Source organism: Daucus carota, chromosome 7 (genome assembly GCF_001625215.2).
Source record: "Daucus carota subsp. sativus chromosome 7, DH1 v3.0, whole genome shotgun sequence".
Lineage (NCBI taxonomy): Eukaryota > Viridiplantae > Streptophyta > Magnoliopsida > Apiales > Apiaceae > Daucus > Daucus carota.
In genome coordinates this window covers 837,200-1,084,292 of record NC_030387.2, presented here as the reverse complement: position 1 = coordinate 1,084,292, position 247,093 = coordinate 837,200, and the positions used below count along the sequence as shown (strand labels likewise).

Sequence of the window (247,093 nt, the reverse complement as noted above, 5' to 3'; positions counted from 1 at the left end):
CTGATTTTTATAACAATAACTTTTTATCAGCATTTTTCGAATAATATATAATAATTTTTAATTGTGCTCTCAAACAGACACTTAGACGTGATTACCAAAGTTGTGTGGATGGAGTTAACACATGCACCTGCACGTCTTGTTACTTTCAATAATTCAATAATATTAATGCAAGTTTAACAGTTGATTATCATAACTCCATATAATTATGAGATTAACAGATACGACTAAAATCCTACTCCCTCCGTCTCAATTTATAGGTCCAGTTTGGGAAAAAAATTGTCCCAAAATACTTGTCCCTCTCTTCTTTCAATACAAATTTATCTACATATTAATTGTGATTTTTTTGAAATTCAACATTATTCTCATTTCTCAATGCACTAAATCCCCATATTTATTGTGATTTTTTTGAAACTCAAGAATATTCTCACTTATCAATGCACTAATTAATGATACATGAGATAAGATTCCATTTAACCAATTTTTTTCTTAATATGTGTGTTTATTCCAAAATGGACCTATAAATTGAGACGGAGGGAGTATTATCCAACCAATATAACAAGGATATGATTAAGATTAGGCACCAAACTGTCAATTTGTTCCTAAGCTTGTAGCTAGGGGCCTATGAAAATGCAATTACACAAACAAATTGCAAATTCGATACTACAAACTAATGAAATTATTTTTTTTTGGAGGAAGAGAAGTTGATTATTGTGGATGAGGAGAGGTGATGCAACTCACCCACCAAACATAAGCATATAAACAAATGGATAATAATACAAGAATTAACACCTTAACAACTGATGTTACAAAGATTATGTTGCCACACGAAGTATATAATTATTCGGAAAATGACTAGGATACTCTTCCCTTTCCTTCTTAACTTCCAACAACTTAGAAACTTAATCATTCCTCCAAAATCATTTGTTTCTTCCATGACCGAAAACATTAGGTTCACATGTGAATATTTTAATCGATTGAGATGAGTTTAGGATCCCGCAGCTGCTACCTTTCGGATGCGTACTATGTAAACCTACGAGCTCGTGTAATAGCCTGCAAAGCGACAGACTCTGATCCAGGAGGCATAGTCACACATTCTTTTTCCTTCGGAAGTCGAATATGTGACCAATAGGATACAAATCTCCTCTTTTAACCGGCTGAATCAACCCTTGCAGGGAGATTCATGTAGAGTTTGTTTGACGTGATATTATATTTCCTACGACAATCAAACTGTCGGTTCAAAATTAAAATGAATCACAACCTAATTTATACTATTTTTATAATTTCATTGATAAAATTTTTTTTATCAAACTAATAAATAATATATTAAATTAATTATTTTTTTTAATAATTCATAAATTACATATAATAACTCTGTACTTACAATCACGCTCACTATAAATCATAAATTATCATTTTAAACTTATTCTCACGGGCTATTAATCCTCTGAGGCGAGATTGTTTCAATCTCGTAATGCTATGATTTTCGAGATGTATTATTGTTATACGTCGACAGAATATTTGTATTTATTCTATTATTACGACTAGGGGTGAGCATTCGGTCGGTTCGGTCCAAAACTGGACCGAACCGAATAGACCGATAATCGAAGTTTAGATTTTTTTCGGACCGAACCGGACCGAAGTTTTATAATGGACTGAACCGGACCGAACCGAAATAATTCGGTTCGGTTCGGTCCGGACCGAAGGAACCGAAATTATTTTAAAAATAAAAAAGTATTATAAATAAAACTAAAATTCATGATTTATTTTAAAATTTTCATATTAATTAATCACCCCCAATTCATTAAAGATACATATAATTAAATTTACAAACTAGATATTATAATTATAATATATAAGATACATATATAATATAAATATAAATTAAAATTATATATATTTTGGACAATTCGGTCCGGACCGAAATATTTTTTTACGGACCGGACCGAACTTTATTTCGGTCTATTCGGTCCGGACCGAATGGACCGAACTTTCAGAAAATTAGGACCGAACCGAACCGAATTTACACGGTTCGGTCCGGTTATCTTAGATGCCAAATTAATGGGGCTAGCTCTAAACCGTTTTATATGAAACGGTTTTTCTAGTGTGGGCTCATGGGCGCTAAGCGCGGAATTTTATAAGTTTAGGAGATTTTGATTGGTTCTCATATCTTAATAATGGTGGACCCCCTGCAAATACAACAACTACACCAATCAAAATCTTCCAAACATATTAAATTCCGCGCTTAGCATGTGCGATGTGCCCATGAGCACACACACTAGACAAACCCTGTATGAAAACAACTATAATTTTAAATTTAATTCTTTTTCGATATTATCATTATTTTTAATTTTCTATATTAAAGAAGTTTTTTATTTCACTGCAGTCTTTTTTCTCTTAATTATGTTGTCTAAATATGTAAAATTCATACCTAGTCCAATCTTCGAACTTCAATTGGTTCATATTAATTTCTCTGATAATGTGGAAAAAATCCACTTGAAAAATAAAAAATCAGATTAAATCACATTAACAATTGGTTTTTTTTTTTTTTTTTTTGAAATACAATTGGTTTTGTTCTAATCATCACACAAATTTATTGAACTTTATTATAGAATATATTTTGTAAACTATGAACTAAAAATATCATGAACCTCACGTACCACAGGTACCGGTCTATATGAGTATCGTCCACTTTATGCGGAGTTAGAAAGAGTTTAAAAGAACAGACTGCTGGTAGCGTTCCATTGGGCTAAAAGAACAAATTAATAGAACAGATTAATAGAACGCTAGACTATCTAGCGTTTTTCCATTGGGCTAAAAGAACATATTAATGGAACGCTAGACTATCTAGCGTTTTTCAAAATCGAAACGCTAGATTATTTAGAGTTAATAAATGATATTCGTGGTTATTTTTTTCCAACTCTGTTATTATGGGCATTACTTGTGTGTTTTGTGATATCTGGGGCTTTTCTCTTCTGAAACCAAAAAATTATAAAAAAAAATCTTTTATAAAGGATGAGTGAAAGCATCCTTATAACTCATACCTGAAATCTATTTCAGAAGCATTTCAAAGACTTATTCGGAGTCAATATTACACCAATAGTTCTATTTCATCAAAAATAAAACAAAAATTTGCAAGTTAGACATATTTTGTGATTTTCCAAGATTTTTAGTTAACAATAATTTTCATATAATATGATTCGCAAAGTTATGAACATACATGTTTTGGAGATTTTCGATGAAAAGCAGCGAGAAGTGAGAACTTTACTCTTTATATATAAGTTAACTTATAAATTTAACAACTGATACAAATAATTCAAACTTACATGACCACAACTCTACAAAACCGTGAAGCGACAACCTACGAAATTGTAAACAATTTCATTGAGTCTTTTTTAAAGTTATTAAACAATTTCACCCGAAATTATCTATTTTTTTTTATTGAGTCTTTTTAACTCCAGCCCGGGTAGGAATTAAATCCTGGATCCGCCCCCGCCAAACATTATACAACCGTGAAAGCAAGTACCAATAAACGAAGTCCTTCATCAACCAAATAAAAAATGGTGGTTTGGTGGTTAAGAATTAAGATCAATCTCATCATCTTTCAAAATTTAAGATTGTGGGGATGTATCCATTACCAAAGAGTCTTTCCTAAAGTTCCAACACGCATGAAAGAAAAACGATATGTCCATTTGTCTAAAGTTTGTGTTGTATGTAGAAATTGTAAATAAGTAATGTTATGAAATGACTCTTTCCTGCTTGATGGAGATGACTTGGGCTTGGTTGGTGAAACTATTATTATACTATAACCGACACTTGCGAGCCTCAACAATGTGTCGGTTAACAATAAAATTCTCCACGCATTTTGTAGCCGATACATGTATGCTATTTCAACCAATTTTATTCTTCTTACATCATTCTCTTAATATTTGTTTTCGAGAACTCGAGATTCAGTGGAGGTAAATGTACCCCTGTTACACATAATCGATAGTGACAATGACAATTATAATTTGTTAAAGAATAATATTCATAAAAGGGTCTCCTCTAACACCTTAAGATTTTAGAGAGAATGGTTCCCTACATGGTATCAGAGCGAGGTTTGGCGGGATGTCTCGGGTATTATTATTACAGTATCAGTTACATTTCTCATTGCGTATATATAATATTTGAAAATAAATTTTTTTATATGAATAATATTTAAGTATATGTAGGGCTGTAATTCGGGATGAGCGAACTGAGTTTCGAGCTGGGTGTAATTTGAGTCGAGGTTAAACGAGTCAGATGGGCCGGCTCGTTTAATTTAATCAAGCCGAAACTTTAGTCCGAACTCGACTAGTTTAATATTACGAGTTGAGCCCGCTCGTATAGCTAAATGAGCCGGTTTTAACGAGTCGGTCGAGTCGGCTCATTTAATTTTACACTTAATCGATACTAAATTTCTACACAAACTCGTCTCGTTTCATTTCATGAGTCGAGTCCAACCGTCTCACTTAATTAAACGAATATATAATTTTATTCGAGTTCGAGCCGAGTCAAATCTTATTAAACGAGTTCGAGCTCGAGCTGCTTGCGAGCAACCCGACTCAAATTACAAGACCTAGGTATCTGAAAATAATAAAAATCTTTCGGTTTGAGTTCGCATGAAATTACATTGGCATCCAAGGTAGCGGCGGCGGACTCCTACGTTAAAAAAAGAAGAAAAAGAAGAAAAATTATACCGGCACAAGGAGTCCAGGACGAATTATGTGTTATTTACGACGATATATTAGAGCAAGAAGAGTCCCTAGATCGAAATTTGCTTTGCAAACAAATATTCTAAAGAAAGGCGACCAACTGATTAAAACAAAATCCATTGGATTCGATATGTTTTGTGCTAATTAACTAGACAAGTGCTCCACTTAATCTCACTTTAGCATTTGATTAACTTTCAACTTTATAATGAGATTAAGTGAGATTTCTCGCTTTAACACCATCTTAACCTTTCCTTTTACCCTTCTAATGGGGTTTGGTATAACACTAGTGATTAATTAAATAGAATAACATTTTTTTTAGAGTATTAATCTCTTCTTACACTGATCTAGATCATGACATGATCAAGGACCAAATTGATAGTGTAATAGGGAAAAAAAATTCAGTAAAGCTAATATTTTATGTCTTAATTAATCGTTTATATCGGTAGGTGTTGGTATTTTTTGTGTTAGTATGAATCGAGTTCGTATCGGAATAGGGTTCAACCATAGGAAGACATGATTGTAGATTTGGGAATTGGAATTAATCAGTTAACTTATAAGATTGAGAATTTATCCTGTATTTATCGCGATTTTTTTCGATAAATCATGAATTGCAAGTAAAATCGGATGTAATCGGTAAATCTATAAAATAATTCTTTAAAATTAATCGAGAATATTTTAATAAACCGGATCTTTAGAACAACAGGAAGACCAGTAGGGGTATTTTTCCCGATAAATTGAAGATTTTCAGTCAAATAGGAGTGTCACGATAAATTAATAAAAAAAATCAAAAATCAATCAGAGATTTTTTTAAAAAATGAGAGATTTTTAGAACAAGGAGAGATTTGTAGCAGTGATATTTCTAATAAATCTCAGAACAAATGATAGTATTAGTTTAATCAAAGGCGGGAAGTGTGGAACCAAAGGAGTGTTTGAACAATTATATTGAATGACATATTTAAGTCCAGTTGAGCACCAGCTCAGCTTCAATTATGGAATTGTTTATTGCGCAGTTGAAACAAGAAGAAGAAGAAGAAAGAAATGAGTGAAAAGCAGACAAGAGTACAGTTTCATTAAGATGATGAATATAAATTTTGACTAACCATGACACTTAGTTGTCAATGCAACTAAAGATGGATAAAAGATCCATCAGCTTCATCATTTTTGCATAAAGTGTGCAACATTTCTCTTTGTGTTTCATTTGTTCAATAATGTTAAAGTCTTTTTGACTGCTATTTTAATTCATATTGCATTTGCATGCTTTGCTAGCTGTTTGGCGTTTGCCTTCTTCACCAAATAATGTAAATCTTGTTCCCTTGCTTTAGTCCCCTTGTCATTTGTGGATAACAATATGTTGGTGAGTTTTGTATTACGAGATTTCAATCCGGTTAACAGAAATTAAAACGTAGATTTATGATAAAAAATTGATCCGATCATGTTTATATTTACATTTATATTTTATTTCACGAGATTTTGATCTGGTTAACGAGAATTTGGAAATACATGATAAAAATGTATGTGATTATTATCTACAAGATATTTTATTTATAATTTACATTGCCACATGCAGGAGAAATATAAGTGAGGAGCAGCACATGTATATGTTATTTTCACTGCAAAATACAATTATTTACAAGAAAATAGTGGCATATTGTGTTGGCACTTTTGAAAATTCAAACTGAAATCACAAGACTTGACCACTTTTGATGGCATGTTGTCTTTGGGGTAGGTACTGTTTGTTGATAACAATCATATATGCCCATACACTATCCATATCATCACAATTACCCAACAAACATGAAGAGCATGCTTGCAAGATTCATAGAATAGGAAAGGGTATTTAAGACCATTAAAATTATTATGGTATGTTCCACCCTGTTTCTTTTGACTACTATTTCTATATTAAATCTTCATATATTTCACATTTCCCAATGTAGTATCTAGTACCACAAATTTTGCAAGAAAGTAAAATCACTAAAATCAAGAATGATTTTTTAATGTAATTCAAAATGCCTAGAAAGCTAAAGACTATTGTTGTTTGTACTTAAAGATGCTGTCATTTGACAGATTATACTAGTATTTTACCATGCTGTTGAGTTAGGACTTGGATATTCTTGAGTTCACACTGATTGGTTTGCTGTAATCATAGTTACGTGTAAGTACTCTCTCCGTCCCCTTTTACATGTCCACTTTGGAAAAAAAATTTGTCCCAGATTACTTGTCCACTTCTCTTTTCAAAGCAACTTTTTATATGTTTTTTCAAAAAGTAACAACTTCCAATGTTTCACTAGCATATATATATATACACAACTCTATTTAATTCATTACATTTATTAGGGATATGTATGAAAACAAGATATCCAACTAACATTTTCTTAAGATGCGTTATTTTTTCAAAAGGGACAAGTAAAAGGGGACGGAAGGAGTATTCTAGTAAGTATAATTATTATTCTTATTATGATGTTGAAGTTTGACTATTAATTGTTTGTCTTCAAAATAACCCACAAAACCAAAAAAGTTGTGTTTTTATCTTGGGATTATATATGTATATAAATTATTGATAGTCACCTTCAATTCAAGTGTCAATTTTTGAAATTCATAAAGTTTGATTCTCTTTTATACTTATTTTTCAGGGAAATTCTCATGCTTATGTTTTACTACTATATGTATCTGTAAGGCATTACCTACCACTTAGAAGTCCATGCTTTCATATTTATCCCCACCACTACCACAACAATTCTCAGAATTCCATGTGCTTTGTTGTGTGTTCCTTACAATTCCCTTCAATTTTGAGTACTTGATTGGCCAATTCTTTGCATAAAGACTCAATCTTTGGAGGTTCTTGATTGAATTCTCACTTGGGTAGTTCCTTAAAGTTTGTAATGCATACCTGGGTTCAATTCTTTTGATGATGGAATTGATTGCTTGGTTGAGTCAGAGAAATTTTTGTACAAGAGATCTGGGGTCCAAGTGTTTGGTATTATTTCTTCAGTGTGGGAAGGCTGAAATTTAAATCTTATTAAGTTCAGGTAAAAATGATGAATTTCTTGATTATGAACTCAATGCATTCAGGATTTCCTGATATAAATCTATAATGCATGTGTGCATATTATCAGTTTGCATTCAAGAATGTATCATTTTTATCCACTGCATGAGAAATCTTTATTGTTTCTAAATTCTGAATTATATTGTTGAAGTAGAAAACCTGGCTCATTGATTGTTCTGGGTTTCTATTATTGTCTGATCTTTGCAAATTTCTAGTTCTGAAGTTATACAAGTGTGAGCATCAAAATTTACATGCTTTTCCTCTCTTTCCAAATATTTCTGCTTTTCCTTTATACTATTAAAATGTTTAGTCCAATTTTTAATTGAAAGGAAATTAGTAAAAGTTTACATTAGGAGTTGTCTCATGTAAATCATTAGGAACTATAGTATACAGTACAACATGTTCATGATCACCCTCTCCCTAAAGTATAAGAGGCAGTAAAATGGTGAATTTGTCTTCTGCAAGTCACATCTTTGCATCCTGTCATTAGTTGTAAAAAGTTTGATAACAACTATATATATTGATGATCCTGGACACCTTGTAGGTACCTCATTTTAGATTGAAATGGGGCTGGTAGATGATCTGACGAAAGAAACTCCGATTTTACATATTCCAGTGTGGGCTTTAGTTCTGATCTTTGTGCTTGTGCCTATTTTACTCTTGGTGCTTCCAATTTGTATTTCGAGGAAAAAGTCTAACAGGGATACTGGAAAACTTCCAATTAGTCAAGACCAAATTGTATCAAGTGAAATAAAAGAGATAAAGATAGATCAGAATTCAGCAAATAGCTTTGATGTCTATGACACGAATTCAAGTATATCAAAGGACAATTACAGTGGCAAAGATCCTGATAAACTTTTAATGCATCTGCACCAGACGGAGAATGCTGATAAAAGCAGTCAATCTGGTTCTCTTAAAAATTTAGAGAAGGGTTGGTTTGGTTCCGGATCAGGAGAAAAAGGGAATAGTGGTAAAAAAAATGCGTACAAGCCTTCTTCGCATCCTTTAACTGGTTCCTCCCCTCTATCCGGTCTGTCTGACTTCTCTCAACTTAGTTGGGGTCACTGGTTTACATTGAGGGATCTACAAGTAGCAACAAATAGATTTTCCAAGGATAATGTTATAGGTGAAGGTGGATATGGAGTAGTTTATCGTGGACAACTGGCTAATGGATCTTCAGTAGCTGTCAAAAAACTCTTCAATAATCAGTAAGTACAAAAAACTGCAATTGATTCTGCTGGTCTCAGTACTATATTTTTTATATATTAAGCTAATGTAGTTTTCTGAAAATATTTTGGTTATAGAGGACAAGCAGAAAAGGATTTCAAGGTGGAAGTCGAGGCCATTGGCAATGTCCGCCATAAAAACTTGGTTAGGCTTCTGGGGTACTGCATCGAGGGCACCCAAAGGTACGATACGTTAAGCTCTTTGCATCTATTTTATACTTCCAATACCCATCTATTATGGATTAAAAGAAAAACAAGCCCATCAAAGGAGTATTGTGATGCTCTGAATTTCTTATTAACTAATTATCTATTTAAAATTTAGTTGATACTTCAAATTCTGGAATTTTGAATTGAGAGAGATATTGAGAGGAAATTTAAGTATGGTTTTTCTTCTAATTATTAACATCAATTTTAGTTTGTTTCCACTGCAACGCCATGGGATGAATACATCGATATGTCTTGTTCATGCAGTAGCATCCTTTTAGAAGGAAATTTCTATAAGAATAAGCCTGGATTCCTATAAGGCGTACTAAAAAACTTGCCTGTTTTTTAAAACTATATTTGGTTAAATTCAGGATGTTGGTCTATGAGTATGTCAGCAATGGAAATCTGGACCAGTGGCTTCATGGAGCTATGAGTCACCAAGGATATCTTACTTGGGAGGCTCGCATGAAAGTTGTCCAGGGGACTGCCAGGGCGTAAGTTCATATATAGATTACATAACATCTAAAAAAATACGGAACTTTTAGCTTCTCTTACTTTAACTTGATGTACTAAATGCAGGCTTGCGTACTTGCATGAGGCTATTGAACCAAAAATTGTGCATCGAGACATCAAGTCTGGCAATATACTACTAGATGATGACTTCAATCCTAAAATATCTGATTTTGGTCTGGCAAAGTTGTTGGGTGCTGGAGAGAGTCACATTACAACCAGAGTTATGGGTACTTATGGGTGAGCGTAACTAATGAAACTTATTTGTAAATGTTCTACTGTTTGATTCTCTTTCTTTTCTTACTACATTTACCAGCCCACTTCTCTGATGTCTTGTACTGGTAACTACAGATATGTAGCACCAGAATATGCAAATAGCGGCCTTCTTAATGAGAAGAGTGACGTTTACAGTTTTGGGGTTGTGCTTTTGGAAGCAATTACTGGAAGAGATCCGGTGGATCATGACCGTCCAGCAGATGAGGTATTCTACACTCCTTAACTCGTTCCGTTTATATAAAATGCACGATGAAGGACCATAAAATTGTACATTGTTAGCACATTAGTTAGGATGTGAAGATCATGGGGGAAATTAGTTGTTCAGTAGGAAGTAGTTATGCTAGTTGCATATATTATGCTGATGTAATAGAACAATGTGCCAGACTACGTTACCCGGACTCTTCATTTTGCCTCGAGTACCCGTGTCGGACACTCGACACTCGGACATGGGTATGAACACTCAGACACTTATTTTAGGCCAAAATCAGTTAAAATTTTCAAAATATTGCTGAGTCCGACACTCGGACACGTATCCAGTTTGGACACTTTCAGCCAAGTCCGGGTAACATAGGTGCCAGATTGTGATTTTTTTTCATTTTATTTTATAAACACATTGCGACAGCAATTTCATGACATGAATTATTATTTGATTCAGTCCAAAAGAAATGAAGATAGTACTAGATTGTAGGAAATATTATTTATTAGGCTTGAACAAATGACTCTTGACTCTTGTACATTCATTTTGTAATATCATCATCCTTCCTGCAGGTGAATATGGTTGACTGGCTCAAACTAATGGTTGCTAATAGACGATCAGAAGAAGTAGCAGATCCGACTATGGAGACTAAACCATCCAGAACTGCACTTAAACGAGCCTTACTGGCTGCCTTGAGATGTGTTGATCCAGATTCTGAAAAAAGACCATCTATGAGTGAAGTTGTCCGTATGCTGGAGTCAGACGATTATCCACTGCCACGTGAGGTAAGATAAATATTTTCCTACAACTCAAGAACCAACTACTTAAAAGGTCCATATTGCTTAGAAACTTATACGGATCATGCAAGAATAAGATAAATTTGTTGTTTGATTAACTTTCAGAGTCGACGACGTCAAAGGAATGCAGAGGCAGAATACAGAAGTGAAAACTCTAGCACAAACAAGTACAAAGTTCCTAACTTGAGTCCAGAAAGCAGAGAAAACCAAAGGGGATGAACAAAACAAGCTTTCCTACACATGCAATAAGGTGCAACAATATACAAATGGCTAGTGGTCCAGCATTTGATAGTCTGCCATTTAGTTATTTTTGTATGTAGAATTTTATTTGTTTTGTGCATAGGATCATATATTCTATAATTAGACTTTGCTAGTGCTGGTGTGTATAGAGGTCAGATAATATTAATAGTGCTGAGCTACTATAATTTTAGCAGTCTGTTAAGATGCTTCTCTTTGGAAATTGGAAGGATGACAGCATTGTTTTTTGTCAGTGAAGTTTGAAACTCTGGATTTGTTGTCTAGGAAATACAGAAGGGTCACTTGTTATTAAAATTTGAAAATTTGTGATATGTAAATATTGGATTGGACCTCTAGTAAAGTCTGACCATTTGATTATTAAGATAAATTAATTCTTGATTATAAAACTTTTATAACATATTACTCCCTCCGTATACATTTGGTTGGGACATGGAGACCAAGAAAAAGCGTAAAAAATGAGTAAAGTTAGATGAAAATTGAGCATAGTGGTGAGAACCATTTATATTTAATAATAGATATGAGATAATGTAGAAAAGTAGTAGGTGGAATAGTGTTTATATTATTAATTTATTATAGAAAGAAGATAGTGGAAGAAAGTAGTTGATGTAATGATATTCTATATTAGAGCATCTCCAACGGCGTTGGCTATAATCGTTGGCTAAATGGGACCTGTAGGACATTATGTAAAATTTGCTGAACCTGTAAGACATTTTGCTCAATGGTATTGGCTATATTGGTTGGCTATAATTTAAAAATGGTATGTTATTAATATTTTAGATTGTTAAAATAGAATATATCAGTTCAATATGGTAATAAATTATGTGCAATCTTCCTACAAATTTCTTACAGACCTGTAGAGGTTCGACAAATTTAGCCATCCATAGGAGGTTGGCTAAAATTATAGATAACAGCTCGGTATGGTTGGAGCATGAGTTTTTTGAGCTATTGGCTAAATTTTTTTATTTATAGTATGCCACGTCACCTTTTAGCTAAAGGCTTCCAATGGTTGGAGATGCTCTTACACACCCTTTGTCCCATTCATTTCTATACAGTTTCCGTTTTGAGATGTCCCATCATTTCTATACATTCCAAAAATAGTAATTTTTAATAATATAAAACACTGTTACACCCACTGCTTTCTTTCACTATCTCCATTTTATAATAATATAAACACTATCTCAAATCTATCATTAAATATAAAGGGTCGCGCTCAAGAGAGAACCACTCCTTAAAATAGAACCATAGAACCACTAGGGTTCTGCTGCAGAACCCTAAATTTTAAATAGATTTTTAGGATCTAAATCTAAATACATGTTTTTTTCATGTTTTTTCCTCGTTGTGTGTGTTCAAAAATAATTTAAAAATATAATCCATAGATATTGACATTTTTTTTGTGAAGTTCTGCTGCAGATCCCAACTAATACTTAAGTTCTGCTGCAGAACCCTTGCCTAATAAGGTAAGGGTTCTATGGTTCTCTCTCTAATGGTTCTCTCTGGAACATGACCCTTATATAAATGAGTCCCACCACTTTACACACAACAATTCTAACTTTACTCATTTTTTACATTTTTTCTTGGTCTCCGTGTCCATCCCAAATGTATATAAAATATAAATGATCGGGACGGAGGGAGTAAGAGTTTACCGCTTTTGGAATATATACAATTGGTGGAGGGAGTAAGAGTTTACCGCTTTTGGAATGTATACAATTGGTGGGACATCCTAAAAAAGAAATACAAATGGAATGTATACAATTGGTGGGACATCCTAAAAAAGAAATACAAATGAATGGGACAGAGGGAGTATTCTTATTTCTTAATATGTTTTGTTTAAAACACTAACAATATAATATTAAAAATGTGGATATTTGCAAAAGTAATATTATATTAGAAATGAAACAGTTATTTTGTATTTTTTAAAAATTGCAGAACTTTCTCATTTCTTGAAAAGTTCAGAACTTTCTCACCTGAATCACTGTCATCATTTCAATTTATATTGCATATTGTAATTATGCCAATCATTGTGCCAATTAACACATCGGCCTCTGGTTAAATTTCTCCAATTTGCCTTGCAGAATCTTTAAAAAATCAACTACATACCACTCCTAACTGTAAGATCTGATCACTGTGGAATACAAACATTTAAAGTCAGGAAAAACCCAAGTACACAACCCAACTAATTATACTCTTTCTATTGTAAAGATAAAAATATACATTTGGCTAATAATGTGTGTTGTACCATACAATTCCATTTGAATATTCCATAGCAAAGAATTATTTAATTCTAGGAAAAGAAGAAGAAAGAATATAACAGCATTACCGCTCTTAGTTCACATGTATATTGGTTCTGTGCATTGCACCGAAAAGAATAAAACAAATATAGTATTTTCTCATCATAGAGGGGTACCGAAGAAGTACCCCAATACACGAACAAGCCCAAGTGAAGATGCAGGACATAGTCAGTACAGGGATGGATTTACTAGTGATGTGATTCACTGGGAGGCCCGGATCGAGTATTTAATAATGGTTGAAGAGCCTTCACAACAATACTCATGTTTGGCCGGAAATCAGCTTCATATTGTACGCACAAGGCAGCAACTGCAGCCATCTGTTTGCAGCAAGGGAAGTCATGATGAGAAGTTTTATTTTAGCCATTCATATATATACTAATAATGGCATTTTTATCAGTTCAAGAGCAAAACCCACCAATATTAAAAAAGAATGAACAATATTACGTAAATTATGTAATGACTATTTGGGAAGCATTTCATAGAACATAGTCAACTTTCTATATTCATCAGGAAACCTGTACTTTATCCCATTATTCTCCGATGGATGTCAGATATTTTTGTCTAAAATAATTATAACATGTGGCTGAGCCACAGAGCCATGTGCCCAAATTTATAGGATAGACATTCTTTAAAGGTGTGGGGGACTGGGGGTGTTGAAATTGGAAGCACAAATAAGCTTTACTTTTTTTGATTTCAAAATGTTATATAGACTACCTTAGCAACTGCCTTGGGTGGGTATTCTCCATTTAGTCGAGTATCAACACACTGCTTAACCTTGTCTTCGCTGAGTCTTGGAGTCGCCTAACAAAAGACAAAACTTCAAAGTCAGCTCAGATAGGAAATATGTAGAAACTAAAAAATATGATTCTAACATATATAAAAATATCAATTATCAAGCACCCTTCAGAAAAGAGCCAAGATGAGTACCCATGTCACTAGACTCTGCTGTCCTCGTGGTAGTGTATGATCTACAGGTTTACGCCCAGTCAAGAGTTCCAATAAGACCACACCAAAGCTGTATACATCACTCTTTGAGCTCAGCTGTCCAGTCATTGCATATCTGCCACAGGAAGCACAAGACTAACAACTCAGAGCAATCTACAGTTTGTAGTTAAACTTTGAAATAATATGCATATGCAGATAAGATACGGGGAAAAGCTCAGAGTCTGAAAGAGCCCCCCAGAAGCCAAATAGCCTTATCCAGAGATATGGGGTAAGCACAATATTTTAGTTGCCACCTATTCTATAATCTCAGTTGCCATCTAACATCTTCAGTTAATTTTCCGTTATCACCTAGGAAGCATGAGTGCGGGTGTGGGGGTGCGCGGTACGTGGATACGAGAATTCATCAAATTCCAAAATATGGGGATACGGGTGCGGGGGGATACAGCAAATATTAAATATATATAAATAATTCATAAGATGCATTTAAGTAGAACAAAATAGTGGAATAACTAAATTAATCATCCTTAAGTCTTGACAATTAAAATACATAAATAACTATTGCAATTGAAGTGATTCAATCGAGCATAATCATGGCTTCCATGATTTTGACCAACTAATTTTAAGTTTTTTTTTTAAAAAAAAAGTTGTAAAAAATTACGATTTGTGCCACTCCCGCACCCCCATCCCCGCACCCCCGCGTATCCCCGTCACTGCCTCCACCGATACGCCACGTGGCGTATCCCGTGCGTATCCCGCCGCACCCCCAAGTATCCCCTACGCAGTTCTTCACCCAGATGAAGTATCCCCGCTTTCTAGGTTATCACATATATGATGCAAATAGGCTGAGAAAGCAAGCCGGTAATTTAGCTGACATGACCTCGCCGAGTCAGCAACAAATTACATATACACTTCCACGTTCTAAGCATAGCTACTTTTGACCAAATACTGATTATAAAAGTACAGCATGTAATTTATTTTTTATATTTGCCGTGCATTATAGATATTTGACGATGTAGTTCCCTACACTAATTTATAGTAACGCTTTCCTATGAAGGTACTATGTTAATGAGCTGTAGTTTTCAGTCCATGTTGAAATTGCATGACACTGTCCATTAATTGTTCTACTTGGTCCTGTTAATTTATTATTCGCTTAAAATGTCACAAGGCCTAGGTGATCAAGTCTACAATACTGATGATCAGCCATTTAAATATGAAAGACTACAAATGCTAAATTTATACTGGTTGCTAAAATATGGATAAAGGATAGCTTTATGCTTGATAATTAGACATAAAATTTAGTATTCATGATTAAAAAGAATTATGGTAAAAAAGGAAAACAAAAGAAAGAAACGAAAGAAATATATGATATATGTTAAACAAGAAGGCAGAGCTTACTCAGGAGCATGATAACCAAAAGTTCCTAGAACACGAGTGGAGTGAAGACGTGCTGCCATGTCAGGTGCTTGATTTGACAGATCAAAGTCTGCAACCTTAGCCACATCATCATCAAAAAGTAAAACATTGCTGGACTTAATGTCTCGGTGAATAATGTGAGGTTGTGCCTTTTCATGTAAATATTCAAGTCCCTTTGCTGCCCCAACAGCAATTTTAACTCTTTGGGACCATGACAAAACTGGACCTGGCTGAGCACCCTTGACACCCTTTCTTCCTGATGATCAGATAGATATATAAGATTTCAAAATAATAACAGAAACCAGAACATTCTTACTACTAAAGACATGTAATTGGCCAAAAAAAATATGGGTAGCATTTAGTTCAAGTGCTGCTATTGTACTGTTTGCCTATATGTTGCAGAGGTAAGTGTTAGACAATTTATTTTCGGAGTTTTTCAAGATTAAAAGCAAGAGACTCATTTAACTTATAAGGAAGCAATTTATATGGAGGCTCTACTAAATGCTAGTTCATGAAATCTTCACAATGCTTTTAGGTTTTACATATCTTCTCTGTTTCTTTTTCTTAATAATCTGTCATGTGATGTCTGTGTTTTCACCTTTAGTGACAAATTTGATGTGATGCACACCAGCAATAAAAGCATCTCTCGTGTAAACATGGTGGTGACATCCATCTGTCATGGAAATCCTTGACAAGTTCCTTTAGTAATATAGATAAGATGAAAAGTTTGACTAGTTAACAATACTCCCTCCGTCCCACAATACATGTCTCTTTTGAAAAAATTACGCATATTAAGAAAGCATTGATTAGATAAAATTTTCTCACCTCTACCCCTAATAAATGCATGAATGTAGACTCTTATTCAACCTCCATTAATTGTTATACAACTTTCAAGAAGGGTAATTTTAAAATATTTGCAATATATTTGCATTGGAAACTAAAAGTAGACATGTATTGTGGGACAAAAAAATTTTCCAAAAGAGACATGTATTGTGGGACGGAGGGAGTATCATTTATAAAAACAAAATTATATGTTCTTCTCTGGCCCGCTTTTTTGAAAGAACCCCTACCCTCACCCCACCCTGGATATTATTACATCTCGTATAAGTAACAGCTTAGAGCTGTAATTCGAGTCGGGCGCCTTGCGAGCTCGCCTGGCTCGAACTCGTTTAACTGGGCTCGGCTCGACTCATTAAACGAGCCGAATTCGGACAAAGGTTCGACTCGAAATTAAACGAGCCGAGTTCGGGTAGAGGTTTAGGCTTGATTAAGTGAAAAATTGTACGAGTTGGCTCGCTCGACTCGTTAAAACCGGCTCGTTTAGCTAAACAAGCCGGCTCGAGTAAACGAGTCGAGTTCGGGCAGAGGTTTATGCCCAATTAGATAAACGAGCCGGCTCAGCTCGACTCGATTAAATTTGGCTCGAATTAGGCTCGGCTCGAAACTCGGCTAGCTTGAATTGAATTAAAGCCCTATAACAGTTGGTAGGATAAGATCAAACTTCAATGATTCAAATTGAAGACCTGGTAACAGCTTACCATGAAGAATATCATGAAGGGATCCATTTGAAGCATACTCATAGGCAAGGACACGAAGACCACCATCCACACAATAACCAAGTAGCTCAACAACATTATCATGTTTCAGCCTTGATACCATAGAAACCTAAAATGGAGAAAACAGACAATCAGATGCTAATTGTTTTTGACGAGTGAACATAAAACAGAAAGCATCTGAAATTGTTGCAAACCTGTGCCAAAAACTCATGGTCTGGTTGCTTACTAGAGTCTAATTTCTTTATTGCTGCAGCCTGCCCAGTTTTCAGTATGCCATGATACACTCTTCCATAAGATCCCTCGCCAATTAAAGCCTTTGTACCAAAATTATCTGTAATATCTTTCAATTCATCCACTTGGAGTGCAGAGACATTTATAGGTTGAACGGCAATAGTCTGTGTGTCTTTTGGTACTGTCTCTCTGGCACGATAAGCTCCATTGTTACCTACAAATTAATTACATATAAGACCCGATAACTAGTCATATATTTTATATAAAAAGCAATGATAGCAAGCTAAAATATGATACCAATTGGTCTTTCCACATGATACTATTTTACATTAAAGCCAAAAAAACAGCATAACCGAAACCCCAGCTAATAGATAAAATACATAAATGTCTCCCGTAAAACATATATACAGCAGTAAACGACATGAACTTTAAAAAATAAAGTGCAATTAATTTATAGTAAAAACTAACAAGCATTTCTCATATGTTGACAAAAAAAAGAAAAGGGAACATTTATCATCTCCAAAATTGGTCCAATAAAGAGGCAGGACAGTTAAGTAGGGTAGTAGCCAGGTAAGCAGAGGCATCCTTAATAATAACCTGCTGCGTGATTCGTCATATAAGGTCCGTTATCCGCAGTCTTCTGCATACTATCTTCTGAGCAACAGCCAAAGCAACTCATGATTCTTCCTTGAATAAAAACTGGATACTGATCATTGAGAAGACAATTAGTTAGAATTTAGTATTACTCTAAATTAAACATTTATGTTCCTGACATAAGAAATTTGCATTTCGTATATTTCCTAAGCATTCATATTCACCGGACAAAGTTACAGCAAACAAGCTTATACGGACCATTTCATCCCAGGGCGGAGCCTGAGCTACTACACCTTCCTGTGACACATTTAATGTTCCTCATCATCAGGATACTAGAACATCAAGATTAATGGGTAGTTATAAGAACTGAGTCAACAAAAACAAAGTCTTTTCTAGTTAAACAACAAAAGCCATAAAATTCAAGTAAATTCAACCAGATACAACGGAATTATATATGACATAACATCTGGTTAATGCTAATACATCACCAATCAAACAAATCCAAGAACCCTTCTGATCCACTTCTCAATATCTCCAGATCAATCCACAATTCAACAAAACACAATCCAAATTGCAACCCATCAACATAAAAATCTCCCAAAACCCAAATGAAAACAACACCTCAACATCATAAGAACATTCCATCACAATCAAAATCCAATCTTTAACCTAAAAATCACTTCTTTCTGACAAAAACAGTGAGATTAAACAAAGATTAACCATTACATAACAATCTAACAAAACCCCAAACCCAAATAGCAAGAATTGAAGATCAAACCATTAAAACCACAATAAAAACATAAAGAAACCCAGCCAAAAGGCAAGAAACTCACATGGGTTTTTGCAGTTTATCAATCAAACAGTTTCTTGAAACTTAAATAATAATAAATGAAGTGAATAATGGATGAGGTAGTCGAATGTGTAAGTATCTGTGTCTATATAAGTTTAGAAAGACGCGTAGGGTAAAGAAGGAACATGCAAATGGAGATGAGGAAGGAGGGGGGTAATAAATAAACTAGTTCCAGTAGTCAAGACTCAAGAAACAGTAGATGAGTTTTGGTGAGCTCTCCTTCTCTTTTGACTTGGTTCTTTTTCAACATGGGTCTGTTTTGTGTTTGTTTATCTTTGCAAAACCACGTGATTCTTTTTGAGAAAAAAAAAGGTTTCAAATCTCAAATATTATTGGAGTAATGTATAAAATAACAAAGTTGGAAAAAATGACCTCAAATACCAGTTACGCTGATAATCTAGCATTTTCAATTTTAGGATGAAAACGATATTTTGGGATGAAAACGCTAGATTGTGTAGCGTTTAGCTTTATTAACCTCAGCAAAACGCTAGCAAAACGCTACACCGTGTAGCGTCTGTTAGGTTAACCTATTTAGACGCTACATGATGTAGCGTTCTAATTGTAGTTAACCTAATTAGACTCTACACGATGTATCGTCTAGCGTTTTGGGTTTTTGATAAATAACCAAAACGCTAGACGATATAGTGCTACTAAATGATATTTAGAGGCCATTTTTCTGGATCGGGGTATTTAGGACATTAATGATAAATATACGGGTATTTAGGGCCAACACCCTCTTTTTGACCTCTCGGGAAAAGGTATCGTATTTCGAAATTTTGATACGTAATGTCCAAAATATTATTCTTTGAATGATCTGAAATATTATTTATTAATATGAAATATTAATTTAAACAAACTTAACATTTGTTATATTAGATCTCAAAACATTATATACATAACAGAATTTGATGTTTTAAAACATTTTTCTCTAAAATAAGATATTATATAAAATAATGTTGAGAACTTGAATACGTTAGACAATCTTGGATCAATATTTCATAAAAAAGGCTCCTGAATCTCACAAATTTAGAAATAATGTCCAGAATAAGAGAGTTAGGAAAAATGATCCTAAATATCACTTATTAGCGCCTTCAAATTGGAAAGAAAATACTATATTGTGTAGCGTTTTATTATTTTATCGTCAAACATAATGCTACATGATATAACATTATGTTTTTTTTAAACCAACATAACGCTAGATGATTTGGCGTTTTTGATGAATATACAAAAAATTACTCCTTCCATCTCATATTATGTGTCTTGTTTTGACTATTGAAAAGTCAAGTTGGTTTGACAACAAATTACATATACTATCCAATTTAAAATGATTAAAAAATTATTTTTCAGCAGGTATATCTAATCCCTTCAATATCTATTTTTCAGATTTTAAAAATAATTAATAATTTTTTTAATTAATGGTCAAAATTTGGTCAAATTAACCCCTTAATAGTCAAAACAGGACACATAATATGAGATGAAGAGAGTACATAATATTAGGGCTGTTATTTGGTCCGGGCGAGCCGAGTTTCGAGCCGGGCATAATTCGAGCCGAGTTTTATTTAGTCGAGCCGAACCGGCTCGTTTAAGAAATCAAGTCTAACTCTTTGCCCGAACTCGACTCGTTTATTTTCACGGGTCGAGTTGAGCTGGCTCGTTTAGCTAAACAAGCCGATTTTAGCGAGTCGGGCGAGCCAGCTCATTTAATTTAACACTAAATCGAGCCTAAAACGCTACCCGAATTCGACTCGTTAATTTTCACGAGTCAAGTCGAGTCAGCTCGTTTAACGAAACGAGCCAAAACCTCGGCCCGGACTCGAGCTTGTTTAACTAAACGAGCCGAGCCCATCAAAACGAGTTCGAGCCGGGCGAGCTCGCGAGCTGCCCGGATCGAATTACAGCATTACATAATATAGTGTTAATAAATGATATTTGAGAACCATTTTTCCGGATCTTGATATGGAGAACATTAATGATGGATATAATGATAACGAGGATCAATACCAATATTTGAAGTCTTATCATCAAAAAATATAAATCGGGTCAACACTATTTTTTTTCTTATAAAAATGATGGGAAATTTTTGAAATTTATGTAGAAATTAACACAACAGGGATGGTCTACAATACATTATAAGATTTGTAACATGCGTGTGGAAATTCGGTATTATAGGTACGCAGGATTTACAAAGTTTAACAGTGATGGCGGTATTCTGCCCCGTTTTTTATATATGTTGTTCGATATAAAATAAAAATAGATATTTTGATCCGTCTATATATTAAAAAAGTTACTTTTTAAAAATTATATATTATTGTCCTGAAGCAATTTACATCATCAGTTATAGTTTTAAGCTTAACCCTAATTCTCTCTAGCATCTCTCTTGTCGTAGCCGCCCGAGGGCTTCTATCGCTTTTCACCGGTGGAAAGCCCCGAATCATTTAATTGCTTTGTTTTTCTTCTTAATTTTTGAATAATACATTTTCTCGGGAAGCTTAGATCTAAAACCATCGGAGACCGATTTCTCTTATTTCTGTGGTTCTACTTCAGATCTAAGGTTGTTTTCTCTCTCTGGTGAGAGCTTTGTTTTTCGCTTCCTAATTGTAAGCGGAGTCTTGATTTGGTGATGAAAGTTTGTATGGAATCGCCGTTTTGGTCGATAGCTCAAACGATAGCTCTATCAGGGCATGATGAAGAGGGTGCCAGTAATTCAACGAGGATGCATGAAGCGGGTACTTGTATTTGTATATACATTTTCTTCAAAATATCGTTTAACTGTCTCTTTATGATAACAGACGATTGCAATTTACTGTTTGTTCGACTCGATCATTGGTGTAGATGTCGTATGACTTTTTATTATTCGATTAACACCTTTGTTTCATATATATATATATATATATATATATATATGGGTAGCACTCCATAGCATACCCTCTTATATGGAGTTACATAGCACACCATTATAAATATATACATAATATATATTCTATTATATTTTTTTTGAAATATAATTGCAAATTTTGATTATTAAACCGAAAACGAAGTTATACAATTTTTTTATTCCAAAGATCATCTAAAATTATGCAATATCTCAACATGATTCTATAACAGAATAATAATCATCCAGAATTATTCTGTTGTAGAATCAGTTTCAAAAATATACTTTTTTAATCAAATTTTAAGTGTTAAATTACTTAAAATAGATTTTTATTTTATAGTATTCTATATTAGAATCACGTTTTATATGTATTCTATAACAGAATTTATAAAAAAATTGATGATTTATAGTGGCGCACTATGTAACTCCATATAAGGAGTCCTTCTCTGGAATGTTGGCCTATATATATATATATATATATATATATATATATATATATATGAACAAAGTTCCATGTAGTCCACATATTTACTGTAGTACTGTAGACCACGTATGTTCTGCAACTATAGAATGGCATAAAAACATTGCAAAATGTGTTATTTTGCAAATCATGTTCTATAAACATCATTATTTTGTTAAAAAATTTGACAATCCTAAACAATCTATAAGTTAAATAGTGAAAAACACATTATTCTGCAAAACATGTTAAGTTTGCAGAACATATTTACATATTACAGAACATATGTGTTCTACTTGTCGAACATAAATGATTTTTCAATATTTACATGAAATAGTGATATTTATAGAATGTATTTCACAAAATAACAAGTTTCATACATTTTGCAATGTTTTTATGTCATTCTATAATTGCAGAACGTACGTGGTCTACGGTACTACAGTAAATATGTGGACTACATGGAACTTAACTCATATATATATATATATATATATATATATATATATATATATATATATAGGAGTAAGATCCTGGGAGAACTCATATTATCAAGAGAACCGAGAGAACTCCTACATCTGCCGTTGATTAAGAATCTTACTATAATTATATTCTGAAATAAAATCTTTACAAAATCAATCAAATCTAGTGATGTTGGGGGTGTTTTTGTACCATCAAAAAACAAGAAATTAATTACAATTTATTACCATATATATTGAGATTCTTATTTAATGCTTTCATATCTTCCATATCTTTGATTCAAAGCTTCTATATCTTTCTATGTGTTTTTCATATTCTTCTTTTATATGAAATATGGAAAAACACTTCACAGAATCTTAGTAAAATATCCATTGGTAAAATATTTTCATTCTTTACTAATTCTAGATTACGTAAAAGATCTAAAATATTTTACTATTTTCATTTTTTATTATTTTACTAAGATTCTTTTAAGTATTTTATCCGTATTTTTTGAGATTCATATTTAATGCTTTCATATCTATCTTTGATTTAATACTTCTGTATCTTCTCTATTTTTTCTTAATTGAAACATGAAATTTATATATAATGCTCCATATATATTCTTCTCTTAATTGAAATATAAAAAAACACTTAACGGAATCTTAGTAAAATATTTTCATTACTTACTATTTCCAGAATCTGTGGAAGATTTAAAATGTTAGAAGACTTTGTACAAAATATTCAGAGATACTTTGTAAAACATTTTCATTATTTATTATTTTACTAAGATTCTTTTAAGTTTTTTATCCATAATAAATATATTTCATTAGGTGTTTCATTTAGCTGGTTGTATATAATATACTATGATTTTCTTATGTGTTCTTTGAAGTAAAATTTAATTTTATAAAACTAATTTTAAGGATACATTAATTACGATTCTACTAATTGATGCATTATAATAAGTGTTCTACCAACAATATAAAAGTTAATATAATTCTGTAAATTACATATTTACAGAATATAAATTTGTTATGTGTTCTTTTCAAATAAAGTAGAATTTAATTGAATATAATTTAGTGGTACATCAATGAAGATTCTACTAAAAAATTTATTAGGTGTTTCAATATTAAATTTATTAGGTGGTATATCAATAAAAAATTTAATTGAATATAATTTAGATGTATTTTAATAAGTACATTAAGATTCTATTAAAAACTTTATTTAGTGTTTCATTATTTGGTCATATATATTATATAGTTTTGTTATGTGATCTTCTCAAATAAAATTTAATTTAAATTAAAATCATTTAGAGATGCATTAATGAAGATTCTATTTACTGATGTATTAAACTTTTTATATTGATAATCAAGATTTATGATATATTTCTAATGTGTATTTGATTCTAGTAAATTAAGATTCTAGTAAAAAAAATTTGATACTCTGCTGAGTGTCACATTGATAATATTAAGATACTATTAAGTGTTTCACTATAATTCTACTATTTTAATAATAAATATATTTTATGTGTATTAGAGATTTTTTTAGTAACTTTATTGATATTGTAATAAAGGTTCCATTAACAATAAAAAATTTAATATAACTTTTTTAACTATATGATTAAGTTTTTAATAAATACTTTAAGATTCTACTAAAAATTTTAGGGGTAAGATAAATGAAATATTGATTAAGTTTATTTAATAGATATAAGATTCTACTAAAAGTTTTATTATATTTGATGTTTCTTTAATTATTAACATATAATATACGATTTTGTTATGTGTTCTTTTTAAATAAGGTAGGATTTGATTTAAAATAATTTAAAATATCTTAAGGTTATCTGTGAATTGGGACTAGATATACACAAAAATATGTGAATTAATTTTTTATTTTAGTTAATGATGGATAGGTTGACTTGGCAGAAATACCAAAAATAGAAGATATTTTAAAAATACAAGATTTGGATTCCAGATTCTGTAATAATTTGCGTTATTTACTTTACAGCTTGAGATGTGGAAAATACCAAATTTAGAAGATATGAAAATATTGACAAACAGATTTTGTCCGAAATTGCCCTTGTTGATATTAGATTTGGATATATTCTGATTGAATTTAAAAATGGTAATAAATATATTATATCTAATGAATGAACGGCATCTAAGGGAGTTCTCTCGGTTCTCTTGATAATGAGGTTCTCTCTCGAACCTTACTCTATATATATATATATATATATATATATATATATATATATATATATATATATATATATATATATATATATATATATATATATAGGGATAGGATCAAATAAAAACTTTTTTAAGTTACAAACTTACAAACTTTTTTTTATTCTCCCATCGTGTTAATCCTTAGTTATATAAAGTATCTATATTGAAAATTCTTCAAAAAAAATCACAATTTTTAAAAATAACGCATAAATAAATCGCGTTTTCAACATATTTATAACTGGGGTTCAACATCGGGTGTTGAACACTAATTATCATTGTGTTGAATATATCTAAAAAGATGTTTAAACTATACCTCTGGGGTTTGGGTAGGGTCTAGAAACATAAATATTAGTTATATAACATGTTTCCCTTAGTTATTACATTTAAAAATTGGTTTACGTACTTCTCCATCACTATTTTAATCGATGTTCAACAAAATATGTTAAAAAAATGTTGAACTCAAGTTATATATGTGTTGAACAAAAAAAGTTTGTAAGTTTGTAAGTTTGTACCAGAACCCTCCCCTATATATATATATATATATATATATATATATATATATATATATATAGACACACACACTATTGGAATGGACTAATGAACAAGATATATGTTAGGAATGTCGGACTGATGAGGCTTATGATTCAAGAAAAGATGAACATAGTGAGGTCAGTAAATCTATGTAGCATTGTTGGATATCTTTAGCTATCTATACTTGCTAGTAGTAACAACTTCAAACTGAGTTATACTTGAAACTGACTTAGATTGAAAATTGAGAGCTTAGGAGCTTTTTAAATTTTGTTGTTGAATGTATACATTGTGTTAGCTTACTAGCTTAACTTATATATTAGATTACAGGAAGTTAATGGCATCTATGATTTGATACTGATGATATAATAGTGATCGATGAATACACTTTGTAGAAACTTATGTGTTATGTGTATATATATACTGATGTGTGTGTATATATGTGTATAACAGAAAGAATGAATAAGTTGAGAGCGGAGGCAGTAGTGCAAAGTAGTACAGAATTTGTATATTGCTATATTGTGGTTACATGAGAATAGGACGAGGAATTTATAGGAACTAGTACAGACAAGAAAGTAAATAGAACGTGTACAACTCCTAACCAACTATGACTATTACAAGCTATATGTAGGTGACTAAGCTAAGCTAGTGTACAGCAGCTGCTTGTGGTATAGTAACAGTGTAAACATGACTTCTATTTCAACACCCCCCCTCAAACTGAAGATGGTTGAAGAACCAACTTTAGTTTGGAAACAAAATCACGAAAACTTCCGGGAGGATGAAGTTTTGTAAAGAGATCTGCAGTATTATCAGCACTAGAAATACCATGTAAACGAACTGTGCCTTTTGCAACTTGTTGACGAGTGAAATGACAATCAATCTCTATATGTTTAGTGCGTTCGTGAAATACATCATTGTGGGCAATGTCAATAGCACTCTTACTGTCACAATAAATTGGAGTAGCTGGAGGATGAATGACACTCATATCTTCAAGTAACCATCGTAGCCAAATTAGCTCTTGTGTGGTGTCTGCAAGAGCTCGATATTCTGACTCAGCAGTTGATTTAGAAGCAAGTGACTGTTTCTTACTACGCCAAGAGATAAGTGAATCACCAAGGAAGAAACAAAATCCTGTAGTAGAACATCTGGTAGATGGATCACCACCCCAATCAGCATCTGAATATGCATGTAACTCAAGTGAAGAGTTGTGTGAATAATGAAGTCCATGAAATATCGTGCCTTTGACATAACGAAGTATGTGCAGAACAGCTGTATAGTGAGGAGTGCGAGGAGCTGACATATATTGACTGACAATATGAACAGCATGAGCAATATCCGGACGAGTGACAGTGAGATAAATTAAGCTTCCAACCAATTGACGATATAAAGTAGGATCGGTAAGTAATTCACCATCTTCGGGATTGAGTTTAACCTCGTATTCCAAAGGTGTAGAGGCAATCTTAGTGTCACTGATCCCAGACTTCAATAAAAGATCAGATGCATACTTAACTTGAGAAAGAGTGTAACCCGTAGGGACGGAAGAGACCTCAAGTCCTAAGAAGTAGCTTAATGTACCAAGATCTTTCATTTCAAATTGCTGACTGAGAAATTCTTTTAGCTCAGAAATACCTGTTGTATCATCGCCAGTGATGATCATATCATCAACATAGAGCAAAAGTAGAACAATGCCTCGATCAGATCGTCGAATGAAAAGAGCATAATCATATGGACTAGAAGAAAATCCAAGTTGACCAATGACTGTACGGAACTTTTCAAACCATGCTCGAGGGGCTTGTTTAAGACCATAAAGAGCCTTGTTAAGCTTGAACACTTGATTTTGAGAATGAGAATAACCAGGAGGAGGTTTAAGGTAAACTTCCTCATGTAGGTCTCCATTTAGAAAAGCATTTTTGACATCCATTTGCCACATGTCCCAATGTTTTGAGGCTCCAACAGCAAGTAAACTTCGAACAGATGTGAGACGAGCAACTGGGGCAAATGTTTCTTCGTAGTCAATCCCATATTCTTGAGTGAAACCTCTTGCAACTAGACGAGCTTTATATCTGTCTATAGATCCATCAGATTTTGTCTTAATTTTGTAGATCCATCGACAACTGACTGCAGCTTTGCCAGGGGGCAAAGTAACAAGATCCCAAGTGTGAGTTCTGTCTAATGCCTGAAGTTCTTCTGCCATTGCTTTCTGCCAAAGAGGATTCACACTTGCCTCTCTATATGTTTGAGGCTCATGTAAAGTTTGTATAGCAGAATAAACATGATAATCAGTAAGTCGGACAGAAGGTTTTCTTACTCGAGTAGAGCGATGAACAAACTCATCTGACAGAGTGGCAGGCTCAACATTAGAATCCTCAGACTGAACTTCTGTTGGAGGAACATTAGTAGTTGAAGATGGTTGAGTGAGCTCAAGTGGAGAATCTGCTGAAAATATGTTAGAAGAAGATGATGGATTTTCTATATTTTCATCAGGAGGGTGTAGATCAACAAAAGGATCGGTAAAGTGGGAAATACTGGTAGAAGTGTCAATTTTAAAATCTGACATAGATGAGAACATTTTGTGTTCCCAAAATGTCACATTACGAGAAACTCGTAGTCGTTGTGAGATAGGATCCCAACAACGATATCCTTTTTGACCACTACCATAACCAATAAAACAACAAAGACGAGCACGTGGCTCTAGTTTAGTTCTTTCATGTGGGGGAAGAAGAACAAAACATGCAGAACCAAAAACCTTAAGAGAATCATATGACGGAGGTTCTTTATATAATTTTTCATAAGGAGATAAGTTATTTGTAACAGGAGAAGGAATCATATTGATTGTGTAAACAGCAGTTAATGCAGCTTCCCCCCAAAATAATTCTGGACAAGAAGAGGAAATGAGAAGAGCTCGAACTGTATCAAGAATGTGCCTATGTTTACGTTCAGCACGACCATTTTGTTGTGATGTGTAAGGACAAGAACTTTGGACAAGAGTGCCATATGATGCCAAAAATTTGTTAAGATCTGATTCTTTATATTCTTTGGCATTATCGGCACGGAAAAGCTTGATTTTCTTTTTGAACTGAGTGTTAATCATAGTGGCAAAATTTTTATAAGTTTCTCCTAATTCTGATCGATTTTTCAAAATATATATCCAAGTGTAACGAGAAAAATCATCAACGAATATCACATAGTATCTTGACCCTCCCATAGTTGGAGTTGGAGAAGGACCCCAAATATCAGAATGTATTAGATCAAAAGTAGCTGATGATTTTTCATAATGAATAGGAAAAGGAAGTACATGATGTTTTGCCAGTCTACATGAAACACAGTCAATTGTGTCTGCATTAACACTACCTAGATGACCACTAGAAATAAGACTATGTAAACGAGATTGTGATGGATGACCTAACCGGGAATGCCAGATGTTGGTTGTAGTGGAAAAAGAACCAACTGGATGATTGGATGATGCTTTTGGTGTAGGAAGATGAAGGGAAGTGAGCTCAAACAACCTTCCGCATCTACGTCCTGTCCCAAAGATCTGTCCTGTCTGAGGATCCTGTACATGACAACCAGAAGAGGTAAAGATAATATCAAGACCAAGATCACATAGTTGACCGATGGAAACAAGATTAAGTGAAAGATTAGGAACGAAGTATGTGTCAGGAAGATTAAGATCTTCTGTAGATACAGTTCCAATATGTGTCACTTTCATGGTAGAACCATCAGCAGTTTGAATATTTGGAAGGTATGAACTCTGTGTTTTCATGGTAAATATGGATGAATCATTTGTCATATCATTACAACATGCAGAATCAAAATACCAAGAATTACCTGAAGTGACAGAGAATGCAGTGGAGGGAGAGTTGGCTTTAAGTAAAACCTGTTTGAGCAAGGATTCTAGCTCACTAGTAGATGTGGTTGGAGATTCAGAAGTTGCGGCAGCGGAAGACTGAGTAAACTTGTTTGAATGGAATGATGGCTTTTTCTTACAAAACTGTATCGAGTAATGACCCTTTTGATGACAATGTTGACATGTGTGATTACGAAGTGTCATGCAATCTTTTGTGACATGTCCACTTTGACGACAGAACCTGCAAAATGGTTTGTCAGAAGTAGGAGCCGGAGGTACAGCAAGAACATTATCCATCACAGATTTGAATTTTCCAAGGCCAAGTCGAGTTTCCTCAGAAATAAGTTCAGCAACAGAACTTTCTAAAGAGGGTAGTGGAACTCGATGAAGAAGAGCAGCTCTAACTGGTTCGAAATCTTGAGTGAGAGCCATAAGAAACTGGATGAGTCGGTGCTGGTCACGATATGTGTGATAAAGTGTAGCATCTTCTGTATGTAACCACTTTGGTTCAGATAATGTTAATTGATCCCAAAGTGATTGTATCTGCGAGAGAAAATCTGCAACTGGTTGACCAGGCTCTTGCTTTTGCTTGCTTAGTGAACTCGTGATCTGATACTGGTGAGAAAGATCGGATGTAGTGTATCTTGATGCTAGTAAATCCCAAATTTCTTTTGCAGTGTCATAATTTCCAAACTGTAAATTAATTTTAGAAACTGAAGAGTTTCTAAAAAATGTGATTGCTTGGTGATTTTTGACATCCCATTCTTCAATGCGATCCTTCAATTTGGAATCTGTTTCATCTTTCTCCCTGATAGGAATTGTAAAATCTCCGTTGACATATCGCCAAAGTCTTTTTCCTTTCAAGTAACTGCGCATAGCTTGAGACCAAGTTATATAGTTCGAGCCATTCAAAATTGTCTGAATCGGAGAACTATTTTCTTTTTCCATTTTTACAAGCACTTGTGTAAAAATACAGGGGTTAAAAAATGCAACTTTTTAAAAGGTTGAAGTACTCTCTAGCAAAAAATAGATAATCAGGGACTGGTGTGTACGTTTCATAAGATGAATGTGAAAAATATAAAATATGGAAACTTGAGGGTACTTAAATGCAAGTTGGCCAAAATTGTGAACATTAACAGATAGATGTACGTGGGAGAAAATACCAAATATATGTAAAACATATATTACTGTGTGTTTTCGAGGTTACCCAACAGACTAGCGGCCGTGTACTCTTTGATGTTTAGAGATGTTGATTCTTTCTTCTTTCCAAAGAGACAAGTGTGGTGATTCGTCGGAAATTATGGTGGAGACGAGTGTGGTAATTCGTCGGGTTTTATGGTGGTTCGCCGGAGTTAATGGTTGTTCGCCGGATTGAATGCCTTGTGATTAGTTGAACTTGTGGGAAGAACTCGCTGTGTGGGTGTTGTTCTGGGTTTGATGAGTTGAAACGGGTTAAAGATTTTGCTGTGTTGACTCGTCAGAAACTGGGTTGCGCCAACTGTTTGGTTTAATGGCCGAGAGAGTTTGTCACCGGGAACGATGATTACAGCAGAATAAAACGCGGAGGTAAGGAGCTTAAAGCTCTGATACCATGTAGAAACTTATGTGTTATGTGTATATATATACTGATGTGTGTGTATATATGTGTATAACAGAAAGAATGAATAAGTTGAGAGCGGAGGCAGTAGTGCAAAGTAGTACAGAATTTGTATATTGCTATATTGTGGTTACATGAGAATAGGACGAGGAATTTATAGGAACTAGTACAGACAAGAAAGTAAATAGAACGTGTACAACTCCTAACCAACTATGACTATTACAAGCTATATGTAGGTGACTAAGCTAAGCTAGTGTACAGCAGCTGCTTGTGGTATAGTAACAGTGTAAACATGACTTCTATTTCAACACACTTGAAGGAGTAAAATTATTTATTGGAAATTATTTAAAGGCAGCTGGTCCAGAACATTGTTGAGAATATATATAAGTGACTCCCTTCCCATCTGTCACTGCTCTGATGCATGATTCACCTGGCTTGACGTACAGGATCCTTACCTTATCGAATATAAATATATGTAATCACTACTATGGCTAAGATTGAATCGCAGTCGCTCTCGTCATCGACTCATCTCAATTGATTTATCACCAAATCAAAATCTTGAAAATCGAGTAGATCTAAATCTTGAAACGGATCCGGTAGGGAGTATTATTGAGAAAACAAGAACAAATCAAGAGAAATAAGCTGATTCGTAGCTTTTCATCGGTGAAAATCGATGAAATCTCCGACGACGGCTCGAAAAAGAAGAGAGAGAGATGAGGCTAAGGTTTTGAATTATGTTTGTCTTTTAAAATTTTGTTGTTGAATGTATACATTGTATTAGTTTACTAGCTTTACTTATATATCAGATTACAGGAAGTTGGAGCCATCTGCATATAGTGATTCGACGAATACACTTGAAGGAGTAAAATTACTAGCATGCATCAAATGGAAAACAAGGGCGGGATGTGAAAAACTCTAAGATGAGATAATTTTCCGCGCTGAATGATATTGTAGCACCCTCTGTATATACATCATCACAAACTTAGGATTAATCCCGTTTAAAGCTTTTTTTTTTTTCCGCTGAACGTATGATGTCAACATATGTATGTCAGGATCAGCCCCTTATTTAAATAGGGTTAAAAGATCTTAGAGATTTGTTTGTCCTAAACTCTGGGAATTAATTATGCAGTCTTGATTAAAATTGTTCATTTAAGTACCACAAGATAATATCAGAACAGTGAACATCATCATGTGCACAGGCACTGTTGCACCCCTATCTTAGAAACCTTGAGTGATTTATTATTATCAGCTTATAACCATATTACACATTCTTTATTCAACACAAAGAATCCTTTTTTTTTTTTTACATTTCTAATTTAATTTACATGCTATAGCACTACAAAGAATAAAACTAAGCAAATAAATACTACTTCCAGAGTTGAATGATTTCTGCGATTTTACAATGCAAATCCTTCTTCTGCTTTCTTCACCTCCTCTGAAATTTCAGTTTTCCGATGAAATATGCAAATAGAAAGGCACATAAAATGGGATATATGGCAACAATTACAGCCACAAGACCAATTCTGTCATGGTGAAACCCGAAATAGTCTTCTAAGAAAGAGGTGAGTGCTTTCCTTTCTCCAAATGCAGAGATTTCTTGTTTTATATCCCCATATTGTGGTGTGATAATTCCATTCAGGAACCATGAGGTTGGAGTTATATAATATAACCAAACCCACCATTTTGGAATTGCCTGCAATGTAACAAAAAAAAACATCATTTTTTGACTATATATAACTATGCATGACAACTTGCTACTTCTAGTCTATCAAAACTTTAAGGATCCTGATTTTGTTCTAGGTTTGTCTAATCCTACTAAGGCGTCGGGAGGCTTAAGCAGTACTTGATACCTAAAACTGATAATTTCCGCTTAAAGAGTTAGGCATTCGTGCTGCATAATGATTTTCAGATCATTTTACATACAGATAGTGATATAGGAAGTATTTTTCGCAACTAAAGATACATTAATACTTCAAAACCTGTATCTTACCGGACCAGGTATCAGGAATCCTGAGAATAGGCTAAGAATAGTGTAAGTGGCCACGGCTAGTATGGAGGCAACTTTCATGTCTGGACTCAGTGACACAATAAGCATTCCTTGATAACTGAAGTAGAGCAGTGAGAAGAACGAAACATAGAAGTACCAGACAACCTTGCTGATGGACCAATAGAACCCCATTGCCGAGTATGTGATAGTTGAATACACGAGTGCTTGGACCAACAAATATGGTATTTCAATACACACCTACAGTAAGAAATTGAGAAGACAAAAACTTGTTATATGGCATGGATGTATTAATATTTGTACTAGCATCTATGTTTTTGCCTTGGAAATTTATATTGACCTGTGCGAAGGAATATGCATAAGAAGAGTACATTCCAGAGAACATTTCCCTGTACAAGACGGACCGTTCACTTGCCACTATTGCTATAACTGAAGAGCAGTTATTTGTACCTATGACTTGCAATACTATAAATACGGCTGATAGTATGTTAAATAGGTCCTGTTGATCTTGGCTGTGAACAACAGAAACAATCATTAAGCAGTTTAACTTAGTATATCCAGTCTAATCAATATTTTTGTTAGTGCAGAAATGTATCTACTTAGACTTACATTTTCGTGCCTTTCTGCCACAGCACTACTCCCATCAGCACAGCTGAAACGGTTGCAAAAGATAAGCACTTGAAGTTGTATGATGGACTTCTCCAATATGACAGGTTTTGTTTCCACAGGCATGCTTTGTACTGCTCCCATCCGTTTCGTGGAAACTGAGTAGGAAAATGCAGTTCTCTTGAACTTCCCTGTGGCTCTCTCAGTACTTTGATTTGTTCTATGTTCTCTCTGCATTGAAACATAAATTATCAGTTGTATTTTAACTTTTTTTTGATGGCCTACTTTTGCTACTATGATGTGCAAATACTATCTACAAGTTATTTATCACTTACTTGTACAGCTGAGATTCCTTGTAAACTTGTGCAAAATCTAAACCAAGCTGTTCCTCTATGGATCCCATAGTAATTTCTAACATCCATGTTGCTGGATTGTAGTTCTTTTTAATCACTGGAACTCCAGGAATGCTCTGCGAAACGTATGGTGCATAGTCACATAAATTTTTAGTATTTTTTAATTGTATATGTGATGCTTGTTTTGTGTTAAATCGATATGTCATGCTATAGCCATGATGTTAGATAATGGATGAAACATATAGTCATGGCCAGTGGTAATACAATTGTCATAATCTGCTAGCTTTACCTCAAAATAGTCGATAAGCTTGCATGAATGCTGACCCAGTGGTCCTGAGTAAACTATTTGTCCTCCCTTTTTCATCAGAATCAACTGCACAGATTAATTTAGTATTCAACTCAGAGTTCTTCCATGTGAAACTGCTCTTAACCTTTTCACATTCTGTATCCTACAAGTTCATAGTATAGTCCTACCTCATCAAATGCCTCAAAAATGTCGATGCTTGGTTGGTGGATGGTGCATACCACTGTTCTTCCGGTGTCAGCAACATTTTTCACTGCACGCATAACAATGGCAGCTGCTCTAGCATCCAGACCAGATGTTGGTTCGTCCATGAATATGATTGACGGATTAGAAACAAGTTCCACTGCGATGGTTAGCCTCTTTCTTTGTTCATTTGATAGACCGCTTACTCCAGGAACTCCAACCAAACTATTTTTAATCCCATCAAGTTCAACTAATGTGAGCACATCCCGGACAAAGTCCTGCATAGTCAGGATCACTTACAGGTAAGGCTTATTATATTAAAACTCAAGCCTGTATATATAATGTTGTAATTTTCATATGTTATGATATTTTGATATCTGTGGGAGGTAATCTTACTAATCTCTAGTTAGTAGCATTATATTAACTTACAGTTCTTGTAGTTGCGCTAATATGTGATGGTAGCCTTAACCAAGAAGAGAAGAGTACTGATTCTTCAACTGTGATCTGAGGAGAATGAATGTCAGATTGTTCGCAGTAACCTGAAATCCTAGCAAAGGTTTGTTGAACCTTGGGGAATCCTCCAACCCGGATAACCCCTTCAATATGTTTGCTGTCTTTTCTTCCAGAGAGTATATCCATCAGAGTTGTCTTTCCTGCTCCACTTTCTCCCATCAAAGCTGTTAAAACACCTGGTTTAAATGCTCCCGTCATGTCATGTAGAAGCTGAAGCCTTGTCTCCTGGTATATTCCTGTTTTTCTCATTTCCTGTTTTCAGTAATTTTCGTGGGAAACTGTAAGTACTGGACATTACACAATTATTTTTTTTTTAAAAAGTGACAATACTGTCTTTTATAGTTGAATAATTACCGCTGGAGTCTCAACATAATAGCGGACATTCTCAAATGTTAGTGTCAGGGGCTCAAAAGGTAAGACCACTTTACTGCCTTCTTGGATCACTGGAAGAGTTTCACAGTACAAAAAAGTGGCATTATTTACTTGGCAAAAATGGTATCTTCATACTTTGTTTTTGGCTCGTCTTCTGTTCATCTGAAATAGGCAGGGGATATAGATGACTAACCTTCAATTGATATGTTATGCAACTGAGGTGTCGTTGTGGTTGATCTTTCATTATTATCATCCTTATCATTACATTGATCTTCTTGCAGTTGCTGAAGTTTTTCGTATGATATAACAGCCTGAGATGCTCCTGGAGCTGATTTTAAACAAAGGTTTAATTTGTTGAGGTTAGTCTGCTTATTCCAACTATCTAAACATATAGTATACAGTACAAATATGTATATTGCAACAACTTACACTTCTTGTATGTTAAAGCTAAGGTGAATCCAACATTCAAAAGGAACGTAAATCCAAGGAGTGCTCCTAGAGATATCCAGTAGGTGTAGCCTTTAAAGTTAAGCCCATGACTTGACAAAGTCTCGTGGCCAATTGTTGAGTTTCCTGATGTCACCTGAATATGAAATAAACTGGATTAGGGACAGTAACTGAATACGAAAGAATTTCTGAATGCATGAGTTTTGATATCACCTTTGCCCATCGAGGGGCGAGAAATTCATTAACAGATATTCCTATTTCAGCATATGACACCATTGATGTCCAAAAGCCCCACTGTAACCACCCCGGTAATGAATCTGCAAAATTAGGACATCTAAATATTTAGCATCAATTTACATGGTTTTAGTGAAATACTGTAGTGTCCTAGAATTGAGTGCTTACGTTGTGGAATTATAAAGCCACCAAACAACAGCATTATTAGGACAAGCAGGTTGCAGCTAAATGTTGCTGCTACCTCAGTTTGACAAATTGATGCAAGCATTCGGAATAGGGATACTGATGCTTGGTGTAGAGTGAAAAACAGCAGGAATTGGCAGAAAAACCTCTCTACTTCTGGGCTATATCCTATAACATAGTAGGTAAGAGCTGTCCAAACAAAGGACTCCACCAAAGAAAAGGGGATCCTTAGGAGAAAAGCTGTAATAGCATAAGCCCAGGAGGGGTAGAAACTGAGAGCTCTCTCTTTGTAGAAAACTGGAAGCCTAGTGACAGTCATGTTCAGCTCTCCCATTCCATTAGTCAGGATTCGGATAATTCCATAAAACAAGGAACCCATAATATAAGTTGAATGTTCCGAGTCCACAGTCATTCTTGTCCGTAGAAAGACTGTCATCGTTATGATTGCAATTATGATGAGCTGCACCAGGAAAATAACATGGTTACACAGGAAGATAAAAAAGTTATTGTTCAAGTAATGCATCCTGTTAGGCTATTACTAGAAATCTGGCAGAACGGAGCATTACTCAGAAGTCAGAAAAAATGTACCTGTGCTAATTTGAATATATGAATAAATGAGTTTCGTCTTGTGAGTAGAATCTCCCTGTCTAAGCAAGCCTTGAACAATCCCCACTTGTTCGTAGAATATTTATTTTTCTTATCATTAAGGAGTATATCTTTCTTGAGATAGGATTCAGAATCTTCAACTGTCCTAGAAAGCTCTTCATCAAGACTATGTCCCATCCGAGAGTTCTTGAATTTTTCACAGAATTCATCCACTGTAATATATCTGTAAGGTACATCAGCATTGTACCAATACTGTCTCTGGTCCTTTTTTGAGGTTACCTGCAATATTGTATTTGAGAAAAGAAAGAATTGAGAGCCATAAAGGATATGAACTGCTGACAATTTGGTTTTGATCACGTACCTCTTGTAGGAAGTCAGCAACACCCTTTCTTTCTGGGCACTGGAAACCACACGCATGAAAGAATTCGAGGGTATCAACTCGAGGTCCATGGTAAACTACTTTGCCTTCTGCATACAAGATTATATCATCGAAAAGATCAAAAGTTTCCGGGGCAGGCTGTAGTAGTGATATCAATGCAGTGACATTTGTGATGTGGACCAATTGCTGAAGGCAGCTTATAATCTGAAATGTTGTCGAGGTGTCCAAACCATTTGAGATTTCATCCATAAACAACACCCTTTTTGGACTGACAATCATTTCTCCTGCGACAGAAATTTGCACATCCATAAAAGTTCATTTATTGACTCAGTTGTACTTGTTTAAAGTTACTGAATTACTGACCAGTTGCTAGTCTCCTCTTCTGACCACCTGATATGCCTCGTCTTATCGCATCACCAACAGGAGTATCAGCGCAAACGTCTAGTCCCAGTATCTGAAGGACAACAACAATATATATAGGAATTGTTCTGTGGTTCACTTAACATTGTGTTCGATCTATATCTTTGAATATTGATCAAGTTACCTTCATTGTGTAATCTGTTTGAAGTGTTCTCTCTAATCCACTGACTGATATCGCCTGTCCAACGCGAGGCCATATATCAAGAAAAAGAAATATTACCTTGAGTCGGATATTTACATCTAAATTATATGTTACCTTCATATATGTATCAATTTCTGATTCAGGAACAATTCCTGCTTGCTTCTCCCTTCTACTAATTTCAGCCATCATTTCTATACATTTAACAGATACGTGTTAATTTAATACGATGGAGCTGGAAATTTAGGACCATGTTCAATTTACCTTTTCTGCTTTCGACGCCTTGACAACGGGCAGAAAAATCAATTGTCTCTCTTACTGTCATCTCAGGAGTATGCAAGTCATACTGGCTTATGTAAGCTGATATCTTCTGAGAATTGAGATCGTCTAACTTGCACTCATTGTAAGAAACCTCCCCGCTTACCTGAATAAAGACAAAATTAAAAAAATTGATCTGAGCTGCAAGTTTACCATAGATCTGTAATTAAGCTGCTATGGATTCACACATTATCAGTATTTTTGCTTGCACAGTTTCGTTTAGCCAGTTTTCGTACATAATTATCACTAGTTGTCGAGGATACCATTTTATTAAAATGCCTCGCTTTTTCTGCAGCTTTCAGCTTTCATGCTTAAGCACAATATTTACCAGAAACTGAAACAGAACTGATTTGCAGGGAAAAGAGACCTTTAAAGATTTGTCCAGCTTTCCTGCGAGAGCCTTTAGCAATGTGGTCTTTCCACATCCCGGTGGTCCGAGCAATAAGGTCATCCTGTAAGAATCATGTTTGTTTATATTCCTGTTTCACTGTCTATTATGTCCTGTAAGAATCATGTCTGATATGACTGTCTCTGACATGATAGTCGCTTAGGTAAATGAAAATTTGAAAACTGCGTACTTTTAATAAAAATTAGAGCATAATTATATGATCATTCAACAGACCTTGAGGGCTTGATGATTCCACTTATTCCTTTTATGATGCCAACCTTTGCTTCTGGTGCTCTGCAGTAAGAGATCTGCGCGAATATTTGAAAAAACAATTTGTCATAGGCGTCTTTTAATATAATTTTCTCAGTGCTAAACCAGATACAGTCCCTTTTTTTTCTTCATTTTTCGCTTTAAATAAGATTAATTGCATAAACTTAAACCAGCACACAGACATGCCGTTGAAGCATAAAATCTCGGATTTCTTGTTAGCAAGAGATGAAAGGAGTACTAGGATGACGATTAAGGGTGTTGGCCCTCACTGCCACAATTTTCAAGAAAAGGGTCCCAAATACCACTGTCGGAGAAAATGATCCTAACCTACCACTTTGCAATCCAACACATTAGATCGTGCGGCGTTTATTCTCTTTCCCTTCTTCGGTGTAACTAGCGTTTTGAGATCAAAACGCTATTTCATGCAGGGTTTTACTCCTAAAACGCCACATCGTATTACAATTTTCAGTTATTTTCAGGCCTAAACATACCACGATCTAGTATTTTCTTCCAATAATCAAAACGCTGGATTACTCGATGTTAATAAATTGTATTTTGGGCAATTTCTCCCAACTTTGTTATTTTGGGCATTATTTAGTGAAAATGATGACATACGAGGCTTTTTCTCGACGATTACAGATTTAGTTCACTTACCGCGAAAATGCTTTTAAAGGAGTTCCAGAGTGTGGGGAGAGGCTCTCCTTGGACCACCTCACATTTTGCTTCAACACATAGGTTCTTGTATCTGACCTCCACTGTTGGCAATTTTATTCCAACCCTGCATCATCATTAAACATATAAAAAAAAGGAATCTCAATTATATCAGAACTTATTCTTTCATTTGTTTATCTAGAATATCCATCAAGTTTCTTTCATTTGTTTATCTAGAATATCCATCATGCACTTGATTGTTATTTAGGTTGTGACAACAGTACAAGGATGTTTAAGTCTCTAAATGTTGAATATGTCAATCTAATTAGACATCAGATTGAAATATACTATATTCAAAGCAACTAAGGCGGCAATCAAGCCTATCGAAAATTTTAATAACAAGAGTATCGAAGCATCTCCAATGGGGTCAATGATATTGGCTATATTAGTTGGCTAAATTTGAAAATAGTATGTTATTAATTTAGATTCTTAAAATAGAATATATACCAGTTCAATATGGTAATAAATGATATGTAATTTCCAATGGATCTCTTACAGACCAGCAGAAGTTTGACAAATATAATCATACATGGCTAAAATTATAGATAAGAGATGAGTAGGCATATAAACAAGGGATGAGTATGCAGGTTGGAGTGTGATTTTTCGAAGAGATTGGCTATAATTTTCACTTTGATATGCCAACTCTCCTTTTAGCTAAGAGCTTCCTATGGTTAGAGTTGCTTTAACAACCTGCCAGTATAGCACTGTAGTATCCTATTTGGCTATTTCTACTTGGGTTAGTTGATTAGCATTTAGCAACATGGTATCAGAGATGGGTTTAGGAAGAATTCGCGTTCGAGTCTCTTCGGCCCCTCTGTTGGTAATAGTATTGGTATTTATTGTTCAATCGAACGTTATGTTTAGATGAGTTGGTTACTCAACAATCTCGACATAATTGATATTTACATCGCGCTCAGTTTACCTCTAGGGCAAGGTAACCGAACAATATGCATGCATTAAAATAAGTAGAGCACGTAAAATAAAGTAGTTTAATTACTTGTCCATGCGCTGCTTCATCTTGAGCAACAAGCGAGCATTATCTGTCTGAACATGATTAATCAGTTTATGTATAAACACACGCTTCTCCCCTGGCCCGAGCTTCGCAACATCCACCACTCTATTCTGACCATCTTCATCGTCCTCGATCACCGACATTCGAAGACGTCGCATGGTCGGAAGCCTCTCAATAGCTGCCCACTCCAGCTCCTTCTCATCCTCTTCACTGGCCACTGAACCTCTGTCAAAGCTGCTGGAACTCCTCTTGAACGACACCGTTTTCGCCATCCTGACCGCAGGCTCTGCCATAGTTGTAACTGACTATGATGATATCAGGTTGTTAAATGTCATGAAGAAAGTTGAGAGAAGGAGATAGCTGGACAAGTCTCATCTCCCTGCAGGTCTCTCATAGAGGAAAGAAAAGAGTGTGTACAATAAACTTTTCTAGTTTCTACATTGTTTCTTATGTTTGTTGTTACTTATATTTTAATAAAGTTTAGACCACAGGGAAAAATTTCATATGTTTTTAGTAATTAAGATTTAAGAGTAGCTTCCCAAGAAAGAAAAAGATTTAAGAGTAGCTTCAGTGGTTGGCATTCGGTCATGCCAATTTTGTCACCAAATGAAAATTGTTACTCCCTCCGTCCCGAAAAGATTGAACTGCTTTGACTTTCACGGAGATTAAGAAAAAGGTAGTAAAAAGGTTGAAAAGTTGGTAAAGTGGTGGGACCCATCAAAATTTTAATAATAGATTTGAGGTAGTGGAGGAAAGTAGTGGGTGTAATAGTGTTTATATTATTATAGAATAGAGATAGTGGAAGAAAGTAGTGGGTGTAATAGTGAAAAGTAGTGTTCAAAAATAGTAAGTTTAATAGGTTCATTCTTTTTAGGACGTCCCAAAAAGGAATAAGTGTCAATTAAAATGGGACGGAGGGAGTATTGTTTTTATTTTTTCAGGAAAACTATCATTTTCTAGTAATTAGTGCTGTAATTCGATCCGGGCAGCTCGCGAACTCGCCGGCTCGAACTCGTTTTGATGTGTTCGACTCAGCTCGTTTAGTTAAACGAGTTCGAGTCCGGGCAAAGGTTTGGGCTCGTTTCGTGAAATGAGCTGGCTCGACTCGACTCGACTCGTGAAAATTAACGAGTCGGATTCGGGTAGCGTTTTAGGCTCGATTTAGTGTTAAATTTAATGAGTCAGCTCGCCCGACTCGGTAAAATCGGCTCGTTTAGCTAAACGAGCCTGTTAGGTATCAGCCCATTACAAGGTAACATGGACTTTGGTGATCCAAAATATATAAGGATAATAATTGTATGTTTAGACAATTATTATAAGATATGTCTTGGTCGCAAAGATAGAATACCTAGTTGGAATTGGATTCTGATTTGAGTTGAAAATCAGAATTGGATTAGGACTATGTGTAGCTGTTTTAGAATTAGATTCTGATTTGTCTAGTTTGAGATGACTATATATACATAGTCATATTGTGTTTGATAGGTGTGCTCAAGATGTAGACTTAGGTATCGCTCGAGGGCGGATACTTGAGTAGTAGGCTTGAGTATCCAAGTTTGGTTGATTGTATTATTGATAATGGTTTTGATTAATAATACAAGTTGGGACGTGGGTTTTCCCCGTCAAATATATTGTTGTGTGTGTGCTTTGCATTAGAAGATTGAATCTCGCTTTTTATCCTAACAAGTGGTATCAGAGCGAGGTAAGGATCGGGATTGATGAGGTTGGAGGAAAATTCGGGATTTAATCGAGAATGCAGAGTACGATGGAGGTTTTGTTAGCAGGAAGAGGCAAAGTTACGTGCGGTATGACGGTTGACTTGCACCGTGGATCAATCATGATGGACTCAATATGGAAGAAGATTGGATGGTTCTTCTAGAGGCCGGAGGATTGTGAAAGCAAGGATCGGGTGACTCATGGATGGAAGAGCACTCGAGGTTGATGCACGTGATTTTGTAGATGGATAAAATTTGGAAGAACGAGACATGAAGATTCTTGTTCGAGGGGAGGCATTGGCGGATGGACGCCGGTGTCTTCATCGTGATTGTTGATTGTATTGGGCTGAAGGGGAGGATTGTTAGGTATCAGCCCATTACAAGGTAACATGGACTTTGGTGATCCAAAATATATAAGGATAATAATTGTATGTTTAGACAATTATTATAAGATATGTCTTGGTCGCAAAGATAGAATACCTAGTTGGAATTGGATTCTGATTTGAGTTGAAAATCAGAATTGGATTAGGACTATGTGTAGCTGTTTTAGAATTAGATTCTGATTTGTCTAGTTTGAGATGACTATATATACATAGTCATATTGTGTTTGATAGGTGTGCTCAAGATGTAGACTTAGGTATCGCTCGAGGGCGGATACTTGAGTAGTAGGCTTGAGTATCCAAGTTTGGTTGATTGTATTATTGATAATGGTTTTGATTAATAATACAAGTTGGGACGTGGGTTTTCCCCGTCAAATATATTGTTGTGTGTGTGCTTTGCATTAGAAGATTGAATCTCGCTTTTTATCCTAACAGAGCCAGCTCGACTCGACTTGTGAAAATAAACGAGTCGAGTTCGGGCAAAAATTTAGACTTGTTTTCTTAAATGAGCCGGCTCGGCTCGACTATATAAAACTCGGCTCGAATTATGCCTGGCTCGAAACTCGGCCGGCCCGGACCGAATAACAGCCTTACTGGTAATTCTTTATTTTTACATTATTTTAGGTATCCATTTTCAAAAAAACACTTCGATACTTATAAGTTAAACAATATTTATAAAAAGTTTTAACAACCAATAAAGTTAAACAATTGGGGAAAAAATATATTTATGTTTAAAATTGTTCCGACACGGGTTGAAAAATAGTATGGTTAGTTACGATCCGAATCAATTGCCATTTAAATACATGCAAACGCATCCATCATTTGTTGTTAGAGACCAGATGAACATAGTCTATATAGATTTGACCCGTTTACTTAACCACAGTGTTATTTTATTTACAGAAAACATACAAATTAATGTTTGGTAGTGAGATTGGGAACAGCATCAATTACATATATAATGAAACTATCGGGTTAAAATATTGAATTAGTATAGTAGTATATGATTAATTGATTATGTACTTATTCGGTAAGATCTTAATATTTCATATATACCCATGTGCAGTAATCAGTGTTACAGAAATTGGGAATCGGACCTAATCGGTTGAGCTACCGATTCAAGGATTAATCGGAAATCGGGGATTAATCAGAGTTAAAATCGGGTTTATTTTAATATTAAAATATTATTTAATATTTAGTTATTATTATATTAGCTATTTAGTAACTAATATATTTACTATATTCATAAACTCTATAATTATTCATATTTAATGTAATATAGTATTTTAATTTTAATAATTTATCACATATACTTCGATTATGAAATATATATAAGGGTTAATCGGATTTCAAAAATCGGATCGGTGGCTGACCTTGCAGAGGATTAATCGGGGATTTATCGGTTAAATCGGGGATTTTTAGAACACTAGCAGTAATATACAAATAGCATTGAAGTGACTTGAGAAGACTTAATATTTCATTACGTGTATATACAGTGTTACAGAAAATGGGAATCGGACCTAATCAGTTGAGCTATCGATTCAGTGATTAATCATAAATCGGGGATTAATCGGAAAAATTAATCGGAGTGAAAATCGGATTTATTTTAATATTAAAATATTATTTAATATTTAGTTATTATTATATTAGCTATTTAGAAACTCTATAATTATTCATATTTAAAGTAATATAGTATTTTAATTTTAATAATTTATCATATATACTTCGATTAAGAAATATATATAAGGATTAATCCGATTTCAAAACTCGAATCGGTGGCCGATCTTGCCGGAGATCAATCAGGGATTAATCGATTAAATCGGGGAATTTTACAACACTGCATATATAACATAAATTAACATATAATCTATAATTGAGCGCCATGGGTATTTAAGCAAATTTATCAGTTGCGTGTTAAAATAAAAATAATAAAATTATCATATATTACCAGTGGGTGTATTATTTAAGTCGCAGACTCACAACCCTTGTGAGAACTTGACTGTAAATCATTGACGCAACGAACATTGAATTGAAATTAGAAATAAAACAACAATGAATATTTGTGCCGTAAGAATATTACGAGAAATGCCAAGTTGATGGAGTATTTAAATAAAGTCTAAATTCGAAGATATTAACAATATTTACCAACTGTTTAGTTGAGGTTTAGCTGAGGTATGTGCAATCGGACGATCATTTCATTATTTTCTCTGATTTACCGAGAAAGGACGGACGGCGGAGCACATGAATTTCATTAGCCTTACAAAACAGTGTGAATTGAAAGTCTGTTTAATTTTGTTTTCGGGATAAGAGCATCTCCAACAGTCTCCTTGTTGGCTCCTAAATATAATATAAAAAATGTGGCTCTTAGTAATTTAGAACAAAGTTAAGAGTGTAAACTCCAACAATACTCTCTACATTTCTTCTCTATTTAATATTTTATTCATATATTGGGCTCCACTACAACAAAAGAGAGTGAAAGATGGAGATGAATTGGAAGGAAAGATTTTTTTATTGTAAAAAAATAAGTTAGGAGCCATGTGGTGGCTCTTAACTTTGAGGAGAGAGGAGAGAGAAACAAGAGGCTCTTAAAATTTAAGAGCCACTTAAGAATCTCTTGGAGCAACATTTTTCCTCCCCCTCCTCAAATCTCAAGTTAGGAGCCTAAATAAAGAGCTTCTTGGAGATGCTCTAAGCAATTATCTGAAAATAAAGAGCTTCTTGGAGATGCTCTAAGCAATTATCTGAAAAACGAACTTGACCGTACAATTTCGTGAGTTTGGATTTGAAATATCCTGAGAGTCAGTTTAGTTCTGTTTTCGGGACAAACAATTCGATTCCATCATGTTTCTAAAATATAATTTTTGTTAACCGAAATACCTGAAGTTACATATGTATATATGATTTTTAAAATATATTTATATATAACATTAATAATATATCATAATAAAACAAGATAACCACATATATCTAATTTTAAAAAAATCACAAACAGAGCCTTCACACTTCCACTTTCAAAATTCAAACTTCGGTTCTTCAATTCTGCAAACTATTTATTATTGGGATTCTTTATGGATTATTTGAACATTCATGAGAATGAATATAGTCTGGTTTTTATTGTGAACTGAGGGTCTGCTTTTGAATTGTTAGTTGAGTTGTATCCATTGTACACAAAAACAAGTTGTTGCCATGTATAATCATGAAAATTTGTAAATTTGATGACTTAGCGGGTGTTTGACAAAGGAATTTTTGTACTTTTTTGACATAGAGTCCACTTCTGCTTGTTTGGATAATTTTGAGAAGCACTTATATTGAAGCTTAGATGTCCAATAAATAGTTAAAAAACCAAGCTTATTTTGGGGTTTTAGCTTCTTCTGACACTTATAATCAATTTATATCCAAACACTCTTAATAACTTATAAGTCCAAATCCACTTTTCACTTATAATCTGCTTCTTTATTTTATTATAATTTTTTTCTCTGAAAGTTCGTTTTTTATGCAACCGTATTAAGCCCCATTCGTAAATATAGAATTTTGCTTTTCAGTTATTTCTGTTCGATTTCTGACCGAACCGACCGTTTGCTTACCCTTAATAAAATTTTTATTTTTTGAATGCATAAACTGCACCATACCGCACTAAAATTTTCTAGTATGATTCATGTGGCTTTTATTTTCGCGGTGTAGTTATGGTTTACAAAATTAACCAAACCGTATGTGCGGATTAATACATGATTTTAAATAAAAACCGCACCATTCGTATCCTAGATACCCTGACTAGAAGACTTTCTTCTTCCGATGATCTCTTTAATCAGTTGATAAGATATCTAATTACTACATATTATCATCTTTGTATAATTATTGTTCTTGTTTTGGATTAATTCGTTGTTAATTATTAATCTAGTATATGAAACTGCATAATATTGCAATAATTACATTTATATCTACGATTATTTGGATCGCGACCCAAATATTAAATATCATCGATAGTTTCCTCTTATGCGTGAATGATTTAAGATAACATCTTACTCCCTCCGTCCCACAATACATGTCCTTTTGACTTTTTTCACGTAATTTGTGGTGCAAATAAAACATATGTCTATATATTATTTTTCAAAATTTTTTTTTTCTAAATAAAAATATGAATATTATACTTTTATTCAGAAAAAGAAAATTTGAAAAATAATGTATAGAAGTATGTTTTATTTGCACATCAAATTACGTGCAAAAAGTCAAAGCGACATGTATTTTGGGATGGAGGGTGTATATTTCAGGGGCCGCGCTTAAGAGAGAACCAGTCCCTAAAATAGAACCATGGAACCATTAAGGTTGTGCTGCAGAACCCTAAATTTTAAATAAATTTTTAGGATCTAAATCTAAATACATGCTTTTTTCATCGTTGTGTGTTCAAAAATAATTTTAAAATATAATACATAGAATTTGACATTTTTTTGCATGTGAAGTTCTGCTGCAGAACCCTCACTAATACTTAAGTGCTGCTGCCGAACCCTACCTAATACTAGAAACAAAGCAAGAGTTCTATGATTTTCTCTCCAATGATTCTCTCTTGAACATACCCTATATTTCAGTCTTTATCTATGTCTTACTACACAAAATTTAAGATAACATCTTATACTTCAGTCATTATCTATGTCTTACTACACAAAATAATTGTTGTTTACCTGGTTCACGTATTACGTGAGTTCGTGTGTTTACCCAGTGTGCACCCGAAGAATAGTGGCCGCGGGTTCCTAAGTAAAAAAAAATATATATGTATATAATATGATATCAGAGTTGTAATTTAGCAGAAATCGAAGGTGATGATCTTCCGAAGAACAAGACTTTGTTCGAATAAGCCAATTCATTAGCTACCCTGCAAATCCACTCTTTTTCTTATTCAAAAATCAGTATTTTGTCTCTGTGTCTTCTTCTCATCTACAATTATTTGCAGATGAAGAGGTGTCAAAAAGACTTCTTACTTTCGAAACAAATCCTCTTACATTTATATTTTCCCCAAAAATATTGCGCTAGATAAATATTATCTTATTTTTTATATGGATTTTCAAGTGTGTGCCTATAGGTACACACCAACAACCACTTTTTGAGTAGACAGAGGACTTTTATTGGCTAAAATCTCATTAATAATCATGACCCTGGCATATGCACAAAATTCATGACCAATAAAAAATCTCCATCTCAACAAAAAGTAGTTGTTATTGTGCGCCCATGAGTACACTCTAGAAACACCATTTTTTTTTTTTATCGATTTGGGCCGGATTAATTGATTTTCCTGCCCCATGTCCCGAGGGACCTCTCCTGAAATTTTAAAGATCCGTATATTTTGCTTTTACTACAGCCCAGCCCCAACGAACCCATCCCATATATACTTGCAAACATTTTTTAACTAATAAATACAAGACACTAGTCATGTTTCAAAATACCACAAAATCAGAGGAGTTCGGGTTTCAAAGGGAAGTGAATTGAGCGAGCAGAGTGCGAGAGACGTAACAAATTCATAAAGAGATACACAATTTCAGCTAAAATAAACCAGAGCTGTCTTCTTCGTTCTTCATCCTTCTTAATCAGGTAATTCAAATTTTTTATACGCTTTCTTCTTATTTTTATGTATGCATATGATCAGTGATGTTTACACTTTACCCTTTTTTAACTTCACTAAATTAGGGTTTGTTTTAATTTACCTGAATTAAGAGAGTATGCGAGGATCTCCCCTTTTTCTCAAGCCCACTGCAGTACAATATTCAGTTTTTCTATAAGTGAGAATATTAGGGAGTCACTAGGACTCGAACTCGAGTTCATTTATTATTATAGCTCTGATGTCATGTTAAGTGATCAATCCATTTAAAACTTTAAGATGTTAGATTATGGGTTTCCCTAGATTATATCATATTTTCTTAAAATCCCCCGAACTCTGAAAGTTCCTTTATGGGTCGAAGAATGGATCACTAGAGAATTCGTCCATTGCCCGCCTAGTGTCTAGTCAATTTCAATTACTACGTAGGAATATTGTCCCGTTATGGGCCTACAATCACATTGATTTCAAATGCTAGGTGAGGACCTCGCGTTGTTTTTCATGCCCACAATAGTACATATATTCACTGTTGTAAAAAGTGGGAATCGGACTTAGTCGGTGAAGGAACCGTCTAGCGATTAATCAGATAATCGGGGATTAATCGGAGTGATTAATCAGATCATTGATCACAATCAATTTAATATTATTTTTTTAATTATATAAATATTAATATAATTATATATATACTATAAATTTATAGTCTTATGGAATCACAAGATTAATGATTTTTAATGGCACAACACATGCCTTTATATACATATACAAGTCCAGTCATCTCATATATAAGCTTGAATTTGATTAAATTTGCGAAGGAAGATATTGCAGATTTTTGTAATTAGAGTTTAGGGGCAAATATTGAAAGAGTGAAAGGTAATAAACACAACTTTAACTTCTGTGATTTATCATTTCAGTGCCATTTGTTTTATTTGAAATTAAATTTACAATTTACAATTTTTTTAACTTTTAACTTTATTTTTTTTAAATTCACCGATTTTTCACCGGCTATTCCTGATTAATCCTGTCTTTTGACTGATTTTGAGAAAAAAACGATTTTTCCACCGATTAACGCTTAATCAAGACGTTGGCCGACCGAACAGCTATTAATCGGCGATTAATCCCGATTAATCGCCGACTTTTAGAACACTGCATATATTCAATATTTGAATAAATGATAACATTGAAAATTGTATTATGGTGGGTATGAAAAACGGGATGAGACCTCCACCTAGTACTTGAAATTGTATGCTATGGTGGCCCTAAAATGAGATGAGATCCCCACTTTATAATTGAAATTGAAAATTGACAACACACCAGGCCTAAAAAGGTATGAAACCCCTGGCGATCCATTGTTCAACCCATAAATGGGTTTTCTAGTAGAGGGGATGTTAAAAATATTTAACATGTTAAACTCATAACCCGACGCCTTGAGCTTTTGAGAGAACTGGTCACTTAACATAGTGTCAGAGTTTTGGTTGTGGATCGAGACCCTCCGACCCTCTAATATTCTCATTTATTGAAATATTGAATATTTGAATTATAATGAGCCTGAAAAATGGGACGAGTTCCCTTACTATTTTAAATTGTGTTTTATGGTGGGCTCGTGTACCTACTAATTGAAATTGATCGGACACTAGCCAAAAAGGAACAAAATCTCTAATAATCCACTTTCGACCCATAAATGAGCTTTCAAGTTAGGAAATGTTAATAACATATGATGTGATCCTTGTAAGCCTATTACCTAGGTTTTAGGAGAATTGGTCACTTAAAACGTACAAGAACACTTAGAAGAGATTTAATTTGAATTAAATAGTAGTTCAAGTTTGATTTTAGTATTTATTAAGTGGGTTTAAAGAAATCAAATTTATCGAAGGAGATTCGAATTTAATTATAATATTTATTAAATGGGAGTTAATTAATTATTCAATAGATTTTGGATTTATTAAAACACCTAATTTGAATTAGGTTTTTTATGAACCCATCTCTTGCTCTATATAAATCTAGGAAGCATGAGTGCGGGTGCGGGAGTGCGGGTGCGCGGTACGTGGATACAGGAATTCGTCAAATTCCAAAATATGGGCATACGGGTGCGAGGGGATACAACAAATATTAAAATATTAAATATATATATATATATATTATATATATTATTATATAAATAAATATAATTTATAAATTTTCATAACAATTAAACCATGTATTTTTATATTTAAGATTGTGAGAAGTTTAATTAGTTCCTAAAATTAATGTTAGTGTTGGTAGTACAGATTGGTATTACATGAAATTAAAATAGCTGGAAGCCAGCAACCCATTAAGTGATAAAGGTAAATAAAAAATTAAAAAATGAATGTGGACATCCCTCAGTCCAGGTTCATTTCACGTGTACCAAAGTGTATACATACGTACACATGAAACACAGATCTGTAGGCTTTATTTTCTTATCTCCCCCATTCATCTCCCCTCTTCTTCTGCCCTCTTCTACCCCGTGGTCCCTCGCCAAAATTCATCTATCCGTGAGTCTGCAGCTCTTTCCGACAACCTGCAAAAGATTTTCCAGCGATGACAACGAAGGATCGGATCACACATAGACAAGTAAGGAGTAACACAGGTTTTGACTGATTAATTTGAAGTTTTTTCTTTGAAAAAAAGTTGTTCTAAATTACAATTCGTGCCACTCCCGCACCCCATTCCCGCACCCCGTGTATCCCGTACGCACTCCGCCGCACCCCCGCACCCCCGCGTGTCCCATTCGCAGTTCTTCTCCTATATAGAGTATCCCTGCTTTCTAGATATAAATACATAAGATGTACTCCCTCCGTTTCAAAATACATGTCTACTTCTGGGGAAAAAAATTGTTTCAAAATATTTGTCCACTTCAACTTTCAATGTAAATTTATAATTCTGAGATCAAGCATATACCTCATATTATGTTCAATTAGTGACTTAATACAACTCTTTTTTCTCAAAATTCACTTTTCTTAAACTACGTGATTTTTAGAAATTGGGCATGTATTCTAAAACAGAGGGAGTATCTTATTGTGGATAGAAGTAAAAAATATGTTTTACTATAGAAACTATTGCCTTTCAAACACAAAGTGAGGTTTGGATGGAAGAGAGAATGAGATTGAATTGCTTGTGACTAGTACTAAACTTCTTGTTGTTCGTAGGAAGATTCTTGTTGATCGCAAGACGGGCTACGTGCTGATTCAAGTTACTAAGGACTCCAAGTTTCAAAAGGTACAATATCTGGTCTCCGAATTAAATCTCTTTTTTTCCGCATTGATACTGGTTTGGGTTTTGATTATTATTCTATTATCTTATGCACTGTGTTTGATGCTCGAAACTCAACAGTTAATAACAAAATTTATAAAACGTGTCTGGAAATAATAATATTAACTGTTATCAAATAAAAAATGAAAAAAAAATAATTTGTTCAAATAGTACTTTATATTAACTTTTAACATTAAATTCATATGTATATTTTAATATTTAATATCATATTTGAACTTGGGCAAACTTAAATTTTTTTTCTCTAAAATCAAAATATAAGACTTTATGTCTAGGTAAAATGAGTGTCAAACCAAACTATCCAACAAACATTACAACCCCCCGAAAGAAGATGGCTCCTTTCTAGATCCGAATCATTATGCACGATCTTCTTTTATTTATAATTAAACGACAAGTTCATCATGAGATTAAAAAAATTATAATATATGGATTTGAAATAAATCCAAGTAATCTGGATCCATGTATTAGATTTTATTAATTAAAAATGAACATGATACCGCTATAATATTCAGTAAATATTTAGTTACAGTTTGAATAATTTAACAAATGTGATATGAACTTTAAAATTTTAAATAATATATTTTTTAAATTTTATATCATTTCTTTAGGTTAGGTGAACTTAAACTTTTTTGATTTAAAATCAAAACCCAAGACTTCAAACCTAGATCCAACAAAAAAGGTTATGTCTCCTTTCTTTTTTGAATCGTCATGCACGAATTCCTTAATTAATAATTAAAAGACAAATTCATCATGAGATTAAAAAAATTGTGATGTATGGATTTAAAATTGAATACAAGTAATCTGGATCTATGAATTTAGATCACTTCAATACAGTCATATATATTTAGGATAGTTTGAATAATTTAACAGATGTGAAATTTAATAACAGACTCGAATTCTTGATCATGTATATACTATATAGGCTCTGTTTAGTATTACTGTCGCAAACAGTAATAATTTTTTTTACTAAGAAATATGTAAAATATTATATGGCAAAGTTAAAAGTAACTTCTTCATATTCAAATTTAAATATACAAAAATAGTAATTCAGTATAATTTGGAGTCAAGTCTAATCAAATACAACATTGATATTCCGAGTCGAATCGAATATGAGCACAGAAATTATTAATTTAAATCCAAATCAAATTTAAATGAATAGTTACAAGTGAGCCGAATCTGTCATATTATTATTTGCACGTGTTCGACTCGATTTTAACCTTTATAACTACATATTCTTTTTAGTCATGTTCAAAATTATTATTTTTGGCCAAGATAATCATGTTCAATTTTGACCATACATGCCCCTTAATTTCACGAGATACTATAAGCAATTATAACTATCCTGCAAAAATAACGTTTTGGTTCATATTTTAGGGTTTCAGCCTATTTTATTGGAATGGCTTGGGATGATCTTCTACATGAACTACTCTCCATCATCTTCCAAAAATTAATCACAAACAAACAAAACGTTCCTGATCTTTACCAATGTCTTGGTGTCTGCACTTCATGGCGTCACTTGGCTAAAGAATTCCTCACAACTCTTGCACCAGCTCCATGGTTATTGCTTGAACAAAAAATCCGTCCCCAGAGTATAACTTTTAGCACTATTACTTGCAAGATTCCTATTAACGCTGATAGGTCTGCCAGGAAGACCACACTTTCGTTTAGCCTTTTCGATCATGCGAAGGCTTATGCTTCCTACGATGGATGGTTGCTTGTAGGGTATGATGATAAGGTTTTTCATAGCTCAACTGCCTTTCTTTACAACCCTTTGTCAGCAATTATTCTTCAGCTTCCACCCTTTGCGGAGCATTTGAGGCTCGATGAACACAGTACTATCAAATTTGTGATGTCTGAAGGTTGTCCTACCGATCCTAGGTGTGTTCTTTGTGTTAAGTTTAAAGTTGGAGATGGTCTTGCACTTGCCTTTTGTAAGCCGGCTCCTAGTAGTGATGATAACATTTTAAAGGGTAAGAGGTGCTTATTGTCGTCGGCTTCTGCTTATTGGGCCGTGTTGGAGAAAGACTCATCTGAAATTGAAGACATGATCTTCTACTGTGGGAAATTCTACACTATTGATAGGTATGCTGCTTTGTCTGTACACAATTATGATGCTAATGCCAATGGATTCACGAGTGAAACTGTTATAGTTGATTGGTTTAACGTATTTAATTATAATCAGACCAGAAGAGTTAGTGGTCGTAGTAGTTATCAGAATGTTGCAAATAGGAGAGTTGGAAGTCGTAGTAATTACAGAAATTGTAATTCTCTGGTGAAATCTAAAAGGGGAGACTTGTTGATGATTAAGAGGGTATTCAGTAATAATTTTTCAAGAGTTACGGAATCTTGCAGCATCTATAAGTTGAATATGAGCAACATAGATTACTACTACTGGAGTGAGGTAAATAATCTTGAAGATAAAGAAGCACTATTCTTGGGCTGGCATGACTGCATCTCTGTTTCAATTTCTGATGGCTACCCTGGATTTAAGCAGAATCACATTTATTTCTTTGACAACTATTCACCTGCTGGTAAAGTCATTAGATATGGTGTGTATGACTTGAAGACTCGTACTTTCCTATATTATTCTGATGATAACGGTATGGATCGTGATGCTGAAGGATACAAGTGTTGCCGTTTGTTTGCTCCATCTGCATTATCATAGATTGTGTCAGTATAGATTTCAGAATATTTCAACTTTACAGATTCTGTTTATTGATTGCATGTTCTTTATTAGTGTGGTAAGCCAACTTTAATGCATTAGCTAGACGAGTTTTCTTGAGCTCTATTGGGTCAACATTAAGTGGCAGGGTCAAGATTTATAGTTATCCAGGCTGAACTAGTATCAAAATTCATGCCTGCGTCAAGTTTCTCTATTACTTGTTTTTGAAGTTCCATTCTCACATATGAGAGAGATCAACGTTTCTTTAGCCGCGCATGAGGCTGAAGTGTCCGCACATGAGGCTGAAGTGTGCGGCTAAAGTATGAGGAGTGATTGATTGTGCAAGTGCATGCATCTGCAGTTTTCTCTTATTTAAATTTCGCTAAATCTTTGAGATATATAGCTTGAAAGTGGGTACTAATAGAAATAGGCTACCCTAGAATTGACCTCTTGGTTTGAGTAGCAGATATCAGAAAGTAAAATTTAAGCACACTGTAGTGTCACATAAAATGACAGCCAGATTGTAGCCGCTGGCAGATACAAGAAGTTGATTGACGAAAGTAAGCAAGTTTCTGCAGATCATTAGTGTCTCGATTACTTATAACCGCAGATAGTTCTAGTATCTTATATACATACATATTGTATAGTATGAATCCACTTTAAACAGGAAAAAGGAATATTTTATAAGAGACTTAAAATTTTGTAATAAAAGTGGTTAGAGCATCTCCAACCCTAAGAATCTAGATGACTATAGAGATTATCTAAAAATTTTATAATTTTAATCCTCTCTCTTCTTGTCAAAAACCATCGTCAATCATGTTTGGTTGACTATATTTGTCAATCATGTTTGGTTGACTATATTTGTTGAACCAGGTGAACTCTTAGCATATACATCATATATGTCCCTTTAGTAAAAAATTTGCATAATTAATTTAGTCAATCGATATAGTCGATCATTATACATATTTTCCTTGGAGATGCTTTTACAAAGAACAAATAAATAGATTTGAAAGTCAATTATATTTTTGAGATCAGATCAAAAACTAAGCAGGTTTTTTTATGGTAAGATGGTCATATTTTAAACTTTTATAAATGTGATCTAGGCCAAGTTAATCATGTTCAATCTTAACCATCAATGTGTAGGGAGAGTACAAACCCAAGTGCCATATTATCTTGAGTATAAGTAGGCTTGTCAACGAATCGGATTTGGATTGGATTTAACCAAATTCATATGAAAATTCATTAATTTTTATTGGATCGGACCGGATAGGAACTAAAGTTGGATATTTATTAGGTTAGTCCATAACCAATTCATTAGGATTTCGGATATCGGATCGTAGGATCCGATCCAATTATTTTTTTTTAAATTGAAATATAAATTATAATATATTTTATTTAGTTAAGTGTGCAACGTCAATGAGATATAAAAGTCGGGAACACTAGAAAAGTAATGCAACGCAAATTACATTGTTTCGCCTGCATGTGTCATGTATAATGCAAACCATAAACAGAGAGTTAATGTATATATCACAATCATATTTATTCTTTTTATTAATCTCGACAATCCTGCATTTTAAATTTAAGTCTCAAGACTTTAAATTACTTATAATTTAGATTTTTTAATATATATAACATATAGGTCGGATCGGGTTTTTAACAGATCGAATCACATAATATTAATATCCGCTCCTTACTGGATCAGATTTTTACCAGATCGGATTTATAACGGATTGAATATTTTTTAAAAACTCCATACCCGTTTATTACATCTCGAAAAAAGGCCCCAAATAACCAGATTTAGAGTCAAATTGCCCTAAATAACCGATATCAAAATATTGGCCCTCAATGACCAAAAGAGACGCAAATGAAATAGCGTTTTCTATGTTACAGCGGAACGCTAAATCGTGCAGCGTTTTCACATTTTACTATAACGGAAAACGCTACACGGAGTCGCGTTTTTACTTTTATCAGAATATATATATATTTCAAACAAAAAACAATTATTCATATATTTATATATAATTTTATAACCGTTAACATTTAGGGTTTAGGTTTGGGTTTTAGAAAGATTAATTCATACTGTATATAAATTGGCCGACGATTAGGGTTTAGGATTGAGGGTGTAGGGCCGGTAGGCCCTACTCCCCCGAGCCTAAACCCTAATTAAGCGAGGCTGAAGGGCCGAAGGCCCTGAAGCCGAGACGCCGGCGGAATGATAATTTTATAACCGTTAACATTTAGGGTTTAAGTTTGGGTTTTAGAAAGATTAATTCATACTTTATATAAATTGGCCGACGGTTAGGGTTTAGGATTGAGGGTGTAGGGCCGGTAGGCCCTACTCCCTCGAGCCTAAACCCTAATTAAGCGAGGCTGAAGGGCCGAAGGCCCTGAAGCCGAGACGCTGGCAGAATGATAATTTTATAACCGTTAATATTTAGGGTTTAGGTTTGGGTTTTAGAAAGACTGAATTAATCGCTTAATAAGACCCTACTACAAGTAGCGTTTTGAAATTTAACAAAAATATAAACACTTAAACGCTTTTACGTGTAGCGTTTTAGTGTTTTAAAATATTTATTTAACTGAGACGCTACACGATGTAGCGTTTTAAAGTAATTATTCAACTGAGACGCTACACGATGTAGCGTTTTTGTTGTTTTAACAAAAACGCTACTCCAAAAACGTCTCTACTGGTTATTGAGGGCCATCTTCCGGGTATTTGGTTATTTAGGGCATTTTGAAGCTAAATATGGTTATATGGGGCCAAAACCCTTAAATCTCGGATCGGATCGGTCCGAACCGGACCAGATCTCCGGTCCATTGACAAGAGGACTCTTGGGAGGAGTTAAAACAAATCTGTACGGATTTGAACACGGTCACAGAGACAACTAAAGTTTTTTGCACAAATCACGTTTTGCTTCATATTTTAGGGGTTTGAGCATATTTTATTGCAATGGCTTGGAGTGATCTTCTACCTGAACTACTCTCCATCATCTTCCAAAAACTAATCACAAACAAACGAAACGTTCCTGATCTTTACCAATGCCTTGCCGTCTGCACTTCATGGCGTCACTTGGCTAAAGAATGCCTCATAACTCTTGCACCAACTCCATGGTTTTTGCTTAAACAAAAAATCCGTCCCCAGAGCATAACTTTCAGCACGATCACCTACAAGATTCCTATAACCCCGAATAAGTCTGCCAGGAAGGCCACCCTTTCGTTTAGCCTTTTCGATCATGCAAAGGCTTATGCTTCATACGATGGATGGTTACTTGTAGGGTTTGATGATAAGGTTTTTCCTAGCTCAACTGCCTTTCTTTACAACCCTTTGTCAGCAAATATTCTTCAGCTTCCGCCCTTTCCAGAGCCTTTGAGGCTCGATGAACGTAGTACTATCACATTTGTGATGTCTGAATGTTGTCCAACTGATGCTAGGTGTGTTGTTTGTGTTAAGTTTGAAGTTGGAGATGGTCTTGCAATTGTTTTCTGTAAGCCGGCTATTATAAAGGGGAAGAGGTGCTTACTGTCGTCGTCTTCTACTTATTGGGCCTTGTTGGAGAAAGACTCATCTGAAATTGATGACATGATCTTCTACTGTGGGAAATTCTACACTATTGATAGGTATGCTGCTTTGTCTGTACACAATTATGATGCTAATGCCAATGGATTCACGAGGGAAACTGTTGTAGTTGATTGGTTTAACGTATTTAATTGTAATCAGAACGTAGCAATTGGAGGAGTTGGAAGTGGTAGTAGTTCCAGAAAATTTTGTAATTCTCTGGTGAAATCTAAAAACGGAGACTTGTTGATGATCAAGAGGATTTTCAATAGTAATTTTTCAAGAGTTACGAGATCTTGCAGCATTTATAAGTTGAATATGAGCAACGTAGATTACTACTACTGGAGTGAGGTAAATAATCTTGAAGAACAAGAAGCACTATTCTTGGGCTGGCATGACTGCATCTCTGTCTCGACTTCTGATTCCAACCCGAGATTTAAGAGGAATCACATTTATTTCTTTGACAAGTATTCACCTGGTGGTAAGGTCATTAGATATGGTGTGTATGACTTGAAGACTCGTGCTTTCCTGTCTTCTTCTAATGATAATGGTGTGGATCGTGATGCTGAAGGATACAAGTGTTGCCGTTTGTTTGCTCCATCTGCATTATCATAGATTGTATTTGACAGTACAAATTTCAGAATATTTCAACTTTATGGATTCAGTTTATTGATTGCAATTACTTTACAAAAGTATGCAAGTTTCTGCAGATCCTTAGTGTCTCCAACACTTATTGTCATAACCCTCTTTAAAGTCTCACTTCTAAATAAATAAACTCTTTATTCATATTTTACAAGTGATTTCTCAATCTAGACATAACTTGAAAGAAAAATAAAAAAACATTGCTGTCTACAAAAAATCTTTGGTGTGATAATAACTATACCAGCAGCACAAAGGATTGCAGACAAGCTGAACATAACTCCCTGGAGTGGATGATCCATAGATTACCGTACGGATCATCTATTTTGACCAACTTGCACCAGACGCGACACTTGCTATACACCTGCACAAGTTTTCCCGACAAAGTAGCACCAGCCGTCAAAGCCTTGTTGACAGCACTATCAACATCATCAGTAGAGAGGGAGAAATGAGCTCCATCTCTGCGAAGAAATCACGAAGAGATGATCAATCCTAAGTGACTATAAAACTACAATTTATTATCACTATTTAGCAATGCAAGTAGCAACTCTCACAAATCACTATAACAATACATGTATCTCTCAATGATTTGATCAAATACTATTGTCTTTTACAATAAACAACTTTTGTAAGTCATCACATTCTAATTATAGTTCATCATGCAAAAATTTATTATCATGTATATCTACTCAAAAAAATAAAAAAAATAAACGTCAAGTACAATACGGGTGAAATTCAAAAAAGGGAGAACTTACGGAGTCAAGTCGTTGTCTAAGGTGCTAAATATGACAAAATTATGTGCACCGATCTTGAGTATAGCTTCAGTACCACCAAACTGGACCTCAGCCCCAAAGGCATCTACATAAAAGGCTAAAGCTTCATTGAAATCACTGGACCTGATGTTAAGAAAAGGCATTGCATCAAAGACACAGGAATTCCTAGGGGTGGGCATGTCGGTGGGCAGGCACGGGGGTGGGCATGAGCTGACGCTGGAAGATCCGAATGAAGGACTAACATCAAGAGTCCTAAAACAGAACGAAAAAATAACAAATAAATTTCATATATACACGAAAATCAATACAAAATTACATTGAAATATATTTATTGGGTCCTGGTCCCTGACAACTGGTTGTCAAGAACAGGTTATTTAACACACACTTCCAGGGCTGTCGGATCTCTATTTCAAAGGTCTAGATTAAAACTTCGTTTTTCCGCGGATAGAGACGGGTCCCTGACAACTGGTTGTCAGGAACAGGTTGTTTAACACACCTGGGCCGTCGGATCTCTATTTCAAGGTTCTAGATTAAAACTTCGTTTTTCCGCGGATAGGAACTTTCCCTATCAGTGGAAAATTATAGCGGATACTAAAAAAACAGGTTTCAATCCCAACCCTTGAAATACACATCTGATGGTAATGAAGCTGTATGTTGATAAGACCTCCATGACAATCGATTGTCGTGGACCAAAACCCGTATTTATTATACTACTAACATTGCAAAACAATCTTCGTTTGGGTCAATCGAACTAGGGCACAGCTTCTTAACAACAGGGGGCATCCTTTTTTTCTTCTCAATACTCTCTGCTTTTGCTTGGCGTGCTCTTTGAGTGTGTTCCCTCATTGACTTGAAGGCTTCAAATCGCCTGAGTGCAAAGATAACTCCTCTTGAAGACTCGGCATCAGAAGACATGTTCTCTGGAAAACAATAAGAATATTGAAATCAAAACCCTAACTTGGACTCGGCATCATAAAGGAAAAAAATGCAGATAATGGGAAAAAATAGACTCGGCATCATAAAACATGTTTTCTGGAAAAGAGAGAAAGAATGTTAAAATCAAAACCCTGTGCATACAGAAGAGTAACACATGCATACACACGTACAAATACAGAGAAAATATAAAGATTAAACAGCAAGGGTTTTCCTTTGTGACGTCGGTACTGTTTATTTTGCTAATTGATTAGACATGCACACGTGGTAGGAACTTATGACCTTCCTTGTATCAGAACTCAACCACCGCACCAATATGTCGGTACTGTTAATAACATGAGACAAGCTACTAATTTACATATGATTTATAAGGTTGTGAGTGATCCTGTTGGATTCGTATTCATGAGTATTTTAATATAGTGAAGTTTTTATATTTAATGCTAATATGAAATCAGAGATATTAACGATCAAAAGTGTGTGTTGGCAAACTTGAAAAATACAAACAGAAAAAGTATCAAGAGAATGAAGGAGTATGAACCGGAGTTTTGGGCTATAACTTACGGGCCGTTTGGGGAAGGTTAAAATAAGTTTTTATTGCTTAAAGTAAAAAAGTGAAATAGAATTCAGAAGCAAGTTAAGATTTAGAAGTGATTAAACTGTTTGTGAAAGAAGTAGAAGTCGTGAAACAAAAGCTAGTAATCCTAACTTTTTTTAAATGTTTCTCGATTTTTTACACAAACAGTACAAATAAGTGCTTCTAACTTATAACCCAGAAATCGGGTTTTTAAGCGGTTGTCAAACACCACCTTAATTACGTTAAGGACAGTATTGGGATTTAACAAAGTGAGACTTTAAAGAGGTTTTGGGCCCCTTAGTTTTCCCTCCCCTCTCCAATATTTTTCTTCAGCCAAACAGGTCTTGAAGTTTACGCAATCCTCGATGTCGACGGAAGTGGAGAAAGTACATATGAGTAAGATGAAAAGACATATCTTTGTTGATGAACCATACGGATGCGAAGCGATCGAGTTCTATAAAGCTGTATTCAGGGCAGTTGAAGTGAATCGTGTGTACGAGGAAATCGAAACTGATGATGAGATCAAAGGGTCCGTTAGAGTGGTGTCTTGCGAGTTGCAACTCTGTTCCAGTATTATTATCGTGTCGGAACTTACTCCCAAATCTTGCATGTAATTATTCCCTCCATGTACTTGACATTATAGATAAACTGAGCTAATTATGCTATGATTTGCTTTGTTTGATTTTTGTACTAATTTTTGTAGGCTGAATCAGAGAAATGTTGCACATCTACCTCCAAGAGGAACAATGTTAGTGTACGCGGAAGACGTGGCACCTGTTGTTGATTTAGCTGCACGATTGGGGTCCTCGATTTTGAAAGATGAGAAGTATGAAAAACATATTAAGGATCCGTATGGTTCTGTATGGATTATTCGCACTGTCCCTGCCGCCAGGTAGCCACGGTAGGTACTAGCAACCCTCGGGGAGAAAATTTTATCTAATATGGGAAGTTGGGATTTGGGACTTGGAACAAACAAGTGCATCATATGCAGTTTGCATAATTGTAGATTACATGTGATTCAGTTGATTTTGATCGGTTTGCTTAGTTGTAGATTACCCTCTGATTCAGCTCATTTTTAGCTTTGCCTATATGGCTATATTTATAAATTTGAAGCTCAAGCAATTTAACTGAAGTTTTTTATTTTCCGATTTTTGGGTTATGATGAGTTATTAGGGTTTATGATATTCAAGTAGGGATTTGAATTTATTTTAAGTGTAATTTGTAGTTAAGGTAAGAATAAATTGAATGTTGTTGATTTTTCGGGGAAAATGTTTATGATTTTAGGATGTATTTTGTGGATGATTGTTTGACAGGGGATTGCGAAAGTTGCTAATAAGTAAAGCTCTGAAGTTTGGAAATTATTTGACTAAAATTTACCCGACTTTATTAGTATGATCAATTAACAGACTTTCTTAAGAGCGGTGACACGGCGTTGCACTTTTACTAAATAGGATAGTTTTTGGATTAATGGCAAGGCTGGTTTTGGTTGTATAAGTTACTCTCATGCTTGGAACTCGGAGATTTGTGTGATAAAGAAGAAAGGTTAATGAAAAGGAGGAGCAGGTATTATGGATTTTAATACTTTCAGTTATTATAAAATGGAATTGTTATAAGATATTTTACGTCGTATTAAGTCATAATTTCATCCTGCTAGAAGAAAGGAATGGAACACTATCCAACACTATGTAAATCTTGAGTTTTCTTTGTTCTTTTTTTAGTTGGACTTTTGTTGCTAACAAAAGAACTGAAGATGTTACTCTGTATTGTTTGGTGGCCATCATATCTTTTGTAGTGTTACATTCTTGTTCTATGTATAAAAAGTTTGAAATGATTTTGCTTAATCCTATTACTCAAACCTTTAAGTCGCTCACATGTGTCGGATTTATGCGTGGATTGGTTGCAATTCAGCCAAGTTTGGATACTTGTATGTTGCTGCTCCTACACGTCCTGTAAGTTTACAGTATTATATGTTAATGTTATATTTTGTGTGGTTCATTACATGGAAACAATATGGAATGGAATGGCATTTAAACTCGTATGTTTGCATTTTGCATATTATAATTTCTTCACTCATTGTTATTCCACCGGCTGGAACTGAGTTCCATCTTTCCAATATGCAAATAAATGCTTGTGTTTTTTCCCTTGTAGCCACTGAATATCATTAGAAAATGACACACTATTCTGTTCTTTTAATGTCCCTTCATGTCCTCTTTTACCTCCAATATTTTTCGTATTGACCTTCCAACTCTCATTCCAATCAACCATTAATTTGTATATACTGTTTATTTCAAGGTAAATGCGGAGAAGAGGCTGGTGCAGAAGTTGATTGAACTAGGTTATGCAAAGCCTAAATCTAAGGAATTGTCTTTGTAGCAAATTTCATGGAGTCCAAGATTTTGCATGTTAGGTGCGTTTTAGTTCATATGTTAACTTTGTATAATATTTACAACTTTGTTGATATATGCCATAAGGTTTTGTTTAATTAATTTATCTAGTGTCCCTTCCAAATATATTTCTTATTCGTATCCTAATATTCTTTATATGTATATGTATATATTCCAGCAACGTTTGCCTGAAAAATTTGACAGATGATAAATGCTCAATTTTAATGTGCCAAGCTGTGGATTGCAGCAGCCATTGTATTCGCTTCCTATCTTTTGTGAGGGGATCTTTACGTTGTATGATCATTTCAAATGGTGGATTAGTTTGTCATATATTATAGATCATCGGATTTGAAATATAGATTATGGTAATCAATTATCATGTTGACTAGTATGAAATTTTTGCCAGGCTTAATATATGATCTTGGTGAACCCTGGAAGCCTTCGACTTGTTCACACTATCATTTGCTTATCATATTCTCCATGAATTTTAGGAGAGATGCCAAATGTACAAACCAAATGCTCTACCGGTTTGGAATTGGTTCAGTAGACCAAAAAAACCCATATACATATCCAAAACCTTGGAGAATATATATAATGTAAAATATTATATAATATGATATACATATATCATACATGATCTATATTTGTAAATTAATTTGTTTACAAAATATGTTTTATAAATGATGAAGTGTTATCTACTTCTCGTGTTTCCTGTTATTTGCCTTGATTATGAGTTAAAAATGTTCCATCTATTTGACATGATTTTATTAGATCTAGTCAATAAATTAGAAAATTTTAATAAACAGAGAAAAGGTTGACTACTCTGAATCCGATATGATCTGAATTCTGAAAATTGTATATTTGACAAAATACTAATTACAGGGAATTTCACAACTGAACTAATCAATCCAACTGTTCAATTTGTGTAACAAATTATATATATATAAGAATTAAAAATGTTATCCAACAACAATCGCCCAGGCAGGTTCCTACCTGGATCTATCACACATGACAATACAACTGTTTAACAACAAATCTTCAGATAACCATCTTCAGTACCAAGAAGAAACAGTCTGGAATATGGTAGAATAGTTATACTTGAAAAGGCTGAGAGGTTCCTCAATTCGCGATCTGCCATGTAAAGATACTGAGGAGTGACATAATGCTGCCCTTCCTGCAGTTTCATGTTTTGAAAGATATCAAGAGCAAATATGCACCTTTTGAGGTATAGAAATATGCAATGCTACTTTTTCCTAAAAGAGTCCGGGAACGTCAACAGTTGCAAGTTACGTATATGCATGGGCTTTGAATCAGAAGTATACAGAATGATGATGTGTATGAGAATTGAAGGAATGCCGAATGTATTCTAGTACTTAATATCGTGGACACAATGTTTACATTGCTAATAAGAATACAGTGCGCCAGTTGGATTATGAATTCATTCAGCAGATATATTCTCTTTTACTGTAAAAATGATTAAGACGCGTACTAGTAAATGTAGATTCTGGGGCTCTATTATAACGCATGGACCGTAAATAAACAATGGGTTCGACTTTCGAAATAAACAGAATGACGAGGTTTACGAGGATTGAAGGAATGTATTTTAGTACTCACTATCCTTGATTTAACATTAAGACTCTAGTTAGAATACAGTACATCAGTTGGTTTACGAGTTTAGCTGATGGACTATTATCTATGCCGTAAATAGGATTTATGTTGGATTCTGGGGCTCTTCTATAATGCAACGACTGTAAATTAAAATAAACATAGAAAGAGAATCTTGCACACATACTTCATAAGCAGGTCTAGACAAAGAAGAAAGCCCAATCTTGTTTCTGGATATTGATATCACATCTTGTCCCCACACCGAAAAGCCTGATACACTATCACTATGGCCTTTAAAAACAGTAGATTCCGATGTCCAATTCCTGCAAAAAAAAAAAAAAAAAATCAAGGAAATGAGCAAGTAGTTTAAAGCAAAATACGAAAATAGCAAAACACTTGAAGAAAAAAAAGACAAGTGCCTTTTATCTGCACATAATTCAGCGATGTAATATTGAAGATTATTTTCCAGGTGCATAAACTACATTAAATAGGTATGACCAACCTTCCTTTCTTTTCCACCAGGTTACCCCTATTTTTGCTAACTTGCAATTTAAACTTTTTTTGAACATTTAACTGACTTACAAATTGAACTATCCAATAACATAATAAATAATTTAGAAAATAATAATATAACTTGTTAATCAAAAAAAATGTTTCCATCAGGGGTGAGAAAATAACATACTTATTAGTGTCACGTCCTGTTTATTTACTTCTTATTACTACTTTTACTTGATGATGGACTAGTGGCTCAGACAATACAGGTGTGTCTATTACCTTCTTAAATCCCAGATTCTTAGTGTTCTGTCAAGTGAGCTGGACACTAGCATATGGTCCTCTGGTGCAGCTAACTGCATTTACAAATGACAAAATGGGCAAAGGATGAATTGCGTTTTTCAATCAAGCATATATACTATTCTTGGGAATGAATATACCTTAGTGATATATCCATCATGAGCCTGCCATGAGGCAATAATATGCCCACTTCTCACATCAAGCAACCTGCATTTACCAGAACTCAGTCCAGCTGCAACCCATGATGGCGAAGCTGCAATTCCATCACCTTGCATTTTGTCAGAGCCACACGAGCATATAGAAGAGATCAAAGAAGGGAAACTGGCTTCCGGAGATTCAGTCCTCCACAGATGAAGTTTTTGACCTTGGACCACATCAAGGAATCTGTAAATAGCAGAAACATTATCAAATTTTCAATTGGCATAAGATGGATAATGAACTGTTATCTAGGAAGAGATCAATACCTGAGAGAGCCATTCCCAGTACCCATCACAAGCCTATTAATGTTTTGCAGAAAATGCAAACTAGTATACAGACTTCCATCAAATGCAGTTGTCATTATTCCACTTAAATGAGGATTGAAATTTAGCATATTGGCTTGGTCCAAATTTGCTCTTGATCCAGAAGTTAAGGGGCTTATGTGATGCACAGAATCTTCAGAAAATTCAGTAAATACAGAGATTAGTTTTCCTGTCTGGCTATTCCAAATATGCACAGTTCCATCACAAGAGGCAACTCTTTCAGAAGATGCCAGAAGACATATCTCATTTACAACCTGACAAGTAAATAGGTAGATAGCTTATGTATATCAATAGTGGGCAAACAACTAGGGTTTATATCAAATTGACCACTTACTGCAGTCAAATGTCTCAACTAACTTACTTTTCTCAACAGGAACCCATTTAAACCACTTTAATCATTGTTATTATATCACATTATTAAATTTCTTGAAAATAACAGATAATATGATAGAATGGAGGTCTTCTGCTCATGTTGCACTTGTAGGATAACAATTTGTCAGTGAAAACATAAAACTAATGCTTGAATCAGAGCATAAGGTATCAAAGTTGTCACTTTTTCCTTATTTTTTTATAAGAAGTTTAACAGAGTGATTTATATGGTGATTAAAGTGGTTTAAATGAGCTCATGTGGAGAATGATGTGTTTAAGTTAAATTTTATAATGCAATCAGTGGTCATATTGATTTAAACCCCGCAAACAATTAGAGATGAAATATGTACGCACATTACAATATTCCATCTTTTATATATATTAAAGCATACATGAATTAGAGGTTTACTAGTAAATGATAGATATAAATGTTCAACTTTAGAGAAAAATCATGTGATTGTGAAAGGGGAGTATTATTTTAGTTTATGTAAATTCTACAGCAAATGACTCTTTATGGTATCAATTGTCGTGGCAGTAATTTGAATGGTGACGAGGTCACATTGATTAGCAAGTAGTATAGAGATCATCTCATCCCCCTTCTTGATAATGTTTTTTTTAGCATGGATACGTAAGAGAACAAAATAACAGATAGTCAAGCCCCCAAATTCAAATGAATATTTTGCTTCACTTTGGACTTTCTAAGAGAAGGAATAGACTTCATCCTCTAGGGAACATACCTCCTCATGTCCCTGATAGCCCGATAAGCAATTGATTCTTGATAAGTCCCATTTCTGAATAGTTCCTTTAAATCCTTGACCAACTCCTGCAGTAAAAAGTTTACACTCATCTTGCTGAACAGCAAAACATCTTACAGCTCCATGATGAGCACGGACAGAGTGTATCACAGAAGCTTTGATCTTCCATGGAAGTTCATCTTTTGAACCCCCACCACGACCAAGAACATAGGGTCCATTCCATGTAGATGCTGGACTAGGAAACCAATACCAGGGTTCATGCTTTTCAACATTCGAGGATCTCACAGGATGATCAACTGGGTTATGATGATATTCATGTGACCATGTGTGAGGCTTCAAGGTATTGGGACCTTTGTATCCTTGTGATTGTGGTATTGACCACCCAGATGTATTAAGCAGCTTTCGAGCAGGACTAAACTCGGATCTTGAACTCTTCGAATTATAAATTCTACTGTTTATATTCTCTGGACCAGACGATTCCCCCGTATATTCCCACTGAATCGAGCAGACAGAGATGAGATATATAGTTAGAAAGCCTAATGAAAACAACATGGACAATAACTCGTATAGAATGGAAGCTTGCAAATGTCTGAAGAAAGAGGTTACCTTCCAATTATAACACCGTAAAAGAAACTGCTCAAGAAGCAACCATGTGGCACAACATTGTCGAAGTTTCTCTATACCAAGAAGTGATGCAAGAGGAGGATAAAGAAGCAACCTGCAAATTATTAGATTTTATACGCATGATGCTGAAAGCAAGAGTACAATGCATAAGCTAATTAAATGTTTAAACCTTGTGCACGCTTTCATTAAAAAAAAAACGAGAAGATAAAACCTACACAAGGTCCATACGACTGTCAATTGGAACCTCGTCAGTTTTTTTCTTGCAATCCTTCACCCTTCCACCGGAAGAGGCAGAACTAGCCGAAGCTTCCTGAGAGAATGCAAGTTCACTGAAAAGATCTTTGAGTTTGGGCAGGACTTGCAATGCTGTTAAATTAGGTCCTATTTGATGACAAACTGCAATTAAACTTCTTGCAGCAGCCTATCAAACCAATAGTAAAAGAGACACAATAAGTGTAGAGGGCTAAGTATTTCCTGGCAATTGCTTAGGAATGAGAACAATGAGGCAAAAGAAAAAGAAGAAAGAAATCAGGATACAGTGACAAACTGGCATACACTTACTTACATCTTAGGCTCTTAGCAATTAATGAACCCTATGAGCAAGATGATGTTACGGCATATTAAGATTGAAACCTAACCATAAGCGATATATTCTGACTATTAAGTTTCCTAGAACAGCAGGACAAATCACACTTTCTACGGACAATAGCCCAGCAGCTGTTTATTTATCACTTGGGCAATAAAGATACCTAACCACAATTTAAATGAAAAAAAAATATAGAAATGTATTGAAACTTGATATTCACGAAAAAAGTTTAATCGAGGGGCTGCAATGCTGCTGGCACAACCAGGTGTATGAAAATATATGTGAATTGTGGATAGAAATTGAATTTACATGATTTGAAGTGAGTGAGCTAAAAGAACATGTAAATCACCTGGAGCACTGGGATTCCTGTGGTGGATTGCATGAGCACCTGTACATAGATACAATTTCCCTCCTGTAAAGTGTTAAGTGTTACAGCATGCAGATATATCTATACTCAAAAAATGATATAAGGAATCAGCTCTACAAAAGTTTGTTAAATATCATACATCAACTTAGAAAGGAAAAAATTATCATACTTCAATCAACTCCTTTACAACCACCTCCTCCTTCAAAATTACCACAAGGCCATCTAATGTCATTAAGCAGTCCAAAAGGGCTAATGTACCCCAGCTCTGCAGTGGTTCAGGCTTATTAACACGAGACGCGTCAATACATGAGCTAGCAATGCTTCGAAGTACAGGTAATACTTGATTGACAACAAAATTTTCCCCAAAAAGAACACCTAATTGGAAAATGTAACAAATTAATTAACTAGGAATCGGCAGGGATGCATTTTCACCATTATCAAACAAAAAGCTATAACTAATTAAGTACCTATTCTAATCACAACGTCAATTCCATCACTGCAGAGACCCTTCCCATAATACTGAATCAGAGGTAATATTGTCTGTATAACATCTGAAATTTAGTAAAACATGGTGTCTATCTTCCAGAGGGAATGGCGTCCTCTATTAAATAAAATGATGACTTTAGATTTGCTTTAACCTGATGAATTGTAATTGGGACACCAAGCTCTTCACTAGAGCCAACCAGCAGCACAGAGGCCGCGGCAGCAGTACTCTTATTAAGTACACCATACAAATTCGATAGAACCATAGGATGTAACTTCTCCAGATATTTCTGTTTACCAATGCTTTTCCATAATTCCTGCACAAATGAGTCTTGCAGTATAGAAACCTTTAAATGTGAATAACCTGCAGCCTGTAAGAATTTTATTATGGGGTAAGAAGTCAAGAAGAAAGTTCTGTACCCAACCATGCATCTAACATTGAAGATAGCAACTAGCCTGAAGAATCTTCTGGATGGCAGGCACAATGAGTGTCCCTGCTGCAAGTGGATCCAGACACCTCAAAAATTCTTTTAATAGTATAAAAGCCCACTCCCCTTCTGAATCTGTTAAGGATGCTGCTATAAGTACTAGGCAATGAGGTGCACACATTTCGGCTGCAAACGCTCCCATTGCCTTCAGGGCTCCTTGTTTTGCAAAAGTCGCAGCATAACGGATACGGGATCCAATGGTTGATAGATGTTGAAGAGGAGCTAGAAATATGTACACAGAGCTCACTGTTGCTGGGAAGTATGGGGATTCCAAAAGAGACTTGGCAGAAGGCCGCCTAATCATTTTTGAAATAAGAAATAAGACTCGAGTATTTAGAAGTAGCAAGAATGAAGACTATAAATTTTAAGAACATCAGATAACACAACAGATGTTTAGAAATTTCAATTTCCATTGTTTAAAATACAAATTAGTATTGTACCTCCACTGTTCCTTCTGAATGCAGGCTTCAACAACCACTTCAGCATGAGGGGGAAGCCCCTTCATCAATTTAGGCAAGATACCAGTCTTTAAGTAGGCTTCCAATGACTTTGGATCGAAAAGAGGCTTCCCCAGGTAAATTTCTGCTAATATGCATCCAATTGAAAAAATATCTAATTTACCAACTTTGGGCATAAATTCTGAAGAAGATGAATTTTGCTTCCATAGCAATAGCTCTTGATATCCCAGAAAACAGTCATTATCCACTTCAACACTTTCAAGAAGATAATTTGAATCAATGATTGTCGGTGTCCTATACATGTTGAAAGCATCAGCTTCCTTCAATATATGCATGCCTGAACTCTCTGCTTGTAGTTCTTCTACTGAAAGATCATTGTTAACATGATGCCTCGGCTGGAAAGTATATATAGGACTCAAATGCCTTGCATGTTCAGAAAATGAATCCATTTCTTCTAAATCTTGTAAACATGAAGTTTTAATAATAAGTTTCTCACCTAACCCTTCGCTTGCCTTGAGCCCATGCAAACATGACTCATTGAGACTTTTATGATATCTTCTGGCACCACATTGACGAGCAGGATGCGGCTGAGTAAAGAGCTGCCGCCGCCCCACTGATCTTAGGGTTGTGGACGTTGATGCAGGCAACATGACATTTTTAGCAGCAACTGCAGGCTCACCCGACATTTTGTAGCCAAAAGTGGTATCAATCCAATGATGAATTTCACCAGAAACTCTCTCACTTTCTAAAGCACCTCTATGCAAATTGATAAACTCCTCAGCTGTACCTGACCATGATGGTACTGCCAAATCAGACATGCCTGAATGTAGAGATTTAAATATTAGAGGATCATAGTAAAATTCTGGAATGCATTCATCAGGGGTCCATTGGAAAAGTCTTTGCATTGTAGAAGGATATTCATTTGGTTCATATACTGAGCGAACAGCCATTCGCAAAACACTTAAAGGCAACCTCCTTGCCTTGTAACTGCAGACGGCCAATTCAGAGAGACATTCATCAGATACATGATGAGGAATTTCAGACGTTAGGTATGTAAAGTCCAACTGCTCATCACCTTTTGCGAGACGCCACTTGCTTTTCCTTAAATCTCGCCAACCCACATCACAATTTTCATCTGGTTTTGCACTAAAATCTATAACCCAAGGCATAACAGTGTGAAACGTGTGATCACCCCACCTTCTTCCAGCCAACTTGTTTAAGACGAGGAGATACTCAAAATTACTCAATTCTCCTGTCCACCAACTACTAAAACTAGACTGCCAGTCTATAGATGGTGATAGCTTCAAATCAGCATACAGTTCCTGTGAATGGCATCTCTCAGTACAGCAACCTATTTCTAAAGGGGGGAAAGTGGAGCTTTCTTCGCTTTTAGACTCTATATTAAAGTGGAACCGCTGGGCATAACTAACATGCAACCATAACCAGCACATATCATTTAACAGTACATTGGATGGACACAAGCTACCGTGGGTAATCCCTAAACTATGCAGGTGACTAACGGCAGAAAGTAACTGGTAGATTAAAAATCTAATATGCCAGTCAGATTTCAAGGCACCGGGATTGTAGTGGAGAATATTCTCCAAAGTATACGGTGCTTTTGGAAGCACAAGATTAACATGATCGGCAGATGTTAGCATTCCCAGAATGGGAACTATGTTTGGATGCCTCACACAACCGGGAGAGATATTCTCATCGAATGATGGTACCCCAACTAGATTAAGAAAATTTACGCTGTCTCGTCCAGTTGCTTTTCCTTCTATTAGGACACTAAGGGAACACAGAATGTCATCTTCTAGCTCCCCAGATAAGAACTTCAAAGCAAGCTGTTTGAACATAGGATAAGAAGTGATGCCGATCTGAGAAACTGGAGCCAAGGCAGTAATTGTTCTTAAACAAGAAAATCTACCTGAAAAGTTACAGGTGGAAGTGTCACAGCCTAACCACCCAAAGGATGTTTTCCCTCCACCATTTAAGAAACATTGAGATTCATGGGATTTAACTTCTAATTCGGACCTTTCAATACCAAACGCTGCTTTGTCTTGATTCATTATTGATAAGTTTCTGTGGTTTTTCTTATCTTTGCGATCACCATCAAGAGTTTCTCCAATTTGCACGTTACTGTAAGAAGAATGAGAAGTACATTAGACAGTACTAATATTTGGTCTTCTGTAGAATAATATATAATTAGCAAAACAACAATATTCAAATATGCTACTTTACGCATCTATAGATCTGTATTAGCATTATCTCATTACTGGCATATTCATAACATATATTCATATGCAGAAATCTAGTTAAACTCCGGAAAGAAGTGTTATTGTCATTTTAAAGTCCAACACTTATAAAACGCTAATAAATGAAGCAGTGTGTGCACACACAGAGAGTTACACACACACATATCATAATCTAACCTCAATGAGAAAAGACATTACAGTATATTTAGTTGGGGAGTGCTCTGTACATGTTCTCCACTTCACATTGAAATTAGCTATGTCAATTCTCCATGCTTAATGGATGCTTTAAAAGCTCTAGGTAGCTCAAATCATATATTGTGTACTAGCGTCTAGCACTGTATAAGTACTAGCGTCTAGCACTGTATAAGTACTAGCGTCTAGCACTGTATAAGCGAAAGTCCAATGGCTTCCCTAAATCAGCTCCTAAGCTCAAATACAGGGAATGTGGCACAAAATGGTGCTCCAACAGTATCTTAGTGATTCCTAAATCACTAGGAAATCCCAAAAATCACTAGTCATTCCCTATTTCTGGTGACCACTAGACATTCCCTCATTCAATTTTTAAACTAAAAAGTTCATTTTGCCTCCATTTCTACATTCTTGGTCTCCACTATTTCCCACTTCTTACACTTTTGGTCCTCGCCATTTCCCACTTACTAGTTCAAATAAATTATTATAAATGACAATAATAATAGGGAATGATAGTAGGGATTGTTGTTGGAGTTTACATACAAAATAGTGATCCTCAATCACTAGGAATAGGATTCCTTATCATGATATTTATAAGGAATGCACTAAGATACTGCATTGTTTTGCACTAAGCAACTTAATAACGCATCTACAAGAGTATCCTACTACGTTCCCTAAATACATAATAAACAATTAAATTTTTAGTAAGTTAGGAAAAAATAGTGAATGACAACTCCAAAAACTATCCATGTTTGTGCTCTCTATTATTATTACACTATTAAATTCAAAATCTATTAGCAACGAAAAAATGTAAAAAAAAGGTGGGAAGTGAATATTTAATTATTAAAGACAAAATGAGGTAGCTATTACCTATGAATGGGTAATGAAAGGGGGATCCTAACTTTCTAGGGAAAGCTTAGGACTCAGTGACGTTTACCATCACTAACTCTAAAATCTCAGGTTTAAAAGGAACTAAAATTCTTTTATAATTTCTACTAAAACTGGAAATATGATAAACTATCCCCATTAATTAATAAGTTATAATTAGTATATAAACAAAACAAGACTACAAAAAACCGATAAAATTCGTGTTAAAGAGCAGGTTGGATCATACATGTACTTGACAAGACAAGCGCTGTCACTTTTCGGAATGTAAACCAATGTAAATTGAGGTGAAACGTCCTCACCACTATCTGCTAACTGTAACAGCAAAGCAATATAAACATTAAATCAATATTTAATAAATTGGGAGAGAGAGGGAGCGGGAGAGGGAGAGGGAGAGGGAGAGGGAGAGAGAGAGAGAGAGAGAGAGAGAGGGAGGGAGGGAGGGAGGGAGGGAGGGAGAGAGAGGGAGAGAGAGACCTGAACAACAGCAGTAGTGGCAAAAGGTAGGGGAGAAGTAGAGAGAGCGTAATTAAACATGACTTTGTCCGAGAAATCTGAGTGAATTCGATTTTGAAGACACGAGAAACACATTTCATTCTTCATCTCTCTGTGTCTTGATCTCCTGTCTTCTGCTCCAACTTCACTTCTCATAGTTGTTTCTCTTCTAAGCTACTTTCACTATTTGTCGACTCTCGTTTTCCGGAAAAAGCCCCTCGTAATAAAAATAAATAAATTAATGCTCAGATTAACGTTGCTTTTGAGGAAAAAAAAACCCCTTAGTAACATTTGTTAACTTACGGGTTTTATATCAAAATTCCCACCGAACTCGTTAAAATGTATCATGTAACTACCCAATCTTTACGACGACTCATTTAACATACTAAAATCATTATATATATCAGGCTGTTAATTTTTTTTAATCTCTGAACATAGAACATGCGTCAGTGATGTTCCTCAGGTCCAGACTAAACTTGTCATGAGCAAGCATGAGTTAAATTGTCATGCACACTAAACTTGAAGAATGCCATCCAAGAGCTTCATATACCAACTAGAAATAGAATAGTTTGGGATGTCCTGACTATACGCAAACAATACTTCGGTCAAGGTCCCTCGAATCATTTATATATAAATGTATGAGATAAATAGCCTCTCAAATCTATGAGCAGTCCCTGGAGGTTTTACAAAACCAGTCTAAACTCAGGTGTTTTTCTACCCATTTCCATGTTCTTGTTACACTAATAATAAATTAATAATTCAGGAAGCATAGTGTTAATGAAAGTAAGTCGCTCAGTTTCACTGGGTGATAAACAATTTGGGATAATAATCATGTTCAGGGGTGTTAACACAAGTCGATAAAATACTTTCATTAAGAGATTAAAAAAATTAACAGCCTGATATATATAATGATTTTAGTATGTTAAATGAGTCGTCGTGGAGATTTGGTAGGTACTTGATACATTTTAACGAGTTCGGTGGGCACTTTGATATAGAACCCGTTAACTTACTGTCTTACTCTTACAACAGAACGCGTCACCGTGTAGTATTTTCAATTTCTTCGGAAAAAAAAAGGCTGCACAAAATAATTAGTTTATATTAAAATCTAAATGCTTCGTGAAATAATATTTTGATTTAAAAATATAAGTAATTTATTTAGAACGTTATATGAAATAGCGTTTTTATGTATTCACAATTTAAACACAAACGGCTAACCAACTAAGAAAAAGAAATCGAGCGAAACCTAATATTACAGTTAACATATTTGCGAAGAACTTTCAGCTGATACAACGATTTCAAAGATATAGATGTATGTCCTGTTATCTTTGTACGATTTTAATTGATATATGTTTGGAATTTCATATTTTCAAATGTTAGCTAAATGTCTGTGTGAAACCACTTAGGTATTAATATAGTTCAGACTTTAAAAACAGAGGGAGATCTCCAAAAAGCAGTATTAGTGAATAATCAATATTTCTACAAATGCAGTAGAAACAAATGTAGTAGAAGACGATATTCCGTGCTAATTGCTACCCTTGCCTAGATTCTTTTTTTTTCACATGTCGTAATTTGTAACTTTGGTAGCCACCCTAATTAGCAATCAATAAAAGAGAATAAGAATCGAGAGTGATTATGAAAGTCTTCCTAAATAATAAAGAAAGCAATGTCAAAATAACAATTCAGATATATCTAGGATAATATGCATTTTGTCAAGTTTATGGGGCCGTTTGGATAGCTCAAGTGGTTAAGAGCTTATCCTTTGTCGTCCCAGGTCCTGGGTTCGACCCTGGCTCACCCCGAGATTTGTTAGAACAGATACTCACTTGTAAGGCTATAAGCCATATTTGTTAAAAAAAAAGTGATTTCTTGCTTAAACAAAAAATGTGACTTCTTGCTTAAACTAGAGAAATGAAGTAGAAGTGAAAAGAAGGCTATAAGCCATATTTGTTAAAAAAAAAAGTGATTTCTTACTTAAACAAAAATGTGACTTCTTGCTTAAACTAGAGAAATGAAGTAGAAGTGAAAAGTAAATAAGTTAATAAAGTGTTTGGAAAAGAAGTAGAAGCTGTGAGAGAAAAGTTAGCACTCTCAGCTTTTTAAAAGTGCTTCTACTTATTTACACAAAGCGGTCAACAGAAGCAGAAGCCAAAAGATATACAAGTTCAAGCGATGATTCTAAAACTCTGTAGATATCAGATTGTCTAAAATTTATAACATTCAGCTGGCAAAAATTATTTTGTCATTCAGCTGTATTATGATGAGTCTAGTTTAAAAATAAATAATATAATTATGCGGTCAATGAGCTTTAAATTGTACGCTCAAAGTCAACGAATTCATCTAATTTGGGATAGTTAGAGTACTTCAGTTGACGCGGCTGTTTTGAAGACAAGGATACAATGAGTTTTGGTTTGTTAGCAGGAGATTCAGATGGAACTCTTCTTAAAGTAAAGTCTCTGGCAGAAGCCATGGCAATCAAGGTGGCCCTGAGTTGATAACATGAGGCTGTTGTAGTATCTGATTGTCTCGTATTGATTAGGTGCGGTACTACGGGGGCGGAAGGAAGCTTGAGCCCCGGCTAGACTTAAAAACTTCAATAGAAATTTTTTTAGTCATAAATATATTATAAAAATAAAGAAAAGAAAATTTTTGAGCCCCAGATAATTTATTGAGCCCTAGACTTTTTTCTTTTCTTTTCAAAAAAAAAATTGGCTTCATTAATTTTGTCAATATTTCAGAACTTAAGAATATAGGGGAGCTTGCAATTAAAATGGTGAAGACTCGTAGACATACAGCTTATCCTCTTGTTTATCGATTGATTGAGTTAACTCTTGTTTTGCCTATTGCGACAGCTACTGTTGAGAGAGTATTCTTAGCAATGAAAATTGTGAAGTCTAATTTGCGTAATCGGATGGGGATGGGTGGCTGAGTGACAGTATAATGGTCTACATCGAGAAGGCAATATTTGCGACTGTGTATAACGAATCAGTCTTGCAATGTTATTGACATATGCAAACTCGGAGTATTCAGTTACTATCTATTAGCACTTAAAGTAAGGATAGCACCACTAGCACATAAAAAAATATGTTTACTTTTATAAGATAAAAATATGAATTCTTAATGTTAAATAATTGAGTCCCGATTAATTTTTAATCCTATTACGCTAATTCCCCTACTGGTAGTGATACAAGCAATTTGGAGTAAAACACCAATATGATCATAGTTCGGGAGAATTATTGAGCAATGTTTGAGCCAGCTTCATAAAACAAAGTGACTTTGTATGATGTTAAACGATCTGTTGATTTGGTTACCACTCACTTGCTAGCAAATCATATAATTAGCCCGATCATATTTTATAGATTCTTTTTTCAGAAAGAAGTCATTATTATCTAAACATATTTGTTGTTAATGTGATATCGAATTTTTTATGGTGTGCCCATGGGCACACAATATTCACTAACTTTCATGAAAATACTAGCTCCTGATTGGTGGATAGGTAATAAATGTTTGTGGCCCCCCTGCATTCACACCAATTCCACCAATCAAAATAGCCCATTTTCATAAAAGTTTGTCATTATTGTGTGCCCTTGGGCACACATTAGAAAGACCGATGTGATATTAAGTATTAACCCACTCTTCCTAGTTCCTACGTCGACTTAATTACTAAAAAAACTATTAAACTTATGTGATTTTTTCATTTTAATCATAAAACTGTTTTTGTTGCAGAATAATGCAACTAAGTAATACAAAATCAATTTGACATAACCCAATTTTAATGAATATCTAACCATGGTTAATTCATAGCTGACATGAATGTCACGTGCAGCACAAGACACTAAATTTTTTTAATTTAATTTTAAAATTTTATATAATTTATTATACATACATAAAAAGTCGGTTATATTTACATTTTCTTTTTGTGTATAAAAATTCAAATGATAAACTTTTATCAATTAATATAAATTAATATAAATTGCAAGAAAAATAATCAATATATAGTAGCTGATAGACAGTGGTTTCAAAAAATCACACTAACATCGTCGCCTTCGAACATAAGTTTTAGTACGCTATGTGTTTGTGTAGATTGTGAATTAGGATTTTCACCCTTAATGAAATAATAAAAGTATTAATAAAATCCATGTACCAAATAATTTAATTAATAACTTGATAATATATGTGACACTCATCTTAATTTTAACTTAACCATGGTTATAAACTAGTGAGATTGGGTTTTTAAAATAAAGTTTTTAAAAGTTACTTGCATTATCCTGCAACAAATATACTATTATGGTTAAATTGAAAAAAACACGATAATTATATAGTTTTTTTGGTAATTAAGTCTTCCTACGTCACATGTTAAACCTAACATCCAGAAATAAAAGCAGTTTGCTTCCCAAGTTACATTAGATTTACTATTTTCTTGGAAAACGTTAGAGCTACTATTCTCTAATCTCTTGGAAACTCTTAGTCAAAGTAGGTAGTTATAATAATATTCATATCTGATATGAAATTTCATATATCAATAAGATATTTTTTTTGTAATATAATAAGATAATTTAATTATGTAAAGTAATTATTTATAAATATATTTTTATTGAAAGTGATATTAATTTAAAATATTATACATATATACATTATTTAAAATAATGTACTTAGAAAATAAATTATATTAAATAAATAAATTAAACTTACATATACACATAATCAAAATAATTTTAAAAAATAATCGACACATATTAAAATGTTTTTTTTTGAATCAAATACATATTGAAATGTTAGAACATATAAATAATATAAGCATTATTTCTGAAAAGTAATTACTAGACATAATAGTATAAATTATAATAATTAAGAATTTATATACACATGAGTTAACATATGGACAAATTATAAATAAAAAATAATATAAATAATATATCAAGGAGGGTTAATTAAAATCAATATATAAGAGTAATATTAATATTAATTTTATACATAATCTTATATAGATATTAAAAGCTTGTCAAAAAATAGAATAAATTTAACACTCTCGATAACTCACAAAAATCACTTGGGTTAGTATTTTGCACGTCCGCCTAGAAGTCTAAAAATGTGAGCTACGTTTAATATAACGGGAGTATAACAAAAATTAATTTGAATATTTATGAAGTTAGAATTTTAGTCAACCACAAAAGACTGCACGTAGATCGCTAAATGATATACATGAAACGAGATAGACTTGGAGTGAAACTAGAACAACTTATCTCTTCTATCCAAATAATTCTCCAAAATTCTATAACAAATCATAACCTACTTCTGCATATATATAATAATCATATGAATATAATTTGTTTGTAATCCATTGCTTCTTCTTCTTGATTTTTCTCTTTATTTCTACCTCTCGCAATCATGGTGAACACTGATGCTATCCGTACTGCTGTTGGTATAGTCGGTAAGTATCACTACTAGTCTCTTTATATTTTAATTTCCGTCTTTGCGATACAAGAAACATGGCTTTTTCCGACCGAACTAGATATTCTTTTCTAGGGAACATGGCTTTTTCCGACCGAACTAAATGCTCTTTTCTAGTTTGCATGCATGCATGCACATTTTTAATGGCCTGACGCTTTATTTTCTTTGACAGGGGATGTCATCTCTGCCTTCTTGTTTCTTTCTCCATCGTAAACTCTCCGGATCTTCCTTACATTTTTCGCAATTTTGTTGTAATTTTATGTATTTCAAGTATTTCATGTACTTTTTTGAACAACTTATTCCCGAAAGTGTTTTTTTTGTTTGTGCAGGCCAACGTTCTATAGAATTTTCAAGAAGAAATCAGTTGAAGAGTTCCAACCGGTCCCGTATCTGCTGACGATGATCAACTGTCTCTTCTGGGTATTATATGGTACCCCGCTTGTTCATCCGGGGAACATATTGGTTCTCATCATTAATGGATTTGGCATTGTGATGGAGTTGTTTTATCTCTCAATGTTTCTTATCTATGCCAAAGACAATAAACAAAGGGTACGTCAATATCTCGTTATCTGTTGAGAATCAGTCCATCTAAAACGTTAAGTGTCATCTTATGATATATTTCAACACTCTCCCTCACTTGAAATCTCGTCTATGCTGTATCATTACCTTGATGTCTATTGCAGCTACGTGTTGGAGGTATACTTCTGTTGGAGTTTGTGGTTTATGGCATATTTGCTGGATTGCTTATTGGATTAGAACCGTCTGTGAAGAAGAGATCCCGAATTGTAGGAACTATTTGCATAGTTCTCAATATAGGGATGTATGGGGCTCCTCTCACCATTGCTGTAAGTACATCAATCTACTGTCAAAACAGATGTGCCTGATACATGCACGTGTAACTACACTTTTTTCTGTGACCGTTGTCTAAGTAGTGTGGTCTGATGCTGTTTTTGTTGTAGCGGAAAGTGATCAAGACAAAGAGTGTGGAGTACATGCCATTCTGGCTTTCACTGACAGGCACCATTAATGGAGCTTGCTGGCTCTGCTATGGCTTACTCAGATTTGACGTAAACCTTGTGGTAATTTTTTATACAAGACATTGTTATTCTCCTAGTTCATGACATGTAACTCTCATTTCTGATATTTGGTTTGAGTTGCTTAAACAATCAAATTGACCTCTTGTTGCAGGTTCCGAATGGTCTGGGATTCACTTTTGGAGTGATGCAGCTAGTACTCTATGCTATTTACTGGAAAAGGACTCCTAAAAGTGAGGATGATAAGAAGGTGGTGCAGCTCCAAGGAGGCGTAGTTTAGTTGTCGATTAGCCTTAATCCAGATCTAGGGTTTGAGTAATATTTCCTTCTAGATGTTTTGAGTTTCTTGGTGAGCAAATTTTGTTTTAGGTTTCTGGATTGTCTGGGACTTGTGTTACAATCTTAGTGTAGATTGCAGACACCTTTTGATTCAAAAAATTAATTTGGTATTTGTTGCTCACATCTATTTGATTTGTCATTCTAACGTGTCTGTGCTAGGAATTTAGAATATTTTTTGATCTGTTTTGCTAATATAAAGACCAGCTGCAATAGATCAAAAACTGGATATCATTGTCCAGGAGATCCACGAACTAGGTTGCTAACAGTAAGTTTGAGCAATAGGTACACTAGCCTCCACACAATCTACGAGCCAGGTTCTTAACAGGGAATACCAATTTACTAACATGAACCAGGTTCTTATCAGCGACTCACACAATGTACTTGGGTGTAAAAAATTTATATTTAATTTGCAAGGTCATAGAACCTATATCGAGAACAGGAAGGAGATGATACAGCATACAAGTGTAGGTTTATGCGCTTCATTATCTGAAACTCATTTCAGTGGTTCTGATCCTTGTGTGTTTCAGTTTATTCTCAGTTGATAAAAGCTATGCTATTCATAATCAACTATGATAATTTTATCATAGTTGTAAAACACGATGAGATAATCCTAAAGATGAAGTGCAGAGCAAAAGATCATTGGGGAGTTTTTAAAAAAAAAGCGGCAGTGCGTGATGCAGAAAGATATTGAGTGTTGAAATCATGCACAAATTAGTATGTAGCCAAGAGTAAGCTTGTTTTCAGACTCTACATTGCCTTTTTAAATATTTTCAAATTCCTGCATGTATACAGTACATACTAATTTTCGATGATATAAATTGACCTCCTCAATATGAAGTGGGTGAAATTCAGTCAATCCAGCATTTACCTTTGCTTAAGCGTTCTATAATATACATATAGAGAACCATGTATTTACATGTTTTAAAAGAGACAGGACACAGACACAAAGGTTTGAATGTTACCTTCTTCCCAGTTTTGTTTGTTTGTCACTGCTCTCAGGTTTGAAATACTGAGAAAATTCATTATTGACTCCTCTAAGCTGCTTTTCTGAGTTTCTTGGCCTCTCTCTTAAATCAGTACAGCTTGACTTTAACAAGCAATCTATTTGCTGTTGAACTCGCGGTGGGTTAGCTTGTGTTCCAAATACTTTATTAACCATGTTATCTAACTCTGCAACCCGCCTATGTAAGTTGATCTTCTCCGTCTACAGTAGAGGCAAAACAAAATTATTTAAGGAAAAAAGAAGAACCTTTGAATAATTATATAAAACATTAACTCAATACCAAAATGTACTTAGTTTGTTGGTTAATTAAATGACAAGATTTAGTAAGATATAAACGAGACCTTCAAGAGTACATTTTCTGCAATTAGTGACTGCTCCCGCTCTTGTATTTGTTCAACATCCATCTGAATGGCACATATATCTGCTTCTCTTCTGTTTACTTCTATTATGCATCTACAAAACCATGATTTTCATCCAAACATTTAGCACATGTTTCAGAATTATGCATTCAAGTATGTTAATCTGTTATCTAACTAAATCTGTTGTCATACAAATAGGTTAAAGGAATGCTACATAAGGTGGTGAAGAAGATGATGTAGAATAAAATTTATCTTACATATCCCTTTCCTCAATTAAATCATTGATCTGCCGCCTCATCCTGAGAATTTCTTTCTCCTGCCTCATCAACAAAGATATATGTTATGCTACATTGCTATTTAAAGTCGCAACAATATATTGTAAATTAGAAGAATTGCAGTGTACCATTGCTTTAGATCTGTGTGTTTGCTGTTGAGTATCCTTCACCATCTTTCGAAATTGATGATGGTCCATCATATTCTACATCATATTATAAGGACTGTAAAGTACTCACACAAATGAATTTTAGGTTACAAAAATTTGCACTTGAGTATCTGACTTACTGCGTAATTAGTCATGTCCAATTTTACACCAAGTAAATCCCGGATTATATCATGTGTCATGTTTTCTGTCGCAGCCAGCCTGGTATTCAGCAAGCATACCTATCCAAAAAATGTGGAATTTTGTCATTGCATAATATTTCCTCTAATCCGCCACAAGAAAACTTTTAAATATTGCATCACATTTTCTTCCATATGTTATATATACAAATCACTTTAGACTAGCGCTGCATCTTTTTTTTAGACCAAATATACAAGTTATAAATATATTTTACTTTACATTGCACCTGAGGCACTTTATGTGAGCAAATGGAGCACTAGGACCTATATATGTGCATAAAATAAATATGTAAAAACAAATCATAACACCTTGGTATTCCTAAAAGTAAATTGCATGATTTTTAACAAGCCTGCAGACTCTCCCAAAGTAAACTATATAAAGAGTGAAATTTTGATTCTCTACCTCTTTCTGTCGACTGACCAACAATTCCTCCAATTCTTGTATGCGTACTGTTGCAGTTGATAGCTCCTGGTCTTTTACCATATTTTTTTGCGGAACCAAACCTCCCATCATACATCTGAATGGTGAGCTGGAACGCCGTGTCCTTATTGGCCTTTTCTCCATCTTATCAACATTTGGTGATGCATATGCTAAATTTGATGATTCTGTTCTAACTTCACGAACCATTGCCTCCAAAGTTTTGTACTGATTAAAAAACATTGAGTAGCTATAAGCCTATAATATACAAGATACAGTAGGCATACTCAATATGTGTCTGCAACATGACTTGGGAGCAGAACAGGCTCTTGTTTATTGGATAAGTTATCTGTATATATGTTCGGTTAAACCTTTATGCAAGGCTCTTATTATCAAATTATTATGTTATCATGTTTGGGAACGAAGCTATAATTTAATGTATTAATTTTTAACATATATTGATTTTTAGAAAAATATAAATGTGTATAGATAACATCTTATTTTTGTATTTAAGTCCATAATTTTTTAAGATCATCAATTATTTCAAAATTTTAAAATTGTTCAGACATATTTTTTTGGGGGGAAAGAAAATAAAAAATTACTATTTTACTTATAAAATGCAAGAACTTGACTTCAAATAAATGCAATGACGTCAATCATATTTATATTATATGCACAAAATTATACTTGTGAGCTTGTTCTGAGGTCTATAATTAGCTCGTCCCAAAAATTTTACCTTCTGCTGGTACTGTGATGCCTGTGCTTCAGCATGCAACACGAGTTCAGAAATGTGCCCTTTACACCATTTTATCTGCAGATATTACAAAATCTTTGCATTAACCAGAGTAAATCAGGTGATAAGAACTAATATAATCTTACTTTGTCATTTCTATATTTCTTCGGTGCTTATTAAAAGCTTTTGCAAGCAGGGTTTACATGAAACAGGGTATGAATTATACAGGTCTGAAATTAAAAAAAAATACAGGAATATATGAACTTCACCTCTTTTGATTGTTCCGCTATCTCTGCTTCAAGAATTAATATCTGATTATGGGCCTCGTGGAGTTCCAGGGATCTACAATGCAATTCCCTGAAATATAATACAGGTGATCAATGATCGCACACCATATAGAAAGAGCATTTAGAGTAAAACATAAATTTCGCAAATCTAACCGTATTAGCTGATCTTGTGATGCTATAGTTGTTGAGTTCAATGGCCTTTGCCACTGGGGTTGGTGTTCTATCTTTGAAGGATCTTGCATCTGTTGATGTCTTCTTACATCTTTTTCAATTTCATAACCCTGATAAATATATATGAAAAATATCTTTTTAATACTTAAGTAGGCAGCATGTAAATGACAATGTCAACATATAGTAGTCACTAGTCAGCCATGAAAATGGCAATGACATTAAACATCACAATGCCCCCAAGTTATATACTAAATCAACTGCATCCGTGATGACCATTTACTTCATAAGACTGGCTTCCCTACCGCTACTAAAGAAAATTAGAAAAAATTCAAGGCAACTTTTTTTTTTTGCTTCAATATACTACAGGACATTAAAAAATGTTGGTATAGACTTACCTTCTTCTCTAATACATTGATGGTACCTTCGAGCTCCTTAACCAATTGTTTTAAGATCTTAACCTCCTCTTCCTTCTGTTCTGAGCGGATTTTGCTTGCCTCCACCTCCTAGAAGAACACAAAGAACTTAACATATATAATTCCAGCAAATATCTCCAGCTTAAAAGATCTTTATATCAGAGTACCTGGTGCGCATTTACAGCAATGGCTTCATTTTCGTTTGCTAAAGCATTGGCCCTGTCAAGCCCATCTTGCAAGGAGACAACTTGTGTACCAAGTTGGTCTCTCTCTTTAGTGACATTCCTTAAATCATTCTCAATGTTATCTAGCAAAGAGAGTAACTGTCTCTCCAGTGATGACTTTGCAAGAACCACTTCTTTCTCTAATGTTTTGATAGCCTCTTCTTTTTCCTTTAACTGTTCTATATCAGGATTTGAGGCAAATAGAGTGGCATCAGTATTAAAAAAGCGTTTATGCTTTTCCATTTGAAGAACCAAAAGATCAAGTTGACTTGTCTTCATTTGTAGCTCGTGCCAAGTTTGGCTCAGAGGAAGAACCAAGTTTTCATTTTCAGCTTTGAGATTTTCAGTTGTAGAGGTTGATTTTTGCAACATATTAAATTCATGCAGCAGACCTTGTAACATGATTTCGATATCTTCTAATTCCTTTTGTAGCTCTGAATTGTTGCCAAAATTTTCATCAAGGGTTCGGCACATCTCAAATGTTTCCATTGTAGTGATAACTGCACTCTGACCCAATTCTGTTCCACCTTTTGCCGAATTCAGAGAAGTGTCCACTTTGTCATCTATCATATTAATGTGCCATTGATTGTTTAAGCAGTCTTGGAATATGTTTGGATGATTGATAAAAAGTCCAAGGTTTTTGCAGTTTTTGAAGTACTCTGCTACAATGAATTGGTGGAGCACAGAAGAAGATAATTCTTTCTCCAGCACCTTCCCATAGATATCTTCCACAGACGATCTTGAAAAGCGTATAATACTCTGGATTTCCTTCACTGACATGATGGCATCAGAATATATATCCTTGCATATTGCTTCTGTATCTCTCTGCATGTGCAAAAATGACCTTTCAAGCAAAGACATCATTTTGGTCATTTCTACTAGACTGTCACAAATCTGATCGTGTAGTCTTTCATTCTCTTCATCCTTTAAATGAAGTGAAATTTGAAGCTGTTTATTTTCTTCAACCAAGCTAGCATTCTCTTCACTTAAGATTTCCCTACTTTGCTTGCACTTACTTGCTAACAGTGTTGAGTTTTCATTTGCTTTAAGTAATGCATTTATCATTATCTCTGCTTCTTCCAGGGTTGCACAAGCCTCCTCGAACTGCATAAAGAATCTACAGTCCGGACTAACTTTCCCATCAGCAACAAGCTACATATTGCAAGACATTGCCATGATATAAAAGAAGAAAGTAAGAAAACTATGCCTCGAGATTTTAAATAAAATAAATATCAAAATGGAAAGCAGCAACTGTACCTAACTTGCTTACTAAGACAGTTTTTAGACTAAGTTTAGTGGGACATCCCTACAAGTTTGATGTGAACTTTACCTTCATTGTAGTACAGCAACTTGCATCTGCTTCATGCAGCACCATATCAGCAGGTCGAAGGACTCCAATCATCTCAGGCATTGTAAACTGATTATGTCCTGATTTTAGTCCTTGTTGAGATTTACAATTTAAAGCATGTGATCCTATCAAACATGAGCCTTTGCCAGGAGAGTGACCATCTATTTCTGACTTGGAAAAAGACAAATTTACAGCACTGTCACACTTTTGAAGCTTTTCAAATTCATCTTGAAACTCATTATGGTCCGACAGGAAAGAACATTTAGAATCCATTGTTGCAAGGGTTCCTTTTTTTGTGTAATCTTCATCATCTTCTAGAACAATCCCCAAATCAGTTTCCATGTTAGTCTCGAATAAGGAAGCAGCAGTAGATTTATGTTTCTTCAAGGTCTGAGCTTTCCTGCATGGGAGTTTGCTATCACTCAATGTTGTAGTCATCTGAATGCATTCTTTGCTGCTTGAGTTTTCTTGTTGCTGAAGTTCAGTCAAAACTATAGCAGCACCTCTCAAAGATATCAAATTCTGCTCCATCAGGGTTACGGTCTTTTGTGCATCTTCCAGGCTCCTTTCCAATAGTAAAATCTTGTTTTCCTTCTCTACACAAGATTTAGCAGCGTTTTCAATATGCTCACCTAAACCAATATTAACATGAGCAAATGAACCAGTTATATATTCTATCTGGTCAGTTGCATCTCGGAGGGACTTGGAACCGTCCAAAAGGAAGCTTGTTAACTCCAGACTAGCCTTTTCCCATTCTGCGTTTATTTCTTTTATTTTGTCCTCTCTAGCTACAACTTCAGACCTCAATTTTTCATTATCCTCAGTCATGAAACACAGTTTCTCCATAAGTATCGACTGAAAAACAACCACCTCTTCCAGTAAATGACTGGTTCTTATATTAGATTCCAACTTACCTTCCTCGCAAAGTTTTTCTTGATTTTGGCTTTGAAGTGTATGAGCCTCCTCCAGTTTACCGGTAATCATGTCCAACCTAACTTGCAATTCTGTAATGTTAAAATCTTGGTTGTCTTCCCCCAAAAGAGACAAAACATGGTGTCTTCTATCTTTTTGTGCACCCTTATCAAGTGTGACAAAGTCATGTCTTCCCTTCGTATTGTTTTTGCATAAATTTTCTGTTACTATGCCATATTCCTGCAACGGAAACTGTAGCTCTTCAGCTAGGTCGACTTTCTCAGTTGTCAAGGCTTCATTGAATATATCTGCATCTGTCCGCGGTTTTGTTTTGCACTTATATTGCAGAATTAATCTGGGCCCAATATCAAGGTCACATCTATTTTGTTGGCCCCCATCTGTCTGCTGACGTGAACTCAAAACTATACCAGTTGATTCACTTTTGATTGATGAAGGTTTAACCTGATATAAGAGTAAAACTAAACAAATTTTAGTAAGATCTAACACTCAGAGCTATGTCCATTGCTGTTAACAAGTCATACAAATGAATCAGGACAATGCAAGATTGCAATTAAAGCCAAGTTGTGCAACAGTGAAGTGCAGAGAGTATAGAACCACATAAGTTTTCCAGTGGTGCCACTATTCCATGCTTAACCCACTTGGAATGCTCCATTTGGTCGGAAAGATCTAAATTGGGTAGGTAACAGAATGTAATATGTACTATTCTGCGGGTAAATATTTCAAATTCCATTTCTTATCTAACTCCTCACATACCAATCCAAATTAGAAACTAATCCCACAAATTCGTAAACTAATCTTCTTTTTTTAACAAACCTGACCATTAAAAAGTCTACTATGCTTGTATCTTATATTATTTTCTTCTACTGTCAAATTGTGCTTGATTCTCGTTTCTTTTGCATCTCATTCTATTCCTCAAGGCCAAAATGAGTATTACTGATTAATCAAAATCACACTTCACCATTAACATTAGACAAACTTAAGCAACAAGCACGACATGCTCTCGACTCTCAACACTTTCAATAGTACTATTACGGTTTTCCTAATGCAAGAAGTTTAGATCTGACTACCCGATTTGCCTTGATTTGTATATACAAACTATAAAAACTACAGTTGAATTGATTACGTTCTCCCTACGGTGCCACTATTCCATGCTTAACCAACTTGTAATGCTCCATTTGGTTGGAAAGATCTAAGTTAAATGTAGTATGTACTATTTTGTGGATAAATATTTCAAATGCCATTTCTTATTCAACTCCTTATAAAACCAATCCAAACTAGAAACTAAAACAAATCTTCTTTTTTTTTTTTTTTGGCACAAACCTCACCATTAAAAACTCTAACTATGCTTGTATCGAGCAAGTCCAATAGGTTACCTATATAATGTCCTAAACTCACATTTAGGTAATGTGTCAAAAAAATGCACTCCAACACTATCCTAGTGTTATCCTAAATCACTAGCACAACCTTAATTCTCCTAGCCATTACCTATTTATAAGTAACCCCTAGCCATTACCTATTTAATATTTATGAATAAAATAATCATCTCTCTTTCTTTCTTTGTTTTTTCCCTCCTTTTCCCATTCTCTCTCTCAAATTTATTATTAAAATAATCTTAAGAGAACAAATATAGGGATTGCTATTGGAGTTGATACTAAAAGTAGATTATCTAAATCACTAAGACTCACTAGGATTCATTATTATATTATATATTATTAATAAGTAATGAGATAGGTAAACTATTGGACTTGCTCTACATCCTTTTCTTCTACTGTCAAATTGTACATGTTTCTCATTTCTTTTGCATCTCATTCTATTCCTAAGGCCAAAACAAGCATTACTGATTAATCAACATCACACTTCACCATTAACATTACATAAACTTAAGCAACAGCACGACATGGTCTCGACTCTCAACACATGTTATTAATACTATTACATTTCCTAGTGCAAGAAGTTTAGATCTAACTAGCCGGTTCACCTTAATTTTTATATACAAACAGAGAAAACTACAAAAATAATACACTATTTTTCACTATGTAATCAAAGCACTTAAAAGTGTGTCAAAAAGTCATTAGCTACTAGTACAATTCTACAAACATTACATTAAATGTTAGCAATTTAAATTGACCTAATATTATATGCAACAGCAAATTAAAACAATGCATTACTAAAAAAGAGAAATTGAATCATAAAATTAAACAAAAGAGCATGAAAATTATAGTTTTCACATTCGAGATAAATAAAATAATAATCCGGAGATTATAATCCGACCTGAATATTCGTAATCTCCCCCAAAACCGAAGATCTTGTATCGAAAACTTGTCGAGAGATCCTGGAATAGCCTCCTTGTTCATCCACATTAGACACTAAAGATGTGTGTATATTTTCAGAATCATCTTGGTTCGACATTGTGGAAGCTCAAAGTGAGATGAGAAGGAGATGAAAATAGAAGAACATGGAATGTAATGTAGGATTGTGAAGAGGTGAAGGGTGTTAGAAAATGGAAAGTTTAAAGCATATTTTTTAATATGTTCTTGATGTAATTTCCGGGACATTTTCTTAGTGAAATCCATTGAGAAATAGAGTTGAATACAGTGGCTTGAAAGAGCTTGAAATGAAAATGTGATTCATTTAATCTGGACAAATGAATCTGGTCAGTATATCTGATAGATACAGATTCATTGAATCTGGACAAATGAATCTGGTCAGTATCTCCAACAGATACAGATTCATTGAACCTGGACAAATGAATCTGGTCAGTATGTCTGACAGATACAGATTCATTGAACCTGGACAAATGAATCTGGTCAGGTTGTCTGACAGATACAGATTCATTGAACCTGGACAAATGAATCTGGTCAGTATGTCTGACAGATACAGATTCATTGAACCTGGACAAATGAATCTGGTCAGGTTGTCTGACAGATACAGATTCGTTGAACCTGGACAAATGAATCTGGACGGTGTGTTGGTGCCTTGGCCTCACTATAAATAGTGAGCCTCGACACTTGAGTTGGAACACGGAAAAAACACAAACACCATTCTCATTCTTCTCTATTACACTCTCACCCTCTGCTCCGATATATACACATATACATACTGTTCTCGGGCGAACTGAGGTGTTGATCGCTGTTGATCGTACTCGTGTCTGTGAGCGGTTCGGTCTGTGCTGTTTTATCCTGGGAGCGATATTGCGAATACCCATCACAGCGTAGTGGGGCAATAATCACTTCAAGAACAGTCTAGTCTTCATCGAAGGGCTAGGCGACTCAGCTGTTCTGTATACTAATTCTAGCGACGGTGAAAGGTGCGCCTTTCTCTCCTTTTCTCGTAATTTATCAGTCACTGATTATTGAGTATACGATCTTCGTGCATGCTATATTGTGGTGGTTTCGTTGGCCTACTCTTGTTTATATAATATAACTGCTCTATACATTGTTGCTGTGATTTTCACTGTGACTCCCAACAATCTTGAAGTGATTATCTGTTATATTGTGTAGTAAGCAAGATGGTTAATGAGATTGCGGATTCTGTTGTTGGTGGTGGTGCTGGTTCTGGGTCTGGTGTTACTAGTAACATCGATTGGACTACGTATCGTTTTCCACAGCCCATTGATTTATCAGGTATTCCTGATAAATTCGGTGGGGGAGTTTCTTTTTCTCGTTGGCAGAAAAAGATGAAACTGTGGCTTACGGTTAAGGGTCTGTGGCCGGTGTTGCAGTATGAAAAACCAGTTGTGGTACAGGAAAAGGCTGAAACCCTTAAGGCCTATGCTATGTGGGAGGAAAAGGATGGGGTGGTTAGGGCTGCTATACTAGCAGCCTTAACGAACACTCTGTTCGATGTTTACTCATCTGACTCCTACACTGCTAAGACCTTGTGGGAGAAGCTTGATCAGACACACAATACTGACTCGCAAGGGTTAGAAAAGTATTCTGTGGCTAAGTTCCTGGACTTCAAACTGGTGGATACAAAATCCATGACTGAGCAGGTGCATGAGTTTGAGACGTTGGTGCATGCTTTGAAGGAGTCCGGAATGGACCTTCCTGAAAAGTTTTTGGTTATGTCTGTGATTGAAAAACTCCCTAAGTCTTGGGAAGAGTTTGCACTCTCCCTGAAAAGGCAGAAGGGAGAGATCACTTGGACTAACCTGATGCTGGACATCTCTGTGCAGGAGCAGCACAAGTCCAAACAGGGACATGTGATGCCAACTGAATCTGGTAGCTCGAAGGTCAATGTAGTGACTGTGGGACAGAAAAGAAAGTCTGTCGCTAAGAAGGTGAACACTAAGCCCAAAACTGACAAGGGCAAGGCTAAGAAATCAAAGGCCAACAAACCATGTTGGTCTTGTGGACAGGTTGGTCATTGGAGTAAGGACTGTCCTGTAAAGAAAGCAAAGAAAGCTGAGGTGGTAGCACAAGCAAATACTGTGCTTGGAACCACTGATGGGCCTGTGCTTAACATGGTTGTTGGTGAGGCTGTTGCTTCTGAAACCAATGACGGGTATGTTAAGTACAACCCTGTACTATTTTCCACTTATCTGTCTAATGAGTGGTTGATTGATACGGGAGCTAATGTGCACATTTGTGCTGATATTACTCTCTTTGTATCTTATCAACAGGCTCATGGGATGACAGTGACGATGGGGAATGCTAGTGCAGCTCAAGTTCGTGGAATAGGAAACGTGGACCTGAAGTTTGCTTCAGGGCGTGTTCTATCCCTTACTAGAGTGCATCATGTTCCCGAGATTCGTAGAAATATTATTAGTGGAAGTTGTTTAGTTAAAAATGGCTTTGAACTTTCTTTAAAGTGTAATAAAGTAGTTATTACTCAGACTGGTGTGTTTTTTGGCAAGGGCTACTTGTCAGACGGCTTGTTTTTAATAAATGTGGAGCCTGTTTTAGGCGGTTTTATTAATGATATTGCTTCTCCTTCTGTTAATAATATTGAATCATCCGATTTGTGGCATTCTAGGCTTGGTCATTTAAATTTTGGTGCTCTAAAGAATATGATGAACTTAGAGTTGATTCCAAAGCATGCCATTGATAAGAAAACTAAATGTCAAGTATGTGTGACAGCTAAACTAACAAGGAAACCTTTCCATAGTGTGGTCAGGGATTCTGACTTGTTAGATTTAGTGCACTCGGACATATGTGAATTTGGTGGTGTGTTGACTAAGGAACACTGTAGATATTTCATTACCTTTATAGATGATTGTAGTAGATATTGTTATGTTTATTTGCTTAAACATAAAGATGAAGCACTTGAAAAATTCATTAGATTTAAAACTGAAGTTGAAACACAAACTGGTAAAGTACTTAAACGTTTGAGATCTGATAGAGGTGGTGAATATACGGGAAACACCTTTAATGAATTTTGCAAGAGCAAAGGTATAATTCATGAGGTGACTCCACCATATACACCTGAGTCTAATGGGGTGGCAGAACGAAAGAACAGAACTTTTAAAGATATGATTAACAGTATGTTGATTAATTCGGGGTTGCCTAAGTACATGTGGGGGGAGGCTCTGAATACGGCTTGCCATATTCTGAATAGAGTCCCTCTGAAACATATGGACAAGACACCTTACGAATTATGGAAAGGCAGGAAAACTAGTATAAAGTATCTTCGTGTGTGGGGGTGCCTTGCTAAGGTACTTGTCCCTGAACAGAAGAGAAAGAAACTAGGGCCGAAAACTGTTGATTGTATCTTTCTGGGCTATCTCGAAACCACTACAGCTATGAGATTTTTAGTATTAAAATCTGACATAGATGGTATAGTGGCAAACACGATAGTTGAGTTTCGTGATGCAACATTCTTTGAGGATGTGTTCCCTATGAAGACTGGTATACCTCAAAGTTCTTCTAGTGATGATCCTACTCACACATCTAGTTCTATTCCCGATCATGTGGAAAGGATGACAAATGTGGGGGCAAATCCTGCTAGTAGCTCTACTCCTAATGAAGTTGAGGAACCTAGAAGGAGCAAGCGTGCAAAGGTAGTTAAGGACTTTGGAAGTGATTTTATCACTTACAATGTCGAAGACGAACCTTTGACTTTCCGACAAGCCATGGATTCTTCGGAATCTAGGCACTGGAAAGGCGCTGTGAAGAGTGAAATCGACTCTATTGTTTCTAACGGAACATGGGAGTTGGTTGACCTCCCTCCTGAGTGTTCTACTATAGGATGTAGGTGGATCTTCAAAAGGAAGATGAAACCAGATGGCTCAATAGATAAGTATAAAGCTAGATTGGTTGCTAAAGGTTTTAGGCAAAGAGAAGGTATTGACTACTTTGATACATACTCTCCTGTTGCAAGATTGACAACGATCCGAATGCTTGTAGCATTGGCTTCCGTACATGGTCTTATCATCCATCAAATGGATGTAAAGACAGCTTTTCTTCATGGTGATCTTGAAGAAGAGATTTATATGGATCAGCCTGAGGGATTTGTTGCATCTGGCAATGAGAGCAAAGTATGTAAGTTAGTCAAATCCATTTACGGCTTGAAACAAGCTCCTAGAGACTGGCACAAAAAGTTTGATGACACTGTTTTAACTTTTGATTTTATAGTTAATGATAATGACAAGTGTGTCTACTATAAGGTTAAAGGAAATGAACATATTGTGTTGTGCTTGTATGTGGATGATATACTACTGTTTGGAACCAATATTGAGATTATTAACGAGACAAAGAATTTCTTGAAAAAACACTTTGAAATGAAGGACATGGGTGAGGCGAATGTGATTCTTGGACTCAAGTTGACTCAGTCAACTGAGGGAATAACCTTGTCACAATCTCATTATATAGAGAAATCTATACTTGAGAAGTATGGTTATTCAAATTGTAGAATTGCTAGTACACCATATGATCCTAAAGTTGCTCTTATCAAGAATGCTTCAGGTGTACCTGTGTCTCAATTAAGATATTCTCAGATTATTGGTAGTTTGCAATATCTTGCTAATGGTACTAGACCAGATATAACATATTCTGTGTCTAAGTTAGCAAGATATACAAGCTGTCCAAACAGAACTCATTGGGATGCTCTAGATAGAGTACTTAGATATCTGAAAGGCACCATATATCTTGGGTTGCACTACAGGAGATATCCGAGTGTGCTTGAGGGATATAGTGATGCAAGTTGGATAGCTAAGAAGTCTGGTTCCAATGGAGTGACTGGATATCTGTTTACCCTTGCGGGTGGAGCAGTATCCTGGAAGTCGACTAGACAGACTATAGTAACTCGGTCTACGTTTGAGGCCGAGTTGTGTGCATTGGATGCCACGGGTACGGAGGCTGAATGGTTACATGGACTCATGTCTGTGTTACCTGTAGTAAGTCGTCCGCTACCGGCAATTTCTGTTCATTGTGATAGCCGTACAACTATCGACAAGATCAGAAGTGTCAAGTATAATGCTAAAACAAAGAGACACATCCAAGTTAGACTTAAGTCTATAAGGGGTTTGGTGTCTGATCGGACTATTGCTATTGAGTTCATTGGAACTCAAGATAACATAGCTGATCCACTGACTAAAGGGCTTGAGCATGCTGTTGTCCTTAAGTCAAGGTTGGGGATGGGACTGATAACCCATCATGATTCATCTACAGCGGGAACCCAATACATCTGAGAGGAGATCCCTCGAAGTGTATTCAATGTGGTAAACAAGCTGTAAGGGTGGATCGGTAGTACCTTTAACTACAAAGTAGATTCTCATATATTTGAGTCTATCCCCTGCAAACCTAAAAGGTACTGAAACTGCAAGTATAGCAAGAGTTTTTAGAACTCTGAATGGGGTCAAGTCATTTGACGAGATGGTTGCAGTACATCTCTGGAGATGCCCAGCTAAGCGAATGTAATTGTGAGGTCGCAATTAGAGGAAAGGGTTATTCCTTGAAACATTCGACGAACAGGATCGAGACACGACCATTAATGTCTCAAAGCCGTAGATCGGCACCATAGCCTTTGACTTGTCGTCGTCTATGGAGTGTGGTTACACCCAACGGATAGAGATTCAAGGTGAAACAATCCATCTATATCCGGTAGCCATCGAAGTAGGGGACTTAGGAGGGTTCAAACCCGGAAGGGTACCTACTCTGAAAAACAAGTCATGATGAGGACTAATATGCATATCTATATGGATTTGTGGGGGATTGTTAGAAAATGGAAAGTTTAAAGCATATTTTTTAATATGTTCTTGATGTAATTTCCGGGACATTTTCTTAGTGAAATCCATTGAGAAATAGAGTTGAATACAGTGGCTTGAAAGAGCTTGAAATGAAAATGTGATTCATTTAATCTGGACAAATGAATCTGGTCAGTATATCTGATAGATACAGATTCATTGAATCTGGACAAATGAATCTGGTCAGTATCTCCAACAGATACAGATTCATTGAACCTGGACAAATGAATCTGGTCAGTATGTCTGACAGATACAGATTCATTGAACCTGGACAAATGAATCTGGTCAGGTTGTCTGACAGATACAGATTCATTGAACCTGGACAAATGAATCTGGTCAGTATGTCTGACAGATACAGATTCATTGAACCTGGACAAATGAATCTGGTCAGGTTGTCTGACAGATACAGATTCGTTGAACCTGGACAAATGAATCTGGACGGTGTGTTGGTGCTTTGGCCTCACTATAAATAGTGAGCCTCGACACTTGAGTTGGAACACGGAAAAAACACAAACACCATTCTCATTCTTCTCTATTACACTCTCACCCTCTGCTCCGATATATACACATATACATACTGTTCTCGGGCGAACTGAGGTGTTGATCGCTGTTGATCGTACTCGTGTCTGTGAGCGGTTCGGTCTGTGCTGTTTTATCCTGGGAGCGATATTGCGAATACCCATCACAGCGTAGTGGGGCAATAATCACTTCAAGAACAGTCTAGTCTTCATCGAAGGGCTAGGCGACTCAGCTGTTCTGTATACTAATTCTAGCGACGGTGAAAGGTGCGCCTTTCTCTCCTTTTCTCGTAATTTATCAGTCACTGATTATTGAGTATACGATCTTCGTGCATGCTATATTGTGGTGGTTTCGTTGGCCTACTCTTGTTTATATAATATAACTGCTCTATACATTGTTGCTGTGATTTTCACTGTGACTCCCAACAGGAATCACGGGGCGCGGGGCTCGAGAGTCGAGGTGGAAAAGAGAGCAGCGTGGGAATAGTTTAAAGTTTGGACAAGGACGAGAGAGAACGAGAGAGAGAGAGAGAAGGAGAGAGAGAGAGAGAGAGAGAGAGAGAGAGAGAGAGAGATGTGTAAGAGGCGGGGCGGTATTTTTGAAAATTTTAACGTGAACGAGGAGTGGCGTTACCGTTATGTCTCATTTATGGGGAGTAACTACGGGGTTGTGTCGTAAATGTGTGGTCAAAGGTGCTTTTTTATCCGCAAAATGATCCTCTTTTGTATAATTTGATCATTTTATATAAAATAAGAGTAAAAAAAAGTATTTTTGGGGGTAAAAAAGAAAATTTCGAAAATAGTGATTTTTAGTATGTGGTAAAGGACTTAAAAATGCGTGCAGAAAAGTCAAGCGAATTATATTTCAAAACAAAAGGAGTATAAAAAAAAATACATTGTTATGTTTTACTCGTGCGGCTACAGTTGAGGTTTTTGTGTTTTTTTTTTAACAATTTAGGCTTATATTCCGAATGAGTGGAGTCGGAGTTACCCCAGGTGATCCGGTAGGATAAACCCGCCGCTTTTAATTACTTTTGGTTAAAAGAAACCAACTTTCAACCAAACTTTAGAGACTTAGAGTGACCTGATAGCCCAGTATGTTTGAAAAACTAACACCACAATTTGTATAAGATTTCTTTTTCTTTATGTAGTGTTTCTTTTCTCCCATTCTAAACGCATGACAGAGTAAACAAGTGCAGAGCCAAATCTTGCTAACCATTAGACTGCTTTTTTTCATTTGTCGTATTAGTCGAGAGCATTATTATGTACTAAAATGAAAAACTCGTTTCCGCTATGCGAGTAAATCATTGTTCCGTTCTTCAAATAATTGATGTTTGACTTTTTATCACACTCATGAACTCGAATGCAGTGTGTGTTAGCATTTGAGCAGGTCCCCTCATTCAAATACCAAATTTTATTCAGATTTTCGATTCGGATCCAATCAGGTTGTGCCTCGTGAAAGCGAGGGCCCGCATTACCTCACGATGACTAGGCATGACATGAGGCATGTAATGCCAGCATAATCCCCACACTGACATGGACTAATCGATTTCAGGTGCACAAAATACAATCATGCAATGAACTCACAGATCGCTTCAAATTTTACATAATGTCCGGAACACTTAAATGTACAATACGAAAGAAAACCGAAATTGCACAAACAGTTCACGAAATATATCACAAAGAAATACAAACTTTGCCGACATTAAATTTATTGTGAAAATACCACTTCCCATGTGTTTAGTACTAACTTGTCACTTGCACTTTAAGTTCTTGAGCTGCCTCTTCTTCACAATTACATCCATGTTGCAATTCAGGTTGGTGGATTTGTCATTCTTCAGTAACTTCAACAATGTGATCTTCCCTGTCATTTTAGCCTGCATGGTTATCGGCAAAACCCCTGATTTCAAGTCCTGGATGAAAAGCAATGAGCTTTTCGAAACATATGAGGATGTGAGCTTCACTCTTATGTAGAATTTTCTTGTGGATCTTGCATCCACCTGAGCCTTGTGGATGAAGGCCTTTCCGATCTTGACATCTTCGTAGTAGAAGTAGACCGTCGTGTTGTGGTAGCTGAAATGGCCGAAGTTTTTGTTCCTGACATTGAATTCTGCTTTGAATGTGATGCTGAAGAAAGGGTTGGTTGTGTTGCTGACTCTTAAGGCCTCGACTGCCACAGCCCGGACACGAAAATTGGGGGTCTTGGATTTGAGGACTGTGAGTGCACAGAGTAGGATCACACCTGTCTCGACTGCAGTCAGTGCAACAAGGAACAAATAATATAACAGGCGGTTTTTGAGCTTAGTCGCCTTCTCTGATGACTCGGCCTCCTTCTCTACTCGGGCATGACAGCTTGTGCAAGTCAATGGATGTGTTTGATGATGCTCCTCCTTATCTTCCATTAGATGTAGTGGATGTTAAAATTGAGATTGTGGGGGGGTGAATGAAGTGCTTGATCTATAAAGAAAGATTTTGTTCTAGACTTGGAGTGTCAGATGGGGCACCTTGTCGAAAACTTGGCAGATCATAAATGTGATTTGTCCTGTTTTTTTATCTTTCACTGCACTAGAGGATTGTTCTTGATTCTAAGAATGTGGGCTATATTGTGTTTTGTAGGGTGAATTCTGAATTTTTAAAGCATTACAGTTTGATTATATAATTCAGTAGATAGAACAGTGTTTTACCAATAATTTAGGGTGGACCATGGAAGTAGTAGTAATCCTCCAGACTGGAAGAAAAAGCTATAATTATCATTTAGTTGTCTTATTAATGTTGTACAAACCATGTTCATGGATGTTAGTGCTTGGCTGCTTGCAGCCTGCAGGTTCTGGAAAAAAGTAATATAAGGTCTGGGCCTACATTTGCATTGAGGATTCTATCTACTTTTTATTTTTTTGCTTGTGCTAGTGTTGTCAATGAAACACAGGATTGTGAGGATCAGTTCTGCTGATAAGTAGTGTGTGCAGAAATTACTCTGCATTAGTATGTTGTTGTCCGTTCTGGATTGTGGCCAAGCCCGCACGGATTTGAGTTCTTCCCAAAAGGCATCATACTAATAGAGTTATTTGACTGGTTATATTCACGCGGGATAAGAACTAAGGGGTTCTAATAAGAAGTCGCGAGTGTGTGAATATATAAATTTTTGCACCAGAAGTGGTTTAAACAACTCTGAACTTGCTGTCAACAAAGAACATATCGAAATAAATTTTCACCTAATGCCCCGAGGGACATTGAACAACCAGTAACATGCTAATGGTTCTGATGCTATGGCCTATTTGCTTATGGAAGTGGTTACTGGTTTACTACTTACTTATTGCGGATTAAAGGAAACGCTTTTTAAACACAATCATGAATTGAATTCGAAAGTGGAGATAGCCCACATCTTCACTTGACCATCACCATACCATCAGATATAGTGCTGTAATAGACACTACATGAGGTCTGGTGTATGAGATAGACTTGTTCTGTTTTTATAGATATTAATGGTCCCTCCCCTTCTGGACAGATGCATGTTGGTTCGATTCCCATACCTTTCTTCGCCATGGGGATCTTGTATTAAACTCAACCACCTTGTTGGTTATCCACGTCAGTTGTGAAAAACTTAGGATGCTGATAAATAAGTGCCAGAGACGTCCCCTCTTCAGAGCACATTGTTATAATATAATATGATCCTGGTAAACCCTCCTCCCAACACCTTGAGATTTTGGGAGAACTGGTCAGTTAACATGGTATCAGATCTTAGGCTCGCGCCCTCCTCAAAACACCTTGAGGTTTTGAGAGAATTGGTCACTTAACACACCTAACACCGATGTGATTTATCTATATTGAAAGATTCTATTTTAAGAGAGAAAAAATCAGATAACTAAGAAATCTAATAGTCAAAGATTAAGGACACAAAAAAATAATTTATAGTCAATCATACAACTACACATCTTTAACTTCTAGTCACATTTCAAGTCCCTAACAACTTTTTCTGCTAAATTAATAGACATGGTGCATTGCATTTCTGGTTGTCTGTCCTTGTTGAGTATCTTCAAAAGCTTCACCTGCCCTCTCATCTCTGACTTGCTGCTCATCATCAAAGCACCCGCAGAAATGTCATTCTTCAAATTTGTTTTACCAGACGCCGTAGTCTCAGAGTACTTAACATTTATGCCGAATGTCAGCTTCTTAGTAGATAATGTCTTGACACTTGCTTCCTTGACCACAACCTCTCCAACACTCTTTCCCCTGTAAAAGATAGTCAGGTAGCAGTCATAGTACTCGTATGGGCCGAAATTCTTGTTCTTGATCGTAACTTCAGTGTCAAGTTTCATATGGAACGACGACTTGGTGGAGGAACTGTTGGTGCTGACATCGCTGAGGCTGACTGAATTGAACCGGTACTCGGGAGTCCTCACTTTGAAAATGGTCATGTCTAGTACTACAATCACTATGGCATGTGTAATAATTAAAACAACTATAAAAAGTATAATTTTGGCCCGGCTACGACGAGGGCGGCTAGGATGATCTTGAGACGGCATTGTACCTGGCTCAATGTTCATGTTTGCAGCATTGACATGAGAATAGCCTTGTTGAGAAGCCTTGTCTGTCATAGTATTGAGTGGTTTTCTTATGTGTAAAGCAAGAGTTTTTAAAGGAGAGATTCTAAGTGCATGAACCAAGAAATGAATAGAATTTGAGTGGAGGATTTTGCTATATATCTTTTCTGACTTTGTGGGGATTGTGTGGTTGTGTATACAAAGAGAGGTTCCAAGTTGTTAGTTTGTGACAAAAGACAAGTTGTATGGTTACCTACTGATGCTGAAGGGGTCTACTCTCTTATTGCTACTACAAGATATTGAAGAAGTTGTTTGTTGACCTAATCTATATTTTTTTCCTCAGGTCTTGCTCAGTCATGCAATCAATATAAAAATGACAAAGGACATAATATGTTAAGCGACGAGTTCTCCTGAAATCTCAAGTGATACGGAAAACTGTATTAATTGCGAAGGAATTATTTGCTATTAGGTACTTTTTGATGGACGAAATTATATCACAGAAATGTTGGTGTGAGAATTAGATAAGTACCAGCATTTTGCTTCAAGTTTTTGGAACTTACAGAGAACCCAAGATATAGTTTCAGCCGGGTGCTCAGCAACGTATGATTAATCAGGGGTTACAACAAGCATTAGGGATGCGGGATGAGTATCGGGTCATTTTGGGGTCGGGGACGGTTATTCCTGCGCCCGATCTCAAATAGGGATCCCCCGATCCTCATCCGAACGGGGATCCGCATCATCATCCCCCAATTAGAATTTTATTAATTTTTTTATTAATCATTTTTTAAGATTTAACATAGTGATATATAATATAGTGTTTCGGGTGGCAAGAACGAGTCTCGTGAAAAGCGAACAGTCACTTACCAGTTTTTTGGTAAGAAAGGTGAACACTTTGACATAAGTAATCAATAATCAATAATCATAGTTGTTGTAGAGAGGGTATTGAACTGCACAAGTAACATACCAAGCTGGAGACTCTAACTCATACAAAGTATTACAAAATCAGCCATTGTTTTTTTAAATGACTTCATGTATCTCTCATCGCATACTTGTGCATTGGTGCGCAAGATTTGGAACTGAATGAAGCCTTAAGACTGATATCGGTATTGATCAGCAACATGTAACAAGCTACCTACTGGTAATTTGATGCAGTACTTTCGCAATAACATCCTGAATAAGGTCCGCTTCTCGCCTGAAATGACAATAATAAATGTAAAATCTGTACAAATCAGCCAAGTAAGAGACCATCCTAACTGTAGTGAGTTACGACGTGTAACACGAAGAGATTGTCAGAAAAAAATACCCATCCCAAGAGTTCTGCAGATCCCATCCTCCCAGAGTTCCAGCTTCAGATAATGCAGCTCTCCAAATGTCCACCGTCTCTTTAGGATAACGTCGATTGTTAACTTCAAACGCAATTTTGAAACTTCCTTCCTGTTTTTCTACATCCCGTGGATCAACATTGTAAAATATTGGAAAAACCAGCTGTCTCCATGGCTCCTGAGTGTTCTGACGTTCAAGTATCTTCACCAGCTCATCAAGGCACCACTTTGAAAAGGCGTAGTTTTTGGAAAAAACAATAATCAAAATTTTTGATTCTTCGATCGCTTCAAACAGTCCAGACTTGATTTTGTACCCTCTGCGGAGTGCATCATCATCTAAAAACACTTTGATTCCAGCATGCTTCATTTCTGCGTTTAAATGACTGACAAATGTTTTTCGCGTATCTACACCTCTGAAGCTTAAAAAGACATTCCACTGAGAAGTTGTATCTAAAGATGAAGGATAGATTGACCATTTATTGTGCATCAGCTTCACTTTAGTTACTTCCTCTTCTATTTCTTGGACACTTTCAACTTCATTGCTGCCATCATTAATTTTAAGCACAAGTAAATTGCTTGAAAAACCTCATAGAACAAGAGACTCTGACTTTTTTAAATAAATTTTGCATGATCTTGTAGTTAAAAAATTATGTGATCCATAATATTATGAGATATTATACTAATTTATATAAATCCGTAGAATTAGCTCAGCTTCCTCACAACGATCTTTCATTTACAATTGCCAAAAAGAAAATCTTACATCTGAGAGAGACTACTTAACTAGTTCAATTAGAAAGTACCCGTTTTGAATTTGCGGAGAGTATGATACTGATTCCTCAGTAGCCTCTGCTAACTTGTGTCTCAATGATCGCGCTTTCTCAGCAACCACCTCAGTAATTTTTTAGATAAAGTTGGCTTCGTTTCTGCAAATTTAATTGTAAAAACAGAAACCTATATTATAAACAGAGTTCTGTTTTTTAAATCTGAAACAATTATTATCTCTGTTTGGTGTTAATTACCCATTATTACATTGGATAGCATATCCTGAAATATCTGCTGCATCAGCTAAGGCTTTTCTCCAAGTTTCCACTTTGTCAGACATTCGTTCACCATGACGTGTAAAAGCTTCTGCATACATCTTTGTTTGGCGTCTCACAACCGATGGATTGACATCGTAGAAGGCAGGAACAAGCAGCAGTCCGCTTTTTCTGCGTTTATTGATCCAGACAAGCTCATTCAGACACCATTGGCTATCAGCATAGTGCTTAGTGAACACAACAACTGCAATCTTTGTTCTTTGAATTGCTCCTTCTAACACCTCAGAAATCGCCTGTCCTCATGAAATATCAGCAGCGTCTCTGAATGTACTGATTCCTGCTCTAGCAAAAGCCGTGTATAGATGACTTACGAAGGTTTTCCTAGAATCTTGACCACGAAAACTGATGAAGATGTCGTTCCAATCAAGAATTGGAATAGTTCTGTCCATGATCGAATTTATGATCTTCAATTCAGATAAAATTGTCTCGACTAGTTTATGAAGACAAACTGATTCGTCCCTGCATTGGATCTGAATATGAATTTACAGAATAACTCCACAATGCAATGACTGGTTAAACTTGAAAAATAGCAGCACAGTTCGATGAACTTGAAAATTTATTTAGCAGTCCACTATTTCACAGACCAACTGCATATATAATTGACTATCAACAAAGTGCAAGAAAAAGATAGTTACCTAGGCGTAAACTTATTCAGATCTAATCCCGGCATACCAGCAATCTCCTCAATTGCCCGTCTCTGACTAGACGCGTACCCTGTTTGTTGCAATTGATCAAATCCTCCAGCACAAGTCTCAAGTTGATTCTCCAAGCTGTATTTATCAACATTGTAATATACAGGAATAACCGCAAGTCCACTCGTACCATTACACTCCCTGATCTTGACCAGCTCATCCCAAAATCTGAGCAGCTGTTACTATAAACAGATGAAGATACTATTGAAACTTATTATTCAGGTTTTAATTATCTTTATCAATATAGAAGAATAGCCACTTAAAAGGAGTTCGTTAGCGAACATTTCTTCACTACAGATAAGAAGAATGTCAGCTACTTCAACTTCTACCCAAATGCTAATCCAGACATGGTCTATGAAGCATACCAGTATGGTCTATTAGCACAAGTTTATCCTGCTAATAACCTCTTGGAAATCTCTAAGTTCCCCAAGGAATTTAGAAAGGCAGTCAAGACATTTAAAAATAATTGTCTTAAGGGAAATGAAATCGAGCTCTTCATCAAGACTACCAGTACCATTATATGCTGGGAAAATCAAGAAGAATGCGATTTTCCACCTAATCAACCGTTTCATTATATTCAGGTTGGTTCTACCAAGGAAAAGATCTACACTCCAAGCAAAGCAATGGAACCTACCCTGGAGAAAGAAGATCTAAGAGAATTTGCTGAGAATAAGTTATTGAGTTTAATCGATAAGTTATTTAGCATCTCAAAAGAAGATAAGCTAAAAGTCAACTTAGCTACAACAAATGCCTTAATGACCTCTTATTCCCATAAAGGATTAAGCGAAGAAGACTATAACAAAGTTGTGGCTTTCAGAAGGCAATTATTGCATAAAGATGCTGTTGGAGCACATAAGGAAATCTTTTGCAGGAAAAAGCAAAAGGAGGTGAACAAATTTAGCATTCAGCTCGAATGTCAAATCTGCGGCATCATTACTCCAGACAAAGAAACTGGAAAAAGAATAATAGAGGACCCCTCTACTTCAGCAAAAACCAAAGAATTTTTGCCTAAAACGGAAATTCTGTATAAAGCAAAACCGGGAAGTCGGTTTTAGTGGAGCATCTTCTGAAGAAAGCATCTACTTTTGGAGTGGAGCATCTTCAAAAGAAAGCATCTACTTTTGGACCATTTGGAAAAGAAAGTGGACCACTACTTTTGGCAAAATGAATGGACCACTACTTTTGGAAAGAAAGTGGACCACTACTTTTTAAAAGCAAAGTGGAGCGTATTCTTTTGGAAAAGAATCTGCTTTAGCTTTAATAATGTATAGATCCTCGACCTTAGTCTATAAAAGGGGCGGGTTAAGTTTTTGGAAGGACATCGAATTTTGAGGCAGCAAACCCTGTATATAAAAATATTAGCAAGTGTCCATCAAATTATGTGTGAGGAAACTCATTTAGGGTTCTAGTGATGTAGTAGAGTGACTGCTCTGGAAGCTAATATCCAGAGCCTGTAATAAGATTTTATGTTTTAATAAAAGTGATTTCTTTTACAATATCTGGTTAAATCCTGAAGGGAATCAGTCGTCGCTGTTTTATTACCGCTTATGCAGGAGGCCATTTGGGAAAGCAAGATGCATCCTTGGATGAAACTGGTATGTTAGTAAAAGAATGAAATTTATTTCTCAGAAAATCTTTGGCAGATAAAAGCTTTTATCAGGAAGTCTACAAAAACATCTCTAGAATTCTATTAATTCATATTATTCAAATTATTCAAATTTGTTCAAATTATGATTATTAGTTTTCAGACTAACAATCTCGAACAGCCATGGCTGCTGTTACGAAAGGATGAAAATCCTATACCAATTTCTACTGATATTGCAGTAGAACTATTCATGAGTACAGTCCATGAAGGAATCATGAATAACGATGACGAGAAGTTGTATACCGCCCCCGATATCATAAATCTCATCAAGCAAAAGCCTGGAGAAGATTATTCTTCCAAAGAAAACATTCAAAGAGCAGAACGAAGAGCCAAATCTGTTATGGTCACATTGAAATATCGTTGTAATGGTATTGCTCAGTGTCATGCTTTTTGCAAATGAAAGACAAGGTTCCTACTCCTTATCTCTTATAAATCCAGTTCATTACTTGATTACTTGTTTTATTCATCCGCACCCTTGGTATCAGAGCTAGGTATCTCTTAGAATGAGTTTTTTGAGAGAGGGGGATGATGAAGATGATAATCTTCATGAGGATTTGTGGCTAAAGAACTAGACATTTAACTAGATATTGTAAAAGAAATCACTTTTATTAAAACATAAAATCTTATTACAAGCTCTAATTATTAGCTTCCAGAGCAGTCACTCTACTACATCACTAGAACCCTAAATAGGTGTACTCACAAATAATTTGATGGACACTTGCTAATATTTTTGATACAGGGTTTGCTGCCTCAAAATTCGATGTCCTTCTTAAAACTTAACTCGCCCCTTTTATAGACTAAGGTCGAGGATCTATACATTATTAAAGCTAAAGCAGATTCTTTTCCAAAAGAATACGCTCCACTTTGCTTTTAAAAAGTAGTGGTCCACTTTCTTTTCCAAAAGTAGTGGTCCATTCATTTTGCCAAAAGTAGTGGTCCACTTTCTTTTCCAAATGGTCCAAAAGTAGATGCTTTCTTTTGAAGATGCTCCACTCCAAAAGTAGATGCTTTCTTCTGTAGATGCTCCACTAAAACCGACTTCCCGGTTTTGCTTTATACAGAATTTCCGTTTTAGGCAAAAATTCTTTGTCTTTTGCTGAAGTAGAGGGATCTTCTATTATTCTTTTTCCAGATTCTTTGTCTGGAGTAATGATGCCGCAGATATGACATTCGAGCTGAATGCCAAATTTGTTCACCTCCTTTTGCTTTTTCCTACAAAAGATTTCCTTATGAGCTCCAACAGTATCTTTATGCAATAATTGTCTTCTGAAAGCCACAACTTTGTTATAGTCTTCTTCACTTAATCCTTTATGGGAATAAGAGGTCATTAAGGCATTTGTTGTGGCTAAGTTGACTTTTAGCTTATCTTCTTTTGAGATGCTAAATAACTTACTGATTAAACTCAATAACTTATTCTCAGCAAATTCTCTTAGATCTTCTTTCTCCAGGGTAGGTTCCATTGCTTTGCTTGGAGAGTAGATCTTTTCCTTGGCAAAACCAACCTGAATATAATGAAACAGTTGATTAGGTGGACAATCGCATTCTTATTGATTTTCCCAGCATATAATGGTACTGGTAGTCTTGATGAAGAGCTCGATTTCTTTTCCCTTAAGACAATTATTTTTGAATGTCTTGACTGTCTTTCTAAATTCCTTGGGGAACTTAGAGATTTCCAAGAGGTTATTAGCAGGATAAACTTGTGCTAATAGACCATATTGGTATGCTTCATAGATCATGTCTGGATCAGCATTTGGGTTGAAGTTGAAGTAGCTGACATTCTTCTTATCTGTAGTGAAGAAATGTTCGCTAACGAACTCCTTTTAAGTGGCTATTCTTCCATATTGATAAAGAAAATTAAAACCTGAATAATAAGTTTCAATAGTATCTTCATCTGTTTGTGATAACAGCTGCTGAGATTTTGGGATGTGTCCCAAAATAGTTTTGTTAGAACTTCCCTTTTGGTGGGTTATAGCCCCTGCATAAGTTGGTTGTAATGCTTCCACAGAACTTATCAACTGAAGAGGTGACTTGAATTCTTGCGTCGTACAAATATTTTCTGCAACTCTTGCTTCAACAAATGTTTTGTACTTTTTGTGCTTGATGCCTGAGAATCCTTTTACAGCCTTCTCAGCTATCTCCTATACCTGCATTTGAGCCATTAAACACCACATAATAAGCTTTAGGGCCTTTGTATCCTGTTGGGATAGCTGAAGTTTGAACTTTCGTCTTTGCAGGGATTTGAATTCCCCCGTCAGGCCTCAGATTTAAATCAGAGGGTTTCACTAACGTTATAGAGGTTTGAACCTCAATCTTGCTTTCTGGAAAAGCACCGGCCTTTAACGGATTTGTTTCTTCTTTACTTGGAGCCGTTTGCTCAGGAATAGACTCATCTTTATTCATTTCTGAAGATGGTGATGAATTAACCATTTGTTGTGAGGTGTGATCAATTGCCTGTCTCTGACTAGACGCGTATCCTGTTTGTTGCAATTGACCAAACCCTCCAGTACAAGTCTCAAGTTGATTCTCCAAGCTGGTTTTATCAACATTTGTAAAATACAGGAATAACCGCAAGTCCACTTGTACCATTACACTCCTTGATCTCGACCAGCTCATCCATGGCCTTTGTATCTGATCAGGATAGCTGAAGTTTTCCCTTTAGTCTTTTTAGGGACTTGAATTCCCCTGTTGAGCCTTAGATGTAAATCAGAGGGTTTTACTAACGTTATGGAGGTTTGAACCTCAGTCTTGCTTTCGGGAAAAGCAACAGAGTTTAACGGACTTGTTATTTCTTTACTTGAAGCCGTTTGCTCAAGAATAGACTCATCTTTGTTCATTTCTGAAGATGGTGACGAAGTATATTAACAGAGGTTTTTAGGTATATTAACGTATACCTATAAACAGAGGATTTTAGGTTCGTTCTTTGCAGGGATTTGAATTCCCCCGTCAGGCCTCAGATTTAAATCAGAGGGTTTCACTAACGTTATAGAGGTTTGAACCTCAATCTTGCTTTCTGGCAAAGCACCAGCCTTTAACGGATTTGTTTCTTCTTTACTTGGAGCCGTTTGCTCAGGAATAGACTCATCTTTATTCATTTCTGAAGATGGTGATGAATTAACCATTTGTTGTGAGGTGTGATCAATTGCCTGTCTCTGACTAGACGCGTATCCTGTTTGTTGCAATTGACCAAACCCTCCAGCACAAGTCTCAAGTTGATTCTCCAAGCTGGTTTTATCAACATTTGTAAAATACAGGAATAACCGCAAGTCCACTTGTACCATTACACTCCTTGATCTCGACCAGCTCATCCATGGCCTTTGTATCTGATCAGGATAGCTGAAGTTTTCCCTTTAGTCTTTTTAGGGACTTGAATTCCCCTGTTGAGCCTTAGATGTAAATCAGAGGGTTTTACTAACGTTATGGAGGTTTGAACCTCAGTCTTGCTTTCGGGAAAAGCAACAGAGTTTAACGGACTTGTTATTTCTTTACTTGAAGCCGTTTGCTCAAGAATAGACTCATCTTTGTTCATTTCTGAAGATGGTGACGAAGTATATTAACAGAGGTTTTTAGGTATATTAACGTATACCTATAAACAGAGGATTTTAGGTTCGTTTAACATAGATTTTTAGGTATATTAACAAAGATGAGTCTATTCCTGAGCAAACGGCTCCAGGTAAATAAATAACAAATCCGTTAAAGACAGTTGCTTTGCCAGAAAGCAAGACTGAGGTTTAAACCTCCATAACGTTAGTAAAACCCTCTGATTTAAATTTAAGTCCCGAAAAAGACTGAAGGTCAAAGTTCAGTTATCCTGATCGGATACAAAGGCCCCAAAGCCTATTGTGTTGTGTTTAATGGTTCAAATGCAGAATATACACTACATTGGAGATAACCGAGAATGTTGTAAAAGGATTCTCAGTCATCAAGCATAAGAAGTATAAATCATTTGCTAAAGCAAAAGTTGTAGGAAATATTTATACTAAGCAAGAACTCAAGCCACCTCTTCAGTTGATTAGTTCTGTGGAAGCACTACATCCGACTTACGCAAGGGCAGTAACTCAACAAAAAGATAGTTTTAGCAAACTGTTTTGGGACACATCCCAAAATCTCAGCAGCTATTGATATAGACGGGAAGAAGACACCATTGAAACTTATTATTCAGGTTTTAATTATTTTTATCTGTTTGGAAGAATTGCTACTCAAAAGGAATTCATTAGTAGACATTTCTTCACCACAGACAAGAAGAATGTTAGTTAATTACTTCAATTTCTATCCAAATTCTGAGCCAGACATGGTCTACGAAGCATACCAATATGGACTATTAGCACAAGTCTATCCTGCTAATAACCTTTTGGAAAGTTCTAGGTTCCCTAAGGAATTTATAAAGGCAGTTCAGACATTTAAAAGCAATTGTCTTAAAGGAAAAGAGATGGACCTCTTCATCAAAACCACCAGTACCATTATATGCCGGGAAAATGAAGAAGAGTACGCTTGTCCAGCTAATCAACCTTTTCATTATATTCAGGTTGGTTCCGCCAAGGAAAAAATCTATTCTCCAAGCCAAGCAATAAAACCTACACTGGAGAAGAATGATTTAAGAGAACTTGTTGAAACTAAGTTATTGATTTTAATCAATAAGTTATTTGGCATTCAAGAAGAAGACAAGCTAAAAGTTAATTTAGCAACAACGCATGCCTTAATGATCTATTATTCCAAAGAAGCACCTTGCAGATTCCACTGAGAAGTTGTATCCGAAGATGAACAAATAGATTGACCATTTATTGTGCATCAGCTTCACTTCAGTTACTTTCTCTTCAATTTCTTGGACACTCTCAACTTCATTGCTGCCAACATTATTTTAAGCACAAATGAATTTGCTGATACAACCTCATAAAACAACAGAGTCTGAATTTTTAAATAAATTTTGCATGATCTTGTAGTTAAAAACTTATGTGATCCTTAATATATTGAGATATTATACTACTTTTTATTAATCCGTAGAATTAGCTCAGCTTCCTCAATAACGATCTTTCATTTACAATTACCAAAAAGAAAATCTTGCATTTGAGAGAGACTTAACTAGCTCAATCAGATAGAGGACAATAAGGTTTCAAACATATACCCATTCTGAATTTGCGGAAAGCATGATGCTGATTCCTTAGTAGCCTTTGCTAACTTGTGTCTCAAAGATCGCGCGTTCTCAGCAACCACCTCAGTAATGTTTTGGATAAACTTGGCTTCATTTCTGCAAATTTACTTGTAGAACCAGGAACTTATATTATAAACATAATTTTGTTTTTTAGCAGTCCACTATTTCACAGACCAGCTGCAAAATAGTTGACTATCAAGAAAGTGCTAGAAAAAGATGGTTACCTAGGCGCAAACTTATTCAGATCTAATCCCGGCATACCAGCAATCTCCTCAATTGCCACTCTGACTAGACGCGTATCCTGTTTGTTGCAATTGACCAAACCCTCCAGCACAAGTCTCAAGTTGATTCCCCAAGCAGGTTTTATCAACATTTGTAAAATACAGGAATAACCGCAAGTCCACTTGTACCATTACACTCCCTGATCTCGACCAGCTCATCCACGGCCTTGCCTTAAGAAACATAATTTTTCTTATATTCTACTCCCTCCGTCCCATTTTAATTGACACTTATTCCTTTTTGGGACGTCTCAAAAAGAATGAACCTATTAAACTTACTATTTTTGAACACTATTTTTCACTATTACATCCACTACTTTCTTCCACTATCTCTATTCTATAATAATATAAACACTATTACACCCACTACTTTCCTCCACTATCTCAAATCTATTATTAAAATTTTGATGGGTCCCACTACTTTACCAACTTTTCAACCTTTTTATTACTTTTTCTTAATCTCCGTGAAAGTCAAAGCAGTTCAATCTTTTCGGGACGGAGGGAGTAACTCTTTTTAACTGTGTTTGGTAGAAGTTGAGTTTACCTCTCTCTGTGTTTCAGCCTTGGCAGATCATAAATATGATTTTTCCTGTTTTTTTTTATCTTTCACTGAACTAGAGCATTGTTGTTGAGTCTAAGATCGTGAGCTACATTGTGTTTTGTAGGCTGAATCATGAATTCCTAATACATTACAGTATCAAGTGGTTTTCTTATGTGTAAAGCAAGAGTTTTTAAAGGAGAGATTCTAAGTGCATGAACCAAGAAATGAACAGAATTTGAGTGGAGGCTTTTCCTATATATCTTTTCTCACTTTGTGTGGATTGTGTGGTTGTGTATACAAAGAGAGGTTCCAAGTTGCAAGTTTGTGACAAAAAAAAAAGTTGTATGTTACCTACTGATGATGAAGGTGTCTACTCTTTTATTGCTACTACAAGATATTGAAGAACTGGTTTGTCATGCAATCGGCATAAAAATGGCAATTGATAGTGATATCTTAAGCGACCAGTTCTCCTAGAACCTTAATTGCAAACGAATTATGTGCTATTAGATTCTTTTTGATGGACAAAATTATATCACATAATTGTTGGTGTAAGTCATTAGATAAGTACCAGTATTTTTCTTCAAGCTTTCCGAACTTGCAAAGAACCGAAGATTCAGTTCCATCCGGATGCTCAGCTAGATTAACCAGGGGTTACGGCAAGCATCTGAGTATCGAGTCATTTTGGGTTTGGGGAACATTATCCCTCTCCCGATCCCCTAATGTTATAAATTGTTTGAATCCACTGATACTTGTCCCGAACCGGGAACGATCCGGCAAAAATCGGGAGATTTCGTCTTTATAAAAATATATATAATATATAATATATATAATATGTAATTATATCGTTGTTGAATTCTTCCTTATTGGAGAGACAACTAAGCAATTTGAAAATAATTTGAATATATGTACTCGTTTTCATCTGATTGATTTTCACCCGATTGGCTTTCACCTGACTGTTCTGAACAATCGACCATAGATGCGATTTCATAATAATCTTCAAATCTGAATCAAACCAATGAAAATCATACCGATCTATAACCTCGGTCATAGAGAACATCAAAACACACCAAAACAAAAACCAACTCTCACAAGAAGGAGAGACTAACAAAATCCAAATAAATTGGGAACTTATTGAAAGGAAAACAAGATGTCAAACAAGAAACGGAAAAAAGTAATCGGGGTTTTCCACCGGTGAAAACCGATGGAAATCCCCTCAGAAATCTTTAATTAGAATTGTTGTTAATGAGTTTTTTACAAAATATGCAGGAAAACATATTTTTATTGAATTTTAAATTTTTATATATACATCTTGTTTATAATGTATATTTAAAATTCATTTTATTTAAAAGTTTATTTAACTTTATATTAAAGTAAAAACTGAGGGATCTTAATTTGAAATTTCGCATACGGCCCTGTATTTTTTCCCCGACTCCTGGCTAAATACTTTTGAAATGTACATATAAGAGTTCAGAGTTGAGACCAAGAGTTTCAAATTGTCACAAAGTATCATCCTTCATTTCTTTTGAATCTCGGAGTACATACATAACATGACTGCTAATATGATGATCTACAAACTTAATGGACTGACAATGAAGATGCCAAATAAATTGGACTGAGATGAGTTTGACAATCACAGTAACACATGTAATACTGTTCCCACAACCAAAGCCTGTGATGCTTGCCACATTGGAAACAATCTTCGGCTCTCCCCAGTGCTCTCCGCAAGACTACCTGAAGCTGAAGCTGAAAACAACAAATTCATCACTTTATACATATATGAATTCCCCTCTTTAGATCTTTTGTCGTAAATATTTAAATTTCCGTGATCGACCATTTTGTTACAAAGAACGTGGGATAGATATGATTGAACTCATCTGGTTCAAATATTTCAAAATAGTCACTCTTTTCAAAACTGTCTAGATTTGATTATTACATTAAAGTTTTGTATCAAATAAATCATCTGTCAATGACTAAATTGATGTAGTATCTAAATTGAGTCAATTTTGAAAAGTGTGATTAATTTGATATATTTGAACCAAACGAGTGATGAATTTGATATTTATCTCCGAAAAACGACAACATAGTAGAGGTCTTACCACATTCTCTAGTAGCATTAGAGTTACCAGAGCAGATGCAGAGCATCCCCTGAGTCTCTACATCAAATCCACACGTCCCGCCGGACTTGCCACACCGTTCGCAACCCGTCTCAGGCAAGCTATACGACAGCTTCATCCCGTAGACCCAATCCACCGGCGCAACTCCCTTCAAATTATCCGTATTATACATTGTCGTATAATGCGTACAATCCAATATATTCATGCTCATGTACTTCACAGTATCGTACATTGTGAAACAACAGGGCGGCATTGTACTATTAACCGCCAGATGGAACAGCCTGAACGAGGTACACCCCGTGTAGAGCTCGTCGCACGAGTGGCCGGAGAAGTTGAAGCAGAGGGACTTGTAGTGATTTGTCACCGGAGAATCGATGGAGCAGTTGAGTAAGGCGAAGATGGTGTCGGGGGAGGGTGGCATTATGACGGACTGAATGTCGGACATGATGAAGTCGTGGTGGGGCTGGAGGATGGAGCAGGTGGACATGGCGGGGTCGAAGAGGGTGAGGGTTTGTTTGGTGTAGTCTATGGATTGGATTTTGTAGGAGCCGGAGGGGGTGAGGAAGAAGAGGTCAGGGGCGGAGCAGTTGAGCATGTGGCGGTAGGAGGGGGAGCCGCAGCCGTCGTCGATGCTGAAGGGGTAGCGGATGGGGATGTTGTTGTTGCAGGTGGTGCGGCATTGGGAGAGTGCAGAGGCTGGAAGTGTGGAGTGGAGGTGGAGGAGGGTCAGCAGAGTTGTTATGGAAAAGGTGCATCTGGAGAATGTCATCTCCAGGCTTCCGTTATGCAGCGATGGAATCAGGATTTCGAGAGAGTCGGGACTCAGGTGCTTCTATTATGCAGAGTCAGGATTTCGGCCTTTCGTTATATAATGACGCATTCAGCATTTTTAGAGTGACAGAGTCAGGATTTCAGCCTTCGACGGAATCAGGATTTTGAGAGAGTCAAAGAGTTGGGACTAAAATGTTTTAAAACCAGTTGCAGGAGTGTTGGAATGTTGAATGAGAACTTAAAAACCAATTGAGTGGAACCGATATGTGAATCTTGAAACATCAACTGGGAGATGAGGTGTGGAAACTGTAAAGAGTCTCCGTAAATTTCTCCAACATTCGGTGCTGTAAGACCGTTTGACAGCTTACTTTGGTCCTACAGCTTGAAAGTGTCCCTTTAGAATTTACCCTTTAGAATTTTTCGGCAACTTTTCAAAGCATGAACAGAAGAGTCCCAGTAGCCCAAATCATTGCCAGACACAGAGCATTATGTACTCAAAGCAAAAGTAAAGTTAATTGTGTTTTTGCTCTCGTTTGTCATTCCATTAAGTAGCATGATCATGAAAATCGGAACTCAGAAATTAATTTAGTTGAATTAATTCAGTTAAATTAGTTTAGTTGAATTATTTTTTCAAATGAGACTGATCGTATTTTTTCCCGAATCCGATAACTCATTCCGAGTACTCATTTCGAGTTCTGATTTTTACGACCTTGGTATAGCCAACAAAACAAAATAAACTTAAGTAGGATTACAATTACATATGCCACAACTACTAGCTTCACTTCTTCAACGAAAGTAGTTCATCTTACTGATAAAATTTATCAGACATTCGTAAAACGCAGATAATCTTTCCCAGAGGGAAGCTTCGCCGAATCAAACCCCTGCGGAAAAATCTTCTTAGCCTCGTCATTGTCCACACTCGGTGCAATCACCACTTTCTCCCCTTTCTTCCAGTTCGCTGGAGTCGCAATCTTCTTCTTCGTCGCCTCAGCTGTGAGCAGCGAGTCCACAGCTCTCACCACTTCGTCCATGTTCCGTCCCGTGCTGGCCGGATACAGAAAGCTCAGCTTCACCTTCTTATCCGGCCCCACTACGTGGAGAGCACGGGACGGAGTGTGGTTCCCGGCGGAGTCTTTCTCGTCGGGATCCACCATGTTGAGTTCCTTTATGATCTCCCGCTTTGGGTCCGCCCCTATTGGATAATTCACCTTGTGCCCTCCCTGCACCATAATATTCCCATAAATATTTAAACTCGGACGATTAAGTTCTATAGAGACCGCAATTTTATCAGAGACTATAAAGTTTCAACATTCATAGTACTTTTTTCCAGAAATAAACTATAATTCTCGGAAAATAAATAGAGTTACATGCACTTTTCTTCAAAAATAAACTATCATTCACGAAAATAAGATTCGCCAAACAAACACATAATATAACAATATAACGTTAGATAAAAAGAAAATTCATGTAAAATATGAGTGCATACATTAAATGCTTCAATATCTTTGATCCATTCGTGGTGAGACTGAACATCATCACAAGATAGTCCCAACAGCTTGACTCCTCTTTGAGCAAACTGATTAGCATACGCCGCCATGGCTCCCAGCTCAGTAGTACACACCGGGGTGAAATCACCTACACCGACATCACGAGTACACAAGACTCTCGTATCAGTCACATACTAATTACAGGATACCATAACAAAAATAGTAATTACCGGGGTGAGAGAAGATGATGGTGAAGCTATCACCAACATAGTCATGAAGCTTCATCTTTCCATGGGTAGTCTCGATTTCGAGGTTGGGGAGCGTGTCTCCGATTGTAAGGCCCGGCATGTCTGATCTCTTCTTTGCAGAACAACGATTTTATGTTTCGATTATCTGTAATATTGTGCCTTGTTGCGTACGAGAAGTAGATTATTATATAGAACTGAAAGGTGATTGCATGTACGGCACGTGGCAGTGTAGTGGGCCTCGTGGCATGTGCATGAGTGTGGAGCTGTATAATTCTTCCGCGTGTCTCTGTGACCAGCTACTTAACCCAGCGCCCACCAACCATCTATAACTTTTTTCTGCTTCACAGAAAAGACTCCAAACAATTTTTTGCTCCATTGCTGTGTCTCATTTTTTTTTTTTTGTAGTTTTTTCCATTAATACACATTTTAACAATTATATAATACATAATTTTTTAATTATTTTTAATATTTTTCCTTTCCATAAATATTTAAATATTAAAACAAACAAACAACTTAAAAGATGATTTAAATTTAAATATTCAAATTTAAATTACATTAAATAATTTATGAAATTATATTTTGCATGAGTCGTAAAATATGTGTCCATCAGTGGCGGATTCACAAGTTGGGCCCAGAGGGCTTAAGCACACCCTGAGCCCATAGCAATTTCAAATTTGTTTATAAAGTTGTTATGTTTTATTAGCGAGCCTACCCAACTATTTGTGTTCATCCCTTTAAATTACAAGCCCAACACACTGATTATATATTTTTATTTTTTCTTTTTTTTGAGAAGTTTTATAGGTTGTTAAAATGTCTTTCCGTTATATATACTATGCAAATGTTTTGATAGCACTCAGGATATCTTCAGACTTGGGTAATTTTCTAGTATTTAAGATCGAACCGATATAAAAAGAGGTAGATTTGACATCACATTTAAATGATACATGATGGAGCACAATTATTAACAGGGTTTTTTAGCATATGTCGCACCCAGTTTGTATAAATAAAAATTAGAACACGAAAAATAGTACAAAACAGAGAAAGAAGATGTTATTTTTTGTAACTGAGAAAATAAAAAATAAGCTGAATTGCCTAGAGAAGTTGCACAATTATTTTATTTTTATTTGACGGATCAAGAGTTGGCAAAACCAACTCTGGAACAAGAAACAGAATCACTCCTCAGCAGAGAGGACAACTGATCAGGGGATCAAACACCCAGTTGGAGGCAGATTCTTCGAACAAGCTTGCTGAGCGAAGTTGCACAATTGAGAGAATGCAAATCCAGCTGCCAGAAAAGGAGGAAGAGAAAGTAAGGCTTTAGCAGTTAGGATGTAAATTTGCAAATAATAAATGTTATATTTAAACACTCACTATATTTACAATAAAAATAGAAAAATAATAAATGTACAATAAGAATATTGAAAGGGCCATACTTTTGACAAATTTCTACTTCTTAACTAAATTTTGGTATAACTCATATTAAAAAAAAAAAAAAAAAAACTATCCTTAATTTTCGAGGATCATCCCGAGTTTCAGTCAAAGCCGATTCCAGTTAATATCTAAGTAGATATCTGCACGGGTGTTTAGCTCGCAAGTCCGTTAATATTTCATGCAAGCGCATCTTGCAGAGACAAAACATAAACATTTGAAACACACACGAAAGTTAAGGATTGACACGAGTCGAATAACTACCCGAACATAAAGGAGAGGCAGTTAATAACTAGAATCTGGTACGACTTATCAATTGTTTGTTTATTTATACTAGTTCATAACCCGTGCCAAGCACGGGTTTAAATAAAATTTTAAAATTTGTTATTTATTGGAAGAATAATGTCGTTTTTAGTTACATTATCATATTTTTATTATACTTATTTAAATTATTGTTTTTAAATGATATTTAAATTATTGTTATTTAATAAGACTTTCAATATATTAAAATTTGATCCTACTTTAAATTTATTTCATAACAATATGGGTCTCTGTTCTATGGAGTCCACAAAATAAGAGTATTGGCGTCCAAAATTATTTAAAAATAATCTACTCGTTTCAATTTTAATTTTTTTTAGTCTACAATATATTTGTAAACATCACAATGTTTACAAATATATTTATTTTAGTAAAATCACTATGTTGTTTGATGATTTTTAAATTGTGAAAATAATATTCAAGATCAACACATATAAGTTCGTTTATAGCGTCTTTAATCTCGAATAAAATTCAAATTTTTAAGTCGTAATTGTTATATTCAATTAATAGGCAAACGTTATATATAATTATATTTGGAGTTTTTGTAGATCTAACAGCTGTAGTAGTTGTTTGATAAACTGATATTGTACGTAGTTTGACAAAATTAATTAACTTTCCAAAAGTAATTTGATATCAAATAATTTGACGTATGTCTAGAGTTTTGGTTTTTTTATTATATGTTGCAATATGGATAATGACTTCATTTTCTTTGAGTTTTTATTTGTCAAGTCAGTAATACCACCGCCTTATTCGTCTCTATCGCAATCTTCTGGAAAACACTGAATGATAATAATTATTGTTATTAAAAAAAATATGACCAGGTTTATTGGTACTTTGGTATCAATATTGAATGTTGTTTATTTTAATTCTGAAATATGATAGAAATTTTATAGATTTGTTTCGTAAATTAAATTGTATGAGTTTTAAAAATTAAAACGAATATTTGACGTATGTCTAGAGTTTCGGTTCTTTTATTATATGTTGAAATATGGACAATGATTTCATTTTTTTAGTTTTCATTTGTCAAGTTAGTGTTACCACCGCCTTATTCCATTATTCGTATTTATCGTACTTTTCCAAAAAACACTAAATGATAACAATAATGATAATTATTAAAAAATATATGATCAAGTTTTTTGGTACTTTGGTATCAATATTGAATCTTGTTTATTTTAATTCTGGAATATGATAGAAGTTTTATAAATTTATTTCGTAAATTAAATTGTATGAGTTTTAAAAATTAAAACGAATAATTTCGTTGACATTATTATTCTATTGATAGGATATTATATTAATATCAATATGAACTCCTTATTTATTTGAACTCTGAAGCATGATAAAAGATTTATAGAGTTGTTCCGTATATTAAATTATTTGAGTTTTAAAAAATTAAAGCAAATAATTTTGTTGGTAATATATATTTATTAGTGAGATAATTGTTATAATACAAAATCCTGTCAAATACAGAAATTCTTTGATAATAGTAATAATTGTTAAATAAAAAATAATATGATGATAGCCAAATTTTGATATGAATTTTATAGAACTGTTTCATAAGTTAAATTGTTAGCGATTTAACTGTGCGGATAAGATAAATGTTATATTACAAAATCCTAAACACCATGGAAGTCTTTTTATAGTAGGATAATAATTTTAACTAATATTGAAATTTTTAATAATAAAATCCGAATAAATATAGAATTCTTTTCAAAATTGTATAATAATAATTATAAAAACCTAAAAATGTATAATAATGAGTATAAAATCCTAACAATATGAAAATCTTTTCATAATTCTATAATGGTTATTGTTATTAAATAAAAAATTTATATAACATTGTCCAAATCAATATTGAAGTTTTTAATAATAAAATTTTAATCAATACAGAAGTCTTTCACTGTCCTAATGAATATTGAGGTCTTTAATAATAAAATTTTATTCAATATAGAAGTCTTTTGATAATAATATAATAATGACTATAAAATCCTAATCAATATGAAAGTGACCGAATTTTGGTACCTTGGTACCGATGTTCCACCGAAACGTGGTTTCGCTTATTAATAAAGGGTATTGATTCTCAGCACAAAAACATCTCCTATATTTGCTAATAAACCAGGCAGTTGCACATTTTCTTCACATCTTACTTGTTTCTTGCATTCTTGCACGTAAGTTTGAGTAGTTAAGGTGAAGGATCGCTCATTTGTTTCAGATTTTCTCATCGATTTCTCGTGTGTTGCTTGTTTGATTTATGATGATTTTTGTCGAGAGAGGAAAATTTGTATTTAGGTTTTTTTTAGACACTTGAGTGATGATTTGAATTTGAAAGAAAAGAAAAAAAAAATTAATTTAGGAGCTTGCATGTTGTGAGGTAGGTTCATTTGCAGTTTCGTGATGAGAAAGTGAAGAAGATTTATATGGATTAAGAGGTTTTAAATATGTTTTAATTGCGGTGTTTGGATCCATTAGCTTTTGGAGTTGAGTTATCTCTCTGTTTATGTCGAACTCAAGATGATTATAAACATGTTGTGAATCAGGATAAAACAAACCCAGTATGTTCCGTTAAAATATAGGGTCTCGGGAGGGTAAGATTTAAAGGAGGGTAATTAGGCTAATAGTGATAACCCGAAAATTAATCTTTAGGTACTTTTTTTTTAGAAACTTGAGTGATGAGTCTTCATTTTGCATTGAAATTTGAAAGAAAATTAAGAAAATAATTTATTAAACTTGAATGTTGTGAGGTAGGTTAATTGCAGTGTTTGAATCCATTAGCTTTTGGACTTGAGTTATCTCTCTGCTTATGCATGTTTTAAGTTTTATCTAGGTTCTGCTAAACGCAGGGTCAGTGGAGGGTAAGATGTTTAAATGAGGATGATTAGGCTAATAGTGATTTACGAAATGGTGAAAGGCTGTAAATATAACTTGCACAATTAGTTGCGTGTATGTTTCTTGAGCACTTTCAGCAGAATGATTCTTGTATGTTAGTATCTGTTATTTATTTTGGTGGTTCTAATTTTACTCACTATTTATTGCAGGTTTTATAGCAGGCACATATATCATCAGGAACCTATCTGTAGGAATCTGTAGCACACATTTAGAGTTTGAACTAAAATGGTGGAAGGGGGGGCGGTGACTAAACCTGATAAGACAGAGTTTAGTGAATGTTGGAGAACGTCATGGCAAACACCGTATATCATGAAGATGGCTTTATCGGCTGGCATCGGTGGTCTCCTTTTTGGCTACGACACAGGTACCACTCAAATTTAACTTCATTGGTCAGCTTGTCCAGTTTGGTGCATGTTTGGTGTCTGCTGAGGACCAAAACAATAATTGAAACTGATTTTATATGAAAAATTGTTAGTAAATATATGCCTGAGGCACGTAATCTAGTGAAATTGTGGATTATATCAGTTAGAAATATATTAAGAATGTTGTTCAGAGGGTTTATAACTTGATTACTTGTTAATGGGAGTTCAGGAGTCATTTCCGGTGCACTTCTCTACATTCGTGAAGATTTCAGGTCTGTCGACAGGAAGACATGGCTGCAGGTGCTCAGCTTGATTATCTCACAGTTGATGTTTCAAATATGATTGCTTTTTTCAGTTATATCTTCTTCAGTCAATATCGGCCTAAGAATGTATCTTCTTGTCAATCCATAGGAAACCATTGTCAGCATGGCTGTCGCTGGAGCCATCATTGGTGCTGCAGTAGGTGGATGGATTAATGATAGGTTTGGTAGGAAAATATCACTTTTGTTGGGTGATTTGCTGTTCTTTGTTGGTGCTGTAGTTATGGCATCGGCTCCATTCCCGGGAATGATCATTGTTGGACGAATATTTGTGGGGTTTGGAGTTGGAATGGCTTCCATGACTGCACCTTTGTACATTTCAGAAGCTTCCCCTCATAGAATCAGAGGTGCCCTTGTTAGCACAAACGGTTTGCTGATCACCGGAGGCCAGTTCTTGTCGTATCTCATTAATCTTGCTTTCACCCATGTATAGTTCAAAAGCCTTTACATTTTTCAAGTGTTAAAATTGATTGTCAGCGTTTTCTTTTAAAATTAGAAAGATCAGAGGAAAAAGTTGTGTAAGATGATATATCCTTTTTTCCGCAACTTTTAGGTAAAAGGAACCTGGCGTTGGATGCTTGGCGTTGCAGGAATTCCTGCCCTTGTTCAGTTTGTGCTAATGTTGGGCCTCCCTGAGTCTCCCAGATGGCTGTTCATAAATGTTTGTGTCAAAGAATTACGCATACTTGTTTCTGTAGACATCGTATATATATTTGCTGGTATGAAGTTTTATGGCTTTTGTTTGATCAGGACAAGGAAGAGGAAGCTCGTGAAATCTTAGCAAGGATCTACCCTGAAGACGAAGTAGAAGGAGAGATGGAAGCACTACGCGCTTCTGTTGAATCTGAAAGGGAAATGAAGGAGTCAGAAGGAAATCTGCTGCAGCGGCTGAAGGATGCTTGGGGTAATAAAGTTGTTAGAAGAGGACTCTATGCTGGTGTTACCGTTCAAGTTGCTCAGCAATTTGTAGGCATTAACACAGTAATGTATTATAGTCCTACCATAGTTCAGTATGCAGGATATGCTTCGAACAAGACAGCTTTAGCTCTGTCTCTTGTAACATCTGGTCTCAACGCTGTTGGATCCGTCATCAGCATGTTTTGCGTAGATAAGTATGGGAGGAGGAAGCTGATGATCATATCTATGTTTGGTATTATTGTTTGCCTGGTGATACTATCTGCTATCTTCTTCCGCGCTGCTTCCACCTCACCATCTGTAAGTACTTTTGAGTCTGAAAGTTTTGGGAAGAACTCTACTTGTCCGGCCTACGTGGATGCACCAGATCCATCATCCTGGGACTGCACGAAATGCCTGGAATACTCGGGTTGTGCTTTCTGTTCAAATAAGCAGGGTAAGGTAAGTGTAGTATCTTCACCATTTCAAGTAAGTTGTTTCATTTGCCAGTCAGTTCTTCGAGTCTGTTAAAAACAGGATGATCTGAACTTTCTCATGTTGGTTTTGAAAAGTATAAAACCGGAGCTTGTCTGGACCTCAATGATGATGTAAGGGACTCCTGTCGATCTGAGAAAAGAACGTGGTACACGAAGGGCTGTCCGAGCAAGATAGGATTCGCTGCAATCATATTCTTGGGACTTTACATTTTGTTTTTCTCTCCCGGAATGGGGACAGTGCCTTGGGTTATAAACTCCGAAATCTATCCACTGAAATACAGAGGCCTTGGTGGAGGAATAGCTGCAGTTGCTAACTGGTGTTCAAATCTCCTTGTGAGCGAGACATTCTTGACACTGACTACAGCTCTCGGCTCTTCTGGAACTTTTCTCCTCTTTGCTGGTTTTTCGATCATCGGGCTGGTGGGAATATTTTTCCTGGTACCAGAAACTAAAGGTCTGTCATTTGAGGAGGTTGAGAAGCTGCTTAAAAAAGGGTATTCTCCTTTCAGGAAACATGAAGACAAAGATGATGATTGATGTATGTATATCAATCACTTGAACTTAAAAACTGGATAGGATCACAGAACAAAGCATTGCTCGAAGCTGCTTAATCTTATATTGCATAACTCTTGAATATCTGCAGAGCAGCAGCAAAAGTAGTTCTGTAGTTGAACTTTTGTGTTTCTAGCTTTCTGCATGAATAATCTCATACACATTGTATAGATTCTATGCTTACTCTTATGTATAATGACGATAGACCTATATATAAGAAGCTCGTGTCCTCGTTTTGCTTGTTCATTCTTCTGGACATGGTGATGGTCATTCTGTGATATTCCAAACACCCGTAAGTCTGCCTTGGATTCTCTTTGTTTGTTGTTCTTGGTTCATGGTGGCGGTTTCCGACCTGGCAAGTGCTCTTAGAACATTGTACAGTCATCTTTCTTGTAAAATCTGAATGCAACATCTGAAGATGATGAAAACTGAACATTGTACAGTCATCTTTCTTGTAAAATCTGAATGCAACATCTGAAGATGATGAAAACTGATGATTAATGAAACTACACAGTGGTTCATTCTTAAAAAAGCAAAGCTGTATCATCATGACTCTTTATGGTTCTGAAAATACTAAGCTGTCGCCTATGCAGAACTAAGAATTTGCAATGCTTATTCAGCTGTAAATAGGAAAGAATATAATGATGTGTGATTGGAGCCTTGGAGGGCAATTGGAACTAGAGATGCACAAAAGATCTGTTCGGGCCAGATCCAGACCGGGCCAAAAAAATCCGGATTTTTTTATAATCAAATCGGGCCGGGTTTTTTTAAAAATCGGACCGGGCCGGGCCGGATTTTTCCAAAAATACTAGGCCTGGTTTAGTTATAAAAAGCCCGGATTTTACAAAAATCCGGATTTTATCCGGATTTTTTTGAAAATACTAGACCTGTTTTAGGCCCTCGGACCGGGCCGGGCCAGACCGGGTTTTTTCCGGATCGGATTTTTCAGATTTTTTTTCCAGATCGGATCGGATCGGATTTCGGATTTCAGATTTTTTGAACATCTCTGATTGGAACCCATAACTTCATCTGAATAATAGAGAACAAATTACTACTATAAAGAATTGGGAACTGTTATGTACTGGTAAGCAACAAATGAAATTAATGATTATAATCCCGACTAAAGTAGTAAACAAAACAAATATTACTTGAGTTCTACTGCGACTTGTACTTGATACCTATTAAAAATTTAAGTTAATTATATACTTCACAAAGAAACTATAAAAGAAAGCCACTAATGTATTTCCGCCAACTCTAGCACCATGCCGCTCTAACAACATGATATCTAATTGGATTCTTTACTCTGTAGTCACTAAAAGCTCCCAAAAACACTAACCAAAAAATTATATACATGGTCAAGATTCCTCATGTGCACAACATAGAGAAAGTGTTCTGCTCCTTTCACTGAAATCATCTTTGCTTCACCGATAATCTCTCTGGAAAAACAGATCATAAAAAGTCAGTAGTATTTAATTTAAGATAAGAGATGCAAAGCAACACACTAAAATGCATCCAGTTTTTTTCCCAGACACACAGTGCTTAATTTTAGTGTATAACTTGTTATCATCAAGATTTGTCATAAATTACTGTAAAGACCAAATTTTCCTGTAATTTAGTACTTCTAAGGAAAAACAAAATATTTAGAATATATTATAGGGAATTAGGGAGACTTGTGCCACAAAATACAGGAATCTTTATACTTAAAACTTAAAAGGAGGAACAAAGTTGGAAATCTTGTTTTTATATATTATTTATAGTAGAAAATTTGATTTAAAAAAACTAATGCAAACTCCTTCGACTGTCATGTGCACAGAAAGCCACTAAATATACCAGAATATATACCAGGAAAATTAAATATTCCTACACTGAGAGTTGCTAAGAAAACATACTTATTAGTTCGTATGTTACAATCATGGTAGTTCCGTAGAGTGACATGTTCAGGAATCGAGGTCCAAACCCCCTATAGAATCCCCACCACCCATCTTCCTGGAGAAGTGTGTTTATGGTTTTCATGACAGATGGTCTTCCAACACAGAAATTGTCAATAACCTTCAATATTCACATAAAAGTCACAAGGTAATTAATGTATATTAGAGCTTTTCATGTGTGAATGTCCAACAAATAACATATGATGATATTGAAAATCTTAAAACTACTATAAAATTCTCCCTCGAATAAGCATGTTACTTGCAACTCATAGTACCTGAAGTCTTGTCTTTATGGTGTCTATAGGAGTAGTGATCACTGATGAACAAGCCCCAGCTACCATTCCTGCTGTAGCCTGAACCGTCACCATCTCCATGTGAGAAGGTTTTTCCTCAAGATCATCTCTATAACCCAAGCTCCTAAAAATAAGAAAACAAAGAGAATGTAATTTTTCATAAGATATATGTAGTATGCCATGTTGTAATAGTACTGTAATGATATGATTACAACTTATTACTAATTTACTATACCTCCAAATGATGTGCTGGGCAGCACCGTATGAGCCCCACCAAAGTGCAGATGCTGGAGACTGTGTCAGGGCTGTTAATCCAAAGCCCCTATACATACCTCGAAATCCTTCAGCCTTCATAACCTTACGTACGACATCAACTGGACCATTGCAGGATGTAGTCCCTCCAAGTCCTTGAACTATTAGTCTCTGAGAGACCTGTGAAGCACATAGTATACAATTTGAAAAAGACGCTAAAAGAATGATGACAATTATATACTATATGCATGGTGCTGGAAAGACTGCCAAGAATTTCACAGCATCAGAAGTCCCCAACTTAAATTAGGACAACAGCATGCTAATATCAACTAAATATGTAAAGAAGTTAGAGTAGACTCTACAAAAGATGTAATGAGTGAGTTGACTTTGAAAGAAAATATACCACATCTAGAGGCACAAAGTATACGCACGAAATTAAATTCGATAGCATGCCCCCGAACCCATTGGAAAGGCCTATTCGCGTTGCTTCAGACATATTGAGAGCTTCAGTGTATTTCAGCATCATATCTTTGGACACTTCAAGTGAAGTTAAAGCGATCACTCTGCCAGGCAATGCACCTACAGCAGAAGTGCCATATCCTCTGAAGATTCCACGAATTCCATCCGTTTTCAGTATATGTTTGAATACTGCCATCCCACTTTTATGAATTGAATTGGGACTAGCAACTTGCATTCTCGTTTTTACAACATGTGTTGGATGCAGCAATGCTTGTTGTGCGCTGAAGAGAACAGCTCCTATTATATGAAACCTCGTCTTGTCCAACCTACAGTTCATTCCATGCTATCAAAAACAAGCCAAAAAGAGTTCCTTTTAACACTAAAAATTCACCACCAAACTAGAGTAATAAATAAGATAATAAAATAACAATGCAAACCGACAACTCAACATCCTGACCAAGTACTATACAGGTTGAAATCAAAGACCAATCTCATTGTAAGACTTAACAAACTACCTAATTGCTTATAAACGTCAGGAAAGCAATGTTTTGTGCCGAAAGATTGAAATACTGTATATGTTTTTTTTTCCTAGCTTCTAAGCTAAATATATTAGCTCCAAACGATATTGATGAGTGAGCAAACATTAGTCAAATAATTGCCTCCTAATTAACTGAATCAAATTAGACATGGTAGCAACTTTTCTAGTCCTTTCTCAATAGGGGGCCAATCCCGACTTCTTTCAATTTTCTGGACATTTTTAATCCATATGATACACATTTGTCAAATAAAAGCACTTTGCCATATGAACTCTCCTGACTGCCACCATAGTCCATACCACAACACAAACATCTAGAACACGGATTTACTACAATGCACACTTTCTATCCGGTCACATTCGGGGAATCAGCTACAAAAACAACCTTCCCCAAACCAAAAACTCTGATCCCCATATGACCATATCTTGTCTATTCAAAATTGTATTCCCCTCAAACATAACCAAACATACCAAACAAAATCATCCTAATCACAACCATTCTACCAAAAGAAACATACAAGGGCCAATACAACTCTTTCTTTCTTATCAATGGCAAAAACAAAAAAAAACAAAAAACAAAAATTACAATACACAATAATCAATTGCAAAGGTGCCATCTTTATACAAGAACCAAGAGAAATTAAATATATACAACCAAATGGGTCAGCAAGAATCACAGAAAACACCAAGAATATGAAAACCAAATCTATGATCACAAGAATTAAACACAATAGAAGCAAATTTGTGTTTACCTGTCCCAGTTGATGTCTGTGTCGGCGAGAGCCAGTTCAGAGGCTGTGGTGGCCTCTGTTTCAACTGCCATTGCTATCGACTTGCGCCGCCACTTCTGAGTTCTGCGCTTAATTTACTCTGTATGTATAGGTGCTGTGTGTATGTACACAAAGAACAGGAGAAATGTTGTCGGGGTGATTTGAGCAGCTTTTTAGGACCAAAACGTGAAAATAATGAGAAACTAGAAGATTCAGAGGGTGACATTGATGTGTGGACCCCCACTGTTGCCTTTTTAACCAGTTCTGTTGTAAGATTGTTAGATTGGTTTTGGTAATTGTCCTGAAATGGTATTTTTTTTATGTTATTTGTTTAATGCTACTCCATTAATCTCATTCAATCTTTTTTAAAATATAGTTTTATAATATTTTTAAATAAAAATTTGATGTTTTAATTTTTATTCAAAAAATAAAATTTAAAAAAATGTGATTATATTTTATAAGAGACTCGAAATTCGTGCAAACAGTGAACGTGTATATAAATGACTGAGACGAGGGAGTAGATTTTATCAAAAATTATTATAATTTTTTTAAAGCTTGGTTTGAGAAATGATCGGCTGAATTCAATCAGTAATAATAGAAACCCGATTAAAATCGATCATTTGTGCGTCATGTTTGGAAAAAATTGAAATTAAATGAAAGTTCGAGAATCAAATGAAACCCTGAAAATGGTTAATTGATGGAAGTTAGGGTGTCTTATGGTAATAATCCTTGTAATGGTTTCACTTTGAAAACTCTGTGTTGGTATTGGATGCACTATACATCTTTGAATATCAAGGTTGCATGTTCATGCATTGTCCAGAGGAACTTAATTGGTACCACCAGATGTGAGAACAAACCTTTTTGTGAGGTTCAGTTACTTTGGTGATCCAGAAGATGTGGAGAAGTGTGTTTCAAGGCACACTCAAATTTTAAGTTGCTTCTGCTACTCAGCCGAGAGCCTTAAGCATTGTACAAGGACGTGCTTTACCCTTTTTTGATGTGGCACTGGCAAGGCGGTTGATCACAACTTCATAGTGAGTGGAATTGGTGCACCTAAAATTGCTGAAGGTTCCATCTTGAGTGTTTCACCAGGAACTAATCCCCAAGAAACTGTTTTAATGCAGGGAAATTATTAGGTCAGATTTGTTGGTTGCTGGTTTGAAGATTTTGAGGAAAGACTGCTTCATGATTTTTTCATTCTTGTATCTTACAGTATGTCGTACGAGGCCATTCTACAGAGCACTCGGAGAGAAAACTCATCCCTTTCTTATGTTCTCTAAGAAAATAGGATCCCCGTTCTGTTCTCATTTCTCTAGTTTCCTACACTTGCCTCAAGGCGCTACAAGCGTTTTTCATTAAATGAAAAGTAGTTATTCGGTTACCTAATTTGGATGCATAGCATCCGTGGCACGTTGGTTAGCAGGGATCAGAAATAGGAACTTGTGAGTACCATCAGAAGCAGGTAACACAGCAGCAACTTGGGTCACAGAAAATGAGGCCGTTTGGGTGAGGTTAAAATAAGTGTTTCTTGCTTAAAATAAATAAGTGGAGTAGAAGTTAGAATCAAGTTAATACTTATAAGTGATTAAAGTGTTTGGGAAATAAACAGAAACCCTGAAACAAAAGCTAGCATTCCTAGCTTTTTATAAGTGCTTCTTGACTTTTTACACAAACGGTACAAAAGTACTTCCAACTTATAAACCAGAAGCCCGGCTTTTAAGCCGGAAACAAACACCCCCAATGTAGGTTATGGAATCTGAAAATTGGACAGTTGGACTTTGGAGCCTTCTTTGGGCATCATTTATTTCTTGTTACTTGCATTCTAGCTTAGCAAGCAACCTAATACGCCTAGCTAGTTGGACACTATGCCTTTTGCCTCCTATTGCTGTTAGTATGATTTAGTGTACTGAGGAACTCTGCCATTTTTAATATGTTTCTGTTGTAAAAGATTTTCATCTCATATCAAAGATTCTGTTGGGATTTACTGTATTTATTTCTTCTTCAAATTTATGGCCAAAAGAGTTTTTAGAGTACTTGCGTCATGTAATGAGTAAATCATATTTAGAGTTTTGAATCTTTTTAAGAGAATCTGATTTTATATTTGGTTCTTGAATTTGGACTTTCGTCGATATGAAAATATTAGGAAGAGGTTTATTGTGAATAGCATTTTAACTCTTCAAAATTTTTAGTCAAAATTCAGCGAATCATATCATAATTACTTTAAAATTATATGTTAAATTTTATCCACGTATTATTTTTTTCTCAAAAATATAATCACTATTTTGACTATATTTGGCTACTTCTATAAAACTTGTAACAAGATTCCAAATAACTTATCATATTATCATATATATTCTTTTTAAAAAGAAAAATTTGAAAATAGTTTTATCAAGATCAAAAAAAATTACAAGACAAGTATCAGAACCCTAGAACAAATTTCAAATTGTCAACTATAGGCTAAAGCGTTTGGAACAATCCAACCTACGTTAAAACGAGTAACATCGGTCTTTATATAAGTACTAATCTTTAACGTCCATAACTATCAAGTACATCAAACAACTAATATCCTCAAAATATGAAGGAAAATAAATTGTTATATAAGATGAGCTCTTGCGATATGGTCCATCAAAGCATCATCCCATCACATATGTTAATAATTACATCCAACATTTTTAAAGGATATTTGGATCTAAATTCCAAAAGTCAAGGTCACGGTACGGTAATGATTTAAAATTTGAAAAATACTAGGCATCTCAAAACTGTTTTTAATTTATTTTTTTTAATTCAAGTGACAATATATGATTGGTTCCTCTCATATTAATACTAATAAACCTTCTGTTTGCACATCAATCACCTAATTATAAATAGCCATATATCTTACGGGAGTAATAACAGGATTTGAAAACTTAAATTGGTCCATTTACACGTACACGATCTCGACGAAACGTAAAACTATGGCCTCTCCTAAAGAAATACTAATGGACCTTTCTGTATGTACATCAATCACCTAATTATAAATAATCATATGTCAGACGGGAGTAATAACAGGATTCGAAAACTTAAATTAACTCATTTACACATACGATGAAACGTAAAACTATGGCCTCTCCCAAAGATGCTGAACATATCTTTTGTTTTTCTTGCACCTTCGAGGCAATTTCTGCTATAGCATCTTGGAGCTTTCCACTTAACTATATTCTTCTTTATATCCTTTTGCTTCCCTCACACACAGAATGCCATTGTTACTTGATTTCTTGTAATCTAAGCTATTGAGTGCTATTTCGTCCCTTTTCGAGACTTTTCATATTGATACTCCCTCCGCTTCTTTTTTTAGTTGTCACATTTTTATTTTTTTGGTCAAATTGACTAATCTTTGACTAAAGATTATAAGTCATTTTTTCATAATTTTAAAAAACTGAAAATTACATTTTAAAGTAGATTAAAAGTTATTTCCGGTGACATATTTTTTTTTCAATTGATGAAATATTAATTAATCTCAGTCAAATTTTGGTCAATTTGACCGGCACAAAACCAAATATGACAACTAAAAAGGGACGGAGGAGGGAGTATTAAGTTTAATGGAGTATGATAAAACTACAAGACTACAAATATATTATAGTAAAATCATGGATTATATCTTTTTAATTACTTACACAAACTTGAACACTAGTAAATATTGTGAATTAAATTAAAAATTAGCAAACTTATTTAATAAAATAGTGGTATTCCAAACATATTTTGTAATATTTTTCATAATGAACATGCATGATCTCCACGATTTCCAATAAAAAAATAATTTTCATTGAATTCAACTTGCATGGAGTAATATATATTGAACCAATTTTTCTCGTGTTGATTGGTCAATACAAGTGATAATAGAAAAAGAAAGATGATTGTATATTTCCCAAAATCCAATTCAAACACGGCAGGGCCAACGTCATTAGGACGACGTCGTCTAAAGCATCACACACGCTCTAAGTATTTATATCTACGTTGCTTAGAATTTTGGGTTTTGAGTGTTTGTTAGTGAGATTTTTGTAGGGCTAGGGTTTGAGTTTACTTAGGCGCGTTTAATTTGACAGCACACTCACGAACACGTGTAATTGCAATTATATATGAAATTTTAAATGGCGCTAGTGAACTTGGATTCTTCATCATCATCAATTATAAAGTTATTGAGTTTGTGCTTTCAGCAACAAGAAGTGCTCTCCTCTGCCTCAACCATGGCTTAGTTTCATCCCCGCCTTTTATTGGGTACCCTCCCTCCCTCTCCCTCTCTCTCCCTCTCTCTCTCTCTCTCTCTCTCTCCCTCTCTCTCTCTCTCCCTCCTCTCCCTCTCCCTCCTCTCTCTCTCTCTCTCTCTCTCTCTCTCTCTCTCTCCCCCTCCCTCTCTTCTCCCTCTCTCCCCTCCCTCTCCCTCTCGCTCTCCCCCTCTCTCCCTCTCTCTCTCTCCTCCCACTCTCTGATAGTTGGAAAACATAGGGCTTCATATTCCACTTTAGTGTTTTCGAATTCAGGTTTGGTTATTTGGTAATTTGGTTGTGTCGTGTGTGTATGTTCATGTCTGCATATTTGGGGTTTATTTTTTATTTTTTTTGTTGTTTAATGTTACTCTTTTTTGAGAGTTTGGGCATTTAGGTCTTCTGAACAAAGCAAGCATACTCAAATTTTAATCTTTTTTACCAAAAAATGAAACTTTACCAAGTTTCTTAGTAATTGACTGATCAGATTGTATTTGTATCTCATTAACTAATAACTATATAACTTTAAGTGCACATATACCTATACCTCCGGAATGATTAATGATTTGTCTAAAGTTTTCGATGCCCCGAGCTTTAATCATGTAGTATTTTTTTAATGGGAGCTGATCCCTGGCTGTATGGCCAGGGAGCTCTCATTTGGCCATCAATCTTCCAGCCATTTATTGATCCAACGGCTGGGATTAAAATTTCAGCTCCCCCTACCAGCAACAGCGGCTGGGAAATTTATATCAGCTCCTTTTTTTTATTAGTACTACATGAATGTAAAAGTCCTGATTCTTGCTTTTGCTTAGTGTAAAATAAAAATATTGTTTGTGACTAGGCTGCATCTATCTGTACAGTGGCGTGGCAGTCTTGGGATGGAATTTTATAATATTCCTGAACATGGACACGCAGATGCTTCTCTGGTAAATTCTTTTACGCACACAATTTGCTTATTTTTTGTAAATTAAGCATAATTTTGTAGCAGTGTGCTAGAGAGGAACTTCCACAGTGTATCTATTGGATCTGTTGAAGATAGAAGTCTAAATTTTTTCATTTTGCACTTCAGATTCACAGTACCGAGTCAAACCCTGTTCTAACAAGTCCACTTACAGAGCAATTTGAAGAACTGTATAATAACAGAGTCTCAGAGTCTGCAGTTCCGCAGGGCTTGTATCATCCCACTGCCGACAATTTTGGGTATATAAGTGCAGGTAATCTTCTGTGGCAGCTGTAATGCATATTTGCACCTTTCCAATTTATGCTTTATACTTAGTGTTCATGCTTCTTGTTATGATCAGGGATGGAATCACCCAGCAACTGGAATGATCACCAAGTATTTTTTGGTTTGGATGGTCAAGAAATTCAGTATGCAGTAAGTATATCTTTTCATATTTGACTCTTTCAACCTTTTTTTTTTTGTAACAACTTTGTCAACCTTGAAACCTCTATACATTGTATTCTTTTGATAGAGTTTCTGAATCTTTTTTTATGTTCTTTCCTCAGGGTGCCCAAACTGAAAATTTTCCTTTTTTATTATATACACCTAGCTACGGGTATACACAGACTCCTTTCAACCCATATAATCCTTACATTCCTGGTGCTATGATAGGCACCGATGGGTCATATATAGGGTCACACCAATACTACACAGTTCCCTCCTACGAAAACCCACTATCCTCCACTGGTTATTACCCCATGGTTGTCCAGTCAGGACCAGATGTATATCCAAATAGTAATCCTGAAGGACCTGAACCGTTCATGGATGCAGCAGCATTTATTGCCAATAGGACAGATGTCCCTGGTCCCAAGCATAACCTGTCTTCAGCCTCTGCTGCCGTTAAGATGAATCCTTTGAGGATTACTCCTGACAAAACGAATTCATTCACTAGGACATCTGGTGAGTCAAGGATTAATATTGGACCTAGCAAGCAACCTCTTTCTCATGGTAATGTTTCGTCAAATGGTTATTACAATGCAGCAGCCATGTCAAATGTTTTTCAGGTTGGTTCTCCAACTTAGTTTAGATATGGTTTTTCATTTTTCTGGTCACTTCCTATAGTATTTCTCTCTATTGTCTACAGGGTAGGGGCACTAAAATTGTTGATAACCTTTCTCAAGGAAAGGTGTGGTCTAATCGTAACCAATTTAAAGTTGCACAACCTGGTAGTGGCTTGTCTAGTTTTAGTTCAAGCACTCAGCAGAGGGCCATGATAGATAAGGTTCAGACGAAAGTCACTGGTGGTAGCGTAAGTCCTGATGTATCTTCCGAACAGGATAGAGGCCCTAGAACTAGTAAACTAACAAATCAATTGGCTGCAAAAGCCTATTCAAGCATGGCCAGAGAAGGCGATGCTCAAGGAAGTGTAATAATTGATACTGATCAGTATAATAAGGATGATTTTCCTCTTAATTATGTGAATGCGAAGTTTTTTGTTATAAAATCATACAGTGAGGATGATGTGCACAAGAGTATCAAGTACAGTGTGTGGTCATCGACGCCTAATGGAAACAAGAAGCTGTATATTGCCCATGATGATGCTCGGAGAATAGCTGGAGAGGAACCTAGAGGCTGTCCTATTTTCCTCTTCTTCTCTGTAAGAGTGGTTTTCTATTTCTCTTTTAGAAATACAGTCTATTATTAATTTTCCTTCTGTAATATATCAACTGGAGCTGACCCTTTCTTAATAAAGGTAAATGCTAGTGGTCAGTTTTGCGGAGTTGCTGAAATGACTGGAGCAGTTGATTTTCATAAGAACATGGATTTCTGGCAGCAAGATAAATGGTCCGGGAGCTTCCCAGTCAAGTGGCACTTCATTAAAGATGTTCCAAACTCAAACTTCCGGCACATCATTTTAGAGAACAATGAGAACAAACCAGTGACCAACAGCAGAGACACTCAAGAGGTTTGTTTGTTGTAAACTACTTTTTATTTGACGCACTAGCAAATAAAATCCTGGTTTATATCTTTAATCATGTGCAAAATATGTTGTATCCTTTGCTTTTAGGGAAGTATTCTAGACTTGTGTACACTTGGTGTCCTCCCTGATTAGATTTATCTGACATAGTTAAAAGTTGTGGTGTTTCTTATTTAAGCTTTTGTCCGATTTATGTAATGAGCAAATTCCATCAAGAAAATTTCGAGACAGCCTGCAAAAGCCGCCCACCTAGCCCACTTGGGAAATTATTACAATTTTGTAGGGCTCTTCAGATAAATTGATTGTCTAATACCTTATATTGGTTGAGCAGTTTTTTACAATAAATTCTACTGTTCTTGCTAATTGCTGCCTGATACTGTTACTAGTGGAATACTTTGTGTAAAATGTTCTTTGGCTATAGGAGGTGAACTTTTTTCATCATTTTTACTTCTTATCCTACAGATAAGGTACGAGAAAGGTGTGGAGATGCTTAAAATTTTTAAGCACTACACATCGAAGACGTCTTTGCTGGATGACTTTATGTACTATGAGAATCGACAGAAGCTCCTGAAACAGGAGAAAGCAAGGCGATTACTCAAAAACTATGAACATCAATTTATTTGGCCTCGCATAGAACCTCCTCGAAAGATGAATGGCATCCTTAAGTCGCCTATAAAGGAAGATGCAGAACTGGAGAAGAATATTGATGAAAAAAATGATTTAGAGAAGGTCCCTATTTCCAAGGATCAGGTTTTGACGGACAAAGAAGTCAATGAAGTAATTGTGAAATCTTGTGATACATCTGCGGCAACAAAAAATGTAGAAGGCGAAAGTGGTCTTCTAAAATTCGGTTCACTCAGTATCAACCAGAAGAAGGCTGGTTGTGAGCCTGCTGCTAATCCTCGTGCTACTGGCTCTGTCCTTTCCCCTTCCTCTACCTCTGCAACAGAAACCGTTACTGCCAAACCAGTTGATGTTGTAACTGTAGGTTCAATGCCTGTCACAGTGAATGGTGTTGCCAGTTCTGTTGGTTTTTTGACTGTTGGAACAATCCCTCTTGATGCTGGAATACTGAATGTGAATGAGGCTAGTTCTGTTGCAAATAGCGGTTCCAGGAAAGTCAAATAGCGGCTCCAGAAAAGGACTATTATCAGATGTTATTTCCCCCATACTAATGCAAAAATCTAGATTAATACATATAAATCTTTTCCAAGTCTATGAGGCTCATTCTTTGAGTATATTTCTTGGTCCATTTGTGATGGTTTGTTTACTTGTTATCGCAGATGAAGTTCGTTGATCATGTGGAAGGAAGGTTGATGTTCTAGTTTAGTGTTGTTGATTGGTCATAGTTATGAATTTCTAGTACATTTTTAAAAGCCTTCTCTCTCGAGTACGGGATCTTAAATTATATGTTACTAGCCTTTAACCCGTGCGAAGCACGAGCGAGTATATAGTTCGTAATTTATTATTTATAATTTAAATTTTAACATCATTTTATTAGTATTTTAGTATTAATGGATTAAATTTAATTAAATTATATTATTCAACTGCCGATTACTTGAAAATGGACAAACCCTAATAAATAAATAAATATATATATATATATATATATATATATATATATATATATATATATATATATATATGTCAAAAGTTTAGTACATTTAATCCGAATTTAGTACACGTAAATTTAAAAAATAAAAAAAATCAGAAAAATCAAATCTTTTCCAAACATAGCCGATCGTGTAATACCTTTGAAAGATTCGGTGATCTAATCAATCGAATTTCAACGTAATTTTGTAATCTTGGTTTGTTTGACAACAATAACTTTTAGATTAGAATTAGAAAGAGTTATGCAATGATTCGTATTTATATTGAAATATAACACGTTAAAGTTAAAAAAAGTTATATGAACGGTCTTGTTAAAAAAAGATATTCAAAATTGTATATTTATAATTTTATTTATGACATCATTATAATTTTTTTAATGAAATATTATATGATAATGAATTATTATGAGTGTTTTTAGCATTTGAAACTGTTTAACAATATAATACTAATAGACTCCACGTTTGTAGACTTGTAGTACCATAAGGAGAGTATCAAACCAAAAAATAATAGACTCCACATTTGTAGACTTGTAGTACCAAAAGGAGAGTACCAAACCAAAAAATATAACTAAAATTTTGGACTACAAATTATACCCATGTTGGCTTATTATAGTATAGTATAGATTTGTATTACGAAAGAGAAAGAAGAGAAACAATTGCTAACTTGGAACTATTTTATGATAATGATTGATAATGATGGTCACTTTTTCTTTTTGTACTATAAGTTGTTTTTTGGGCTAAGGTACTTAATCAGTCGTTTTTAAGCCATGAGTTTGTTTTTGGTAGAAGTACTTCAATAATAAAAGAATTATTTTTGATGCTTTTGTTTTCAAAATTTCTGGTTTCTGTTCTTCGTCAGATTTTGAGCAACGTAAGTGAAAAAACAAAATGAAAAATGTTACATGATTAGGGTGGGCGGAGTGCGGGGCGTTTTTTCGATAAGACCGAAATCAAAATCACTTCAAAATGCAACTTCGTGTTATGTTTCAATTTTCTGCGAGAGTCAAAATTTGAAGTTGCGTTTTCAACTGAAAACCACAATTTCAAGTTGTGTTTTCAGTTGAAACCACAATTTAAAATTTGTAAACACGACACAAAGTTGCGTTTTGAAATGATATTATAAATCATTTTTTTAGCAAAGTGTTAATGAAAATTTTTATGGTGACATTTGGGACCGATACCCAAAAAAGACCGCACACGCTACTTCATACTTGAGCTCTTTATAATCCGAGGGTAAATGATCCCGTACAATAAAAAACGTTGAGATAATAATAAATAATATCTATTAACATTTATTTTAAGTTAATGACAGTGTTTGTAACTCATATTGATAATTCATATATTTTGGTTATACTCTGAATTAGATTAGATAAAGATAAAATGATATATATACATTCTTAATTAAACAAGAATCCTCATTATCGTGAGAAATAAGATTTAATCTTACAAATCACATATTTTTGATATTATAATAATTAAATCTCAGTCACATAAGTCTTTCTATATCTTTTTCATCTCTATACGCACGCATATATATATAATTACAAATTTGGTATTTGCGTTTGTGGTGGTTATGTGGTGAATACCGGTGACGATGACGATGATTTTTGGTTGTTGCATGAATAAACGTGGTGATTCGTGCTGAGTTACGATTTATGTTGGAATTTTACAGTTTGACGATAGATTTAGAAATTTTATAAGTTGTGTAGATATTTTATAGGGTGTGTTGATGGTGATGATGTCCATAAATAATTTTATTAAGATGCTAGTGATTTGTGTTTGATCGGTAGTTAAAATTAGAGATGGTGGTGATTTTTCGCAAAATGTGGCGATTATAATTATATTTTACAATATTCTTAATTTTTTTATATACCTAATTCATATTAATAACCGGAAGTTAAAAAAAGTTAGAGTTTTGGATCTCAATAACTAGTTGATTTTTGTATATTTATTACATTATCATTATTTATCTATTATATAGTCATTTTTCTGGTCAAAATAGATCTCATTTGGCTAAATTAAAGTTAAATTCCATAATATTTATATCATAAAATTATTATTTATATTAATTCTTTCTTGAATATATTATTGATTATATATTTATTTCATTAAATTATTTAGTATAATTGATAATCAGACTCTATTATATTTATTTTTTCAGCTCTATTTTATCTACATGCTTAAATATTACTCCCTCCGTCTCAATTTATAGGTCCCTTTTGGAAAGAAAATTTGTTCCAAAATAGTTGTCCCTCTCTTCTTTCAATACAAATTTATTTACATATTAATTGTGATTTTTTTGAAACTCAATATTATTCTCAATTCTCAATGCACTAAATCCCTATACTATTGTGATTTTTTTGAAACTCAACTATATTCTCACTTATCAATGCACTAATTAATGATACATGAGATAAGATTTGATCTAACCAACTTTTTTTTTAATATGCGTCTTTATTCCAAAATGGACCTATAAATTGAGACTGAGATAAGATTTTATCTAACCAACTTTTTTTTAATATGCGTGTTTATTCCAAAATGGACGTATAAATTGAGACCGAGAGAGTATCACGTAAACAGCCATTTTATAAAAAAAGGTATAAAAGGAGATAAAAAAGGAAACCGGGTCAACCCAGCACCCGTTACTGACAAGTACATCGTATTGTTGCAGTCCTCCTGACACGAACAACATATACTTACACACATACTTACAAAACAACCACCTCAACCGGACTTGCGAAAATGAACTGGTACCATCGTTTCCCGATTTCACCTCCTACTTAAACTACTCTCTCTCTCTCTCTCTCTCTCTCTCTCTCTCTCTCTCTCCCTTCCCTCTCCCTTCCCTCTCTCCCTCTCTCTCTCTCATTATACATCTCTCTCTCTCTCGCTAGGGTTTTGATCTATTTTAATACTTTGATCTATGCAATGACGGTATCTAATGTACGCAGGGATCAGCTCTTTTCCTAGTTTTCTTAAGGATTGAATCCAGCTTTCTGTCATCATGTTCGAAGCGCACGTAAGGACTTTCTGTTTTATTTTTTTATTTGTGTATCTCAACAAGTTATGATTATTTATTTTTCTATTAATTATTTGATGAGTTAAATTGGAGTGAATCATGAGTTGCAACTAAAATATTCGGCACGAGTGGTAGCTTTGTATTTGATGTTAATGAGTGTCACTGAGATAGTGAGATTGATGAACTTCAGCCTCCTTGGTGATTGATAATGAGGAAAATTGTCGAAAAAGGAGTTATATAGAATGCGGGTTTTACGCAGAATTTTTTTTTCTCTTATCAGAACAAGTTGTAGAAATTCATTATTATTTGATGATTAATTTTGAGTGAATTGAGTTGCAAATTAATAATTTGGCACGAATGCGACTTATATTAATCGACTACATTCTTCTCTATATTTTCTTGGTGATTAATGATGAGAAGTATAGAATGTTTGTATATATTAGATTGCTAATGTTTATCATCAACTAAACAATCTATTTATTAGTCCAGTGTATTATTTTTTTACTTTTACTTTAACTGGTCCCTCCCCTGCTCACTTCGTTAGCTTTAACAACTGAAGGTTGTTCCGTAACGTAATATCGTTTTCAGTCATGTTTATGTGACAAATCTACTTGTTCCATTTTACTGCTCACATGTTATCAAACATTTACTCGGATATAGGTTTTGCATCTGCTTCGAAGATATTTGGGTGAATATGTTCATGGTCTTTCAGCAGAGGCTTTGAGGATTAGTGTATGGAAAGGTATGTTTGAACAATTGACTATTGGTATTTTATTTGTGTGAGAAATTCACGTGGAATAGTAGTTGCTTAAATCTTGATGATGGAACTTGGAACTTAAGAAGCAATGAGCATAGTTTTATGATAAATGGTGCAAAGATGTCTTCCCCTGCATAAGCATCAGTGCGGACCCGGGATCCCTAACCCTAATTAGATCCTGAGTTTTATAATGATAGTAGTATGCTGCTTTCTTTTCAACAACAGATGCCCAGCTGTGTTGGTTTCATACTGGTTGTGAATATTTGGCCAATGGTTCAACCTTGATAAGATTATACCTTTTCTTAAGAATAAGTAAAGAAGACATTTTGGGGATGATGGGGGGAGTAGTAGAAGACTCTGTGTTTTCCGGTGCTTTCTGTTATTCTTTATTCTAATATAGTATGTTATTTTGATCACTTATTAATTTTTTGTTTGTAGTTAAATTTCTCTGAATTTAATAGCATATATCTTTGTAATCCACTATATCTATACTATATTATTATAACTGAAATAGGGTATAATTGGTTGGTTGGTTAACACACTATTCATAATAACGAATAATCTACTATAATAATTAATTGATTAGACTCCTTGCAAAATAATACTCTCAATCTCTTCAAGTGTCTATGATAGTATACACTTCACAAAATAATACTCTCACTCTTTATTCCACCTCTACTAATATTTTGCTATTACATAGTGACCATAATAGTTTAAACTTTACATAAATAAATTAATTAATTAATTTAACTACTTGCAAAATCATAAAATATAAATAAATTCTTGAAATCAAAATATTGACAACTTAGCTTAAACGTACAAGAACTAAAATTGAAAAAAACTTTTTTTATCTTCAAAAATTCCAAACTAATAGGCTAAATAGGATACATAAATTTAATTTTTACCGACATTTGCAATTGTTTCTATTTTCAACTGAAAAATAGAATAAAAATACAAACAACTTAACTTGAATCTACACGAATTAAAATTAAAATTGAACAAAAAGACGATTTTTTTTTATCATGGAGGTTTTTTTAAAATTCCAAAATGATAAACTAAATAACATACATAAATTCATTTTGCACCGTTACATAAACTGATTCAGTTAAAAAGGTGTTGATTTAGTAATATATAAAATATTATTTTTCATAAATATTATTATCAAAAAATACGAGGCACTTTACTGGATTCCATTATGAAATTAATAAGATAAAATATATTTTTAATAAAAAATATTGAAAATAATTTATCTTGACCCGAGTTCAAACGGGATAGAAGCTGTATATATCATTTCTGGAACTTATTTATACAACTAGATATAAGTATTTTTAGACTAGGTTAAGACCGTGGATACGAGTGCCGTGAAGAAATTTGATCCCCCTCTCAAGTAGGCTCCTTGTTGCATCACTTATAAGGTTTGTAATTTGGTTTAATCACTTTGTACTCAAACTGACTATTGGTAAAGTATCAGGCAAGCTATCAGTTGGCCTGTTATTGTGACAAAATAGTGGATTTTACTCATTTAATCATGTTTGCACAGGAACTCAAATGACCTTGTTTCTTTTTTATTAGTTTTGTTGATTTATGTTTCTGTTGTAGTCACTAATTAGTTTGCCACATTTGATATTTGATATTTTTATTTTGATGTTACTCATTTATTTGATCTACATATCTTGTAGGCGATGTGGTTCTTAAAGACTTAAAATTGAAAGCCGAGGCCCTTAATTCACTGCAACTTCCTCTTACCGTCAAAGCTGGATTTATTGGCACAATAACGCTCAAGGTACTTGATTTCGTGACAGGGTTAAGAATGTTAAAAATGGTCAGCAAAGGGATAGAATAATTAGATCTTATATATGTGCGCAGAGAATTAATTATATTCATAGATGTTCTATGCTTTATAGTAATTGAATGGGTAAAATGTGTTGCAGATCAAGGAGATGAACGTTCACTAGTGCTAGCAAGGAGAGTAAAAGTTGAAAGTTTAAATAATAGAGAGTAAAAGTTGAAAGTTTTAATAATATTTATATTCTGCTATGATCGAGAAATCATTAATGTTTACAAAGTCCTATATTTAGGATTTTACATGTTAGTTAAGTCTTACGCTTTAGGATTTCACTCCTACAATCAAGATATTATTATATTTCCAGGTTTGCTTGATTATTGAAATTAAGTTTGTTTTAATTCTATATACTCTTGTAGTACATTATAATAACAGCAATAACAACACTAATACTACTATTAATAATATTTAACTACTATAATAAAAAATTTACATAAGTGTAATAAAATCATGCAACTAATTCAAAAAAAATATAATTTATCATTATAGATAATGTAAAATGATTGATTTTAGTTGCCTACTTTCTTGCTCTTCTTTTGGTGCTTTTAGTCGTTCACCTTTGATATATTTTTTTTCGGATGCACTTGTAATACCAGAGTCCAATAATAGAACATGTAAGAACTATTTGTTAGGCCGTAACTTAAATGACTATTCATTTTGGCGTCACTCTTTTATGAGGGAGATCCCAAGTCATATGGTGAACATTAGTCCAATTTAAGCTTGATGATTACAATGGTCTTTTAATTCTTCTTATAATTTAAGCTCCAGTAATTGTGGAAAATAACACAATGATCTTGGTGAGCTGTAGTTAGCATGTGGAAATTCACAATGATCTACAACTGAATATGTGACTCTTAGATATAGTCTTCAATTTTATATTATGCAGTGCCAGGGCTTTTTTTTTTTATAACCCTTTTTGTTATGGTATCTATTTAAGCTTCGGAATTCAGTTGTGTGCTAAGCCTAAAGCAATTCATTTCAAGTCTGGCACTTATGATGCAATTTTAAGGAATTTGCCAATTTTGACAATCTGACATGTTACATTCAATTGATGGATAGTTGATTTGTTTAGAAATCAGTTGATTCCAAATTCACTTTGCAGTGATTGTTTTTAGTGACTTAAATGGAGGGCTATTTTGTTTACTTGTTTTCACATCATTACAAGTTTTGACAATATAGGTTTGACTTGTAACCGAAAGAAATAGGATCCCCATTGAAGAATTTTTCAAGTACCTTTCCTAATGAGTGATTTCTTGGTATCTGAACATGTCTTCCTTTAGTATTAATCATATATGATCATTTAAGGAATACTAGAATCCTAGGCAGGTTATTATAAAGTACATAGAGGATACATTCATCCAGGTTTATAAAGAGGCGAACCTATTATGAATTCTTGTTTGAATACTTAACTACCTGAAGACTAACATTATCGTTAGAGCCAGCAGAATTTCTACTCTGATATGGCAGGCGAGTAACAGAAAATTCTCTCTAATGAAAATAGCCACCTAAAAAATAAGAGACCACTCCTATCAAACTAAAGGGACAGAACACATTTTAGCTATCATCTTGAGTTAATTTGCTCTCTCATTTTAATATTAGGAAGCATTTAACCCACCTTATTTAAAGCTATTGCACTTGGATGCATTTGTAGAATCATGTATGATACATATGGTTTACTCCTTACAATATATTTGTTAAAACAATAGGTTCCTTGGAAAAGTCTCGGAAAGGAACCTGTAATTGTGCTCATTGATCGTGTGTTTGTTCTTGCTCGTCCTGCACCTGATGCGAGGTCTGTAAAGGTAGGGAATGCATACTATGTTCGAAGTATGTATTTTTTTCTTAACTAACAGATACCCAGTTTCTTGGGATGATTATGTCCTTTCTTGTAGGAGGAGGATCGAGAAAAACTTTTTGAAGCAAAGCTTCAACAGATTGAGGTGAATCTCCTATTCATCAACAACGTTTTCTTTTGGAACAGAATTGTATACAAAATTTGAAGTATGCATGTGCATATATGTCTTCACCGTGAATCAAAAAACCCTTGACCTCTCGCTACCAAGGGTGATTGGTATCCATCGGGCACAATGCTAGGGATACATCGATGATGCTTGTTCCGGTTTTCCCTTTGACACATTAGTTTTAAAACGAGTTTGAGCAAGCTTTTCTTATCACCTTTATTTTATTTTTCATTCTTCACACACACACACACACACACACACATATATAGACACACACACACACATAATGCTGGCAATTTATAGTAGTTCAGTAGTTCTGATCTTTTTTATTTGTAATGGAATTAGCTCGGAGTATGTTTAACTATCGGGCAACTTTTAGCATGCTCAGAAATTCATGTTCCTATTGCCAGTCCGAGTACATGTGTTATATTTTTCTTTATGTTATGTGATAGTATTCTAAAATCCGAGTCTGTAGAGCTCCAACATTCGGAACAACTTTCTTTTTCTACCTCTAGATGTTATTAATTAGCTACTTAAGTTGTTCAGTGAGTAGTTTTTTCTTCTGGCTAGCCGCTAGGTGTCACTTATGTTTGTCTGTGTATATACTGATATTCGTGTGAATTTAAATTCCTATTGCATGCAGGAAGCTGAATCAGCGACACTTGAAGCGATTTCAAGATCAAAAGTTGGAAGTGTATGCCTTCAAATGTTTATGCTAGGCTTTATTCATTTAAGGATGTTTACCTGTTATAGAATTTATTTTGGTTGACTAATTACTTGGACTGCCTGAACTGATTTTGTATATAATAACAATTCTTTGATATATATTGAGTAGGTCCAAATTCATTCCTCGGACTATCTCTTAAAAGTTTCTTGGCATGTCATATATTAGGTCGCTGGATGTCGTCTTTATTTTTGCTAAAAGAAATGATTCATTGTCCTTGATGGGAATTTTTACGTAGGAAAATATTAATTTGGCCGGAAAGATCCAGTCTACTGGACTGGACTATGATTTCATACATGGTGATTAAACAGAATCATGCTATAAACGATCGTCTTGATAACCTGGCTATTTATGTGAAAAAATCTTCTGCATATACAAGCCACATATATTCATAAGCTTGTTTGTTCCCCTAGGGTTGGTAGCAAATTGTTGAAGTGAATTTACCCCTTTAAATTGTACACACACACACACACACACACACACACACACACACACACACACACACACACACACACACACACACACACACACACTAATAGCAGGTGCAGCAATTAAAATGTATATTACCTGTATGTTAGAGTAAGCTCATAATACTTAAGGATTTCGTTCAGTTCTACCATTCCTCTTAGGTTTTAGTAAAAAGACGAATTATTAAACATTTCACAATAATTGTTAAACACTGATTGTGGGGCTCCCATTATGCCATGTACTCAAGTACAGGTTTAACGTCCAACCGACGTTAAACATTGTGTTTACTTTTTAATCTATTGGTAGGTTTCAGTATTCTATTAAAGTGTCTGATCACTGTGTTAACTTTTTAATTTATTGTTAGGTTTTAGTATTCTATTAGAGTGTCTGATTTGGGGATTTATCTGCGTGATTACTCTTTAGCAGTCACCAGCAGGAAATTCATGGCTGGGTTCGTTGATTGCTACAATAATTGGGAATCTGAAGATAACCATTAGCAACGTACATGTCAGATACGAGGACTCTACAAGGTTAGTAGTCATGCATCTTTTTGATATTGAACTACCCTATAACTTTCATGTATCCACGCAACATTTTTATGTCCCAATCAACCATATTTTACTGAAAGTGCATGAAAAGGCGCAAGTTTTACTGAATGTTTCTCTGCTGTAGCAATCCTGGACATTCATTTGCTTGTGGTGTTACTTTGGCAAAGCTTGCTGCGGTTACGATGGATGAGCAAGGAAATGAAACGTTTGATACCAGTGGCGCTCTAGATAAGTTGCGAAAGGTTGGCCTCGTTTTCTTTTAATTTATTTGATTACAGATTAGACTGTAATTGTAGTTTCTGTTCTTTTTTCCCTGAGGTTTAACTTGCGCCTTTTCATGCACTTTCAGTAAAATATGGTTGATTGGGACATAAAAATGTTGCGTGGATACAACATTTTCATATATATGTTTGTCAAGCTTTTAAAGATGTTCCATTTGTGTTTAAACTGATGTAAAAGATTACAAACTTCTTCAAGATCGTTTGATGTTTAGAACTTATTAATGACGAGAGTACAAGATAGTCTTGTTAACACATCAAACAACTTATATGTATTTGCTTATAACAGCTCAGCACATTAAGCTTAGCAATATCAAATATTCTGACTTGTAAAAGCTACAATGATGCTCATATATGCTTACTGTGTACCAGACACTATATATAAGAGGTTGTATCATGAAGGTTTTGCTGTATGCTTCCTGTAACACCCCAAACCTAAGCCCTCATGCCTTTGAGTAAGCATTTCACCTTATTAGGATGACGCCTTTTAGCCCACAAATTGAGTAAACCCCTGGTGGTGTGTAAGGGGTCGTTTGGTTCGAGGAGTGATATGGGGTTGGAATGAGGAATCGGGTTAAGTTGGTATGGGTTTGAGGTATCATAACTGATATCATGTGTTTGGTTGAGTGCTAAAATCAATATATACAATTTTTGTAAAAAATAAGTTGTTAATTTATATTAGTTAAAAAAATTAAAAAAATTATATTGTTATATATTTTTGAATCATTGATTTAATTTTGTATCAAATATTAATATTTCATTACTTAAATAGAAACAAAAAAAATTAAAAAATTAATGCATCTCATACCTCCATTTCATACCCACCTCCCCACTTGGGTATTAAAAACTCATACCTTGGGGGTTTAAGGTATGAGTTTCAAATTTTATTTTTTCCAACCAAACATCAGGTATGAGTTTGGAATGGACAAACCCCATACCTGATTCCAGATATCCATGAACCAAACGACGCCTAAAGCATCTATGTCTGGGAAATACCATTTGTAGCACCCCAAACCAGAGCTCACATACCTTACCTATAGTGGCTACCAACCAGCCAGTCTAAAAGAACTAGCAATCTTGTACACATTAGTTGTAAGCTTGTGCTTGAAAAGCATTTAAACTTACCTTACTCACGAATGTTGGATGCTATGTAGCCATACCCTTATCTTTCATAAAGGTGCTGATTCTGGTGTCTGCACCTATAGTTGATAGCAAATAGACACTGGCCCATCACACCAAGCACTACCTATTGCATTGTTTAAAATCATCCAACCTAAATGTGTGTGTGTGTGTTTGCGGTGTAATATAACTGCTAATCATCATGTGGCCGTTTGGCTAAACTTATTTTTCAGAAATAAGGGCTTATTTCTAGAAAAAAGTATACAAAACTCGGGTTTGGGCCCTAAATAACCAAATTTGGGGTGGAAATGCCCCAAATATCAAAATACCCGAAAGATGGCCCTCACTGACCAATAGAGACGCTGCTCGTGTAGCGTTTTTATTAAAAAAAACAAAAACGCTACATCGTGTAGCGTCTTCCCTAATTTTATTTTTAAAAAACATTAAAACGTTAGACGCACCGGCGTCTTAACATATAAATATACACAAAACGCTAATGCCACAAGCGTCTTCATTTAATATACACCCTCAATTCAAACAAAACTGCTTTACTGTTATAAGTTCAATGCTTGATCTTTATTGATTCTTAATAAAATAAAAAAACAAAACGCTATTGCCAGAAGTGTTTTGCCTTAAAACCATAATTTTGTTTTTTTAATTTGTTTGAATGAAAACTGAAATGGTTTAAAATGAATTAAAGCCTCACATTAATTTAATTTAAACTAAAGTATAAAATTAAAACACTAATTTTAAATGAATTAAAACACTAATGTATTTTGTTTTAATTTGTTTGAATGAAAAATAAAATGGTTTAAACTTAATTAAAGTCTCGCAATAATTTAATTTAAACTAAAGTACAAACTAATCATTCTGTAAGCCAAACCTAAACCCTAAATGTTAACTATTGTAAATTAATTTATTCCGCCGACGTCTCGGCTTTAGGGCCTTCGGCCCTGCAGCCTCGCATTAATTAGGGTTTAGGTTCGAGGGAGTAGGGCCTACCGGCCCTACACCCTCAATCCTAAACCCTAACCAACAGCCAATTTAATATACAGTACGAATTAATCATTCTGCAACCCAAACCTAAACCCTAAATGTTAACGATTGTAAATTTATTTATTCTGCCAGCGTCTCGGCTTTAGGGCCTTCGGCCCTGCAGCCTCGCATTAATTAGGGTTTAGGCTCGAGGGAGTAGGGCCTACCGGCCCTACACCCTCAATCCTAAACCCTAACCGTCGGCCATTTAATATACAGTACGAATTAATCATTCTGCAACCCAAACCTAAACCCTAAACGTTAACGATTGTAAATTTATTTATTCCGCCAGCGTCTCGGCTTTAGGGCCTTCGGCCCTGCAGCCTCGCATTAATTAGGGTTTAGGCTCGAGGGAGTAGGGCACCCTCAATCATAAACCCTAACCGTCGGCCAATTTAATATACAGTACGAATTAATAATTCTGCAACCCAAACCTAAACCCTAAATGTTAATGATTGTAAATTAATTTATTCCGCCGGTTTCTCGTCTTTAGGGCCTTCGGCCGGCAGCCTCGCATTAATTAGTGATACATTAAAATCTATTGTATCACTCGAATCAGTTGAATTGCGCTTGAATCAGTTGGAACTTGGAATCCTCACTTACATTCAGTTGGAATGGGTTAATACTCAGCTGGTGTTAACAGTTGGAGAAGGCCCAAATGTTTATACATACTAATAAGGTAAAGCGCAAAGCGCTAGTTCACTTAGCGTTTTAATTTTTATTTGAACTATAACAACGCTTATGCGTGTAGCGTTTTGTGTAATAATAAAATGCTACTGCGCTTGCGTCTCAAATGGGTATTGAGGGCCATTTTTACAAAAATAGTTATTCGGGGCATTAAGTCTAATATTTGCGTTAATCAGGGCCATTATACACAAAACTCTACTTTTCTCAGAAATAAGTCCTTAAATTTTTTTGTCACGAATATGAAACACCTCTTTGACATTTATATCCAAAAATTTATAAAAATATACAGTTTTTTAAAAAGGGCTTAGATCTTTAAAAAATTGGTCGCCAAACAGGCACATGATATATATATATATATATATAGGCATATATATATATATATATAGGCCAACATTCCAGAGAGGGACTCCTTATATGGAGTTACATAGTGCGCCACTATAAATCATCAATTTTATTATAAATTCTGTTATAGAATACATATAAAACGTGATTCTAATATAGAATACTATAAAATATATCTATTTTAAATAATTTAACACTTAAAATTTGATGAAAAAAAGTATATTTTCGAAACTGATTCTACAACAGAATAATTCTTTATGATTATTATTATGTCATAGAATCATGTTGAGATATTGCATAATTTTAGATGATCTTTGGAATAAAAAAATTGTATAACTTCGTTTTCGGTTTAATAATCAAAATTTGCAATTATATTTCATAAAAAATATAATAGAATATATATTATGTATATATTTATAATGGTGTGCTACGTAACTCCATATAAGAGGATATGCTATGGAGTGCTACCCTATATATATATATATATAGAGAGAGAGAGAGTCTTATTCTACGACAAACCCCCTTATTCTACAAACTCAAAACCTACTTGATATATCACTAAATTCTAAAACACATATTACTAATATCTACACCTCCATCTTCCCCTCCACCTTCACCTCCATCTCCATCTCTGCCTCCTCCTCCGCCGCCGCCTTTCACTTGCAACCCCAGTTGTCCTCTGCATCTCTGGCAAAACTACACCGCCTCGAATCACAGCCCTATCCCGTTCTCCCTCTGTCGAGATCCACCTCCTCTGCCGCCCATGTCTCCCTCCTCCGCCATCTCAGTCACCTTCTCTGCCGCCCCGCTTCCCTTGTCGTGCCCTTCCCCCTCCATGCTCCCGCCCTTCCATGTCCATCACCTCCACTATCTCCACCCTCGTTATTACCACCAGGATTGATAACAAGCACGGGTATGGAGGTTATTAATTTCTGGAGATTTTCACCAATTTTTGCAACACAGATCATTAATTTTTAAAGTGATAATCACTAATTTGTAAAGCGAAAATCACTAAAGTATATAGCAGGAAATCTAGCAACTTTGCTCACTGGCGGGACTGAGTGGAGGGGTAGTAATGTGGTGGTTGGGATCGGGATGGGTAGTTAGATGAAGTAAGATCAAGGTGGTAGCCGTGGTGAGTTTCGGGGAGGGGAGAGATGAAAGTGGGGTTGCCAAAAGAGATGAAGATGGAGTTAATAGATAGTGTAAAATAAGAGGTTTTTAGTTTGTATTTAATAGTTAGTTTATATTTGATCACTAGCCTATATATACATATATGTATATATATATAGGGTCTAAGTGGGGCCTAGTAGGGGCGGGGCGGGGTCTAGTGGGACAATGGTGGGGCCAAGTTTTGGCTCTTAAGGCTGTCTGGAGCATGTCCGGGGCCTTTGCGGAGCCTTGGCGAGGCCCTAGCGGGCCCAAAATGGATTGAGTGGGGGCGAGGGCGGGCCCAAGGTGGGTGATGACATATAGGGGGTGGGTGATGACATATAGGGGTGGGTGATGTCATTTAGGTATAGTTTCTCTTGGTTTGTATTCTAGTTTTTATTTTAGTGGTTTTTATTTGAACAATTGCCTATATATATATACAGGCTAGTGCTCAAATATAAACCAAAATTAAAATAGAAACTAGAAATTAATTCTCCTTTTCCTCTGGTCTTCCACTCTGATCCTAGGCCTGTCTTTTATCAAAGAATTGTGTATATTGGAAAAGAGTAATATTATTCTCTAATTGTATTTGTTCAATGGTGAGGACTGAGGAGGGATGACTGTTGGTTTTGGTGAAGTGTCGTAGAATTTAGAAACATCATTTACACTCTTATGATATGTGATACAAGTATGTCTAAACACTTTCAACACAAATGATATGTCCACTATCCAGCTTGTTTACCGAATGAGTTTTAGGCTTCACAAGTAAGGTAGTTGTATATTCACTTCAATAGTATCTCATGTAGTCAAAAATTCTGCTAACTATATCTTTTCAGCCCTTTCCTTATTTCTGATACTTGTTATGTTTTGTTATCTATTTTTGGTTATAATTACATTTGAGATGAACTACCGCTAGAACTCATTTGTTCCTTTTGTAGTCTGTGCAATTGGGAAGGCTTGCTATGTACCACGATTCCAACCAGCTCCCATGGAGCTTGGATAAGAAATGGGAAGATCTTACTCCTAGAGATTGGACTGAGGTATGCTCTGATTCTTTTGACTGGAAAATGGCGGTGGCATGGATTGTTGAAACATCACAAAATGACTCATTTTACCATTTCTAAGAACATTGTTTTGTAATCTAGATTTTTGAAGATGGTATTAATGAATCTGGCGAAGGTGGGGAAACAGTGTCTAAATGGGCGCAGGATCGCAATTATCTAGTTTCACCTATCAACGGAGACCTCAAGTATCACCGATTAGGCAATCAAGAGAAGAGTAATCTTGATGAGCCATCAGAGAAGGTTTCTCTGATCCTTAGTGATGTGTCCCTAACAATCACCGAGGTGCTAAACCCTTACTTGTGTACATCACTGATCTGTTTTCTTTGATATTTTTCTTTCCTTCTGTTTATAATTATTTAAAATATTGTATTGAACAGAAGTCATTCTCGATGAGATTTGCTGACATACTGTTTTACGATATCATAATTAAGAGGATAAGAATTAATGCTCTCTCTGTTGGGCTGTCTCAATTATTTTGGTTCTATGTGAAAGAAAGAAAGTAAACAAGAAGCAAAACAAAATATTGCGTACTTGATGAAGTGTCTTATAGTTTTACCCCGTAGTATTAAATCCAAGGACCTGGTTTTAATGATGGTTGATTATTGTCCTTTGCTCATGCTCTTGGTTTTTCTCTAGTCTGCTGATAAACTGAAGAAAAACTGATCTGTTCAGGTTGAATTTTCAGTTGATTAAATAGTGAATGATTTATTATCTCTTGATCTTCTTGTAGGCTCAGTATCATGATTGGATTAGACTCTTTGAGGTTTTCTCAAGATACAAGGCATATCTCGAGGTTTCTCATATCAGACCAGTGGTGCCAGTTTTAGAAAACCCCAAGGCTTGGTGGCGTTATGCTGCTCAAGCTAGTCTGCAGCAGAAGAGAATTTGGTAAACTACAGCAGTCAATTAAATGTGTATCGGTAGTTTAAGCCATTCTAATTATTTTATTGGCCATATTGTGAACTGGAATACATACTTATTTCATTATTTCTAGAATTTATTAGAACAACTAATAATTAAAAACATTAAATTTTCAATGCTTGGATATGATATTCCAATCTTCTTTACCATGCACAAGCATTCTAAAAATGGCAGACAATTTGGTATTGGAAGTAGTATTTCTTTTTGATGACAGGGGAGAGCAATTGTAAGTGTGTCTTATTACTCTTTACCAACCATTCATATTTATATTTTCCAGCTACAGATTCTCTTGGGACCAGGTTCAATCTCTGTGTCATTTGCGTCGACGGTACATTCAGTTGTATGCTAGTTCTCTGCAGAAGATGTCAAATGTTGATAACAAAGAAATTAGAGACATAGAGAAGGATCTTGATCCCAAAGTAATTCTTTTGTGGAGGTATGAGGTCTATAAGTTATGTGAAAATGAATTTCATAGCTATTGTACTGTGCTTTTCATTTGTTTGGATAATGCATGTGACCAGAGATAATGTTTGCTTGAAGACCTTGTATTATTTCCAGCTTTGTGCTTGCACTTGCTACTTCTCTCTTTGACTTATGTGTACCTAAACAACCAGGATTTCTAAATTGCCATGGTTGGTTGTATAATCTGATGAACTTTGGTCGAATGGAACTTATGTTTGGAGACATAGTAATTAGTCACACACAGAAGGTATTCTAACAAAGGGCTTATTTCTTTTGGGGCGTACTGGGTTGTAATGGTCAACTTGGTTAGAAAATAGGCGGGAAAGAGAAAAATACAAGGATACAAATACAATCTATCTACACAAAGAATTGGCATGACAAGCAAATAATTTACAAGTTTATACAAAAATAGTTGTCAGTTCATAATTCAAATATTTCATGAATTCGTGATACATCATTCCGTTGTGATTAATAATGAGTATCACATACAAATCTTGACTTGGAAGTTAAGTATCGGAAATATTTGAAAACTAAATCTTGTCTAGGCCAAGTTGTGAACTTCCCACCACAACATAACTACTATAATGAAGGCAACACCTCCTTTTTTATAGCTCTTACCGTAAAGTTAGGACATATTGACACTCTTTACTTGCCTAGGATTGTATTTGTCAACATAAAATTCATTTGATATGCTTGAATATAATTACAGAATTCAAAATTTTGGAGTTCAATTGCAATTCCTATCTTTGAAATTACAAGAATTACAAATCCTCATGTATTGTTTTTGAATGTGTGGTCTTCTAAATCACAGAATTGAAATTCCCACACTCTTGGCATATCTGTATATACAGTATGCATTAAAAACAAGAAAGTTCAGTTCATCTTTGTTAACTTAAAATTATTAAATTGACTAAGAATTGTCCAGAGTTCATTACTAAGTACCTTTAAAAATAGAAAAAGAAGTATATACTATGTATTTAAGTATTTTACCTATGCCCATATAGAAGTAAATGTAAAACATAGTAAAATAATAACAAATACATAACTTTTAGCAATATGTGAATATACAAAATTATAAATAACTCATCTAAAAATTAATAGCTGTTCTACAAGTACAGACACTTAGCGATGGCTTTAAAAGAGTAAGTAGGAATGTTATCTCAATCTAAAGAAAAGGAATAACACTCATATATGAAGTTTTACATTGAGCCATTAAGAAGACAATTTTTTTTTTAAATTTTTAATTAAACAGTCCTATAAAATTGAAAATAATATGTTGCTAACACACCAATTTAAATATTATCTGGTTAATATGTACGCAATTTTTTAAAGAAATAATATATGATATCAAAATTTTATCCCGTGATTTGGGATTTTAGTACTTTTAAATTTTAAGTTTATTTTTGACAATTCAATTCCTTTTGTGTGTCTATATGAATATATACTTGAAACATAATGTAGATAACATGAATTCAATATTTTTAGTTGTATTATAGTTAAGTGTTGGTTTATTCACGTTGTTATGATTTATTACAACATAATGAATCACAAAATCGTAATCACCATTATTTTTTTTTTAAATTTGTAAAATAATTTTTAGCATCACAAACAATATTAATTAAGAAACTCATAGATTGAATTAAGTAGAAACTTTTCCATCATTATTTTAATATAAATTTATGAAATATGCGTGCATTAGGCCAAATATAAGTTATTATCAAATAATTCAAAATGCCTAAATACAATATAGAACTACTATTTCTCGAATAAAACTAAGATTATATCTCAATTTAAAGCTGCCTTGGTTCTCCTTCATCTTGTAGGTTGCTTTTTGGACGAACAAATTCTAGAGTAATTTCCAGAACCACAGCTAACATTCAATTATACTCCTAAGCTTACTATTTAACTTCATTTGTGGCACCTTCTCAAACTTATTCTTTGCGTCAGCATATCTCCTTGATATCATTAGTAGCAAATTAAGATTCTTAACATGTGGTCCATACACCAACAAATTATACATCCTCGATCATTCATCCATGTAAACAGTACTGAACTTGTATATAATAATCTACTTAACCATGAATTTGACAGGGTTAGTAACACCTAAAAGACACAGAAACTCAGGCAGTGACATTATACATAATTCGATGTACATTCCCGGCGAAATTTGGATTTTGCCACTTGCAGAAGAAGAGAGTTTTCCAATTTATGAATTGCCGAGCCAATAGTAACCCTGTCCACATGACTAATGACATATATTTGATACTCCCTTCTATATACTTGTCCACGGATAAAATTCCATGTTTTATTCAGTTCCATTATATAGTCTGATTAATTACAAAAATAGGTGTTATTTTTGGCATTAATTAACAAAATAAAAACTTAATATATCATATTAACTAAATGTGGACAACCTTTTTGGGTCAATGTAAAAAGTAAATCATGCCATTTAGAATGGGATGGAGGGAGTAACATATATATTTATTACATCAATCCATCATGAAGTAATGAAAAATTGGAAAAAAAGTGGTTAAACTGAGTACAATAGAATTAACTTTTCAAGTTTTATTTTGTAATTTACAAGTAAACCCCGAGTTCGGACTACCCTACTAGATGCAACACTGACACTGGTAGATGGCCACCAAGAAATGTTCCCCCTTGCGGAAACAAACCCTACAACTCAAACTGTCCAAACACTTTACCATCCACTTCACAATCACTTGGCCACTCCTTGGAGTTTCTAGATTTTTATAGTGAAGCTTAACATTTGTGGCTTAAGTGCCTGAATTGATATACTCAACAAGTTTTTGTTGCTCATATAATCCTATAACTGTCTTGTGCACTAATTTATATTTTCAATAAGCCCATTTTAAAAACTTTTCTGTTGCTTAAACTCAAGCTTGTTTTTAGAGATAAATACATACTTATAGAGATTAATCTGGTGCAGGTGATATCTGAAAGCATTCAGCCATTCACCCAAACAATTAACAAACTCTATTGTAAAACATTTCCAATACCATATTTTTGTGCTTAGACCATAAATCTGACAAGATTCACTTTCAATTTTAAAAGGGTACATGAGAAAAAGCTGCCAATACTCAGTTAATAGAACTTAAAGAGGTGCATGGAACAATGCTGCCAACACACAATTAATAAAATGAGTATTATCTGTATTATTCAAACCCCTCAATCCCAATGGAAAACACAATATGGATAGTGACTGGTAGAGAGGAGAGGACGTTGGTTGGTTAGACAATTCAACAGGGGATTATAAAGCTGCATACAGTGAGAAAACATCCGAAAACTTCAGTCAACTATGATTTGCAAATGAAGTAGCATAGATTTCATGATGACAACTGGTCGAATGAGAATACTACTGGAAAAATTTAATCTTGTCGATTTTATTTTTATTTTTTATCTTGGCCTTGCTGTGGTGTAAATGTTTATTGTATTTTACAACTAGGAGACGAACACTGCTATCATTTTTCTATTAATAATTCCCAAAAATTTTGGGGTGGACATTTACCTTCTGGAAGCTTTTGAGAAACATCATAGCATGTTTGACTCCGTCAATGAATCTTGGAGTAATGAAATATAAGTGGTGCATCGTGATTCTGAGGGATTAGGAGATCATCTAGACTTTATAAAATTTAAGTCAATATTATGTTTATCATCATTATTTGAATAGGATGGAAGAACAATTTCATTGTCAATGATCTCTACTCATATACAATAGGTTTTATGAGGATTCTTTTCATGAATGCCCTTGACCTTGTGAGTGCTTTTCATGCTCTATCAGAGCGTAAAAATTTGCATAGTGCGTTGCTAATTCTCGAAACCAACGTAAATATCTATTTGTATTGATTTTTAATATTTGGAATCGAGGTTTCCATCATCTCATTATACTATTGACATTCTTGTGATAATGCTAAACATGAGACAAGTATAGCATATCTACAACTACCGTTGTTTTAGAAGAAATCAATAAATATTGTTTTGTTGCTTCTCAATGCAAGTTAGTATAAATCAATTTGTAGTGACATTTTTTTAAGGTTGAACAGGAATAAGATAATAAAGTAAGGGGAGTGTTCCGTTAGGATGAAGAAACCAGAGTGAAACTTTCTTAATCTGTAGGTGTTGAAGTGTATTTAAGCACCCAATCTTTCATCTGATGATATATCTCTTTTTACTATGTTTTTGAATCCTTTTGAACATAGCTGTTGTGATTTGTCAATGAGTTGTCTTTCCATTACAAAAGCAGATAGACCCCTTAGTTGTGGTTGCGTTTCTATAAATTTAATTTTGTACTGCTATTTGTTCAGGCTTAAATAAGGCTCATTGCTGCGCTGCGGAGTTGCTTTGCATTTTTTATTTATTTATAAACCAGTGCCTCTTATTTTCAGAATCCTGAAATTCATTTTGGTTGATTACTTATGTCTTTGGCAGGTTTCTTGCTCATGCCAAAGCTGAATCTGTAAGATCTAAGGAAGAAGCTGAGCGGAGGTTGTCAAAAATGAAAAGCTGGTTTTCATTTAATTGGTTCGTTACTTAGACTCCTTCATTGCATTGGTTCACACGCATATGACAGAGCCAAAGTACAAAACTTTTTTGGGGCTGAGAGGGAGGGGGTGGTGGCATAGTTCATTTAGAGAATAAAAAAAGGTCAAGGATGTGAAGATTTTACAAAACCTCACTATATAATGCTTGTGCAAAGGTGTAAACCCGTGATCTGTTACTTGGACTTAGAGCTGTAATTCGAGTCGGGCGGCTCGCGAGCTCGGCCGGCTCGAACTCGTTTAACTAGGCTCGACTCGGCTCGTTTAGTTAAACGAGCCGAGCTCGGGCAAAGGTTCCGGCTCGTTTAATTAAACGAGCCGGCTCGACTCGACTCGTGAAATTAAACGAGCCGAGTTCGGGTAGAGGTTTAGGCTCGATTAAGTGTAAAATTAAACGAGCCGCTTGCCCGACTCGCTAAAACCGGCTCGTTTAGCTAAATGAGCCGGCTCTACTCGACTCATGAAATTAAACGAGTTGAGTTCGGGCAAGGATTTAGGCTCGATTAGTTAAACGAGCCGGCTCGGCTCGATTAACTTCAACTCGAATTATGCCCGGCTCGAAACTCGGCTCGCTCGGCCCGAATTACACCCCTACTTGGACTCTTCATTTTTCCTCGAGTACCCGTGTTGGAAACCCGACCCTTAGACATGGCCGTGGACAACTATTTTAGGCCAAAAACATGTAAATTTTTTGAAATGTTGCCTGAGTTGAATCTTGGATACATATTCATGTTGGACACTTCCAGTTGAGTCTGATTAACAAAGCCTGTTAATCTTACTCGGGTGAAACCAACCCAACTACTCAAATATAGTGCTAATTTCAGTATGGCTTCACATTTGACCAGAAACCCAGGGGCCTTGTTCATGTGGTTCACTGGTCGTAATGTGGCTCCGACTCTGAGGGATTTACACATGCTTTGATCTATTTGTTTTTTACTTTTCCTTTGTGTAAATATGAAATTTTATTGTGTTCATGTTGAGGATATCATTACCATTGCTATCCTTTTATATTTTTTAATTGTAGGCGTGCGCCTTCTGAAGACACCCTTGTAGAGGAGACTTCTGATGCACAAATGATAGAGGAGAGATTAACTAAAGAAGAATGGCAGGCAATTAATAATTTACTAAGCTACCAGCCTGATGAGGAATTGAATTTTGGTTCGGGGAAGGATATGCAAAATACAACACACTATTTGATTAACGTATCAGTTAGTCGTGCTGCTGCCAAGATTGTGAATATTAGTCAGATAGAGATTGTTTATGGTAGATTCGAGCAACTTCATGTGTCCACGAAATTAAAGCATCGAAGTACTCATTGTGATTTGACACTGAAATATTATGGCGTGTCTGCACCAGAAGGTTCACTTGCCCAGGTTTGTCAATTTACATGCTTTATCAGTTCAATTTAAGTTTAGAAAGTTGTATTAGATGCTTAAAGTGACAGTTGTAAATCCCAGTGTAAACTAGATGTCCCATCAATTGACTATATTGTGAATATTTTGGTCTCATCACTCATGATTAAAATGGCCCATGTTTCACCAATAAATAATTTTAATGTCGGAGTGTAAATAAATAGTATTTTTTTCTCTTGCTTTCCTGACTATACTTATGCACTTCTTTTGCAGAGTGGTTATGATGAGCAGAATTTGAATGCATTAGCTGCTACCTTTGTGTACTTACCGATTGGGGAAAATGTTGATTGGCGGCTTTCAGCAACAATTACCCCTTGCCATGCCACAGTAAAGTGCTCTTTGTTGTCTTTCTACAGTAGAATTTAAAAAACACTTAGTTCAGATGCATATGAGAATCTCTTAGATTTTATGTTTGTTCTCTCATTGTTGGATTTTTGCAGTTTTTTTTAATACCTTTTCAATACTATTTGAATAAATCGATCTAAATATCCTACAGTGAACGCTAATTAAAATAATTAGGAACAAAAGAAGGGACGTGGTTGCCCTTGTGTGTGATTACATGATTTAGATGCAAGATACTGTATTTTTCTGATATTTTAGTAGGATAGGGAGTTACAATAGGTGCATCGGGTCTATTTTTTGGTGGATGTTGTTCTACTTCATGGTAAGGACTTCTTACCAGGCCATGACTGTGCGTGGGTTTGGGAGGTGGGTGCACGCCCGGGGCCGGGGGGGGGGGGGGGGGGGAGCGTATGTCAATCCAGGCATACATGAGCCAAGGTTTCACTCTGAAAGGCGATAGTTTGTGGAAGTTGAAGTCAAAGTCAGCGGGCTTGTAATATTGTCATTTTAAGGGTCTCATTCTTTCTCTTCATGAAGTCGTATGGTCCGTGTTTGTTTATGCAAGATCTGCTTGTGTGTGTGATGTCTTGTTTGGGTTGCAGTGGAGGAGATGGAATAGAGTATATTGTTGTTTGTAGTTTTGTAAGGGAGACAGATAACAAATTCTTTGTATTTTATATGCGACAGAGATATCTGAGCATCTTGTATGCCTGGTACCGCTATTGAATCCGGAGATATGTATATGTATCTATGTCAGATTGTCCTTGCTCGTAGAATTTGTTGTCTTACGTTAAAAGAGCTACATGTCTTGTTGCTTTATCCATGTTTATGTATGATTTTCGCTATATCTATGTTTATGAGTGAATTTTTTTTTTTTAGTGATAATTTTATGCAACTTAAATTGATATTCTACCTTTTTGTGACATGCATGAAGGTTTCATTAACGTAGGGTTCAAAGCTATTTTTTTCTACTTGAAAATCCAACATGTGGATATTAGAATCATTTTCTCTTTTAACTTTTTTTCAGGTTTACATGGAAAGTTATGATCGTTTTTTTGAATTTTTGAAAAGAAGTAAAGCCATTAGCCCGACAATTGCATTGGAAACTGCCGCTGCTCTGCAGGTAAATTTTTTGAAGCATTGAACTGCATTTTTTTTAATGAACTTACTAAGGTATGATCTTATGTATTTGCAGAATAAGATTGAGGAGGTGACTCGTAGGGCTCAGGAGCAGATTCAAATGGTGCTAGAGGAGCAGAGCAGGTGTTTCCTAAATCTTGTTCTTCTGGAACTACTTCTGTTTTTATTCAAAATATTTACAATGCTTCTTATGATACGAAATACTTAGTTCTCCTATTGATATCCAACCAGTGTCTCTTTGCATGTATATGTTTAGTGGATATAAACCTGTCAGAACCAATGGTTCCTGCGATAGTTTTTAGTGTATTTTTTTTATAGTTTAGAGCAAGAACACAGATAGTAGAAACAGAAACAGTATAGTTGGCTTTGAAACCTTAGAGTGAGAACACAGATTTAGTTATAGGGAACAAAAGAAGATAGGTTGGTGGAAAACTTTCCTATTCATGTCATAATTATATAATCATAAAAGTAGAGCTAGTGTTCTATTTATAATAGAGCCTTGATTTATCAACTTCTGAAAAGACTACAATACCCCTTACTCTGCTTACACAAAACAAGTTACTCATTGTATCATTTCTCCATAAGTTGACAAGCTAGGCGATACTACTGTTACTCATGCTAACAGGCTATGCCTGACAAGACCTTACTTAAATGAATCTCATGTGGGGAAAGCATTTGCATCATGTAAACTTAATTATAGATGTCATATTGTATTTGAATGTTTGAAGAAATTTGTAAAGGTGGGCACAAACAATTCAACGATGATAGTTCTTAATTTAGGCCAAATAATTACCTTTTGATTAGGCTATGTTGTTAGCCCTTCTACAACATTATTGTACTGAAAAATGTCTACTGACTTGGCAACGAATATAATCCTCTATTCTGCTATTAAGCAGCACTAAATATTTTTCGTTGTAGGTTGGTCACTTGGGATCTAGGCCTCAATACAATTTGGAATTAGGCTATATTGGATTTTTGAAATATCTTTGGTATATCATTACCTCAATTAATTTATGTATATACAGGCCAGTGTAATACGTGGATGATGTAGAATTATAGTGGGTAAGGGAAACTATCTTTGCAGACAATTGGCAAAAGGCAAACAAACCTATTGTTTATGTGATGTAGGACAAGGGTGGGAAAATGGTTAAACAAGGGTATAAGTTACCTACTTCCACAGAGAATTAGATGATAGGTGGAGTGCCAGAAATAATTAGATTTATCCAATAACATCAATTCATAATAATCATCCCTATACAATATGAAAAAGGATTACAATTGTTTATATAGAAATCCTAGAACTGGGGTTACATGAGACCAAGTAAAATCATAAATAAAAGGAAAAGAATCTGTGACCATTACATAATACATACTACTTAATCATTTCTAATACTATATATCTGTAATATTCTTAACTAAAAAATATAATCATCAATAATAACACATATTTATATCCAAATAATAGAGCTAGGTTCTATGGAGTCCGCATTTAAGCTGGAGTATTGGAGTACCAGTCTTAATTTTTCAGTTTAATCATAAATAATATCTTTGATTATCTATATATATATAATTTATCATTTATTAGTAGTCTTAAACATATTATCAATTAATCATTAACATATTTCAACTTTAACAATCATTAAGATTATTGTTATGCTTGTGAGTTATATTGTAGAACATAATGTCCTGCTATCTTTAACTTAAATATATACAACTATACTTGATCCTTCTAACTAATTATGATATAATCGGCAAGTGACTTTTTTTTTAAAATATCTTTTGTATTCCTCGTGATCAGATTTTGGTACTCTTGACGTATCAATAAAATAGTTTTTGCTATTACTAAAGAGTATAAATGCTCATTCATAACATTGGCATTCTTTAGATTTGTTTCACATGAACAATTAGCATGTGCATGGTTGAGAAACCTGGCCTGTTAATATAATTTCTAAATTGAAAGGATGATTACTCCATAACGTGTATAGTCATTAGTCGCCCTTATCACCATACTTTTGAGGGTGTCAGTTCAGTTATGGTGTTGGTACTAGTATGGTTTTGAAGCGATGTACACAACAGGCAGCACATATTTGCGGCTTAGAAAATATTACGTGGCCCAGTAATATTAATTTTTGTGTCAGTTGTGTGGAAGTGCCAATGTTGTATCCTAAATGCAAAAACATGACATATATGTCATTGATAGCACATTTGACATCCCTGATAACTAATCTTAATATGTTTTCCCTACACTAGTGAAATTATGTTTTTATATGCTCATCTTTATGTTGTCCCTTTGTCCATTTTGTATAGTTCATTAAAGCTTTTGTCAACCTCACTAATTGATTAGCAATTGTTTTTAAACAATAGCAAATCTTTTTTTCAATTGCCTAGTTTCTGTATGTTTTGGTATATTATGGTTTATGAATTGAAAAATGCTTTTAGTCATTAGTGGAATCTATTCCTCTTCATTTTTCTTGAGATGATGGATCATTGCTGCAACTGTTTTGTTATTTTGTGGATTTTGGACTGAAGCGGTGTTCGTGTTTTTTTTCATATACATTTATGTTATATATTTTCAACTCCAGGTTTGCCCTTGATATCGATCTTCATGCTCCGAAAGTTAGGATCCCTATCAGAACCGGCGCCTCTTCCACATACGATAGCCAATTTCTTCTGGATTTTGGTCATTTTACGTTGCACACTAAGGTATACTTTCATATTATTCTCTGAAGTCCTTTCCTACATCAGCTTCATCTTTTTTTTTTTGGGTCTATACCTTTACAGGAGACGAATCCTGTTGATGAGGGCCAGAGTCTGTATTCTCGTTTTTACATATCTGGAAGGGATATAGCTGCTAGTTTTACAGATTGCGGCTCTGACAGTCAGAGCAATATTCTGTCATCATCAAGTTCTGATAGCCAACTCTCTTTGTTTCCAGATGCTGTTAACTTCTACTCTATCATTGATAGATGTGGAATGTCTGTAATTGTTGATCAGGTATATCAACCTGATTCTTTGTTTATATATGTATGAAGTAGATTCATGTATATCATCCAATGTTAATGAGATGCTGTTGGTTATCCTTTGTATCACCAAACACTAGACACACTTCAACATTATAAAATTATTCTGGCCGTAAAGCTGAGTTGGACATTTTTATGGACTTTGAATTCTTTTGTTGTGAAGATTAAAGTACCTCATCCAGATTACCCGTCAACTCGTGTTTCCGTACAAGTACCTATCCTTGGCATTCACTTTTCACCAGTCAGATATTCCCGACTTATGAAGCTGTTGAACATAATCAATGGAACAATTCAAAATGCTTCTCAGCCTGTTGGTGGAGATTTCCAAGCTGACCTGGCACCGTGGAATCCCCCAGATCTTTCAGCTGAGGCTCAAATTCTTGTCTGGAAGGTTTGTCCTTTGTCTGCCATTTCAAATCATTTTCTTAGAAGACATTCTCCGCAATCATAATTCCTTTAACTCAACAATATATTTTTCAGGGAATTGGCTATTCTGTTGCCTCTTGGCAGCCCTGTTTCCTTGTGCTGTCTGGATTTCATCTGTACGTATTGGAGTCTGAAAGATCCCAGAGTTACTCTAGGTGCTCAAGGTAATGCTTATTAATACCCTTCAGTCTAGTTCAGTTTTTGCTCACTTGGCGAATGATTTCTGGCATTGTATTTATTGTATGTGAGCACGTTAATGTTCTCTGAATAGGTTTTCATTGTATTATGTATAAATTTGTGCAGCATGGCTAGTAAACATGTATTTGAAGTTCCTCCAACCAACGTTGGCGGTTTAGCATCTTGTATTGGTGTTTGTGCTAGAGGCATCGATAGCCAGAAGGTTGGCGATTCTGACTTCATCCAATTACTACTTTCTATCTTACATTTTACTATAATTCATGGGTTAGGGAAGGCATATTGTATTTCAATTGTATTGTAACTCTGTGTTTAAATGCTACCATGTTTTGTCATTTTTGCAAAAACTCAACAATTGCATTCTTGCTATAACAATCAAGTTCTAATCTTTCTGGGGTAAAGTTGACAGCTATAACTAGTTGGAGCAGATACACATTGTTTGAAGGCTGTTTAAAGTTTAGCAAACTTTAATATTCATGATTTAATGTGGTTTGCTGATGTCTTCTTATGTAGTGAAGATATATTTCTAAGAAAAGTTCACTTATTCTGCAGGCTCTGGAGTCTTTCAGTACGCTAATAATAAAATTTCGGGACGAGGAGAAGGCTTCCTGGTTAAGGGGTCTCATACGTGCAACATATCGAGCTTCTGTACGTCTATTATCTTTTTGCGTATCTGTTCACCGGAATATTTCAGTACCTAAAACTATGGTCACAACTGTTATAAATATTTGTTCCTGTTGCGGATACAGGCAACTCCTTCTGTTGACGTACTTGGACAACATGATGACACAGTGTTCCCCGGAAGTCGACCGATTAACATGAAAACAGCCGACCTTGTTGTTAATGGAACATTAATAGAAACAAAGCTATCAGTTTATGGAAAGGTTTACATACGTCCCCTGAATTCGTCTAGTAAAACATGGGCGGATATTTTATGATATTTAGTTATTATAGCTTTTGAATTGCAACACATAATTATTTACTGCACACTATTCTTTCGCTTATCTTTTAATCTTCTGATATTAGGCTGGAGATGAGGCCCCTGTAAAGTTTAAAGAGACAATAATTCTGGAGGTTCTTGCCGGAGGAGGAAAGGTTTGTCTGATTAAATAGTTATCCCGTTGGTTGTGTTATTCTCTCTCGTTTACTGGGTTGTAAATATGATATATCTGGGGTTGGATGATTGGTTTTTTTAATTTATTTTTTAAATTAAATGTTTGCTTTGGCAATTGTCCAATAGTACTTTTTTGTCGTATTTTTTTTTCTTTTCTACAAAGTTACTGGTTAGTTTGAAATTCCAATACACAGTTCTATATTGTTTACTCTCGGTCTTGCCGCTGGTGTGATATGTCTTTAGTTTAGACTTTCCTTTAAAGTTCAAATATAGTTGTTTGAGCTTGATATTTCTAGACATTAGTTCTCTTGAATTCAAGGCAGATATAGCTTCTTGTTTATTTACACCAAAAGAGTTGCTATGTGTCATTTTAGGTACATGTTGTTCGTTGTGAAGGTGACCTAACTGTGAAGGTGAAGCTGCATTCTTTAAAAATAAAAGATGAACTACAAGCTACATCAAATTTATCTCCACAATATTTAGCTTGCTCTGTCCAGAAGGATGACAATTCCCTTAATTCCCCAAGTAGCATAGAGCCTCAAGGGAATGAGCTATTGCCAACTGAGGATGACGACATTTTTAAGGATGCCTTGCCTGATTTTCTATCTCTCTCTGATTCCGCTGAGGCGATAATAAGTGAAAAGGATACTACAGTAGGCAGAACTAATTCTGCCGATGTATTTTACGAGGCTGAGGATGTTGAAGATTCTCATTTTGTTTCACTTATATTTTTGACCAGGAGTACTAGTTCTCCTGATTATGACGGTGTTGATTCACAGGTATCAAGATTTGCATATTATAGTTAATAAAAAACTGCTTAGGCAATACACACAATAAATGTGTAAACTGGATGGGTTGCTCATTCTCTCTCCCTCCCTCTCTCGCAGATGATTGTTAGTATGTCAAAACTGGAGTTCTACTTTAACAGACCCACACTTGTTGCTTTGATTGGTTTTGGCCTTGATCTGAGTGCTGCAAATAGTGAATCAACTGTAACAGATGAAGATAAGAATGTGAATAAAGAATTATCAGAGAACAAACTGAAGACAGAAGAAAGTGACAACGCGTCTGTTAAAGGGTTACTGGGATATGGGAAAGGTCGTGCTGTATTTTATTTGATTATGAATGTTGACAGTGTTACTGTTTATCTTAATAAGGAGGACGGTTCTCAGTTGGCCATGTTTGTCCAAGAAAGTTTTGTTTTGGACCTCAAGGTAAAGGAGAGCGGAGTATCTTCTTTTTGTACTTGTCAAAGTGTGTGATTCTTGTCATTATGAAATTGACTTTCTCATCTTGTTTAAAGGTTCACCCCAGTTCCATATCCATTGAAGGCACATTAGGAAATTTAAGATTGTGCGATCTTTCGCTGGGCAGTGATCACTATTGGGCTTGGCTTTGTGATATACGCAATCAAGGGGCTGAATCACTTATCCAGGTTTGTTATCACTTCTTTTAATTGAGATTATTACACAGGATTCTTAGGTTGGCTTATTGAGTTGACCTTGGGACATTTTTTGTTGTCACTTTCTCCTGCAGTTTAAATTTCATTCTTATAGTGCTGAGGATGATGATTATGAAGGATATGATTATAGTTTGCAGTGCCGTCTTTCTGCAGTTCGAATTGTTATACTTTATAGGTTCGTCCAAGAGGTAAGCTCTCTTTCAATTTTAAGATAAAAGTACTTATTTTGAATATTATTACCTTATCTATCGCTTCTTGCTATTTATAAGCTTGTACTTATTGTTATGATATCAAAATAAATGTACATATAAACTTTGATGATTATAGCATACATGATTTTGCAGATAAGTGCCTATTTTATGGGACTTGCAACTCCACATACAGAAGAAGTTGTTAAATATGTGGATAAGGTTGGTGGGTTTGAGTGGTTGATTGAAAAGAATGAGATTGATGGAGGCTCTGCTTTGAAGCTGGACCTTTCACTGGACACTCCTATAATTATTGTACCAAGGAATTCTATGAGCAAAGAGTTAGTAATTCTTATGACTATGCTACACAATTTCCACTGGGCTTGTTTATTTATTTGGAATGTTATGACTTGGCTTCTGTGGCAATAAGTGCAGCAACATCTTAATCTTGAAAACTTTTATGAGTATTGAAATAACAGATACTTAGGGGCCATTTGATAACCCATGAACAGCTGGACCAGACTTATTTGGAGGACTCGACTTGTTTATTTTCTTCCTTCAGTTTTCTGGATGATTCAAAATGGAATAAATTTCCACCAGACCATACTGCCTACATAATATATCGGAATAGTTCAGATGCTATTATGCATCATTTTATCTCTCAATAATGTTTATGTATTTTAGTTCATATGTGTTTTTACATAATAATATACAATTTAGCAACTCTATTTAGACTAGATATATAATAAATTTTGAAAATCTGACTTATATCAATAATTATTTTTTAATGCTTGTATAAGTGAATAATAAATTCAAACCATATACATTAGTATTACTTCTATAAATATAATATATTAATATGATTTCTAATATAATTTAATATCATTCAGAAAATGTAAATATCAAATGAGTTCATTCATTCAAAATTCAGATTTGTTAGTCATTCAGGAATTCTGATCATTTATGAGTAGTCATCCAGATTCGACAAGAGGGTAACTGTCCTGTTTTACTTAGCTATTACCAGGTCGAGCTGAGTTCTTTCTAGCAATATATATGGTCTTAATCAATTTCTTTTAATATTGGTTTTTGAGACTTAATCTTTCTCAATTATGTTTTTATCTTTTCTTGTTGAAACTAAAATATATAATACACACAAAGTCCTTTGATATAAACGTTACCTTTTGATGGACTTATTTTCTGTAATTTAGAGCATTTCCGTTGGTTTCTAATTTTTTTTATCTTTACAAGTTGATGTTTCATCCATAAGCTTATTATAGGATGCCTCATTTTGCTCAGAATCATACTTGTATAGGATTAAAGGCGATTCTAGGAGGTAGCTATATACAGGCATATATAATACAGATTTTGTAGACAGATTGATTATTTCTAGTAATAAGGTACACCTAATTTGCTTACTTTATGCCTAGGCGTCAGGCGACACCTAATTGCTTGTCTATTTAAAAATTTCTTCTGCTATGGAAAAACGCTGGAGGATAGTTCATGTCTCTTATGTGTCATGACTTTTAAGTCTCACTTTCATCTATTATTTCAGTGTCCATTTTCTAGCAGATCTGACACTATTGCTAGTATGAAAGTTTGGTGTTGCCTATTTTTATAAGGTCACACCTGATTCGCCTACCCCATTGTGTTCAAGGCGGGCTGGATGTGTACCAAATATTGACAGCCTGTCCTGCTCTTATGCGTCGCCTTGACAACTATGCTCAGGATTCTGTATTGTGTATTTGTAACATTTATTATTCTTTTTTGTCAAATCTTTATCTTATTTGTCTTTTGATTTTGCATGGCTGTATTTAGTGATCTCTAAATATCTGCATGTGACTGCCATTATTGTTGTGACAATTTCTTTCCCGCCATATGTTTTCAATATATGAGATGGGGTCTTATACTGCACATATATTTGCATCTCTCGGACAAGAAACTATGGATATTAAACAACCACAATTGCTATCATTGTCTTAAATTACTGGCAATAAATTACATTTGTTTGTACTTAAGTAGTCATATCCATGATGGTTGCAGTTTCATACAACTTGATCTAGGCAACCTGAAGGTCAGGAATGAATTTAGCTGGCATGGCTACCCTGAGAATGATCCTTCAGCTGTCCATCTTGACATCCTTGACGCTGAGGTAAAACATATCACATCAAATCATGAGATGTTTATAATTAAAAATATTTGACCCTGATTGTGCATTCCAGATAATAGGAATCAATATGGCTGTGGGAATCGATGGTTGCTTAGGTAAACCCATGATACGAGACGGCCAGGATATTCATATTTATGTGAGGCGCAGTCTAAGGGATGTCTTTCGGAAGGTTCCAACTCTCGCTTTGGAAGTAAAGGTTTGTGCTAAATTATCTATACTTTTGTTCTGGATAGATCTGACTTCCTGATGGGCATGTGGTGAGAAGGCTTTATTTTTATTTAAATTGGTAGATGAAATTTACTACTATATGCTTTTTGTTTCAATTTAAAAAATGGTTAAGCAAGGGGTGATAATGTTTGTTTATCCTCTCTTTGTATTATATGCAGTGTTATACAAATCATTTTCAAACTTTAAATGCATTTAAATCAAGCGCTTTGATGACATATTCTATCAGCTTATATACTTGCTATTAATTTTTTCTTTTCGAGTAAAAAATGTCACACAGGGTGCATTGTGATGTTCCAATCCCACTTTAGCATATTGTTTCAATTTATTTATCTTGGAACAATACAAATTATAATTCCTCGCTCTAACTTACATTCATCTTAACAGGTGGGTTTATTACATTGTGTAATGTCTGATAAAGAATACACCATCATTCTCGATTGTTTCTCAAAGAATATGAATGAAGAACCAAATCTACCTCCAAGTTTTCGTGACAACATTACTAGCTCAAAAGAGACCATACGGTTGCTGGCCGATAAGGTCAACGCAAATAGTCAAAGTATTTTGTCACGTACTGTTACCATAATGGCCGTGGAAGTAGAATATGCATTGCTTGAATTATGTAACGGCATCCATGAGGAGTCCCCTTTGGCCCAAATAATTGTGAGTTGTCTTATACATATATATGGATCTTGTTGGGGGAACCACCTCTGCTGTTTTTTCCATTTATTATTCTTCTCTCCTCCATTGGTAGGTGCAACAGAATTGTGTATTCATTTTTAAATTCATTAGTTTCTATGGCTTTATGCAGTTAGAAGGACTTTGGGTATCATACAGAATGACTTCATTGTCTGAAGCAGATCTTTATGTAACCATACCTAGATTTTCTATTCTGGATATACGTCCAGATACAAAACCGGAAATGCGGCTGATGCTTGGATCGTGTAATGATGTTTCAAAACAGTCTTCAGTGGGAAGTTTGCCATTCTCCATCGGCTTTAAAAGATTTGACTCCAAAACTTCAGTCAGCTTGAATATACCCAACTCAACCATGTTCGTGATGGATTATAGATGGCGATTATCTTCCCAGTTGTTTGTTATTCGTGTTCAGCAGCCTCGAGTCCTTGTTGTTCCAGATTTCCTTATTGCTGTTGGTGAGTTTTTAGTTCCGGGTCTGGGAGCTATAACTGGCAGGGAGGAATTGATGGATCCTAAGAACGATCCCATTGGTAAAAAAAATGGTATAGTATTGTTGGATCCACTTTACAAACAGAAAGAGGATGTAGTACAACTTTCTGCAAATTCACGGCTTATTGCCGATGCATCAGCGGTTGATGACTATACATATGATGGTTGTGGGAAAATTATACGTTTAGTTGAAGAAGCTGAAACCAAGGAACTCCCCTCAAATGGTTTTTGGCCTATTATTATTATAGGACGGGGGAAGAGTTTGCGTTTTGTAAATGTGAAAATTGAGGTACTTTCTGATTCTACTTTTGCCAATACTCTTGTGTAATATAATCAGCTCAGTTGCACCACTAAAGTTTTTACAATAGATAAGCCCCTTAGTATACGCGAATAAAACTCTTTTTTCTTGTGTACCAAATTATAATAGTTTTTTAAAGTATATTTTAGCTGGATTCTAGAACTTATTTGTAAGACAGGGGCATACGAACACTACTTTAGATTAATGTATGAGCACTTCTTATGTTTGAGTAATCAGTCTGATCATTACTTTATTCCTATCAGTAATGTAGTTGGCATATTACTTAGTAAGTTCTTTGTATCCTAATATTGATCCCATCTTTGTATATCCTAGAATGGTTTCTTATTGAGGAAGTATACATATTTGAGTAATGAAAGCAGCTACTCTGTCTCCACTGAAGATGGTGTTGAAATTTCATTTCTTGAAAATAATTTGTCCGATGATATTAAAAGGAGTACAGACAACATGAAAGAATTGTTGCTTACCTCTAATACTTCTGACAATATCAAAAGTGACTCGAGCAACATCCAGAGTTTCAGTTTCGAGGCCCAGGTATACAGTCTATAAAATCCTTAACAAAAAAGTCTTATGCAGTTTTTTTTAATAATATTTATGACATTAGCTTTAGCATATTCTGTCAAATTGCAAATGTTTGTGTCGAGGTAAGCTGTGTAAATTTCATCTTGACTTTTTAGTCTGTTTTTCCTTTAAAACACACTTGGAATATGGCTTAGAAGCCGAAAATAGTAAAAATTAGTTTAAAGGTCTCTCTACTATTTTCTTGGGCACTCGCATTTACTATTATCATAATTAATATCATTCAGCGGATTAAAGAATACTTGGAATAATGCGTATCTAATTTATTCACTTATATATGTAATGAACTCGCCTATCCACAGCTGAGTGCTTGTTTGGTTAACAGTGGGAAGTTATTTCCTATGTAATTTGATATTAATATGGAAATTGTAACAAATTGTAAGTTAAAATTTGTGTTTGGTTGGTAATAGGTTTTAACTTCCTACAAAAAGTGCAAGTTACCAAGGGGGACCTAGGTGAGGAACTTCCCATGATTAATGGGTATTCAAAGTTCCAGGGAATTTACATTTCCCTAATTAATGTCAACCAAACAACTTCATCAAATGCTACTTCTTGGGAATTTTAATTTCCTACATATCTGAATGTTAACCAAACAACCACCAAGTCTATTTTGTTTTTCCCCTTACCGGCTCACTTGTTTCCAGGTGGTTTCTCCAGAGTTCACATTCTATGACAGCAGAAAGTCTTCTTTGGATGATTCCACACATGGAGAAAAGCTTCTGCGAGCAAAACTTGACTTCAGCTTCATGTAAGACTCAGTTTTCGGCATGCACTGTCCATTACTAATTGACTGTGACCTACCCTCAGGAGTGAGGAGTACATATCAGTCCTGAGTAATTTTTAGAATTTGTTTCTAATTTAGTTAGATAGAACCTTTCGTCGAGAGTTAAATGGTGAAATATAGTTTTAGAAATTGCTCGCCTTCTTAAGGAGCTTAGAAATAATTAATTTTTATGATTTAAAAACTAAATAGGTCAAATTATATAACTATATTTAGCAACCAAATCCCTTGTCTGAGATATCAATGCAGCAAATGTAGGTCTTGATTTTGGTTCTTCAATTTCATCTCAAGGCCTGTATGTCCCAGCAGGTTTATGCCGGATGAAGCTCAAAATCCTGTGAAAATTGAATAATCTTTGTTGAGTATAGAGCTTCGTACTTTTAGTGATACCTCTCAAGATCTTTTCTCCTTTGTTTTTATTTTGTCCGACTTATTCTATTTCATTCTATATTTGATTGCTTGTCAGCTTACTCTTAATAAAATTTGCAAAATCCTAAAGACCTGTCCGTCATCCGACTTTTTACAGTAAGTTTTTGTGTACCTGGGTTTGAATTCTACTCTCTATATATATACTTTTGAATTCTTAAAGGCTTTTCTCTCTAGTGATGTGTGTCATAAGTATATAGGTTTTGTGCAAAACAAATCTGGAAGCTCCAACAGATGACATGCATTCCCTTCTGTGATAACATATTCCATAGAGATTTTGATATTTTACGATTTCAGTTCTGGAACATATTGGAGTACTCCCTCTGTCCCATTTAATGTTGTGTTTGGTTGGGGTGAATGATTCTGGAAGGAATGGAATGGAAAAATGAACTATCTTATGCATAATTTTTAAAAAATTTCATTCTTTCCTCCATTCCATTCCATACATCATAAGCTAGATATCACACCTCCAATTTGAGATGGAATGCTCCATTCTCTCCTATCCTCAATTTCTTCACAAATCTCATCATAGCAATTTTGTCCTCCCTCAATTTTTTTCCAAAACTTTCTTCCTATCTCTATTAGTTTCAAGTATTTTTACTCATTCCATTCCATTCCATTCTCCCCAACCAAACACAACATAATAGTATATGTTTGGGACGGAGGGTTCGGCACGCATTTTAAGGCTCTTATAAAATATGGTTTTATAAGTTATTTTAAATTTTCTTTTTCTGAATAAATATTTAATGTTTAAATTCTTATTTAGAAGCAAAAATTATAAAAAAAATAAGTTATAGAACTATACTTTATAGAAGTCTTAAAATGCGTGTCAAGCAATGTAAAAAAAAACTGTATAGAATCAGGTGGGACGGAGGGAGTAATATTTTGATGTGGTACAGGAAAGTTAAAACAAAATAGATACTGTAGCAAGCCTTGACCAGGTTTTTTTACCAGAGTAGGTTTAATATATTCTATGGGCTATAGAGAAGACAGTTTACATATGCCTTCCATGCAAATTTGTAGGACATCTTTATATTAATGCTCTTAAAAAAGTTATGGAGGTAAACAAGATCTCCTTGAAGAGTAGGTCTTTCGGGTTTTTCAATCTGCAGCTTATTGCTTCTGTATAAGTATTGTAAATAATATGTATTCAAAAAAAATATTACCTGGATGTTGAGCTAGGTCTTCTGTTAGTTGGTACCCCATGTGTTTAATTGTGAAACATTCTAGGAATGGAGGGCTGAATAAAAAAGATAGTCCACATTACCAGTTAACTTTTATGCCAGGTTACCAGTATATATCCATGTTGCCGTTTACTTACATATTCAATTGTTTGTATGAAGTTCATATGTATTGTTTACTATTATGCTTCCCTTGTCTATTAATATTTGTTTAGTGTGGAACTTTATGTAGATATATACTGCTTTGTAAAAACATTTTATGAGCTATTAATCCTTCTGTGTTCCCATCAGTCGGTTAAATTTTTATTAATTTTTTACCGTGACTGCTGAAACAGGTTTGCATCGAAGGAAAATGATATTTGGATTAGAGCCCTTTTTAAAGATCTAACTATGGAGGCTGGTTCTGGTCTTATTATTCTAGATCCAGTGGACATTTCTGGAGGATATACATCTGTAAAAGATAAAACAAATATATCTGTGATATCTACTGACATATATATCCATCTTTCTTTAAGTGTTATGTCCCTTGTTCTTAACCTTCAAAGTCAAGCAGCTGGAGCATTTCAATATGGAAATTCTGATCTTTTGTCGCCATGTACTCACTTTGATCGACTGTGGGTGTCGCAAAAAGGTTAATGCCTATTCTTTTATCAGTAAATTTGTGCCTCAGTATTTTTACTGAAGTAATTTTGCTTGTTCATAATGCATCTTACAATCGTCCTTTTATCCATGTGCAGAAAATGGACGCCTTAATAATCTTACCTTTTGGAGGCCTCGAGCTCCCTTAAACTATGTTGTATTGGGTGATTGTGTGACATCGAGGTATAACCGTTGATTTTTAACATAGCCCTACATCTGTGGAAGTTGAAGAAGTTAATTTCCATATTGCTGCAGTATTTTAGTAATAAATATTGGCTTCACTATTTATTGATTGAATGGATTATATCTGGTTCTATATATACCATTACCTTGACGATGCATATCATTTCGGTAGATTTTAGTAGCAATATGCTTATTTAGCTAATTTCTCTGTTCATTAGTGTTTTTTTTTACTTGCTATGTTTTCATTGTTATGTTTCTCCTTACTGTTTGCATGTTCATCTATTAATATAAAGCTTTAATTATTAAGAGTAGGCTAATATTCTTTTACGCGTTCTCTAGGCCAATTCCTCCTTCGTATACAGTAATGGCTGTGAGCAGTACATATGGACGTGTAAGAAAACCTCTGAGGTTTGAGCTCATAGGATTATTCTCTGCCATCCAAGGATATGAAGACTTGGAGGGAAATTCCACTACTAGGGACTGCTCAATCTGGAAACCGATCCCACCACAAGGATATACGGCGTTAGGATGTGTTGCACATGTAGGAAGCCAACCACCACCTACTCACATTGTCCACTGTGTCCGTTCTGATCTTGTAACATCAACTAGGTATTCCGAGTGTATATTCTATACATCAGAAAATCAGTCCTTCTCGTCTGGATTTAGCATCTGGCTTTTGGACAATGTTGCTGGATCCTTCTATGCTCATCCTTCAACTAGTTGCCCTCCCATCAAAATTTGTCTTGACCTAAATCATCTGGTTCTAATTAATTCAAGTCGATCACATTTTGCTTTCGAGAGTCCCAGCTCCAGTTTGGATTCTAGACGTGAAAATGAATATGGGGAACCAAATTCTCAGAGTGCTAATTTATCTGGATGGGATGTAGTCAGATCAATTTCAAAAGCTACTAATTATTATATTTCAACTCCCAACTTTGAGAGGATCTGGTGGGACAAGGGTGGTGATATTCGCCGACCAGTTTCTATCTGGCGACCTGTGCCACGTCCCGGTTATGCCATTCTTGGTGACTGCATAATTGAAGGGTTGGAAATTTTATATATGTGTGTGTGTGTGTGTGTTTGTTTAATGATTTTGTATATTATTTTTACAATCGTACTCGTGAAATAATGCAGTTACTCTTTTTTCCTTTCAGTTTAGAACCACCTGCTCTGGGTATAATTTGCAAGGCTGACAACCCTGAGATATCTGCAAAGCCGGTTCAATTCACTCAAGTAGCTCATATTGCAAGGAAAGGTGTGGATGATGCTTTTTTCTGGTACCCTATTGCTCCCCCTGGCTATGCTTCGCTCGGATGCATCGTCTCACGAACAGATGAAGCACCCGCTCTGGAATCATTTTGTTGTCCGAGAATGGATCTTGTTAGCCAAGCCAACATCCTTGAGGGCCCTCTATCACGATCTTCAAGTTCAAGAGGATCTCAGTGCTGGAGTTTATGGAAAGTGGATAATCAGGTTAGGGTATTGTTTTCTGTGATTTAGTTTTCACATTGTCTAATTAATTATTACTGTATTGTGGAAGCAATGTTATCATTCATTTTATGGCATATAGTACATGGCCCTTGTTCTCCACTTTTGCGTCCTGTTGCTAGTTACGATCATCGTTCCAACCTCTATACTTCATGCCTCTTAGGATTGATTTTGTCAAAATCTCTTTATATAGGCTTACACTTTCCTTGCACGCTCTGACTTGAAAAGGCCTGCAACCCGGCTAGCTTTCACTTTTGGTGATTCTGTTAAACCTAAGACACGAGACAACATAACTGCTGAGATGAAATTGAGATGTTTGTCTGTGACAATTTTAGACAGCTTATGTGGAACGGTATGTGTCTGCAGGAATCTCTTTACTATTGTCTCGACATTAAAGCTATTCCTTCATCTTCCTTAGGCTTTCACTTATATGTAAAATTCCTTTTCAGATGACACCACTCTTTGATGTTACAATTTCTAATCTGAAGCTTGCAACTCATGGCCGACTAGAGGCATTGAATGCTGTACTGATTTCGTCAGCTGCCGCATCAACATTTAACACGCATTTAGAAGCATGGGAGCCACTAGTGGAGCCGTTCGATGGAATATTCAAGTAAAATTCTAATTATTTACATTCTTTATGTTCTTAAGTCGTTAGCTGTCTGTTTGTCTCTGAAACTAGTTATTTTCAATAGATTTGGTTTTGTAACTTTTAATTTGTGTTGTTGAAGGTTTGAAACATATGATGCAGACGCACATCCAACATCAAAATTTGGTAAAAGAGCGCGTGTTGCCGCAACCAGTACATTGAATATAAATCTCAGTACAGCAAATCTCAATATGTTTTTGGAATCCGTGATTTCATGGAGAAGACAACGAGAATTTGAACAAAAAGCAATTCAACTAAATGAGGTATAGTAGAGTCTAATGTAATATATAAACTTTTGCAAAAAAAAGTAATATATGTTATATCTTCGTAGAATGTTTTATGGAGCATGCTTCTGCTGACATTGTTTAGTTTTGTTAACAAATTCAGGAACATCATGGCCATGCAGATGATTCAAATTTCTCCGCATTAGATGAGGAAGATCTCCAAACTGTTACAATAGAAAATAAACTTGGTTGTGATATTTATTTGAAGAAAGCTGAGCAGGATTCAAATGCAGTAGGACTACTGCATCATAATGACCATTCTTCTTTGTGGATTCCACCTCCAAGGTACACTGACAGGTTAAATGTTGCAGAAACAAGGGAATCACACCGTTATGTCGCTGTGCAAATAATTAAAGCGAAGGTTATGATATTTTCATATAAATGTTGGTGCACTTATTTGTTATTACCTTTGAAGAGAAAGACAATGTTTCCACTTTCACAGGCTTTACCTATTGTTGATGATGGAAACAGTCACAAATTTTTCTGTGCATTGCGCCTAGTTGTTGATAGTCAAGAGACATATCAGCAAAAACTATTTCCTCAGAGTGCAAGGACAAGATGTGTTAGGCCCCTAGTCTCGGTAAGCAATGGTGTAGATGAGGGCACTGCCTGCTGGAATGAACTCTTTATATTTGAAGTTCCTAGGAAGGTAATTAACAATGGGCCCTTTTATCATCCGATCATCTAAACTTTTTATTTCTAAATGTAACTGTTTAATGGTTTATGAGAAACACACTGTACTTCTTGTATGTTTGGTAGAGTGTAGAAGTTCTATTAGCTAAGCATGATAGAATGATACTCCCTCCGTCCCTCTCATTTCTTTACAGTTATTTCACAGCCCGACACGCATTTTAAGGCTCTTATAAAACATAGTTCTGTAACTTATTTTTGAGATTTTCTTTTTATGCACAAAAATTGAAACATCAAATTTTTATTCAAAGGAAAAAAGATTAAAAAATAATTTACGGAACTATGTTTTCTAGAAGCAGTAGAATGCATGCCAAACTCTCGTCCCCCAAGGTAAACTACCTAGGGGGACAGAGGGAGTATGTGGTACTTGAATATATATTTTTATTAATGTTTATAACCTGAGGAACATATTATGTTCATTTGGTTGCAAAACTAAGTTCAGTGAGAAGCTATTTATCAAGGGAGTGTCCAAAGACAGAAGAATAAATAAATAAATACAGATTCGAAAATCTGATACAACCTTCTAGCTTCAAAAACTAATCTTCTATATAAATCGGGAAATTGTTAAATTTTATTCCTCAAAAGCAGGAAAGTTGCTCTTTGACCCAACCAATGGCACAAAACCTATGGTATAACCAAAAATCTAGTAACGAATGCAGAAAAGGGTATGCTAGATCAGGGTCTGAAGAAAACAGCATGCAGTTAAATTCTTAGCCATGTTGCATTTTTAAGGGTAAAATAGTTTGTTCCGATGTTAACTTAAGTACTGACGAGTGCCGAATAAGTGCATGGGATGATTTTAAGAACAACTCTTTTGACTTAATTATGCAATTTAGAGGTACAACAGAGTTAGTTGTGTTCTTGGCTGAAGTCTGAATAGAAATGATATCAGGACAATTCTTAGACTGGGTCAAGGAACTGTCATATCTGACAGACTGACTAGGATGTTCCACATGCAAGGCTCAATATAGTATATCAAATTTGAAAGGCAGATTTGTCAGGGCTACAATAGACATATACCTCCGAAATGCTTTTTTTGCACATAGCTTTGATCTCTTAATCTCACAAATCTGGATTTGAATTCATATAAATCTTTTCTTGTAAAATGCTTTAGGGTGGCGCTAAGTTAGAAGTGGAGGTGACAAACCTAGCTGCAAAAGCAGGAAAAGGTACTTGTTCCCTGTCCGAACTCCTTCAGAATAATGCTTTTCTATTTATGTAGCATGAATAAATTTTTTCCTGTCACAACAAGGTAATTGCATCGTTCTATTTCTGTCATTAGGAATCCACATGTGTTATAAGATTAATATAGCTCTAACTAGCTTTGTGTCCCATCAACGAGGGGAGTGAATACCCATAGAAGGATGGGTGTTTCTATATGATTTAGTCCACTAAAGGTGGATATGATAGAATAATAAAGATATCAAGATAAATGTCTCAGCTACAGTATTTAAGGGGATTATGAGATCAATAAATATGATTTGGGTTGTTCAATCTCTGCCTGTAGATGCCCAACCAAGAAGGTATCTGTTTATTGGAAACTATTTTCAGTAAGAAAAGATTGACTGAAAACCAGTTAGTGTACAGTAGTTTAGAATATGGCATTCAGAAACAAGTTTAGGACATTCTCTGCTTATCAGAGGCCTAGGTAAGTTTAGGACATTCTCCGGTCATCAGAGGCCTAGGAAACTAAAAACTAAAATAAAAGAATTTCGAAATCACATTGAAATATGGCACATATGGTATTCATATTGATCGTTGGAATATGAAGAAAAATACAGGGAAGCAAAGTTCAAAAAAAGCTCACCGATTGATGGGAAAGATTAAACTAGAAAAGGAGTGGATTATGTGAGATCATGTGTGGGAGGGTGTATTTTAATTCTGTGCCGACTTCTAGGGGGCCATTGGATTAGATTCATCCAAGGGCTTATATTAGTTTCTACTTTTTATTTTAGTTATGGTTTCTATTTGAATCGAAACCAAAACTAAAATAATCTCACCATACACAATTAAAATACTCCCTCCCATACATAATCTCACATAATCTCATTCGTTTCTAATATAATTTTTTCCGTCAATCGGTGAGCTTTTTTGAAATCTAACTTCAGTGTATTTTTCTCATCACTGAACGATCAATTTGCATACCATATGTGCTTTGTTTTGACACAATTTAGAATTTATTTTATTTTAGTTTCTAGTTTTTATTTTAAAGAGGTTTCTAGTGGAGTAAACTATACGCTCAAAGGCTATAGTGATCCATTCTTCAATCCCATGATGGGCAGTCAAATGAGGAGTGTAAAAAAGAGTTGTATGTATTAAGTAGTGGCTATCCCCAATGGCTTATGGTTTTGGAGTTGGCACTAACAATATTTCTACCTAAAAATATTTGTTACCCAAAAATTTCCGAAGTACAAGATTTCACATTGAACATACGGAGTCTAAACTTATGATTAGTCAGAACTATCTAATGATGTTAAAAATAAAGGACTCAGTTGTTTTCTTTGCAATGTAGGTGAAGTTGTGGGTGCATCCTCGTTTTCTGTTGGACATGGTGCAAACCCTCTAAAGAAGGTGGCTTCAGTTAAAATGTTGCATCAAGCATCCGAAGTCCAAAATATTGCAGCTTATCCGCTGAGAAGAACTGTAAGTCGGTTTAAATCATATAGGTATCTGCATGGGTACATATGTACATACTACTATTACAGCTTCGTTTTTTGTAGTGCTAATTTTGCTTCTTGTTGCAATATAATTGCTCGGGCACAGGTTTTATCTGGCAGTGATGATAACCATTCTCAGAGTAGCCTTGTGGTTTCGACCTCTTATTTTGAAAGAAAATTAGTTGCTAATGTTCTTAGTGAGGTGGAAGAAGGAAACGATGTTGATAGAGATATTGGTTTCTGGGTAGGCCTTTCCCCTAAAGGTTCATGGGAGAGTTTCCGATCGTTCCTTCCATTATCTGTAATTACTAAAACTTTGAACGGTGATTATATTGCTGTTGATGTGATTATGAAAAATGGCAAGAAACATGCAGTTTTAAGGGGTCTGGTAACAGTTATTAATGATTCTGATGTGAAATTGGAAGTGACCACTTGTCATGCATCAGTGATTCATACTAGCAATCTGTCAGCAGAAAATGTTGTGGATGCTCTGAATCCTGGTTCTTCTTGTATCTTGCCCTGGAAAAGTGCTTTAAGAGGTTCTGATTCCTGTTTACTTGTTCGTCCATGCACTGATGATGCTCACCCGCCCTATTCGTGGGGACATCTTGTTAATATTGGGCATTCCGGGGGGAAAGAACAGTCCATTGATCAAGGTTCTTTTTCCCGACAAAATACCTTGAAGCATAGGAATCATATGCCTACTTCATTCAAGCTCAGCCAACTTGAGAAGACTGATGTTTTCTTCTGTTCGAGTAGCCCTGATAGAGATCAGTTTTGGCTTAGTGTCTGCACAGATGCATCAGCGCTTCATACAGAGCTTAATGCCCCCGTATATGATTGGAGAATCTCTATCAACTCTCCTTTGAAGTTGGAAAACCGACTTCCTTGTCCAGCAAGATTCATTGTCTGGGAAAAATTAAAAAACGGGAACAATATTGAACGACAACGAGGCTTTATGTCATCTCGTGAAACTGTAAACATACATTCGGCTGATGTTCAAAATCTGATATATGTTACATTGTTTATACAGGGAGGGTGGTGTTTGGAAAAGGTAAAATTTCCATGGAAGCCTTTCCTAATATTGAGCTCGAATGTGGAAGATGTTTTTCTTGACAACCTAATTGAGCTTTGTTGCTACAGGACCCTGTTCTTATATTGGACCTCTCATCTAATAATCATGTCTCATCATTTTGGATGGTTCGCCAGCAAAGCAGGTATGCTCTCGTCTTCACATCCTTGCATACTGCAATCTTCTATTGGAGCACCACAAAACAAGTAGATACATTGTACTGTATTTGTGTATTCAACTGTTCCCCTGCGGATAAGTGAGATTGGGTGTGTGAAGTTTGGTTTATTTTCAGCTGTTCAAGGCCCTAGTTTATTTAATTTTTCAATTCTGTTACCCTTGTGGGGTGCATATAAGTTCCATATGTTGTTTGGAAGTTGTTTACGGATTATAAAATGGTTTTTCGTCTTTATTTTTGGGAAGTAGGGATGAAAACGAGTTGATGAGCATAACTAGTAGTCTGGTCAGATTCTATGACTACTAGTACTGAAATGGTCCTATTAATATTGGCATATGTCCCTTGCTATCTTTTTGGGAAGTACTTGACTTTCTGGATATAATGCAAGGTGCTAATTTTCTTGCTGATGTCTTGATTCTATGGCTACCCCTACTGAAATGGCCTTATGATAGAATTCTAGCTCTGATTGACTTGTTGATCAATTTTCTTGGTGCCCTTTGCTACCTTTTAGGGAAGTACTTGAGTTCCTAGATATAATGCAGGGTGTTAAATGTTTGGTTGAGTTCTTAGATCCTATACATTCATATTTCATCATCTTCTTCATTGATTTAATGTAGGAGACTGCGTGTGAGCATAGAGCGTGACACTGGAGGAACTATAGCTGCTCCAAAAACTGTAAGATTTTTTGTCCCATACTGGATTAGTAATGAGTCTTCTCTGCCTTTAGCATATCAAGTGGTGGAAATAGAACCTTTGGAGGCTTCAGATGCGAATTCCCTTCAGAGATCGAAAACAGGTAGATTTGGAACAACCTCAATGAGAATTCCTAGTATCTCTGCGGACAGGAATTATTTTGGCTCGAGGAAAAACCTGCAAGTTCTAGAAGTGATTGAAGACACTAGTCCAACAGCTAGTATGCTCTCTCCACAAGATTATGTGGGCCGTGGTGGTGTTATGCTGTTTTCATCTCGTAATGATGGTTATTTATCTCCTCGAGTGGGAATCGCTGTTTCCATACGAGATTCTGAAAATTATAGTCCTGGAATATCTCTTCTTGATCTGGAGAAAAAGGTATTATTGATATATTGATGAATTACTCTGTATTTCCAAAACAGTACTCTATTGTTTACCTCTTTTGGAATGTCTTTAAATCTTTTCCATTCATGGTTTATGTTTACACTTTACAGCAAAGAGTTGATGTCAAGGCTTTTAACTCAGATGGATCGTACTACAATCTTTCAGCTGTGTTACAAATGTCGTCAGATAGAACAAAGGTTTATATGCTGATACCCACATATTTGTTTGGCATTTATGAATAGATACAGGAAAATTAAATTAAAATTTACTTTTGCCTGCCATATTGCCATTGTGTTAAGTTTGTTGTGTTTGTGAGGAGGTTCTAATGAAATTACGAGGGTTTGAATGAGTATTTTAATATACACCTATCTCTATCTGTTTATAAATCGAAGCATTTGGATGTGTAAGTCGCAAAGTTTTCTATCTGATAATCTGCTGCTAATCAGGTGTAACTTTATGATTTACTGGTGTAGGTTATTCATTTTCAGCAACAAACCTTGTTCGTTAATAGGGTTGGGTGCAGTCTCTGTCTTCAGCAGTGTGATACTCAGTCATTGGAATGGATACATCCGACTGATCCTCCACTACAGTTGCGATGGCAGTCCCTTGGAAGAGCTGAGATGTTGAGAGTATGTGCTAATAAACCAAAAATACCTCTGTTGTTTCAGTTTTTTATGGAAAGTATTATGACATGCAGAAACTATGATTAATCTTAGATCCGGTAATATTACTATAAAATAGTTTGCAATTTTTTTCCTTGAAGAAACAAACCTTTCAACTTAATGGTGCTTACATTGGCATTTATTATTCAGTTGCGAATGGATGGACATAGCTGGAGTACGCCTTTTAGTGTTGGAACTGAAGGTGTTATCTGTATTTCTTTGACCAGAAATCCTGCAAGTGCTCCAACGCAATTAAGAGTAGAAGTTAGAAGTGGTACAATGAGCTCACGCTGTGAAGTTATTTTTCGTCCCAATTCATTTTCAAGTCCTTACAGGTGAATAAGTAATTAAGCTCTCTCTGGTACTGTTGTTTATCAAATTAGAAACTTGAACCTTAAAAGGAGGATGTAGATGTGTTGTGGAAAAATGCCGAAAATAATCAGTTTTTTAGTTAGAACCTATGTTACTCGGACTCTTCATTTTTTGTCGAAGTACCCGTGTCGGACACTTGACACTTGGACCAAGACACTTATTTTAAGCTAAAAACATGTAAAATTTGCAGAATATTTCCCAGTCCGACACATGACACGTATCCAGGCCGGACACTCCAAGCCTGGTCCGAGTAACATAGGTTAGAACTAACCAACAAACCATTTTTGAAGGAGTGACCAATAATAGCCTCTAGTATATGCACTCATCATTCATAAATGTGTCTCTCAAAATATAAAATCAAAATACTTATTTGCAGCACAATAATTTTTTTTATTGGGATACCAAAATGCCAAATGTGCTCTCCACGGGCTATACATATCTGGAAAAAAATGATTTTTTTTTTGTCAATCTTGCTTTTTAATAAATACTTAAATTTGGCCTTCACATATACCGCAGTATATAGAAGCCTTTATTTCTATAAATCTAACCTTTATGTTTTGACTGTTTTCTCTTGTATATTTTTCAATAATTCAGATTTCTCGAGCTCCATCTGCATAGTAGTTCCACCTTTCTGATTCATATATTTTATAATAGAGATCTGTATGGTTGTTATTTATGGTGAACAAGTAACCTCTTTACTCTTTAGACCACTTACTGAAATCCTTAATACTTTATTATCTTTTATTTGCAGATATATAGGTAGGTGCATTTTCATGTCATTAAATCATGTACATTGTTATGTAGTCACTCTTCCCATATTAGGTCTCATGTCAACCTAACACACTTAGATATTGGATGATGTATTTTATGTAAAGAGTATGCGTGGGAAGCCATAGCCAATTGTTATGTGCCATAACCATTCGTGAACGAAATTCTTACTAAATGAACCATGCTCAAACAATTTTTTGGTTTGATTGAAGCTCGATCTCGAGTTTAGTTCTTTTATAATATACGATACACGAGCACTCTAGGGTTTGGCTTGCCTCGGCTCCTTTACAGGCCTATTCAGAAACATTTTATGCTCCTTTTTTCATCTATATGTTCATGTCTATGCAAATTTATTGGCACAAAAATGTTGAAGAAGTCATTTAGGCGACAATGGACCAAATCTGCCCTGGCATAAATATATCCCTTCTTCCCTATGTGTATGTATATCATTTTATCTTAGTATCACGTTATATTGTATAAAAACCTAACAATAATATTAGAGAACAGATTCTCAGTATGCATTGCTTTTGGTCTTTGAAAAATTATATGTGCGAGTAATAGGCTATTTCTGATATGTTATGCAGGTAATCCATCTAAGACTAGTACGAAATCTTATTGGGAAAACATCTTTGTTGTACATTATTATTCATCGTATTCACTGAAATACTGAGTACTTTGTGGTTTTGTTACTTTTTAGCAGAAAATTTGCCTACATGTTCTATGTCAATGAAATTCATTAAGGATAAAGTTTCTGCGTTTTTAGTGATGATTTATTAAGATTCGATATAATCCAAGATTGCCATCTATCTTTGTTCAAATCTTCTGTGGCAAGTGTAATTAAAAACTTGTTTATTAACAGGATTGAGAATCATTCTTTATTTTTGCCGATTCGTTTCCAGCAAGTGGATGGTGCCAGCAATTCATGGCAGTCCCTACTTCCCAATGCATCTGCTTCTTTTTCGTGGGAAGATCTAGGCAGACCTCGACAATTGGAACTCTTGGTAGATGGTGATGACCGTTCAAAATCACTAAAGTACAGTATTGATGAGGTAGCTGATCATCAGCCTGTATTTGTGAATGATGAACCTACAAGAGTTCTACGTATTAACATTCTGAGAGAGGATAAAGTTAATGTTATAAAGATCAGTGACTGGAAGCCGGAGAATGAACTTCAACCAGATATAAGTAGAAGCAGCTCTTTTTCTTCAATCCCAGTTTCTGAAAATGATGTTACACTTCAACAATCAACTTCAAATAGTGAATTTCATGTTATTTTCGAGATTTCTGAGCTCGGGCTATCCATTATTGATCATACACCTGAGGAGATATTATATCTTTCCCTGCAGAGTCTTCTGTTGTCATATTCAACTGGCTTAGGTTCTGGGATCACAAGGTATACTTTATCCATCATTACCAAGAAAAAACCATTATTGGACATCAGCATAGAAACACAATTTTTTCAGTAGTTAGTTCATATGCATTTTTTTCAATTATGTTTATCTTTTATATGTGATGATCTGTATCCAATGTAATTTGAAAACTTTACTTACATTACAGGTTGAAATTAAGAATGCGGGGAATTCAGGTGGATAATCAGTTGCCTTTAACTCCAACGCCTGTTCTGTTTAGACCACAGAGAGTCGGGGATGAGACTGATTACATCCTCAAATTTTCGATTACGCAGCAATCCAATGGATCACTTGATTTATGTGTGTATCCATATATTGGCTTTCAAGTATGTCAAATATTCTTTCCTACATCGTTCTGGGCAGAGTCTGTTCCAACACTTCGCCATATATTTTTTGTTTGTTATTTTATGGATTGATTATACTTTTTGATGCACCAGGGACCCGAGAATTCTGCATTTTTGATTAACGTCCATGAACCAATAATTTGGCGCATTCATGGGATGATTCAGCAGATCAACTTAAGCAGATTGTCGGAAACTGAAAGCACTGCGGTTTCAGTTGATCCCATCTTTCAAATCGGGTACATAAAGTGTAGTCATTGCCTATATGCAAGTAATCTTTTAACCTGAATATATCCTCATCAGCATTTTAATTGAACAGTGTTTTCAATGTCTCCGAAGTTCGCTTCAAAGTCTCCATGGCTATGTCACCAACTCAGCGACCAGTTGGTGTTCTTGGGTTTTGGGCATCCTTGATGACTGCACTTGGAAACACTGAGAATATGCCAGTAAGCAGTAAATCTTTCATTAAATTATTTTGGTATCTTGTATGTTTTAGTTGAATAGATGAATTGAAGTCTAAAAAAGTTAGAACCAAATATTTTACTATGTTTTTAAAATGTTAGTCTTGTTAAAATAGAGGGAATACCGTAAGCATGTAAACACCACAATTATATTTTCCATATCTATACCTAGTAGATATTATCACCTGTATATTTGTAACAGATGCTTTTACAACCTGAATGGATGATGTATAAATGTAATAAATGATATCAACTGCCTAAATGGATGATGGATTGATGTACACTAGGTATTTAATTTTTAGAGCCTGGAGTCTTTAAAGGGCATCACAAAGATTAATATTAAAGTTCTAAGGGTCATGTTCCAGAGAGAACCTTTAGGGAGAGAAGCCTTAGATACATTACCTTATTTCCAGTATTATTTAGGGTTCTGCAGCAGAATTGCACATGAAAAATATTTCTTATTTATGTATTATATTTTGAAATTACTTTTGAACACACACAACGATGCAAAAAAACATGTATATAGATTTAGATCCTGAAAATCTATGAAAAATATAGGGATCTGCAGCAGAACCTTAGTGGTTCTATGGTTCTATTTTAAGCATTGGTTTTCTCTTGAGCGCGACCCTATATATATATATATATATATATATATATATATATATAAAGTTACAAACTTACAAAAATTTTTTTTGAATTTTTTTAATTCTCCCAACGTGTTAATCCTTAGTTATAGAAAGCATCCATGTAGAAAATTATTGAAAAAACATCATAATTTTTATAAATAACGCATAAATAAATCGTGCATTCAAGCTATTTGTAACTGGGGTTCAACACCGGGTGTAGAACACTAATTATCATTGTGTTGAATATATTTATAGAGATGTTTATACTATACCTCTGGGGTTTGAGCAGAGTCTAGAAAAATAAATATTGGTTATATAATACATTTAACTTAGTTCTTACATTTAAAACTTAGTTTATGTACTTCTCCAACACAATTTTAACCATGTTCAACAAAATATGTTAATAAAATGTTGAACTCAAATTATATGTGTTAGAACGTATAGTTTATTTATATGTTTTCTATTGGAATAGTGATGAATAATTAATTATTTTCAACATGAATACCTTATATAACTAGTGATTAACACATACGAAAAATAAAAAAAATTTAAAAAAGTTTGTGAGTTTGTACCAGACCCTCCCCTATATATGTGTGTGCGCGCGCGCGCGCGCCTGCCTTTGCCCAAAAAAGAACACTCATAAAAGAAGAACACTTTAGAATTGAATATGGAATCTTATCGAAAACTTGAATCGAATTCTCATTTTAAGCTAATTAACCTTTTATTATGAATAATTTTAGTATCTAACATGTTTATCAATAAATGTGAATTAAAAATAACATGAATCTATATAAAAGTAATCGTGCAATATATATATATATATATATATATATATATATATATATATATATATATATATATATATGATTTTATTCTGGATTTCATTCTGGATTCTTTAATATATTATATTAATAATGTGGATGAGTTTGGTGTTAGATTTCATATATTAAGTTTAATTGGTGTTTAACTATGTAATTATAATCTTAACAAATCAGTTTCTATGAAAAATGAAGCACTACAGTAATGTTCTATGTTGTTCCTTTTTTAAGGTGTTCTTTGTGGAGTGCAACCCATATATATATATATATATATATATATATATATATATATATATATATATATATATATATGTATGTATGTATGATTTAGCAAACCACTATGTTTGTATTTGAGTAATTATATTTGTGTTGCACAGATTCGATTAAATCAAAGGTTCCAGGAGAATATACGCACAAGGCAAAGCGTACTCATGAGTAACGCTATTGCGAATATCAAGAAAGATATTCTTGGTCAGCCTCTTCAACTGCTCTCAGGTGTTGACATACTGGGCAATGCCAGTAGTGCACTTGGGCATATGAGCAAAGGTGTTGCAGCTCTATCAATGGATAAGAAATTTATTCAAAGTCGGCAGAGACAAGTATGGCACCTTTTCTCTTCTTTTGACCTTTTAATTTAAAGCTGTAGTTTTTTAGCCGATAATTAAATGATATTTTAACAAAGGACCTCACTTCTGATTTGGTACAATGAGGTTGTATAAGGACTCCTAGTTAAATTTTCAAATGAACATCACTTAGTACAAGGACTAAAGACTCTACTTCTAATCTGTCAGTGAGCTACACAGAACTTGATTAAGTATGCTATGAAATCTACCTTAGTTGAGTATCAAGAAATGGTACATCATAATGTGTTGAAGATAATTGATGTGTCTCATACTTGTTTGTACTTGTTTGTGTGAAGATAGACATGCACATGCTATAACGGTTTCGGCCCATAAACACAGCAGAATGTAAAACCAAAATTCTGCAACCATAACACAGGATGTCCAAATGAATGTCTCTATAATGGTTTAGATTCTACTGATGTTCGAGGAGATGGAATCTTTCAGAAATTGTTTAAAAAATCCAGCTAATGTTTAGGATCTCCCCCTCCCCCTTTCCCTCTCCAAGGTAAAAAAGGGAGTTGATCCTCCCTCTCTCCTGATGTTTGAGGAGATGGAAGCTTTCAGAATTTGCTTAAAATACAATGTCTAGGATCTCTCTCCCTCCCCCTCTTCCTCTCCAAGGTAAAAAAGGGAGTTGCTCCTCCCTCTCTCTCCTGATGTTTGAGGAGATGAAAGCTTTCAGAAATTGCTTAAAAAATAATGTTTGGGATCCCCCCCCCCCCCCCCCCCCCCGCCCCTCTCATGAGTTACTTCGACTAGACTATTCCGGCAATCGTACCTGTGTCAACACAACAAGGGACACGTCATTGTGTGTTGGAGTGGTATTCCCAAATTTTGTCTATTAAAGAAAAAGGAAGACATGGTATAAATATACTATGCAGAGAAACTATTTTAACCTTAATCGAACTAGGTGATTAATATCCAAACTTATTGTATTATATATTTGTATATTTTATTTTCACTTAGTCTTAATGCATGTATATAGATTTTTCTTTCAAATTAACTTGTATATATTTAAATAATTCTCCTTCCGCACATGCTCCGAGAGTGTGAAATTATAGATTATTGAATAATATATATTATATAATGTAATTATCAATAGCAATTACACCTACATCGACTCTGTTCGCCATATATATTGCTAATATATGAGACAAAGAAAACTGATACAATACTCTTTTTAAAATTGGAATAAGGTAGGTTTATCATAATTCATATTACTCGGACTTCATAGGGACATGATAAAAATTTTATATTAGTCTTGTCTAGTCATCGATTTTCCTTGAAAAGAAACACATATATAATAGCATGTATTTATACAAGTTTGGCATAAGTTTTTGTTTTAAAATAATTTTTAACATATAAGTTGCAGTACTTAGCTAGGTGGTATTTATGTCAACATTCACAAGACATCTCTTATATCTTACATTTGTATAATAAAATAGTTCAACTCCAGAACTCTACTTGTTAGAATATAATGATCATGGACTCATGGTAAAAAATACCTTTCCTTAATAAGGAGGTTAACACGTTGAGGAGGTTACAGGAGAACTAGTTACTTAACATGGTATCAAAGCTCAGGCTTGCTGAAGATTCGAATTCAACTCCATCAACCCCTAATATTCGACATAATATATAATGGAGACGGAGGCAGATTTATGCCACAAAGACGGGCGTTCGTAATCCTAGTAAAAAGCCTTTCCCTAGCCTTGAGGGTTTTAGGTGAACTGGTCACTCTCCTTTATTAAAGCATGATTAATTTAAACGTCTATGAACATACCTTGTATTGTTCAAGTCCCCATCTTTTTTTTTTTCAATATTGCGATCCCTAAACATTTAAAAAAAAATTAATTCACATAATTCCGTCTGAAATTGACCAACATATGTTAGTCAAATCTGATTTGACAAATTGAAATTGAAATTAAAAAGAAGTTGAGTTGAATTAATATGTGACAACAAGCACAGGACGTCTGCTCACGTCTTCCCGCCTCTCCCTCTCCAAAATACATACCAATACATACACAACTGTCACCCATATACACCCATTCAAGCTTTCCGGAAATCACATCGAATCGAATTAACATCTGGTAACAAATGCCTCATAAGTTGCCAACTAATTTATACTTACATTTCTCTTTAAATCTTTTAAGTTTTCACGTCAGCAAAGACTAATGGACGAACGACGTGGATCAGAAATTTTACAACTAAGGTACCAAAAAACTTACTCTTTTGGTATAGGGACCTAAACAAAAATTACCTATAGTTGAAGGATGAATAATTTAATTATCCCTCTACAATATAGCCTTTTGCCGATATATTCTGGAGGTCCTACATTACGCTAAAGTTAAAAAGAATACAGTGTTATCCCTCTGGTTTCCATGCCCATGTACACGTTCATCTCTAAGTCTGACATTCTCGTAAACCAATTAAATACTTTACAGTGATGCACACATGCTTCCATTTCAAGCTCAGGAAAATTCTGAGGTCGTCCCACTGTGAAATAAGTCATCTGTGATAGTTGATAAATCTACTTATTGATTATAATTATTCCATCAGATTTGCAATTTTTTGTCAATGTTTTTTTGTGACTTCAGTGAACATTTTGATTGTCAGGATAGCAAAGGTGTGGAGGACTTTGGCGATGTTATAAGAGATGGGGGTGGAGCTCTAGCAAAGGGATTTTTCCGAGGATTTACCGGAATTGTTACTAAACCTCTTGAAGGAGCCAAAGCATCTGGAGTAGAGGGCTTTGTTCAAGGTGTTGGAAAAGGTATAATAGGTGCCGCTGCGCAACCTGTCAGTGGAGTTCTGGATCTTTTGTCAAAAACCACTGAAGGTGCAAATGCTATGAGAATCAAAATTGCGTCTGCTATTGCGTCAGAAGATCAACTCCTTCGCAGGAGGCTTCCCCGAGTAATTGGTGGCGATAATTTGCTAAGACCATATGATTTGTACAAAGCTCAGGGACAGGTATTGGTTATTTTGCTATTATGTTATTTTGTCTCTTTACATCTCTTTGTCTATTAATCTGAATATATTCATTTACAATTCGAGTCTAAAATGTCTATCAAAAGACTAAGCACCCATGAGCAATATACATGCGTTACCTAATTAACATCATAAAAAGTGTCTAATGTATTATGAGTTCAATATATCTTCTTCAGCAGAAAGACGGATATTTCTTGCTTATTATCTGACAGTCACTTATTCATAAGCCTCGTGTGGGGCTATTAGTTTTCATTTCCCATCTCATGGAAAACCTTTTTGTTCCGCTTAGCCTTATCCCCCTCTAGGTATCTTGCTCGAAGTAGGTTAAACTTGCTTCTGTAAACAAGTGAAGTTGTCTGTCTGGCGGAGCTGTTTTTGGAATTGAGAGTCACCCTATATTTTCATAGTAGATGTTAAATAGCGTAAATTGTAAGTACAAGTTCAACTCATGTCTGACTAAATAACATGAAGGAAAGTTGGGTGGTAAAACTATTGCGTTATGTGTGTGTGTGCGTGTGTGTGTATTCACGGGGAAAAATAGACAAAGAGATAGCATACAATATACATAAAGATTTGCTGGATTGGAGAATAAACTATACAGATAACTTAATTTAATATATTGAACTAAGAGACTGAAGCTAACACAAACACATATGCACACTACTGGTCTGTGCTACACCTTGACTTCAATATTGAAGTAAAAGCATAATCTATAAAAAGGAGTTTGAAAGTAGTACCTTAATTGAAAAAGTGTGGTTCGTATGATTTCGGAGAATTGACAAAACTTCTTCAAAGTAGTCAGTTAGGGTAGTTGGGAATAGCCTCGTTAACAGAGTTGATACAGGAAATGGTAGCCTTAGAATCTTTAATCTGGAACACTTATTTAGTTAGGAAGTTCATGTTTTAATGTGATCTAATTTTGAAGTAGAATAATTATTTAATCAGATTATTTAATTAGAATATAACTGTCGCTGCTTCTGAGGCAAGTAAAATCTAACTTCTATGCTGCTTTACTTGGTTTATTATATTGGTAAAGGTGATACTGCAACTAGCAGAATCTGTATCGTTCTTCCGGCAAGTTGACTTGTTCAAAGTGCGTGGGAAGTTTGCCTTGTCGGATGCATATGAAGATCATTTTTTGCTCCCTAAAGCAAAATATCTTCTTGTCACTCATAGAAGGATTATACTTTTGCAAGTGAGTATATATTATTCAAAAAAATTCTTGCATCCATTATTAACTTTGTTTAAAATAAAGAATGATATATCTATCTGTCATTTCCAGCAAGCATCCAGCATTATCGGGCATAAGAAGTTTAACCCAGTCAGAGATCCATGCTCTGTTTTGTGGGATGTATTGTGGGATGACCTGATGACAATGGAATTAACTCATGGAAAGAAAGATCGGCCAGATTCAATACCTTCACGGATTATTCTTTACTTACAAGCTCGATCTGTAGATACTAAGGATCAAGTTCGCATTATAAAGTGCAACCGTGATTCTAATCAAGCCTTTGAAGTTTATACTTCGATTGAGGAAGCTATGAATACTTATGGGCCAAACCAGGCAAAGGTTGGTATAAAAAATTCGTAATGTGCATTCTCTTTCTTAAAGCATAAACTTTTTTCATTTTGGTTGAATGCTATATACGTCACTTATGTTACCATATTTCTTTCCAACTCTTTGTTTTTTTTTGTTAACTATTTTACACAACTCTTTGTTAAGACTGAGAGATGAGGGTTTGTTACCTAGTGATGAAAGTTTTGCTAATGATGCTATTCAGGACTTGCTGAGAAGGACTGCTGCCAAACCATACTCAGCCATTGTTGATTCTGCTAAGGCCGAAGCTATCCCCAGAGATAACTTTTACTTCTCATCTCCCCAGCAGATGCCTTCACCTATTTCTCACAGCTCAACTTTTGGCACTAATGCAAATTAGTTGTGAAAGAAATATTATGGCGTGATCTTAGATAAAGTTTGAGTTGTATTTGTCAAGATGGCTATCAGTACAAATGATTGAGGTATGGAACATCTGGTTTTACTTTTGATATCATGGCATGAAAGTCAAGTCAGATATTGGCTTGAATTCTTAAACCGTGCTAAAATGATATAAGATACTGATGACATAGAGATTGTCTCTATACAAGTGGTATAAGTTCCAAAAACTCTCTACTTACACAAAAAATTTCCGGGAAAACCTGATTATCCATCGTTTGTTCAGTTTCAGGAAATTCCAGAAAACAAACAAACATGGGAAAATATTTTTCCTAGCGTTCCTCTGGTCTCAGGAGAAATAAACTATTTTCCAACCGAGCCTGTCTAGTATTAATTTCATGTCTGCAGCTTATCTAATCTGGTGGTGGGGGGGGGGGGGGGGGGGGGGGGGGGGGGGGGTTTAGCCTTGGTGTTATATTTGTTGGGTATTTCCAACAAAAATTTATTTGGCCTAACCTGAATTCTGATAGAGAAAATATATTGTGGTTCATTATGGCTCTAAGTGAAGTGAGTCAAGCCCGAATGGAACGGAGCTTGAGCCAGGCTTATTAAGGAATTATAAACTTCGGTTCGGGCTTGAGTCCGTCTTAAACTTGCAGATGTCTTTGAATTTCAGCTGACTGTGTTCAGGTACCGTTCAATTTTGGTTTAATAAACTTCTTTCCCAAGTGGAAGGAGCTACCTGTAATAAATATCTCAATTAGGATGCATTAAGAATTTGGAGAGAAAAGTTAACAGCATGAGAGAGCAAGTGAAGGTCATAGAGAGTAAGAGCTATTATTTGTCTTTGAGGGTGTGTACTATGTGATTTAGCAAAGGTCAACAGTATCCAAACACGTGTATATGTTATTGAGGATCTTTTATTAGTACGCACTTGAGTGCATTTCTATCTTATTTCTGCTGCATGAGTGAAGTCAAGAATTAATTTTTTTTCAGACACAAAGTTCTTGTTTCCTCTTTTTTTTAGGACAACTTATTCTAATTGTTAAAAACACTTCCTTTGTCTTTCAGAATTGAATATATTAATGTAATCATTTATCATGTTTTATATTGCAATTGTCAGAAATTTTGCATGACAAGTGAGCAGTCGCTAAGCTGCTGACCCTTTGGAGACAAACTACATTCCATGTGTTTCTGGAGAGCAGTTTTGAGCACTAACCCGAAAGACAAGGGAAAGGGTGCGACAGAGCACCGCGATCAAGTCCGATGACATCGAGTAGTTGTACATACCTGCATACATATATAGAATTGTATATATATATTTTAATTAATAGAACTTCAGCAGTAGTTCAGGGAAAATGTATATATGACATGTAGCATATATTTTCACTGGCAGGTCCTTTTCCAAGTTTTAAAAGAGGCCAGTATAAGTAGCTAATATATTATAGATGTAGAAGCAGCTGGACTACTTTGAGGTGAAGAGGGCTCCTGCATATTGTTGGGACTCAATAGTCCTCGTAGACCAACACATTTTATACAGCTCAATATATTCATGATGATGTATTACACTATTATTAAGATGAAAAATAAATAAGCTTTGGTGATTTATGGGGTATCTCGGTTTTGGACCTGCTACTTGGTCGTTATAGTGTCTATATATTCCTTCCCAATTCGTCTCTTTCATTTCTTTACGGTATTTTTACATTACTTGATACGCATTTAAGATATGTACTTTTCTGTATTCATGATATCGGATAAAATTACAACTAAGGGCAAAACTCGCTTTTTGGTCAGATACGGATTTATCTGTATGTCGATCAGCGAGCTTTGATGCCAATTATTAGTGCTAAGTTGACGTAGAAGGGGGAATTGAATACGTTAAATACCAAATTGTCAATTTTAATTTAATTTGCGGAATTGTTCTTTTTATGTTCAACCTTGATCGTAATTAAATAACACGGCAAGTTCAGAGAATAATCATATTGATTGAATTCTCGAGGGGTGCTACATATCCAAATATTATGTCAGCTACAAGACACCAATCATTACACACTAATACTCTCAACAAATCTCACAATTATCTTTTGTTGTAGAGCGTTTGGTGGTAGTGTGCACAAATATAACGTGTGTTGTTGGTTTCAAAGGAAACCACTTTGACTCTATTTATAAACTTTATTTCCAATCATGGTTAGCTGTTGCAGTTAGTTTCAGAGTTTGTTTCACAGTTAATTCCTGAGTTCATTCTCGAGTTTGTTCCACATTTATTTTCTGAGTTCGTTCCACAGTTAGTTCTACAGTTTGCTCATTCACCTTGAGTTAGTTCCTTGGCTTAAGTTTGTTCCAGTATGTTGAATTTATTCTACTAGCTTGAATTTGTTCCAGCACTAAGAGACATGTTAGAATATAAGATAAATCTTTACTTATCCAAAAAACAGGCGAGACTTGAGTTGGTGCCATCATATAGATGTTTAATGTTTAGGAGGCAAACTCCATTTGACTTGGTTAAAAGAGAGAGTTCGCGCTATACTTAGTCTTCACTACGTTCAAGCACGAACTCCATCCACAACCATTTCATCTTTGTTGCCGGTTTGTGTTACATATTGTGATTAACATAAATGGCGCAAACTCCCTTGGAGCTAGCATAAAAACAAGTTTGCGGTTGCGCCAGTAATGTGTATAGTGAACAGTGTGAGTAAATTTTGGTGCAAACTCCTCCAGGAGTTAGGTAAAAATGTAATCTTTTCATCCTGTAAATATATAAATATATACTCCCTCCGTCCCACCGTTTACAGTTTCCTTTTTTAAACGTCCCACTCATTTCTTTATATTACAAAACTTTCTAAAATAGTTAATGAGTCTCACCACTTTCCCATTTTAACACTACTTTTACTCCACTATCTCTCTTATATACATTGTTCTAAAAATCCCCGATTTAACCGATTAATCCCCAATTAATCTCCTGCAAGGTTGGCCACCGATCCGATTTTTGAAATCCGATTAATCCTTGTATATATTTCCTAATCAAAGTATATGTGATAAATTATTAAAATTAAAATACTATATTACTTTAAATATGAATAATTATAGAGTTTATGAATATAGTAAATATGTTAGTTACTAAATAGTTAATATAATAATAACTAAATATTAAATAATATTTTAATATTAAAATAAACCCGATTTTAACTCCCATTAATCCTTCCGATTAATCTCCAATTTCCGATTAATCCTTAAATCGGTAGCTCAACCGATTAGGTCCGATTCCCGATTTCTGTAACACTGCTTATATATAGTAAAAATCAATAGGTGCCACCACTTCACCCATTTTTATTTCTTTTTTCCACTGCTTTATACATATTTCTTAACCTCCCTGCCCAAACCCAATGTAAAGAATTTGGTGGGACGGAGGGAGTATCTATAATAAATAAATAATAACCCCTTTCATTCGGAAATGATCATTCATTTAAAAATAAATATATAAATATATATTTATTCTTTTGTTTCCTTGTAGATGTGTTTTAACTCTTGCACTTGTAACGGCTGCACTTATGACTTGTCATCTTTTCGTTGAATAAATACGAGGTACTGTTTTGTATGTGTTAACATTTTTTTGCAAACGATTAACACTAAACTGAACTCGGTACTGTCTTTGGTGAATAATTATGATCAGTCTTTTCTGGGTTGGAAATGCTTCGTTTTGTAACTATAAATAATCAATTAGTCGACACTAGAATCCATTGACACTTGATACTGAATCTGTAGATAAATATTGTTTTTTAAAACATTATGAACTTATTCTTTGTTGAGATTGGAATATATGAATGAACTTATTACTTGTGATCACTTTAGCTAACAGATTGTCTGATTCTATATCTACCTGTTGTTTGATCTGTAGATTCATGTATCACATTTGGTTACTATTGTTTGATCTGTAGATTCATGTATCACATTTTGTTACTATTTTCTGTCTTGATTATAGTGTTGAGTTGTCGTTATTACATATTACGTTACATTATGTTTCACAATTAATATATTGGTTGGTGATTTATTTTGCCGGATATTTACTATCAGACTGCATCGGAAGAAGCTATTGCATCTAGAATTTAATATATTAGATATATTTTATGAATTTTAATGAATTTGATAGGGGTTAAAGTAATTAAATAGTTATTTGCAACTCCAAGGTGTGAAGGCCCAATAAGTAAAAGCCCGAATACTTAGTAAATTTGTAGGATATCAATACGGGCATGATAAAAGGTCCAGACCAAGCAGGTATGGATTATAAGAAGACTAAATTGGACCGGAGGCCCAGTGGGAGATCCAACTATGAAGGTAAGTTCCATAATACAACTGATTTTAGTGGATAAACATTCAAGAGTTCGGATAAACATTGACAACATAAGATAAGAGTCCTATCTTATCTCTTACTCCAAGTCACACTTCTATGAGAAGTCTAGTATTTGGAATCATACTTCCATTCAGCTTCTAATTCCAAAGCATGGGTTCTACCCCTCCAAACTATAACTACGTTTTAGACTTGATTTTTCTCCAAGCAGAGGATACGTAGGCATCTCACATCGAGAGCAGTCTAAAGCATGAAACGCTCACACCCTCGTTTTTAGTTCTACAACAGAATTGTATCATATTTTGATTTTATGCGGATTCTATATATTGTAGAGCTGATATAAAGTTTTTAGGATTTTAAGCTTAATACTTCAAAATCTCATAGATTATGATGCAAATTCGAAAGACTAAAATACATTGAACAATCCTACAAAATTCATTATTTTATGAAATTCAAAAAAATACATTAAAAATTGAATATCATCAAATTTCAATGAATTTGAAAGAATTTCAATTGAATATCATCAAATTTTTAGAAGTAATTTAAAATATTGACTACCAACAGATTTATAGCATAATTTAAAATTTCAACCAAATATTTTAAGTTATCATAATTTTTTATTTTCAAAAAAAAAAGTTATCATAATTTTTTATAATAAAATTGAATATATTTGAATTTAATGAATGGAAAAAAAATCTTTTAAAATTAAACTTGAATATGCCTAAATATGTACGTGGCATTGCCACCAAATGTTGACCTAATTTTATCACATCGGAATATGGTAGCTGAAGCTGAGATTCTACTATGTGGAGACTACAAAAGCGACGTCGTTTCGATCCGACCCGACTTGTTCGACCCGTCAAAGACTGGTCTTGATGTTTGTGCTTCAGGGTCTGTTTCTGTTCAAGTCACTCGTTCTGAATCGGTATGAAATTGTTGGGTTTTTTAAATGTTGATTTTTTGATGTGGGTTTTGAATTTTGTGTGTTTTTGTTGATTTGTGTGTTTGTACTTTGTGATTTTTATTGGGGGTTGTGTTAGGGTTTATGTTGAGATTGATTGAATTGGATGGTTTTTGTGAAATTATGGTTTGTTTAGTGATGGGGTTTTGGTCTTGGTTGTAAAGATTGTATCTTTTTTGTAGCTTGCATATTGTGCATATGATAAGTGTTTTAGTGTGTGCATTTATAAGCTGAGGATTATAATGGGGCTCAGGGTTTTAAGTTACTTTGCGAATGGGAGAGAAGGGATGGAGGCCAGGAGGAGAAGAGATCGCCTCAGGTTTTAGTGTCGGTCTGCCTCTGGTTGTAGGGTTTTTAATTTTTGTTGGAAACGAGTAGGAAATGAATAATGAATGCTGCTGAAGAGAATATATTAGGCTAATTGAAGTTTGCTTACCAGCTTATATAAAACAATTAGCTCGTGTAACGAACATCTAAGATATTTTTGTTTGGTAGTCTGGTTTTTCAGTAATCGTTGTTATAATTGATAAAGAATAGATGAAGAATAGATGTATGTTTATGTGAAGGAGAATCTTCTAATGTTTGGATGTGTTATGAATCCTTGCTGGCTGTATAGGTGATGCCGAGTCCCTTTTATCCATTCCATTGTTACATTCTATAGTTGGTGATTTGCACTGCTATTGCAGAAAAATTTATCTTGGGATTTGTCTTCTTTAATTTTGAACAGGCTGTTAGGTGCTCAACTATTATTCAAGCTACATCACTTGAATCTGGTGCCTCAGATTATGTTCCAAGTATTCGTTCAGGCAGTCACACTGATATTGGACCTCGTCGTTCAAATGAGGATGAACACATCTGCGTAGATGATATATGTGCTTGGTCGGGTTCTCGCTACAGTTTGCCACTCCCAAGTTCCTTTTTTGCTGTCTTTGACGGTCATGGGGGTTCTGAGGCATCAGCATATCTAAAAAATAATGCTATGCGTTTGTTTTTTGAGGATGTTGCTTTGCCACAAATATATGATATTGACGATATATTATTAGAGGACCTTGAAAATTCTCATTGTAAGGCTTTTTTACTGGCTGACCAAGCACTGGCCGCTGAAGGCAGTGTTTGTGACTTCTGTGGAACAACAGCTTTGACTGCTTTGGTACTTGGAAGGCATCTACTGGTTGCAAATGTTGGCGACTCCCGTGCAGTTCTCTGCAGAAAAGGGGTTGCAGTCCCAATGTCTCAAGATCACAGACCGAGTTACATATCAGAACTGAAAAGGATCAAGGAGCTAGGTGGCTATATTGAGGATGGTTACCTTAATGGTGAACTAGCAGTGACCCGAGCTCTTGGAGATTGGTACATGAAGTCTCCGTCGGGGTGTCCTGCACCACTCACAGCTGAGCCTGATGTTCAACGAACCTTACTGACAAAGGATGATGAGTTCTTAATTATTGCTTGTGATGGAATATGGGACGTGATGTCAAATGAGGAGGCAGTAAGACTTGTTCGTGGTCAGCTAAGACAACATGATGATCCGCAGAAGTGTGCTAAAGCTCTTGTGGGTCAAGCCTTGCGCCTGGATACATCGGACAATCTCACTGCTATAATTGTCTGCTTCTCTTCCCCTGCAGAACTCACAGAATCTGTCACTTCTCAACGGCCCAAATTAAGTTGTTGCAGCCTATCGGATGATGCTCGGAATAGACTGAGGAGTTTCTTACAAGGCAACTGAATCTAGTTGTAATTGGTAGTTTGCGGATGGAATAGTGTAGCCCAGAGTTTAGTCTAGAGAAATTTTGCTAATTAATTTATAAATCAAATGATTTAGCTGTTTCTGGCTTATATAAGCCAAATTTTGTGTGAAAACCCAGTCTCTTTATTTCATGGCGTATTCATCTTTACTGTTTTTTTACAGGAGATAAATAATTTGAGTTTTTCTATTTATATTTCCATCTGAATTCTGAATCAAGCAATATGTTTTATGTCTATTGGTGGTTTAGTACAGGGCCTTCTTTGTGATAAGTACTATGATGTCTTCCAGATTCTCAAGTAACCCTTACACAGTTTCTTGGGTCTTCTTGGATTTATCAAAGAATTATACTTTTTATTGTATTCACATAAATCTGAGAGTTTTTTTGTCAGGGCACCACAAATCTGAGGTGTTCAATGTATCATTACTCTTCTTGTCTCCACAAAATTCTTGAGCGTGGTACTAATTTTCTTACACTACAGTTGCATTTGCAGTATTATTTGGTTGATTGTCTATTACAGTTGCGGTTGTGAAAATCGAGCAAATCTAATCGGTTACTTACCTATCCACGATATTGGAAAGTTTTCGTCACATGAGAGTACAATTGATGAACCAATAAATTATTTTTCAAGAACTAATATATTAATCAAGAATTTTTTAGTAAATCAGAGGTTTCAGGACACAGATTATAAAACTGGTAAGTCACCAAAATATTATACTTGAATTCGAAATACAATCAAATAAAATAATTTTCTTACATGAAAATAAAATCACTTAATTTTCTTAAGCAACAGTGTAATCTCGTGTACAACTTCGATCGTAATAAATTTGAAAACATAATTTTTACTCAGGGTCATGTTCCAGAGAGAAGAGAACCCTTAGAACCATTATCTTATTTCTAATATTAGCGAGGGTTCTGCAATAAAACTGCACATGAAAAAAATGTCTTATTTATGTATTATATTTTGAAATTATTTTTGAACACACACAGTGATGCAAAGAAAAAAATGTATTTAGATTTAAATCTCAAAAATTTATGAAAAATATAGGGTTATAAGCAGAATCTTAGTGGTTCTATGTTTCTATTTTAAGCATTAGTTCTTTCTTGAGCGCGATCCTATTTGCTCATATATAATTTAGACTGTATTTTCAATAAATTTGAGACAGTCATATTTTTACAAATTTCTCAAATAAAACTAATACTAATGAGACATTTTTATATATGATTTCACAAAAAATTTACTACAAAATCAAACATTAAACTTAGATGTGTAGATATCCTAGGTCCCACATCAACCTCTCATTTTATTCTATCCATGTATAGAACAACAAGCATCATCAAGAAGCCGTTCCAACATTTTATCAACATCAGAACATCAAACTAAACTCAACCAAACCAAAATGGCAGCTCTGCCTCACCAGCTTGCCGGCGCATGCTTGACATGCCCATCTCTCTCCTCCACACGTGTGTCGAGAAAAACATGGGCCCACAACAAGCACTCCCAAAAGTCCTACGTTGTCAGAGCTGCAGTGACAGCCCCTGGTGTGGGAGTTTCCACTGCAGAGACAAGAGAGCGAGCTCGGCTCAAAGAGATGTTCGAAGAGGCTTATGAGAGGTGTCGGACGGCTCCTATGCAAGGGGTTGCGTTTAATGTGGAGGATTTTCACACGGCCATTCAGGAGTATGACTTCAACTCTGAGATTGGCACTAAGGTCTAGCTCTTACTTATGTTTTATGTTTTTAGTTATGATTTTGTGCATGTAAGATGTTGTTGAGGTGTAATGAGATGAATTGGGAGTTGGGTTTGTGTTGTTTGATTGTTTTGAAGTGGATTTTGTTTTTTTTTTTATATTAGGATATTGTGTGTGTGTGTGTGTGTGTGTGTGTGTGTTTTGTTAATTTATCTAGCCTGGTGTGATCTTTGATACTGAATTGGTTATGGATTCATGAATGTCGAGTTAGATGGGTGATCTTTTGGATTTGGTTTTGGGGTTTGAATTCGATTTATGTGGTTTTGGACAACTCTTGTGAATTGGATTTGGATGAGATTGAGCCATTTGGCACATTATTATGAATTAGTAGCTGGTTTGACGACGGATGTGTTAGTGTTTATTAGTGGGTACTGCTTAGTTACTAAAAGTGAAAAGCCCCTTTTCAAGTTTGGAATATAGAATTGTCTATCTTCTATATGTTAGCTGTGTAGTGTATGCCATTTGTAAGAGTTAAATAGAGAAATGGTGGATTTGAACTCCTTGAGTACAAGTGTATCCCTCTGAGAATCTTTGAGATGTCTCACAAACTGGCTCAAATTTACAAACACACAACGTAGGTCTTACACGAAACTACTCAGTAGTCAGTTAACTGCAGATACAAAATATTTGTTTGTTACACAGTTAAAGTTTTATTCCTTTAAGCTTGTACATTCATGTCTTTTTGAATTTTCCTACACCCAAGAAAGTACATAAGCAAATGAAAACAAAAGGTCCACATTTTCATGGTAATAATACTGTGAGGCTGAACTTGCTTGGAAAAAGTTGTGTATTGGAAACTGGGTTCTCTTGGTGTTATACATGGACTCTTAGGTTTAAAGTATCTATGGTCTCAGCATTTATTTAGATTGCATTTATACATAACAAAAAGGAAGGAGATAAAATTAGTTAGGTTGGAGCAGACATAATATAGTGTGCCTGGTTTAAGTTGAGAGAAAGAAAAAGCTTCATATTGTTTGTCTACCTCTGTTTAGGTCACTGGAACTGTATTTAATACAGACGCAAATGGAGCACTAGTCGACATAACTGCTAAATCGTCAGCATACCTGCCTACTAGGGAAGTCTGCATCTACGATGTAAAGCATGTGAAAGATGCTGGAATAGTAAATGGTCTGCGTGAGGAGTTTATAATTATCGGTGAGAATTCAAATGATGATAGTTTGATCTTGAGCTTACGGTCCATTCAGTATGACCTTGCATGGGAAAGATGTAGACAGCTTCAAGCTGAAGATGTTGTTGTCAAGGGTAAGGTATGTATTTCAATGCCAATTAGTTGTAGTTCTATTATGACTATTCGAATACATTTTATGACTAGATCGATCATGAGTCCTCACACACAATTTAGAACAGACAAAAATAATATTTTCTGCTACAGTGATTAATGTTTATGCTTTCATTGATTAAATTATATATTTACTTGGTGACCCAGCATTAAGAATACGGTGCCGATAATATATAATACGCTTACTGAATTTAAGTGAGTGCATTGGGTATAGCTGCAGTCCCTTAAATTGGAAGTTTGCTGTTCTGTGATATGATATCTGACATTGTTGTAATTGAGATATGCAGGTTGTTGGTGCTAACAAAGGTGGAGTTGTGGCTTTAGTCGAGGGCCTTCGCGGATTTGTACCCTTCTCCCAAATATCAACGGTAAATTTTTTCGATCAGACTTCTGGCTTAAGATAAATTATCATTTTTATTTCAAGTTGCCTCTGTAAATGTTGTTTTTCTGCCTGTTCAATCTTGTTTATACATCCTTATGTTGATATCATTCGGCCATCTCATAGTAGATCATGTGAAAAATTGGGGATCTTAGAAAATAAGAAATAAATTACAAATTTTATTTTATAAATTAAAACCCAAACCCTTTATCTGGTGCATCTAATGTTGTAACAGTTAAACCTTTAAACCTATGATTTAGTCATTGAACTGTTAAATTCATCTGGTATCTTTTGATTCACACTTTTAAGCTTCTGGTAATTGTAGATAGAGTAAAAACCATGACCTGTTTGCATATTTAAAGGATGTATATTAATATAAAGAAAACAGATTTGTGAATTGTGATATATATTAAACCTAGTCGCTTATTCATTATTGCAGTGAATAGATACTGGCGAATACTATTGTAACTCCTAGAATTCAACTTGTAGTCCTGAAGTGACAACGGAATCACTTAAAGAATCATGTCTTCTTTTTTGTTATAGTTATCTTGTTACAGTTCTTTAGTAAAGTAGCCTAATTACATTTCAAGATAAGAGTCGCCAAAATAAGTGACCCATGCACATTAGAAGCATGGGTTGCATCTTATATAATATTAGTTACTAAACTGATGTACAGAACACATTTGGAGCTGTAAATATATATTTTATGAGGATAAATCATAGATGCACATTCAAGGTCCTCTAGTTATGTCTGATAATTATTTTTGAAGTGGAAGAAGAGTCTTTTCTCCGATGATATTGTTTCTTCATTCGACCTCCCTTTGGATTAGTATCCTGATTTAGCTCAGTTATAGAACTAAACATAAGATGAACTTCAAATTTTATCACTCATTAGCTTTCATATGCTCATCAGAAATCACCTGCAGAAGAGCTTATTGACAAGGATATTCCATTAAAGTTTGTTGAGGTAGATGAGGAACAATCTAGGCTTGTTCTCAGTAACCGAAAGGCCATGGCAGACAGCCAAGCCCAACTCGGAATTGGATCAGTCCTCATTGGAACTGTGCAGAGTTTGAAGCCCTATGGTGCCTTTATAGATATTGGTGGAATCAATGGGCTTCTTCATGTTAGTCAGATCAGTCATGACCGTGTCTCGGATATAGCAACAGTCCTTCAGCCTGGTGACGCTCTCAAGGTATGATCAAGTAGAACAATATATTCTGGCATTCTGCTATCAAGCAGATGAATCTCCACTTTTACTTGAAGTTGACATCAGTACTTGTATTTGTAGGTTATGATACTAAGCCATGACCGAGAAAGAGGCCGAGTCAGTCTTTCTACCAAAAAATTAGAACCTACTCCTGGAGACATGATTCGCAATCCTAAGCTGGTTTTTGAGAAGGTGATTCGGTTGAAGGCATCATGATAGATTTTTATGAATCTTTTTTTTTTTTATTAAATAAAGGACACGCTGCAGTTCCTTCTCATCTTTAAAGCTCCGTACTCTATTAATATAGTTGCTTATAGATCCAATTTTCTGTTATCACTCAGCCTGACCTTATTATTTGTCGACTAGGACTTTAAATTTATAAGTATCTGAAGTGTCATTTGACGCTTGGAACATTAGTATTTACTATCTTCACCTATCATAACTCTTATTTTTTCTAATGTTGCATCTGTTATTTTCTTTCTCCATTACCTCGAGCATAGTCTGAAGTGCTTCTTTCTCTATTAACAGGCAGAGGAGATGGCACAGACATTCAGGCAGAGAATCGCTCAAGCTGAAGCCATGGCCCGTGCTGACATGCTTAGATTTCAGCCTGAGGTATCCATTTGATTTGTTTTCTTGGCGTTTGCAATTTTGAATTAGTATGTCTATTAGCACAAAGAAAAAAAAAATACATATACATATATGTTGCTTTTGGAATCAAGGGCCAAGTGACCTTTTAGATAATTTTTTGATTTGTGTATGCTTCGCCTTGTTTATGCTACATTTTTGCCATCTGGTAAAACGATGCGCAACTCAGAAGCCTATATCTGAATGTTATTAAGGAATTCTCGGGACTCCAGTGTGCAAACATGAGAAACATCAATTATGATGGAAGGGACTATTACCTTCTCTACTTTTTAACATTTCAATTCCTTTATGCAGTAACAAACAGTTTTACAATAGTTGCACAAAATATTGCTGGTCATCGGTTTTCCAAAATAATCGACATGCATCTGATGTTGCAGTCCCTGTTTTGAGAAATATTATCAGAAAATAATTTGTGATGTATAATTTCTGCATTTGCAGAGTGGATTGACTCTCAGCTCCGACGGAATCCTGGGTCCACTGTCTTCGGACTTGCCTCCAGAGGGTCTGGATTTAGGAGGTGATATTTCTCCAGCTGAGGATTAAAGGACCCCAGATTAAATGTCAGTTCAACTCTCCAGTATCATGGATCCTTCAGAGAAAACACTAGATCAATCATCTATGCATAATTTTGTAAAATTTACATGGAAGTAACATCTGTTGTATTATGTATAAGTTTAAACTAATTATTAAATATTACGAGCATATAAATATAAGATCTTAATGATATCAAACGGATATATTCGTCGAGGTATCAACTTGTCTAACTCGGTGGTGAACGATAAACTAGTATATTAACACTTTTGTTTCAAAAAAAAAACTTTTCATGTACTTTACAAGCTCGATGGATAAGTGAAATTTGTTTCTTCATAATTTTCTTTGTTTCTTCATTTTCCTTTATTTAATCTAAAATTTTCTAGCCACAATGAGTGATTATTTTGGGTGCTGGTCCCAAATGCCCATATTTAGCAATAAAAGATTTTTATTGTTGTTTTTTGAAACCGCAAATTCGTGTTGTGTTTACAAAAACGGAATTTGAAGTTGTAGTTTTCAGCCATTCTAATTGTGTTTTTCTCAAAAAATCAAAACGTAACATGAAATTGTTTTTTGAAGTGACAGTTACAGTCTTCATAAAAAATACTCCCTGTGTCCCATTTTAACTGATGTTTGACTTTTTAACACGTATATTGAGGTGTAAAAAAACAATATCTACGCTCAATAAAAAATTTCAATTCTTATATCAAATAAAAGTTTAGACTCTAAACTTTTATTTGATATAAATTTTATAAAAAATAATCATGTTTAGATGTAATTTTTTTAACATCTTAAAATACGTGTAAAAAAATCAAAAACAGTTAAAATGGGACGGAGGGAGTAATATTAAGAATTTGACTTAAAAGAATGACGTTTGGGACTTTTTCTTGATTATACATTCATATATTATCAATTAATAGTTACCGAATCAAATTAGTTGTTCTGACTCATAAAATTGAATTGGTATTTTTGTGTATAACTATTTATTCAATTATTTAATCTGACTATTTTTATTTTAATTTGACTAGAGCAAAATCACCTATGAATTTAAGATTTACCCGAACCAAGCGTGTGTAGTCAAGACTTAAGTCGTATTCATGTCGGCAAATAAAATGACCCCATTACCTATATTTGAACAGACAAAATTGGTACTCCCTCCGTCCCACTTCTTTTGTCTTGTTTGACTTTTTGTGGTCAAATTGACCAAACTTTGACTGATAATAAGTAATTATTTTAACATGTTTTTTAAAAATTGAAAAAGACATCTTAAAGTGGATTAAATGTAGATTCTAATGATATATTTTTTGTAATTTTTTTCAATTATTTAATATACGTAAATTTCAGTCAAAGTTGGGTGAATTTGACCACAAAAAGTCAAATAAGACAAAAGAATTGGGACGGAGGGAGTAGTATTTTGGAAGATAAGGTTAAAGATAAGATGTGATAGATTGTGGTATTCTTTACTCATGTAGTCATGTGTATTATAATATCTTACTTTTACTTTTATTATATTTAAAATAATAAATATATTATTTGTGATTTAAATAGGAGGTTCTAAACGATAAAAAAATATATTTTATAATTTAAAAGTTCAATAATTCAATTTTTTTTTGAAATGAAATTCAAATAATTCATAATAGCATTATGGAAATTTATAACTATGTCAACAGGAACAAAGGTTTAATTTGTAGTCTTCATGACAATGAAAATTGTAGCTTTAGTTATTTCGGCGACGAAGCTGGCCGGAATATTGGCAACCATCACCGTGGCTGCTAATGCCTTTGCATTCAACCTTTACCGGAAAAAGAACCTCAAGCCATTCATTTCTCCTATCGACGAAAATTCCGACACAGTTGCCATTTTTAACATCAATGCAGCCCATGGTAACTAATATAACTTGTTTCCTAAATTTTCTAGCACGTCTTGTGAGATGTTCTTGCTATAAATGTGCATGATAACTTTTGTGTTTCAGAATTATGCATGCATTCCACTGTTTACATTCACTATAATAATTATAAGCCCTACAATTTCGAGGTGTCAGAATAACCGGTCACTTAATATCAGAGCTTCGATTTGTAAAAAACTCGATATAAGTCTTTCAAAACTGGTCATTTGGCATGGTATCAGAGTTTCAGTATGCAAAAAGCTCGATATAAGTATTCCGGTTTTAGGAGAACTGATCACTTGACATTATGTATGTGTCTAAGGTAATCTCTTGCAGGAAGAGAGCCCAATTTTTTAAAAAACATTGGTGCTTTATATCATATATGTTGAATTGAGAGAGATAAGATGCCATTTACTCCTTTGATATTCAGGATGAACTGTTCTGTACGTTTTTCATGGGAACCTATAGCACTGTGATTTCTTTTAGTACTTGCATGATATATACTAGTTTATCATGTTACTAAGGGGAAGATGAGTTCTTTTTTGGATTGGCAACGGCACCAGCCCACGTCGAAGATAGACTGGACGATGCTTGGCTCCAGTTTGCAGAAGATGACCACAGTGACAAACAGCAACACGTAGATTCTATAATGGCTTCTTCTGCTAGTAATGGTATATGCCATCAAGCTCCATTGGCGATGATGGATGTTGAGGATACCATGAAGATATCCAGGGAAGCTAAAACTAATGGAATTGAGAAGTATCTAAAAGAGGAAGAACCATTTTCAGTTCCTAAAGAATCGCGTCATAATGTAGCTGCCTGGCACAATGTTCCACATCCGTAAGTCAAATGTTTCATGTTAGAGATCTAATTTTAAAAGTTTAAGAAACTGGTTTGTGCAAATGATATGTTTCTATGTAATCTCAGCAATACCATTTTGAAACTGGAATTGATACTATGAGAATTTGTCTAATCTGCACTAATGTGATCCTGCTTGCATAGTACAGATAGTTTTCTTACTTTCACTTACTTTGGACTCAAAGATCTAATTTTCCAGGGAGGAGAGGCTAAGGTTTTGGTCTGATCCTGACACAGAACTAAAACTGGCTAAAGAAACTGGCATAAGTGTCTTTCGGATGGGAATTGATTGGACAAGGATCATGCCAGAAGAGCCTGTTAAGGGTCTCAGAAAATCTGTAAGCCTGATGCTGTCATATTGCAGTATTGCACACACAGATGAAAACATGACCATAAGCTTATTCCATACCTAGAAATAAAGTTGAGAGCTTATTATATGTCAAACACCCCCCAGTCTGGTCTGTGTATAAACGTAAAAAATTCGCCTAAAAATTTGTCGGAGCTTCAACCAGATTTTGGCTTATGAATAAAGTTGAGCAATTTTTTGGGAGGCTGGAAAGTAGTGGTGTATGATCCAGCTAAGTGATACAAGGCGTTGGGTGGTACGAAACCTTGGTGATTAAAAATTTGTATATATATTAATATATGTGAAGAATCGAAGGTGTTTTTATTTCCAAAATGTAAGATATATTTGACTCTTAGCTTGAGAGAAATGGGTTGGGGAGGGTAGTATATATAGAAAAGGTTGGTGGGTTAAATGAAAGTGAAATTGAAGTAAAATTCAAATGAACTTCCACTTAAAGTAAACCTTGGTTACCACTATTTTTTCCCCTAAAATATGAAGTAGCTTTTTGACCTATTAAAATTTCTAAACGATTTACACGTTTATCAAGATAATGATAATGATCTGGCAATTCAATTTATAATATATTTGACCAACTTTTGCTAAGTTAAAAAAAAAAAAACTTTTCTAGATTTCTGTTGAGGTGATCTTATTGTTCATCTATTTCTTAGGTAAACTATGCAGCACTGGAGAGATATAAGTGGATCACCAGAAGGGTTCGTTCTTATGATATGAAAGTGATGCTGACTCTGTTCCATCATTCTCTGCCGCCATGGGCTGCCAAATATGGAGGATGGAAATTAAAGAAAACTGTTGATTATTTCATGGAATTTACCAAGTTAGTCTTTTCCTGAATGAAAAGGCTGAATTACTATCACTATTCATATATGATTTATATTTTCATGTAGCATTACATTTCCATTACGGTGCATTAAGCTTTAAGTAACAAAATACCAGATATTTCTTTATTGTTTATTGTTTATCAAGCGGAGGAAACCTGAAGCAGGATTCATAATTTGTACTTTATAAATGTGATATCAGTATGAAAATTATGTCTTGGGCTTCTGACATATTTTTCCGTCTTACACACTGCAGACTGGTTGTTGAATGTTTGTCAGAAATGGTGGACTACTGGATAACATTTAACGAGCCTCACATCTTCTGTATGCTCACCTATTGCTCTGGTTCTTGGCCTGGTGGTAAACCTGACATGCTAGAGGTTGCTACTTCGTATCTACCTTCAGGTGTGTTCAATAAAACCATGAATAATATGGCAATTGCTCACACGAAGGCCTACGACTATATTCATCAACAAAGGTTTGTTGACAGACGAAGCAATTCATTACATTTTGTAGCTCCATCAAGAATCAGTTACATGTAGTTGTCCATACCGTTTGATGGAAAAAGTTGTAGTTGACAGATTTTACCTTCCAAGAACAGAATGTGCCTAAAATTGATTTATACTTATTTGTTAACAGATAAAGCAATTCATTATATGCTTATTAGTTTCCTCCATACTTATAAAATCTTATGACCTCTTTCAGTTTCAGCAAAGGATTATCCACATCAAAAGTTGGAGTAGCGCATCACGTGTCATTTCTGCGTCCATATGGGCTCTTTGATATTGCTAATGTTTCAATTGCCAAGTCATTAACTCTCTTCCGGTATCTGGATAGTATATGCAACAAGTTGGATTATATAGGGATAAATTACTATGGACAGGTACGTACATCCAACTTCTTAACTGAGTGCATAAAGAACACTATACCAATCGCAACATTCTAATCCAACAAAATAAATTGATGTGCTAACTAGGAAGTAGTAGCTAGGACTGGACTGAAGCTGGCAGAGACAGTTGAATATGGTGAATCAGGGCGCGGGATATATCCAGATGGTTTATTCCGTGTGCTTCTGCACTTTCATGAAAGATACAAACATCTAAATGTACCATTTATCATTACTGAAAACGGTGTTGCAGACGGGACAGATTTGATACGACGACCATATATGTTGGAACATCTAGTTGCAATTTATGCAGCTATGCTAAAGGTTTTGGATTCACAAATGACAACTATTTAATTCATCTTTGTTATATTTTTAAATATTGATTAAGTTGCAATTCCAACTGCTGACGCTAATTTTGCAGGGTGTCCGTGTCCTTGGTTACTTGTTCTGGACTGTTTCAGATAACTGGGAGTGGGCTGATGGATATGGTCCAAAATTTGGACTTGTTGCAGTTGATCGACTCAATAATCTTGCACGTATCCCACGTCCATCGTATCATCTGTTTTCAAAAGTAATACCTTTATATCTATTTTCGTAGGGGCTAAGATGTTTTTCCTCGTGCTTATTAATCAGTATTTAAACGGCATCTTGATTTAAGGTAGCAACTTCAGGTATAATCACACGTGAAGATAGGAAGCAAGCATGGGATGAACTTCAAAGAGCTGCTAGAGAGAAAAAAACAAGACCATTTTACCGGATAGTTGACAAATATGGTTTAATGTATTCCGGTAGGTCTTAGTGATATGGTTTTATCACTTCAATTCACAGAGTTGTGCTTTTATCATTCAGTTATCAATTTTCTTTTCATTTCGCCAAGAATTTTCTTGCGCAGAGTAGATAAATTAATGATTTCATTTATTATCATTATTTCATCAGGAGGCCTCGATGAACCTACTATGAGGGCTTATGTGGAACGCGATTGGCAGTTTGGTCACTATGAGATGGAATATCTGCAGGACCCTTTGAGCTGTTTTTTTCGATGGCTTCTCCAACCTTTCTCCACCTGCAAAAAAATGAAAGCACTTCAGGATGATGATGAACTGATTCTCTAAACCTTTAAGGCAAGTCACTTCACTTTCATGCTCCTCATCCTGAAAATGCTTCCTCTACGTGTCGACTAAACACATTACTTGTACAATATATGCCCTAACCTGTTTTTGTCGCGGACTAAGTTCCAAAAATAAATTTATATCGGTTATTAACATATGTGCCCGAAAGCTAGTATCAAGCTAGAGGCTATTTATTTATCATACTTTTGAGATCTTTCAGTTTCACCATCATTCTGCTTTTTCATATATAAGATTACCATTTGTAATGCGTTATGTGTAACCTCTTTTTATTCATGATCGTCTCTGCAGATGCAATTCCCTGTGATCATTGCTGCTAATTGACATCGCAATTTTGCAGTTGCTTGAAGCTACAATATTTGCTTAATTCAAGTTCATTAGGCCGTAGTTCAAGATTTTAATCAACAGATCAAGCTGAAAATTTGTAAAAGAAACTTCAACATAGTTTCAACTAAAAGCCAGGAAAAAATATTATAAGAATCTTGGGCAAGCTGACAGCTTTGGAGCAACAGACTTGCGAGATTCCCGGGCATGGTGTGCCTCAACGTGCACCAAGACCCGACATTGTTGACACTGCCGAGGTTTCAGTTATATTCATGACAAAAACTAAACCAGTAAAATTGATTCCGGTGCAAATTTGGATGATCTGCATTTACATTTTAATTTATGATTTTTCCTTGCCAGCAGTACAGAGAAAAGAGAAGGTCTCATATACCACAATTTCTATAAGTAATGTCCACAATATTACAATGGTAAAAGAAAAAAGGGCCGAAATATCGCTGGTTAATGCTGATAATCTAGCATTTTGATTTTTGAAAGAAAACGCTACATTGTGTTGCGTTTATATCTGAAAATCACTGCAAAACATAACACGATCAGACATTTTAAAGTGGAACACTATATGAAAACTGAAGTAGCGTTTAGGACTTCAAAAGTTAGACGATCTAGTATTAACAAATAAAAGAGGAATGAACGCCGCATGATCTAGCATTTTAGATTGCAAAGTGATATTTGGGACATCTTCTCTGATAATAGTATTTGAGGCTTTATCCCGATAGATTGGGCCACTATCCGAGAAAAAAGCAGTTACAGTATTTGAAACTGATAGGAGTTGCTTCTTGGAAATTGTTTGACTTGCATACATGGGCGGATCTGGCAAGGGTATCGGTAGATTCCCATTTTAAATCATAAAAAAACCTGACAATTATTCACTATTATAGATTTTAGAATATCATAGAATGTCCCTGTAAATTCAAATATATAAAAATGTTTCCGAAAATTTGTTTGATATCACATGAAAAATATGTGCTAGATCTGCCTCTAGGTGCACCGAATCTTCCAGTTGTGGTTGCAGTTTACTGTGGCTTGTCAAAGCGGACCCCTTTTTGTTTCCTCTTTAACTACTCTTTCACATGTTGACAGTTGGCACTGGTAAACCAGCAGTAGCAGCCTCGTGTTAGTTTTACTTGTTAGCACTAAATTTTACACATTCGTATAAACTTTGTGCTGACACTCCTTATCCAAAAGTATCCAGAAGAACGTGGACAATAATATTCTTGCTAAATTATTCACTTCACGGAGTGGCTCTGCTTCTTTACAACTTGCAAGCAGTATATTTTGCTTTTACTCTTCAGCTTAACGTCGAAAATGGTTTTGAAATACGTACATAAACTAAAACGGAACTGTAGAAAATTAAGAAATTAAGATGTCATGCATAGTCGTACATCATGTTAGATTTTGTTTTTAGAAAAAAAATTGCTCCGAATATAATATTTTACTTTTTCATGATTCTCAGAACCAAATTTGTCCAAATGAAGACGTTAGAATATGATCCTGGTAATCCTTTTTCCTAACACCTAACATGATATGAGAGCTCGGGTTCACGGGACTCGACTCCCTGCGACCCCAAAGAACACGAAGGCAAGTTATGTCCCACAGATTAGCGTCCGTGTTCTCCTCTCGACCCATAAATAAGTTTTCGGGACATCTTGAACTTTTGAGAAAATTGGTCACAAGTCACTCTTTAGGTAACATACCATACTAGAAGCTGAAGACAAAATTTGGAAGCCGGCAGACATAGATATTTGTAATAAACGCCAAAACAACTAGTTCATTTGAACTTATTTTTCTGAGTCTTTTATCTCCAGCTTCTAAACTGGCCAAGCCTTGCTAACTTCAAATCCTGTAAAACATGACAGGATCATCAGTTCTCTCTGTTTTGTGCATATATGTTGTCTTAACTTTTGGTTCATTTATTACAGTCATTAAATCACTAGAAACACAGACACAGTCCCATGAACACTACTCCTATGATAGAGTAATAAATCTACCTGGTCAACCATTAACTCCATCAGTCTCCCAATTCTCTGGATACATCACAGTCAATAAAGATCATGGTAGAGCTCTTTTTTATTGGTTCTTTGAAGCTCAGTCTCACCCCTCTAAAAAACCACTGCTCCTTTGGCTCAATGGAGGTGAATTAAATCTTTAATATTTTCTAAAAGTCTGCATTTTTTTCACATGCTAGTTAGTGTTAAATGCTGAGCATATATGCAAATTAGTATATATTCGATTCAGTTTTTGGAATTTAACTTTAGAGGCCCTTGCATCCAAAAATTGTTGTTTCGGATTTAAATTGTGTTTTTGTTCTTGTCAAAGGACCTGGTTGTTCGTCAATTGGGTACGGTGCAGCTGTTGAGTTGGGACCTCTTAAAGTCAATAAAAATGGTGGCCTTAACTTCAATCCCCATTCTTGGAACAAAGGTGTTTTTCTTTGTTGTGGACTTTATTTTTTTGCATTTTCAGAAAATTTAGTCTTTTTTCTTCAGAAAGTTAAAATTGATCTGAAATTTGTACTGCAATGTCAAATCCTGTTACTCATGCAGAAGCGAATTTGCTCTTTGTGGAGTCCCCAGTTGGAGTTGGTTTTTCCTATACGAATACATCATCCGATCTTGATATACTGGATGATCAGTTTGTTGGTAATTATTTATGCTCATAGGTGGGAGATATCAGCAGTGATAATTTTGAGTGATCTTACTATGTCATGTCGGTTTTTGTAGCGGAGGATACTTATAATTTCTTGGTAAATTGGCTGCAAAGGTATTCACAATGGAGTAGCCATGATTTTTATATATCAGGAGAGAGTTATGCAGGTAGTATATATATAACCAAAGCACTGCATTTTATATTTCTTCCATCTGACTGATATCCTCTTCTGTTGTATGTACAGGACACTATGTGCCTCAACTTGCAGAGCTTATACATAACCGAAATAAAGATATATCTGAAAACCCTTTTATTAATCTGAAAGGCTTCATAGTATGTACCCCTTCATGATTCACATTTCTGTTGTAATTTTGAGTCCACTAAGACTGAGACGAACTATATTTATAAACTGGCTGTGCCCTAGATAGCGACGAGAAACTTTGAATTAAATGCACTTACAAATTGCAGGTTGGTAATCCAGAAACTGATGATAGCTATGATTACAGAGGTATATTAGAGTATGCATGGAGTCATTCAGTAATACCAGATGAGGTTTACGATACAGCAAAAAATGTATGTAATTTTGAGAACAACAACTGGTCCAAGGAGTGTAATGCTGCCATGGAAATAGTATTTGACAAATACAAGGAGATTGATATCTACAATATTTATGCACCAATTTGCCTTATAAATACCACTTCTTCCGTGGTAGGTAGTGATAGCCATGTGTCGTCTTTTAAGGTGATTGAAACTAGTACAGGGCATGTTCATGAGATGCAACATACTGTTTTTGTTAGTACCGCGGTCTTATGAAAAATTGTAGTGCTGATTTACAGGCACAATCTCAGGATTACAAGCGTCCAATAAGGATCCCTGCTGGTTATGATCCATGCTACACTCCATACGTGCAGGAGTACTTCAATAGGACGGATGTTAAAAAAGCGTTTCATGCCAATACTAGTATAGATTATAAGGTTTGCAGGTGAGATATCTATCTTACTGATGCAATGTTGTTCTACTGATATATATGATTCTGCTAATTACGTTTGTTCTCTATTCTGCTTAAGTATGTTTTCAAGTAATCTAACGTGTTTTCTTGACTGTTTCAGCGATCATGTATTTAACTTATACAACTATACTATCTCTTCTATCTTACCTATCTACACAGAACTGATCAAGAGTGGGCTTAAGATATGGATTTACAGGTATCTACATTTGTTTTCTGACAGTATTATCAATTAAGCAACTTGCCTACGTTGAATGACTGCAAATATCATTTAGGTTTCCAAGAATGTGTAACTTAAAGGGTTAATAATGCACGTCTATTTTAGAGATAGAGACGTTATATTGCTGATTTGGCTAAAAAGAAACGTTACCTTATCAAATAGATATTGCCACATCGGATAAATTTTAACACATCAGCTCTTCCCATCATAAAATTTTGATGTTGACTAATGGAATGTAAACAATACTGACTTAAGTGACCAGTTTGATACCGTTTTGAGTTTGGTGAGTCACTTGATTATTAAACCGTAACTTAAACTACAGAGTATGTAAGAAAACCTTTTCTATGACATCTATAACGATTCTTTTCTTTTTGAGCTGCAATAGTGGTGATGCTGATGGCAGAGTCCCGGTTATAGGGTCACGATACTGCATTGAGGCTCTCGGTCTGCCTCTCAAGTCTCCATGGCGTTCTTGGTTTCACAATCAACAGGTAATTAGCCTGCCTTCATCTTGCATTGTCAATGTACCTTAAACAACTTGTCCCCGTGAGTTCGTCTGGTGATCATTAAAATTGCAGGTGGGAGGGAGAATAGTAGAGTACGAAGGCCTAACAATGGTGACAGTTCGAGGGGCTGGACACTTGGTTCCGCTAAACAAGCCTAGTGAAGCCCTTTCGCTTATCCACTCTTTTTTGTCCGGACAACCTCTTCCGAAAGACAGATGAAGAACATTCATTGATGGATTATGGCTCACGGCAACACAGTAATAGCATTTCAGCAGCCAGATAAGAGGAGATGAATGGATATTTTTCGCGATTATTAGTTGCGAAAGACTAATACAACAGTTACTGCAACAAATGCTCGACCATTTACAATAATGTAGTTGCTCTGGCATTGCTGTAGTGTGTTTGGTTTTACGTTTGATATTTGAGTGTGAAATCATTTGCAAGTGAATTGATGATCATATGTTGCAATAAACCTCAGAAGGTACTTGCTACAGAGCATAGTATGGCAAGTATCTCAGTGGACTTGCCATAGTACGACTTAAAACTACAGAAGAATACAGGGACAAAAAGAACTGCAATGCATCAAATTCGCTAATCTCATCGATAAAATATTACTTCATCCGTTCCTTTTTAGTTGTCACCTTTGTGCCCGTCAAATCGACCATTGACGGAAATTTATTAATATTTCATCAGTTGAAAAAATAAAAAAAAATATGTCGTCAGAAATAGTTTTTAATTTACTTTAAGATGTAATTTTCAGTTTTTTAAAATAATAAAAAATTTGACTTATATTCTTTAATCAAAAGTTGATCAGTTTGAATAAAAAAAATAGAAATGTGACAACTAAAAAGGACGGAGAGAGTAGAATTTATTACATGATGGGAACATTTAAATATTATCAAAAGTAAGATAAATAATCCCTCTGTTCTAAAAAAACGGGCGTTTTATAAAATTTGAAAGTCAAACTAAACTAATTTTGACTGATAATTAATAATTATTACTAGGCACAAATATAACAAAAACATTAATAAAAATATTTTAATACTATTAAATGTAAATATTTCGACTAAAGAAATACTATTTAAACAAATTTGACCTCATTCCATAATAAGATAATTTATATCCCGATATGATCATCTATGTATAGAATTCAAATCAAAGCTTGAGATTTATGATCCGAAAACATACCAACACGATTATTGTGGTACGAATTTAATCACCTTACTTTACAAATTTTACTATTTCTCAAAATAATAAATTTTTCAAGTTTAAGCAGATAGGTTGGGCCGTTGGGGCCAGTAAAGCCTTGCATCGTGGCCCAATTCCTCGCCCAGAAGTCACTATAAAAAATCTAAATGGATGCATTCGTGTCGCAAAGTAAACGCATTTCACAAAAGCGAAGGCATTTCCTCTGTTGCAAATCTACAAATTCTACACTGATCCATGGATATCTTTGCAAACCCTTTTCATTTCTGATCTTAGCCTGATTCATCTTATCAAAAGTTTGTACCTTTATTGTTTCTTTGAAGCTAAAGATGTAATTTGGTAAGCAATTATTCATTTTTGAAAGCAAAGATTTGATCTTTTCTTGATTTTGGGGTTAATTTTGCAATTTCATGTTTTGATTGTTGTTGTATGATGAATCATCCTGATTTGAAATATGGGGTTTTCCCAGATGAGATTATTCATCAGATTCTTGCAAGATTGCCCATGAAATGTCTTTTTAGGGCTAAGAGTGTTTGTAAACTTTGGTATGGTTTGGTCTCTGATAAGTATTTTATACGAATGTATAATGAATTGTCTGTTAGGAATCCTATGATGTTGATTGAGGTTACTGAATCATCACAGTTTAGATCTAGTTTGATCTGTGTTGATAGTTTGAGGGGTGTGTCTGAATTTTCACTGGACTTTGTTAAGGATAGAGTGAAAGTTAGAGCATCTTGTAATGGATTGTTGTGTTGTTCAAGTATTCCGGATAAGGGTATTTATTATGTTTGTAATCCGATGACTAAAGAGTATAAGGTTCTTCCTAGAAGTAGAGAGAGACCGGTTACTCGTTTTCATCCTGACGGTGAAGCTACTCTTGTGGGGTTAGCTTGTGATCTGTTGACGCAAAAGTACAGTGTTGTGTTAGCGGGATATCATAGAACGTTTGGACATAGGCCTGATAGGAAATTTATGTGTTTGGTGTTTGATTCAGAATGTAATAAATGGAGGAAGTTTGTTTCTATGCAAGATGATCAGTTTACTCATATGAATAAGAACCAGGTTGTGTATATTAATGGGTCGCTTCATTGGATGACAGAAAGTTGTTGTTGGTTACTGGTTCTTGATCTGAATCATGACATTTGGAGGAAGATGAGTTTGCCTGATGAAATAAGTTCTGGAACTGGAAATCGAGTTTATCTGTTGGAGTCGGATGGTTCTTTGTCTGTAATTAAGATATCAGAAGCTTGGATGAGTATATGGGTCTTGAAAGATTATGGGAGTGAGGAATGGTTTATGGCGGATAGGGTGAGTCTTCGATGTATTAGGGACATGGTTCCAGGTATTTTTCCTATCAGTCAAACTCGACAATACATTTTTCTTGCAACACACAAGCAGGTTCTGGTGTATCAGAGAAACAGCAGGGTTTGGAAGGAAATGTATTCTGTGAAAAATAGTTCAACGCTGCCGTTATGGTTTTCAGCACATGCTTATCGGAGCACAATCTTCGGTTTTCATTAAGGTGTTAAATGCCTACATTAGACGCTGATGAAGTTCTGTACATATATTTCTGTTTTACTTTGGGTATCAACTCTTATAGTTGTAATAAAATTTGTTGGTGCCCAGTGATTGTACTTTGTTTATTATGATTCCATCTGTCTTCAGCTTTATGAAACTTGGTCTATGTTTTTGGTTTATAAATGCATTTATTATGGTCTCAATAAGTCTCTGCTCACAAAATATCGTCTGTATATTTAATCTCATATGATACCTACATGTTCTCTACCCCAAGTAAATAAATCTCAAGAATGTATTCCAAAATGTTTTATCTTGTTTTGCTACTTCTTTTTCGTTATGTTATATCCTATCTTATACGATGCCTGCACTCTCTCTAGCCCAAGTAAATACATCTGAAGAGTGTATTCCATAAAGTTTTAGCTTGCTTTGCTACTGGTTTTTCAGTATGTCCTTTCTTGCCTTGTTATTACTTGAGAAGTTAAGATACAATGGCCGTGTCTTACTCTCCTGTGTGCCAACCTGAAGTTAAAGGTTCCCCTGTTACCCCATCGGAACAGCAGAAGTGTAGTGTCAATAGTTACTATGCTTCAGCATCATAGCTAAAACAATTTATCATTTTAGTTTGAATTTGCTGGCAGGACAGTCATACCTGCCATTTGTGACGGATGTAACTATTCGGAGATGTTTGCAACAGAGGAAGTAGGGGTGTGCAAGCATCGTTGTGGCTACCAGGTACAATTCAAATCAAATTGCATTCATGGCAAGTTTTGGCAATAGGATTTGTTACATCAAAATTTGACAGCTGCATATTTAGGAACAATATAGAACAGGAAAAAACACGCCAGGAATACAGACATTTTTGCTTCCTGGAATATCCTGCTTCATGCAAATGAATTCATTTCCTCTTGTGAAGTAAATTCAAGTTGCTTGTTTTCGGAAGTCGTAAATTCAATTTGCTTGTTCTTGGAAGTCTTCTCCGCATCTGAGCCTCGTGTGACATCGCAGACATGTTCTTCCTGGACTTCCATACTTTTACTTGTTACGAGGTCCCATTCGCGATCCCTTTCCTCATTGATTTTCAACCATGCACCACCAGATAAAATCATGATCAGAGACATAAGCAGAACAGCTTGAACAATGGCACTTCGAGTATCGTGTTGTGTATGATAAATAGTCAGGGAGTTGTCTATAACAAAGCCTGTGACACAGCTCACGATAACAATGATCCAGAGACGCATGAAGATAATGCCACAGGAAGTGTCCATGTTACCCATTTTACCAATCTTGCAAAACAATATTATATAACGTTAGCTAACTATTTAACATGGAAAAACATTCATGCAAATCATACATCTATAAAGATCTAGAAATCGATTGTGGTATTACAGGTAAAAAGTGATGTAAAACGAGAAATTGATCGATATTTAATCAGTTCAGCGAGTTACCGAGTTTCAGAAGAATGCTCCCGTTTGGTTATGAAGGAAGGAAAGGGGAAGCACAAAGAAAAAGTGATCTTATATGGAACATATTGTTCATGGATAAGTGATACTGGCTAAATAACTTCTTCCTTTTGACTCTAACTGACTCCTAGATTTTAGTTTTAGGATTTCTAAATTCTCTGTACTATGAAATTCGATGTTAGAGGTTTCAAGACCTTTCAAATTTATTTTCAATTTATATTTAGTCGGTAATTTATGGGGTCAGGAAGAAAAATTCATATACTCAGATGGATAAGCAAAATGTCGTTTTAAAATACTCTGTCAATAATTTTTTTAACTATAAAATGATTAACTTTTAAAAGATGTATAAGTGTATTTTGATTATAATATTATTTTAAAATTTTCTTTTTATGTATTTAAATTTTGATCAGATATAAAAAAATTTGCAATAATGCAAAGTATAAGACAAAATATTTATAACAGGACTCAAAAGTAGAGCCAACACGACTTGAAATTTAAGTTTCAATTTTGAGACAGAATAACATATAAAAATATATGAACATGACAATATACGATTAAGTATATAAAATACAAAAATTAAATATATCTTATATAAAAGGTCCAAGTTATATGGAGACCACAAATATTTATCTAGATGCATATTTTTTTATATTAATAAATTTGGTTACAAACATAAGTAATAACGTTATAAATTTTCATTAAAATTATATTAACACTTTTATATTTTATATACATACAATATTGTGGATCGATTATAAATTTTAAACTAGCGTAGAAGCCCGTGCGAGGCACGGGCCGGTCATTTATAAATTGATTTATTATTATTTTTTGGATTAATAATTTAATTTTTTTTATTATATATCAATTTTATTTGATTTTTAAATATCTCTTTTAAAATAAATTAATAATATCCATGATATCTGATTCAGCATGACACACAAATATTCATATAACTTGAATTGGCATAATAGAATTGGCACATGAAAGAAGTTTACACAATCATTTTTTCATTATGTTATTCAACTAAAACACATTTGAACGTGTCCGTAAATGATAAAAATTATAAGCTCTATTCGCATGAATCATATAAGCAACCCATTGAATGGTAGGATAGCTAAAATTGATTAATATTTTCATATGCTACTATGATAAAAAAAGATATAAGATCGAACACCGTGAGACATGCACATATGAAAAGATATTTATATGATACAGTTTTGTAGCAAAAATAAACATAATACTTGGTAGGCCTTCCTCCCTCTCACTTCCTCCAGTAAATCTCTTCATATATATATATAGGCTAATGATCAAATAGAAACCACTCTTAAAATAAAAACTAGAAACTAGTTTCCCTACCACTATTTATAACTACGGATATCACTAATTTATACTGCACTAATCACTGTTTTTATAAAGTATGCAAACAATGATTTTTACTATCAAAATTGAGAAAATCTACTTATCTAAACTATTGATAATCGATTATAGATGATCAATTTCATCCGTAGGAAGGTTCTTGGAGGTAGGAAGCCGCAAGAGAAGTTGTATGATGATGGTAAGTAGTCGTTAGTTTTGTAAGAAATGATGGAAAGTGTATGTGACTATTGGTGATGATAGACAATGGTGGTTAGTCATAGAAACGTCTGGTAATGGTGGTAAGAGGTCCATTATTACGATTTGAGTGAAGATGATAGTCAGATACGTTGCATATATGTGTATATATATATATTTATATTTGCGAGATATGCTATATATAAATTAGTGATATGTTATGTACAAATTAGTGATTTCTGTAGTTAAAAATAGTGATAAAAAACTGTCCAGAAACTGGTTTCTAGTTTTTAGGCTAATTTGGTTTCTATTGGAGTAGGACTCTATATATATGTATCTTATTCATTAGTATGTTACAATAACTATCTATCAATTATCGGTTAATGATACATTATTATAAGGTCGGTCGATTATTTATCAACTGTTCATTTATTATCTTATCAATGGGTGTTTATTGATATTTTAACAGACTATTTTTAACAATTTATATGTGATTATTTGTTTAATAGTCGACTGTTAGAGTATGTTGTCTAAAATCCATTGGCTTGATCGATAACTTGGTCGAGTACTCGTGCTTTGGATGCTAACTCGATATTTAGCCTAAGTCGAATAAAGTTTGACATAACTCGCGTAAAAATTGGGGCAACGTGGATTATATATTAAAAAAAAACAGATTAAAAAAAAAGAGAAAAGATCCCAGATAACCTGTAAAGTTTTTAATGAAAATTTATCATATAATACACATCTTTTTTTAACAGTTTAATCTCTAAAATTAGTTTATAAATACATGCAAACTATTTAAGTAAGTACTTGTCGATTATTTTGAGTATTTATTACTGATAAGATTATCGAGTCAAATTAAAATTCACTTTTTAGAACATTAGTTAGCATTTAATGACTTGCTACTCGAGCGCCAGAGTTTAGTTTGAACACCATCACTCTGATGATAATATTTGAATCACATGATATACTTGGTTTTTTTTTTTACTCCCACTTTTTCAATACACCATGTAACAAATCTATGATTTGTTGTAAAATTTCGTTATTACAAATTAAGATAAAATTTCAACTTAATAAATATGGTTGTACCATTACATATATGAAAACATATAAGTACGTACATACATATTATATGTACATAAATAAATAAATAAATACATACATACATACATACATACATGTAATTAAAAATAAGATTCGTAAACAAAATCACTCTGCAAAAAGTATAAGAGCTAATTAATTACTATATTAGAAACATTAAGTTAAATCATAAATAATTTAAGATAATCGCACATGTAAAAAATTTATAATTTTTTTAAATAAAATGGGAATCAAGATATCTTAATTTATCAATTATGATTGTAGAGAGTTTACATTAGAGTTTAATCATATATCTAAACTCCAACTCACATAAATTTATTTTGTGTAAAGTAAATAGCTACATTAACATCTAATTTAAGATAATCGCACATGTAAAAAATTTATAATTTTTTTTAATAAAATGAGAATCAAGATATCTTAATCTATCAATTATGATTGTAGAGAGTTTACATGAGAGTTTAATCATATATCTAAACTCCAACTCACATAAATTTATTTTGTGTAAAGTAAATAGCTACGTTAACATTTACTATTTCAATTCGTTTATAATGAGTGATCATAAATAAAGGACAACTGTAATTAAAATGGATATTTACTATGTAAATGTGTTAATTACTAACACTTAATGTTTTAATACAATAAATGACCCACCACTTGGTAATCTTGTAATTACATGTGACACAAGGGTATAATGGAGATTTCATCACCATTTTATTGGCTCATTTTGCCCTTGGTTGCCATTTACTCCCTCCGTCCCTATTTATCTGTCCACTTTGGAAGTAAAAATTTGTCCCTATTTATCTGTCCATTTATACTTTCAAAACTAATTTAATGATAGTTTTTCAAATATATCTCCATAATTTCAATTTTCAAGGCTTGACTTATTTAAAACTTGGTTGAATTCATGTTTTCAAGACATAAAGTAGGGGTATTCCACCATTTTCAAGATATTAATTAGAGGTATTTAATGAAAAAATTTATACAATCAATTATTCCTTGGTATGTGTTTTTTTTTCCAAAATGGACAGATAAAAAGGGACGGAGGGAGTAATATATAGAAGTAGATTTTGAAGACACAAAAATTAATAACATGTAGAATACGAGACATAAAAGTTCAGTACTAAAGATAATTGGTGTCCTCATCTGTTGAAATTACAGACACTCGTATGGAGTCGGTGTTGTTTACATCATCTTCTTCTTCAACACCAAATCTTTTTGTATCATTCCGAGCTCAAAATGCGTTAATAGCTGATGGGGTTTCATCAAAATCGAATCTTGATAGAGCCCACTTTGTTTTTTCACATGGGCACTCCTTTTCTTCTTCTCGGAAGCTGAAATCACCAGCATCAGTAATAGTAGCAGCCTCCAAGAAGGATAAAAATAATAAGAAAGTGGATACTCATAGCTTTGTAGTGAAGCCTGATGAATCTGCTGGCCTTTTTCCTGAGGCTGTCTTGCTTAAAGAGGTCTGTTTTGTGCTTAAGTATATATGTATTTGTAAGTTACTTATATGGTTGAAATAAGCTCGTTATGTTGTTATGTTATACTATTGTTATTGTTGTTGTAGTTGTTATCAATATAGAGAATTGAAAGTAATGAAAGTATTGATTTTTAAGGGTTTGCTTTTAGTTTTGTGATTTTATTGGATGTAAGTATTAAAGTATGTAAATGAGTTTTGTGTCAATTGGGATTTGGGTGCATGTATTTACATTTTATTTGGGGGTGTGGGAGTTATTGTTTTGGTTTACTGATTTGTGCCTGGAGAAGCTAATGACTGAACCTAAGCGAACCAGTGTCATTTGGTAAGGGGCATAATCTCTGAGGTTAGAAATGATTGTACTTGAGACTTTTCCTAAATTGAGACTTCTCTTAAACTTGAGCTCAGATGCCATGGAAAATAACCAATTGTACCAAATCGTTACGGTGTTTGTAGAGTCACAAAATAGACTTTACAATAATTTGATTCTAAATTGTGTGACATAAAAATTTTGAACCACCAAATGACTTTGACAACTTAGCTTACTAGGGTTTAGTGATTTGATTTTCAATTGAGATTTGCATTAACTGCTATTCTTAGCAGTTTGTTAGGCAGCGATGTGTTTATCTCTTTAGAGCGTTAATTTGTAATTTCAACAAATAAGTACGCTTATGCAAACGTATAAACTACTTTCTTTATTATGGAAGTACCAGAGTTATGTCATGTTCTATGCTGGTTTTCGCTGCCTGCTATCTGCCTGAATAAAATTTTAATCAAAGCTATTTGACAAAGCTAAATTAATCTGCTTCAACTGTTCCTAACATTGCCCAATTTGATGCGGTGCTGTTGTAGAGTGTAGATAGTCTGGAACCAACCAGTAATCTTTTATATTGTGTGTGGAGAATTTATCACTTATATAGTTATATATTTGTTAATTAATTTTCAGAAAAAGGTTCAGGAAGATGGTAGGCTTCTACCTGAGTTTGCAGATGCTGAAGAGGGTAAGTGACTATTGTTTGTATTATTTATTATGCTTGTTTTTTATTCTTTTCTTTCATTTATATGATCAAATGGAGGTCAAGTTGCTTTAATGGTTAACCATTGTTTTGCAGAGGAACTGTATGAAGCTTTGAATCTTCTTCTGGAAAGTGATTTGGATGAAGATCGAGGTTAGTATTACTTTGTACAAACTAATAAAATACGACTCGGTAAGTATATTAGCCTTTTTAATTGTTGCAGAAATCATTTAATGATATCCCTACATTGTACATAGTTTGCAGCTTCAATTGTGACAGTGAAATATTTTGATTCTTTCATTTCACTTTTGAGATTGTTTGAATCATTGGCATCTTAAGAGTATTTTCATGGAATAAAACTAAATTTGTAGTCAGCATATTTGTTAAATTTGATTCTCCCATTTCCACCAATGTCTTTTTTAATATGTAAGACTGAACCTTTGATGTTTATTTGGTTTCTGTTCTGCAGTTCGTCACTATGAAGTTGTATACCTGATTCATGAGAAATATGTAGATGAGGTTGAAAGTGTTAATCTCAAAGTACAAGGTGGAACTTCTTCTTTATCTTTTAGAGTTCAAAGCCAACTTATTTTCTTCCATTATTTTTTTTTATATCATTTATGATTTATGTGTATAACCCAGTCTACATAGTTGTATTGCATTTACGAATGCTAATTTTGTGCTTGGTTGGTTGAAATAGGATGATATATGTGAACAAATTTAGAGGTAAAAGTGTTGTGAGAGAAGTAAGAATCGTAACTTTGATTAGTGCACAATTTTGGTGCTGAAATGTGTGAATGATACGGGTGGAAAAAAAAAAGACACTGGACTTTATCTAAAATAGGAAGAATGAATGTTACTTGTGATAATGTCTGGGAAATAGTTTTAGTATCGTCATATTCCTCCCCATTCTTTTTTATCCAAAGAAACACGTCCTTAGTCCTTTATATTTCCTAAAAAGAAGAGCAATGTAACTGTTTAGGTTCTTGGTTGTTGGTATAGTTGTGATAAAAGAACCTCCTTAAGAGAAACAGAAAACAGTTTTTTTGAATCACAACTCTAAAAATTTTGCAGTTGCTTTTTGGCTATAGTTTGTCAGTGCTCATATGCATAACCTAGTTTCATCTATATATGTTCCTTTTGATCTGCATGTTATCAATAAAAATTGGAACACTTCATTTTTACACAACAATGATATAACTACTTGCAGAGTTTTTGAAGGAAAAGAAAGGAAAGGTGTGGAGATTTAGTGATTGGGGTCTTCGAAGGCTGGCATACAAAATACAGAAAGCTAAGAATGCTCACTACATCTTGATGAACTTTGAGTTGGAAGCAAAAGATATTAATGATTTCAAGAGCATGTTAGACAAAGATGAAAGAGTTATTAGACATCTTGTGATTAAGAGGGACGAGGCCATTACTGAGGATTGTCCACCTCCCCCTGAGTTCCACTCTATGCGAGCAGGTGCCGATGGTGAGGAAGAAGATGATTTTTATGATGATGACTATGAGGATGAAGATGAAGAGGAGGATGCAGATGAACCTCAGGTTGCTAGTTCAAATAATGTTCAAGAAGAGCGTATAATTTTTGTTGACGAGGATGATGGTCATAAAAATGGAAATCCTATTACCTTTGGTGTAAGTACCAGAAGAAAGAAACTAAAAGCTCAGAAATTAGGTAGGTAAATTAATCTACATCTGTTCTGTAGATGAATGGTGTTGTTTTCAGGAGTTATTTCTTGCATGTAGCTTTTTAAAGTCTTCAATGGACGACGAGTCCTCTTGACATTGCCGATAATATTTAGGTAAGTTATAATGTGATCTCTACCAAGCTCCTTATAATACTTTAGGTTTGCAAGATGAGGTTAGTGTTCGGTGAAATCTACACGCAAGCGCACGTGATCACAAGTAATATATTAAGTTCGTTCCCACAGAGACTGGTGAATTAAGAATACGCACCTATGCAACAATGTATGATCAATTATCACTGCCAAGACAATTAACAAGGATTGGTTTCTTTTATACTAATAATTAAATTTACTTAATCAAATTCAGAATAGGAAAACACATGGGATTCTAACTTCATTATCGAATTCATCTAGAATTGAAATTACTGATTAACATGCGACTGTTGATCCTAATCAGACAACACGAAAGTAATACATGCCAACTCTCGTTGCACACATATCGTACCAATCAAAATCCACAATTAAGATAGAAATCTCATGGACACCCACAAAGCTCAGACCCTATATCTCTATAGCGGTAGTGTAAGCAGAGAGGTTTAATAGCAAGTCGTCTATCGTGATTACACAGGGTGATAAAAATAGTTCAAGTCTACCACAAATTATGCTTCATTCACATAATCCTATGTTTACATGGCATAGTTCTAAATTCAATCATCCACTCTCGCTTCAGAAAGAATTAACAAACAACTTAGAAGTTAGCTACGCTTCTAAGAAGAATAAGCACGGCTCATGCAAAGAAATCAACATAAGTCTCACAATCACGTAATTAACATTCGTTACTAGACTACATCGATAAATCCATTAGAATCCCATGAAGGCGGTTAGTTCATAATCGAACTAATCGACATCATGGGTTCTAGTGAAAGCATGATAAAGAAAGGACGAGAATTAAATAGAATAAAAATGCTTGAATTAATAATAATAAGGATCACACGTTACAGATTTGATGTTCACGATCTTGCTCGAAACTGTCACTTCCTCGCGAAGAACGATCTAATACAAACTGATAATGTGCTTCGATAAAAATTAAAACTATGATTACGATATTGTTCTCTACTACAAACTACGACTATGAGGCTAGGGTTTTACACACGAGAAATAAAAATGCATTGACTAAGTCAACCAGGCCTCGACCGCTGCTAAAATCCATCAGAAAAGCTGTAAAAATCGGCCCGGGAAGTTTCTGCGGGGCGCCACCGCGCTAAACTAGCGCAGGCGCGCTAGTTGGCTTTAATGTAGCGCGGGCGCGCTGCCAAGTAGCGCGGGCGCGCTACTGTCTGTGATGGTGGCCCCTTTTCTTCGTTTCTCGCTCGTTCTCGCGTGCATGTCCTTCCTCGCTTCTAGTACCACTTCCGTAGGTGATCACGGTTGCATTTAGCATATGCAACAAGCCCTTTAAACCCCTAGATAGCTCTAGTGGACGAGTGTGCTCTCGTGAGGGTTTGTAGAAGATATACCCACAAAATCCCAAGTCGCGGTGAATCCACAATTCTCTATTCTTGCAAATAATGCACCAAAACCAACCTAAAATGATAGAAAATCACTTCATCACCTCAACTCGTGACCTGCACAGAAAAACAATAAAAACACATCAAAAGACACTAAACACTTAAGTACAATCAACCAATTTAAGTGGAAATGAAGGCCTATAAGTGTGTATAAATACCACTTATCACACCCCCAAACTTAAACTGATGTTTGTCCTCAAGCGTCAACGACACTATACAATAATACAATGCAATGCATGAATGCAACTACGTGATGAATGAGTGAACTATGAAGTAATTGCCTTGCCAATTATAATACCTCAGATTGTGCTAATGTTCTCGAATTTCATCTCTCTCGCTACTAAGTCAATTACTCTTCTATTTACAAGTGTGGAGTGCCAGTGTGTGCAAGCATGCTCTTTTATTGAGACAAGACAAAAACTACTACTCCCACAGAATCCCAATCAAGAATCGTAAAAGTTTAAAACTAACACCCCGTCACTTAAATCCAACTAAAAGCCAAGGTCCCAAAGAATGTCCACACCCTTCTATTTTATTCTCTATATATTTATTATTTTTTTTTTTTCTATTGGTGATTAATTGCTCGGTCTAAGGTCAGAGCGCTTCGCAGTGTAAATGCGTCACGAACACCACAAGACTTCACACACCAATTATTCACTTTATTCTAGTGGTTTATTTAACCGTGCAATGGTTGAGATCCCTAAAGATTTATGCACTAGTACCCATGTAGCGAGTGTTGGGTCAACAATCCCAAACCACAAAGGGCTTTAGGTTGTTAGGCACAAAGTCCCCTCAGACTTAATTACTCGAGTACTAATGAGCTCAACCTAGTTAATTTTACCACTTATTTTTCTAGTGAATTTATTTACTCCTATTTTTTCTTCTTTTTTTTCGTTTTTTCTTTTTTTTTTTTTTTTTTTTTAGAAAGGTATATCTACTCCTCAGTTCCCCCAAACTTAAGATTTACAGACCTAAGCTGAAGGGTGTTCAATTCAATACTAGAATTCATGGAATTTCGTCTAAATCCTATCTCAAGAACATATGTGAATTACAATTTCCAACACAAGCAATTTCCAAGTACTAACCTAGCATTGCAATTGAAATTACTAATCAAGAACTACGCACATAACTCATCATAGGCAATTAACTTGGCTTAACTTCATAATTCATGCAAATGCTCGTGATACTAACTACGACAATTACCACTAAACATGTAAAATTAAAAAAATATGAGAAAAACGTGAGAAATAAACACAAAATAAAATAAAAAAAAAACGTGAACTATATGAACTAACTACACATGCAATAAACTACATAATAATATGCTCTTCCTTAGATTACCACCCCCAAACTTAAAATTTTCAATGTCCCCATTGAAAGTGATAAAAAGGCTAGAGCGCCCACATACCTACTCGGAGTCCGAGTCCTCGCCCTCCTCTGCTGGAGGTGAATCAGGCGGAGGATACTGCATCCCTGCTCCGAATACTGGCCACTGAACTGTGACCCCCTGTGCCTGGAAAGCACTACCTAGAGCCTGTGTCAAGTCATAAGCAAACCTCTGGTGGATGTCGTGCATGGTGTCCATCCGTCTCGCTAGGCGGCGATAATGAGCATCTCCCATCGGTTCGGAGCTCCTCTCCGTCTGTGAAGTACCAGCTCCAGAAGCTCTAGGCTGCTCCCTCCTCACAAATGCTGGACGTCCCCCTGGCACCTCATCATATATGTACCCAAGGCCTCGAGGGTGGGGAACTCCTCCATCCCACTCCGTCATGCGGCTGATCGCCGAATGATCAATCGGTGCTCCTGGCAACTGTAATTGCTCGTTGGATGGCCAACGAACACCGCTCGATCGACAAAGCTTCGTCACAATTGTGCCATATGGAATGGCACCAGTGGTTCCTCCCTGTAAGAACCTCAGAATCCCCTGATGGATAACATGTCCCAGATCAATATACTTGCCCGAGACAATTCCAAAGAGCAGAATAGCTCTTTCCACTGTCACCTCATGCCCATGTGAAGATGGCATGATGTTAGCACATATGAAGGCGTTCCAAGCCTTCGCATACCGGTTCAACCCGGCTGCTGGAAAAGAGACATGTGCCGGCAAAGGAGGTTGTGTCATCTTCCAAGCTGTATCCGGCACACACAAATCATACACCAATCGATCAAGATCAACTGGATCATCATCAAACCGGCGTTTAGCACGCCCAATTCTCTCAACCACCCAATCTTCTTCATTACGGCGCCTGGCACGCCCCCCAATAACTCGGCGGATCGCATCCGCACTATAATCCACCCGGATTCCCCGTACCACCGTGAATCCATCTCGATTCTCCTTGGCATTAGCATAAAACTCTCGAATGATAGCCAAGGGAACCGCCTCCGGAGCCTCGCAAAAAGACTCCCAACCCCGCTCTTGAACCATGTTCAAAAGCTCACCATCCTCCGCCGTGGGTAAGAATCCCCTCTCCTTAACTAACGACTTATTCATAAGCCGTTGAAACTCGGTTCGCGCACCATCCGAGGTGAACTCAACCTCACCCATCGAGGAAGAATCGCTAGATGCGGGGGCTTGGGTGCTCGTTCCTTGTGATCTTCTTGCCCTTTTGGGTGCCATTGGTAGGGATTAGAGTTGCAAGAGGTGTATGTGTATTGGATTTGAAAGATTGGATGAAGGTTGTGTGTATGGATGTGTATATATAATTTAGGGTTTAGAGAATTATAATGGGATTTGGAGATGTGTTTTGTGTTTGTATAAGGGTTGGAGAGTTGAGTTAGGGTTTTATGGGATGTATTTCGGGCTAGGCATGCAAAATTAGGATTGTGGGCTTTTTAAAACGAAAAGAAAATAATTTTTTTGGGAGAAAATTCGCCTGGCTCGGCAGTCAGTAGCGCGGCCGCGCTAAGTATAGCGCGGGCGCGCTGTGCAACTTAGCGCGGTCGCGCCTGACACTAGCGCGGGCGCGCTAGTGTCTGACACCGGAGGCTGAAATTTTTCGATTTTTGTGTTTTTGAGGTTTACAATGGTACAATGTGGTTCCAATGCGTGGGTTGCCTCCCACGAAGCGCTTGTTTAACGTCGTTAGCTCGACGTGAAGTCCAGACTAATCCGATTCTGATTGAAGAATCGTGGTTTGCACCTCACGATTCACATTTCCGCCAAAGTAAGGTTTCAACCGTTGACCATTAACTTTAAATGATTCATCCGGTGATTTGGCATAGATTTCTACTGCACCGTGGGGAAATACTGTCTTGACTGTAAATGGTCCCGACCAGCGTGATTTGAGTTTCCCTGGAAATAGCTTCAACCGAGAATTATATAGTAGAACCAATTGACCAACCACAAACGATTTTTGTATCAGCCGCTGATCATGCAATCTTTTCACCTTTTCTTTGTAGAGCTTGTTATTTTCATAAGCACGGAGGCGAAACTCTTCCAACTCATTGAGTTGAATCATGCGTTTTTCTCCAGCTAACTGTAAGTCGAAATTCAACTTCTTTAGTGCCCAATAAGCTTTATGTTCCAACTCTACTGGTAAGTGACAAGCTTTTCCAAACACTAGCTGAAATGGAGAAGTACCCAACGGTGTTTTGTAAGCTGTACGATAAGCCCAAGCAGCCTCATCTAATCGCAATGACCAGTCTTTTCTAGAAGGGTTAACCACCTTCTCTAATATGCGTTTGATCTCTCTGTTAGACACTTCAGCTTGACCATTCGTTTGAGGATGATAAGCAGTAGCAACCCGGTGATTGATATTATATCTCGTCATCAAGGTTGTGAATTTCCGATTGCAGAAATGAGAGCCTTCATCACTGATAATGACCCTAGGGACTCCGAAACGGGTAAAGATCTGTTTTTGAAGAAATTGCAAGACCACCTTAGCATCATTTGTAGGTAAAGCTTTTACCTCCACCCATTTAGACACATAATCCACTGCCAATAGAATATACTGGTTGTTGCAAGATGAAACGAAAGGTCCCATGAAGTCAATACCCCAAACATCAAATATTTCGACTTCCAAGAGCATTTTAAGAGGCATTTCATTCCTCCTAGATATATTACCTGTACGTTGACACCTATCGCAACCCAACACATACTGATGAGCATCTTTAAACAGAGTTGGCCAGTAAAAACCTGCTTGAAGTACCCTCTTTGCTGTTTTCTCTCCGCTGTAATGGCCCCCATAACCAGTGGAATGGCACTCGCGCAAAACTCCCTCAACTTCATTATTGGGAATACATCGTCTGAGAATTTGATCAACTCCTTGTTTAAACAGAAAGGGTTCATCCCAAATATACCATTTCACATCGTGAAGGAATTTCTTGCGTTGAGCATAAGAGAATTCTGGAGGAATGATCTTACTCACCAGATAATTTACAATGTCAGCAAACCATGGCTCTTCTGTCTCAACTTCAAACAATTGTTCATCTGGGAAGAATTCATTGATTAGAGTGTTGTCGGTGGTTTGTTTGCTGTGATCTTCTAGTCGGGATAAATGATCAGCTACCTGATTTTCTGTGCCCTTCCGATCTTTAATTTCCACATCAAATTCTTGGAGTAATAGAACCCAGCGAATTAGTCTTGGTTTAGAATCCTTCTTTGAGATGAGATATCGAATGGCTGCATGATCAGTGTATACCACTACCTTTGTTCCAAGAAGATAAGTTTGGGGGTGGTTTTTCAGAACTCTTCACTTTCACAGGAGTCATAAGAACTTCTTGGCCTTTCATGTCACTGAATAAAGAGATGAAATTGCTATCCTCTTTTTCCAAGAGTTGAAGTTTAAGAGCCTTTTGGACTGGATAACCCACCAGATTTTGTGTAAGATCATCTTGGACAATCATCATGTCAGCTTTAAAACATGTACTCTCAAGTATAGGGGTAGAGGTTGGATTGAAAGCCACATTTTCAATGTCAGAACATGGAGCAACCTTGATTGAGCTAATCCCCTTCAGGAAATGTAATTCAAGCACACCTGGTGTAGGAGAAACTACGATCAACTCGATATTGCTTTTTTCACGCACCTCATCATCGCCCACACGGTCCATAACAACAACTTCATCGATTTTGCCGTCAGCGACACGATCTTCCTCTTTATTAATAGGCACATCATCATCCCAGGTCGAAAAACTATCACAATCTCCATCATTTGTAAGAATGGTAGCATTTATGTCATCTTCAACTTGGGTGGCTATAAGTGGAGAAGAATCGGGTTGTTCGACAGTAAAAGAACTAGCTAACCGCTCAAGTCGAGCCTCCATCATCAGTTGTGTAGCCTTGAGTTCCTTAAGCGTCTTGTTTATGTTTACCAACATATCATATACCTCATTTGTTTGATCAGAAAGCACTTCTACAGTGGGTTGAGGAACCTGTAGATCTTGTACTTGAGGATATTGATACTGTTGAGATTGTGGTTGCTCATATTGAGGCTGATAATACTGTTGCTCAAACTGATCATATTGTTGCATTGGAGGTTCTTCATAACATTGTTGCTGAAATTTTTGTTCTTGAAATTGATGTTGACCATGATATGGGAAATCACCAAAATTGTTGTCCATGTAAGAGAAATCTGGTTGATCCATCCATTCTTGATCATAAGAATTAGAATACTGATTGTACTCATATCCTTCTTGATAATTATATCCATGTCCCGACTGAGTATTCTGAGAGTTGAAGTGGTTATAAAAGCATTCATAACTATAGTGACCTTGAACACCACAAACTTGACAGAAGCTGTATGTTGTAGGGGCAACTTGTGACATCTCATCGACACTCATCGGATACAAGGTCGGCTCTGTAGCTTTCGACGAATATGCCTCAACTATGGAAGATAGAAGTGCAAAGGTATCGACTTCTTCCATTGTAACCCTGTAACAGCACAAACACAGCCAAGAACGCAGTAAAAGCTACCTCACTTGGAACTGAAGTCCCAAGGAGGCAAAGGAAACATTATAAATAACTAAACAAAAACAATAGATACAACAACAACTAAGAAAAGTGAGAAAAGAATCCGAGTCAGTGAATTTTAATGCACACTGATGACAAGTACGTAAACTAATTAATTAACACCGAGTCCCCGGCAGCGGCGCCAAAAACTTGTTCGGTGAAATCTACACGCAAGCGCACGTGATCACAAGTAATATATTAAGTTCGTTCCCACAGAGACTGGTGAATTAAGAATACGCACCTATGCAACAATGTATGATCAATTATCACTGCCAAGACAATTAACAAGGATTGGTTTCTTTTATACTAATAATTAAATTTACTTAATCAAATTCAGAATAGGAAAACACATGGGATTCTAACTTCATTATCGAATTCATCTAGAATTGAAATTACTGATTAACATGCGACTGTTGATCCTAATCAGACAACACGAAAGTAATACATGCCAACTCTCGTTGCACACATATCGTACCAATCAAAATCCACAATTAAGATAGAAATCTCATGGACACCCACAAAGCTCAGACCCTATATCTCTATAGCGGTAGTGTAAGCAGAGAGGTTTAATAGCAAGTCGTCTATCGTGATTACACAGGGTGATAAAAATAGTTCAAGTCTACCACAAATTATGCTTCATTCACATAATCCTATGTTTACATGGCATAGTTCTAAATTCAATCATCCACTCTCGCTTCAGAAAGAATTAACAAACAACTTAGAAGTTAGCTACGCTTCTAAGAAGAATAAGCACGGCTCATGCAAAGAAATCAACATAAGTCTCACAATCACGTAATTAACATTCGTTACTAGACTACATCGATAAATCCATTAGAATCCCATGAAGGCGGTTAGTTCATAATCGAACTAATCGACATCATGGGTTCTAGTGAAAGCATGATAAAGAAAGGACGAGAATTAAATAGAATAAAAATGCTTGAATTAATAATAATAAGGATCACACGTTACAGATTTGATGTTCACGATCTTGCTCGAAACTGTCACTTCCTCGCGAAGAACGATCTAATACAAACTGATAATGTGCTTCGATAAAAATTAAAACTATGATTACGATATTGTTCTCTACTACAAACTACGACTATGAGGCTAGGGTTTTACACACGAGAAATAAAAATGCATTGACTAAGTCAACCGGGCCTCGACCGCTGCTAAAATCCATCAGAAAAGCTGTAAAAATCAGCCCGGGAAGTTTCTGCGGGGCGCCACCGCGCTAAACTAGCGCAGGCGCGCTAGTTGGCTTTAATGTAGCGCGGGCGCGCTGCCAAGTAGCGCGGGCGCGCTACTGTCTGTGATGGTGGCCCCTTTTCTTCGTTTCTCGCTCGTTCTCGCGTGCATGTCCTTCCTCGCTTCTAGTACCACTTCCGTAGGTGATCACGGTTGCATTTAGCATATGCAACAAGCCCTTTAAACCCCTAGATAGCTCTAGTGGACGAGTGTGCTCTCGTGAGGGTTTGTAGAAGATATACCCACAAAATCCCAAGTCGCGGTGAATCCACAATTCTCTATTCTTGCAAATAATGCACCAAAACCAACCTAAAATGATAGAAAATCACTTCATCACCTCAACTCGTGACCTGCACAGAAAAACAATAAAAACACATCAAAAGACACTAAACACTTAAGTACAATCAACCAATTTAAGTGGAAATGAAGGCCTATAAGTGTGTATAAATACCACTTATCAGTTAGTTTTGTAATAGGACAAGTATGAGCTATTTCTCGAGTTTGGACAACATTACCAGCATTCACTTGTGAGTTTTATTCTCTTAAATCAATATGTATACAAAATCATATTTCAGTTAGTGGAGTTTGTTTACACCATCTAAAGATTTGCATATTAGATAAATAATATGTATACAAGGCTGAATCCATGTGTACTCTGGTAAAATATGGGAGCTGCTGTGATCTGTATATTATTATGAGTGTGTATTTGAAATTTAGAGCAATTCCATTTTCAAAATTGGTGAAAAACAATTGAACAATGCACGGTAGATGTTAATGGTAATGTGTAATTGATGGAACTTGCTATTCTAACAACAATATCAAATGTTTTTTAAAAAATCGCACCATTGAAATTTCTCATGTAGTTGGAACTTTCTTAGCCGGGAGGTACATGCTACGATTGTATAGACTCGTGTTAATAAATTTTTTGAATGAGTATTCAAATCAAAAATTCAATGTATTAAAAACATTATTTTATAAATTAAACTATCAATATATATATACATAAACTCTACAAATATTACATGATTAGATTAGTATGTTAGATTCTAAGGTTCTATTTCAACCTATTTATCATTTTTTTTTATTTCTTAATATTCTATCCATGTTTGACTCGAATTTGATCCAATTTATGTTGAATTTAATCCAAAGTTAGTTCATATAGTCTAGTAACGTAAAATCAATTCCGACAAAAGTTCGAGTACTCGGCCGACTGAGTTATTTGCTTTTGTCACAGACTAACAGTGGTAAGACTTTTAGAAAGGGGCACGGTATATCAAATATTCATTTAATATATGGTATTACGGCACAACTTCAAACCCCATGTATATATTTGTTTTTTAGTTTTCGATCACTTTATCTAGGATTTTTTCTGGGAGTCCCTTCATTCGATCTTGATTGAGTTGGGTTGATGAGATTTGGCTGGGAGGAAGATATTTTTGTTGTTTCGATGACTTCTATACTATTATCAGCAATATAGCGACATAATTTGGAATTTCTTTACATAGTTAATCATGTATAGTATCTGTTTCCAATAAATAAACAAACAGAAAAACATAACAAAATGAACTTGAGAAAATATGCTGGATCCCTTTAAACATGGGAACGTCATTTACTTTAATGATACATGCTGAATCTTCTAAAAAAATACAACTGTTAACTACATAATCTATACTAATCTAGTGTGACATGTTTCCTAAGGATGAAGCCATATATTACATAATACAACTTGTAAAGAATTACAAACGTTCTCGTACAACTATTGACTTTCAGTATCATGCTATTTCCAAAAAGAAGGTGACTGATAAGATAAAACTATCAAAAAACAATCTGTATACAACGGACTTTCAGGAAACCCATTTTCTTGTAACACGGGATCCTTGGGGGAAAGGACGAGGGCCTCTTCTTATATGCTTCCAAGTCTCACAACTGTAAATACAAAGTCAAGTCATTAACTGAAAACTACCTTTGGAATTCAAGTCTAGTAATTTAGAGGGAAAATAAGGCTGAAATAGATTAGTGTTGGTGCGTGGCATTCTGTAACCATTGTTACATGCAACAAAGGACCGATCTACTTGCAATAAATCATTCCTGAAACAGTTTTTGTTCAATTTATGTATAACTTCCAAGAGAGAATTTTAATTTGAAATTTTTTTAGACAACCTAGACAGGAAGAACCCTTACCAACATTACTGGTAGCCTTAGAAACACAAATGATAGTGTGTACAGAACAGTCAATATAACTGCTGCTGTAACTGCATTATAAGCTAGGCGCTTATCATCTTTACTTGGAACAAATGCCACTTTCAATGTATTTGTTAGTTCAAAGAGCCTGTATGAGATCTGCAATTTTTTTGGAAATAATTAGATCAGCCGTGTACTATTTCCTTAACATTTGAAGAGAACACTGATACTAACCGCAACATATATGGAAGTAGTGAGCATGAAATTCAACATTGGATAGTCAGGAATTAGAGAAAGTAGCAATTTAGGCTGACCATCTGGCACACTGGATCTGTTTACATAAAAGCATCATTAGAAATCACTGTACAGAGACAAACATTAGTCACTGCACTTCTTGTTCTCTAATTAGGAGAATGAGCATTCCACTAATCTACCACTTCCATGGACCGACATTGCTATATTAGTGATTTGATTATGATATAGAACTAGATGCATCATAAAATGACCACCCAAATGCAATGCCATAACTAAATGTAAAGCTGCAAAAGTTTGTACCATATATGCAACTATAAGGTTACTTGCATCATCAATCAAGTACAAACGAAGGAAAACAAAAATATTGAATTACCTTATTTAAACACTAATTTGGATATATGCTGCATTCTGCAAATAGCATTGTAAAGCATGTTTTATTTTAGCATTAAAATTCACTTTTCGGTGCCATATTATACTTTAACTACGACTTGGTTTGCTCCTATGAAGCATGGGGGGCGGCAACCAGGTACTGCACTGCGCACCGGGTGCTGTGCTGGTGCGGCTGGGAGCGCCACCTGGCGTATCCCAGTATATCAGATCGGGGATTCACAGGGGTTGTAGGAAGGGCAATTTATATAACTTTGCAGTCAACAAAAGAACGATCTTCCACTCATCTTCTGTTACTCTTCTTCTGCGAATATGTTTGTGTGTGTGTGTGTATACACTATTGATGTGTATGTATATACGAGCTTCAGACTATATATTGATCAGTTGTTGCTTTGCTTTTTGTGGGCTGCTTAAATTTTGTATGTATACTTGACTTGGCTGTATGTATGTGAATATGTATACTTGTCTTTATGTCGGTTTGATCTTGTTTTGCAAGTTGCAAGTAGATAAGTAAATTAGTATATGTAATATCTGTATGTATTTATGCGCTGTTGGAATTGGAATTTAATATTTAATTTGAAGGATACTCCTTTCTTTTGTTAATAAATTTAAATTTTTTTAATTGTCGTATCCCCCCCCCCCCCCCCAAAAAACCCAAACCCCTACTTTTTTTTTGTTTTCCCGTATTCCCGCCCCCGCTGCCGCACTCGTGCTTCATAAGTTTGCTTAAGATAACACACCCATTCCAATCCACAAAAAATCCTTTTTCATCACTAGACAAGTATCCATCAAAGTTCAAACAATCAATTTTTCCAATCTAGTGATATCCTCATTTAGAAAATAAAACTCCAACATTAATCCTTCATGCTATTAGCCTCATCTTCACTAAAATGTCACTTTCTTTAACTCTAGCACCAGCTACATCCAAGAATCAGTAAATTTACTTAAGAGAATTTATTTACATATAATATACTCCAACATACCTTAACCATATGTGAAACTGTGATATGTAGGTTTCCAGAGTGACCTTCCCAAGCCATCTGATGATCATCAAAACAATATTTTCGTTAGGTTACAACAATATAACTTAAATCAGCTGAACTGTTATATGCTCTCCTAAAAAAATTTCCAGAGTAAGAAAATTAAAGTTGATGACACTTACGCAAAGAGGGTCAAGCTGTATCCTCGTAAATTTTGGGTGAAATTTCTCAATGTGATGTAGACACTGATTAATTAAATATTGCAACATATTAATGACTATTGAATAACTTCAGCACTTGTAAACCACAGGACCAGGAAAAGATAGATACATACGTTATAGGAATCCATGAAGTATATGGATGATACTTGTTATATGAGATCTTCGGGAGCTTGTATATATTTTCGAACCATAAATATCCTATCTGAAACAATAGACTATTTATCAGTCAAGCAAAAATCGAGAGATAAAATATATGTGAAATAAAAGGTCCGTACCGTCAAGGAGATTGTCACAACAACTGATTTAATTATTATCCTGCGTTTTGCTTCCATTTCCTCAAGCTTTTCCATCCACCTCTCGACCTATAATAAAGTTTACTAGCAAATAAATGATATTGAAAGAACCATGTAATGTGTAAATACTACGAAAAACTTGTTAACACAAGTGTGTGGATATCAATCAACTCAGAAAGTAATTCTGCAGCTAGTCAACTTACTGTAGGATGATAATATGCATACAGCATTCCAACAATCCATATGTAGCGATCAAGGCCTGAGCGAAAATGCCACTCGTGCATGACGGGAAGATTAGGTTTGGCAGGATCAGTGTACCCTGCAATATATTTACATGTATTAAGTTTTATTTATTTGTTGTTCACCTTAATGAAAATACTGCCATTAAATTGACTTACCAAGAAGGAAGGTGAACGGGCTCCAGACAACATCAAAAACTCCAGGTACTTCCCATATTAATATAACCACCAGTAGGCAGGTTATGAATTTTGCAGCAATAACAGTTCCATTTTCGTTATATTTATTGTATATACCAAGTGCCCCATACACCATGAGGGTAAATAGTGTGTGCATAGGGCATATGTAGTATAGCGTATAACTGTTGTTCAGGACGAGGCAACAAAAGAACACCAGAAAGTTAAGCCTCCACATCATCTGCCATACAGAAGCGTATCATGACTATGCATGAGAGAAACAGGAAGAAAATCTGAATGACCTATAAAAGACCATGTACCTGAGCAAACCTTGCAAGGCTGAAATCTTTACGGATGTAATAATATGAGAAGTTCCCAAATCCAGTCATCCAAACATAACCAGCAATAAAAATTCGGATAGCATTATAATATTCTGTTGCGGCAAAGTAGTGGTACATTAGAAACAACACCTGCATATAGAAGATGAATGAACGTAAACGATGTGGGATTGTTGACAAGCCATACTCATGTGCATTAAAGCAAATATAATTTATGCATCTGTCATGCACCCGCATATCAGGGCAGATGGACGAGTATATGCAAGGAGGGGTAAGAAGGTCCAAGTGGATAATAGTGGAGGGCAGAGTAGTCTTTTCAGCTAGAGGGGATAAAAAGGAAGGAGCAAGAGGAATTAGGGATCATCTGATTATTGTTAGCTGCAATTGGGAGGAGAGCGTGGACCTCTCGAAAGTCCATACCTATCTTCTAAATTCTGTCTTAGTTATTCAGTATTTCCGTTGTAATTGTTGGAGTTGGTTGTATTCCAGTGCTGGGACAGTAAATTTCCGTTTAATTGGTATTATTAATCTAGCTGTTCCATCACAAGTGGTATCAGAACGAAGACATGAGGAGTTTGCAGTGGGGGAGGAGGTATACTTAAAGCTGCAACCTTACCGACAACTTTCATATACCATGAACCAAAAATATATAAATCTTTCAAAAAACTATAATCTGAATTCTCAAACAATGTGAACTATGTCTGCTGGTAACTGGTACGAACAAGCACACCTTGAAGATCATGTGCACCAGATAAGTCAAGCAGTTTTATCACATAAAATATACATGCAGGGTGAGTATGAAAGAGTACACTACCCATCAAAAGTAAGATATAACAAACCCCGCTAAATATGGAAAAAAAATATAATGTCACAGAGTTGGGCGTTGAAAGTTGAAACAAATCTCGGGAAATATGTCCTCTCACATAACCCAAAGAAAGTGCAACTAAAATGGATAAGGAAGAAAGGAGATATAATTATTTAATATATCTAATCTTTCGATTGAATCCAAGAAGCCATAGGGTGATTAATTCACTTTTAAATTCAGGGAAAACTTTGAAAATTCAAATACTACTTAAAGTCTGCACAGTGCACCTATGATTAGTGAAATATCATAAACAAAAATAAAGCTGAAGAACAGTTTAAATATTAACTGAGTGACAGCTATATATACACATTTATCCATAGAAAAAAGTATATACACAAAATTCAGCTACAGAAAGTACCTGCATCCAACCTTTCCACTCCTCCGTTTGATGCCTGTTCAGATAGAGTATGGATTTTCCCGATATAAGTGACTTATCATGATGACGCTTGAAAGAAGTGATTGCGGAAACTATGATGAGCAGAAAGTAGAGAAATAAGAAAAGATCCCGGTTGTAGCTCTGCAAACACAAGAATTTTCCTAAGCAATGAGCACCACTGGACATGAAAATCAATGTCCTAGTGCAGAGAAAGCATAAACAAGTTATAGTGACGGTCACCAAGAATACTGGAGTGATGCAGCTAATGTACAAATGGCATAAAGATATAATGATGGTAAAAGAGGAACAGAAACTAGCAAGATTATAGCTGTGAGAAGTTTAAATATATCTATCAAAATCCCCCAAATATGCCAGTACACAATTATAGATTATTTTGCTTCCTCGGGGAACTTCTGGCACAGCTGCAAAAATATTTGTGCCGCGATCCTACTTACAAGTTTCGAGTATCGTATTTAAGAACAAGTAAAAAGAAAACCAGATAGTACACTTCACACAGGCTTCTACTTCAAGAAATTAAACTGAAACGTTGCAACTGGACAGTAATCAACTAGAGTCATTTTACTACAGTCCTACCCAATGTCGTCAGACAGGCAGATAGATAGCCTCAATTAAAGCTCTTTCATTATTAACTTTCCTTTTCTTTGTCGGAAATGGTAATATAAAATAAGCCCTATTCCCATACATACTGGCAAAGTAACTAAACACTTTCAAGCATGCCTCTTCGCCTTCATTGAGGTTTCAACTTGTGATTTAATTTTGTTATTACCGACATGCTAGACGAGAGCATCTAATGTTCTTTGTTATTCCGGTGCCCTCTCAAAATTAATCACTTTTGAATTTGAAACAGGCCCATTAGACCATTGTATTTTGCCTTATTGGTCCACTGAATAATAATGTGGAAGCCCCTTTATCATATGATAATATACCTTTTCATGGTAAGTTTTGTTTAAGGATTTATATATAAAAATAATTTTTCGATATACTTGTGAATGATTTCATTTGTTGACTGTCCCGCAGTTTAAATAACCACATGCACTGACAGGGTCGCGATCTGGGACTTTCTAATGATATTAAATTGTAAGAATATAAGAACGGCACGAAATGCAGCTACATGTCTGTCATGCACAAAACACCAGTTACTTCCTTTTACCCTTTTTTATTGAAGACAATACAGAGAGGGGGGGGGGGGGGGGGGGGGGCATTTTGTTTAACAGACCTTTTTCGATTCACCAAAAAGATTTGTCCGGTCACATAAGTAGTAATAGATCAACAGTCCACCAAATTCCGATCTGATAATTAAAAAAAAAAACAAGAAAAGAGTAGTAAGAATATGTGTGTGTGCGCGCGCGCGCGCGCGTGTGTGTTTGTGTATGCGTGCGCACGAACACATGTAAGAGTATCTGGAGAATGTTTGGGGTGCCTGGGTGATACTGATAATAACTGTACTTACATAGCTCTCAGTGTCGAGCGGTTTTCGAGCAAAAAGGACTCCTCCATCAGAAAAAACCTAAATATAACAGAATGAAATTTTATGACAAAAAACTTTATAAAACCTCTACTTACAAACATGTAATATATATGACATTCTCTTAAGACCTGATGATATGAGATGCAGAGGATGTACTGCGAGCTCTAGGAGAGGCCGACTGTAGTCCACCTCCTTCCAATAAAACAGCTCGATCGTCTTCTTTAATTGTTTCGTCCCCCAGTTGAACCAGATTGATGTCAGAACTCCTACCACTAAAAGTACAGAACTGAGATAAAAACTCATATTTCGGTTTGATCTAGTGTAATAAAAGCTATAAAGTTAATGTGGTATAATGTGTTAGTCAGAAAAGAACTCAGATATGTAGACAATCTGATTAAAAACCAATGGATACCATATGTAGACTATAGTGTAAGGTCTTTATGAGTCAACTCTCCTTTAGCATGTTAACTTAAGGCCTGTTCTTAACCATTCAGTTGGCAAGAGCTATATCCTATAGATCAGAGTTAGAGTTTAATAGAGAAGAAGTCTAGTTTTAGTAGAGATTTGAGCATATATCCTATAGATCATTGAAACGAAGATAATCAATTTTAAGAAGCTTATTAACAGCAAACAACTTATCCAGATCCTGTGCAACTTATAGTAGGATAGATATTCACTTCAAATTTGCTTACAGAAGTATTTACCCAATGATAATACTTTTATAGAAGTATAAGAAAAGAAAAAATAACAGAAACTGATATGGTGTCTTTACCCAATAGATATTGATTGGTTTAATAATTATAGCCTTCTAACATAAAGCTGTGCATGAGCAATTGAGAAAGATAATAATTGTTGTATATTTATCGGACTCACACTTTTGCCGGAACAACATATTTCTGTCTGTACTCCAAAAATTCAGAATATAACCAGGCTGCAAATAATGGGACAAAACCAAGCAAAAATGAGACCTGCAATTGGAAAAAACATAACAAATGTGAACAAGCAAATAAATCAGAGCAAGCTAAGTATCAAAGAGATGAATATGACTGCAACTTTATTGCAACGATAAAGACGGACAGCGAACCTTCGTCACAAAAATCACATAATGACTGCTAACATTATATGAATAAAATATAAAATCCAAAGAGTAGAAAGTACTTGATGTTTGCTAATACACTATCACTTCATAATCTGAGACGGATAATTAATTACTGATTCTGTAACTAATTTTTGATATCTTCAATTAGCTGATTCACAAACCAATAACTTAAAAAACCTTATAAGATGCAGCTAAACCTCCGCAAACAAAATGTAGGACAACGGACTTCTCCCTCTAACTCTCGTTAACTAGTACAATCACGAGTCATGACAGCACATCAAGAAACTTAATTGAATTCATAATCATCTCCACTTGCGACACCCTCACAAACATTCAAATCCAGTCCCAATCCTTTGTTCCAAAACTTAGGAGATTTAATAAAATAAAGTCTAATTTACATATCAACATCCCGAAACAAGCCAATCAAACAAACAAAATCTACACTTCCATATAACTTCTTTCGGAAACACAATCCGTCTTTCTAAACTCCTAATAACCGCTTAAACCACATGATTTCAATCACAAAACCATATAACATTCAAACAAATCAGCTCAACAACATTTCACACGCACATCAACACAATCACAATTCAATCACAACACAATCACTGAATCGCAAGAACATAACATAAAATTCACTTCATAATTCAAACACACACTTCAAAAATCCGAAAAAGTCGCAATACCTGACCAGGCGAGACAGGCTCATAGATCACCATAATTATCAACACCGAACTCAAAATCACACTCAATCACAGATACAATTGAAAATTTAAAGTAAATAATGACCAAATAGTGAAATGCGAGTATGATTTGTATCCAACCGACACGAGATCTGAGAGTAAAAAGAGGTGTAAGTATATATATAGGTGTGTGTATTTATGAATTTACTCTATATTTGTTGCGCGAGTATAAATTGGGGCAGTAAGTGAAATGAATGAGAGGCGAGTGACGGTGATCTACGCGTTACGATACCGTAATCTGTTTTTATTTTCTCGCTTCTCCTGTCAAGTTAGTTGGTTGGGACCGGGACAGTGTTGATTAATGAATGAGATTTTAGTAGATTAATTTACTAGTCGGCGAGATGTTTGGTTTTTAGATGAAATAATTTGATTTTTGAATAAATCTGTATTATTCCGGTTTGGTAAATTTAAAACTTCGATCGTATATAAAAATTATAATTGTTTCGTTTGGTGTATTTTTGTGTTTCGTGTATTCAAAAATGAAACTCTATTCGTTCGTTATTGATTTCGTTTACTTCATTTGAAACCCGTATTAGATCTAAAACGTTTAATGTGTTTTTCGTTTACTTTTCGTGTATATTATATATATAAATATAAATATAATTTTAATCAAATAATAATTTTAATATATATTTTTTTGTAAAATTAATATTAATGATATATTAATGCTTGCACACAATTCTCTACAAATCTGTTAATGTAACTAACCATAGAGTTAAGTTCTGTACATAAAAACATTGGAGTATTATAGTACAAATCATAATTTTTTAGTTTAATCATAAGTAATATCTTTGAGTATCCAAATTTATATATAATTTATCATTTATATGTAGTGTTGAACATAATTATCAATTAATCATTAATATTTTTCAACTCTAACAAGCATTAAGATTGTTATTCTGCTTATAAGTTGTATTGCAGAACATAATGTCCTACGATTTATAAAAGTAATTGTTCTATATTTTGATTACAATGTTTATGTTGTAGAACATAATCTGCAGGTTTTCGGATGTTTACAAATATTATAGAACAAAAAACTTATGATTTAAATGACTAGATTACATTGTATCAA

At 35.1% G+C, this 247,093-nt stretch overlaps 27 protein-coding genes and 2 long non-coding RNA genes across 50 annotated transcripts; 15 read left to right on the top strand and 14 right to left on the bottom strand.

Annotated features, from left to right (window-relative positions):
• The first annotated feature begins 7,304 nt into the window (after window positions 1–7,304).
• LOC108196843 (probable receptor-like protein kinase At5g18500) lies at window positions 7,305–11,472 on the top strand. The gene is made up of 8 exons (XM_017364301.2): window positions 7,305–7,756; window positions 8,318–8,981; window positions 9,078–9,182; window positions 9,575–9,697; window positions 9,783–9,953; window positions 10,065–10,194; window positions 10,758–10,970; window positions 11,088–11,472. The coding sequence occupies exons 2-8, from the start codon at window positions 8,338–8,340 to the stop codon at window positions 11,199–11,201; spliced, it is 1,500 nt and encodes a 499-aa protein (XP_017219790.1). The 5' UTR covers window positions 7,305–7,756; window positions 8,318–8,337; the 3' UTR covers window positions 11,202–11,472.
• Window positions 11,473–13,401: 1,929 nt separating this feature from the next.
• LOC108193213 (pto-interacting protein 1) lies at window positions 13,402–19,383 on the bottom strand. Its single transcript, XM_017359782.2, has 8 exons — window positions 19,101–19,383; window positions 18,271–18,379; window positions 17,637–17,887; window positions 17,425–17,551; window positions 15,869–16,142; window positions 14,456–14,588; window positions 14,243–14,329; window positions 13,402–13,845 (listed from the first exon to the last, which is right to left on the bottom strand). The coding sequence occupies exons 2-8, from the start codon at window positions 18,350–18,352 to the stop codon at window positions 13,717–13,719; spliced, it is 1,083 nt and encodes a 360-aa protein (XP_017215271.1). The 5' UTR covers window positions 18,353–18,379; window positions 19,101–19,383; the 3' UTR covers window positions 13,402–13,716.
• Window positions 19,384–32,513: 13,130 nt separating this feature from the next.
• On the top strand, window positions 32,514–38,788 carry LOC135147762 (uncharacterized). Of its 3 annotated transcripts, XR_010285560.1 has the most exons (6): window positions 32,514–32,661; window positions 33,737–34,852; window positions 34,991–35,291; window positions 35,406–35,476; window positions 35,717–35,794; window positions 38,518–38,786. It is a non-coding gene; the product is annotated as an uncharacterized LOC135147762 (long non-coding RNA). The 3 variants fall into 3 exon arrangements; XR_010285559.1 differs by having other exon boundaries at window positions 35,406–35,794; window positions 38,518–38,788; XR_010285561.1 differs by lacking the exon at window positions 38,518–38,786 and adding an exon at window positions 37,276–38,271 and having other exon boundaries at window positions 35,406–35,794.
• Window positions 32,514–40,961, bottom strand: LOC108194383 (pleiotropic drug resistance protein 3). The gene is made up of 23 exons (XM_064081183.1): window positions 40,528–40,961; window positions 39,474–39,597; window positions 38,784–38,857; window positions 38,529–38,613; window positions 38,108–38,267; window positions 37,961–38,037; window positions 37,829–37,882; window positions 37,648–37,738; window positions 37,267–37,568; window positions 36,888–37,184; window positions 36,285–36,759; window positions 36,096–36,199; window positions 35,865–36,018; window positions 35,629–35,763; window positions 35,418–35,506; window positions 34,980–35,315; window positions 34,538–34,828; window positions 34,353–34,436; window positions 34,046–34,179; window positions 33,714–33,941; window positions 33,445–33,616; window positions 33,090–33,344; window positions 32,514–32,792 (listed from the first exon to the last, which is right to left on the bottom strand). Exons 1-23 carry the CDS (start codon window positions 40,833–40,835, stop codon window positions 32,526–32,528), a joined length of 4,296 nt encoding a protein of 1,431 aa, XP_063937253.1. The 5' UTR covers window positions 40,836–40,961; the 3' UTR covers window positions 32,514–32,525.
• Window positions 40,962–47,998: 7,037 nt separating this feature from the next.
• LOC108193799 (uncharacterized) lies at window positions 47,999–54,397 on the top strand. Of its 3 annotated transcripts, XM_064081864.1 has the most exons (4): window positions 48,034–48,211; window positions 50,738–50,804; window positions 51,380–51,449; window positions 52,875–54,397. In XM_064081864.1, exon 4 carries the CDS (start codon window positions 52,897–52,899, stop codon window positions 54,163–54,165), a length of 1,269 nt encoding a protein of 422 aa, XP_063937934.1. In that variant the 5' UTR covers window positions 48,034–48,211; window positions 50,738–50,804; window positions 51,380–51,449; window positions 52,875–52,896; the 3' UTR covers window positions 54,166–54,397. The 3 variants fall into 3 exon arrangements, with proteins under 3 accessions (XP_017216107.1, XP_063937934.1, XP_017216109.1); XM_017360618.2 differs by lacking the exon at window positions 50,738–50,804 and having other exon boundaries at window positions 47,999–48,211; XM_017360620.2 differs by lacking the exon at window positions 50,738–50,804 and having other exon boundaries at window positions 51,384–51,449.
• Window positions 54,398–57,112: 2,715 nt separating this feature from the next.
• LOC135147781 (putative F-box protein At5g55150) lies at window positions 57,113–58,333 on the top strand. Its single transcript, XM_064081329.1, has one exon. It carries the CDS (start codon window positions 57,113–57,115, stop codon window positions 58,331–58,333), a length of 1,221 nt encoding a protein of 406 aa, XP_063937399.1.
• A 218-nt stretch (window positions 58,334–58,551) lies between these two features.
• On the bottom strand, window positions 58,552–60,460 carry LOC135148024 (uncharacterized). The gene is made up of 3 exons (XM_064082154.1): window positions 59,849–60,460; window positions 59,113–59,382; window positions 58,552–58,818 (listed from the first exon to the last, which is right to left on the bottom strand). The coding sequence occupies exons 1-3, from the start codon at window positions 60,043–60,045 to the stop codon at window positions 58,596–58,598; spliced, it is 690 nt and encodes a 229-aa protein (XP_063938224.1). The 5' UTR covers window positions 60,046–60,460; the 3' UTR covers window positions 58,552–58,595.
• Window positions 60,461–60,945: 485 nt separating this feature from the next.
• Window positions 60,946–63,395, top strand: LOC108195742 (uncharacterized). The gene is made up of 4 exons (XR_001801592.2): window positions 60,946–61,247; window positions 61,341–62,586; window positions 62,930–63,044; window positions 63,200–63,395. It is a non-coding gene; the product is annotated as an uncharacterized LOC108195742 (long non-coding RNA).
• Window positions 63,396–63,856: 461 nt separating this feature from the next.
• On the bottom strand, window positions 63,857–74,123 carry LOC108196146 (protein GFS12). 4 transcript variants are annotated; one of them, XM_017363284.2, is made up of 16 exons: window positions 73,876–74,119; window positions 73,628–73,713; window positions 70,052–72,208; window positions 69,580–69,907; window positions 69,279–69,494; window positions 69,108–69,180; window positions 68,810–69,015; window positions 68,623–68,685; window positions 67,903–67,997; window positions 67,670–67,781; window positions 67,046–67,558; window positions 65,883–66,193; window positions 65,559–65,802; window positions 65,401–65,474; window positions 64,814–64,949; window positions 63,857–64,195 (listed from the first exon to the last, which is right to left on the bottom strand). In XM_017363284.2, the coding sequence occupies exons 1-16, from the start codon at window positions 74,047–74,049 to the stop codon at window positions 64,046–64,048; spliced, it is 4,938 nt and encodes a 1,645-aa protein (XP_017218773.1). In that variant the 5' UTR covers window positions 74,050–74,119; the 3' UTR covers window positions 63,857–64,045. The 4 variants fall into 4 exon arrangements, with proteins under 4 accessions (XP_017218773.1, XP_017218771.1, XP_017218774.1 ...); XM_017363282.2 differs by having other exon boundaries at window positions 67,903–68,108; window positions 73,876–74,118; XM_017363285.2 differs by lacking the exons at window positions 73,628–73,713; window positions 73,876–74,119 and having other exon boundaries at window positions 67,903–68,108; window positions 70,052–71,996; window positions 72,104–72,208.
• A 5,071-nt stretch (window positions 74,124–79,194) lies between these two features.
• LOC108195598 (bidirectional sugar transporter SWEET6a) lies at window positions 79,195–80,824 on the top strand. The gene is made up of 6 exons (XM_017362578.2): window positions 79,195–79,321; window positions 79,514–79,550; window positions 79,671–79,890; window positions 80,025–80,186; window positions 80,301–80,420; window positions 80,530–80,824. The coding sequence occupies exons 1-6, from the start codon at window positions 79,279–79,281 to the stop codon at window positions 80,653–80,655; spliced, it is 708 nt and encodes a 235-aa protein (XP_017218067.1). The 5' UTR covers window positions 79,195–79,278; the 3' UTR covers window positions 80,656–80,824.
• A 689-nt stretch (window positions 80,825–81,513) lies between these two features.
• On the bottom strand, window positions 81,514–89,730 carry LOC108193133 (kinesin-like protein KIN-12C). The gene is made up of 13 exons (XM_017359651.2): window positions 89,493–89,730; window positions 86,271–87,662; window positions 84,884–86,092; window positions 84,699–84,806; window positions 84,286–84,413; window positions 84,115–84,202; window positions 83,849–83,923; window positions 83,098–83,340; window positions 82,638–82,736; window positions 82,480–82,554; window positions 82,334–82,392; window positions 82,059–82,170; window positions 81,514–81,918 (listed from the first exon to the last, which is right to left on the bottom strand). The coding sequence occupies exons 1-13, from the start codon at window positions 89,628–89,630 to the stop codon at window positions 81,673–81,675; spliced, it is 3,972 nt and encodes a 1,323-aa protein (XP_017215140.1). The 5' UTR covers window positions 89,631–89,730; the 3' UTR covers window positions 81,514–81,672.
• Window positions 89,731–97,675: 7,945 nt separating this feature from the next.
• On the bottom strand, window positions 97,676–98,323 carry LOC108194382 (late embryogenesis abundant protein At1g64065). Its single transcript, XM_017361331.1, has one exon. The coding sequence runs from the start codon at window positions 98,321–98,323 to the stop codon at window positions 97,676–97,678; it is 648 nt and encodes a 215-aa protein (XP_017216820.1).
• Window positions 98,324–99,862: 1,539 nt separating this feature from the next.
• LOC108196656 (late embryogenesis abundant protein At1g64065) lies at window positions 99,863–100,516 on the bottom strand. The gene has a single exon (XM_017364048.2). It carries the CDS (start codon window positions 100,514–100,516, stop codon window positions 99,863–99,865), a length of 654 nt encoding a protein of 217 aa, XP_017219537.1.
• Window positions 100,517–101,590: 1,074 nt separating this feature from the next.
• On the bottom strand, window positions 101,591–102,922 carry LOC108194381 (disease resistance protein RUN1-like). Its single transcript, XM_017361330.1, has 3 exons — window positions 102,804–102,922; window positions 101,766–102,326; window positions 101,591–101,654 (listed from the first exon to the last, which is right to left on the bottom strand). The coding sequence occupies exons 1-3, from the start codon at window positions 102,920–102,922 to the stop codon at window positions 101,591–101,593; spliced, it is 744 nt and encodes a 247-aa protein (XP_017216819.1).
• On the bottom strand, window positions 102,131–111,907 carry LOC108196655 (hypothetical protein). Of its 5 annotated transcripts, XM_017364045.2 has the most exons (9): window positions 111,752–111,907; window positions 110,589–110,816; window positions 110,338–110,460; window positions 109,940–110,059; window positions 109,651–109,789; window positions 103,517–103,749; window positions 102,804–103,340; window positions 102,585–102,707; window positions 102,131–102,326 (listed from the first exon to the last, which is right to left on the bottom strand). In XM_017364045.2, exons 2-7 carry the CDS (start codon window positions 110,735–110,737, stop codon window positions 103,121–103,123), a joined length of 984 nt encoding a protein of 327 aa, XP_017219534.1. In that variant the 5' UTR covers window positions 110,738–110,816; window positions 111,752–111,907; the 3' UTR covers window positions 102,131–102,326; window positions 102,585–102,707; window positions 102,804–103,120. The 5 variants fall into 5 exon arrangements, with proteins under 5 accessions (XP_017219534.1, XP_063937458.1, XP_063937457.1 ...); XM_064081388.1 differs by lacking the exon at window positions 111,752–111,907 and having other exon boundaries at window positions 102,566–102,707; window positions 110,589–111,706; XM_064081387.1 differs by lacking the exon at window positions 111,752–111,907 and having other exon boundaries at window positions 110,589–111,706.
• Window positions 111,908–112,669: 762 nt separating this feature from the next.
• Window positions 112,670–114,445, bottom strand: LOC108194342 (uncharacterized). 2 transcript variants are annotated; one of them, XM_064080765.1, is made up of 2 exons: window positions 113,280–114,445; window positions 112,670–112,920 (listed from the first exon to the last, which is right to left on the bottom strand). In XM_064080765.1, the coding sequence occupies exons 1-2, from the start codon at window positions 114,064–114,066 to the stop codon at window positions 112,814–112,816; spliced, it is 894 nt and encodes a 297-aa protein (XP_063936835.1). In that variant the 5' UTR covers window positions 114,067–114,445; the 3' UTR covers window positions 112,670–112,813. The 2 variants fall into 2 exon arrangements, with proteins under 2 accessions (XP_063936835.1, XP_017216782.1); XM_017361293.2 differs by having other exon boundaries at window positions 112,670–112,926; window positions 113,280–114,438.
• A 339-nt stretch (window positions 114,446–114,784) lies between these two features.
• On the bottom strand, window positions 114,785–115,971 carry LOC108195583 (1-Cys peroxiredoxin A). The gene is made up of 3 exons (XM_017362560.2): window positions 115,786–115,971; window positions 115,555–115,703; window positions 114,785–115,288 (listed from the first exon to the last, which is right to left on the bottom strand). The coding sequence occupies exons 1-3, from the start codon at window positions 115,901–115,903 to the stop codon at window positions 114,890–114,892; spliced, it is 666 nt and encodes a 221-aa protein (XP_017218049.1). The 5' UTR covers window positions 115,904–115,971; the 3' UTR covers window positions 114,785–114,889.
• A 4,606-nt stretch (window positions 115,972–120,577) lies between these two features.
• On the top strand, window positions 120,578–123,303 carry LOC108194011 (inositol transporter 4). Its single transcript, XM_017360898.2, has 6 exons — window positions 120,578–120,796; window positions 121,024–121,094; window positions 121,206–121,541; window positions 121,668–121,775; window positions 121,865–122,470; window positions 122,581–123,303. Exons 1-6 carry the CDS (start codon window positions 120,658–120,660, stop codon window positions 123,040–123,042), a joined length of 1,722 nt encoding a protein of 573 aa, XP_017216387.1. The 5' UTR covers window positions 120,578–120,657; the 3' UTR covers window positions 123,043–123,303.
• Window positions 123,304–124,131: 828 nt separating this feature from the next.
• Window positions 124,132–127,486, bottom strand: LOC108194012 (uncharacterized). Of its 2 annotated transcripts, none has more exons than XM_017360899.2 (6): window positions 127,277–127,486; window positions 125,934–126,315; window positions 125,514–125,710; window positions 125,261–125,402; window positions 124,947–125,106; window positions 124,132–124,493 (listed from the first exon to the last, which is right to left on the bottom strand). In XM_017360899.2, the coding sequence occupies exons 1-6, from the start codon at window positions 127,345–127,347 to the stop codon at window positions 124,468–124,470; spliced, it is 978 nt and encodes a 325-aa protein (XP_017216388.1). In that variant the 5' UTR covers window positions 127,348–127,486; the 3' UTR covers window positions 124,132–124,467. The 2 variants fall into 2 exon arrangements, with proteins under 2 accessions (XP_017216388.1, XP_017216389.1); XM_017360900.2 differs by having other exon boundaries at window positions 124,239–124,493; window positions 125,934–126,332; window positions 127,277–127,414.
• A 3,822-nt stretch (window positions 127,487–131,308) lies between these two features.
• LOC108196378 (YTH domain-containing protein ECT4) lies at window positions 131,309–135,861 on the top strand. Of its 3 annotated transcripts, none has more exons than XM_017363640.2 (8): window positions 131,309–131,548; window positions 132,396–132,461; window positions 132,605–132,749; window positions 132,837–132,910; window positions 133,042–133,539; window positions 133,620–134,132; window positions 134,229–134,441; window positions 134,916–135,861. In XM_017363640.2, the coding sequence occupies exons 2-8, from the start codon at window positions 132,414–132,416 to the stop codon at window positions 135,579–135,581; spliced, it is 2,157 nt and encodes a 718-aa protein (XP_017219129.1). In that variant the 5' UTR covers window positions 131,309–131,548; window positions 132,396–132,413; the 3' UTR covers window positions 135,582–135,861. The 3 variants fall into 3 exon arrangements, with proteins under 3 accessions (XP_017219129.1, XP_017219131.1, XP_017219130.1); XM_017363641.2 differs by having other exon boundaries at window positions 131,415–131,548; window positions 132,377–132,461; XM_017363642.2 differs by lacking the exon at window positions 132,396–132,461 and having other exon boundaries at window positions 131,410–131,548.
• Window positions 135,862–138,676: 2,815 nt separating this feature from the next.
• On the top strand, window positions 138,677–194,684 carry LOC108195777 (uncharacterized). 3 transcript variants are annotated; one of them, XM_017362727.2, is made up of 64 exons: window positions 138,677–138,813; window positions 139,015–139,082; window positions 139,743–139,824; window positions 141,519–141,622; window positions 143,389–143,484; window positions 143,575–143,622; window positions 144,287–144,337; window positions 145,262–145,365; window positions 145,508–145,625; window positions 150,935–151,036; window positions 151,142–151,342; window positions 151,791–151,948; window positions 152,259–152,417; window positions 156,890–156,982; window positions 158,024–158,372; window positions 158,625–158,738; window positions 159,781–159,876; window positions 159,949–160,016; window positions 162,476–162,596; window positions 162,675–162,887; window positions 163,077–163,304; window positions 163,394–163,503; window positions 163,643–163,739; window positions 164,087–164,182; window positions 164,284–164,418; window positions 164,561–164,629; window positions 165,023–165,427; window positions 165,536–165,862; window positions 165,952–166,083; window positions 166,185–166,298; window positions 166,455–166,639; window positions 168,339–168,447; window positions 168,518–168,661; window positions 169,078–169,353; window positions 169,502–170,167; window positions 170,510–170,728; window positions 171,418–171,521; window positions 173,497–173,792; window positions 173,899–173,983; window positions 174,323–175,027; window positions 175,138–175,456; window positions 175,665–175,823; window positions 175,921–176,084; window positions 176,203–176,383; window positions 176,508–176,765; window positions 176,847–177,053; window positions 178,209–178,263; window positions 179,607–179,737; window positions 179,858–180,805; window positions 180,895–180,968; window positions 181,616–182,069; window positions 182,186–182,272; window positions 182,549–182,704; window positions 182,888–183,072; window positions 184,737–185,270; window positions 185,435–185,612; window positions 185,724–185,866; window positions 185,947–186,073; window positions 187,910–188,131; window positions 190,769–191,125; window positions 192,180–192,338; window positions 192,426–192,713; window positions 192,925–193,162; window positions 194,200–194,684. In XM_017362727.2, the coding sequence occupies exons 2-63, from the start codon at window positions 139,068–139,070 to the stop codon at window positions 193,078–193,080; spliced, it is 12,336 nt and encodes a 4,111-aa protein (XP_017218216.1). In that variant the 5' UTR covers window positions 138,677–138,813; window positions 139,015–139,067; the 3' UTR covers window positions 193,081–193,162; window positions 194,200–194,684. The 3 variants fall into 3 exon arrangements, with proteins under 3 accessions (XP_017218216.1, XP_017218215.1, XP_017218217.1); XM_017362726.2 differs by having other exon boundaries at window positions 145,259–145,365; XM_017362728.2 differs by lacking the exons at window positions 185,435–185,612; window positions 185,724–185,866; window positions 185,947–186,073; ... (4 more) ...; window positions 192,925–193,162; window positions 194,200–194,684 and having other exon boundaries at window positions 145,259–145,365; window positions 184,777–184,996.
• A 3,471-nt stretch (window positions 194,685–198,155) lies between these two features.
• On the top strand, window positions 198,156–200,318 carry LOC108193878 (probable protein phosphatase 2C 13). The gene is made up of 2 exons (XM_017360724.2): window positions 198,156–198,346; window positions 199,110–200,318. The coding sequence occupies exons 1-2, from the start codon at window positions 198,200–198,202 to the stop codon at window positions 200,106–200,108; spliced, it is 1,146 nt and encodes a 381-aa protein (XP_017216213.2). The 5' UTR covers window positions 198,156–198,199; the 3' UTR covers window positions 200,109–200,318.
• Window positions 200,319–201,426: 1,108 nt separating this feature from the next.
• On the top strand, window positions 201,427–206,146 carry LOC108196922 (small ribosomal subunit protein bS1c). Its single transcript, XM_017364413.2, has 7 exons — window positions 201,427–201,839; window positions 202,871–203,146; window positions 203,466–203,546; window positions 204,471–204,752; window positions 204,849–204,959; window positions 205,296–205,382; window positions 205,854–206,146. The coding sequence occupies exons 1-7, from the start codon at window positions 201,528–201,530 to the stop codon at window positions 205,956–205,958; spliced, it is 1,254 nt and encodes a 417-aa protein (XP_017219902.1). The 5' UTR covers window positions 201,427–201,527; the 3' UTR covers window positions 205,959–206,146.
• A 1,430-nt stretch (window positions 206,147–207,576) lies between these two features.
• Window positions 207,577–212,516, top strand: LOC108193729 (beta-glucosidase-like SFR2, chloroplastic). 2 transcript variants are annotated; one of them, XM_017360531.2, is made up of 11 exons: window positions 207,578–207,829; window positions 208,356–208,671; window positions 208,889–209,027; window positions 209,704–209,870; window positions 210,128–210,349; window positions 210,577–210,754; window positions 210,848–211,081; window positions 211,179–211,328; window positions 211,416–211,545; window positions 211,694–211,878; window positions 212,176–212,516. In XM_017360531.2, the coding sequence occupies exons 1-10, from the start codon at window positions 207,643–207,645 to the stop codon at window positions 211,867–211,869; spliced, it is 1,899 nt and encodes a 632-aa protein (XP_017216020.1). In that variant the 5' UTR covers window positions 207,578–207,642; the 3' UTR covers window positions 211,870–211,878; window positions 212,176–212,516. The 2 variants fall into 2 exon arrangements, 1 of the variants encoding a protein (XP_017216020.1); XR_010285674.1 differs by lacking the exon at window positions 212,176–212,516 and having other exon boundaries at window positions 207,577–207,829; window positions 211,429–211,545; window positions 211,694–211,717.
• Window positions 212,517–213,935: 1,419 nt separating this feature from the next.
• On the top strand, window positions 213,936–217,076 carry LOC108193450 (serine carboxypeptidase-like 26). Of its 4 annotated transcripts, none has more exons than XM_017360108.2 (10): window positions 213,936–214,358; window positions 214,543–214,647; window positions 214,770–214,865; window positions 214,947–215,039; window positions 215,117–215,205; window positions 215,341–215,613; window positions 215,721–215,854; window positions 215,982–216,077; window positions 216,484–216,589; window positions 216,677–217,076. In XM_017360108.2, exons 1-10 carry the CDS (start codon window positions 214,076–214,078, stop codon window positions 216,821–216,823), a joined length of 1,422 nt encoding a protein of 473 aa, XP_017215597.1. In that variant the 5' UTR covers window positions 213,936–214,075; the 3' UTR covers window positions 216,824–217,076. The 4 variants fall into 4 exon arrangements, with proteins under 4 accessions (XP_017215597.1, XP_017215599.1, XP_017215598.1 ...); XM_017360110.2 differs by having other exon boundaries at window positions 215,341–215,577; window positions 215,670–215,854; window positions 216,677–216,975; XM_017360107.2 differs by having other exon boundaries at window positions 213,937–214,358; window positions 215,709–215,854.
• A 1,072-nt stretch (window positions 217,077–218,148) lies between these two features.
• Window positions 218,149–219,534, top strand: LOC108193757 (F-box protein At5g49610). Its single transcript, XM_017360568.2, has one exon. It carries the CDS (start codon window positions 218,240–218,242, stop codon window positions 219,329–219,331), a length of 1,092 nt encoding a protein of 363 aa, XP_017216057.1. The 5' UTR covers window positions 218,149–218,239; the 3' UTR covers window positions 219,332–219,534.
• Window positions 219,535–224,529: 4,995 nt separating this feature from the next.
• LOC108193687 (protein REGULATOR OF FATTY ACID COMPOSITION 3, chloroplastic) lies at window positions 224,530–227,777 on the top strand. The gene is made up of 5 exons (XM_017360461.2): window positions 224,530–224,906; window positions 225,864–225,918; window positions 226,030–226,086; window positions 226,403–226,480; window positions 227,144–227,777. Exons 1-5 carry the CDS (start codon window positions 224,607–224,609, stop codon window positions 227,617–227,619), a joined length of 966 nt encoding a protein of 321 aa, XP_017215950.1. The 5' UTR covers window positions 224,530–224,606; the 3' UTR covers window positions 227,620–227,777.
• A 4,516-nt stretch (window positions 227,778–232,293) lies between these two features.
• Window positions 232,294–233,417, bottom strand: LOC135147780 (uncharacterized). Its single transcript, XM_064081327.1, has 2 exons — window positions 233,325–233,417; window positions 232,294–232,665 (listed from the first exon to the last, which is right to left on the bottom strand). Exons 1-2 carry the CDS (start codon window positions 233,415–233,417, stop codon window positions 232,294–232,296), a joined length of 465 nt encoding a protein of 154 aa, XP_063937397.1.
• Window positions 233,418–237,948: 4,531 nt separating this feature from the next.
• On the bottom strand, window positions 237,949–246,343 carry LOC108196538 (protein REDUCED WALL ACETYLATION 2-like). Its single transcript, XM_017363860.2, has 16 exons — window positions 245,965–246,343; window positions 245,053–245,147; window positions 244,308–244,451; window positions 244,162–244,218; window positions 243,928–244,000; window positions 242,673–242,831; window positions 241,432–241,581; window positions 241,097–241,352; window positions 240,902–241,017; window positions 240,681–240,767; window positions 240,519–240,607; window positions 240,367–240,429; window positions 240,188–240,244; window positions 238,797–238,893; window positions 238,563–238,721; window positions 237,949–238,307 (listed from the first exon to the last, which is right to left on the bottom strand). Exons 1-16 carry the CDS (start codon window positions 245,995–245,997, stop codon window positions 238,302–238,304), a joined length of 1,641 nt encoding a protein of 546 aa, XP_017219349.1. The 5' UTR covers window positions 245,998–246,343; the 3' UTR covers window positions 237,949–238,301.
• Window positions 246,344–247,093: the final 750 nt, after the last annotated feature.

Coding starts and splice junctions, on each gene's coding strand:
- LOC108196843 (XM_017364301.2), top strand. CDS start 8,338: ATGGGGCTGGTAGATGATCTGACGAAAGAAACTCCGATTTTACATATT. Junction 8,982..9,077: donor AAAAAACTCTTCAATAATCA/GTAAGTACAAAA, acceptor TTTTGGTTATAG/AGGACAAGCAGAAAAGGATT. Junction 10,195..10,757: donor ATGACCGTCCAGCAGATGAG/GTATTCTACACT, acceptor TCCTTCCTGCAG/GTGAATATGGTTGACTGGCT.
- LOC108193213 (XM_017359782.2), bottom strand. CDS start 18,352: ATGAGTTGCTTTGGCTGTTGCTCAGAAGATAGTATGCAGAAGACTGCG. Junction 17,888..18,270: donor TATGACGAATCACGCAGCAG/GTTATTATTAAG, acceptor ATTAATTTGTAG/GTAACAATGGAGCTTATCGT. Junction 13,846..14,242: donor CACCCAAGGCAGTTGCTAAG/GTAGTCTATATA, acceptor TGCTGCAAACAG/ATGGCTGCAGTTGCTGCCTT.
- LOC108194383 (XM_064081183.1), bottom strand. CDS start 40,835: ATGGCAGAGCCTGCGGTCAGGATGGCGAAAACGGTGTCGTTCAAGAGG. Junction 38,858..39,473: donor CCTTTAAAAGCATTTTCGCG/GTAAGTGAACTA, acceptor ATATTCGCGCAG/ATCTCTTACTGCAGAGCACC. Junction 37,883..37,960: donor AAATTGATACATATATGAAG/GTAACATATAAT, acceptor CGCGTTGGACAG/GCGATATCAGTCAGTGGATT.
- LOC108193799 (XM_017360618.2), top strand. CDS start 52,897: ATGGCTTGGGATGATCTTCTACATGAACTACTCTCCATCATCTTCCAA.
- LOC135147781 (XM_064081329.1), top strand. CDS start 57,113: ATGGCTTGGAGTGATCTTCTACCTGAACTACTCTCCATCATCTTCCAA.
- LOC135148024 (XM_064082154.1), bottom strand. CDS start 60,045: ATGTCTTCTGATGCCGAGTCTTCAAGAGGAGTTATCTTTGCACTCAGG. Junction 59,383..59,848: donor AACGAAGATTGTTTTGCAAT/GTTAGTAGTATA, acceptor GTTCTGTTTTAG/GACTCTTGATGTTAGTCCTT. Junction 58,819..59,112: donor TTAGACAACGACTTGACTCC/GTAAGTTCTCCC, acceptor ATTTCTTCGCAG/AGATGGAGCTCATTTCTCCC.
- LOC108196146 (XM_017363282.2), bottom strand. CDS start 74,049: ATGAGAAGTGAAGTTGGAGCAGAAGACAGGAGATCAAGACACAGAGAG. Junction 68,109..68,622: donor CAGGAATCCCAGTGCTCCAG/GTGATTTACATG, acceptor TTGGTTTGATAG/GCTGCTGCAAGAAGTTTAAT. Junction 67,782..67,902: donor GACAGTCGTATGGACCTTGT/GTAGGTTTTATC, acceptor AATAATTTGCAG/GTTGCTTCTTTATCCTCCTC.
- LOC108195598 (XM_017362578.2), top strand. CDS start 79,279: ATGGTGAACACTGATGCTATCCGTACTGCTGTTGGTATAGTCG. Junction 79,551..79,670: donor TTCTTGTTTCTTTCTCCATC/GTAAACTCTCCG, acceptor TTGTTTGTGCAG/GCCAACGTTCTATAGAATTT. Junction 80,187..80,300: donor GGGCTCCTCTCACCATTGCT/GTAAGTACATCA, acceptor TTTTTGTTGTAG/CGGAAAGTGATCAAGACAAA.
- LOC108193133 (XM_017359651.2), bottom strand. CDS start 89,630: ATGTCGAACCAAGATGATTCTGAAAATATACACACATCTTTAGTGTCT. Junction 87,663..89,492: donor GGGAGATTACGAATATTCAG/GTCGGATTATAA, acceptor CTCTTATATCAG/GTTAAACCTTCATCAATCAA. Junction 86,093..86,270: donor GTTGCTGTACTACAATGAAG/GTAAAGTTCACA, acceptor TGCAATATGTAG/CTTGTTGCTGATGGGAAAGT.
- LOC108194382 (XM_017361331.1), bottom strand. CDS start 98,323: ATGGAAGATAAGGAGGAGCATCATCAAACACATCCATTGACTTGCACA.
- LOC108196656 (XM_017364048.2), bottom strand. CDS start 100,516: ATGACAGACAAGGCTTCTCAACAAGGCTATTCTCATGTCAATGCTGCA.
- LOC108194381 (XM_017361330.1), bottom strand. CDS start 102,922: ATGTATGCAGAAGCTTTTACACGTCATGGTGAACGAATGTCTGACAAA. Junction 102,327..102,803: donor GCTATCCAATGTAATAATGG/GTAATTAACACC, acceptor TAATGATGGCAG/CAATGAAGTTGAAAGTGTCC. Junction 101,655..101,765: donor CTGCAGAACTCTTGGGATGG/GTATTTTTTTCT, acceptor TTGTCATTTCAG/GCGAGAAGCGGACCTTATTC.
- LOC108196655 (XM_017364045.2), bottom strand. CDS start 110,737: ATGTTGATAAAACCTGCTTGGGGAATCAACTTGAGACTTGTGCTGGAG. Junction 110,461..110,588: donor CTGAATAAGTTTGCGCCTAG/GTAACCATCTTT, acceptor GTAAATTTGCAG/AAATGAAGCCAAGTTTATCC. Junction 109,790..109,939: donor TTCTCAGTGGAATCTGCAAG/GTGCTTCTTTGG, acceptor TCTCCAGTGTAG/GTTTTATTGCTTGGCTTGGA.
- LOC108194342 (XM_017361293.2), bottom strand. CDS start 114,066: ATGACATTCTCCAGATGCACCTTTTCCATAACAACTCTGCTGACCCTC. Junction 112,927..113,279: donor TAATGCTACTAGAGAATGTG/GTAAGACCTCTA, acceptor TGTTGTTTTCAG/CTTCAGCTTCAGGTAGTCTT.
- LOC108195583 (XM_017362560.2), bottom strand. CDS start 115,903: ATGCCGGGCCTTACAATCGGAGACACGCTCCCCAACCTCGAAATCGAG. Junction 115,704..115,785: donor CATCATCTTCTCTCACCCCG/GTAATTACTATT, acceptor ATGTCGGTGTAG/GTGATTTCACCCCGGTGTGT. Junction 115,289..115,554: donor AAGATATTGAAGCATTTAAT/GTATGCACTCAT, acceptor ATTATGGTGCAG/GGAGGGCACAAGGTGAATTA.
- LOC108194011 (XM_017360898.2), top strand. CDS start 120,658: ATGGTGGAAGGGGGGGCGGTGACTAAACCTGATAAGACAGAGTTTAGT. Junction 120,797..121,023: donor CCTTTTTGGCTACGACACAG/GTACCACTCAAA, acceptor ATGGGAGTTCAG/GAGTCATTTCCGGTGCACTT. Junction 121,095..121,205: donor ACAGGAAGACATGGCTGCAG/GTGCTCAGCTTG, acceptor GTCAATCCATAG/GAAACCATTGTCAGCATGGC.
- LOC108194012 (XM_017360899.2), bottom strand. CDS start 127,347: ATGGCAGTTGAAACAGAGGCCACCACAGCCTCTGAACTGGCTCTCGCC. Junction 126,316..127,276: donor ACAGACATCAACTGGGACAG/GTAAACACAAAT, acceptor AATGAACTGTAG/GTTGGACAAGACGAGGTTTC. Junction 125,107..125,260: donor CCATAAAGACAAGACTTCAG/GTACTATGAGTT, acceptor TGAATATTGAAG/GTTATTGACAATTTCTGTGT.
- LOC108196378 (XM_017363640.2), top strand. CDS start 132,414: ATGGAATTTTATAATATTCCTGAACATGGACACGCAGATGCTTCTCTG. Junction 132,462..132,604: donor GACACGCAGATGCTTCTCTG/GTAAATTCTTTT, acceptor TTTGCACTTCAG/ATTCACAGTACCGAGTCAAA. Junction 133,540..133,619: donor CCATGTCAAATGTTTTTCAG/GTTGGTTCTCCA, acceptor TATTGTCTACAG/GGTAGGGGCACTAAAATTGT.
- LOC108195777 (XM_017362726.2), top strand. Junction 164,183..164,283: donor GTGCAACATATCGAGCTTCT/GTACGTCTATTA, acceptor TTGCGGATACAG/GCAACTCCTTCTGTTGACGT. Junction 179,738..179,857: donor CTTATCCGCTGAGAAGAACT/GTAAGTCGGTTT, acceptor GCTCGGGCACAG/GTTTTATCTGGCAGTGATGA.
- LOC108193878 (XM_017360724.2), top strand. CDS start 198,200: ATGGTAGCTGAAGCTGAGATTCTACTATGTGGAGACTACAAAAGCGAC. Junction 198,347..199,109: donor AAGTCACTCGTTCTGAATCG/GTATGAAATTGT, acceptor AATTTTGAACAG/GCTGTTAGGTGCTCAACTAT.
- LOC108196922 (XM_017364413.2), top strand. CDS start 201,528: ATGGCAGCTCTGCCTCACCAGCTTGCCGGCGCATGCTTGACATGCCCA. Junction 203,147..203,465: donor ATGTTGTTGTCAAGGGTAAG/GTATGTATTTCA, acceptor TGAGATATGCAG/GTTGTTGGTGCTAACAAAGG. Junction 203,547..204,470: donor CCTTCTCCCAAATATCAACG/GTAAATTTTTTC, acceptor TATGCTCATCAG/AAATCACCTGCAGAAGAGCT.
- LOC108193729 (XM_017360531.2), top strand. CDS start 207,643: ATGACAATGAAAATTGTAGCTTTAGTTATTTCGGCGACGAAGCTGGCC. Junction 207,830..208,355: donor TAACATCAATGCAGCCCATG/GTAACTAATATA, acceptor CATGTTACTAAG/GGGAAGATGAGTTCTTTTTT. Junction 211,329..211,415: donor CGTATCATCTGTTTTCAAAA/GTAATACCTTTA, acceptor TCTTGATTTAAG/GTAGCAACTTCAGGTATAAT.
- LOC108193450 (XM_017360110.2), top strand. CDS start 214,076: ATGACAGGATCATCAGTTCTCTCTGTTTTGTGCATATATGTTGTCTTA. Junction 214,359..214,542: donor GCTCCTTTGGCTCAATGGAG/GTGAATTAAATC, acceptor TTCTTGTCAAAG/GACCTGGTTGTTCGTCAATT. Junction 214,648..214,769: donor TCCCCATTCTTGGAACAAAG/GTGTTTTTCTTT, acceptor TTACTCATGCAG/AAGCGAATTTGCTCTTTGTG.
- LOC108193757 (XM_017360568.2), top strand. CDS start 218,240: ATGATGAATCATCCTGATTTGAAATATGGGGTTTTCCCAGATGAGATT.
- LOC108193687 (XM_017360461.2), top strand. CDS start 224,607: ATGGAGTCGGTGTTGTTTACATCATCTTCTTCTTCAACACCAAATCTT. Junction 224,907..225,863: donor AGGCTGTCTTGCTTAAAGAG/GTCTGTTTTGTG, acceptor ATTAATTTTCAG/AAAAAGGTTCAGGAAGATGG. Junction 226,087..226,402: donor TGATTTGGATGAAGATCGAG/GTTAGTATTACT, acceptor TCTGTTCTGCAG/TTCGTCACTATGAAGTTGTA.
- LOC135147780 (XM_064081327.1), bottom strand. CDS start 233,417: ATGAAGTTGAGGGAGTTTTGCGCGAGTGCCATTCCACTGGTTATGGGG. Junction 232,666..233,324: donor AAAGAGGGTACTTCAAGCAG/GTTTTTACTGGC, acceptor TTCGACTTACAG/TTAGCTGGAGAAAAACGCAT.
- LOC108196538 (XM_017363860.2), bottom strand. CDS start 245,997: ATGGTGATCTATGAGCCTGTCTCGCCTGGTCAG. Junction 242,832..243,927: donor TTTTTGGTGAATCGAAAAAG/GTCTGTTAAACA, acceptor TTGTGTTTGCAG/AGCTACAACCGGGATCTTTT. Junction 241,018..241,096: donor CCCGTTCACCTTCCTTCTTG/GTAAGTCAATTT, acceptor AATATATTGCAG/GGTACACTGATCCTGCCAAA.